The sequence below is a fragment of the Dendrobates tinctorius genome, unplaced genomic scaffold, assembly GCF_039654945.1.
Source record: "Dendrobates tinctorius isolate UK_male_01 unplaced genomic scaffold, ASM3965494v1 ptg000019l, whole genome shotgun sequence".
In the NCBI taxonomy this organism is placed as follows: Eukaryota; Metazoa; Chordata; class Amphibia; order Anura; family Dendrobatidae; genus Dendrobates; species Dendrobates tinctorius.
In genome coordinates this window covers 72831599-73119956 of record NW_027361687.1, presented here as the reverse complement: position 1 = coordinate 73119956, position 288358 = coordinate 72831599, and the positions used below count along the sequence as shown (strand labels likewise).

General features: G+C 48.0%; 1 long non-coding RNA gene across 1 annotated transcript; it reads left to right on the top strand.

The window, feature by feature from the left end:
• Positions 1-47478: 47478 nt before the first annotated feature.
• Positions 47479-207129, top strand: LOC141083065 (uncharacterized). Its single transcript, XR_012230640.1, has 6 exons — positions 47479-47587; positions 89127-89278; positions 90068-90225; positions 206170-206298; positions 206788-206897; positions 206991-207129. It is a non-coding gene; the product is annotated as an uncharacterized lncRNA (long non-coding RNA).
• Positions 207130-288358: the final 81229 nt, after the last annotated feature.

Genomic DNA, 288358 nt, shown 5'->3' with positions numbered 1-288358 from the left:
GTTGCTGTCGTCACAGTGGCTAAGGGGCGGGGGTGGGGTTCTTGGAGTTGACGGTGATTGGTCGGGGAAGGAGTTGGATGTAATATTCCCGACAGTTTTAAAAAATGGTATGGGGGATCTGGCTTTTTGGTTATGGGCTCTGGACGGGGTTTTTACCTCGGGAGCTCTGGTGGTGAGTCTCCCGGAACGGGAGTTACGGTGCCCTTGAGCTGGGTTGGACGGCTGGGGGTAACATGGTGGTTTAGTTTTTGGTCTTGGGCCAAAAAGGTTTTTTATAGCCAGATCTTTTAGCTCCAAGAACCCTCCCCTCATATTATTTGTATTTAATATTTGGATGTTTATTGTTAATATTTGATTGTTTGTTAATAAATTGGCCGCTGTGGCCATAATTATCCAAAGGAAAAGTGGTAGTCTGTGTTATTTTAAGAATATGGGATACTAGGAGTCGGGGTGGTTTTTGGGAGAAGAGAGAAAAACTGGATTCGCCATATGCGGTCATGTCCTGTATACTAGGTGTATTTCTCAGTATCTGAGTTATTCTGTATATATACACTGCACAGTACCACTTCTCCTGTCCTGTGTACTGGGTGTAATTCTCAGTATCTGTATTATTCTGTATATATACACTGCACAGTACCACTTCTCCTGTCCTGTATACTGGGTGTAATTCTCAGTATCTGTATTATTCTGCATATATACACTGCACAGTACCACTTCTCCTGTCCTGTATACAGAATGTAATTCTCAGTATCTGTATTAAGCTGAAGTCACACTCAAGGTAGAAAAATACGGACCGTATTTTACGTCCGTAATTCGCATAAATGGTCCCTAAATAGTGCTCCGTATGGCATCCGTTGTCAGGGTGTGGCCGCGTATTTTTCTCATGTAAGCATCCGTATGTAATCCGTATGTGATCCGTATACCGTTTTTTTCTGTCGCAACTTTGCAAAATGGACATTTAACGGTTTTGAGGCCTGCACATAATTTAAATCATCAGCACCAACCCTATTTATTGCCTCAACATCAGGTGGCAGCCTCCAATCTGCACATTTTGGTGCTGTGCTTGTGTGGGTGTCTGGCTGGTTGTTAGCAAACATGTCAGACACACTTCAGTTCACCCCAACTGATCGTGTTCTCTTCAACTGGGTTTTGTCCAGGCGCTTTGGCCAGTCATACCCAGTGATTGTGGATCCGAGGAGGAGACGCATGTGGGTCCATCCACTTTTGAGGCAAGGACTCACAAGAGGTCATTTTCACCGCCTCTCTTCTTCTCTGCGGGATCATCCGGAAAAATACTGTCACATGAGCCTTGCAACATTTGCAGAGCCGCGTGTGTACGAGGTGTAAGGAGCAGAGCCTCGTGTGTACAAGGTGTACAGAGCGGAGCCGTGTGTGTAAAAGGTGTACGAAGCGGAGCCGCGAGTGTTGGAGGTGCATGTGTACGAGGTGTACGTTGTAGAGATGTGTACGGAGCGGAGCCGTGTGTGTGTACGGAGCGGAGCCGTGTGTATGAACGAGGTGTACGGAGCAGAGCCGCGAGTGTGTGGGGTGTGCAGAGCTGTGTGTGTGTGCGAGGTGTACGGAGTGGAGCCACGTATTGTGCGAGGTGTAAGGAGCAGAGCTGCATGTGTACGAGGTGTACGGAGCAGAGATGTGTACACGGAGTGGAGCCGTGTGTACGGAGCGGAGCAGCACGTGTGCGAGGTGTACGGAGTGGAGCAGGGCGTGTGCGAGGTGTACAGAGCAGAGCAGCGCGTGTGCGAGGTGTACAGAGCAGAGCAGCGCATGTGCGAGGTGTACAGAGCGGAGCCACACGTGTACGGAGCAGAGCCGCACGTGTACAAGGTGTACGGAGCAGAGTCACGTGTGTGTGAGGTGTATGAAGCGGAACCGCATGTGTACGAGGTGTATGGAGCAAAGCCACATGTGTACAAGGTTTACGGAGTGGAGCCATTTGTGTACAAGGTTTACAGAGCGTGGCCACATGTGTACGAGGTTTACGGAGTGGAGCCATGTGTGTACTGAGTGGAGCCATGTGTGTGCGAGGTGTACAGAACGGAGCCGTGTGTGTATGAGGCATAAAAAGCGGAACCGTGTGTGTATGATGTATGCAGAGCCATACGTGTACAAGGTGTATGGTGGGGAGCATTCATACCTCCCAGCGGGACAGTCCCGATTTTGAGAGAGATTCTGCCCCACTGCCCCGGCTGGGAGCTTACTTTTCCCACTGACACAGAAGTACACGGCGGAGCCACGAGGAGCACTTGACGTTCCACCGGAAGTGACGTGCTAGAAGCTGACTGAAAATTAGGTAATTTTGGGAGGAGATTGTGACAGAACCATGGAGGCACTTCAGGGAATGCTTCAGATCCATCACCGTATCCTCCCCCAACAGCGCAGACAGCAGGATCGCCGTGGACTCGGGATGCCGGCCATGTGAGCGGATCATGATATGTCCTGCATCGGGAGGCTGAGGTGGGCACTACAGTGTGAGCCGGGCTGCTATAGTATCTTTATAGAATCTTTCTTTTTCTCTCTGTTTCTTTCCTTCTTCTTTCTTTCTCTGTTATTTCTTTCTTTCCCCTCTTTCTTTCTCTCTCTCTTCTTTCTTTCCCCTCTTTCTTTCTCTCTATGTTCTTTCTTTCTCTCTGTGTTTTTTATCTCTCTGTTCTTTCTTTTCCTCAGTACCAGTCAGTGTGCCCACAGTACCAGTCGAACAAGAGGGGTAGGAAACTAGGTGGCACTGGTCAAATTGAGCCTCTCATCCTTTTTACTGGTGTATAATCATATGCCCTGAGCACCCCCATATAGTGGGCCAGCGCCAGACAACAGGGTACAAACAAATCACTATTACTATCAGTCCAAGTGGACAATTATATAGGTAAAGTTAATGATGTCCCTGTGCCAAGCACTGCGGAGGATCAGAATACACTGAGGAGACCAGAACAGCGGGGTTTGGGTAGAAGAATTATATGGGGTCCATTACACTGTATGAAGTAATATATGGTGCTCATTATGTTGTATGAAGTAATATATGGTGCCCATTATACTGTATGCAGTAATAAATGGTGCCTATTATGCTGTACGAAGTAATATATGGTGCCCATTATGCTATATGAAGTAATATATGGTGCCCATTATACTGTATGAAGTAATATATGGGGCCCATTATGCTGTATGAAATAATATTTGGGGCCCATTATACTGTATAAAGTAATATATGGTGCCCATTATACAGTATGCAGTAATATATGGTGCTCATAATACTGTATGAAGTAATATATGGGGCCCATTATACTGTATGAAGTAATATATGGGGCCCATTATACTGTATGAAGTAATATATGGGGCCCATTATACTGTAAGAAGTAATATATGGGGCCCATTATGCTGTATAAAATAATATTTGGGGCCCATTATACTGTATACAGTAATATATGGGGCTCATTATACTGTATAATGTAATATATGGTGCCCATTATGCTGTATGAAGTAATAAATGGTGCCCATTGTACTGTATGCAGTAATATATGGTGCCCATTATTCTGTACAAAGTAATATATGGTGCCCATTGTACTGTATGAAGTAATATATGGGGCCCATTATCCTGTAAGAAGTAATATATGGGGCCCATTATGCTGTATGAAATAATATTTGGGGCCCATTATACTGTATATAGTAATATATGGGGCTCATTATACTGTATGAAGTAATATATGGTGCCTATTATGCTGTATGAAGTAATATATGGTGCCCATTGTGAAGAATGGGCGGACCGCTGTTGCCAAATTGCGACGGACAGTGGACCCTGTTCCACCAATACGTCACAAACCCACCACTGACACGGGTATGTCAGCGGACGGAGGGACGCAACGCACTGCCGACACATGGCTATCACAGGTACAGTGGGGCTTATCTTAGTTATCCCGCCACTGGTACCATGTGACAAACATATACAGCAAGCTAATCTTGCTCTAACAATTTACCGCAAGGGGGGATTTTGGTTGCCCCACCACTGCTAACAACCTTCCAAGAACTGCGGGGATTTATGTATATCCCATTTTTTCAGTTCCACTTTGGAACTCGCAGCTCTCCGGCGCCCCCCTTACCCTCAGGTCACTCAGGTAAATGGCACCTAGGATAATTAGTCGCCGGACGGGCTGCTTGTTGTGCATGGGCAATTAGACTACTGCAGAAAGGGAATTATCAATGCTGTGGCCTCAACCACTCATTCAGCAATATAAGACCCTTCTGTACTGCCAGCTAGCCTCACCAGCCGCGCACACCACGCTGCCACCAGCCACGCTTTACTTAATCAAAGTGTTAATTAAGAGGGTCCATGGCAAACCCCTGAAATTAGTAGCGATTATCTAAAAAAGGCGCATAGTTTGTTTCTTAGAGCATGGAGACAGAGCTAATAGATTTTATCATTTATTCCCAAAAGAATGCGGGCAGTGATTACATAGATAAAAGTTGCTATAAAGTTGAGACATTACATATGTACAAATACAAATATAAAACAAAGTGGATGGAAGAACAGAAAGTAACACTCACATGTGCGTAGTTGGTATTAGACAGACCATGTGGTTGGGGGAGGGGCACTTAACCAAATGTCCCCACTCATCGGCACATCTCTCTGGCAGGAGGACTCCAGCTGAACTGCCTGGGATATGGTAGGGAGTACCTTATAGCCTAGGGTCTGTGATCTAACGAAATGGACGGTCTGGAGAGGTCCAACCTCCCTCTCTCCAAGTTATGATTTGGCTACAAAGCTTAGAATAACTATATCTAAACAAGAAAAGCCTGTACCAACACACATAGGGCATCATTGTCTGTGATTTACCAAATAGAATCCAAAAACATCAAGCATGCCATAATTAAGACCCTCCATTTGGGAGCAATCCATATCTCAGTTTCTGGAGAGATTAGGATTTTGCAAGAGCTACCGTAGGGAAGCCAGGTCCGCGCAGATCACAGAAATGTTCATTTAGTTTTTCTGTTGCGATCAGAGCCTAGGCTAGCCTATTTTAATATCTCTCACAGTTTTATTTCAGACACATGACCTGAGAGGGCAAAGGACTTCCTTTAGCTGTGCAGGGAGGGGGGAGGAGAAGAATTCTACACTGAGGCTTCAGGTTTCACAGAGCTGCACGCAGGAAGACGCTGGTGTGTGTGTTGTGGGGGAAGAGGGGGGGTTGCAGCTACATGACAGAGGGATTTTCTAGAATGTTCCAGAAACATATCTACAGTACATTACACCCATTATACTGTATGCAGTAATATATGGTGCCCATTATGCTGTACAAAGTAATATATGGTGCCCATTATGCTGTATGAAGTAATATATGGTGCCCATTATGCTGTATGAAGTAATATATGGTGCCCATTATACTGTATGAAGTAATATATGGGGCCCATTATTCTGTATGAAGTAATATAAGGGGCCCATTATACTGTATGAAGTAATATATGGGGCCCATTATACTGTATGAAGTAATATATGTGTCACGCTCGCACCTTGGCTGAATGGTGCGAGCCGGGGGGTTGTGGCCCCACTGTGCCACAAACCAGACTACCCTGGAAGGGGCGTGACTACGACAGCTACCTCGGTCTTCACTGGAGCCTCTGATGGTGAGGTCAGGCTTGTGCGGCAGGTAGCTGTCGGGTGCCACTCCAGGGTGGTGTCTGGCTGTGGCTGCTGATCCCACTTGGGGAGAAGTCACTTGGACAGGTGTGACTAACAGGCAGGCTGAGACACAGGGCAAGCAGGCACGTCTTGGAGACACAGGGCAAGCAGGCACGGCTTGGAGACACAGGGCAAGCAGGCACAGCTTGGAGACACAGGGCAAGTAGGCACGGCTTGGAGACACAGGACAGACTGGCGTGGTATGAGAAGGGACAGGTAAGGACCTGTTCACAAAGCAGGTGCAGGTGTAGGCAGGAGGGAGTGGTGTATGTTGGAACAGGATTTGGACCTGTTCACACAGGAGGTGCAGGTATGGATATAGGCAGGAGTGCGGAGTAGGCGGAGCCGCAGGAGTGCGGAGTAGGCAGAGCCGCCGGAGAGCGAAGTAGGCTGGGCTGCAAGGGAGCCGGGCAGGCAGAGCGGCAAGGGAGCAGAGCAGGCAGAGTGGCTAGGGAGCAGAGCAGGCAGAGCGGCAAGAGAGCAGATGCACAGACAGAGCTTCAAGAGTGCACAGACAGAGCTTCAAGGGTGCAGATGCACAGACAGAGCTTCAAGGGTGCAGATGCACAGACAGAGCTGCAAGAGTGCAGATGCACAGACAGAGCTGCAAGGGTGCAGATGCACAGACAGAGCTGCAAGGGTGCAGATGCACAGACATAGCTGCAAGGGTGCAGCTGCACAGACAGAGCTGGAAGGGTGCAGATGCACAGACAGAGCTGCAAGGGTGCAGATGCACAGACAAAGCTGCAAGGGTGCAGATGCACAGACAGAGCTGCAAGGGTGCAGATGCACAGACAGAGCTTCAAGGGTGCAGATGCACAGACAGAGCTTCAAGGGTGCAGATGCACAGACAGAGAGGACACAAGGAAAGACACAGCAGGGAAGGAAGCCACAGACAAGGAGAAAGGGAGACTAAGGTAGGACAGAGTACAGAAAAGGTACTGGGACCAAGATTCAAGGGCCAGGATATTCAGCCTCCTGGCAGGCAGACAATGTACAAAGCAAGACAAGAAGTATTCCTCCAGAGAAGGAGGAAATACACAGGACAGGGCCTGGCTTCCTCAGCAGCAAGATACTAACTGAGATTAGACATTGCACAGACAGTGTTTCAGTGGGTGTGGCGGAGCTAAATAGTCAAGGCCTCTAGGTGATTGGTTAGGGACAGATTAGACAGGTGCTCCCTGACTGCATAAGAACCAGAGCGTTCTGGCGCCGCCCCCCTATACACACATAGCCAGGAAACATACAGGAGAGCAGAGGCACAGAGCACAGGACTGGCAACAGACAGAATTCACAGTATGACCCGGAGCAGTGAATAAGTTGATGTGCGGGGGATGGGAGGCCATGCAGTGACGCCAGCAGGGTTGTTACAGTACCCCCCCTTTACGGCCCCTCTTCCTCAAGCCTGCCAGAATGACCTGAAGAAGGAGTACTAGACCACACACAATCCAGGCTGACAGGGCATCCTTCAGGTGATGTGAAGTAGGCGTGCCATCCGGAATCACTGAGTGCCCAGTCTTTTGGTGCCCAACAGCTTCCAACACAGAGGATACAAGGACTTCTTCCTCCTGATTGTCAGAAAGTAGGGACTTGGAAGCTTCAGACTTGATCCCTACATCAGCCGGCCAGCTGGAAACTGGACACCTTCAATAAGTCCAATTTCATCCCATTGTCAAAAGAAAATTTGACCTGCTCCAGGAGGGTGAGAAACGGAGATACGTAGGCCACTGTTCCAACCTCTTCATCCACCTGCCACATGGAAGCTGGAGGCATACATTCAGGGAGCCATTTCAGCCTGTTACCCTGAAAAAACTGGACCACATCTTCATGGTTAGAGGATGAGTGAAGCTCTGTCTTGGGACCTTCACCACTAGGCCACAGGGGAGCTGAAGGCATACACTCTGGATCCATCTTCAGCCCTTTATCCTGGGGAAGACAATCAAGAGGCAGGGGTGCTCTTGGGAGCATAACACTGGTATAGTCGCAGGGGATGTGTGAGGAGACTGAGACCGCCTCCCCCTCTTCAGAGGCATCCTCACACCTTGACTCGGCGACTAGCAAACCAGGCGAAGAAGACGACCTTGCTGACTGAATGCGACGCAAGGGAACCAGACACCTCTTGTCACTTGGTTGTTTCAAGTGTGGTGCCTTGCTGGGTCTCCAAACATAAATGGGCATCAGGATCTCTGGTTCAGAATGACCCATGGGCATACCAGACAGCCAATGGAAGACAAACTTCTTCGTATACAAAGCTCCGACCTGGAGCTGTAGTTGTCCTTGCAGGACTAGACTGTTCTCAAAGAGGGCTCGACCACCTTTAGACGATGCCCACGCCGGGTTCTGGAGCTGAATGGAGATCACACACCGACTCTGTATGGCTGGTGGCTCGAACACCCCAAAGCTCCCAGAAGGCAACGAAACAGTCATAGGCTTTAATAGAGAGGGAGGACTCTCGCCAGGGGCAGCCTCTCCTACTGGCCCAGGGTTCTGGAGTACGGGCTTCACAGGGCAGAGGCCAGATTCCGGCTGCAACTTGGCCCGCTTCTTCTTTTTAGACCTCTTGGATCTTGCACGGGAGGCCGCATCCCGCATCGGCAGACTGTGGAACAGGAGATGGCTGGACGGTCATAGGTGGTTGAGACGATTCTTCCACAGGTTCCTCTTGTCTCTGGAAGCTTGGAGGGGAAGACTTTTCAAGAGCAGCTGGACGAGGCATGTCGAACACTTTACAGAAGGCCACCAGGAAGGCCCCCAGGCTCATGACGACAGGGTCCCCTGCTTCCCAAAGGGGACAGATCCACATCAAGGCATCACCAGCTAGGTAGGACATGATGTATCCCACCTTGACCCGGTCAGAGGGGAAACAAGCTGCATTCTGCAGGATGTAGTGCAGGCACTTTTTCAGGTACCCTTGGCACTCTTTGGGGTCCCCATAGAACCTAGGCGGGTCTGTTGGGTTGTGCTCTTCATAGGTCAGGAGCTGCTCATAGATGGCCTTGGAGACTATGAGTGGTTCAGAAGTCTCAACAATTGGAACCACGCAAGGCGGAACAAACTCTTCCGGTGGCTCACACTGGCAGGGAGAAATTTCATCATGCTCTGTGAGCGGAAAGAAAAGGGACTCAGCAGGGACCATGGCCTGAGCAAACTGTCACGCTCGCGCCTTGGCTGAATGGCACGAGCCGGGGGCGTTGTGGCCCCACTGTGCCACAAACCAGACTACCCTGGAAGGGGCGTGACTACGACAGCTACCTCGGTCTTCACTGGAGCCTCTGATGGTGAGGTCAGGCTTGTGCGGCAGGTAGCTGTCGGGTGCCACTCCAGGGTGGTGTCTGGCTGTGGCTGCTGATCCCACTCGGGGACAAGTCACTTGGACAGGTGTGACTAACAGGCAGGCTGAGACACAGGGCAAGCATCCACGGCTTGGAGACACAGGGCAAGCAGGCACGGCTTGGAGACACAGGGCAAGCAGGCACAGCTTGGAGACACAGGGCAAGCAGGCACGGCTTGGAGACACAGGACAGACTGGCGTGGTATGAGAAGGGACAGGTAGGGACTTGTTCACACAGCAGGTGCAAGTGTAGGCAGGAGGGAGTGGTGTATGTTGGAACAGGATTTGGACCTGTTCACACATGAGGTGCAGGTATGGATATAGGCAGGAGTGCGGAGTAGGTGGAGCCGCAGGAGTGCGGAGTAGGCGGAGCCGCAGGAGTGCGGAGTAGGCGGAGCTGCAGGAGTGCGGAGTAGGCTGGGCTCCAAGGGAGCCGAGCAGGCAGAGCGGCTAGGGAGCCAAGCAGGCAGAGCAGCTAGGGAGCCGAGCAGGCAGAGCAGCTAGGGAGCCAAGCAAACAGAGCAGCAAGGGAGCCGAGCAGGCAGAGCAGCTAGGGAGCAGATGCACAGACAGAGCTGCAAGGGTGCAGATGCACAGACAAAGCTGCAAGGGTGCAGATGCACAGACAAAGCTGCAAGGGTGCAGATGCACAGACAGAGCTGCAAGGGTGCAGCTGCACAGACAGAGCTGGAAGGGTGCAGATGCACAGACAGAGCTGCAAGGGTGCAGATGCACAGACAGAGCTGCAAGGGTGCAGATGCACAGACAGAGTTGCAAGGGTGCAGATGCACAGACAGAGTTGCAAGGGTGCAGATGCACAGAGAGGACACAAGGAAAGACTCAGCAGGGAAGGAAGCCACAGACAAGGAGAAAGGGAGACTAAGGTAGGACAGAGTACAGAAAAGGTACTGGGACCAAGACTCAAGGGCCAGGATATTCAGCCTCCTGGCAGGCAGACAAGGTACAAAGCAAGACAAGAAGTATTCCTCCAGAGAAGGAGGAAATACACAGGACAGGGCCTGGCTTCCTCAGCAGCAAGATACTAACTGAGATTAGACATTGCACAGGCAGTGTTTCAGTGGGTGTGGTGGAGCTAAATAGTCAAGGCCTCTAGGTGATTGGTCAGGGACAGATTAGACAGGTGCACCCTGACTGCATAAGAACCAGAGCGTTCTGGCGCCGCCCCCCTATACACACATAGCCAGGAAAAATACAGGAGAGCAGAGGCACAGAGCACATTACTGGAAACAGACAGAATTCACAGCATGACCCGGAGCAGTGAGTAAGTTGATGTGCGGGGGATGGGAGGCCATGCAGTGACGCCAGCAGGGTTGTTACAATATTGTGGCCATAATACTGTATGAAGTAATATATGGTGCCCATTATACTGTATGAAGTAATATATGGGGCCCATCATACTGTATGAAGTAATATATGGGGCCAATATACTGTATGAAGTAATATATGGTGCCCTGTTATGAATGAGTCACCGTAGGAGGCAAAAGCAGAAATACAAGCTAAGTCCAGAAAACCAGAGAAGTTGGCAACTATCAGATTGCAGACCCCTGAACCTATCAACACAACTAGCAGTAGCCGTGGGGGGGTTCCTACGATGCCCTAGACCCCTTGATCACAGCCGGAGAATTACATAGGCCTAAAGAAAGAAAGGGGAAATCTAAACTGCCCCAGAGCAGACCCCAAAGCAATAGGCAGCCCCCAACATATAATGACGGTGAAGCAAGATGAAAATACTAACACAGACAGAAAGATAGACTGAGCAAAGACGGGGCCCAAAACTACCTAGATAGGAGAGGACAGGAAGGCTGCTGTCTGCAATCTGCCAAAACCCTATCAAAGACATAAGCCAACAAGCTGATATGAAAAAGGCCCTGAAGCAGCTAGGCTTCAAAAACTAAATCAGTACTCAGGTATTTTCAGAAGACAGAGCTAAATGAATTCAGCACACCCCAGCAGGGAATGGCAGAAATCCAGAAAAACAAAGCAAAACAAAGTCAAAGCACAAAGCAAAAGGCCGAGCAGCAAACTTAGCTTTAGAGGAGCAGGAATTCAGACTGGTCTCCAAGGATCCACAGAGAAATCACCCGCAGGGCAGATGGGCGTCAGCAGCCTTATATCCAGTCAGTAACTCCACTCAGCCAGTCATCATCATCAGCCTCAGGTGATTGATAATCAGGCTCACTACCTTTCTTTACCAGAAGAGGGAGTTCCTCGGGCCTCAGTAATGAAGGGGAAAATGAACTCACAACAGTACCTCCTCCCCCTTGAGGAGGGGTCACCGAACCCTCAACTACGCCACCAGGGCGATCAGGGTGAGCCCGATGAAAGGCACGCACCAATCTTTTGGCATGAATATCAGAGGCAGAGACCCAGGAATTATCCTCTTGACCATAACCCTTCCACTTAACCAAATACTGGAGTCTCCGTCTAGCCAGACAGGAATCCAGTACTTTCTCTACCTCATATTCCATGTTACCTTCAACCAATACAGGGTCTGGAGGTGCCACCCCCGGAACAACAGGTTCAACAAACCTCTTCAACAAAGATTTATGGAACACATTATGGATTTTAAATGTGACAGGAAGAGCCAAACGAAAAGAGACCGGATTAATAATCTCCACAATCTTGTAAGGTCCAATAAATCTAGGCTTAAACTTAGGAGAAGCCACCTTCATAGCAATATTTTTTGATGATAACCACACCATATCACCAACCTTAAACTGGGGACCAATGGTCCTATGTCGGTTGGAAAACCGCTGGGCCTTTTCCTGGGAGAGAGACAACTTATCCACCACTTGGTCCCAGATCTGGTGCATTCTCTCCACCACAGTGTCAACACCTGGGCAGGCAGAGGGCTCCACCTGCCCTGAAGAAAATCGAGGCTGAAACCCAAAGTTACAAAAAAAAGGTGACATCAAAGTGGCAGAACTAGCTCTATTATTTAAAGCAAATTGGGCCAAGGGCAAAAATGAAACCCAATCATCCTGATCAGCAGAAATAAAACATCTCAAATATGACTCCAAGGTCTGGTTTGTTCTCTCTGTCTGCCCATTGGTCTGAGGGTGAAAAGCAGAGGAGAAGGACAACTGAATTCCCAGCCTGGAACAGAAAGTTCTCCAAAATCTAGACACAAACTGGACTCCTCTGTCAGATACAATGTTCTCAGGAATCCCGTGCAAACGAACCACCTGTTGTAAAAACAGGGGCACCAACTCAGAGGAAGACGGCAACTTAGGGAGTGGTACAAGATGAACCATCTTAGAGAACCTATCACAAATCACCCAAATAACAGTCATCCTCTGAGAGACAGGCATATCAGAGATGAAATCCATTGAAATATGGGTCCATGGCCTCTTGGGGACAGGCAAAGGCATCAACAACCCACTAGAGCGAGAACACGATTTAGACCGGGAGCACGTCCCACAGGACTGCACAAAATTCCTGACATCACGAGACAAGGAGGGCCACCAAAAAAACCGACTCACCAGATCTCTAGTACCAAAAATACCTGGATGACCAGCCAAAGCAGAGCAATGAACTTCAGACATCACTCTCTTCTTCCACTGGTCAGGAACATACAACTTTCCACTGGGACAACGCTCAGGTTTGTCCTCCTGGAACTCTTGCAGAGCACGTCTCAAATCGGGCGAGATGGCAGAAAGAACTACCCCTTCGACTAAGATGGTGGCAGGCTTGGTCACCACAGGAGAATCAGCAAAGAAGCTCCTAGAGAGGGCGTCTGCCTTGACATTCTTTGTTCCAGGAAGAAAAGAAACCACAAAATCAAAACGTGTAAAAAACAAGGCCCACCTAGCCTGTCTAGGGTTCAAGCGCTTAGCCGACTCTAGGTAAATCAAATTCTTGTGGTCAGTGAGGACCACGACTTGATGCTTAGCTCCCTCCAACCAATGTCTCCACTCCTCAAATGCCCATTTCATGGCCAACAGTTCCCTATTCCCCACATCATAGTTACGTTCAGATGGAGAGAACTTTCGGGAAAAGAAAGCACAGGGATTCATTTTAGATGTTACAGGATCCTTTTGGGACAAAACAGCTCCTGCACCAATCTCAGAAGCATCCACCTCTACCTGGAATGGAAGTGAGACATCAGGTTGCCGTAAAACCGGGGCGGAGGTGAATCTTCGCTTCAGCTCCTGAAAGGAAGAAACAGCCTCCGGAGACCAATTTAACACATCAGCACCCTTCTTAGTCAAATCAGTCAATGGCTTGGCAATACTAGAAAATTTTGCTATAAATTTCTGATAAAAATTAGCAAAACCCAAAAACTTCTGGAGGGCCTTCAAAGAAGTGGGCTGAACCCAAATCGTGAATGGCCTGTACCTTGGCCGGGTCCATTTCAATAGTTGACGGGGACAAAATAAATCCCAAAAAAGAAATACTCTGTACTCCAAAAAGGCGTTTAGATCCTTTGACATACAGGGAATTCTCCCTCAAGATCCGGAACACAGTCCGAATATGTTCCACATGAGAATCCCAATCCTCGGAGAAAATCAAAATATCATCCAGATAGATAATCAAAAATTTATCGACAAAATCTCGGAAAATATCGTTCATGAAGCACTGGAAGACAGAATGGGCATTAGTGAGCCCAAAAGGCATCACCAGGTACTCAAAATGTCCCTCCGGAGTATTAAACGCCGTCTTCCATTCATCCCCATGCTTAATGCGAATAAGATTATACGCCCCCCTGAGGTCCAGCTTGGTAAACCAGCAAGCACCTTTAACTCTGGAGAATAGATCAGAAATCAGGGGTAACGGATACTGATATTTAACAGTAATTTTGTTGAGGGCACGATAATCAATACAAGGTCTTAATGATCCATCCTTTTTGGCTACAAAAAAAAAAATGGCACCTAAGGGTGACGAGGATGGTCTAATATGACCCTTCTCCAACGCCTCCTTAATATAGGATCGCATAGCCTCGTGCTCGGGTACAGATAAATTGAAGAGCCGACCCTTGGGAAATTTACACCCCGGGCTCAGTTCAATTGCACAGTCATAACTCCTATGAGGAGGCAGAGACGCAGACTCATTCTCACTAAATACATCATAAAAGTCCGCCAAATAATCAGGAACATCATGCGACTGAGGAGAGGTGGAAAACACCGGAGCCTCACTAAAGGCACACCGACAACCCCAACTCACCAAAGACACAGATTTCCAATCCAAAACTGGATTATGAATCTGTAACCAGGGAAACCCCAGAACAATAGTATCATGCAGATTATGCAACACCAAAAATCTGCAATTTTCTTGATGGTCTGGGGCAACCCGCATTACCACCTGGGTCCAAAACTGGGGTTTATTTTTAGCCAAAGGAGTAGCATCAATCCCCCTCAAAGGGATAGGCGTCTGCAGAGGTGTCATCGGAAATCCACAACGTTTAGCAAAATCCAAGTCCATTAGGTTTAGGGCTGCTCCCGAATCCACAAAAGCCTTGGCGGAAAATGTGGACAGGGAGCAGATCAGAGTAATAGCCAGAAGAAACTTAGGTTGAACACCCCCAACAGAAAACGTGTGTGCAAAGCGTTTCTCTCATTTAGGACAGACAGAAATAATATGCGAGGCATCTCCACAGAAAAAACACAACTTATTACGCCTTCTGAACTCCTGACACTGCTCTCTGGAAAAAACTCTATCACATTGCATAGGTTCAGACATTTGTTCAACAGGTGGCAACACCGCTCGTGCAGCTTTGCGTTCGCGCAAACGCCGATCAACCTGAATGGCTAATGACATAGAATCGTCAAGACCAGAGGGAACAGGAAATCCCACCATAGTATCTTTTACGGCTTCTGACAACCCCTTCCGAAAGAGAGCAGCCAAGGCATTATCATTCCAGGTAGTAAGTACTGCCCACTTTTGGAATTTTTGACAGTACAATTCTGCAGAATCACGACCCTGACTCAATGCCAGCAGGGTCTTTTCAGCCTGATCAATGGCATTAGGTTTGTCATACAACAACCCCAAAGCTTGAAAGAATGCGTTCACATTAGTCAGAATAGGATCATCTGGTTTCAAAGAAAACGCCCAATCCTGGGGATCGCCACGCAGCAAAGAGATGACAATTTTAACCTGCTGCGCTGAGCTCCCTGACGAGTTAGGCTTCAAGGCAAAAAATAATTTACAATTATTTTTGAAATTCAAAAATTTAGACCGATCCCCCAAAAATACATCAGGTGTAGGAATCTTTGGTTCAGCAGCATGTGAATGAGCAAGGTAGGCGGAAATTCCCCGCACTTCCGCAGCGAGCTGCTCCACACGATCAGACAATTGCTTTATCTCCACTGAGCCAGGGGGCGGGTGATTCTGTTATGAATGAGTCACCATAGGAGGCAAAAGCAGAAATACAAGCTAAGTCCAGAAAACCAGAGAAGTTGGCAACTATCAGATTGCAGACCCCTGAACCTATCAACACAACTAGCAGTAGCCGTGGGGGGTTCCTACGATGCCCTACACCCCTCGATCACAGCCGGAGAATTACATAGGCCTAAAGAAAGAAAGGGGAAATCTAAACTGCCCCAGAGCAGACCCCAAAGCAATAGGCAGCCCCCAAAATATAATGACGGTGAAGCAAGATGAAAATACTAACACAGACAGAAAGATGGACTGAGCAAAGACGGGGCCCAAAACTACCTAGATAGGAGAGGACAGGAAGGCTGCTGTCTGCAATCTGCCAAAACCCTATCAAAGACATAAGCCAACAAGCTGATATGAAAAAGGCCCTGAAGCAGCTAGGCTTCAAAAACTAAATCAGCACTCAGGTATTTTCAGAAGACAGAGCTAAATGAATTCAGCACACCCCAGCAGGGAATGGCAGAAATCCAGAAAAACAAAGCAAAACAAAGTCAAAGCACAAAGCAAAAGGCCGAGCAGCAAACTTAGCTTTAGAGGAGCAGGAATTCAGACTGGTCTCCAAGGATCCACAGAGAAATCACCCGCAGGGCAGATGGGCATCGGCAGCCTTATATCCAGTCAGTAACTCCACTCAGCCAGTCATCATCATCAGCCTCAGGTGTTTGATAATCAGGCTCACTACCTTCCTTTACCAGAAGAGGGAGTTCCTCGGGCCTCAGTAATGAAGGGGAAAATGAACTCACAACAGTGCCCATTATGCTGTATGAAGTAATATATGGGGCCCATTATATTGTATGAAGTAATATATGGGGCCCATTATACTGTATGCAGTAATATAAGGGGCCCATTATGCTGTACAAAGTAATATATGGTGCCTATTATGCTGTATGAAGTAATATATGGGGCCCATTATGCTGTATGAAGTAATATATGGGGCCCATTATGCTGTATGAAATAATATTTGGGGCCCATTACACTGTATGAAGTAATATATGGTGCCAATTATACTGTATGCAGTAATATATGGTGCTCATAATACTGTATGAAGTAATATATGGGGCCCATTTTACTGTATGAAGTAATATATGGGGCCCATTATGCTGTATGAAATAATATTTGGGGCCCATTATACTGTATACAGTAATATATGGGGGACATTATACTGTATGAAGTAATATATGGTGCCCATTATGCTGTATGAAGTAATATATGGTGCCCTTTGTACTGTATGCAGTAATACATTGTGCCCATTATGCTGTACAAAGTAATATATGGTGCCCATTATGCTGTATGAAGTAATATATGGGGCCCATTATCCTGTAAGAAGTAATATATGGGGCCCATTATGCTGTACAAAGTAATATACGGTGCCCATTATGCTGTATCAAGTAATATATGGTGTTCATTATACTGTATGAAGTAATATATGGGGTCCATTACACTGTATGCAGTAATATATGGTGCCCATTATGCTGTACAAAGTAATATAAGGTGCCTATTATGCTGTGTGAAGTAATATATGGGGCCCATTATACTGTATGAAGTAATATATGGTGCCCATTATACTGTATGAAGTCATATATGGGGGCCATTATACTGCATGAAGTAATATATGGGGCCCATTATACTTTATGAAGTAATATATGGGGCCCATTATACTGTATGAAGTAATATATGGTGCCCATTATACTGTATGCAGTAATATATGGAGCCCATTATGCTGTACGAAGTAATATATGGTGCCTATTATTCTGTATGAAGTAATATATGGGGCCCATTATGCTGTATGAAATAATATTTGGGGCCCATTACACTGTATGAAGTAATATATGGTGCCAATTATACTGTATGCAGTAATATATGGTGCTCATAATACTGTATGAAGTAATATATGGGGCCCATTTTACTGTATGAAGTAATATATGGGGCCCATTATGCTGTATGAAATAATATTTGGGGCCCATTATACTGTATACAGTAATATATGGGGGACATTATACTGTATGAAGTAATATATGGTGCCCATTATGCTGTATGAAGTAATATATGGTGCCCTTTGTACTGTATGCAGTAATACATTGTGCCCATTATGCTGTACAAAGTAATATATGGTGCCCATTATGCTGTATGAAGTAATATATGGGGCCCATTATCCTGTAAGAAGTAATATATGGGGCCCATTATGCTGTACAAAGTAATATACGGTGCCCATTATGCTGTATCAAGTAATATATGGTGTTCATTATACTGTATGAAGTAATATATGGGGTCCATTACACTGTATGCAGTAATATATGGTGCCCATTATGCTGTACAAAGTAATATAAGGTGCCTATTATGCTGTGTGAAGTAATATATGGGGCCCATTATACTGTATGAAGTAATATATGGTGCCCATTATACTGTATGAAGTCATATATGGGGCCCATTATACTGCATGAAGTAATATATGGGGCCCATTATACTTTATGAAGTAATATATGGGGCCCATTATACTGTATGAAGTAATATATGGTGCCCATTATACTGTATGCAGTAATATATGGAGCCCATTATGCTGTACGAAGTAATATATGGTGCCTATTATTCTGTATGAAGTAATATATGGGGCCCATTATACTGTATGAAGTCATATATGGGGCCCATTATGCTGTATGCAGTAATATATGGGGCCCATTATACTGTATGAAGTAATATATGGTGCCTATTATGCTGTATGAAGTCATATATGGGGCCCATTATACTGTATGAAGTAATATATGGGGCCCATTATATTGGATGAAGTAATACATGGGGCCCATTATACTGTATTAAGTAATATATGGGGCCCATTATGCTGTATTAAGTAATATATGGGGGCCCATTATGCTGTATGAAGTCATATATGGGGCCCATTATACTGTATGAAGTAATATATGGGGCCCATTATACTGTATTAAGTAATATATGGGGCCCATTATGCTGTATTAAGTAATATATGGGGCCCATTATGCTGTATTAAGTAATATATGGGGCCCATTATGCTGTAGGAAGTAATATATGGGACCCATTATACTGTATGAAATAACATTTGGGGCCCAATATACTGTATGCAGTAATATATGGGGCCCATATTACTGTATGGAGCATTATGTGGGGATAGGGGATGACTTTCTGTTTGTTGTGGATCAGACCGCTGGGACCCCCCATGATCCTAGGAAACATAGCTTTGAAGAGCACCATGTAAATGGAGCTGTGTCAGTCATATGCACTGTGGTGCCATTCACATGTGGCTCTTCAAATAACTCCTTATAGAGAGTGATGAGGGGACAGCAAAGTATAGCAAAAATTCACTGAACGGGGTGATGAGTGCTATAGTTTGTGGGCTAGTGGGATTTGTGTGGCAGGGCTGCATTTTTGTCCCAGTCCGGCCCTGTGCCAAGCCTACCATTGCCATTATTGACCCATGTTTTGGATACTTTTGTGTTGTTCTCGTATGTGCGTGTGATGGCGCTGACATCCTTGTGTTTGGACACCTTTTTTTTCTATTTATCTAAATCAAAATGTCCACTATTGTACTCAGTTTCACAGGATAGATATGAAAATTTACTTTGTGTGCGGGGGGGAGGGGGGCGTCATGTTGCTGTTCGCCTCAGGCAGCAGATATGCTAGGTTCACCCCTGGGCGCGGCAGCTGCCTATGGCGCATGCACATTGCATGCAATGACGCCGTCGGCCGCACGCCTGTCAGAGGTGACTGCCGTGGTTGTCGGGCAGCGAGGGGCTGCGGCGTGGGAGCGATGGCCAGGTGAGTATGCAGAGACGGCATGACAGTACCCCCTCCCCTAAGCCGCTCTCCCCGGAGATTAGCAAGAAATCTCTTGAGGATATGAGGAGCATTGATATTCTCCCGAGGTTCCCAGGATCTCTCCTCAGGACCAAAGCCCTTCCAGTCAATAAGAAAAAATGTCCTACCTCTAACCTTCTTCATGGCGATAATGTCCTCCACTTCAAAGACATCATCGGCACCCACCGGCTGAGGACCAGAATCAGGCAAGGAGTGGAAGTGATTTAGCACCACAGGTTTCAGGAGAGAGACGTGGAAGGTGTTCGGGACCCGGAGCGAAGCAGGCAACCTCAATTTGTAGACGACTTCGTTGATACGTCCAAGAATTTCAAACGGACTGATGTAGCGTGGCCCCAACTTGAAGGAAGGCAGTTTCAACCGGATGAATTTGGACGAGAGCCAGACCTTGTCCCCGGCACGATAGGGTGGAGGATCCAATCTCTTCTTGTCGGCATAATTCTTCATCTGATCAGCGGACTTCTTGAGAGACGTGTTGGTCTCGGCCCAAATCTTGGAAAATTCGGAGGACAAAGCATTGGCCGCGGGTACCTCGGAGGTAGGGGTTATCGGAAGGGGCACACCAGGATGTCTGCCGAACACAATGAAAAACGGAGACTTGGCCGAGGACTCGCCAGCATGGTTGTTGTAAGCGAACTCTGCCCAGGGAAGTAAGTCAACCCAATTGTTCTGGTGGGCGTTGGAGAAATGACGTAGGTACCCAGTCAACGTCTCGTTGATACGCTCCACCTACCCGTTGGACTGTGGATGGTAGACCGAGGAGAAGTCAAGGGAAATGTTCATGAGCTTACAAAGTGATCACCAGAACTTGGAGGTGAACTGAACCCCTCGGTCCGACACAATGCGTTGATGTAGTCCATGGAGTCTGAAGATTTGGTGGATGAAGACTTTGGCCAGCTCCAGAGCCGAGGGGAGATCGGGCAGAGGCATGAAGTGGGCCATCTTGGAAAAACAATCCACCACCACCAAGATGACTGTGCAGCCAGAAGAACAGGGTAGGTCGGTGATGAAATCCATGGCGATGTTTTCCCAAGGAACTGCAGGGACGGGCAACGGTAGCAACAAGCTGGATGGAGGTCTTCGTGGCACTTTGGTTTTTGCACAGGATGGACAAGAAGCCACAAAATCGAGTACATCTTGGCGAAGTGTGGGCCACCAGTAGTGACGCGCGATAAGATCCAGGGTCTTCTTAGTCCCAACATGGCCGGCCAGTTTGGAGGAGTGCCCCCATAGGAGGACTTTTTGCTTGAGGTTCTCAGGCACAAGCATTTTGCCAGGAGGAGGAGCAAGCCAGTTCACTGGAGCCACTGTGATGCTCCTAGTTGGGTCAATGATATGCGAGGGTTCCTCCGTGGTTTTGTGTGGCTGGAAGACCCTGGAAAGAGTGTCGGCTTTGGTATTTTTGTTGCCGGGACGGAAACTGAGCTCGAAGTCAAATCGGGCGAAAAATAAGGACCATCTGGCCTGACGAGGGTTGAGTCTCTGGGCAGACTGGAGATAGGCCAGATTCTTGTGATCCGAGAAGATGACAAAGGGATGGACAGCTCCTTCCAGGAGGTGACGCCACTCCTCCAAGGCCGACCTCATGGCCAGAAGTTCCTGGTCGCCGATCGAGTAGTTACGCTTGGATGGAGAAAAGGCCTTCGAGAAGAAGCCACAAGGGTGCAGACGACCGGAGGCGGATCTCTGGGACAATACTGCCCCGGCACCTGTCGAGGAAGCATCCACCTCGAGTACAAAAGGTCGGTTGCTCTCCGGGTGATGCTGGACCGGAGCCGTGGAGAAAGCCCCTTTTAGGGTCAGAAAGGCCTCTTCAGCCTCCGGAGGCCAATCCTTGGGAGTAGTCCCTTTACGGGTGAGAGCAGAAATAGGTCTTGTGATTGCGGAAAAGTGAGAGATGAATTGCCAGTAATAATTGGCGAATCTGAGAAATTGTTGTATAGCTCTTACCCCGACGGGGCGAGGCCATTTGAGAATGGAAGACAACTTCTTGGGGTCCATCCTTAGTTCAGCATCGGAGATAATGTATCCCAGAAATGGCTGGGAGGTCTGTTCGAAGAGACATATCTCAATCTTCGTATACAGGCGGTTCTCCCGAAGACACTGTAACACCAAGCGGACACTCTTTCTGTGGGACGAGAGAGCCGGCGAGAAGATGAGGATGTCGTCCAAGTACACGACCACACAGGAGTACAAGAGGTCCTGGAAGAGCTCGTTGACGAACTCTTGAAACACCGCAGGAGCATTGCAGAGACCAAAGGGCATGACCAGGTACTCGTAATGGCCGTCTCGAGTGTTGAAGGCCGTCTTCCACTCGTCTCCAGCGCGGATACGGACCAGATTATAGGCTCCTCTGAGGTCCAGCTTGGAGAAGACCCGGGCTCCTCTGAGATGGTCAAACAGCTCTGGAATGAGTGGAAGAGGGTACCTGTTCTTGATGGTAATTTCATTCAAGCCCCTATAGTCAATGCACGGCCGTAGAGTTCCGTCCTTCTTTTTGACGAAGAAAAACCCGGCTCCCGCGGGCAACGAGAATTTCCGTATAAAACCTTTGGCAAGGTTCTCCCGGACGTATTCGGACATGGCTGTGGTCTCAGCGGGAGACAGGGGGTAGATTCTGCCCCTTGGGGGGTTGAACCAGGAACAAGTTCAATTGGGCAGTAAAAAGGCCGGTGTGGAGGAAGGACCTCCGCTTCCTTCTTATCAAAGACATCGGCATAGGAACTGTAGGCTGGAGGGAGACCCGGAAGGTCTGGGGGTGATCGGGGAGCGGCCGCCAGGTGGACAGGAGTCAGACAGTGAGCTTGGCACGGGTGCCCCCAGCAGAGTATCTCCCCAGAAGACCAGTCGAGAACAGGCTGATGAGTCCTTAACCATGGGAGACCGAGTAGAATGGCGTGGGAGAGCTTAGGCAAAATGTAAAAGGCTATCTTCTCTCGATGTAAGGCACCGACTTGCAACTCCACTTCTTCAGTAACCAAGTTGACGGTCACCTGTAGCGGTTTTCCATCCACCGCAGCAATCTGGAGAGGGTTAGATAGAGCAACCACGGGAATTTGGTATTTGTCCACCTCTTCTGGCCGAATGAAGTTACCTGCCGAGCCCGAATCCACGTAGGCCACCTCGGACCCACGTCTCTCCCCTGAAACCATAAGCACAGAAATAGTAAGAGGTTAAGAGGGATCATCGTCACCTAGGGAGGCCTCTCTTACCTGACCTAGGCGGAGGAGTTTCCCTGTCTCTTAGGACAGGTGCGGATATAGTGCGATGAAACTCCGCAATAAAGGTACAGACCTCGTGCCCGCCTCTCTTGCTCACACAACTCGGCCAGGTAGAGACAGTCTATCTGCATGGGCTCGACCGAGGAGGAAGGAGAAGACCCGGCCGAACGAGGACTGGCAGAACGGGTGAAAAAGGGAGCTGGCCTGGTGGATCTCCTGTGTCTCGCTGACTCCCGAGCGCGCTCCTGGAAGCGTATGTCAATGCGGGTAGCCAGAGAGATAAGGTCCTCTAAGGTGGTCGGGGTATCTCATCCTGCAAGTTCATCTTTTATTCTGCCTGAAAGACCACGCCAGAACGCCCCTACCAAAGCCGTGTTATTCCAGCCGAGCTCGGAGGAGTGCGAAAGCGGATAGCGTACTGACCGACCGTGATAGAACCCTGATGTAGGTTAAAGAGTGATTCGGTGAGAGCAGCTAACCGACCCGGCTCATCGAAGACCCTGCGAAAAGTATCCAGGAAAACCGGAAGACTTGAGACAACGGGATCATCATGTTCCCAGAGGGGATTCAACAGGACAGGGCCTCTCCCTCCAGACGGGACATAATGAAGGCTACTTTGGCCCGGTCAGAGGGAAATTGCTGCGGCAACCATTCAAAGTGGAGGCTACACTGATTTAAGAACCCCCTGCAGAGCTTAGGATCCCCAGTGAAGCGAGCCGGTTTGGCGAGGCGGGGAGTCGGGAGAGCTGTAGGAGCGGAGGGAGGAGTTAAAGCTGCAGCGGCAGAGTGTAGAGCCAACAAGCGGCTATCAAAGGAGGCCATGTGAGACAAAATATGGGCTTGAGTATCTTGTTGCTGGCCCAGCTCCTGTTGAAGACTGGCCAGTAAAGTGGCAGTTCCAAGATCGGCCACCTGCAGGGCTGACAAACGGGTGTCCATAGACTTTATGACAGACATAATGCATCCCTGATTCTCCCGCAGGAAGAGTAACTCTTTCTGGGTAGCAGCAGTAGTACCGGCGTAGTCCATGGCCTGATCGTACTGTTACCGTGGCTGGTCTGGAGCTGGAAACTCCAGGAGTGGACCCTCTGGGCCGTGGCACCGAGGGGCCCTGGGCGAGCTGCCAGGTGGAACCGACCCCTATACAGGGACCATTAGGAACAGACCCAGGGGTTTGAGTACCACGGTAGCCGGTACCAAGAGGGTCGGCTCAGGATGGACTGGAGTAGGATTGTGGGACTGAAGAGTAGATGACAGAACAGAGCTGGAACACAGGGGACAGGAGTGGAGTAAGACTGTAGACTGGAACGTGGAGAGACTGAAGTGTAGATGACAGGACAGAGCTGGAACACAGGGGACAGGAATGGAGTAAGACAATAGAGTGGAACGTGGAGGGATGGCTGGAGCAGGAACACAGGAGACAGTATTAGAGGACGGAAGGGTTGGAGCAGGATGGAACTGGAACACCGGAGGTTAGAGTTGAGCGACTTTTGCTTTTTTAGGGTCGAGTTTCGTTTCATGAAACCCGACTTTTCCAAAAGTCGGGTCGAGCAAAATCGGCCGACTATAGGGAAAAGTCGGGCGTCCGACTGAAACACTAAACCCAATGTAAGTCAATGGGGAATTAAAGTCGGCAGTGAGAGGAGGACAGGAAACACACCTACAGTGCCCATTTGAATGCCAAAAGCATCAATTCTTCTTACTTAAGCTTGTCAACCTTAATTAACTTCATAATACAAGTTACGCACTGAAAAATGGGGGTTATTTGGCTAAAGTTGTGGGGGGGTAGGGCTGGCTCCAGGTTTTCATGTGCCCTGGGCGAAAGAGCGCCCCTTTAACACATACCACAACTCATGATGCTCCAATACGGCAGAGAAATAGCGGTATAGTACAATGAAAAATACTTCACTTTTTACATCTCATGACGAGGCCCATCTATTTCTCCATACAGAATCATTGGTCCCATATAATGTTTGAAACAGTATATGATGAGCTCCACATAATGCTACAGTATATGTTGGTCCCCATGGATGAAGCTCCACTGTCTTATGGGCCCAAATAATGCTCCAAACATAATGGGCCCCATTTCTAATGCTCTAGTGTATAATGGGCCCTGTAAATGCTGCTCCAGTGTCTGATGTCCACCTTTGGAATGTTCCAGTGTATGGTGGGCCCCATCTATCATTCTCCAGAGTATAGTGCTCCCCAAAAATTGCTGTCCCAACATTGAAAACAATGAAATAAGTCTCCTCGCTAGGGAATCCCTGTACTAGTCTGGACTCCTCGTCGTCCCCATCTTCCATCTCACTGCACAGTATTTCAACCTTGCAGACTGGTGCCAATATAATAGGAATAAGTATACAATTCCACAATACACATTTATATACTGTAAACTAGTGCCATTATCGTTGGGGTTAATGAACTCCACCTCTATATGCACCAATATGCTGCAAACTAGGTGGCCGTGCCATACTGTATACAATTATAAGGGACACATGTTTAGAAAAGTAACAATAAGTACCTAATATCAGTTAGTGCCAGGTTCCCAGTAATTGTGGAATTGTATACTTATTCCTATTATACTGGCACCAGTCTGCAGTGAAATATGTATGCTTATACTATTTAGTATCGGTATCTACTGCCCATTATTTGTTACTATACCTCAATGTTCATTATAATCACTTGTACTTTGGGCGTATTGACATTTCCCATATTAATTCACTTAGATTTGGACCGCATGTTCTATCTATGCTAATTATGTTATGTTGTATACATTTTGGTAAAACCTTAGTATACATTTTGGTAAAAATTTCATCATGACATATGTTATTTAATAATAATTTTTTTACATTTGCACTTTATTGTGGACACTTAATTACAATTATACTTATTTTTTGTGCAAATTTATTGATGCCTCATTGGTTTCCAGTATTCCCTTTTTTGGTATTGGGATCTCATCCTTTTTTGCATATATATATTTATTGTATATGTTTTAATCATCAAAACGAAAAATTCTTGTATTGGATACTAGTTCGGTTTTTCGTGGTTTGATTTGGTCAGTTTTCCGAATTGTCCTTTTAATTTGTCCATTTGTGCGCATAAACTGGTTTATTACAACTAATCTATTGAGATAGGATAAGCACTATTGTCTTGGAATTTTTATTGTACCTAGTATTTCAACCTTGCAAGTGCTGTGATCCTGAGCAAGCAAGGGGGGCCCACTCATTGGCGACGGCACTGGCATAGGGCCCCTGATTGTACGGTGGTGTGTCTGACGGCGGGTGGGCCGAACCTTCACTTTCATCTGCAGCTTCCTCTTTGTCACCGTGTAAGATGGAACTGTATATGGGAAGGGTAACCTGAGTTTCATCAGGGTCAGATTCAGGCCGTGTAGCGTGCGAGGGGAATGTAGTGGTCTGGGTCAATGTACCAGCAGATTCATCGAGCAGTGGCTGGGCATCAGTGCACTTGTGTCGCCCCAGGAGTACGGTCGCCACAGTGGCATTACCTTCCTCCTAGGGAGTGTGATGTCATGCTTGGGAGCAACGAAGGATCTCTCTAGCAGGTTAACTGATTGGGCGGCGTTATTCCCACGAGTCACGACCCTCCAAACAGCGTTCATGAAGGCAAAGTGTTTGTTTTACGTGGGCAGTATGGTTACAAAGCTGAACCTTAAAGGAATGTCCAGAAGGGAGTGGAGCCTACGGCGTAATTTGACTCAACACAGGCAACCTCAACCATCCAGCAACAAAAAACATGCACACATTGCAAGCTTAATTCCGTTAACGAACGAGACTCCGTCATGCCCCGCGGTCCGAGTCCGGCTTACTAGAGGGACACGCGAGGCTCTGGCACGTGAGATTGGCCAATAACTGGAGTGTCATGCCCTTACATGTCCGTGGCTGCATGTGCGCTACACTGAAAAGGCCAGCGTTTGTCGCTTACAGGTGCAGATAACCCGCTGAACAACGTTAGTGATGGGGATCTGGGATTACAATTATTACCCGCGAACGATGATTTCCCAGTAAGTGCAGGTCAACCGCGTGATTGCACAAAGGTGAGAAAGGGTACCATATCACCGGATAACATGTATGGATAGCATAGTGTACACATTCAAAATATATGTCTATAGATCAGGAGGCAGGCTCAGACGGTGTCAGGCCCAGTATGGATTACACGTGATTGCACAGAGGTGAGAAAGGGTACCATATACCCGTATAACATGTATGGATAGCATAGTGTACACATTCAAAATATATGTCTATAGATCAGGAGGCAGGCTCAGACGGTGTCAGGCCCAGTATGGATTACACGTGATTGCACAAAGGTGAGAAAGGGTACCGTATCACCGGATAACATGTATGGATAGCATAGTGTACACATTCAAAATATATGTCTATAGATCAGGAGGCAGGCTCAGACGGTGTCAGGCCCAGTATGGATTACACGTGATTGCACAAAGGTGAGAAAGGGTACCGTATCACCGGATAACATGTATGGATAGCATAGTGTACACATTCAAAATATATGTCTATAGATCAGGAGGCAGGCTCAGACGGTGTCAGGCCCAGTATGGATTACACGTGATTGCACAAAGGTGAGAAAGGGTACCGTATCACCGGATAACATGTATGGATAGCATAGTGTACACATTCAAAATATATGTCTATAGATCAGGAGGCAGGCTCAGACGGTGTCAGGCCCAGTATGGATTACACGTGATTGCACAGAGGTGAGAAAGGGTACCATATCCCCATATAACATGTATGGATAGCATAGTGTACACATTCAAAATATATGTCTATAGATCAGGAGGCAGGCTCAGACGGTGTCAGGCCCAGTATGGATTACACGTGATTGCACAAAGGTGAGAAAGGCTACCATATCACCGGATAACATGTATGGATAGTATAGTGTACACATTCAAAATATATGTCTATAGATCAGGAGGCAGGCTCAGATGGTGTCAGGCCCAGTATGGATTACACGTGATTGCACAGAGGTGAGAAAGGGTACCATATCCCCGTATAACATGTATGGATAGCATAGTGTACACATTCAAAATATATGTCTATAGATCAGGAGGCAGGCTCAGACGGTGTCAGGCCCAGTATGGATTACACATGATTGCACAAAGGTGAGAAAGGGTACCGTATCACCGGATAACATGTATGGATAGCATAGTGTACACATTCAAAATATATGTCTATAGATCAGGAGGCAGGCTCAGACGGTGTCAGGCCCAGTATGGATTACACGTGATTGCACAAAGGTGAGAAAGGGTACCGTATCACCGGATAACATGTATGGATAGCATAGTGTACACATTCAAAATATATGTCTATAGATCAGGAGGCAGGCTCAGACGGTGTCAGGCCCAGTATGGATTACACGTGATTGCACAAAGGTGAGAAAGGGTACCGTATCACCGGATAACATGTATGGATAGCATAGTGTACACATTCAAAATATATGTCTATAGATCAGGAGGCAGGCTCAGACGGTGTCAGGCCCAGTATGGATTACACGTGATTGCACAGAGGTGAGAAAGGGTACCATATCCCCATATAACATGTATGGATAGCATAGTGTACACATTCAAAATATATGTCTATAGATCAGGAGGCAGGCTCAGACGGTGTCAGGCCCAGTATGGATTACACGTGATTGCACAAAGGTGAGAAAGGCTACCATATCACCGGATAACATGTATGGATAGTATAGTGTACACATTCAAAATATATGTCTATAGATCAGGAGGCAGGCTCAGATGGTGTCAGGCCCAGTATGGATTACACGTGATTGCACAGAGGTGAGAAAGGGTACCGTATCACCGGATAACATGTATGGATAGCATAGTGTACACATTCAAAATGTCTATATGTCTATAGATCAGGAGGCAGGCTCAGACGGTGTCAGGCCCAGTATGGATTTGACGGCCCAGACTATACAGCGGAGGAGCAGGGAGAGGTAAAGATTGCAAATGCTGGGGCCCTGTCCAAGCAAGGGGGGCCCACTCGTGGGCGTCGGTACTGGCACTGGGCCCCTCATAGTACGGCGGTGTGTCTGACGGCAGGTGTGCACCACCACCGTCAGAGACACTTGATTGCACTATCAGGGACCCTGTGCCAGTGCCCACGCCCAAGAGTCGGCCTACCCACCTGTCCAGGGCAACGGCACTCGCACGGTTTCGTGCGCTAGGTGGTGACCCCGGCCATGGGGGGGGGCAGCACAGTTAGGGAGTTTTAGAAAGTGGCATATGTTGATGTTGGACATTCAGCTGATGCAAAATGCGAAATTGTTCAAGTCCCAGGAAGAGGAGGACCAAAGCAAGCCATTTTTCTGTCACCCTATGTGTCCTCAGGGGAAGGTGGGACAAAATCCTTGGAAACCCATGCATGGCTCATTTTAATGAAGGTTAGATCATCCACATTTTGGGTTGACAGACGGGTCCTTTTTTCTGTCAGGATTGAACCAGCTGCACTGAAGACTCTTTCCGATAGCACACTTGTAGCTGGGCAAGCGAGCTCCTGTAAGGCATATTGTGCCAATTCAGGCCAGGTGTCCAGTTTAGCGGCCCAATAGTCAAAGGGGAATGACCTGTACGGGAGAACATCGATATGGGAGGAAAAGTAGTTTGTAACCATAGTTGACAACTGCTGTCTCCTGTCACTTTCCATCGATGCAGTATTACCAGTTGTGTGAGCGGTACTTGAAAAATCAGTCCACAACATTGTCATGAAACCCCTGTCTCCAACGCCACTTCTGCTGTGTGCACCACGAACACCTCTGCCAAGCTGCCCCCGGCCCGTACGGCTCGTGTGAGAACCATCACCGCTGCTGTGTGCTGGGAATGCCTCAACCAACCGGTTTACCAGAGTTGCTTGTTTATTAGCCAATATTAGATCAAGGTTCTCGTGTGGCATGATGTTTTGTAATTTGCCTTTATAGCGTGGATCCAGGATGTTGGCCAACCAGTAGTCGTCATCGTTCATCATTTTGGCAATGCGGGGGTCCCTTTTTAGGATCTGCAAGGCATAATCTGACATGTTCCCGGTGTCAATGATGCACTGCGAGTGCCGGTTGGAGGAGCACTTTCTGGCAAATCCACATCCCTCCAGTCACGCACAAACCCAGTACCAGACCTCGCCACAACAACATTTTCACTTGCCCCACGAGATGCATCCTCCTCCCCTAAGTAATCATCCCCATCATCATCCTCTTCTTCCTCCACCTCGTCCAGGAGAGGTCCCTGAGCAGACAATGGCTGAATGTCATCAAGGATTCCCTCTTCCTCTTCCTCCTCGTCAACATTGGCTGCAGACGCCTGCTCCTTAAGGTGCGTCAAAGTTTGCATGAGCAGACGCATAAGTGGGATGCTCAAGCTTAGGATGGCGTCGTCTGCGCAGTGATGGACACGTAACGGCCCTGGCCATGCCGACTGGACCATGCATCTGTTGTGAGGTGCACCTTTCCACTCACTGACTGCTTGAGTGCATGGACAATGCGGTCTTTCATATGATGGTGGAGGGCTGGGATGGCTTTGCGAGAGAAGAAGTGGCGACTGGGTAGGTCATAGCGTGGTATTGCATAGGCCATGAGTTCGCGGAAAGCTGCGCTTTCCACCAACCGATAGGGCATCATCTCAAACGAGATTAGTTTGGCAATGTGGGCGTTTAAACCCAGTGTACGCGGATGAGAGACTGAGTACTTTCTTGACCTACTCATAGTCTCTGGGAGGGTGAGCTGGACTTGAGAGCAGCATATGGTGGAACTAGCGGTGGACAGGGCGGACTGAGAGAGGGTTGATGATGGTGATGGAGTTGGTGTTCTTTCTGATGGCCTAGATTCAGTCTTTCGTTGATATAACAGTGGGATTCCCTGACTGCTTTGGCCTTGCAACGACACCTCAACATTTGCTGCTGTGCTAACCGGTGGGCTTACAGTGGGGGAAACAATGTAGCGTTGCTGACTACCTTCTTTGTGATCAGTTGCACATGTGGTACTTGAGGTTGGTGTTGTGTCCACGCTTGCAAGTGCATGCTGGTTAAATGTCTAAGCATGCAACTGGTATTCAAATGTTTCAGATTTTTCCCTCGGCTAAAGGTCTTTGCGCACTTCTTACAGATAACCTTGGCCTGATCATGAGGATTTTGTTCAAAAAAGTGCCACACTGCACTCTTCCTACTTTGGAAGACATTTTGCGGCCTAGCATGCTGTGCTATTTTGACCATCTGGACAAGCTCTCCAGCAACTCTTTTGTTTTTTGGATCCTGTCTTTGGAGTGCTTCGGGCCTGCCAGATAACAGCTGTTGCGATGTCGATGTCTGCTGTGGATGCTCCTCCTCCTCATCTGAGCTATTGGAAGCAGCACCCTCTTTCCCCAATGGATGCCAATCTGGGTCAACAACTGGGTCATCCATCACCTCCTCTTCAATGTCATGTGCACCTTCCTCTGTGTCACCGTGTATGGTGGTATAGTATGCGGGAAGGGGCACCTGAGTCTCATCAGGGTCAGAATCTGGCTCATTACACTGCGAGGACAATGTAGTGCTCTGACTGAATGTACCAGTAGAATCATCTATCAGTGGCTGTGCATCAGTGCACTCCATGTCAGATTCATCTTTGCCTGGGTAATTCACCATTTCACTGGATAACCCAGGCAGGGTATGTGAAAACAGCTCCATGGAGTAATCAGTTGTATGGCCTGCGTCATCCTTCAATCTTGGTTGGGGTGAAGGACACAAGGAAAGGTGTGGTTCATGAACATGACCCTCCAATGATGACTCAGTGCTTTTATTTTTTACAACTTCAGAAGAGGAGGCGATAGAGCTGGAGGCTGAGTCAGCAATGTAAGCCAAAACTTTTTCCTGATGCTCTGGCTTTAAAAGCGGTTTGCCAACTCCTAGAAAACTAAGCCTTCGAGGCCTTGTGGAGCCAGACGATGATGCAGGCTAAACACCTCCTGCATTTGGTCCTATTTTGCTTTTGCCACTACCATCTGATCCACCACCAACACCATCATTACCAGCTGGCAACCCCTGCCCAATTCCACGGCCTCTTCCACCAGCCTTCCTCATTTTTGGTAAAAATGTACACAAAATCCCACAAACTATATAGTAATGTAAAACAAGGTACAAGGTGTATATAGGACAGGGGAGACGTCGAATTTCTGAACACACTTGTGGACACTGTTGTGTGAGGCCCAGTTAATATCACATGGCTATGTCACAGGCTCAATGTCGCAGGTGTGAAAAATGTCACTATAGGACAGGGGAGATATAGAATTTCTGAACACACTTGTGGACACTGTTGTGTGAGGCCCAGTTAATATCACACCGCTATGTCACAGGCTCAATGTCGCTGGTGTGAAAAATGTCACTATAGGACAGGGGAGATGTAGAATTTCTGAACACACTTGTGGACACTGTTGTGTGAGGCCCAGTTAATATCACACCGATATGTCACAGGCTCAATGTCGCAGGTGTGAAAAATGTCACTATAGGACAGGGGAGATGTAGAATTTCTGAACACACTTGTGGACACTGTTGGATTGTTTGAGGCCCAGTGAATATCACACTGCTATGTCACAGGCTCAATGTCGCAGGTGTGAAAAATGTCACTATAGGACAGGGGAGATGTAGCATTTCTGAACACACTTGTGGACACTGTTGGATTGTGTGAGGCCCAGTGAATATCACACCGCTATGTCACAGGCAGAAATTAGCTAGTGTATGACAAACTACAAGGTGTATATAGAATTGGGCAGAATAGGAATCTCCCTAGAGTCTAGGTCTGTAAGAACGGAACATGTCTTCGACTTATTCTTACAGAGTGACACACAGATAGCTTCGCTGTGGCCGTGATAACAGCCGTTACACGGTACTGAGAGAGGAGCATGCATGTACACCGCTGTCCGGTGTCCGTAAAATTGTCAAGCTCCGTGTTTTTTAAGTATACGGACTGACACACGCTGTCTCTCTATAGTTTTGAATGTGATCAAACAGCAAATATACTTAACTGTTTGAAAAGCAGACAAAACTAGATAGAAGGTGTAGGTCTGTAAGAACGGAACATGTCCTCGACTTATTCTTACAGAGTGACACACAGATAGCTTCACTGTGGCCGTGATAACAGCCGTTACATGGTACTGTGTGAGGAGCGTACACCGCTGTATGGTGTGAAAAAATGCACGCTCAGTACCTCACCAGGACAAAAAAAAAATTTGGATTGCTTTTAAAAAAGCAGTTTGCAGAGCAGTGGGAAAACAGCAATGCAGCTATCAGGAAGCCTTATAAGGCAGCCTAACAACCAACACAGCTGATCCAGCAAAATATAGCCTCCACTTGCACTGCACACACAGTGACTGGTGTGTTGTACAGGCAAAATCGCTAGCAGCAGAAGCAGTTTTTGGTGTCTTCTTCCCTGCCTAACGCTCTCCCTACAGAATCAGCAGCAGCAGCAGCTCTCCCTATTCTGAGATCAGCATGAGTAACATGGCGGTTGGCGTGCACGCCCTTTTATACCCCCTGTGACGCCCCCAAAGCAAGCCAATCACTTGCATGCCCTTCTCAAAGATGGTGGTGACCCCTGCTTATGTCATCATGTTGCCCACAGTGTCCGTGGATCCTGATTGTCTGAAAAAGGGCGGAAAACAAACTTTTGAAACGCGACTTTGGCGATAAAGTCGCCGAGCTCGTGGCCGACCTCACCCTAGGGTCGGGTTTCGTTTCATATAACCCGACTTTACCAAAAGTGGTCGACTTTTGAAATTTTTCGACCCATTTTGCTCAACTCTACTGGTCACTACTGAGCCTGTACATAAAGTGCAGCGCAGATTCATCTCCACTAAAAGCCCAGAGCCTTAGATCAGGAACAGAACAGACATTTATAGGACATTTCATAAATCCGACCCCACAGCACTGGTCACTACTGAGCCTGTACATAAAGTGCAGCACAGATTCATCTCCACTAAAAGCCCAGATCCTTAGATCAGGAGCAGAACAGACATTTATAGGACATTTCATAACTCTGACCCCACAGCACTGGTCACTACTGAGCCTGTACATAAAGGGCAGCACAAATTCATCTCCACTTAAAGCCCAGATCATTAGATCAGGAACAGAACAGACATTTATAGGACATTTCATATCTCTGACCCCACAGCACTGGTCACTACTGAGCCTGTACATAAAGTGCAGCACAGATTCATCTCCACTAAAAGCCCTGATCCTTAGATCAGGAACAGGACAGACATTTATAGGACATTTCATAACTCCGACCCCACAGCACTGGTCACTCCTGAGCCTGTACATAAAGTGCAGCACAGATCACCTCCATTAAAAGCCCTGATCCTTAGATCAGGAACAGGACAGACATTTATAGGACATTTCAAAACTCCACAGCACTGGTCACTACTGAGCCTGTACATAAGGTGCAGCACAGATTCCATCTCCACTAAAAGCCCAGATCCTTAGATCAGGAAGAGAACAGACATGTATAGGACATTTCATAACTCCGACCCCACAGCAGTGGTCACTACTGAGCCTGTACATAAAGTGCAGGACAGATTCATCTCCACTAAAAGCCCAGATCCTTAGATCAGGGACAGAGCAGACATTTATAGGACATTTCATAACTCCGACCCCACAGCTCTGGTCTCTACTGAGCCTGTACATAAAGTGTAGCACAGATTCTTCTCCACTAAATGCCCAGATCCTTAGATCAGGAACAGAACAGACATTTATAGGTCATTTCATAACTCCACAGCACTGGTCACTACTGAGCCTGTACATAAAGTGCAGCACAGATTCATCTCCACTAAAAGCCCAGATCCTTAGATAAGGAACAGAACAGACATTTATAGGACATTTCATAGCTCCACAGCGCTGGTCACTACTGAGCCTGTACATAAAGTGCAGCGCAGATTCATCTACACTAAAAGCCCAGATCCTTAGATCAGGAACAGGACAGACATTTATAGGACATTTCATAACTCCACAGCACTGGTCACTACTGAGCTTGTACATAAAGTGCAGCAAAGATTCATCTCCACTAAAAGCCCAGATCCTTAGATCAGGAACAGGACAGACATTTATAGGACATTTCATAACTCCACAGCGCTGGTTACTACTGAGCATGTACATAAAGTGCAGCACAGATTCATCTCCACTAAAAGCCCAGATCCTTAGATCAGGAACTGAACAGACATTTTTAGGACATTTCATAACTCCACAGCGCTGGTCACTACTGAGCCTGTACATAAAGTGCAGCACAGATTCATCTCCACTAAAAGCCCAGATCCTTAGATCAGGGACAGAACAGAAATTTATAGGACATTTCATAACTCCGATCCCACAGCCCTGGTCACTACTGAGCCTGAACATAAAGTGCAGCACAGATTCATCTCCACTAAAAGCTCAGATCCTTAGATCAGGAACAGAACAGACATTTGTAGGTCATTTCAAAACTCCACAGCACTGGTCACTACTGAGCCTGTACATAAAGTGCAGCACAGATCACCTCCACTAAAAGCCCAAATCATTAGATCAGGAACAGAACAGACATTTATAGGACATTTCAAAACTCCACAGCACTGGTCACTACTGAGCCTGTACATAAAGTGCAGCACAGATTCCATCTCCACTAAAAGCTCAGATCCTTAGATCAGGAAGAGAACAGACATGTATAGGACATTCCATAACTCTGACCCCACAGCACTGGTCACTACTGAGTCTGTACATAAAGTACAGTACAGATTCATCACTAAAAGCCCAGATCCTTAGATCAGGAACAGAACAGACATTTATAGGTCATTTCATAACTCCACAGCACTGGTCACTACTGAGCCTGTACATAAAGTGCAGCACAGATCACCTCCACTAAAAGCCCAGATCCTTAGATCAGGAACAGGACAGACATTTATAGGACATTTCATAACTCCAACCCCACAGCACTGGTCACTAATGAGCCTGTACATAAAGTGCAGCACAGATTCATCTCAGCTAAAAGCCCAGATCCTTAGATCAGGAACAGAACAGACATTTATAGGACATTTCATAACTCCACAGCACTGGTCACTACTGAGCCTGTACATAAAGTGCAGCACAGATTCCATCTCCACTAAAAGCCCAGATCCTTAGATCAGGAAGAGAACAGACATTTATAGGACTTTCCATAACTCTGACCCCACAGCACTGGTCACTACTGAGCCTGTACATAAAGTGCAGCACAGATTCCATCTCCACTAAAAGCCCAGATCCTTAGATCAGGAACAGAACAGACATTTATAGGACATTTCATAACTCCACAGCACTGGTCACTACTGAACCTGTACATATAGTGCAGCACAGATTCATCTCCACTAAAAGCCCAGATCCTTAGATCAGGGACAGAACAGAAATTTATAGGACATTTCATAACTCCGATCCCACAGCCCTGGTCACTACTGAGCCGGAACATAAAGTGCAGCACAGATTCATCTCCACTAAAAGCCCAGATCCTTAGATCAGGAACAGAACAGACATTTATAGGTCATTTCATAACTCCACAGCACTGGTCACTACTGAGCCTGTACATAAAGTGCAGCACAGATCACCTCCACTAAAAGCCCAGATCCTTAGATCAGGAACAGGACAGACATTTATAGGACATTTCATAACTCCAACCCCACAGCACTGGTCACTAATGAGCCTGTACATTTCATAACTCCCAACCCACAGCACTGGTCACTACTGAGCCTGTACATGAAGTGCAGCACAGATTCATCTCCACTAAAAGCCCAGATCCTTAGATCAGGAACAGAACAGACATTTATAGGACATTTCATAACTCCACAGCACTTGTCACTACTGAGCCTGTACATAAAGTGCAGCACAAATTCGTCTCCACTAAAAGCCCAGATCCTTAGATCAGGAACAGGACAGACATTTATAGGACATTTCATAACTCCACAGCACTGGTCACTACTGAGCCTGTACATAAAGTGCAGCACAGATTTATCTCCACTAAAAGCCCAGATCCTTAGATCAGGAACTGGACAGACATTTATAGGACATTCCATAACTCCTCAGCGCTGGTCACTACTGAGCCTGTACATAAAGTGCAGCACAGATTCATCTCCACTAAAAGCCCAGATCCTTAGATCAGGAACAGGACAGACATTTATAGGACATTTCATAACTCCACAGCACTGGTCACTACTGAGCCTGTACATAAAGTGCAGCACAGATTCATCTCCACTAGTGTTGAGCATTCCGATACCGCAAGTATCGGGTATCGGCCGATACTTGCTGTATCGGAATTCCGATACCGACTTACGATATTTTTTCAATATCGGAAGTCGGCATCGGAATCGGAAGTTCAAAGTTGATTGACAGCCTGACGTCATCATGATGCGCGGTGTGCGCATCATGATGCGCCGTCATTTCGGGCCTTCCGGGGGTCTCTGCCGGCCTGCCGGGGGGCTGTGCCGGCCTGCCGGGGGGCTGTGTGGACTGCCCGGGGTCTGTACCGGCCTGCCGGGGGGCTGTGCCGGCCTGCCGGTGGTCTGTGCACCCTGTGGGGGTCTGTACCGGCCTGCCGGGGGGCTGTGCCGGCCTGCCGGTGGTCTGTGCACCCTGTGGGGGTCTGTACCGGCCTGCCGGGGGGCTGTGCCGGCCTGCCGGTGGTCTGTGCACCCTGTGGGGGTCTGTACCGGCCTGCCGGGGGGCTGTGCCGGCCTGCCGGGGGGCTGTGCTGATGTCCGGGGGTCTGTGCAAGCATCGTCCGATGGGACTATAAGTCCCATCTGGCGATGCCTGCTACCATGACAGTGATTGACACATTAGCCAATGATGGGACAGTAGTAGTCCCATCATCTGGCTAATGTGTTAAATGTTTAAAAAAAAAAAAAAAAATACTACATACATACTACATGCATGCTACATACATACTACATACTACATACATACTACATATATACTACATGCATGCTACATACATACTACATACATACATACATACATACTACATACATACTACATGCATGCTACATACATACTACATACATACTACATATATACTACATGCATGCTACATACATACTACATACATACTACATACATACTACATGCATGCTACATACATACTACATACTACATACATACTACATATATACTACATGCATGCTACATACATACTACATACATACTACATGCATGCTACATACATACTACATACATACTACATATATACTACATGCATGCTACATACATACTACATGCTACATACATACTACATATATACTACATGCATGCTACATACATACTACATGCTACATACATACTACATATATACTACATACATACTACATACATACTACATGCTACATACATACTACATGCTACATACATACCACATATATACTACATACATACTACATACAATACATTCATACAATACATACATAGACATACAGTACATATAACATAGAGTAACATACTTACCAATACTTGTCACATTGTTCCCCGAAGCCATTGTCTTTTACGGAATAAATATTAACATAACAAACCACAAAAATACTCACCCACGATCCGAAGCAGTCCACGAGTGTGTCCCACGACGATCTTGGGTAGAGAACTGCAGCATCAGCTGTTGCTGCCGTTCTCTACGGGCTGCAGGAATCCAATGACGGAAGGTAGGTATCCTTCCGCACTGTATTCCTCCGCCACTTAAAAAAAAAAAAAGTCCCTAGTCTCACTTTATGCCATTGCTGTGTGGGAATTTCCCACACAGCAATGGCATAAAGTGAGACTAGGGACTTTTTTTTTTTTAAGTGGCGGAGGAATACAGTGCGGAAGGATACCTACCTTCCGTCATTGGATTCCTGCAGCCCGTAGAGAACGGCAGCAACAGCTGATGCTGCAGTTCTCTACCCAAGATCGTCGTGGGACACACTCGTGGACTGCTTCGGATCGTGGGTGAGTATTTTTGTGGTTTGTTATGTTAATATTTATTCCGTAAAAGACAATGGCTTCGGGGAACAATGTGACAAGTATTGGTAAGTATGTTACTCTATGTTATATGTACTGTATGTCTATGTATGTATTGTATGAATGTATTGTATGTAGTATGTATGTAGTATATATGTGGTATGTATGTAGCATGTAGTATGTATGTAGCATGTAGTATGTATGTAGTATGTATGTAGTATGTATGTAGCATGCATGTAGTATATATGTAGTATGTATGTGGTATGTATGTAGCATGTAGTATGTATGTAGCATGCATGTAGTATGTATGTAGCATGCATGTAGTATATATGTAGTATGTATGTAGCATGTAGTATGTATGTAGCATGCATGTAGTATATATGTAGTATGTATGTAGCATGTAGTATGTATGTAGCATGCATGTAGTATATATGTAGTATGTATGTAGCATGTAGTATGTATGTAGCATGCATGTAGTATATATGTAGTATGTATGTAGCATGTAGTATGTATGTAGCATGCATGTAGTATATATGTAGTATGTATGTAGCATGTAGTATGCATGTAGCATGCATGTAGTATATATGTAGTATGTATGTAGTATGTATGTAGCATGCATGTAGTATGTATGTAGCATGCATGTAGTATATATGTAGTATGTATGTAGCATGTAGTATGTATGTAGCATGCATGTAGTATATATGTAGTATGTATGTAGCATGTAGTATGTATGTAGCATGCATGTAGTATGTATGTAGCATGCATGTAGTATGTATGTAGTATGTATGTAGTATATATGTGGTATGTATGTAGCATGTAGTATGTATGTAGCATGCAGTATGTATGTAGCATGCATGTAGTATATATGTAGTATATATGTAGTATGTATGTAGCATGTAGTATATATGTAGTATGCATGTTGCATGTCGTATATATGTAGTATGCATGTTGCATGCATGTAGTATATATGTAGTATGTATGTTGCATGTAGTATATATGTAGTATGTATGTTGCATGTAGTATATATGTAGTATGCATGTTGCATGCATGTAGTATATATGTAGTATGAATGTAGCATGTATGTAGTATGAATGTAGCATGTATGTAGTATGCATGTTGTATGTATGTAGCATGTATGTAGCATGTAATTTTTTTTTTTTTTTTTTTTACATTCAACACATTAGCCGGATGATGGGACTACTACTGTCCCATCATTGGCTAATGTGTCAATCACTGTCATGGTAGCAGGCATCGCCCGATGGGACTTGTAGTCCCATCGGACGATGCCTGCACAGACCCCCGAAGCCTGCACAGCCCCCCGGCAGGCCGGCACAGCCCCCCGGCAGGCCGGCACAGACCACCGGAGCCTGCACAGACCCCCTGGCAGGCCGGCACAGACCACCGGAGCCTGCACAGACCCCCTGGCAGGCCGGCACAGCCCCCCGGCAGGCCGGCACAGCCCACCGGAGCCTGCACAGCCCCCCGGCAGGCCGGCACAGCCCCCCGGCAGGCCGGCACAGACCACCGGAGCCTGCACAGACCCCCTGGCAGGCCGGCACAGCCCCCCGAAAGGCCCGTACAGACCCCAGAGAGGCTGTACATGGCAAAAATAGGGTTTTTCTTATTCCGATACCGGAAGTCCCATAGACTTGAATGGGACTTCCGGTATCGGAATCGGCGATACCGATACTTTTTTTTAAGATCGGCCGATCCATTCCGATCCGATACTTTGAAGTATCGGACGGTATCGCTCAACTCTAATCTCCACTAAAAGCCGAGATCCTTAGATCAGGAACAGAACAGACATTTATAGGACACTAGATGGAGGCACAATGCTATCACATCAGGAGGGCGTTAATGTCACGATGGGGGCAGGCATTGCAGCGTTGAGAATCTCACCCCCTTGTGCTCACCCACCTATCCACTCTCTCTTTCTCCATGTGCTGACTTCTCCCATCTGTGCTCTCTTCTTTGACCTGTCTACCCCATGTGCTATCCCCCTTGTCTGCTGTCTCTCCTTCCCGTGCTGTGTTCTCATCTTAATAACTTTTTAACTTTACCAAATTCTTATGAAAACTGCACCCAATGTATTAGATATTTTACGAGTCTGAGACAGATTATTTTATACCGACTCCAACTCCACAACTCTGGTGTAGACAGTATGTGACGTGATCAATCAGAGCAGAAGCATTCCCTGAACCTGCAGAGAAGCAGTAATGGTATGATGTTATGGTGGAGTCTGCAGAGCCATACGTACCACTCTGGAGAAGAGTCTCAGGGTCTCTAGGTCCTCGAGGATGTTGCTGTTCTTGGTGGTGATGAGAACCATGTAGAGTTTCTCCATGGGCTGGTATACGTAGCGCACACTTTCAGTTTCCACAAAGGTGTGCTGTTTTCCTGTGTTCATTAATTTCGGGAAAGCAGCCAATAGTCCTTCAATGCGAGTGCGAGTCATCTCCACAAACTGTCGCGACACTATGGCCTTCCTGGCCTTCGTACAGACCGCAGCAGCTAGCAGCACCTGAAAGAGAACGCGCTGTTAGCAAGGCTCCAGACAGTGACACGTGCCTTCTCCTATGGGTGACTGTGATCATATCCAGCCCCATCACTGACAAAGCAACAGTCTGCTCCATCTAAAAGGGAACGGTCATCAGAAAATTACTTATTGTCTAAATCGGATTTTTATGTTAAGAGTATTTTTTTTACTTTGCGAATGTTTTTCCTCATACACCTATTAGGTCACTATTAGACCCTCACTTCCTGATTCATACAGCGGACTTTTCAGCAGTCCCATTATCATTACAGTCAGGATTACAATGACAAGTGTCGATATCACAGGATTCACTATTCACAATAAGCGATGTCACAGCTCACCTTCTCCGCCTCCCTTCACACTGACTATACCCAGATTAGAGCATCACAAACAATAGAGCAACACAATCACAAGGTCAGAAAAGATAAGAACAACTTTAATTGTTAAAATATTACATAGACAAACAGGCAAAATAGGGCTAGAAGATGGAACATGATTATTCCAGCATCATACATGAGGCCCAGGGTAGGTTTGTCCAAAGAAAGCGTGCACGATAATCATAGTATCTAAGAATATACAAACACACAGTGACTCATACATAGGTATATAGTAACACTCTAATATATGGTAAATGAGTCCAAAATAGTGTGCTAGGGACGGACCATTATACCGTATCCAACACCAAAATATCATCACAGCATAGCAGCATAATAGTGTATATTCAAATGCCTTATACAGAGTATAGCACCTTCCTGGACAGTCCTACCATCCGGTGTTGGATACGGTATAATGGTCCGGTCCCTAGCACACTCATTACTCATTACTGTAATGAGCGGTATCACGTGACCGCTCACACACACACAGGAAGAATGCCGGCACGGGAGACCATGGGAGCTGCAGGCACCGCTGGAGCCGAGGAGGTGAGTATGATGTCTTCAAGAGAGGAGGAGAGGAGAGGAGAGGGGAGCTGAGGGGAGGATCCGACCCAGACCTCTATTATAAAAAAAAAATTTGCCCAGGTGCCGCCCCCCCACATCGTCCCGCCCTAGGCACGTGCCCGCGGGTAGCTTGGTGGTAAATACGGCGCTGCAGGTGGTGGTGGATAAGTAACTGGAAGTATTATCCGCTATCCAACTAGCAACCTTTTCACACTGGCTTCAATAGTGCTGTCTTGCCGCGGTCCCCTAGGACTTTGGACACTAAGGTCCAGCTAGAAGATGTGGGTGTTTTTGGTGTCCCAATTTCAGCTTGCCCACGCCCTCGGCCTGCACCATCACCATCACGTCCACTTCCCCGTCCCTTGCCACGCGCCTTGCCCATTGTAAAAGGACTAGAATATTAGACACGTTCAATACAAATGGGTGATTTGGGAGGCAACTTGTATGTGATACGGGTGCTGGAAAACCACACTTTTACCTATCTGGACTTTAGGTTAAAATGTGTTGCCTTCTCAGATTTAATAAGTACCATAACAGACTGCAAATAAAATACAATGTATAGGCCTAAATTGGCCAAATTTTTGGAAAGGATAAATGAGGCCTGTTAGGGAGATACCACAACCAAAAATTTCTGGCCTGTATATTTTATAAAATTTGTTTGTGCTAAATACTGCTGTATATAAGTCCTGTGACACCCAGGACCAAAAAACAAAACAGCCGTAAACTGGCCAAACTTTGAGCACACACAGATATGAGCCGCCACACAGATACCACCCCGAAAAATGCGTGGTCTGTAATTTTATAATTTTTTTTGGCTAAATACTGCTGTATCTACGTCCAGTGATACCCAGGACCGAAAAAATAAATCAGCCGTAAACTGGCCAAACTTTGAGCACGCACAAATATGAGCTGGCACGGAGATACCAATATAACATTTTTTTATTATTATTTTTTTGGTGGTAAATACTGCTGTATATAAGTCCTCTGACACCCCAGGCAAAAAAAAAGAAAACAGCCGTAAACTGGTCAAACTTTGAGCACACACAGATATGAGCCGGCATGCAGATATCACACCGAAAAATGTGTGGCCTGTTTTTTTTTTTAATTTTTGGGCTAAATAGTGCTGTTTTATATAAGTACAGTGCCAGACAGCCTTATGAATTTAGGGCTAAAAAGATCAACATTTTTAGCAGACGGATGGATGTGGCGTGTCACAGATATACCGCACTGTAAAATATGTGGCCTGTCTGTATTTTTGGAGGGGTTCAGCAAAATAGTGTTAAGAAATTGTTTAAGACACTCAAAAAAAAAAAAACTCAATCACACCACATAAAAAAATAAATATTTCTCTGCACACTCAAATGGGATGTTTGGGACCCCTTTAAAATTGCTGGATTTTCATGCTATGCTAGGAAAATGATCTGGCTTTGCTTTGCAATAAAAAAGCTCTATTAGCCCTGGCCCCAAAAATTTTCAAAGCCAATTACCCCTGGGGCTAGGTATATACGGTCAATATATCCCACAGGTACCAGCAGCAGCACCAGAACACAGGACCCTCTTGATATATGCAATGATATGTATATACACACATACAGTGAGTGCAGGCCTTGCACTGATGTGTATACAGTGACGTACACTACCCTGCCTGCCTAACACTGGAACCTATATATTCCGGAATTAGTCCTTAGACGGACTGTTGGTTTAGCTGGATTTGAGTTGTTTAGGATGGTAGACCTCACACTCACTAATAAATCCCCAATTCTGACCCTATCAAGGCAGCAGCTCTACCTACAATATCTCAATCCGGAGCTGAATGTGGCGAGCAGGGCAGCGTCCGGTCTCTTATACCCCTGATGATGCTGTGCGGCCAGCCAATCACTGCATGACCACATCAAAGATGGCTGCGGCTTTTCATTGCCTGGCAGACACAATCCCTGCATCATGATTGGTTCTGTAAAGTCCGCCAAAAAAACTGGGTGGAGACCCGAGTTCCCGCCGTGCAATCCTGGAAATGCTCGGTGCTCGCCGAGTACACCGAGTACAGTGATACTCGGGCTAGTACCGAGTAGCAGTGAACACGTTAGCTCATGACTACTTGCTCCCATGCTTTCCAGAGCCATAACGTTCTAATTTTTTTTGGTCAAAATGGCCATGTGAGGGCTTGTTTTTTGTGGGACGAGTTGTATTTTTGAATGACAGAATTGGCTTTAACATATCGTGTACTGGAAAACGGGCAAATTTAAAAAAAAAAAATGTGCCATTTTCAGATAAGCATAGCATCTCCATTTTTTGTGATCTCTGGTTGGATGAGGGCTTATTATTTGCGTGCCAAGCTGATGTTTTTAATAATACCATTTTGGTGCAGATACAATGTTTTGATCGCACGTTATTGCATTTTAATGCAATGTTGCGGCGACCAAAAAAATGTAATTCTGGCGTTTTGACTTTTTTTTCTCTCTATGCTGTTTAGTGATTGGGTTAATTCTTTAGATCGATAGATTGGGTGATTCTGAATGTGGTGATACCAAATGCAGTATGTGTATGTTTGATTTCTTTAATTGCTTTATTATTTTGAATGTGGCGAATGGGGGGGGAAATTTAAACATTTATTTATTCTTACATTTTTAATATTTTTAAAACAGTTTTTTTTTAACTTTTAGCATGCTTCAATAGTCTCTATGGGAGACTAGAAGCTGCCATAATCCGATCGGTTCTGCTACATACTGGTGGTGCTCATGGCAATCCAGCAGTGACAACCATAGAGGTCTGCTGGAGACCTCTGGTTTTCATGTCAACCCATCGGTAAGCACAAGTTAAATTCCGCTGTCAGAGATTGACAGCGGCATTTAATGGGTTAACAGCCACGGGTGGATTGCTGTTGTGAACACCTTTGACCTGGCTTCTGAGTGTGGGCTCCCTCTGGTGGTTGCTGCTGGTAATGGAGCTGGTCTGGCTGACAGAAGTCAATCACCTGAGGATGATGATTGGAGGTTAGGTGCTACAGACTGGAGAGATTTAAGTGAGCAACCTTCCCGCAGTTGTTGCCGGTGATTTGGTTTGCTTCCTGAGCAATTTGGAAGTCTGCTTGCCTCCTGCTCCGTCCTGCATCTTTCAGATAAGTTATTTGTCTGCTTGAATCTTTTTGCATTTTGATTTATTTTTGCTGTTCTCTGATTTTTGCTCTGCTGGTGTGAGTTCAGCCGGGTTCCCTGTTGGGACCTGTGCTGGACTCTGTTTCATATGCCACAGCTTGTGTCAGCCTTTTCTGTATCTCTAATCCCGTTGTTTCAGTATCTTTGTTTTGCGTCCAGTTCACACCAGAGTTCTGATTTAGTGGGGGAGAGGTCATGTGGCCTCAGTATTTTTGCATATCAGACGTGTTGGATTTTTCTTAGGGTTTTTTACGTGATTGCAGACAGTATCCTTTTCTGTCCTGTTCTATCTAGACAGTTTGGGTCCCATCATTTGCTTACTCTATTTTTGGCCTGTGTTTTGTGCCTCAACTTGTCTCACCGGCAATATATGTTCGGGGGCTATCTATTCCTTTGGGGTTCTACTGCGGGGCAGTTTAGCTTTCCCATTTCTCTCTTGAGGCTTAGTTAATTCTTTGGCTGTGCCGAGGCGTCTAGGGCATCGTAGGTACATCCCACGGCTAATTCTAGATGTGTCGTCAGTTTAGGGGTCTGCAATCCACTAAGCTACCAACCTCTCTGGTTACCTAGACTATTCACCTGCTATCCACCTCGGTTACCTAATCATAACAAATCGCGATTCCACCCGTGGCTGTTAGAGGCACATGTGAGCTGTTCAAAACAGCTGGCATGTGCCAGAAAAGATCTGGGCTCAGCGCTGGAGCCCACATCAAAGGGAGGGAGACCGACATCGGCATACTATTACGCCCGATGTCGGAAAGGGGTTAAAAAATGCACATATGTGGTATCGTTGCATCCATAACAGTCAGGTCTATCAAAATATAAAATGAATTATCCCAATGGTAAATGTGTAAAGAGAACAAAAGATTGAAGCACCAGGATTGCCTTTTATTGGTCCACGCTACTCCGCAAACAAATGCAATGAGAACAGATCAAAACGTTTTAATCTCAAAATGGTATTAAATTGTATTAGCTCGCCATGCAAAAAACAAGGCCTCCCACAACTCCATCGACAGAAAAATGGAAAGATGACAGGTCTCGAAAAATGGTGACACAAACAAAAAAAGTTATATTTTTTGTACAAATTTCTGAATTTTTGTTTCAACTACTAAAATAATAAAAAAAATGGGGAAGTTTGGTATTGCTGTAATCATGCTGACATGGATTGTAAGGTTATTTTTACTGCAACATGAAAGCTGGAAAAACTAAACCTTAAACTCAATGTTGGAATTGTGCACATTTATTTTTGCATTTTCATTGCACTTGGATTTTTTTCCCTGAATTCCAATGCAATCTCTGGTCAAATGACTGGGGTCATTCACATAAAAAAAATACTGTAAAAAACAAGTCTTCATACGGCTATGTGGATGGAAAAATAATAAAAAATATTAATTGGATGAAAGGTCCAAAAGAAGCAACCCACAAAACCGGAAAATGGTTGTATCGGCAAAGGGATTTGTAGAGTAAGGCCGGGGTCACACTTGTGAGAAACTCGCGCGAGTCTCGCGTCTCAATACCCGGCACTGCGGCTGGCACTCGGGACCGGAGCGCTCAGCTTCATAGAAATACATGCAGCCGCACACTCCGGTCTCGAGTGCCAGCGGCAGTGCCGGGCATTGAGACGCGATACTCGTGCTTTCCTGCAAGTGTGACCCCGGCCTAATAAGAAAAGTCTGCAGTCACTTTGTGTGTGAACACAGACTGAGGAGTGGTGACAATGTGCACGCTGCCACCAGTCTCTTGTATTTCCAGCACCAGTGAGTGGACAGGACAGTAATTTGTACACTTGGGTCATGTCCCCTCTAGATTCTCTGTCGCTTTTCTCAACGCTAATTTTTATTGTGCTGCTCAGAAAATCCCTTTTATAAGAAGCAATTTGCAAAGTTGCTTGATTTTTACAAATACTTTGCAATTTACCCATTAAAGAATGTGAGAATAAGGGTATGTGCACACGCTGCGGTTTTGGCCCTGCAGAACTGCAGCAGTTCCGCAGACATGGTACTTTACCATGTTAGCCTATGGGTTTTAAAAACCGCAGTGCTCACGCTGCGGTTTTTTACCTGCGGAAAAGCTGCGTGTTTTTTTCCGCAGCATGTCAATTGTTTCTGCGGATTCTGCTGCGGTTTCACACCTATTCCATTGTTCAGGTGTCAAACCGCAGGAAAAACCGCAGGTGAATCTGCAGTGTGTGCACATACCCTAACACGTTAATGAATTAGTGAGCCAGTTATTAGTTTAGGGGGCTGTGTATATTTCCCTGCGCTGTCAGCCAATATTATATTGGGCGCAGTGGTGCAGGAAGCCATTATGCAGAGATGTGACAGGACGGCCTTCCCCTCACACTGTCATTACAGTCCCGCCCCCTATAATAAGTCAGGGGCTATGAGGCGGCCATCATTCATCAGTAGTTACTAGTTCTGCCTGGGCGGATGAACATGGGCAGGGTGGAGTACTGGCTGGAGATGTTCACCTCATCGCCATGTGTGTAAGACATCGCAAGGCGCCTACAGGAACTGGTGAGGAGCGGGGCAATGCGCGGGGATACCACTATTGTCTGGTTACATTACAGCGCGGGGGTAGAGACTTCTTGTGTTCTGTCCTAGAAGCTGTTCGTGCAGGATAAAGGTTTTATTATGTCACAAGTGAGAACTGCGCGATAGAATCTGTCATGCCGGTGTTTGTAACTGCGCAGTTCTGCTGGAGCAGGCGACATAGACTGCGGGCAATTTCGGCGGGAAAACGTGAGACGTACTACGCCTACGCACAGTAGCTAGTGGTCACAAATTGGCGGGAAGCGCGGTCACAGGTTGGCGGGAAACGTGGTCACTGGTAGGCGGCACTGCTCGTGATATTTCTATATAAGGATTAGCGGCACTGCTCGTGATATTTCTATATAAGGATTAGCGGCACTGCTCGTGATATTTCTATATAAGGATTACTGCTCGTGATATTTCTATATAAGGATTACTGCTCGTGATATTTCTATATAAGGATTAGCGGCACTGCTCGTGATATTTCTATATAAAGATTAGCGGCACTGCTCGTGATATTTCTATATAAGGATTAGCGGCACTGCTCGTGATATTTCTATATAAGGATTAGTGGCACTGCTCGTGATATTTCTATATAAGGATTAGCGGCACTGCTCATGATATTTCTATATAAAGATTAGCGGCACTGCTCGTGATATTTCTATATAAAGATTAGCGGCACTGCTCGTGATATTTCTATATAAGGATTAGCGGCACTGCTCGTGATATTTCTATATAAGGATTAGCGGCACCGCTCGTGATATTTCTATATAAAGATTAGCGGCACTGCTCGTGATATTTCTATATAAAGATTAGCGGCACTGCTCGTGATATTTCTATATAAAGATTAGCGGCACTGCTCGTGATATTTCTATATAAGGATTAGCGGCACTGCTCGTGATATTTCTATATAAGGATTAGCGGCACCGCTCGTGATATTTCTATATAAGGATTAGCGGCACTGCTCGTGATATTTCTATATAAAGATTAGCGGCACTGCTCGTGATATTTCTATATAAAGATTAGCGGCACTGCTCGTGATATTTCTATATAAAGATTAGTGGCACTGCTCGTGATATTTCTATATAAGGATTAGCGGCACTGCTCGTGATATTTCTATATAAGGATTAGCGGCACTGCTCGTGATATTTCTATATAAGGATTAGCGGCACTGCTCATGATATTTCTATATAAGGATTAGCGGCACTGCTCGTGATATTTCTATATAAGGATTAGCGGCACTGCTCGTGATATTTCTATATAAAGATTAGCGGCACCGCTCGTGATATTTCTATATAAGGATTAGCGGCACTGCTCGTGATATTTCTATATAAAGATTAGCGGCACTGCTCGTGATATTTCTATATAAAGATTAGCGGCACTGCTCGTGATATTTCTATATAAAGATCAGCGGCACTGCTCATGATATTTCTATATAAAGATTAGCGGCACTGCTCATGATATTTCTATACAAAGATCAGTGGCACTGCTCGTGATATTTCTATATAAGGATTACTGCTCGTGATATTTCTATATAAGGATTAGCGGCACCGCTCGTGATATTTCTATATAAAGATTAGCGGCACTGCTCATGATATTTCTATATAAAGATTAGCGGCACTGCTCGTGATATTTCTATATAAAGATTAGCGGCACTGCTCATGATATTTCTATATAAAGATTAGCGGCACTGCTCCTGATATTTCTATATAAAGATTAGCGGCACTGCTCATGATATTTCTATATAAAGATCAGCGGCACCGCTCATGATATTTCTATATAAAGATCAGCGGCGCCGCTCATGATATTTCTATAGAAAGATTAGCGGCACTGCTCATGATATTTCTATAGAAAGATTAGCGGCACTGCTCGTGATATTTCTATATAAGGATTAGTGGCACTGCTCGTGATATTTCTATATAAGGATTAGCGGCACTGCTCCTGGTATTTCTATATAAAGATTAGCGGCACCGCTCATGATATTTCTATATAAAGATTAGCGGCACCGCTCATGATATTTCTATATAAAGATTAGCGGCGCCGCTCATGATATTTCTATAGAAAGATTAGCGGCACTGCTCATGATATTTCTATAGAAAGATTAGCGGCACCACTCATGATATTTCTATAGAAAGATTAGCGGCACCGCTCATGATATTTCTATAGAAAGATTAGCGGCACCGCTCATGATATTTCTATAGAAAGATTAGCGGCACCGCTCCTGATATTTCTATATAAGGATTAGCGGCACCGCTCATGATATTTCTATAGAAAGATTAGCGGCACTGCTCATGATATTTCTATAGAAAGATTAGCGGCACTGCTCATGATATTTCTATAGAAAGATTAGCGGCACCGCTCATGATATTTCTATATAAAGATTAGCGGCACTGCTCATGATATTTCTATATAAAGATTAGCGGCACTGCTCATGATATTTCTATATAAAGATTAGCGGCACTGCTCATGATATTTCTATATAAAGATTAGCGGCACTGCTCGTGATATTTCTATATAAGGATTAGCGGCACCGCTCATGATATTTCTATATAAAGATTAGCGGCACCGCTCGTGATATTTCTATATAAGTGATAAGAACTGAATGAGTTAAATGAATTTATGCTGAACTTTATCTTTTCTCTTTCGGAGATGTCTCCCTTGTTAACCAAGGTCGAATATTTCCTCCTTATGTGATTTGTGTGGTGGGAGGACAAGTTGTTTAACTATTTTTCTTTTCTTTATTGCGCATGTCTGTAGATATCTAAATTCTTTTACTATAAAAGAAGGGAAAAGCCTGGCTGGGGGGAGAGGCGTCTTGGCAGGCATCCCGAGTTGTATCATACAGCTTGTGTCTGTGTTATTCTTCTCGACGGAGCAATCAATTAGAGACATAAGGTGCCTTACACCCAAGAACATCGGTCCTTCAGATGAAAGAGGTATCTGAGGGATCCCGACATAAGGATTAGCGGCACTGCTCCTGATATTTCTATATAAAGATTAGCGGCACTGCTCATGATATTTCTATATAAAGATTAGCTGTACTGCTCATGATATTTCTATATAAAGATTAGCGGCACCGCTCATGATATTTCTATATAAAGATTAGCGGCACTGCTCATGATATTTCTATATAAAGATTAGCGGCACTGCTCATGATATTTCTATATAAAGATTAGCGGCACTGCTCCTGATATTTCTATATAAAGAATAGCGGCACCGCTCATGATATTTCTATATAAAGATTAGCGGCACCGCTCATGATATTTCTATATAAAGATTAGCGGCACTGCTCAAGATATTTCTATATAAAGATTAGCGGCACTGCTCAAGATATTTCTATATAAAGATTAGCGGCACTGCTCAAGATATTTCTATATAAAGATTAGCTGTACCACTCATGATATTTCTATATAAAGATTAGCTGCACTGCTCGTGATATTTCTATATAAAGATTAGCGGCACTGCTCATGATATTTCTATATAAAGATCAGTGGCACCGCTCATGATATTTCTATATAAAGATTAGCGGCGCTCCATATATCTATATATAAAGATTAGCGGCACTGCTCCTGATATTTCTATATAAAGATTAGCGGCACTGCTCCTGATATTTCTATATAAAGATTAGTGGCACTGCTCATGATATTTCTATATAAAGATTAGCGGCACCGCTCATAATTCTATATAAAGATTAGCGGCACCGCTCATAATTCTATATAAAGATTAGCGGCACTGCTCATGATATTTCTATATAAAGATTAGCGGCACTGCTCATGATATTTCTATATAAAGATCAGCGGCACCGCTCATGGTATTTCTATATAAAGATTAGCGGCGCTCCATATATCTATATATAAAGATTAGCGGCACTGCTCCTGATATTTCTATATAAAGATTAGCGGCACTGCTCCTGATATTTCTATATAAAGATTAGTGGCACTGCTCATGATATTTCTATATAAAGATTAGCGGCACCGCTCATGATAATTCTATATAAAGATTAGCGGCACTGCTCATGATATTTCTATATAAAGATTAGCTGTACCGCTCATGATATTTCTATATAAAGATTAGCGGCACCGCTCATGATATTTCTATATAAAGATTAGCGGCACTGCTCATGATATTTCTATATAAAGATCAGCGGCACCGCTCATGATATTTCTATATAAAGATTAGCGGCACTGCTCCTGATATTTCTATATAAAGATTAGCGGCACTGCTCCTGATATTTCTATATAAAGATTAGCGGCACTGCTCCTGATATTTCTATATAAAGATTAGTGGCACTGCTCATGATATTTCTATATAAGGATTAGCGGCACTGCTCATGATATTTCTATATAAAGATTAGCGGCACCGCTCATGATATTTCTATATAAAGATTAGCGGCACTGCTCAAGATATTTCTATATAAAGATTAGCGGCACTGGTCCTGATATTTCTATATAAAGATTAGCTGTACCGCTCATGATATTTCTATATAAAGATTAGCGGCACTGCTCTTGATAATTCTATATAAAGATTAGCGGCAGTGCTCCTGATATTTCTATAGAAAGATTAGCGGCACTGCTCCTGATATTTCTATAGAAAGATTAGTGGCACTGCTCGTGATATTTCTATATAAAGATCAGCGGCACCGCTCATGATATTTCTATATAAAGATTAGCGGCGCTCCATATATCTCTATATAAAGATTAGCGGCACTGCTCCTGATATTTCTATATAAAGATTAGCGGCACTGCTCCTGATATTTCTATAGAAAGATTAGCGGCACTGCTCATGATATTTCAATATAAAGATTAGCGGCACCGCTCATGATATTTCTATATAAAGATTAGCGGCACTGCTCATGATATTTCTATATAAAGATTAGCGGCACTGCTCATGATATTTCTATATAAAGATTAGCGGCACTGCTCATGATATTTCTATATAAAGAATAGCGGCACTGCTCATGATATTTCTATATAAAGATTAGCGGCACTGCTCGTGATATTTCTATATAAAGATTAGCGGCACTGCTCCTGATATTTCTATATAAAGATTAGCTGCACTGCTCATGATATTTCTATAGAAAGATTAGCGGCACCGCTCATGATATTTCTATAGAAAGATTAGCGGCACCGCTCATGATATTTCTATAGAAAGATTAGCGGCACCGCTCATGATATTTCTATAGAAAGATTAGCGGCACTGCTCATGATATTTCTATATAAAGATTAGCGGCACTGCTCATGATATTTCTATATAAAGATTAGCGGCACTGCTCGTGATATTTCTATATAAAGATTAGCGGCACTGCTCATGATATTTCTATATAAAGAAATAAGCAGCAAATCTGTTGAATTGTAGAAGAAGCGAAATAAATAGCATGGACCTAATGTTCAGTAGTTTCAATGGCAGGCTTTATGTATTGCACTCGCAAAGGGTATCCATATAAAGAGGTGGAAATTAATATACAACCGTCTTGGCAAATTGCGCAAGCTAAACTTAGTACTGCATTAGTAGAACAGTTACTGTAAGGCCTGTTTCACACATCTGTTTTTTCCCGTCAGTCAAGATCCGCCAATTTTTAAAAAACGGATCTGCCAAAAAAGGGGCAGATCCGTTTTTTACACCCATAGACTTACATTATTGGCAGATCTTGACTGACGGTCGTCCGTCACACGTTATTGTACGGACCCGCTAAGAGTTTAGCGCCTCCTGGGCGGATGAGAGGAACCCTGCAAAGTTTTTTTTGCAGTGACGGTCTGCTATTTTCACTCTGGGAAGCATTTTAACCCTTAACTACCGTCCCGGGAGCCGCTAAAATCTCTCTCTCATCCTTGTCTAACTCCTTGTCAGCCCCTGCGCAGAGTTCACTGCAGCTGGAAATGGTGGAAAGCCTTTTAGGTCACTTTAACCTGACAGGATTTTGATGAGTGTTTAGATGTAGCATGTAACCCCTTTTCTGACCCGGTGATTGATTAATTGTTTGCGCTTCCGCTTTTTCCTTCTCTTCCAAGAGTCTTATTTTGTTTTATTTTCCGACATAGCCATACTAGAGCTAGTTATTGTGCAGCACCAGTTGTACTTTGAATCACACCATCTATTTTACCATATAATGTAATGAAAAACGGGGGAAAAATGTCTCAAGTGGTGTGAAAAAATTATTCTGCCATCATTTTTTTAAATTTTGTTTTATAGAGTATAGTGTGATAACGAAAACATGGAAACAGGATTCTCCAGATCTGTACGATTACTGCAGTAACAATGTTGTAATTTTATTTTTTATGGATTAGGCCTGTTTCACAGTTAAGTTTTCTAGCGTCAGTCAAAATCCGTCAGCGGAAAAAAACGGATCTGACGGATTTGCCTGGCGGATCTGTCTTTTTCCCCATAGACTTGTATTAGCGACGGATTGTGACGGATGGCCTTCCGTTTTGTCCGCCGTGCGACGGATCCGTCATAAAATACCTGTCCATCGGCCGGAAAAAACGTCCAGAAGAACGTTTTTTGTCTGTGTAGAAAAGACGGACGGTGATGGATTCGTCGCCGTCCGTTGTCTGGTAGAATGGATGCCTATTGGCGACGGATCCGTCGCCGTCCGTCACATGGCGGAATCCAGTGACGGATGCTGCAACAAATCCGTAAAAAAGACTGATCTGGTGCATCAGTTTTTTGCAATCAGCAGTGGATCCGTTTTTTTCACAATTTGACGGATTGAGATTGATTCCAAAAGACTGAAGTGTGGAACAGGCCTTAGTATGCAAGGAGTTTGACAGTTGCATGTTTTGTTAGGGTGCCTGACCTTGTAAGACCTGGGCTACACTGACTTTAGCCGCGACACGTGTCCCATGGCAAAGATCACTATGTGCTGTTACTATGGTGCATCACAGCGTAATTCAGGTGAATGGCGGTCGCATTACAACCCCAAGGATACCACAAGAGGAAAGTCACAAAAAGGCTGACTTGCGCTATGTGCACGACGAGTTGTACTTTTGAACGACACCATTTGTTCTGTACTAGAAAAATGAAAAAAAAATTCCAAGTGCGGTGAAATTGCAAAAAAAGTGAATTCCCACTCTTGTTTTTTGTTTGGCTTTTATGCTAGGTTCACTAAATGCTAAAACTGACCTGCCGTTATGATTCTCCAGGTCATTACAAGTTCATTGACACCAAACATTTCTAGCTTCTCTTTTATCTAAGGCTACTTTCACACTAGCGTCGTGTGACGTACGTCGCAATGCGCCGTTTTGGAGACAAAACGCATCCTGCAAAGTTGTCCGCAGGATGCGTTTTTTCTCCATAGACTTGCATTAGCGACGCATTGCGACATATGGCCACACGTCGCATCCATCGTGCGACGGATGCGTCGTGTTTTGGCGGCCGCGACGCACACAAAAACGTTACATGTAACTTTTTTGTGCGTCGTGTTCGCCATTTTCGACCGCGCATGCAGATCCTTTTTTTTTGGAAAACAGCGGATCTTGACTGATTTGAAAAAACTGATGTGTGAAACAGGCCTAAGCAGTAAAAATGCAGCAAAGATGCAAATCTTTTTACAGCTGTGTTTTTGCTGCAGATTTGACTGACTCAATTGAAGTCAATGAGTCAAAAACACACTGTAGAAACGCAAAAAGGATTGACATGCTGCGGAAAATAAAACGCAGCAAATACGGACAGAAATTTCCTGATCATGTGCACAACACTTCAGGATTGTCATTGAATTACATTGCAATAAGTATTCCATTGCGTTTTTGGACCATTTAGGCTAGTTTCATGCTAGCGTTTCACTGACCTGCGTCGGTCTGTGCACGGCCGCCGCTAAGCTCCGCCCCCGCCGCTCCGCCTATGGGCGCATAACGCTGCATGCGACCTGCGTACCCTACCTGCGCCAAACGCACAGTGTTGCATTTTGGTGCGCTCGGCGCACCGTTAAAAGGACGCATGCGCCGACAAACGCATACCTGCGCACGGCCTGCGTACCCACTGCTAAAAATGGGGTACACAGGTCGCATGCAGTGTCATGTGCCCATAGTCGGAGCGGCCAGGGGGCGGAGCTTAGCGGCGGCCGTGCGCAGACCGACGCAGGTCAGTAAAACGTTAAAAAAAGTGAAAACGCATCGTGTGCACATAGCCATTGACTTCTGCTTGTCGCGGTACTCAATGTCACTGCATTAGGGTACATTCCCACGTTCCGGATCTGCTGTGGTTTTGACGCTGCATAACGTCCGCACCTATTATGCAAACTAGCAGATGCGTATTTACCTTTTTTACACATGCGGGAAGGTGCCATGATTTTAATTTTTAAAATTTTGTTTAAATGCAGATTGCACATTTTCTGTTAGTACAATAAACCTCATTTGAATCCAGAAATATAACGGAGTCCATCAGTTATTAGATATATGAAACTGAAATAGCTGTTGCAAAAAACAAAATTGTTAAAAAGAATTAAGGTTAACATTAATAGGGGTGCCCAAACTTTAACATATGACTGTATAATCAATTTTTAACCCCTTCATGACCAAGCCTATTTTGACCTTAATGACCAGGCCATTTTTTGCAATTCTGACCAGTGTCCCTTTATGAGGTAATAACTCAGGAACGCTTCAACGGATCCTAGCGATTCTGAGATTGTTTTTTCGTGACATATTGGGCTTCATGTTAGTGGTAAATTTAGGTTGATAATTTTTGCGTTTTTGTCAAAAAATCAGAAATTTGGTGAAAATTTAGAAAATTTTGCAATTTTCAAATTTTGAATTTTTATTCTGTTAAACCAGAGAGTTATGTGACACAAAATAGTTAATAAATAACATTTCCCATATGTCTACTTTACATCAGCACAATTTTGGAAACAAAATATTTTTTTGTTAGGAAGTTATAAGGGTTAAAAGTTGACCAGCGATTTCTCATTTTTACAATAAAATTTACAAAACCATTTTTTTAGGGACCACCTCACATTTGAAGTCACTTTGAGGGGTCTATATGGCAGAAAATACCCAAAAGTTACACCATTCTAAAAACTGCACCCCTCAAGCTACTCAAAACTACATTCAAGAAGATTATTAACCCTTCAGGTGTTTCACAGGAACTAAAGCAATGTGGAAAGAAAAAATGGACATTTTAATTTTTCCAACAAAAATTTTCTTTTAGCATCAATTTTTTCATTTTCACATGGGAAACAGGATAAAACGGATGCTAAAATTTGTTGGGCAATTTCTCCGGAGTACAACGATACCTCATATGTGGTCATAAACCACTGTTTGGGCACACGGCACGGCTCAGAAGGGAAGGAGCGCCATTTGACTTTTTGAATGGAAAATATGCTGGAATATTTAGCGGTTGCCATGTCGTGTTTGGAGAGCCCCTGTGTGCATAAACATTGGAGCTCCTCCACAAGTGACCCCATTTTGGAAACTAGACCCCCCCCAAGGAACTTATCTAGATGCATAATGATCACTTTGAACCCCCAGGTACTTCACAAATTGATCTGTAAAAAAAAAGAAACACTTTTTTTCACAAAAATTTTCTTTTAGCCTCAGTGTTTTCATTTTCACATGGGCAACAGGATAAAATGGATCCTAAAATTTGTTGAGCAATTTCTCCTGAGTGCACAGATACCTCACATGTGGTCATAAACCACTGTTTGGGTGCACGGCATGGCCAGGAAGGCAAGGAGCACCATTTGACTTTTTGAATGGAAAATTAGCTCCAATCGTTATCGGACACCATGTCGCATTTGGAGAGCCCCTGTGCACCTAAACATTGGAGCTCCCCCACAAGTGACCCCATTTTGGAAACTAGACCCCCTAAGGAACTTATCTAGACGTGTAGGGAGCACTTTGAACCCCCAAGTGCTTCACAAAAGTTTATAACACAGAGCAGTGAAAATAAAAAATAATTTTTTTTCCTCAAAAATGATTTTTAGCACACTATTTTTAATTTTCACAAGGCTAACAGGAGAAATTGGACCACAAATCTTGTTGTCCAGTTTGTCCTGAGTACGCTGGTACCCCATATGTGGGGGGGAACCACTGTTTGGGCACACGGCAGGGCTCAGAAGGGAAGGAGCGCCATTTGACTTTTTAAAATGCAAATTACTTCCAATCGTTAGCGGACACCATGTTGTGTTTGGAGAGCCACTGTGTGCCTAAACATTGGAGCTCCCCCACAAATGACACCATTTTGGAAACTAGACCCCCTAAGGAACTTATCTAGATGTGTAGTGAGCACCTTGAACCCTCAAGTGCTTCACAAAAGTTTATGATTTTTTAGTGCGCAATTTTTTATTTTCACAAGGGTACCAGGATAAATTAGACCCCAAAATTTGTTGTCCAGTTTGTCCTGAGTACGCTGGTACCCCACATGTGGGGGGGAACCACTGTTTGGGCACACGTCGAGGCTCGGAAGGGAAGTAGTGACATTTTGAAATGCTGACTTTGATGGAATGGTCTGCGGGTGTCATGTTACATTTGCAGAGCCCCTGATGTACCTAAACTGTGGAACCCCCCCACAAGTGACCCAATTTTGGAGACTAGACCCCCCAAGGAACTTATCTAGATGTGTGGTGAGCACCTTGAACCCCCAAGCGCTTCACAGAAGTTTATAACGCAGAGCCGTGAAAATAAAAAATATTTTTTTTTCCACAAAAAAAAAAAGATTTTTAGCCAGCAATTTTTTTTCCACAGGGGTAGCAGGATAAATTGGCCCCAAAAGTTGTTGTCCAGTTTGTTCTGAGTACGCTGATACCTCATATGTGGGTGGGGACCACTGTTTGGGTACACGTCGGGGCTCGGAAGGGAAGTAGTGACATTATGAAATGCTGACTTTGATGGAATGGTCTGCGGGCATCATGTTACATTTGCAGAACCCCTGATGTACCTAAACTGTGGAACCCCCCCACAAGTGACCCCATTTTGGAAACTAGACCCCCTAAGGAACTTATCTAGATGTGTGGTAAGCACCTTGAACCCCCAAGTGCTTCACAGAAGTTTAGAACGCAGAGACGTGAAAATAAAAAATATTTTTTTTTCCTCAAAAAAAATGATTTTTAGCCAGCAATTTTTTTTTTCCACAAGGGTAGCAGGATAAATTGGACCCCAAAAGTTGTTGTACAGTTTGTCCTGAGTACGCTGGTGCCCCATATATGGGGGGGGAACTATTGTTTGGGCACACGTAAGGGCTCGGAATGGAAGTAGTGGCGTTTTGAAATGCAGACTTTGATGGAATGGTCTGCGGTCGTCATTACGTTTGCAGAGCCCCTGATGTGCCTAAACAATAGAAACCCCCCACAAGTGACCCCATTTTGGAAACTAGACCTCCCAAGTAACTTATCTAGATGCCTGGTGAGCACTTTGGACCCCCAAGTGCTTCATAGAAGTTTATAACGCAGAGACGTGAAAATTAAAAAAAAAAAATTTTCCACAAAAATATTATTTTAGCCCCCAATTTTTTATTTTCCCAAGGGTACCAGGAGAAATTAGACCCCCAAAGTTGTTGTGCAATTTTTCCTGAGTACGCTGATACCCCATATGTTGGGGTAAACCACTGTTTGGGCACACGTCGGGGCTTGGAAGGGAGGAAGCACCGTTTAACTTTTTGAACGCAAAATTGGCTGGAATCAATGGTTGCACCATGTCGCGTTTGGTGACCCCCTGATGTGCCTAAACAGTGGAAACCCCTCAATTCTAACTCCAGCCCTAACCCCAACACACCCCTAACCACAGCCCTAACCCCAACACATCCCTAACCCTAATTCCAACCCTAACCATAACCCTAACCCCAACAGACCCCGAACCCTAACCCTAATTCCAACCCTAACCCTCTTTCCAACCCTAACCCTCTTTCCAACCCTAACCCTCTTTCCAACCCTAACCCTCATGGAAAAAAAAAAAAAAAATATTATCTTTAATTTATTAGTTCTGCCTACCTATGGGGGTGATAATCGGGGGTTTATTTACTTTTTCTTTCATTTTGATCACTGTGAGAGTGATCAAAATGAAAGAATGGAATCTGCAGCCGGCAGATTCGGGCGGGCGCACTGCGCATGCGCCCGCCATTTTCAAAGATGGCGGCGCCCATCATCCGGACCCGAGGGACACCGGGAGGGACGGGGGGACACCGGAGGTACCGGAGGGGGGGTGAGGGGGGGATCGGAGGCTGGCGGGGAGCAGAGGGAATGGGAGGGGGGCAGATGATGACAGCGGCGGCAGATCGCCGCTGTCATTCAGTTGCGGGGGAGGCGATCGCCTGTGGGGGGGTGGTGGAATCGGTGTCTCCAGCCATGTCCGATGCTACAGCAGCATCGGACATGGCTGGATTGTAATATTTCATCAATTTTCATTGATGAAATATTACTATCGCTCTGATTGGCTGTTTCACTTTTAACAGCCAATCAGAGCGATCGTAGCCACGTGGGGGCGAAGCCACGCCCCCTGTGGTGAATTACAAAGCCCCCTGTATCTGCGGGTCGGGTGACCTTTCAGTGACCCCGGTCACCCGACCCGCAGGGGGGCTTTGAAGTCATGACGCCACATAGGCGTCACTGGTCAGATTTGAACCAGGTTTCATGACGCCTATGTGGCGTCATTGGTCGTGAAGGGGTTAATACAAAACTAATTTATATTTTTTCTATTTAGCTGACATTTTAATTAGTTGGGGTGTCTAACCATGACGCTTGCACACCTCACTTACGGCAGCCACGGGCATAAAAGAGCCTGCGGTCGAACAGCTACTACATCTCTAGCATTGAGGCCGCTTCACCTGCTGATTAGCTGTGATCTAGGCATGCGCCCTGGGCTGTCCAGGTCACAGCTGTGGGAGGAGATTGCGGCCATTTTGTTGTACCTCGGAGCGTAAGCTGTGGGCTTCATTTTCTCGTCATCGCACGCACTGGACAGTGCGATGACAGGAGCTGCATGGGGAAGATGATGCCAGGGAGGGGAGGTCCGGGGTGAGTGTCTGCAGTGCCTCTCCTCACCGACCTGTTCAGAGCACAGCAGAGAGATCATCACACTGTTGTGCTCTGTGCACACTGTGTTTGAGTACGCATTTGTATTTTCCTGTGTGTGAGCTGCATGTGTCTTATCCTGTGTGTGTGTGCGTGCATGTGTATTTTTCTGTTTGTGTGAGCGAGCATGTATATGTATCTTCCTGTGTGTGAGCATGCAGGTGTATTTTCCTGTGTGAGTGTGAATTTGTATTTTCCTGTGTGAACCTGCATGTGTGAGCATACATGTGTATTTTGGTATGTGAACATGCATGTGTATTTTCCTGTATAATCGTGCTTGTGTATTTTCCTGTGTGTGAACGTGTATGTGTATTTTTCCTGTGTGTGAGCGTGTATGTGTATTTTTCTGTGGGCGCGTACATGTGTATTTTCATGTGTATGCACGTGCATGTGTAATTTCCTGTGTGTGTGAACATGCATTTGTATTTTACTGTATAAAGTAGAAGAGATCAGATGATCGCAGCAGTCAGAAATACGGTATAAAGGTTAAAGATACAGTGGGTACGGAAAGTATCCAGACCCCTTTCTATGTGTCTATATCTATTCTTTCGTTTCTTTATTAAACCTGTCAGTGTGAGTTTACTGTATAGCGCACTGAATTGCCGGCTTTGCTTTGCGTATTTCTCGCAAGTCACATGTGTGGTCCGTGTGTAATCCGTATTTTTTGCGCACCCATAGACTTGCGTTGGCGTACTACGGGCGTAGTAAGCTGACAATCGCAGCATGCTGCGATTGGCACGGAGCGTAGAATACGGATGAGAAATATACGGCTGGTGCGAGGGACCCCATAGAGAATTATGGTCCGTGTCTAATGCGTGCTTTTAGCACCTCTCACTCGGCCGTATTCCTCGCCAGTGTGACCCCGGCCTTAAAGTATGAAAAGTGATTTTTGCAATAAATACTGGGACATTTTGCTTGAGATAAACATGTTAGTGATGCTGTGTGCAATATGCTAATGACCCTTGGCTCACACCAGAGCAGGAGCCGAGCGAGTATCAATGCTATTGTGCTCTGATCCTCTCGCACAGAGAGGATTGGAGCACAGCTTCGGAGGAGGCGGAGAAATTAATTTCTCCATCTCTGCTGTCGGCGTATATCGCACTGCACTCGGGTGATATCAGGGTGCTGTGCATTGTCACTCACACCCATAGACTTATGTGTATGAGTGAGCCGAGTCATGCTGCGATTGTTCTCGCATGCCGATATAGCATGCGAAAATAATTGCAGATCTGAGCTTTCCCTAGAGTTACACTGGGCTGAGAGCTATGCGATGTTTTCTCGCATAGCACTTGGCCGTGTTGTACAGTAGTGTGACTCCGACCTACTACAAGTTTACAAATCATGGCCATTTCCACTACGTTACTGTAACCGATTAATTACTAACCATACAGAAATTAATAGGCTGCAGATATCAAATCCTCAGCATTGTTCAATTTGACCTGCGGTCACAAGGCTGTGGACTAGTCTGTGTCCATTTTTGTGGAGTTGGAGTTGGTTGTAAAAGGAACAGACTCCTAAAATACATACAGTGGGGAAAAAAAGTATTTAGTCAGCAATAGTGCAAGTTCCACCACTTAAAAAGATGAGAGGCGTCTGTAATTTACATCATAGGTAGACCTCAACTATGGGAGACAAACTGAGAAAAAAAAATCCAGAGAATCACATTGTCTGTTATTTTTTCATTTTATTTGCATATTATGGTGGAAAATAAGTATTTGGTCAGAAACAAGCAATCAAGATTTCTGGCTCTCACAGACCTGTAACTTCTTCTTTAAGAGTCTCCTCTTTCCTCCACTCATTACCTGTAGTAATGGCACCTGTTTAAACTTGTTTTCAGTATAAAAAGACACCTGTGCACACCCTCAAACAGTCTGACTCCAAACTCCACTATGGTGAAGACTAAAGAGCTGTCAAAGGACACCAGAAACAAAATTGTAGCCCTGCACCAGGCTGGGAAGACTGAATCTGCAATAGCCAACCAGCTTGGAGTGAAGAAATCAACTGTGGGAGCAATAATTAGAAAATGGAAGACATACAAGACCACTGATAATCTCCCTCGATCTGGTGCTCCACGCAAAATCCCACCCCGTGGGGTCAGAATGATCACAAGAACGGTGAGCAAAAATCCCAGAACCACGCGGGGGGACCTAGTGAATGAACTGCAGAGAGCTGGGACCAATGTAACAAGGCCTACCATAAGTAACACACTACGCCACCATGGACTCAGATCCTGCAGTGCCAGACGTGTCCCACTGCTTAAGCCTGTACATGTCCGGGCCCGTCTGAAGTTTGCTAGAGAGCATTTGGATGATCCAGAGGAGTTTTGGGAGAATGTCCTATGGTCTGATGAAACCAAACTGGAACTGTTTGGTAGAAACACAACTTGTCGTGTTTGGAGGAAAAAGAATACTGAGTTGCATCCATCAAACACCATACCTACTGTAAAGCATGGTGGTGGAAACATCATGCTTTGGGGCTGTTTCTCTGCAAAGGGGCCAGGACGACTGATCCGGGTACATGAAAGAATGAATGGGGCCATGTATCGTGAGATTTTGAGTGCAAACCTCCTTCCATCAGCAAGGGCATTGAAGATGAAACGTGGCTGGGTCTTTCAACATGACAATGATCCAAAGCACACCGCCAGGGCAACAAAGGAGTGGCTTCGTAAGAAGCATTTCAAGGTCCTGGAGTAGCCTAGCCAGTCTCCAGATCTCAACCCTATAGAAAACCTTTGGAGGGAGTTGAAAGTCCGTGTTGCCAAGCGAAAAGCCAAAAACATCACTGCTCTAGAGGAGATCTGCATGGAGGAATGGGCCAACATACCAACAACAGTGTGTGGCAACCTTGTGAAGACTTACAGAAAACGTTTGACCCCTGTCTTTGCCAACAAAGGATATATCACAAAGTATTGAGATGAAATTTTGTTTCTGACCAAATACTTATTTTCCACCATAATATGCAAATAAAATGAAAAAAAAAAACACAATGTGATTTTCTGGATTTTTTTTTCTCAGTTTGTCTCCCATAGTTGAGGTCTACCTATGATGTAAATTACAGACGCCTCTCATCTTTTTAAGTGGTGGAACTTGCACTATTGCTGACTGACTAAATACTTTTTTTCCCCACTGTAAATTGAGTTGTGCTGTAAATGTTTCATAAGAATTTGGGAAAGATATTAAATGTTCTTTTCCTGATCTAAGGCTTTTAGTTGAGATGAATCTGTGCTGCACTTTATGTATAGGCTCAGTAGTGACCAGTGCTGTGGAGTTATGAAACGTCCGATAAATGTCTGTTCTGTTCCTGATCTAAGGATCTGGGCTTTTAGCTAAGATGAATCTGTGGATGTCCTTTATGTACAGGCTCAGTAGTGAGGCAATGCTTTGGGGTTGGGAGTCTGGCAAATTGAGTTGTCTGTGGTTTGGTTACGGACTCCACAGCCCTGACTGTGGATTTTCTCAATGGCTTTTGGAAGAGATTTTGTAACATCTCATTCTCAATGCTAGTATTGTATTATGCAACTACTTCTGGATGTAAAATCTGCACTAATTACTACCTGAGTGAATATATCTTTGCCCTCCATATCCATGCTCTCCAACTCAGAAGAATTCACCCATGTATGAGTAAATTCCCTACCTAACCAGCCCTGTATAACGTTGTTCAGTTAAATAAATGTTTTAAAAAAACATAATGTCTCCATTTCTTATCCTAATTAGGGCTTTGACTAGTCGATGAGGCATTAATTTCCCCAGACTAGTTATCCCTTTCTCCATGGTATCACGAGCCGGCGTCATCACCAGCCCATGCAAATCTTTCATATGCGTGCCGCTCATTTAGGCTGGAGTCACACTAACCTGCGCAAAATACGGTCAGTATTTTACATGCGCAATACGGATCAATGACCACTAAATAGTGGTCCGTAGGTCATCCGTAAGCAAGGTGAGGTCGCGTATTTTGCGCATGTGTGTATCCGTATGCAATCCGTATGGCGAGATTTTCTCGCAGCCTTGCAAAATGGACATTTAACGGTTTTGAGGCCTGCAAACAATTTAAATCATTAGCCTGCATCCTATTTAGACACTCAGAAACAGGTGGCTGCCTACATTCTGTACATTTCTCACCTTGCTTTCACAATGTGTGTTGGTGTTCTTTGTGCAGCATGGCCGAGGGTCTGACATTCAATACAGCCGAGCAGGTTCTCTTTACCTGGCTTTTGTCACGGCGCTTTGGCCAACCATATCCTGTGATAGTGGATCCGCGGAGGAGGAGACGCATGTGGGTACACCCACTTTTGAGGCAACGACTCACAAGAGGTCATTTTCACCGCCTCTATTCGTCTCTGCGGGAGCATCCGGACAAATTTTACCAGTACTGTCGAATGAGCATTTCCACATTTGATCGCCTCTTGGAGACAGTGCGCCTTGGGATCACCTTTCAGGACACTAGGATGCGCAAAGCCATATCTGCAGAGGAGCGACTTCTACTCACAATACGGTATGTACTCCACGACCACATTCTCTATGTTCATAATGTGTGTGTTAATTTATGTTTTTTGGCCTTCTTGGACAAAGTTTAATACCCTCATCTTACTCAAAATATGTTTCACCTGACACAGCAGAATGTTACATCTAATATGTACTGCATATCACTTAGTCATTGTGCCACCAAATATGTGTGTGTTGTTCTCTCTCATTTCCTACCAAGTTTGGTCGGCATGTAACTGATTTTTTTTTACTTTAGCCATTCTAACCTGGACTATTTCTGTTGTTCTACAGCTTCCTGTCCACTGGCCTGTCTTATGCCGCCCTCCACCATGAGTTTCTCATTGGAAAGTCAACCATTTCAGGCATAGTGAGGTCTACATGTGCAGAAATCTGGACAAGACTCCATCAGGTGGTCCTACCCGAGCCCAGGATGGAAGACTGGTTAAGGATTTCAAGGGACTTTGAGGAGGACTGCCAGTTTCCAAATTGTATTGGGGCCCTGGATGGCAAACATATCATGGTGCGTAAGCTGCCGAACTCAGGCTCCCAATTCTTCAATTATAAGCAATACTTTTCTGTTGTATTGTTGGCTCTGGTAGACCCTCAATACAAGTTTATAATTGTTGACATTGGGGCCTATGGAAGGACGGGAGACTCGAGTCTTCAATACTTCCATAATGGGTCGGCGGCTACGCACCAACCAGTTGGATCTACCACCACCACGCCAGCTACCAGGCTCTCCCGAACAATCAGTCCCTTATGTCCTTGTGGCAGATGAGGCCTTTCAGTTATCACGTAATGTCATGAGGCCATATCCCCGGCGCAACCTTGACCACATGCGCAGAATTTTTAACTTGCGCCTATCACGTGCTAGGCGACTGGTGGAGTGTTCCTTTGGGATTCTTTGTGCCAAATGGCGGGTACTCCAGTCTGCCATTCAGTTGAGTGAGCAAAATGTGAATGAAGTTGTGAAAGCCTGTGTTGTTCTGCATAACTTCACCAGGATACATGATTGTTCCTCCTCTGATGGTGTTGTGCGTAGGCCGGACAATGTGCGCAGGGTGAGACCACCTATCATCCCTCAACGTAGACCGCTCTCTGGCCTCAAAGTGCGTGATATATTCACGAATTACTTTATCTCACCCGAGGGGGCAACTTCTTGGCAAGAGAATGCTGTGTCTGTTATAATTTTTTTTTTTCAAAGTGTGTCTTAATATATATTACTCAAGCCTTTTTATGATTCTATGAGTGTTTCTTTGCATTGGTTGGTGTCTGTTAGTATGTTGTGAGGGATAGTGAGAAATCACACAGAGACGTTAACTAGAGTAGACAAATTTTTAGTTTTGCCTTTTTTTTTTTTGGTTTTGCTTAAAGGCAAACATAATTTTGCCATAACACAAATTTGGCAATGGCCAAAATGACCCTTTGGGCCTTCTTTAACTTGGTGTAACATTAACATTACAGAAAAAAACTGCAACAAACATTATGCAATAACAACATTGCTGCATGCCTACATTAACCTGGATTAGGCAACAAAGGGTGAGCTCCATCACCAAAATAAAGTCAATAAGATAACACTCACATTTCCTCATAATGTTTTCCAATCATAGAAAGATTCCACCATGACAGGCAAGGCTACCTCACATCTTTCACACAGATATTACCTGTCTGTAGAACAGACAATATTTAAGCATGCTATACTGGAAAGGAAAAAAATACAAAACTCACTTGTTAAGACATAGAGAGAGCGTGATATTGTGAATGCTGGTCGCCTCAAATTGGTTTACTAGAGAATGCTAATAACAAAGTTGACTACTTAACTAAAGGCAAGCACGCCTTTCCTATGCATTAGCAAGTGATTAGTGTATTTTCATCCTTTCAGGTAACAGTATAGCGCATTTAAATATTCTCTTTTATACACACATGTAATATCTGTGTGAAAGGCGTGAGGTAGCGTTGCCTGTCATGATGGATTGTTTCATATGTTTGGAAAACATTGTTTAAAAATGTGAGTGTTAAATTATGTTCTAAATGTTGGTGAAGGAGAACACCTGTTTTTGTCTAGATTAGAAGCACCAGTTACATGTAACTGGACATCTCCAAATTTTTGATTCATAAATCCTCATATGTAGGGGAAGGGGAACGGGGAGGAACAGCCTGTGGGTGCTGCTGGACATTGTGGCCAACATCGCCCTGTGTGGGGCCATACTGTTGCCCATGATGCTGTTGTCCAGCCTCCTGGGCCTGTTGGTGATACTGGCCAGAGTAATGATGATGGTGAGGGGCTTCTTGTTGGCTCTGGTAGGCCCGTGGCTCATACCAACCAAGATAGCCAGATCGTCCCCAACCAGGTTGGGACCAGCCTCCAACACTGGGTGGGTACAAGTGGCCATATTGGTGGGGTTGGCTTGATGAAGACATTTGGGGCTGCGGAATAGAAGGATGGGTAGGGGGAGGAAGGGGTTGAGGTGTTGGCCCACGTATTAGTGGCTGTTCAGACCCTGCTTGAGCAAGCACCTGTGTGGATGGTCTCATGCGCATTAAATTTCTTGGTGAGAGCTGCCACCTCTCCAGAAATTCAAACACCTCATATGGGGTATTGGGGGGGGTGCTTGCATCAAGCAGGATCTGAATACACCCCCTAATACGGAGCCTGACCTCACGGGTAAGGGCACGGAGATAAAGGGTGAGGCTACGTGCATAGGCCTCCTCACCATCATCTGTAGTGACTCTGGACAAGTAATTCAGCACCCCAGTGTCCACATTGGTCCTGCTCTCTTGAATGGTGACCTGGCGCCGCCTTCTTATTCGCCGTGATGCTAGAGCAGCCTGTGGGGAGGGCCTGATCTGGGCAGTTGGGCTGCTGCTCAAGTTGCCCATCTCTTCCAGGATGGGTGAGGTTGCAGCTGCAGACCGTCCTGGTGGTGTGTTGTGTAGGGCAGCCATTGTGTGTTCTGGTGATGCCTCCTCTTCAGCCATCCTTCTTGTAGGGGGAGAAGATGGGCCAGCCACCTCATCCCCTACAGGATCTATAATGGGCTCTGCCTCTGAGGCCGTTCCTCGATCCGTAAGGTTGGATTGAGTTCTGTTAGGAAATAGAACAGAGGCAAAAATACATCAATATTTTTGTCCCTGTAAAGTATTTGTGTAATGTTTTTGTGTCATGTGGTGTGAGGTATGTACTTACGGTCTCAGAGCCAGAATTGGGGCGAGGAAGTTCAGCCGGTCATAGATATATTTGCGCTTGACATGGCCAGCATCCCCACTCCTGGACCGCTGCTGGCGTTCCCGGCGGTACTGGTCCCGGATGCTTCTCCACTGTTTCATCACATCTTCCACTGCAATGTGACAGGAAAGATTGTCAAAATCACATATTTGAGAGGTCACATTTTCAAACAGTAGTCTAGGCATGGGGCCTTATGGGGTGTGCGTTCTACCCATGGTGGCATATGTAATTGTGCCGATACCCAGGGTCTCATTAGCTCCCCTGAAACTAATTTTAGTGGCTAGGAGGATGAGGAGCTTGTGGCCTAACCCCTAATTATGGGTGTGTGAAGCCACGTGTCACATCCTAATGTAACGGCCTCATGAGGCTAATAAAAGTACATGCACAGGAAGGGGGGGGGGGCTGATTGTAGATTCATTTTATAGCGTGCGCTAACGTTAATTATATTTTTATGGTTGCAATTACGAATTTTATGCTGCTCATCACGTGGTCTGTCACCAAAGTCATGGTACATCTGGCGAAAGATGCGCCTCCAAAACGCCTCCTTTCTTGTGCGGTTCGCATAATTTGCGTTGCGTGGGTCCCATATTTCTGGACGCTCCTGCACCAGCACAATTAGCATCTCTACATTAATATATGTGGACGCCATGCTGCTGCTGTACTCCGTGGAGGCGTACTTCCTGGATGTCTGGAGCGCTTTTTGAGCTCATTTGCATGTCTAGGCTTCCTGATGATGGATTGGCCCATTTCCTGTTCACCAGCCAAAAGACCTGCGTATTGCTCGCAGGTCACACGTGTGTTCCGTGTGTAATGCGTATTTTTTGCGCACCCATAGACTTGCATTGGCGTACTACGGGCGTAGTACGCTGACAATCGCAGCATGCTGCGAGTGGCACGGAGCGTAGGATACGGAGGAGAAATATACGCCTGGTGCGAGTGACCCCATAGAGAATCATTTGTCCGTGTCTAATGCGTGCTTTTAGCGCCTCTCTCCCGTATTCCTCGCCAGTGTGACTCCGGCCTTAGGCTACGTGCACACGTTGCGGATTATCCAGCGTTTTTTTCCGCACCAAAAACCGCATGTGCTGGCAGAAACCGCGCTGCGGTTTTGCTGCGGTTTTGCTGCGGAAAACATGCGGTTTTTGCTGCGTTTTTGAAATCTGGAATTGTCTGCGTTTTTACAGCATCACATGTCAATAAAGTTTAGACTTGTTTGAACAAAAAAAAAAAAGGATAATTTCCTGGTCCAACCCTTTTGTTTGCAATTTTGCTTTGCACTGTACTCACACATGTACTTAGAAACACGTACTTCACATGCACTCACACACACGTACGCACGTACTCACACACGTACTTCACATGCACTCACACACACGTACTTACACACGTACTTCACATGCACTCACACACACGTAATTACACACGTACTTCACATGCACTCACACACACACACACGTACTCACACATGTACTTAGAAACACGTACTTCACATGCACTCACACACACGTACGCACGTACTCACACACGTACTTCACATGCACTCACACGCACGTACTCACACACGTACTTCACATGCACTCACACACACACACGTACGCACGTACTCACACACGTACTTCACATGCACTCACACACACACGTACGCACGTACTCACACACGTACTTCACATGCACTCACACACACACACGTACTTCACATGCACTCACACACACACACACGTACTCACGTACTCACACACGTACTTCACATGCACTCACACACACGTAATTACACACGTACTTCACATGCACTCACACACACACGTACGCACGTGCTTCACATGCACTCACACACACGTACTTACACACGTACTTCACATGCACTCACACACATGCACTCACACACACGTACTCACACATGTACTTCACAAGCACTCACACACACGTACGCACACACGTACTTCACATGCACTCACACACACGTACTTACACACGTACTTCACATGCACTCACACACACGTACTTACACACGTACTTCACATGCACACACACGTACTTACACACGTACTTCACATGCACTCACACACGTACTTACACACGTACTTCACATGCACTTACACACGTACTTCACATGCACTTACACACGTACTTCACATGCACTCACACACGTACTTACACACGTACTTCACATGCACTCACACACGTACTTACACACGTACTTCACATGCACACACACGTACTTACACACGTACTTCACATGCACTCACACACACACACGTACGCACGTACTCACACACGTACTTCACATGCACTCACACACACACGTACTTCACATGCACTCACACACACACGTACTTACACACGTACTTCACATGCACTCACACACACACGTACTTACACACGTACTTCACATGCACTCACACACACACACGTACGCACGTACTCACACACGTACTTCACATGCACTCACACACACGTACTCACACACGTACTTCACATGCACTCACACACACGTAATTACACACGTACTTCACATGCACTCACACACACACGTACGCACGTACTTCACATGCACTCACACACACGTACTTACACACGTACTTCACATGCACTCACACACATGCACTCACACACACGTACTCACACGTACTTCACAAGCACTCACACACGTACGCACACACGTACTTCACATGCACTCACACACGTACTTACACACGTACTTCACATGCACTCACACACGTACTTACACACGTACTTCACATGCACACACACGTACTTACACACGTACTTCACATGCACTCACACACGTACTTACACACGTACTTCACATGCACTCACACACACGTACTTACACACGTACTTCACATGCACTTACACACGTACTTCACATGCACTTACACACGTACTTCACATGCACTCACACACACGTACTTACACACGTACTTCACATGCACTCACACACACACACACGTACGCACGTACTCACACACGTACTTCACATGCACTCACACACACACGTACTTCACATGCACTCACACACACACGTACTTACACACGTACTTCACATGCACTCACACACACACGTACTTACACACGTACTTCACATGCACTCACACACACGTACTTACACACGTACTTCACATGCACTCACACACACGTACTTACACATGTACTTAGACACATCCCATAGTTTAAGGTTAATATGACGGTCTCTTTTGCTGTTGACGATCTAGGTTGTGGCACACACTCAACCAGGGAGAGCTGACACTGTGAGGAACCACCACCAATACATGGAGTGTCTCAGGGGCAATAAAAGTTGTGTGAGGCACTATGACTGCTGTAACTAGAAGGCCGGCTCAAGGAAGACACAAGTGTGTCTGACAAAAGAGTATGTGCATGATACAAGACAAGACCAAGTGTGGACACAGGGCAGCACGGTGGCTCAGTGGTTAGCGTTGCAGCCTTGCAGTCCTGGGTTCGAATCCCACCAAGGGCAACATCTGCAATGAGTTTGTATGTTCTCCCCGTGTTTGCGTGGGTTTCCTCCGGCTTCTACGGTTTCCTCCCACATTCCAAAGACATACTGATAGGTAATCTAGATTGTGAGCCCCATTGTGGACAGTGATAATAATGTGTGCAAACTGTAAGCTCTGTGGAATATGTTTCCGCTATCTAAAAATAAAGATTATTATTAAAGATTATTATTCTCGTCATTAAAGCTTAGGGTAACAACTGTGTAAATACTTAATGATGAGGACAGAGTGATACACATCAAGGTGCGTGCGACTGCACGCCAACATCCAAGGCATGTTATGCTAGGTGGCACGCCTGGGTTCAGACAAGGGTTAGGTGGCATATGACTCCTGACATCTGGCAACGATCAACCGGTCCGGACATCATGATGTGGACATCATCTCCGGACATCAGGCCGCAGTCATCACTCTCCGGACCTGTGTCAGCCAACTCCAGACTACGTGCATCCGGCAGGCAAGCCAGGGTTCAAGGGTTCATTCAAGGAGGAGCGTCAGTTCAAGACATGGTCTAAGGCAGGATTCAACACAACGTCCTGAAGAGACACATGCCAGGGGAAGGTTTCTGGGCAAAGAGTAGAACATAGGCAGTAACAGGTGGGTACGGACAACACGTAAGGTTTCAACGCAGCTCATACAGATCAGAACACAACAGAGATTAAAGGTAGCAATAATCGAAAAAGCCTTCTGATAAAGAAGCACAAAAAGCACAGTGCAAGAAAGCATGGAAAACACGGCTGAGGCACAGAGAGGAGGGCACGGTTACAACCAGGCGCATGCAAGGGTCACACAGCGACAATGTATGGCTAAGGTACAGAAGACGCATGCAAGACGTCACGGCAAAGCTTGTTCCAAAAGGTGACAGTGAAAATGCACGTGCCTTCAAAAACATACACAAAAAAGTACACAAGGAACACAGGCAAGGTACAAGAGCTAGGGAACGTAACCTGAAGAACAGGGCAGAGTCTACGACAAATAATCATAACGTAAGGTAGAGCATAGAGACTGGAAAAGACAGATCATAGGAAGGAGCAAGAAGGACAACAAAATAATTTTGGAAACGTATAAATTTATTTATGGATAAATACCATTTGACAAACATGTCAACCTCTTTTTTTTTCAATTTGAAAAAACATTGTGGACACAAATGAGTCCATTTCAGAACAACAGAACAAAAACTGATAAAACAAAAAGATAACTTTAATTTAAGTTGTAGTACTGGGGGTAATAGCCATACCCAGGCCTGCAATCTGATGTGGAGTCTCCCGCTGCCTGCAACTGCTGGGTGAAGCTGTGGTGTTCACTGTCTTGGCGCACAGGGGCTGGAGGTTGCGGGCCTTGTTGTCTGGCCCTGAATAGGCCAAAAAGCCCCGTCCAAATCTGTTCATAGTTGAAGATCGGAGCAGGGTGCTTTAGAGCCGTTAGGGACATCTGGACCACACTCATGAAAATTGACTGCCTGTCCGGTGGCAATGATCGAGTTTGGCTTGCAATTTGCAGCGCAAAGAAATCATACTGGTCCTCTGAAGTGGATTTTTTAATTAACGCCAGAGTATCCGTCGCTGCCTTGACAGTAGGATCTTCATTATTTTTTTTTTTTTTTTTTGTCGGCTCTCCTGCCACCGGACAGGCAGGTCGGTGTTGAACAACAGGTTCTGCCGAACCAGATGTTCCTGCAGCTGGTGTTGCAGATGTTCCATCAGATGCAGAGCATGTGGCAACGGCAGAAGGTGGTTCGACACTTGGTGAACAGATCTCCCCAGCTCCAGAGGATCCTGCTCCATCTTCGGACTCTTGTTCGGTCTGTTTAGACGGTTCAATGTTCCCTTGAGTGCTGGAAAGAAAAAAAATAAAACATTAGTATGGTATGTAGCCTTGCGGCATAGAAGCTACACTTTGGACACAGCCAACATCCCACTCATCGAAAAGTGCTGCTACCTTTTTTTGCACCATGGTGATAAAGCCTGTTTTCAATAAAGACATGACAAATAACATGATGCTATAATTTGACGTTTAAACTTAGCTTGCGTAGCAAGAATGCCTACGCAAGCTAGCTAGACATGCTGCGTTGTACAATAAACGTGCAACATGTCGTGTTAGGTAGTCCTCATCCCTACATCTTTGAACGCATAGTGTTGAAAGCATTTACGGAAATACACTCCTGTAACATCTGTATCCTGGCAATTGAACGATGTAACATGACGCAGCGTTAATTACGCAACGCACCCAATTTTTACTATACACATGGCTAAACACATTACAAGTTTTTTTTGGGGCTTTTTCAAAAAAATACCTCCGCACATTCCTGCTTGATATCACAAACTGGAGTTCTTCAAAAAAGGGAAAGTGCTTCTTGCTTGGCGATGATCCACTTTTGGAACAGTTAACCAGAAACTTGGTAAAACGGTCCCTTACCGACCGCCAACGCTGCTTAAGATCTTTCTCTACAGAACAAACAAAAAGAAAAACTTGAGTACATTTTCGAATATATATATAATATTAGACATCATAAAAAGTTTGCAAATTACCAATTTGAGACTGTACGGCATTCGTGAATTGATCCCAGTCGGAAAACATCTGGCGGCAAATTTTTGTCCTGCACAGGTCCCTATAATATCGGTCCTTCCTTGTAGGTCTCCTCTGCCTGGTCCCAGACAGCTGGATAGTCCCGGACCTAAAATGTATAGACAGTAATGTGTTAACATGCTGTAACCAACACAAAATGGTTGATATTTTAAATTTAGGGAATATACCGCCATCAGAGGATTAGCTACAGCATTCTGCCATGCTCTAGATATGCCACCGATGTTTGCATATGGATCTTGACCCCACCCCGCATGTACATATGAGTCCGCCTCTGCCAAAGAAAGTCCGCATCTATAAGATGCGGAAATACTTTGGCCTAGCTACTCTCTTCCCACTACCATGTAGCGGCGACAATAGGGCTTAATGTCACCTTTTCTGATAGGTGACATTAGGCACGGTTAAGAATGGATAAGCGTCAATAAGACGCAGATCCATTTTAAATCCTAAACTGTTGAAAAGCAAATAACCCCAACATTAATAAAAATAATTGTAAGGAAAAAAAAAAAGGGAGGGCCAGAAAATAAAGAAAAAACATGCAGGACGATATTTACAACCTGGGAAGGGGTTAATATCCAAGTCCCCTTTCCCAGGCTACGAATATGAGCCCGCAGCTGTCTGCGTAGCCTCTCTGGCTACAAAAAAAAGGGAGACCCCCAAAAAGAAAATGACGTGGGGGTCCCCCATATTTTGGGCCCAGAAAGGCTAAGCAGACAACTGCGGGCTGATATTTACAACCTGGGAAGGGGTTAATATCCAAGTCCCCTTTCCCAGGCTACGAATATGAGCCCGCAGCTGTCTGCGTAGCCTCTCTGGCTCCAAAAAAAAGGGAGACCCCCAAAAAGAAAATGACGTGGGGGTCCCCCATATTTTGGGCCCAGAAAGGCTAAGCAGACAACTGCGGGCTGATATTTACAACCTGGGAAGGGGTTAATATCCAAGTCCCCTTTCCCAGGCTACGAATATGAGCCCGCAGCTGTCTGCGTAGCCTCTCTGGCTCCAAAAACAGGGAGACCCCCAAAAAGAAAATGACGTGGGGGTCCCCCATATTTTAGGGCCAGAAAGGCTATGCAGACAGCTGCGGGCTCATATTCATAGCCTAGGAAGGGGTCATGGATATTGCCCCCCCCCCGGCTACAAATATGAGGCCGCAGACGCCCCAGAAATGGCGCATCTATAAGTTGCGCCAATTCCGGCACTTAGCCCCTCTCTTCTCACTCCCGCACCGCGGCGGCGGGATGTGGGGTAATAAAGGGGTTAATGCCACCTTTGATTGACAGGTGTCATTAACCCCAGTTAATAATGGAGAAGCGTCAATAAGACGCCGATCCATTATTAAGCCCATAGAGAAAGTTTGAAAAAAGACACATTTTAAAAAATTTTTTTAATGAAATAAAACAGTTTTTTTTGACCAAAAATTTATTTTGCGCGCAATCCTATGCGACGCCCTCGATCAACCTAGAGAAAAAATAAAACAACAAACCAATTCTATACCTACCGTTCCGTCGCAGTCCATAAAACGAGTGTCCCACGACGATCTGACATGGAGAACAGTCACATCAGGTGATGTGACCATTCTCCATGGCTGCAGAAACACACTGCCAGGAGCTCAGCTCCTGTAGTGTGTTACTGCGCATGTGCCCAGAGTTTACCTGAATTCAGTGACTCAGGTAACCTCCTTTACGGCACTGCTGCGTGGGAAAGGTCAAACGCAGCAGAAGAGCCGTAAAGCGAGGTCCCGGAGCTGCCGAACACCGGAAAACTCGGCGATACACTGCAGGAGCACTGCAATGGCTTCGGGGAACAACATGTGCTGTATGGTGAGTTTTTTTTTTACATGCACAATTGTGCTCGGTCACCGCAGGGACTACTCTCCCATCCTATAACCGGATGGGGGTAGCAGGCCCATACGGCGACTGAGCACAATTGTGGGGCTACTGTCGCATGGGGACTGACGCACACAGACAGACACACAGACTGACGCACACTACAGACAGACAGACAGACACACAGACAAACACACATACATACATGCATACATACCAAATCGATCAGACGTCCCACATCGATCCCCATGCGACGGTAGCCTTCCATGACAGCGACTTCCTGCTTTTTCCCTACTCTACACTCCGCCCACACACTTCCTCCCGCCTGACATCACTTCCCTATGCAGCGGTTTTGACACCCAAAACCGCACATATGCCGAATTTGCTGCGGATTGTAAAGACTCTATACAAGTCTATGGGTGCAGAACTGCTGCGGAATCGCAGAAATAATTGACATGCTGCGGATTGTATTCCGCAGCGAAACCGCGCGGTTTTTACCGCACCATGTGCACAGCGGTTTCGTTTTACCATTAACTTTAATGGCACTGTACCTTGTTGCGGAAACCGCAGCGGTTCCGCAGGGTTAAAACCGCTGCGGAATCGCGGGTAAAACCGCAGCGTGTGCACACAGCCTTAGGCTGCACCTCTGTAGCTGGGTATACGCTTCCCGGTTTCAGAATCGTATTGTGAATGACCAGAAGAAGGCATCTTCTGAAGTTCCAGTCATGTGCAGTGTGCATCTGAAGCCTAAAAGCCTACACTCAGCTAGAGATCCGCAGTGATGCTGGCGAAATGAGTGGCCCACATGTGCAAGATCTGCATGAGTTGGCAATGACTCTTTGATCTTTCCCGGCACCTGCGCACTGCACATTTTTGCCAGAGAAGTGTGTGTGTGTGTATATATATATATGTGTGTGTGTGTGTGTGTGTGTGTGTGTGTGTGTGTGTGTGTGTGTGTGTATATATATAATATATATATCTGTGTGTTTTGAGGAATATTTTGTTTGAAAATGATGTGTAATGACAGAATTGCTGTATGTGAAAGCTCATGTTAAAATCGCATTACAATCGCAATGCATTCGGATGTAAATCAGATGCTAGGTGTGAGAAATCGGATTGTATTCGCAGGATACTCACATTACACTCCTGCGACTCTCAGTAGGGGGACTCAGACCGATTTTTCATACGGTAAGTGTGACCCCGGCCTTGGGCTGATGTGGTGATTTTAATTACAGCAGGTTCCTACCTACCCATAAATGCAGTCATTACTGAGAGAGGTGTCACATTCACCCAGGAATTCAGACATCAGCCTAAGGCCGGAGTCACACTTGCGAGTGTGATGCGGGAAACTCGTGCAAGTCTCTCGCATCAATACCCAGCACTGCCGCCGGCACTCGGGACCAGAGTCTGCGGCTGCTCAGAATATGCAGCTGCACACTCCTAAGTGCCAGCAGCAGTGCCGGGTATTGATGTGAGAGACTCGCGCGAGTTTCTCGCATCACACTCGCAAGTGTGACCCCGGCCTAAGAGATGTAATCATATAGATAGGGAGGGACTCATTAGTCTTATGAGACCACCTCGACGTTGGTCGAAGGGCAGACATTGGCCAAATTGTGCAAAACGTCTTATTCGTTTTTTGTCAGTTTATAGATTGAAAGAGCAATTTACATTTTACTCAAAAATATACCTATAAAGAGAAAAATCAGACAAACTGAAAATTTTGCAGAGGTCTCTTAATTTTTTACAAGAGCTGTGTGTGTGTGTGTATGTGTATATATATATATATATATATATATATATGTGTATATGTATATATATGTATATATATATTTGTATATATATATGTGTGTATATATATTAGATAAATAATATAGATAGATTAAATTTTTTTAAAAAAAATCATGATTATTTCACAAAATAACCCCCCCCCCCTCAAAAAAAAAAAAGAAATTCATGAATTGCTGGTTTTTGTTCATTCTGCCTCCCGAAAATCAGAATGAAAAGCGATCAAAAAATGTCATGTGCCCGAAAATGGTACCAATAAAAACGTCAACTCGTCCTGCAAAAAACAAGACCTCACATGACTCTGCGGACCAAAATATGGAAAAATTATAGCTCTCAATATATGGTGATGCAAGAACTATTTTTTGCAATAAAAAGCATCTTTTAGTGTGTGACAGAAGCCAAACAGAAAAACCCGCTATAACGCCTCTTTCACACGTCCTGATATTTCCAGAGATATTAGTGTCCGTGTGTGTAATACTTGTGTCACGTGTGGCATGCGTATGCCGCATCAGTACTACGAGGACGGTTGTCAGGGAAGAAGCCTTAAGGCCCTTTTACATTTAGCGATGCACCAGCGATCCCGACAACGATACGACCGGTCAGGATCGCTGGGGCATCGCTAAATGATCGCTAGTGAGCTGTCACACAGGCAGACCTCACAGCGATGCAGCGCACGATACTCACCTTTCACACACAGCGATGAAGACGTCCTCCCGCCCGCCTCCAGGCGCTCGTTGTCACAGCAGGAAGCCCCAGCAGGAAGCGCCCGACGAGAAATGGAGCCGGACATTCTCGCGCGATCAGCGATGGACAGCGGAGGAGCCGGTCGGAGGTAAGTATCACACATAGCGATATCGCTATAACGTCACAAAATCGGTGACGTTATAGCGATATCGCTAGCGATATCGCTATGTGTAAAACCCCCTTTAGAGTAAGCGCTGTTCGCTCTCATCATTCTCCCCTGCTCTGCCGGTGATCGGCACAAGCAAGGGATAATGATGAGAGCCGTGTTCAGCACCCGGTGCCGGGGAACAGCACTTACTGTAACGCTTCTTCCCCTGCTCCAGTGCGTGTCAGATGGATGACATCCATGTGTTATGTGTATACACGTGTGCTGGATGTTTTGTGGCCTGTGCTGACATAAAAGAACAGACATGTCAGCGTGTTTTGCCCATGGACACACGGTCTGTGGAAACACACTGACATGCACACAGACCCATTCACTTGAATAGGCAAATAGCGCTCCGTCCCTCCCAAGTTTCTCCGCATGGCTGCCCAATGGTATAAAATTCTGTGACACACCCATGGTGTCAATATGATCACTGCATCCCTAGATGAATTCATTGAAAGGTGTAGTTCGTAAAATGGGGTCACTTATGGGGGGTTCAGTTGTTTTGGCACCTCATGGGCTCTTTCAGTGCGTCATGGCACCTGCAAACCATAAGGCTGAGTTCACACGTGGCGTATTTTTCGCGGTTCCGTGGCGGTTTTAACCGCGCGATTTTGCCGCGAAAACGCGAAAAATAAGCATCCATGCATTCCTATGGGATTCCGCAATGCTGTGCTAATGCTGCGGTTTTTACCGCGGCGGAATCGCTTTGCGGTAAACGCAGCATGCTCATTAATTTGCGGAATCGTGGCGATCCCGCACCCATAGGAATGCATTGTTCCGCTTACTTCCCGCATGTGGCTGTGCACACCATGCGGAAAGTAAGCAGAACAATTGCGGATGGTACCCACGGTCCGGAGGAGAGGAGACTGTCCTCCGGGCTTTGGGTACTATATCCCTGTAAAAAATAGAATTTAAAAAATATTGTTATTCTCACCTTCCGACGTCCCGCGCAGCATTCCCGCCTCTCTCCACGCTCCCGGTCCCAGTAATCCTTTGCGAAAATGCCCGCGATGGCGTCCGTTCTCGCGGGATCGTAAAGTCTTGTGGTCATTCGCGCGACGTCATCACGATTTACCGCGAGACATCGCGATCCCGCGAGAACGGGCGCCATCGCGAGCATTTTCGCAAGGGATTACTGGGAACGGATGCGCGGGACGTCGGAAGGTGAGAATAACACCATTTTTTATTTTTTTTTTTACATTCTATCTTTTACTACTGATGCCGCATAGGCGGCCTCAGTAGTAAAAAGTTGGTCACACTCGTCAAACACTATGTTTGATGAGTGTGACCAACCTGTCAATCAGTTCTCCAAGCGATGCTACAGATCGCTTGGAAAACGCTAGCATTCTGCAAGCTAAATACGCTTGCAAAATGCTAGTTTTTCCGCGGGAAAATCGCGGGAATTTAAAATGCGATTTTCCCGCGGAATGGAATTCCGGAATTCTCTAGGTAATTTCCGCGAGAGTTCCGGTACGTGTGCACTTAGCCTAACAGTAAAATCTGGCGCTCCTTCCCTTCTGAGCTCTGCCATGTGCCCAAACAGTGGTTTTCCCCCACATATGGGGTATCAGTGTACTCAGGACAAATTGCACAATAACTCTTGGGGTCCAGTTTCTTCTGTTACCCTTGGGAAAATAAAATATTGGGGGCGAAAAGATCATTTTTATGACTTTATTTTTATGGCTCTACGTTATAAACGTCTGTGAAGCACTTGGGGGTTCAAAGTGCTCACCACACATTTAGATAGGTTCCTTAGGGGGTCTAGTTTCTAAAATAGTGTCACTTATGGGGAATTTCCACTGTTTAGGCACATCAGGGGCTCTCCAAACGCGACATGGAGTCTGATCTTAATTCCAGCCAATTTTGCGTTGAAAAAGTAAAACAGAGCTACTTCCCTTCCGAGCTCTGCCGTGTGCGCAAACAGTGGTTTACCCCCACATGTGGGGTATCAGCGTACTCAGGACAAATTGCACAGCAACCTGTGGGGTCCAACTTCTCCTGGTACCCTTAATTAACCCCTTAAGTCCCAAGAGTGGTTTGCACGTTAATGAACGGGCCATTTTTTACAATTCTGACCACTGTCCCTTTATGAGGTCATAACTCTGGAACGCTTCAACGGATCTAGGCGATTCTGAGATTTTCTCGTGACATATTGTACTTCATGTTAGTGGTAAAATTTCATTCATATAACTTGCAATTTTCCAACTTTGAATTTTTATGCCCTTAAAATAGAGAAATATGTGACACAAAGTAATTACTAAATAATATTTCCCACATGTCTACTTTACATCAGCACAATTTTGGAAACAAAATTTTTTATAAGGGTTAAAAGTTGACCAGCGACTTCTCATTTTTACAACAAAATTTACAAAACCATTTTTTTTAGGGACCACCTCACATTCAAAGTCAGTTTGAGTGGTCTATATTGCAGAAAATACCCAAAAGTGACACCATTCTAAAAACTGTACCCCTCAAGCTACTCAAAACTACATTCAAGAAGATTATTAACCCTTCAGGTGTTTCACAGGAGCAGAAGCAACGTGGAAGGAAAAAATTAACATTTAACTTTTTAGTCACAAAAATGATATTTTAGCAACATTTTTTTTATTTTCCCAAGGGTAACAGGAGAAATTGGACCCCTAAAGTTGTTGTCCAATTTGTGCTGAGTACGCTGATACCCCATATGTGGGGAGGAACCACTGTTTTAGCGCATGGCAGGGTTCAGAAGGGAAGGGCACGTTTGACTTTTTCAACCTAAAATTGGCTGAAATTGAGATCGGACGCCTTGTTCCGTTTGCAGAGCCTATGATGTGTCTAAACAGTGGAAACCCCCCACAAGTGATCCCATTTTGGAAATGACCCCCTAAGGAACTCATCTAGATGTGTGGTGAGCACTTTGAAACCCCCAAGGGCTTCACGGAAGTTTATAACACCCAGGCGTAAAAATAAAAAATCATATTTTTTCCACAAACATGATCGTTTAGTCACCAATATGGTATTTTCCCAAGGGTATCAGGAGAAATTGGACCCCAAAAGTTGTTGTCCAATTTGTCCTGAGTGCGCTGATACCCCATATGTGGGGGAGAAACACTGTTTGGGCACACGGCAGGGCTCGAAAGGGAAGCAATGACGTTTTGGAATGTAGACTTTGATTGAATGGTTTGCGGGCGTCATGTTCCGTTTGCAGAGCCCCTGATGTACCTAAACAGTGGAAACCCCCCAGAAGTGACCCCATTTTGGAAACTAGACCCCCTAAGGAACTTATCTAGATGTGTGGTGAGCACTTTGAACCCCCAAGTGTTTCACTAAAGATTATAATGCCCAGGCGTGAAAATATAAAATCCTATTTTGTTTCCACATAAATTATTTTTAGTCCCCAATTTTTAATTTTCCCAAGAGTAACAGGAGAAATTGGACCCCCAAAGACGTTGTCCAATTTGACCTGAGTACGCTGGTGCACATGTGGGGAAAAAACTGTTTAGGCACATGTCGGGGCTCGAAAGGGAAGTAGTGACGTTTTGGAATGCAGAATTTGATGGGTCTGCTGGCGTCATGTTCCGTTTGCAGAGCCCCTGATGTGCCTAAACAGGAGAAAAACCCACATGAGACATCATTTTGTATACTGGACCCCCAAAGAACAAATCTAGATGTGCCCCCAACTAGACTAATGTAAATTAGTAGTGCATGGAGCTGTGGTACAATTTGAAGCAATCCTTCATACACAGGCCAGGTTTTTCGGGGCAGGTCTCGCACCGGTAAATGGTGTCCTTGCGTATTCCCTTTTTGTAACACACTCGGCACCTTTTTTGCGGCTTACCTTTTCTACCAGTTGGCGGGACCACCCCCGGAAAATGCTGACCTGGTACAATACGAGCACCTTCAGTTCCGGAAGTACTGGGACCCGCTCCTTCCTGAGCGCCAAACATCAGGGCCTTAACCACTACCTCCTGGAAATGAAGGTACGACGTATTGGTGGGGGTGTGCACATTGTGACAGCAGGAATGCGTTGAGCATTGCCATTTGTACGATGTGCGCGGCCAGCTTTTTGTACCATGCCCTTGCCTTTCTGAGAGCATTGTACGGTTGGAGGTATTGATCGGAGAGATCAACGCCCCCCATGTTTTTGTTGTACCCCACTACACAGGTTGGTTTTCTGACCTGTGTGGAGGTACCCCGTACAGTGCAGAGGGTGCTGCCATCACCGTGTATGGTGGTCAAGAGATGGACATCCCTCTTGTCCTTGTACTTGACCACCAGCAGGTGGTCGCTACATTGGGCTCTGCTCTCACCTTTTCTGAGCATCTGCCCAAGTAGCGTCTTCGGAAGGCCTCTCTGATTTTTGCGGACAGTACCGTAGGCTGCGGTACCTCGCGCAGAGAGGGATTTGTAGAGTGGGATGCTGGTATAAAAGTTATCAGTGTAGAGGTGATAACCTTTATCCAGCAGTGGGTGAATTAAATCCCACACAATTTTCCCACTCACTCCCAGGACAGGGGGACACTCAGGGGGTTCAATCCTGGTGTCCTTTCCTTCGTAGACTCTAAACCTGTGAGTGTACCCTGAGGTACTCTCACAAAGTTTGTAGAGTTTGATTCCGTCCCTGGCCCTCTTACTGGGCAGGTATTGACGGAATCCGAGCCTTCCCTTGAAATGGACCAAGGACTCATCCACGCTGATGATCCTTTGGGGCACGTACACTTCAGCAAACTTTTTGTTGAAGTGTTCGATGACCGGCCGAACTTTGAACAGACGGTCAAAGTTGGGGTCATCTCGTGCGGGACACAGTGCATTATCGGTATAATGCAGAAACTTGTGGATGGCCTCAAAGCGCGTCCGGACCATGACAGAATTTCCGGCTTCTTCAGTATCCCCATGTGGAGGACCAGGCCCCAAAACTGCATCATTTCAACTGCGTCCACAGGAGACCAGTTGGAATATGTTGAAATCGGGTTTTCCGCCAAAAATTGACAAGCGTACAAATTAGTTTGCTCCACCATGAGGTTAACAAAATCCTCAGAGAAAAAAAAGACTTTGAAAAAGTTTATTTCTGTGAGGCCGGTGGTGTCAAACTTGATTCCTGATTCTGCCACAAAATCAGGAATCAGTGGCTCGTAATTTTCGGGGGGTGAAGTCCATACAGGGTCTACTGAATCAGCTTCGGGCATGGTGGGCACTGCCTCATCTTCTGTCCTGGAGCGTCTGCGTGGCGGTTCCGCAGGACCCGAGGAGGAAGATGAGGAGGGGGAAGAGGATGAAGAATCCGAAAAATAAAGAAAAGTCGGATCGTCATCCTCGCTATCAGTGTCGGAGGCAAGGTAAGAATATGCCTCCTCCATTGAATAGCGCTGTTGGGACGAACGCGATGGGCGGGACATTTTTTGTGAAAGTGATGCTTGGGTGTACTTTATTTACAACTATGTGTAGGTGTGGGGGGGCTAGTGATTGGTGCACACTATCCTGTAAAGAAAAAGCTAAAAGGAAATGGGGAGAAAAATAAATGTGAAAGGAAAAGTCTAAAACAGCAGGCCCTAGCTCTGATAAGTGAACGGCGTCACTTATCAGAGTTCAGTGGCGGCTGCTGGGTGTGCGTACAGGTGTGGTGCAAGGGGGGCTGAAAACAAGGAAATCAGCAGGCACAAGCTCTGATAAGTGAACTGTCACTTATCACAGTTTGGCGGCTGTGCGATGCGAATAAGGAGTTGGCGCTAAGGGGGCTGCTAAATGTGCGCACAGAGGCGGCGCAAAGGGGGATGGAGGGGGTAAAAAGTGGGGGAAGGGGGGATGAAGAGAGATCGTACAGGTATCAGGGATTAGCACTTACACTTGTAGTTAGGTGGCGCAAAGAGGGGGTGAAAAAAAGGAAATCAGGCACAAGCTGGATGCGAATACGGAGTGGCGCAAAGGGGGCTGCTAAATGTGTGCACAGAGGCGACGCAAAGGGGGATTGAGGGGGTAAAAAGGGGGAAGGGTGGGGATGAAGAGAGATCGGACAGGGATTAGCACTTAGGCCTCTTTCACACTTCAGTTTTTTTACAATCAGTCACAATCTGCCACAATGCGCCAGGTTTTGAAAAAAACGGATCCTCAATTTTCTTTTTAGGATCCGTTTTTTTTTCCCCCATTGACTTCCATTACTGGCGGATTGTGACGGATTGCCGTCCGTTGCATCCGGTTTTTTTTGCGGATCTGCCAAAAGTTGCTGTCCGTCACCATCCTCAAAGATTTTTTTTCTGGCGGATCCTCCAGACACTAATTTAACCCGAAATTCTTTCTGGGTGCTGGACAAAAAAAAACTCCCTCTCTCCCAGCGGTTCCTTTAAATTTCCTCATTTTCAGGATCCGTCTGAGAATGGATCCGCTTGTCTGCCTTTTTGGCGGATTTGAACTGATGCAAAAAACTGAAGTGTGAAAGAGGCCTTATGATGCAAAAAACTGAAGTGTGAAAGAGGCCTTATGCTTGTAGTCAGGTGGCGCAAAGAGGGGGTGAAAAAAAAAAGGAAATCAGCAAGCACAAGCTATGATAAGTGAACTATGTCAACTTATCAAAGTTTGGCGGCTGTAGGATGCGAATACGGAGCTGGCGCAAAGGGGGCTTAGGGAAAAAAAGCAAGCACGAGTGTTGATTGGTGAACTGCGTCACCAATCAACGCTCGGCGGCTGCTAAATGTGCGCACGGAGGTGGCGCAAAGGAGGGGTGGAGGGGGGTTAAAAGAGCGGGAAGGGGGATTGGGGGGGATGAAGCTAGTTTGGGGGGTGGAGCTAGATTGGGTAGGGATCGGGGATCAGGCAATACTTACAGTTGTAGGGTTTTCTTTCTTTAGCAGGTATTGTGATGCTACAAGCTGCTGTGGCACGACAATACCCAGCACACCAGGAGATCCAGACGTATGACCGCTCTCTAGGGAATCCTCAGCTAGTGTGAGGACCCCCTGCAGAGCTGTCATACAGGTCACAGGCAGGTCAGGGGCAGGTCACAGAGCGGTCACATCGCTGATGTGACCTGCCATTGGTGGGATCGAATGATAATATCGATCCACCAATCCCTGTACTGCCTGGTGACCATGGCAACCACCTAGGATCGGAGCTCACAGCTCCGATTCAAAGGCAGGTCATGCCCAGGTCATCAGGAGGGCACAGAGCGGTCACAGAGTGACTGCTGCTGTGCCCTGTGGTTGGCGCGATTGCCGATCTAATCGATCGCGCCAACCAGCTCCTGCAGGCCCTACTGGGCCTGTATCAGGTCCCTGCCTAGGATCGGTGCTAATACAGCACCGACACTGGCAGGGCAGAGCGGCGCTATAGCGCCGCTCTGCCCTGTGATTGCCGCGATCGATGTGATCGCGCCAATCCGGGGGGGTTTTGCCGGTGCCTAGCGTTGCAAGGCATCGGATCCAGGATCGAGTACATCGGTACTCGATCCCAGCCTAGCACATCATTGTTTCAGCCGCGCTGTGATTGGCTGTTTCGATTTCAACAATTTCAACAGCCAATCACAGCGATCGGGAGGAAGGGAGGGCGGCGACAGACCCCTGGATGCCGAGGCCATCTACCATAAGGTAGGATGGCGTCGGAAATTTAATGCCATCATCGCGACTGAAGTCACGATGTCGCATTAAATGCCATGACGTACTATCCCGTCCCTGGTAATTAAGTCCCAGGGCACATGGACGGGATAGTACGTCTCATGGCAGAAAGGGGTTAAACAAAAAAATTGGATCTACTCTAAAGTAAAATTTTTTTAAACATTCCAAATAATCCTGTGAAGCACCTGAAGGATCAATAAACTTCTTGAATGTGGTTTTGAGCACCTTGAGGGGTGCAGTTTTTAGAATGGTGTCACTTTTGGGTATTTTCTATCATATAGACCCCTCAAAGTGGCTTCAAATGTGATGTAGACAGTCCCAAAAAAAAAAAAAAAATGGTGTAAAAATGAGAAATCGCTGTTCAACTTTTAACCCTTATAACTTCCTAAGAAAAAAAATTTTGGTTCCAAAATTGTGCTGATGTAAAGTAAACATGTGGGAAATGTTACTTAAATATTTTATGTGACATATCTCTGATTTAAGGTCATGAAAACTCAAAGTTGGAAAATTGCGAAATTTTCAAAATTTTTGCCAAATTTCATTTTTTTTCCATAAATAAATGCAAGTAATGTCAAAGAAATTTTACCACTATCGTGAAGTACAATATATCGCAAGAAAACTGTCAATCACCGGGATCCATGGAAGCATTCCAGAGTTATTACCTCATAAAGGGATAGTGGTCAGAATTTTAAAAATTGGCCCGGTCATTAACATGCAAACCACCCTTGGGGGTAAAGGGGTTAAAACCCCCCAAAAATGTCTTGGTGTCCCCCTATAATTAATAACCAGCAAAGGCTATGCAGACAGCTGCGAACAGATATTAATAGCCTAGGAAGGGGCCATGGATACTGACCACCCCGGCTAAAAACATCAGCTCTCAGCAAACCCATTACTAACCTTGGGGCTTGATGTCACCTGATGATATCATCAACCCCCCCAACTATTACCCCACTTGCCACCGCTACAGGGCAAGTGGGAAGAGCGAGGTTAAGTGCCACAATCGGTGTATCTTAGAGATGCGCCTTTTCTGAGGCGGCTGAGAGCTGATGTTTTTAGCCGGGGGGGGGCAGTATCCATGGCCACTTCCTAGGCTATTAATATCAGCCCGCAGATGTCTGCATAACCTTGATGTTTTATCTTATGTTTTTTGTTGAAAGGTGGTCGTTTTTCAGCCTTCCTTTCCTCGGCCATGTTCCTGAGTATGGCACACCTTGAGCTTTTTGATACTCCAGTAACGTTGCAGCTCTGAAATATGGCAAAACTGGTGGCAAATGGCATTTTGGCAGCTTCACCCTTGATTTTCCTCAATTCATGGGCAGTTATTTTGCGCCTTTTTTTTTTATCAGCACACATCTTGCGACCCTGTTGGATATTTGCCATGAAGCGTTTGATTGTTCGGTGATCACGCTTCAAAAGTTTAGCAATTTCAAGACTGCTGCATCCCTCTGCAAGACATCTCACAATTTTTGACTTTTCAGAGTCCGTCAAATCTCTCTCCTGACCCATTTTGCCAAAGGAAAGGAAGTTGCCTAATAGTTAAGCACACCTTAGAAAGAGTTTTGTTGTCATTAGACCACACCCCTCCTCATTACAGAGATGCAAATCATTGGCTTTCAAGCCTATACAACTTGCAGTAGGACAACATGTATAAAAAGGATGATGTGATCAAAATACTCATTTGCCTAATAATTCTGCACCCAGGGTATATGTATATATCCTATTCTAACTTGTCAGTATTTTACTGTATGCGGCACATGAATTGACGGCATTTCAAAGGACACCGGAGCGTATACATCGGACAGCACTCGCATGGTCTGTGTGGTGTCCGATGTTTTCTCGCACCCATAGGCTTGCACTGGCGAGGCTCGGCCGATATATGCATAAAATCGCGGCATGCTGTGATTTTACACGCACGTAGAATACACCCGAGAAAAAATACTTTGATGTGAGCTGCCCCATAGATTAACAGTAGTCCGACTGCTTTGCGATGTTTTCTCGCGTAGCACTCGTCAGTATTTTACGCTAGTGTGACCCTGGCCTACGAGAGGTAATCATGTAGATAGGGACCTATATCAGCCTTATGAGACCACCTTGATGTTAGCTGATGAGCAGACGTGATTTGGCCAAATTGTGTGCAAAGCGTCTCATTCATTTTTTCCTAGTATTCAAAAGCTGTATTGCTATTCATATTTCATATATTTCACATTGACTTGCTTTAGCACGATAGAGTGCAGCATTTTTTTCATAGAGAAATGCAATGTGTCCATTCCTTGGATGCCCTATGGTGGCCCTGTGTGAAATGTGATATTTTTTATATTTTGCTCAACCATCGTGCAAAAGTCTCATGCAAAATACGAAAGAAATTAATGCATGCTGCAATTTTTTTTTACCACTTGCAGATTCAGTCTGTGAAAAAAAAACATTTGCATTGCCCCATTAAATAACATTGTCCTGAACGCTGTCCATGTGTTGTCGTTTTCTTTCACAGAAAGCACTCAGATCAAAAATATGGTCATGTGATCTTAGCCTTACAGAAATAAATGTGAGAACATACTTTGCAATACCTAAAATAAGATTATTATGTAAAACTGACTCTGAAATATCTTACTTGTTGTGACAAGACGGCTTTTTTTTTTTTATTCTAGAGGAAGATCAGCAGATGTCCGTACTGATGGCTGCTTTGTTAACAATGGAAGATCTGGAGCAAAAGGTGGAATTGTTGTTTATTGGGATCCTGAAAATCCTCTAAGTAATTCCTGTAATGGGTTTTGTTCATGCTAATGTTTGGCAAAATGAAGTAAGTAAATATATTTCTTTTTATCATTTTTTTTTTAAATACGTTTTAACGCCTTCAGGACTGGGCAACATGATACTGCAGGGCAGTTCTATTACGGCGATTTCAGTCTGTGTGCCCATTATCAGAAAATAGCAGCGTTTTGAACACAGCGTATGCAGCGTATTTTCACTGCATCCAAAATGCTGCGATTTAGTTACGTAGTTAAAGCTGCATGTTCTTAGTGAACTGTGTGGATTTACCGCATCTAATGAATGGCTTTGGGGGAAGCTGCATGTTCGTAAATCCGCACCGCGGGTGAGTATACGCCTCGCTAAGTAGTAGCACATTGGGCATGGGATTTCTATAAATCCCATCCATTGTGCTTCTAATGTGTACAGTAGATTGCAGTGTTTTGTATGTAGTGCAGGTGAGCTGCGTCCAAAACGCTGCTCTTCCTGAGTGTGGTCGCATACCTCAAAGATTTTTTTAATTTATTTCAGTGTTAAAAAAGAAAACGTTTTTGTAAAAAAAAAAAAAATTGTAATTTTGTAATGTTTTCATTTTTGGGGGGAAGCACGGCAGTAAAAAAAAAGAAAAGAATCAGCCACACTTGGCGTTTGACATATTGTGTATAAGGGGCTGGTGTAAAAACTAAAATTTTTCATATTTTGTAGTAGTTTATTTTTACATCAGAAAATACGAAAATGATGTATTTATTTTATTTTTTTGAGGATACTGTTTTAAATGGGGGGGGCGGTTCTGTTACTGTGCAGAGTGACACTGTCGCCTTTTTTTCTTCATCTGGTGTAGTGTAGAAGTTGGGAAAAAAATAAGGAATGTGTTCTGCAAGCGGAGCTCTAGATAATTCTGTTATTTCCTGGCAAGCCCTGGCTGGAAGACGTGATGGCAGTGTGTGCTGGATGAAAGATGAAAAACAAAGATGAAGGACTTCACTAGAGACATCACTGGTGAGTCAGTGTGTTACCTGTACACTGACACTATACACTATATACAGAGTGCCTTTGTACAATGTCTCCACTGATCACTGTGTTATCTGTACACTGACACTATATACAGAGCTCCTGTGTATAATGTCACCAGTGGTCACTGTATTACCTGTACACTATATACAGAGTGCCTTTGTACAATGTCACCAGTGATCACTATTACCTGTACACTGGCACTATATATGGAGGTCCTGTGCATAATGTCACCGGTGATCACTGTATTACCTGAACACAGACACTACATGCTAAGTACAGCTCTCCTGTGTATAATGGCACTTATGGTGATAGTATTATGTTTTTTTATTAATGATCAGTATTGTAGTGTTCAGTCACCATGTGGTAATATGTGGTCTGGGAATGGTGCGGTGGTATTTGTTCCTTGTGTGTGCTATTATTCTGTTACTGGTGGTAATATGTGGTCTGGTCATGGTGTGGCAGTATTAGTTCCTTGTACGTGGTATTATTGGTCACCATGTAGTGGTAATATGTGGTCTGGGCGTGGTGCTGTGGTATTTGTGCCTTGTATGTGCTATTATTCTGTCACTGGTGGTAATATGTGGTCTGGTCATGGTGTGGCAGTATTTGTTCCTTGTATGTGGTATTATTGGTCATCATGTGGTGGTAATATGTGGTTGGGACATGGTGTGGTGGTATTTGTCCCTTGTATGTGCTATTATTTTGTCTCTGTGGTGGTAATATGTGGTCTGGTCATGGTGTGGCTGTATTTGTTCCATGTATGTGGTATTATAGGACACTATGTGGTGTTAATATGTGGTCTGGACATGGTGATGGTGCGGTGGTATTAGTCCCTTTGGATGTGATTATTGGTCATTTTAAAAATTGAAAAATAAATAAAAATATACCTAAATTGTATTGGATATTTTAGCAAATGTTCAATAGGTTACAGTAGAGTAGGGCCCGGCCAAAAGAGTCTACCTTGTCGTGGTGGCAGATTTACAAAATCTTTAGGCCAAAACAAGAGCTGCTGGCTAGATGTGTGATCTGGTAATGGGAACTGTTAATGTGTGATTGATGACAAGTGCAGTTTTTACTATGGACAGTTTGAGGGGCGGAGGTGGGGCTGGGGTGGAGCCTGGGCGGAGTCTCAAGGGGGCCCCGAAAATTTTGCCAGTATGGGGCCCCCGAAATTCCTAGTGGCAGCCCTGCCAACGGGAAAAGGGTGTGCTCCGGTGGCATGCCAACGGGAAAAGGGTGTGCTCCGGTGGCATGCCAACGGGAAAAGGGTGTGCTCCGGTGGCATGCCAACGGGAAAAGGGTGTGCTCCGGTGGCATGCCAACGGGAAAAGGGTGTGCTCCGGTGGCATGCCAACGGGAAAAGGGTGTGCTCCGGTGGCATGCCAACGGGAAAAGGGTGTGCTCCGGTGGCATGCCAACTGGAAAAGGGTGTGCTCCGGTGGCATGCCAACTGGAAAAGGGTGTGCTCCGGTGGCATGCCAACTGGAAAAGGGTGTGCTCCGGTGGCATGCCAACTGGAAAAGGGTGTGCTCTGGTGGCACGCCTACCGGAAATGGTGTGCTTCGGTGGCACACCCAGCGGGAAAAGAATGTGCTCCACAACAACTGGAAAAGGGTGTGCTTCAGTGGCACGCCAACTGGATAAGGGTGTGCTGCGGTGGCATGCCAACGGGAAAAGGGTGTGCTCCGGTGGCACACCCAACGGGAAAAGGATGTGCTCCCTTGGCACGCCAACAAGAAAAGGATGTGCTCCGGTGGTCCGCCAATGGGAAATGGTGTGCTTTGGTGGCACGCCAACTGAAAAAGGGTATGCTTTGGTGGCATGCCAAAGGGAAACGGGTGTGGTCTGGTGGCACGCCAACGGGAAAAGGGTGTTCTCCGGTGGTAAGGGAAAGCTATGTGGGGCTATTTATTTTGAATTTAAGGCTATAGGGGCACAATATATTAAATAGCAGGCTTTCTGGGTCCCATTTTATTAAATTGAGTTCTTTGTGGGCCGCATTATATTAATTTTAGGGCTACATAGGGCCCATTGTATTAAATGGAGGGTTATGTAGAGCCTTTTATATGGGGCCCATTGCATTATGTTGGGTTGTGCGGTGCCCATTACATTAAATGTTGGGCTATATGGGGCCTGTTACATTAAATGTGCTATATGGAGCCCATTCTACTCTATGTAGGGCTTTGTGTGGGGAGGTATTGTACTGTCGGCAGGGCTGGCTAAAAAGGCCAAGATGGGCACCCTGCAGGCAAATAAAAAAGTCAAAGAATTCACTGCGGTGTCAGGCTAAAAAGCCCAAGATGGGTGTCCCGGTGTTAGTGGCAGTGTAAAAAAAAACCCAAGATGGATGCCATGGTGGTAGACAATAAGGCCAGTGAATGTATCTTGAAGGCAGGCTAAACAGCCCAAGATAGGTGCACTGGTGGTAAGCAAAAAGGCCAAGTATTGGGCCCTTCTGGCTGGCCCACGGGAAATGGTGTGCTTTGGTGGCACACCAACGGGAAAAGGGTGTGCTCTGGTGGCACGCCAATCGGAAATGGTGTGCTTCGGTGGCACGCCAACTGCAAAAGGGTGTGCTTTGGTGGCATGCCAACTGGAAAAGGGTGTGCTTTGGTGGCACGCCAACTGGAAAAGGGTGTGCTTCGGTGGCACGCCAACGGGAAATGGATGTACTACGGTGGCATGCCAATGGGAAATGGTGTGCTTTGGTGGCACGCCAGTTGAAAAAGGGTGTGCTCTGGTGGCACGCCAACCGGAAAAAGTGTGCTTCGGTGGTATGCCAACAGGAGCAGGATGTGCACACCAACAAGAGTGCTCCGGTGGCACGCCAGCGGGAAAAGGGTGTGCTTCAGTGGCACGCCAACGGGAAACGGGTGAGCTCTTGTGGCATGTCAAGGGAAAAGGGTGTTCTCCGGTGGTAAGGAAAAGCTATGTGGGGCTAATTATTTTGAATTTAAGGCTATAGGGGGCACAATATATTAAATAGAAGGCTTTCTGGGTCCCATTATAATAGAGTGCTATGCAGGTTCCATTATATTAAATTGAGTTCTTTGTGGGACGCATTTTATTAATTGGAGGGCTACATGGGGCCCATTGTATTAAATGGAGGGTTATGCAGAGCCTTTTACATGGGGCCCATTACATTATACGTTGGGTTGTGCGGTGCCCATTACATTAAATGTTGGACTATATGGAGCCCATTCTACTTTGTCGGGCTATGTGTGGGTGGGCACCCTGCAGGCAAATAAAGTCAAAGAATTCACCGCAGTGACAGGCTAAAAAGGCCAAGATGGGTGTCCCGGTGGTAAGCAAAAGGGCCAGAACATGAACCGCAGTGGCAGTGTAAAAAAAAAAAAAAAAAAAACAACCAAGATGGTCTCCAAGGTGGCAGACAATGAGGCCAATGAATGTATCTCGATGGCAGGCTAAAAAGCCCAACATGGTCGCACAAGTGGTAAGCAAAAAGGCCAAGTAGTGGGACCTTCTGGCGGGCCCATGGGAAATGGTGTGCATCGGTGGCACGCCAACGGGAACAGGGTGTGCTCCGGTGGCACGCCAACGGGAAATGGTGTGCTCCGGTGGTACGCCAATGGGAAATCGGTGTGCTTCGGTGGCATGCCAATGGGAAATGGTGTCCTTCGGTGGCACGCCAATGGGAAAAGGGTGTGCTCCAGTGGCACACCAACAGGAAAAGAGTGTTTCGGTGGCACGCCAATGGGAAATGGTGTGCTCCGGTGGTACGCCAAAGGGAAAACTGTGTGCTTCGGTGGCATGCCAATGGGAAATGTGCTTCGGTGGCACGCCAACGGGAAAAGGGTGTACTTCGGTGGTACGCCAACGGGAAAAGGGTGCGCTCCGGTGACACGGGTAAGGGAAGGCTTTGTAGGGCTAATTATTTTGAATGTAATGCTATAGGGGGCACAGTATATTAAATAGAAGGCTTTCTGGGTCCCATTATAATAGTTCTATGCAGGTCCCATTATATTAAATTGAGTTCCTTGTGGGACGCATTATATTGGAGGGCTACATTGGGCCCATTGTATAAAATGGAGGGTTATGTAGAGCCTTTTATATGGGGTCCAGTACATTAAATGTTGTGCTATGTGGAGCCCATTCTACTCTATGTAGGGCTATGTGTGGGGGGCATTATACTGTTGGCAGGGCAGGCTAAAAAGGCACAGATGGGTACCCTGCAGTCAAATAGAAAAGTCAAAGCACCGCGGTGACAGGCTAAAAAGCCCAAGATGGGTGTCCCGGTGGTAAGCAAAAGGGCCAGAACATGTACCGCAGTGGCAGGGTAAAAAAAAACCCAAGATGGACGCCATGGTGGTAGACAATAAAGCCAATGAATGTATCTCAGTGGCATGCTAAAAAGCCCAAGAACGTGCTCTGGTGGTAGGCCAATGAATGCACCCCAGTGGCAGAATAAAAAGACTAAAATGGGTGCCCTGGTCGTAGGCAGAAAGTGTACCCCGTTACTAAGCTAAAATCGTCTGGAGGGGCAGCCTGGTGGAACGCAAGAAGGCCAAAAAATGCACCCCAGTAGCATGCTAAAAAGCCCAAGATGGGTGCACCGATGGTAGGCAAGAGGCCAAATGGCACACCCTGGTGGCAGGCTAAAAAGCCCAAGATAGATGTCCCGGTGGTAAGCAAAAGAGCCACAGTGTGTACCCTGATGGTAGGCAATAAGTCTAATGAATGCACCTCAGTGGCAGACTAAAAAGTCCTAAGTGGGCACCACAATGGTAAATATAAAGGTCAGAGAATGTACCCCGGTGTCAGACTGAAAAGCCCAAGATTGGCACCTCCGGTGGTAAGCAAGAAGGCAAGTATTGGGCCCTTCAGACGGGCCCACCGGAAATGGTGTGCTCCGGTGGCACGCCAACAGGAAATGGTGTGCTTCGGTGGCACGCCAACGGGAAATGGTGTGGTCTGGTGGCACGCCAACTGAAAAGGTGAGCTTCGGTGGCACGTCAATGGGAAAAGGGTGTGGTCTGGTGGCACGCCAACAGAAATAGGGTGTGCTCCGGTGGCACGCCAACAATAAAAGGGTGTGCTCTGGTGGCACGCCAACCGGAAATGGTGTGCTCCGGTGGGACGACAACGGGAAAAGGATGTGCTTCGGTGGGACGCCAATGGGAAACGGGTGAGCTCTTGTGGCACGTCAACGGGAAAAGGGCGCACTCCGGTGGCACGGGTAAGGGAAAGCTATGTGGGGCTAATTATTTTGAATTTAAGGCTATAGGGGGCACAATATATTAAATAGAAGGCTTTCTGGGTCCCATTATAATAGAGTACTATGCAGTTCCCATTATATTAAATTTAGTTCTTTGTGGGATGCATTATATCAATTGGAGTGCTACATGGGGCCCATTGTATTAAATGGAGGGTTATGCAGAGCCTTTTATATTGGGCCCATTACATTATATGTTGGGTTGTGCGGTGCCCATTACATTAAATGTTGGGCTTTATGGGGACTATTACATTAAATGTTGGGCTATATGGAGCCCATTCTACTCTCTGTAGGGCTATGTGTGGGGGGGCATTATACTGTTGGCAGGGCAGGCTAAAAAGGCCAAGATAGGCACCCTGCAGGCAAATAAAGTCAATGCACCGCGGTGATAGGCTAAAAAATCTAAGATGGGTTTCCCGGTGGTAAGCAAAAGGGCCAGAACATGAACCGCAGTGGCAGTGTAAAAAAAAGCCAAGATAGACGCAAAGGTGGCAGACAATGAGGCCAGTGAATGTATCTCGATGGCAGGCTAAATAGCCCAAGATGGGCGCGCACAACTGGTAAGCAAAAAGGCCAAGTATTGGGACCTTCTGGCCATGGGAAATGGTGTGCTTCGGTGGCACGCCAACGTCAAATGGTGTGCTTCGGTGGCACGCCAGCGGGAAAAGGGTGAGCTTCGGTGGCACGCCAATTGGAAAAGGTTGTGCTTCGGTGGCAAGCCAAATGGAAATGGTGTGCTTCGGTGGCACGCCAACGGGAAGCGGTTGTGCTTCGGTGGCACGCCAACGGGAAGCGGTTGTGCTTCGGTGGCACGCCAACTGGAAGCGGTTGTGCTTCGGTTGCACGCCAACGGGAAGCGGTTGTGCTTCGGTGGCACGCCAACGGGAAGCGGTTGTGCTTCGGTGGCACGCCAACGGGAAGCGGTTGTGCTTCGGTGGCACGCCAACGGGAAGCGGTTGTGCTTCGGTGGCACGCCAACGGGAAGCGGGTGTGCTTCGGTGGCACGCCAACGGGAAGCGGGTGTGCTTCGGTGGCACGCCAACGGGAAGCGGGTGTGCTTCGGTGGCACGCCAACGGGAAGCGGGTGTGCTTCGGTGGCACGCCAACGGGAAGCGGGTGTGCTTCGGTGGCACGCCAACGGGAAGCGGGTGTGCTTCGGTGGCACGCCAACGGGAAGCGGGTGTGCTTCGGTGGCACGCCAACGGGAAGCGGGTGTGCTTCGGTGGCACGCCAACGGGAAGCGGGTGTGCTTCGGTGGCACGCCAACGGGAAGCGGGTGTGCTTCGGTGGCACGCCAACGGGAAGCGGGTGTGCTTCGGTGGCACGCCAACGGGAAGCGGGTGTGCTTCGGTGGCACGCCAACGGGGTGTGCTTCGGTGGCACGCCAACGGGGTGTGCTTCGGTGGCACGCCAACGGGGTGTGCTTCGGTGGCACGCCAACGGGGTGTGCTTCGGTGGCACGCCAACGGGGTGTGCTTCGGTGGCACGCCAACGGGGTGTGCTTCGGTGGCACGCCAACGGGGTGTGCTTCGGTGGCACGCCAACGGGGTGTGCTTCGGTGGCACGCCAACGGGGTGTGCTTCGGTGGCACGCCAACGGGGTGTGCTTCGGTGGCACGCCAACGGGGTGTGCTTCGGTGGCACGCCAACGGGGTGTGCTTCGGTGGCACGCCAACCGGGTGTGCTTCGGTGGCACGCCAAGCGGAAAAGGGTGTGCTCCTAATTATTTTGAGTTTAATGCTATAGGGGGCACAATATATTAAATAGAAGGCTTTCTGGGTCCCATTATAATAGAGTGCTATGCAGTTACCATTATATTAAATTGAGTTCTTTGTGGGACGCATTATATTAGTTGGAGGGCTACATTGGGCCCATTGTATTAAATGGAGGGTTACGTAGAGTCTTTTATATGGGCCCATTACATTACATGTTGGGTTGTGCGGTGCCCATTACATTAAATGTTGGGCTTTATGGGGCCTATTACATTAAATGTTGGGCTATATGGAGCCCATTCTACTCTCTGTAGGGCTATGTGTGGGGGGGCATTATACTGTTGGCAGGGCAGGCTAAAAAGGCCAAGATAGGCACCCTGCAGGCAAATAAAGTCAATGCACCGCGGTGATAGGCTAAAAAGTCCAAGATGGGTTTCCTGGTGGTAAGCAAAAGGGCCAGAAAATGTACCGCAGTGGCAGGGTAAAAAAACCCAAGATGGACACCATGTTGGTAGACAATAAAGCCAATGAATGTATCTCGGTGGCAGGCTAAAAATACCAAGAACGTGCACTGTTGGTAGGCCAATGAATGCACCCCAGTGGCAGGCGGAAAAGCCCAAGATGAACGCCACGCTTGTAACTAAAAAGGTCAGAGAATGCACCCAGTGGCAGGATAAAAATACTAAAATGGGTGCTCTGGTCGTAGGCATAAAGTGCACCCCGTTACTAAGCTAAAATGCTCTGGAGGGGCAGCCTGGCGGAACGCAAGAAGGTCAAAAAATGCACCACAGTAGCATGCTAAAAAGCCCAAGATGGGTGCACCGATGGTAGGCAAGAGGCCAAATGGCACACCCTGGTGGCAGGCTAAAAACCCCAAGATCGGTGTCCCGGTGGTAAGCAAAAGAGCCAGAGCGTGTACTCTGATGGTAGGTAATAAGGCTAATGCACCTCAGTGGCAGACTAAAAAGCCCAAAGTGGTCACCACACTGGTAAATATAAAGGTCAGAGAATGTACCCCGGTGGCAGAATAAAAAGCCCAAGATAGGTGCCCCGGTGGTAGGCAAACAGGCCAGAGAGCACCCTGGTGTCAGACTGAAAAGCCCTAGATTGGTACCTCTGGTGGTAAGCAAGAAGGCCAAGTATTGGGTCCTTCTGGCGGGCCTACGGGAAATGGTGTGCTCTGGTGGCACGCCAGCGAGAAAAGGGTGTGCTCTGGTGGCACGCCAGCGAGAAAAGGGTGTGCTCTGGTGGCACGCCAACGGGAAAAGGGTGTACTCCGGTGGCACGTCAACGGGAAAAGGGTGCGCTCGGGGAGCACTCCAACGGGAAACAGGTGTGCTCCGGTGGCACGGGTAAGGGAAGTCTGTGGGGCTAATTATTTTGAATTTAAGGCTATAGGGGGCACAATATATTAAATAGAAGGCTTTCTGGGTCCCATTATAATAGAGTGCTATGCAGGTCCCATTATATTAAATTGAGTCCTTTGTGGGACGCATTTTATTAATTGGAGGGCTACATGGGGCCCATTGTATTAAATGGAGGGTTATGCAGAGCCTTTTACATGGGGCCCATTACATTATACGTTGGGTTGTGCGGTGCCCATTACATTAAATGTTGGACTATATGGGGCCTATTAAATTAAATGTTGTGGTATATGGAGCCCATTCTACTTTATGTAGGGCTATATGTGGGTGGGCATTATACTGTTGGCAGGGCAGGCTAAAAAGGCCAAGATGGGCACCCTGCAGGCAAATAAAGTCAAAGAATTCACCGCAGTGACAGGCTAAAAAGGCCAAGATGGATGTCCCGGTGGTAAGCAAAAGGGCCAGAACATGAACCGCAGTGGCAGTGTAAAAAAAAACCAACAACCAAGATGGACTCCAAGGTGGCAGACAATGAGGCCAATGAATGTATCTCGATGGCAGGCTAAAAAGCCCAACATGGTCGCACAAGTGGTAAGCAAAAAGGCCAAGTAGTGGGACCTTCTGGCGGGCCCATGGGAAATGGTGTGCTCTGGTGGTACGCCAAAAGGAAATGGTGTGCTTCGGTGGCACGCCAACGGGAAAAGGGTGTGCTTCGGTGGCACGCCAACGGGAAAAGGGTGTGCTTCGGTGGCACGCCAACGGGAAAAGGGTGTGCTTCGGTGGCACGCCAACGGGAAAAGGGTGTGCTTCGGTGGCACACCAACGGGAAAAGGGTGTGCTTCGGTGGCACGCCAACGGGAAAAGGGTGTGCTTCGGTGGCACGCCAACGGGAAAAGGGTGTGCTTCGGTGGCACGCCAACGGGAAAAGGGTGTGCTTCGGTGGCACGCCAACGGGAAAAGGGTGTGCTTCGGTGGCACGCCAACGGGAAAAGGGTGTGCTTCGGTGGCACGCCAACGGGAAAAGGGTGTGCTTCGGTGGCACGCCAACGGGAAAAGGGTGTGCTTCGGTGGCACGCCAACGGGAAAAGGGTGTGCTTCGGTGGCACGCCAAAGGGAAAAGGGTGTGCTTCGGTGGCACGCCAAAGGGAAAAGGGTGTGCTTCGGTGGCACGCCAAAGGGAAAAGGGTGTGCTTCGGTGGCACGCCAACGGGAAAAGGGTGTGCTTCGGTGGCACGCCAACGGGAAATGTTGTGCTCCGGTGGTACGCCAAAGGGAAAAGGGTGTGCTTCGGTGGCACGCCAACGGGAAAAGGGTGTACTTCGGTGGCACGCCAACGGGAAAAGGGTGCGCTCCGGTGACACGGGTAAGGGAAGGCTTTGTAGGGCTAATTATTTTAAATTTAATGCTATAGGGGGCACAATATATTAAATAGAAAGCTTTCTGGGTCCCATTGTAATAGAGTTCTATGCAGGTCCCATTATATTAAATTGAGTTCCTTGTGGGACGCATTATATTAATTGGAGGGCTACATGGGGCCCATTGTATAAAATGGAGGGTTATGTAGAGCCTTTTATATGGGGTCCAGTACATTAAATGTTGTGCTATGTGGAGCCCATTCTACTCTATGTAGGGCTATGTGTGGGGGGCATTATACTGTTGGCAGGGCAGGCTAAAAAGGCACAGATGGGTACCGTGCAGGCAAATAGAAAAGTCAAAGCACCGCGGTGACTGGCTAAAAAGCCCAAGATGGGTGTCCCGGTAGTAAGCTAAAGGGCCAGAACATGTACCGCAGTGGCAGGGTAAAAAAAAACCCCAAGATGGACGCCATGGTGGTAGACAATAAAGCCAATGAATGTATCTCAGTGGCATGCTAAAAAGCCCAAGAACTTGCTCTGGTGGTAGGCCAATGAATGCATCCCAGTGGCAGGCGGAAAAGCCCAAGATGAACGTCACGCTTGTAAATAAAAAGGTCAGAGAATGCACCCCAGTGGCAGAATAAAAAGACTAAAATGGGTGCCCTGGTCGTAGGCATAAAGTGCACCCTGTTACTAAGCTAAAATGCTCTGGAGGGGCAGCCTGGCGGAACGCAAGAAGGCCAAAAAATGCACCCCAGAAGCATGCTAAAAAGCCCAAGATGGGTGCACCGATGGTAGGCAAGAGGCCAAATGGCACACCCTGGTGGCAGGCTAAAAAGCCCAAGATAGGTGTCCCGGTGGTAAGCAAAAGAGCCAGAGTGTGTACCCTGATGGTAGGCAATAAAGCTAATGAATGCACCTCAGTGGCAGACTAAAAAGCCCTAAGTGGGCACCACACTGGTAAATATAAAGGTCAGAGAATATCCCGGTGGCAGAATAAAAAGCCCAAGATGGGTGCCCCGGTGGTAGGCAAACAGGCCAAAGAGCACCCCGGTGTCAGACTGAAAATCCCAAGATTGGCACCTCTGGTGGTAAGCAAGAAGGCAAGTATTGGGCCCTTCTGGCGAGCCCACGGGAAATGGTGTGCTCCGGTGGCACGCCAACGGGAAATGGTGTGCTCCGGTGTCACGTCAATGGGAAAAGGGTGTGGTCTGGTGGCACGCCAACATAAATAGGGTGTGCACCGGTGGCACGCCAACAGGAAAAGGATGTGCTCCGGTGGCACGCCAACAATAAAAGGGTGTGCTCTGGTGGCACGCCAACCGGAAATGGTGTGCTCCGGTGGCACGTCAACGGTAAAAGGGTGCGCTCCGGTTGCACGGGTAAGGGAAAGCTATGTGGGACAAATTATTTAGAATTTAAGGCTATAGGGGGCACAATATATTAAATAGAAGGCTTTCTGGGTCCCATTTATAGTAGAGTGCTATGCAGGTCCCATTATATTACATTGAGTTCTTTGTGGGATGCATCATATTAATTGGAGGGCTACATGGGGCCCATTGTATTAAATGGAGGGTTATGCAGAGCCTTTTATATGGGGCCCATTATATTATATCAGGGTGGATTTGATTTAAATCTAACTGATTTAAATCACGATTTAAATCACTAGTCAGTAAGGCTTGATTTAAATCCGTGATTTAAATCAAAGTTTCTACCTAAACTAGTTCTTGCTACTTTAATATGCAAGTAGATGAAGATTTTTAGAATCACTTTTTATATTACTTTTTTCTCCCCAGTTTAATGGGTTAATCATTCATATTTGGACACGACTGTTCTGTTGTACTTAGGAAGGAGAAAAATAATCCTGACCTTAATAACAATTTAAATAGATTTATTCAACTGAAACAATAACAACATTACAGCATAAGTTATTTGCTTAAACAAACATCCATGTTTGTTAACTAATTTGGCTAAACAAAATATATATATTTTAAGAAACTTAGACTGTCAGCCCAGCCGACACATGAAAAACTTAAATACTACTGTCCCTGCTGTCCTCTGTAGCTCACTTGTCGTCATCTTCATCATCATCATCTTCTTTGTTCCTATTCATAATCTGGAAAAGAAAAACAAGCTTTCCTGCTTTATTGGGTCCCAACCGATTTCTCAATTTAGAATGAATGAGTCCAAAGGAAGAGAATATTCTTTCAACGCCTGCAGAAGAAGCTACTGCTGTTTAAAGTGAAATCATTACTTGAACAGTCTCTAAATCCAAGCGCTTAAGTGACTTCCACCAGTTTACTGGTGTGACCTTCCTTAAAATATCTTCAGCAAACATATTTCTTGAATGGTTCCCCCTTAGCTCTGAAGTTTATTATAGTTGGCATTAAAGATGGATGATTGCTGGATACCCATGTCATAGCTAACTCCTCTTCCTCAGCACTTAGGTTTTGACCCTGATATTGGATATTGACAATATTTGCCAAAAAATGAGCTGGAGTCAGTGCTTGTCCCATTCGTTTGTTTACTGCTTGTAATTTAATTCTGTCCATGTGTAGTTCTGTTTTTAAGTGTTCACTCAGTTCCTTCCAAATTTCAACAGCATCCGCAATAAAACAGCTATTTTTCTGTATTTTGTTTAAAGCTTGAGAGGTGGGTTTCAGGAAGCTCAGCATATGTTCCACATTTCTCTTAAGCCCAATGTTGAGGATTTTGGCCGTGACAGTGCCATCTATTTTATCTCGATTTTCTTCACAAAGTCATCAGAATAGGCCAGTTTTTGATATACTGCTCAAAACAGTCCACCACAGAGTTCCATCTAACATCTTGTGGGAGCGTTAGCTTGGTTCCACCCATCCTTTTCAGAGCTGCTGCAGCAAAATGATTATTACGGAAGTATTTAGCAATTTCAACAACATTAGCCTTTATTTCTGGAACACTTAAGTCTTTGGCTAAGAGGTGCAGCAAATGAGCACTGCAACCATATGTTATTAGCAGCTTTGTATTCCCTCCCTGCTCTTCTAAATCTCTTCTCATCTTGGATACGTTTGCAGCATTGTCAGTGACCAAACTGCGTACTAGACATTTGAATTTTTGTTCACATGTCGTTATAGCTTTTTCTGCCACTTCTTGTAAGTATTCTGCTGTGTGTGCATTTCCTGACGTATCAGTTGTTTGTGCAAGGAAGACTTTACCTTCTTCTGTTGTTATACAAGCACATACAATAGGATCATTGTGGACATTACTCCACCCATCAATACTTAGGTTAACAATTTTACCCTCCAGAGCTGTTGCACATTGCTCCATTTCTCTGTCATACACTTGATCCAGCAGTTTCCCTGCAACATCAGCTCTGCTGGGTGGACTGTATCCTGGTCTCAGTGACTGAACCATATTATTGAAATGTGGGTTCTCAGTCAGACGGAAAGAAGAGTTCGTTGCATAAATAAACTGGGCAATTTTTTCATCAATCAACTCTTTTTCTAATCTGCTAGTTCTTATCACAAACCTATCTATGGTGGTTCCAGGAGGTAAAGGTTTTTTCTTCCTTTTGGGTGATGGTGATATGTAGCTGTGGGTGTTTGATGATGATGCTGCTGCTGCTAATGAAGCACTATCCTGGATGGATAACTCTGAAACTGTAGAACAAGATGATGGTGATCTTGGAGGTGGATAGTTTCCAGAATCCATGAATTCCCCTAAACAAAAAAAGTCAATGCTGTTATTTTATTGTTTATACAATTTCTGCTTATTGTACACAACACATCACTGCCCCAGCCCCAAAAGGAATATTTGATTTTTCTTCATAACTGTACCAAATGACAGTAACATGCAGTAATAATAAGAAATATAATTTTTCTCACACATGACAGTTGTCTTTAGAAATAGGATTCAATAAAAATGTTTACCAACCTGAAGATCCTGCCTGTTCAGAAGTGTTTCTTTGGTCATCTTCATCACCGCACTTCTCATGATGTTGCCTCATTCGCGCCACCAGGCCTTGCATCTCTTTGTTGCATCGTTTGCATTTTGCACGCATGCCTGCCTTACCGATAGGCGAAGGAGCTTCATTAAAATATTCCCAAACTGGGTCTCTTTTACGGCCTGCTGCCATTATAAGGAAAGAATGTAATAAACCTCAGATCGTACACACAAACAGATCCAGACTTGTCTGTCTGTGGCTATGCTGCAGTATTGTGCTCAAAGTTTCACTTTCATTTTCTTGTCTGCTTGCCCTTCCTCCTCCTCACACTTAGATTCACATTCTTCTTGTGTTGTGCAGATTTATTCCACTCCAAACAATCATAAACATATTGTCTAACTTCTTGGACTTGGCACTGAAGGGGTTGATTCTGTATTCATAGGATTGTAGAACAATAGGATTAAGGTCTTTTTCTCAACTCTGTTCATGTTGTAACATTTTTGCCGTGAAGAAGAGGCTGGGACCTCTGCGGAGTCAAATTCAGTTTTGAGAACTGCGTAAGTAAAGCGAGCGTCTGTGATAATATAGGAGAGAAACTGCCCACTAATCCTACAGAAACCTCTGGAAGAGCATGGCATTGTGAATGTTACACATATACAGCCTTTATTCTACTGAGTTAAACAACTCAGCTTTATCTCATGATGGAAGAACCTTTGGATGGTAAAATATTTTCCTCAAAAAGCAGTTTATTGAAAAAAATCCGATTTAAATAAAAAAAAATCCGATATTTTTTTTTTTTTTTTTAAAAACATGGATTTTTATCCACCCTGTATTATATGTTGGGTTGTGCGGTGCCCATTACATTAAATGTTGGGCTATATGGAGCCTATTACATTAAATGTTGTGGTATATGGAGCTCATTGTACTCTATGTAGGGCTTTGTGTGGGTGGGCATTATACTGTTGGCAGTGACAGGCTAAAAAGGCCAAGATGGGTGTCCCGGTGGTAAGCAAAAGGGCCAGAACATGAACCGCAGTGGCAGTGTAAAGAAAAAACAAGATGGACGCCAAGGTGGCAGACAATGAGGCCAATGAATGTATCTCAATGGCAGGCTAAAAAGCCCAAGATGGGCGCACACAACTGGTAAGCAAAAAGGCCAAGTATTGGGACCGTCTGGCCATGGGAAATGGTAAGCTTCGGTGGCACGCCAACGGGAAAAGTGTGTGCTCCGGTGGCACGCCAACAAGAAAAGGGTGTACTCGTGGCACGCCAACGAGAAAAGGGTGTGCTTCAGTGGCACGTCAACGAGAAACAGGTGTGCTCTTGTGGCACGTCAACAAGAAAAGGGTGCTCTCCGATAGCACTCCAACGGGAAAAGGGTGTGCTTCAGTGGCACGCCAGCGGGAAACAGGTGTGCTCTGGTGGCACTGGTAAGGGAAGGCTATGTGGGGCTAATTATTTTGAATTTAAGGCTATAGGGTTCACAATTTATTAAATAGAAAGTTTTCTTGGTCTCATTATAATAGAGTGCTATGCAGGTCCCATTATATTAAATTGAGTTCTTTGTGGGATGCGTTATATTAGTTGGAGGGCTACATGGGGCCCATTGTATTAAATAGAGGGTTATGTAGAGCCTTTTGTATGGGGCCCGTTACATTATATGTTGGGTTGTGCGGTGCCCATTACATTAAATGTTGGGATATATGGAGCCCATTCTACTCTCTGTAGGGCTATATTTGGGGGGGCATTATACTGTTGGCAGGGAAGGCTAAAAAGGCCAAGATGGGCACCCTGCAGGCAAATGAAAAAGTCAAAGCACCGCGGTGACAGGCTAAAAAGCCCATGATGGGTGTGCCGGTAGTAAGTAAAAGGGCCAGAACATGTACCGCAGTGGTAGTGTAAAAAAAAACCCATGATGGACGCTATGGTGGTAGACAATAAGACCAATGAATGTTTCTCGATGGCAGGCTAAACAGCTCAAAGTGGTCACCACACTGGTAAATATAAAGGTCCGAGAATGTACCCCGGTGGCAGAATAAAAAGCCCAAGATGGGTGCCCCGGTGGTAGGCAAACAGGCGAAAGAGCAACGCGGTGTCAGACTGAAAAGCCCTAGATTGGCACCTCTGGTGGTAAGCAAGAAGGCCAAGTATTGGGCCCTTCTGGCGGGCCTACGGGAAATGGTGTGCTCCGGTGGCACGCCAGCAGGAAAAGGGTGTGCGTCGGTGGCACACCAATGGGAAATGGTTTGCTCCAGTGGTACGCCAATCGGAAAACGGTGTGCTTCGGTGGCATGCCAACGGAAAATGATGTGCTTCGGTGGTACGCCAACAGGAAAAGGATGTGCTCCGGTGGCACGCCAACAAGAAAAGGGTGTGCTCTGGTGGCACTCCAAATGGAAATGGTGTGCTTCGGTGGCACGCCAACGGGAAAAGGGTGTGCTTCGGTGTCACGCCAACGGGAAAATGGTGTGCTTCGGTGGCACGCCAACGGGAAAAGGGTGTGTTTCGGTGTCACGCCAATGGGAAACGGGTGAGCTCATATGGCACGTCAACGGGAAAAGGGTGCGCTCCGGTGGCACGGGTAAGGGAAAGCTATGTGGGGCAAATTATTTTGAATATAATGCTATAGGGGGCACAATATATTAAATAGAAGGCTTTCTGGGTCCCATTATAATAGTGCTATGCAGGTCCCATTATATTAAAATGAGTTCTTTGTGGGACGCATTATATTAATTGGAGGGCTACATGGGGCCCATTGTATTAAATGGAGGGTTACGCAGAGCCTTTTATATGGGGCCCATTACATTATATGTTTGGTTGTGCGGTGCCCATTACATTAAATGTTGGGCTATATGGGCCTATTACATTAAATGTTGTGGTATATGGAGCCCATTCTACTTTATGTAGGGCTATGTGTGGGTGGGCATTATACTGTTGGCAGGGCAGTCTAAAAAGGCCAAGATGGGCACCCTGCAGGCAAATAAAGTCAAAGAATTCACCGCAGTGACAGGCTAAAAAGGCCAAGATGGGTGTCCCGGTGGTAAGCAAAAGGGCCAGAACATGAACCGCAGTGGCAGTGTAAAAAAAAAAATCAAGATAGACGCAAAGGTGGCAGACAATGAGGCCAATGAATGTATCTCGATGGCAGGCTAAATAGCCCAAGATGGGCACACACAACTGGTAAGCAAAAAAGCCAAGTATTGGGACCTTCTGGCCACGGGAAATGGTGTGCTTCGGTGGCACGCCAACGGGAAATGGTGTGCTTCGGTGGCACGCCAACGTCAAATGGTGTGCTTCGGTGGCACGTCAACGGGAAAAGGGTGCGCTTCAGTGGCATGCCAACGGGAAAACCGTGTGCTCCGATGGCACGCTAATGGGAAAAGGGTGTGCTCCGGTGGCACGCTAACGGGAAAAGGTTGTGCTTCGGTGGCAAGCCAACGGGAAAAGGTTGTGCTTCGGTGGCACGCCAACGGGAAAAGGTTGTGCTTCGGTGGCACGCCAACGGGAAAAGGTTGTGCTTCGGTGGCACGCCAACGGGAAAAGGTTGTGTTTCGGTGGCACGGCAACGGGAAAAGGTTGTGCTTCGGTGGCACGCCAACGGGAAAAGGTTGTGCTTCGGTGGCACGCCAACGGGAAAAGGTTGTTCTTCGGTGGCACGCCAACGGGAAAAGGGTGTGCTTCGGTGGCACGCCAACGGGAAAAGGGTGTGCCTCGGTGGCACGCCAACGGGAAAAGGGTGTGCTTCGGTGGCACGGGTAAGGGAAGGCTTTGTGGGGCTAATTATTTTGAATTTAATGCTATAGGGGGCACAGTATATTAAATAGAAGGCTTTCTGGGTCCCATTATAATAGGTGCTATGCAGGTCCCATTATATTAAATTGAGTTCTTTGTGGGACGCATTATATTAATTGGAGGTCTACTTGGGGCCCATTGTGTAAAATGGAGTGTTATGTAGAGCCTTTTATATGGGGCCCATTACATTATATGTTGGGTTGTGCGGTGCCCATTACATTAAATGTTGTGCTATGTGGAGCCCAGTCTACTCTATGTAGGGCTATGTGTGGGGGGCATTATACTGTTGGCAGGGCAGGCTAAAAAGGCACAGATGGGTACCCTGCAGGCAAATAGAAAAGTCAAAGCACTGCGGTGACAGGCTAAAAAGCCCAAGATGGGTGTCCCGGTGGTAAGTAAAAGGGCCAGAACACGTACCGCAGTGGCAGGGTAAAAAAAATCCTAAGATGGACGCCATGGTGGTAGACAATAAAGCCAATGAATGTATCTCAGTGGCATGCTAAAAAGCCCAAGAACGTGCACTGGTGGTAGGCCAATGAATGCACCCCAGTGGCAGGCAGAAAAGCCCAGGATGAGCGACACGCTTGTAAATAAAAAGGTCAGAGAATGCACCCCAGTGGCAGATTATAAAGCCTAAAATGGGTGCCCTGGTCGTAGGCAGAAAGTGTACCCCGTTACTAAGCTAAAATGCTCTGGAGGGGCAGCCTGGTGGAACGCAAGGCCAAAAAATGCACCCCAGTAGCATGCTAAAAAGCCCAAGATGGGTGCACCGATGGCAGGCAAGAGGCCAAATGGCACACCCTGGTGGCAGGCTAAAAAGCCCATGATAGGTGTCCCGGTGGTAAGCAAAAGAGCCAGTGTGTGAATCATGATGGTAAGCAATAAGGCTAATGAATGCTCCTCAGTGGCAGACTAAAAAGCCCAAAGTGGTCACCACATTGGTAAATATAAAGGTCAGAGAATGTACCCCGGTGGCAGAATAAATAGCCTAAGATGGGTGCCCCGGTGGTAGGCACCCAGGCCAAAGAGCACCCCGGTGTCAAACTGAAAAGCCCTAGATTGGTACCTCTGGTGGTAAGCAAGAAGGCCAAGTATTGGGCCCTTCTGGCGGGCCTACGGGAAAAGGGTGTGCTCTGGTGGCACGCCAGCGAGAAAAGGGTGTGCACTGGTGGCACGTCAGCGAGAAAAGGGTGTGCTCTGGTGGCATGTCAGCGAGAAAAGGGTGTGCTCTGGTGGCAAGCCAGCGATAAAAGGGTGTGCTCTGGTGGCACGCCAGCGAGAAAAGGGTGTGCTCCGGTGGCACGCCAACAGGAAAAGGATGTGCTCCTGTGGCACGTCAACGGGAAAAGGGTGCACTCCGGTGTCACGGGTAAGTGAAAGCTATGTGGGGCTAATTATTTTGAATTTAAGGCTATAGGGGGCACAATATATTAAATAGAAGGCTTTCTGGGTCCCATTATAATAGAGTACTATGCAGGTCCCATTATATTACATTGAGTTCTTTGTGGGATGCATTATATTAATTGGAGGGCTACATGAGGCCCATTGTATTAAATGGAGGGTTATGCAGAGCCTTTTATATGGGGCCCATTACATTATATGTTGGGTTGTGCGGTGCCCATTACATTAAATGTTGGGCTGTATGGGCCTATTACATTAAATGTTGTGGTATATGGAGCCCATTCTACTTTATGTAGGGCTATGTGTGGGTGGGCATTATACTGTTGGCAGGGCAGGCTAAAAAGGCCAAGATGGGCACCCTGCAGGCAAATAAAGTCAAAGAATTCACCGCAGTGACAGGCTAAAAAGGCCAAGATGGGTGTCCCGGTGGTAAGCAAAAGGGCCAGAAAATGAACCGCAGTGGCTGTGTAAAAAAAAAAACAAAACAAGATGGACGCCAAGGTGGCAGACAATGAGGCCAATGAATGTATCTCGATAGCAGGCTAAAAAGCCCAAGATGGGCGCACACAACTGGTAAGCAAAAAGGCCAAGTATTGGGACCTTCTGGCCATGGTAAATGGTGTGCTCCAGTGGCACGCCAACGGGAAGCGGGTTGTGCTTCGGTGGCACGCCAACGGGAAGCGGGTTGTGCTTCGGTGGCACGCCAACGGGAAGCGGGTTGTGCTTCGGTGGCACGCCAACGGGAAGCGGGTTGTGCTTCGGTGGCACGCCAACGGGAAGCGGGTTGTGCTTCGGTGGCACGCCAACGGGAAGCGGGTTGTGCTTCGGTGGCACGCCAACGGGAAGCGGGTTGTGCTTCGGTGGCACGCCAACGGGAAGCGGGTTGTGCTTCGGTGGCACGCCAACGGGAAGCGGGTTGTGCTTCGGTGGCACGCCAACGGGAAGCGGGTTGTGCTTCGGTGGCACGCCAACGGGAAGCGGGTTGTGCTTCGGTGGCACGCCAACGGGAAGCGGGTTGTGCTTCGGTGGCACGCCAACGGGAAGCGGGTTGTGCTTCGGTGGCACGCCAACGGGAAGCGGGTTGTGCTTCGGTGGCACGCCAACGGGAAGCGGGTTGTGCTTCGGTGGCACGCCAACGGGAAGCGGGTTGTGCTTCGGTGGCACGCCAACGGGAAGCGGGTTGTGCTTCGGTGGCACGCCAACGGGAAGCGGGTTGTGCTTCGGTGGCACGCCAACGGGAAGCGGGTTGTGCTTCGGTGGCACGCCAACGGGAAGCGGGTTGTGCTTCGGTGGCACGCCAACGGGAAGCGGGTTGTGCTTCGGTGGCACGCCAACGGTAAAAGGGTGTGCTCTGGTGGCACGCCAGCGAGAAAAGGGTGTGCTCTGGTGGCACGCCAGCGAGAAAAGGGTGTGCTCTGGTGGCACGCCAGCAAGAAAAGGGTGTGCTCTGGTGGCACGCCAGCGAGAAAAGGGTGTGCTCCGGTGGCACGCCAGCGAGAAAAGGGTGTGCTCCGGTGGCACGCCAGCGAGAAAAGGGTGTGCTCCGGTGGCATGCCAACGAGAAAAGGGTGTGCTCCGGTGGCACGCCAACGAGAAAAGGGTGTGCTCCGGTGGCACGCCAACGAGAAAAGGGTGTGCTGCGGTGGCACGCCAACGAGAAAAGGGTGTGCTCCGGTGGTAAGGGAAAGCTATGTGGGGCTATTTATTTTGAATTTAAGGCTATAGTGGGCATAATATATTAAATAGAAGGCTTTCTGGGTCCCATTATATTAAATTGAGTTCTTTGTGGGGCGCATTATATTAATTGGAGGGCCACATAGGGCCCATTGTATTAAATGGAGGGTTTATGTAGAGCCTTTTATATGGGGCCCATTACATTATGTTGGGTTGTGCGTTGCACATTACATTAAATGTTGGGCTATATGGGGCCTGTTACATTAAATGTGCTATATGGAGCCCATTCTACTCTATGTAGGGCTTTGTGTGGGGGGCATTATACTGTTGGCAGGGCAGGTTAAAAAGGCCAAGATGGGCACCCTGCAGGCAAATAAAAAAGTCAAAGAATTCACTGCGGTGTCAGGCTAAAAAGCCCAAGATGGGTGTCCCGGTGGTAAGCAAAAGGGCCAGAACATGTACCGCAGTGGCAGTATAAAAAAAACCCAAGATGGACGCCATGGTGGTAGACATGAATGTTTCTCGATGGCAGGCTAAAAAGCCCATGATGGGCACACTGGTGGTAAGCTAAAAGGCCAAGTATTGGGCCCATCTGGCGGGCCCACGGGAAATGGTGTGCTTTGGTGGCACGCCAACGGGAAAAGGGTATGCTCCGGTCCGGTGGCATGCCAACATGAAAAGGGTGTGCTTCGGTGGCACGCCAACGGTAAAAGGGTGTGCTTCGGTGGCACGCCAACGGTAAAAGGGTGTGCTTCGGTGGCACGCCAATGGGAAAAGGATGTGCTTCGTTGGCACGCTAACAGTTAATGGTGTGCTTCGGGGGCATGTCTACGGGAAAAGGGTGTGCTCCGGTGGCACGCCAGCGAGAAAAGGGTGTGCTCCGGTGGCACGCCAGCGAGAAAAGGGTGTGCTCCGGTGGCACGCCAGCGAGAAAAGGGCGTGCTCCGGTGGCACGCCAGCGAGAAAAGGGTGTGCTCCGGTGGCACGCCAGCGAGAAAAGGGTGTGCTCCGGTGGCACGCCAGCGAGAAAAGGGTGTGCTCCGGTGGCACGCCAGCGAGAAAAGGGTGTGCTCCGGTGGCACGCCAGCGAGAAAAGGGTGTGCTCCGGTGGCACGCCAGCGAGAAAAGGGTGTGCTCCGGTGGCACACCAGCGAGAAAAGGGTGTGTTCCGGTGGCACGCCAGCGAGAAAAGGGTGGTGCTCTTGTGGCACGCCAGCGAGAAAAGGGTGGTGCGCCAGCGAGAAAAGGGTGTGCTCCGGTGGCACGCCAACGAGAAAAGGGTGTGCTCCGGTGGCACGCCAACGGTAAAAGGGTGTGCTCCGGTGGCACGCCAACGGTAAAAGGGTGTGCTTCGGTGGCACGCCAACGGTAAAAGGGTGTGCTTCGGTGGCACGCCAACGGTAAAAGGGTGTGGTCCGGTGGCACGCCAACGAGAAAAGGGTGTGCTCCGGTGGCACGCCAACGAGAAAAGGGTGTGCTCCGGTGGCACGCCAACGAGAAAAGGGTGTGCTCCGGTGGCACGCCAACGAGAAAAGGGTGTGCTCCGGTGGCACGCCAACGAGAAAAGGGTTTGCTCCGGTGGCACGCCAACGAGAAAAGGGTGTGCTCCGGTGGCACGCCAACGAGAAAAGGGTGTGCTCCGGTGGCACGCCAACGAGAAAAGGGTGTGCTCCGGTGGCACGCCAACGAGAAAAGGGTGTGCTCCGGTGGCACGCCAACGAGAAAAGGGTGTGCTCCGGTGGCACGCCAACGAGAAAAGGGTGTGCTCCGGTGGCACGCCAACGAGAAAAGGGTGTGCTCCGGTGGCACGCCAACGAGAAAAGGGTGTGCTCCGGTGGCACGCCAACGAGAAAAGGGTGTGCTCCGGTGGCACGCCAACGAGAAAAGGGTGTGCTCCGGTGGCACGCCAACGAGAAAAGGGTGTGCTCCGGTGGCACGCCAACGAGAAAAGGGTGTGCTCCGGTGGCACGCCAACGAGAAAAGGGTGTGCTCCGGTGGCACGCCAACGAGAAAAGGGTGTGCTCCGGTGGCACGCCAACGAGAAAAGGGTGTGCTCCGGTGGCACGCCAACGAGAAAAGGGTGTGCTCCGGTGGCACGCCAACGAGAAAAGGGTGTGCTCCGGTGGCACGCCAACGAGAAAAGGGTGTGCTCCGGTGGCACGCCAACGAGAAAAGGGTGTGCTCCGGTGGCACGCCAACGAGAAAAGGGTGTGCTCCGGTGGCACGCCAACGAGAAAAGGGTGTGCTCCGGTGGCACGCCAACGAGAAAAGGGTGTGCTCCGGTGGCACGCCAACGAGAAAAGGGTGTGCTCCGGTGGCACGCCAACGAGAAAAGGGTGTGCTCCGGTGGCACGCCAACGGTAAAAGGGTGTGCTTCGGTGGCACGCCAACGGTAAAAGGGTGTGGTCCGGTGGCACGCCAACGGGAAAAGGGTGTGGTCCGGTGGCACGCCAACGGGAAAAGGGTGTGCTCCGGTGGTAAGGGAAAGCTATGTGGGGCTATTTATTTTGAATTTAAGGCTATAGTGGGCATAATATATTAAATAGAAGGCTTTCTGGGTCCCATTATATTAAATTGAGTTCTTTGTGGGGCGCATTATATTAATTGGAGGGCCACATAGGGCCCATTGTATTAAATGGAGGGTTTATGTAGAGCCTTTTATATGGGGCCCATTACATTATGTTGGGTTGTGCGTTGCACATTACATTAAATGTTGGGCTATATGGGGCCTGTTACATTAAATGTGCTATATGGAGCCCATTCTACTCTATGTAGGGCTTTGTGTGGGGGGCATTATACTGTTGGCAGGGCAGGTTAAAAAGGCCAAGATGGGCACCCTGCAGGCAAATAAAGTCAAAGAATTCACTGCGGTGTCAGGCTAAAAAGCCCAAGATGGGTGTCCCGGTGGTAAGCAAAAGGGCCAGAACATGTACCGCAGTGGCAGTATAAAAAAAACCCAAGATGGACGCCATGGTGGTAGACAATAAGGCCAGTGAATGTATCTCGATGGCAGGCTAAAAAGCCCATGATGGGCACACTGGTGGTAAGCTAAAAGGCCAAGTATTGGGCCCATCTGGCGGGCCCACGGGAAATGGTGTGCTTTGGTGGCATGCCAACGGGAAAAGGGTATGCTCCGGTCCGGTGGCATGCCAACATGAAAAGGGTGTGCTTCGGTGGCACGCCAACGGTAAAAGGGTGTGCTTCGGTGGCACGCCAACGGTAAAAGGGTGTGCTTCGGTGGCACGCCAATGGGAAAAGGATGTGCTTCGTTGGCACGCTAACAGTTAATGGTGTGCTTCGGGGGCATGTCTACGGGAAAAGGGTGTGCTCCGGTGGCACGCCAGCGAGAAAAGGGTGTGCTCCGGTGGCACGCCAGCGAGAAAAGGGTGTGCTCCGGTGGCACGCCAGCGAGAAAAGGGTGTGCTCCGGTGGCACGCCAGCGAGAAAAGGGTGTGCTCCGGTGGCACGCCAGCGAGAAAAGGGTGTGCTCCGGTGGCACGCCAGCGAGAAAAGGGTGTGCTCCGGTGGCACGCCAGCGAGAAAAGGGTGTGCTCCGGTGGATACCAGCGAGAAAAGGGTGTGCTCCGGTGGCACGCCAGCGAGAAAAGGGTGTGTTCCGGTGGCACGCCAGCGAGAAAAGGGTGGTGCTCTTGTGGCACGCCAGCGAGAAAAGGGTGGTGCGCCAGCGAGAAAAGGGTGTTCTCTGGTGGCACGCCAACGAGAAAAGGGTGTTCTCCGGTGGCACACCAACGAGAAAAGGGTGTGCTCCGGTGGCACGCCAACGAGAAAAGGGTGTGCTCCGGTGGCACGCCAACGAGAAAAGGGTGTGCTCCGGTGGCACGCCAACGAGAAAAGGGTGTGCTCCGGTGGCACGCCAACGAGAAAAGGGTGTGCTCCGGTGGCACGCCAACGAGAAAAGGGTGTGCTCCGGTGGCACGCCAACGAGAAAAGGGTGTGCTCCGGTGGCACGCCAACGAGAAAAGGGTGTGCTCCGGTGGCACGCCAACGAGAAAAGGGTGTGCTCCGGTGGCACGCCAACGAGAAAAGGGTGTGCTCCGGTGGCACGCCAACGAGAAAAGGGTGTGCTTCGGTGGCACGCCAACGGGAAAAGGGTGTGGTCCGGTGGCACGCCAACGGGAAAAGGGTGTGCTCCGTTGGCACGCTAACAGTTAATGGTGTGCTTCGGGGGCACGTCTACGAAAAAATGGTGTGCTTCGGTGGCACACTTATAAGAAAAGGGTGTGCTTCGGTGACACAACCAACGGGAAAAGTGTGTGCTTCGGTGGCACGCCAACGGGAAAAGGGTGTTCTTCGGTGGCACGCCAACTGGAAAAGGGTGTGCTTTGGTGGCACGCCAATTGGAAAAGGGTGTGCTTCGGTGGCACGCCAACTGGAAAAGGGTGTGCTTCGGTGGCACGCCAACGGGAAAAGGATGTGCTTCGGTGGCACGCCAACGGGAAAAGGGTGTGCTTCGGTGGCACGCCAACGGGAAAAGGGTGTGCTTCGGTGGCACGCCAACGGGAAAAGGGTGTGCTTCGGTGGCACGCCAACGGGAAAAGGGTGTGCTTCGGTGGCACAGGTAAAGGAAGGCTTTGTGGGGCTAATTATTTTTAATTTAATGCTATAGGGGGCACAGTATATTAAATAGAAGGCTTTCTGGGTCCCATTATAATAGGTGCTATGCAGGTCCCATTATATTAAATTGAGTTCTTTGTGGGATGCATTATATTAATTGGAGGGCTACATGGGGCCCATTGTATTAAATGGAGGGTTATGCAGAGCCTTTTATATGGGGCCCATTACATTATATGTTGGGTTGTACGGTGCCCATTACATTAAATGTTGGGCTATATGGGCCTATTACATTAAATGTTGTGGTATATGGAGCCCATTCTACTTTATGTAGGGCTATGTGTGGGTGGGCATTATACTGTTGGCAGGGCAGGCTAAAAAGGTCAAGATGGGCACCCTCCAGACAAATAAAGTCAAAGAATTCACCGCAGTGACAGGCTAAAAAGGCCAAGATGGGTGTCCCGGTGGTTAGCAAAAGGGCCAGAAAATGAACCGCAGTGGCTGTGTAAAAAAAACAACAAGATGGACTCCAAGGTGGCAGACAATGAGGCCAATGAATGTATCTCGATGGCAGGCTAAAAAGCCCAAGATGGGCGCTCACAACTGGTAAGCCAAAAGGCCAAGTATTGGGACCTTCTGGCCATGGGAAATGGTGTGCTCCGGTGGCACACCAACGGGAAATGGTGTGCTTCGGTGGAACGCCAACGTCAAATGGTGTGCTTCGGTGGCACGTCAACGAGAAAAGGGTGCGCTTCGGTGGCATGCCAACGGGAAAACCGTGTGCTCCGATGGCACACTAATGAGAAAAGGGTGTGCTTCGGTGGCACGCCAACGGGAAATGGGTGTGCTTCGGTGGCACGCCAACGGAAAAGGTTGTGCTTCGGTGGCACGCCAACGGAAAAGGTTGTGCTTCGGTGGCACGCCAACGGGAAACGGGTTGTGCTTCGGTGGCACGCCAACGGGAAACGGGTTGTGCTTCGGTGGCACGCCAACGGGAAACGGGTTGTGCTTCGGTGGCACGCCAACGGGAAACGGGTTGTGCTTCGGTGGCACGCCAACGGGAAACGGGTTGTGCTTCGGTGGCACGCCAACGGGAAACGGGTTGTGCTCCGGTGGCACGCCAACGGGAAACGGGTTGTGCTCCGGTGGCACGCCAACGGGAAACGGGTTGTGCTCCGGTGGCACGCCAACGGGAAACGGGTTGTGCTCCGGTGGCACGCCAACGGGAAACGGGTTGTGCTCCGGTGGCACGCCAACGGGAAACGGGTTGTGCTCCGGTGGCACGCCAACGGGAAACGGGTTGTGCTCCGGTGGCACGCCAACGGGAAACGGGTTGTGCTTCGGTGGCACGCCAACGGGAAACGGGTTGTGCTTCGGTGGCACGCCAACGGGAAACGGTTTGTGCTTCGGTGGCACGCCAACGGGAAACGGGTTGTGCTTCGGTGGCACGCCAACGGGAAACGGGTTGTGCTTCGGTGGCACGCCAACGGGAAACGGGTTGTGCTTCGGTGGCACGCGTAAGTGAAAGCTATGTGGGGCTAATTATTTTGAATTTAAGGCTATAGGGGGCACAATATATTAAATAGAAGGCTTTCTGGGTGCCATTATAATAGAGTACTATGCAGGTCCCATTGTATTAAATGGAGGGTTATGCAGAGCCTTTTATATGGGGCCCATTACATTATATGTTGGGTTGTACGGTTCCCATTACATTAAATGTTGGGCTATATGGGCCTATTACATTAAATGTTGTGGTATATGGAGCCCATTCTACTTTATGTAGGGCTATGTGTGGGTGGGCATTATACTGTTGGCAGGGCAGGCTAAAAAGGTCAAGATGGGCACCCTGCAGACAAATAAAAAAGTCAAAGAATTCACCGCAGTGACAGGCTAAAAAGGCCAAGTTGGCTGTCCCGGTGGTAAGCAAAAGGGCCAGAAAATGAACCGCAGTGGCTGTGTAAAAAAAACAACAAGATGGACGCCAAGGTGGCAGACAATGAGGCCAATGAATGTATCTCGATGGCAGGCTAAAAAGCCCAAGATGGGCGCACACAACTGGTAAGCAAAAAGGCCAAGTATTGGGACCTTCTGGCCATGGGAAATGGTGTGCTCCGGTGGCACGCCAACGGGAAATGGTGTGCTTCGGTGGCACGCCAACGTCAAATGGTGTGCTCCGATGGCACGCTAATGGGAAAAGGGTGTGCTTCGGTGGCACGCCAACGGAAAATGGTTGTGCTTCAGTGGCACGCCAGCGGAAAAGGTTGTGCTTCGGTGGCACGCCAACGAAAAACGGTTGTGCTTCGGTGGCACGCCAACGGGAAACGGTTGTGCTTTGGTGGCACGCCAACGGGAAACGGTTGTGCTTTGGTGGCACGCCAACGGGAAACGGTTGTGCTTTGGTGGCACGCCAACGGGAAACGGTTGTGCATTGGTGGCACGCCAACGGGAAACGGTTGTGCTTTGGTGGCACGCCGACGGGAAACGGTTGTGCTTTGGTGGCACGCCAACGGGAAACGGTTGTGCTTTGGTGGCACGCCAACAAGAAACGGTTGTGCTTTGGTGGCACGGGTAAGGGAAGGCTATGTGGGGTTTACTATTTTGAGTTTAAGGTTATAGGAGGCACAATATATTAAATTGAGTTCTTTGTGGGACGCATTATATTAATTGGAGGACTACATGGGGCCCTTTGTATTAAATGGAGGGTTATGTAGAGCCTTTTATTTGGGGTCCATTACATTATATGTTGGGTTGTGCGGTGCCCACTACATTAAATATTGGGGTATATGGGGCCTATTACATTAAATGTTGGGCTATATGGAGCCCATTCTACTCTCTGTAGGGCTATGTGTGGGGGGGCATTATACTGTTGGCAGGGCAGGCTAAAAAGGCCAAGATGGGAACCCTGCAGGCAAATAAAGTCAAAGCACCGCGGTGATAGGCAAAAAAGTCTAAGATGGGTTTCCCGGTGGTAAGCAAAAGGGCCAGAAAATGTACGACAGTGGCAGGGTAAAAAAACCCATGATGGACACCTTGTTGGTAGACAATAAAGCCAATGAATGTATCTCGGTGGCATGCTAAAAAGCCCAAGAACGTGCACTGGTGGTAGGCCAATGAATGCACCCCAGTGGCAGGCAGAAAAGCCCAAGATGAACGCCACGCTTGTAAATAAAAAGGTCAGAGAATGCACCCAGTGGCAGGATAAAAATACTAAAATGGGTGCCCTGGTCGTAGGCAGAAAGTGCACCCCGTTACTAAGCTAAAATGCTCTGGAGGCGCAGCCTGGCGGAACGCAAGAAGGTCAAAAAATGCACCCAAGTAGCATGCTAAAAAGCCCAAGATGGGTGCACCAATGGTAGGCAAGAGGCCAAATGGCACACCCTGGTGGCAGGCTAAAAACCCCAAGATCGGTGTCCCGGTGGTAAGCAAAAGAGCCAGAGCGTGTATTCTGATGGTAGGTAATAAGGCTAATGCACCTCAGTGGCAGACTAAAAAGCCCAAAATGGTCACCACACTGGTAAATATAAAGGTCAGAGAATGTACCCCGGTGGCAGAATAAAAAGCCCAAGATAGGTGCCCTGGTGGTAGGCAAACAGGCCAAAGAGCACCACGGTGTCAGACTGAAAAGCCCTAGATTTGTACCTCTGGTGTTAAGCAAGAAGGCCAAGTATTGGGCCCTTCTGGCGGGCCTATGGGAAATGGTGTGCTCTGGTGGCACGCCAGCGAGAAAAGGGTGTGCTCTGGTGGCATGCCAGCGAGAAAAGGGTGTGCTCTAGTGGCACGACAGCGAGAAAAGGGTGTGCTCTGGTGGCACGCCAGCGAGAAAAGGGTGTGCTCCGGTGGTAAGGGAAAGCTATGTGGGGCTATTTATTTTGAATTTAAGGCTATAGTGGGCATAATATATTAAATAGAAGGCTTTCTGGGTCCCATTATATTAAATTGAGTTCTTTGTGGGGCGCATTATATTAATTGGAGGGCCACATAGGGCCCATTGTATTAAATGGAGGGTTTATGTAGAGCCTTTTATATGGGGCCCATTACATTGTTGGGTTGTGCGTTGCACATTACATTAAATGTTGTGGTATATGGAGCCCATTCTACTTTATGTAGGGCTATGTGTGGGTGGGCATTATACTGTTGGCAGGACAGGCTAAAAAGGCCAAGATGGGTGTCCCGGTGGTAAGCAAAAGGTCCAGAACATGAACCGCAGTGGCTGTGTAAAAAAAAACCAAGATGGACGCCAAGGTGGCAGACAATGAGGCCAATGAATGTATCTCGATGGCAGGCTAAAAAGCCCAAGACGGGCACACACAACTGATAAGCAAAAAGGCCAAGTATTGGGACCTTTTGGCTATGGGAAATGGTGTGCTAAGGTTGCACGCCAACGGGAAAAGGGGTGCGCTTCGTTTGCACGCCAACGGGAAAAGGGTGTGCTCCGATGGCACGCCAAGGGGAAAAGGGTGTGCTCCGGTGGCACGTCAAGGGGAAAAGGGTGTGCTTCGGTGGCACGCCAAGGGGAAAAGGGTGTGCTTCGGTGGCACACCAAGGGGAAAAGGGTGTGCTTCGGTGGCACGTCAAGGGGAAAAGGGTGTGCTTCGGTGGCACGCCAAGGGGAAAAGGGTGTGCTTCGGTGGCACGCCAAGGGGAAAAGGGTGTGCTTCGGTGGCACGCCAAGGGGAAAAGGGTGTGCTTCGGTGGCACGCCAAGGGGAAAAGGGTGTGCTTCGGTGGCACGCCAAGGGGAAAAGGGTGTGCTTCGGTGGCACGCCAATGGGAAATGATGTGCTTCGGTAGTACGCCAACGGGAAAAGGGTGTACTTCGGTGGCACGGGTAAGGGAAGGCTTTGTGGGGCTAATTATTTTTAATTTAATGCTATAGGGGCACAGTATATTAAATAGAAGGCTTTCTGGGTCCCATTATAATAGGTGCTATGCAGGTCCCATTATATTAAATTGAGTTCTTTGTGGGACGCATTATATTAATTGGAGGGCTACATAGGGCCCATTGTATTAAATGGAGGGTCATGTAGAGCCTTTTATATGGGGCCCATTACATTATGTTGGGTTGTGCAGTGCCCATTACATTAAATGTTGGGCTATATGGGGCCTGTTACATTAAATGTTCTATATGGAGCCCATTCTACTCTCTGTAGGGCTTTGTGTGGGGAGGTATTATACTGTTGGCAGGTCTGGCTAAAAAGGCCAAGATGGGCACCCTGCAGGCAAATAGAGTCAAAGAATTCACTGCGGTGTCAGGCTAAAAAGCCCAAGATGGGTGTCCCGGTATTAAGCAAAAGGGCCAGAACATGTACCGCAGTGTAAAAAAACCCCCAAGATGGATGCCATGGTGGTAGACAGGCCAGTGAATGTATCTTGAAGGCAGGCTAAGCAGCCCAAGATGGGCGCACTGGTGGTAAGCAAAAAGGCCAAGTATTGGGCCCTTCTGGCTGGCCCACGGGAAATGGTGTGCTTTGATGGCACGCCAACGGGAAAAGGGTGTGCTCCGGTGGCACGCCAACGAGAAAAGGGTGTGCTCCGGTGGCACGCCAACGAGAAAAGGGTGTGCTCCGGTGGCACGCCAACGAGAAAAGGGTGTGCTCCGGTGGCACGCCAACGAGAAAAGGGTGTGCTCCGGTGGCACGCCAACGAGAAAAGGGTGTGCTCCGGTGGCACGCCAACGAGAAAAGGGTGTGCTCCGGTGGCACGCCAACGAGAAAAGGGTGTGCTCCGGTGGCACGCCAACGAGAAAAGGGTGTGCTCCGGTGGCACGCCAACGAGAAAAGGGTGTGCTCCGGTGGCAAGGGAAAGCTATGTGGGGCTATTTATTTTGAATTTAAGGCTATAGTGGGCATTATATATTAAATAGAAGGCTTTCTGGGTCCCATTATATTAAATTGAGTTCTTTGTGTTGCGCATTATATTAAGTGGAGGGCCACATAGGGCCCATTGTATTAAATGGAGGGTTTATGTAGAGCCTTTCATATGGGGCCCATTACATTATGTTGGGTTGTGCGTTGCATATTACATTAAATGTTGGGCTATATGGTGCCTGTTACATTAAATGTGCTATATGTAGCCCATTCTACTCTATGTAGGGCTTTGTGTGGGGAGGCATTATACTGTTGGCAGGGCAGGTTAAAAAGGCCAAGATGGGCACCCTGCAGGCTAATAAAAAAGTCAAAGAATTCACTGCGGTGTCAGGCTAAAAAGCCCAAGATGGGTGTCCCGGTGGTAAGCAAAAGGGCCAGAACATGTACCGCAGTGGCAGTATAAAAAAAAACCCAAGATGGACGCCATGGTGGTAGACAATAAGGCCAGTGAATGTATCTCGATGGCAGGCTAAAAAGCCCATGATGGGCACACTGGTGGTAAGCTAAAAGGCCAAGTATTGGGCCCATCTGGCGGGCCCACGGGAAATGGTGTGCTTTGGTGGCACGCCAACGGGAAGAGGGTATGCTCCGGTCCGGTGGCATGCCAACATGAAAAGGGTGTGCTTCGGTGGCACGCCAACGGTAAAAGGGTGTGCTTCGGTGGCACGCCAACGGTAAAAGGGTGTGCTTCGGTGGCACGCCAACGGTAAAAGGGTGTGCTTCGGTGGCACGCCAACGGTAAAAGGGTGTGGTCCGGTGGCACGCCAACGGGAAAAGGGTGTGCTCCGTTGGCACGCTAACAGTTAATGGTGTGCTTCGGGGGCACGTCTACGGGAAAATGGTGTGCTTCGGTGGCACGCCAACCGGAAATGGTGTGCTTCGGTGGCACGCCAACGGTAAAAGGGTGTGCTTCGGTGGCACGCCAACGGTAAAAGGGTGTGCTTCGGTGGCACGCCAACGGTAAAAGGGTGTGCTTCGGTGGCACGCCAACGGTAAAAGGGTGTGGTCCGGTGGCACGCCAAAGGGAAAAGGATGTGCTCCGTTGGCACGTTAACAGTTAATGGTGTGCTCCGGTGGCACGCCAACGGGAAACGGGGTGTGCTCCGGTGGCACGCCAACGGGAAACGGGGTGTGCTCCGGTGGCACGCCAACGGGAAACGGGTTGTGCTCCGGTGGCACGCCAACGGTAAAAGGGTGTGGTCCGGTGGCACGCCAACGGGAAAAGGGTGTGCTCCGTTGGCACGCTAACAGTTAATGGTGTGCTTCGGGGGCACGTCTACGGGAAAATGGTGTGCTTCGGTGGCACACTTATAAGAAAAGGGTGTGCTTTGGTGGCACGCCAACCGGAAATGGTGTGCTTCGGTGACACAACCAACGGGAAAAGGGTGTGCTTCGGTGGCACGCCAACTGGAAAAGGGTGTGCTTCGGTGGCACGCCAACTGGAAAAGGGTGTGCTTCGGTGGCACGCCAACTGGAAAAGGGTGTGCTTCGGTGGCACGCCAACTGGAAAAGGGTGTGCTTCGGTGGCACGCCAACTGGAAAAGGGTGTGCTTCGGTGGCACGCCAACTGGAAAAGGGTGTGCTTCGGTGGCACGCCAACGGGAAAAGGGTGTGCTTCGGTGGCACGCCAACGGGAAAAGGGTGTGCTTCGGTGGCACGCCAACGGGAAAAGGGTGTGCTTCGGTGGCACGCCAACGGGAAAAGGGTGTGCTTCGGTGGCACAGGTAAAGGAAGGCTTTGTGGGGCTAATTATTTTTAATTTAATGCTATAGGGGGCACAGTATATTAAATAGAAGGCTTTCTGGGTCCCATTATAATAGGTACTTTGCAGGTCCCATTATATTAAATTGAGTTCTTTGTGGGACGCATTATATTAATTGGAGGGCTACATGGGGCCCATTGTATTAAATGGAGGGTTATGCAGAGCCTTTTATATCGGGCCTATTACATTATATGTTGGGTTGTACGGTGCCCATTACATTAAACGTTGGGCTATATGGGCCTATTACATTAAATGTTGTGGTATATGGAGCCCATTCTACTTTATGTAGGGCTATGTGTGGGTGGGCATTATACTGTTGGCAGGGCAGGCTAAAAAGGTCAAGATGGGCACCCTGCAGACAAATAAAAAAGTCAAAGAATTCACCGCAGTGACAGGCTAAAAAGGCCAAGATGGGTGTCCCGGTGGTAAGCAAAAGGGCCAGAAAATGAACCGCAGTGGCTGTGTATAAAAAACAATAAGATGGACGCCAAGGTGGCAGACAATGAGGCCAATGAATGTATCTCGATGGCAGGCTAAAAAGCCCAAGATGGGCGCGCACAACTGGTAAGCAAAAAGGCCAAGTATTGGGACCTTCTGGCCATGGGAAATGGTGTGCTCCGGTGGCACGCCAACGGGAAATGGTGTGCTTCGGTGGAACGCCAACGTCAAATGGTGTGCTTCGGTGGCACGTCAACGAGAAAAGGGTGCGCTTCGGTGGCATGCCAACGGGAAAACCGTGTGCTCCGATGGCACACTAATGGGAAAAGGGTGTGCTTCGGTGGCACGCCAACGGGAAATGGGTGTGCTTCGGTGGCACGCCAACGGAAAAGGTTGTGCTTCGGTGGCACGCCAACGGAAAAGGTTGTGCTTCGGTGGCACGCCAACGGAAAAGGTTGAGCTTCGGTGGCACGCCAACGGGAAACGGGTTGTGCTTCGGTGGCACGCCAACGGGAAACGGGTTGTGCTTCGGTGGCACGCCAACGGGAAACGGGTTGTGCTTCGGTGGCACGCCAACGGGAAACGGGTTGTGCTTCGGTGGCACGCCAACGGGAAACGGGTTGTGCTTCGGTGGCACGCCAACGGGAAACGGGTTGTGCTTCGGTGGCACGCCAACGGGAAACGGGTTGTGCTTCGGTGGCACGCCAACGGGAAACGGGTTGTGCTCCGGTGGCACGCCAACGGGAAACGGGTTGTGCTCCGGTGGCACGCCAACGGGAAACGGGTTGTGCTCCGGTGGCACGCCAACGGGAAACGGGTTGTGCTCCGGTGGCACGCCAACGGGAAACGGGTTGTGCTCCGGTGGCACGCCAACGGGAAACGGGTTGTGCTCCGGTGGCACGCCAACGGGAAACGGGTTGTGCTCCGGTGGCACGCCAACGGGAAACGGGTTGTGCTCCGGTGGCACGCCAACGGGAAACGGGTTGTGCTCCGGTGGCACGCCAACGGGAAACGGGTTGTGCTCCGGTGGCACGCCAACGGGAAACGGGTTGTGCTCCGGTGGCACGCCAACGGGAAACGGGTTGTGCTCCGGTGGCACGCCAACGGGAAACGGGTTGTGCTCCGGTGGCACGCCAACGGGAAACGGGTTGTGCTCCGGTGGCACGCCAACGGGAAACGGGTTGTGCTCCGGTGGCACGCCAACGGGAAACGGGTTGTGCTCCGGTGGCACGCCAACGGGAAACGGGTTGTGCTCCGGTGGCACGCCAACGGGAAACGGGTTGTGCTCCGGTGGCACGCCAACGGGAAACGGGTTGTGCTCCGGTGGCACGCCAACGGGAAACGGGTTGTGCTCCGGTGGCACGCCAACGGGAAACGGGTTGTGCTCCGGTGGCACGCCAACGGGAAACGGGTTGTGCTCCGGTGGCACGCCAACGGGAAACGGGTTGTGCTCCGGTGGCACGCCAACGGGAAACGGGTTGTGCTCCGGTGGCACGCCAACGGGAAACGGGTTGTGCTCCGGTGGCACGCCAACGGGAAACGGGTTGTGCTCCGGTGGCACGCCAACGGGAAACGGGTTGTGCTCCGGTGGCACGCCAACGGGAAACGGGTTGTGCTCCGGTGGCACGCCAACGGGAAACGGGTTGTGCTCCGGTGGCACGCCAACGGGAAACGGGTTGTGCTCCGGTGGCACGCCAACGGGAAACGGGTTGTGCTCCGGTGGCACGCCAACGGGAAACGGGTTGTGCTCCGGTGGCACGCCAACGGGAAACGGGTTGTGCTCCGGTGGCACGCCAACGGGAAACGGGTTGTGCTCCGGTGGCACGGGTAAGGGAAGGCTATGTGGGGTTTACTATTTTGAGTTTAAGGTTATAGGAGGCACAATATATTAAATTGAGTTCTTTGTGGGACGCATTATATTAATTGGAGGACTACATGGGGCCCTTTGTATTAAATGGAGGGTTATGTAGAACCTTTTATTTGGGGTCCATTACATTATATGTTGGGTTGTGCGGTGCCCACTACATTAAATATTGGGGTATATGGGGCCTATTACATTAAATGTTGGGCTATATGGAGCCCATTCTACTCTCTGTAGGGCTATGTGTGGGGGGGCATTATACTGTTGGCAGGGCAGGCTAAAAAGGCCAAGATGGGAACCCTGCAGGCAAATAAAGTCAAAGCACCGCGGTGATAGGCAAAAAAGTCTAAGATGGGTTTCCCGGTGGTAAGCAAAAGGGCCAGAAAATGTACGACAGTGGCAGGGTAAAAAAACCCATGATGGACACCTTGTTGGTAGACAATAAAGCCAATGAATGTATCTCGGTGGCATGCTAAAAAGCCCAAGAACGTGCACTGGTGGTAGGCCAATGAATGCACCCCAGTGGCAGGCAGAAAAGCCCAAGATGAACGCCACGCTTGTAAATAAAAAGGTCAGAGAATGCACCCAGTGGCAGGATAAAAATACTAAAATGGGTGCCCTGGTCGTAGGCAGAAAGTGCACCCCGTTACTAAGCTAAAATGCTCTGGAGGCGCAGCCTGGCGGAACGCAAGAAGGTCAAAAAATGCACCCAAGTAGCATGCTAAAAAGCCCAAGATGGGTGCACCAATGGTAGGCAAGAGGCCAAATGGCACACCCTGGTGGCAGGCTAAAAACCCCAAGATCGGTGTCCCGGTGGTAAGCAAAAGAGCCAGAGCGTGTATTCTGATGGTAGGTAATAAGGCTAATGCACCTCAGTGGCAGACTAAAAAGCCCAAAATGGTCACCACACTGGTAAATATAAAGGTCAGAGAATGTACCCCGGTGGCAGAATAAAAAGCCCAAGATAGGTGCCCTGGTGGTAGGCAAACAGGCCAAAGAGCACCACGGTGTCAGACTGAAAAGCCCTAGATTTGTACCTCTGGTGTTAAGCAAGAAGGCCAAGTATTGGGCCCTTCTGGCGGGCCTATGGGAAATGGTGTGCTCTGGTGGCACGCCAGCGAGAAAAGGGTGTGCTCTGGTGGCATGCCAGCGAGAAAAGGGTGTGCTCTAGTGGCACGACAGCGAGAAAAGGGTGTGCTCTGGTGGCACGCCAGCGAGAAAAAGGTGTGCTCCGGTGGCACGCCAGCGAGAAAAGGGTGTGCTCCGGTGGCACGCCAGCGAGAAAAGGGTGTGCTCCGGTGGCACGCCAGCGAGAAAAGGGTGTGCTCCGGTGGCACGCCAACGAGAAAAGGGTGTGCTCCGGTGGTAAGGGAAAGCTATGTGGGGCTATTTATTTTGAATTTAAGGCTATAGTGGGCATAATATATTAAATAGAAGGCTTTCTGGGTCCCATTATATTAAATTGAGTTCTTTGTGGGGCGCATTATATTAATTGGAGGGCCACATAGGGCCCATTGTATTAAATGGAGGGTTTATGTAGAGCCTTTTATATGGGGCCCATTACATTGTTGGGTTGTGCGTTGCACATTACATTAAATGTTGTGGTATATGGAGCCCATTCTACTTTATGTAGGGCTATGTGTGGGTGGGCATTATACTGTTGGCAGGACAGGCTAAAAAGGCCAAGATGGGTGTCCCGGTGGTAAGCAAAAGGTCCAGAACATGAACCGCAGTGGCTGTGTAAAAAAAAACCAAGATGGACGCCAAGGTGGCAGACAATGAGGCCAATGAATGTATCTCGATGGCAGGCTAAAAAGCCCAAGACGGGCACACACAACTGATAAGCAAAAAGGCCAAGTATTGGGACCTTTTGGCTATGGGAAATGGTGTGCTTCGGTGGCACGCCAACGGGAAAAGGGGTGCGCTTCGTTCGCACGCCAACGGGAAAAGGGTGTGCTCCGATGGCACGCCAAGGGGAAAAGGGTGTGCTCCGGTGGCACGTCAAGGGGAAAAGGGTGTGCTTCGGTGGCACGCCAAGGGGAAAAGGGTGTGCTTCGGTGGCACGTCAAGGGGAAAAGGGTGTGCTTCGGTGGCACGTCAAGGGGAAAAGGGTGTGCTTCGGTGGCACGCCAAGGGGAAAAGGGTGTGCTTCGGTGGCACGCCAAGGGGAAAAGGGTGTGCTTCGGTGGCACGCCAAGGGGAAAAGGGTGTGCTTCGGTGGCACGCCAAGGGGAAAAGGGTGTGCTTCGGTGGCACGCCAAGGGGAAAAGGGTGTGCTTCGGTGGCACGCCAAGGGGAAAAGGGTGTGCTTCGGTGGCACGCCAAGGGGAAAAGGGTGTGCTTCGGTGGCACGCCAAGGGGAAAAGGGTGTGCTTCGGTGGCACGCCAATGGGAAATGATGTGCTTCGGTAGTACGCCAACGGGAAAAGGGTGTACTTCGGTGGCACGGGTAAGGGAAGGCTTTGTGGGGCTAATTATTTTTAATTTAATGCTATAGGGGCACAGTATATTAAATAGAAGGCTTTCTGGGTCCCATTATAATAGGTGCTATGCAGGTCCCATTATATTAAATTGAGTTCTTTGTGGGACGCATTATAATAATTGGAGGGCTACATAGGGCCCATTGTATTAAATGGAGGGTCATGTAGAGCCTTTTATATGGGGCCCATTACATTATGTTGGGTTGTGCAGTGCCCATTACATTAAATGTTGGGCTATATGGGGCCTGTTACATTAAATGTTCTATATGGAGCCCATTCTACTCTCTGTAGGGCTTTGTGTGGGGAGGTATTATACTGTTGGCAGGTCTGGCTAAAAAGGCCAAGATGGGCACCCTGCAGGCAAATAGAGTCAAAGAATTCACTGCGGTGTCAGGCTAAAAAGCCCAAGATGGGTGTCCCGGTATTAAGCAAAAGGGCCAGAACATGTACCGCAGTGTAAAAAAAACCCCAAGATGGATGCCATGGTGGTAGACAGTAAGGCCAGTGAATGTATCTTGAAGGCAGGCTAAGCAGCCCAAGATGGGCGCACTGGTGGTAAGCAAAAAGGCCAAGTATTGGGCCCTTCTGGCTGGCCCACGGGAAATGGTGTGCTTTGATGGCACGCCAACGGGAAAAGGGTGTGCTCCGGTGGCACGCCAACGAGAAAAGGGTGTGCTCCGGTGGCACGCCAACGAGAAAAGGGTGTGCTCCGGTGGCACGCCAACGAGAAAAGGGTGTGCTCCGGTGGCACGCCAACGAGAAAAGGGTGTGCTCCGGTGGCACGCCAACGAGAAAAGGGTGTGCTCCGGTGGCACGCCAACGAGAAAAGGGTGTGCTCCGGTGGCACGCCAACGAGAAAAGGGTGTGCTCCGGTGGCACGCCAACGAGAAAAGGGTGTGCTCCGGTGGCACGCCAACGAGAAAAGGGTGTGCTCCGGTGGCAAGGGAAAGCTATGTGGGGCTATTTATTTTGAATTTAAGGCTATAGTGGGCATTATATATTAAATAGAAGGCTTTCTGGGTCCCATTATATTAAATTGAGTTCTTTGTGTTGCGCATTATATTAAGTGGAGGGCCACATAGGGCCCATTGTATTAAATGGAGGGTTTATGTAGAGCCTTTCATATGGGGCCCATTACATTATGTTGGGTTGTGCGTTGCATATTACATTAAATGTTGGGCTATATGGGGCCTGTTACATTAAATGTGCTATATGGAGCCCATTCTACTCTATGTAGGGCTTTGTGTGGGGAGGCATTATACTGTTGGCAGGGCAGGTTAAAAAGGCCAAGATGGGCACCCTGCAGGCAAATAAAAAAGTCAAAGAATTCACTGCGGTGTCAGGCTAAAAAGCCCAAGATGGGTGTCCCGGTGGTAAGCAAAAGGGCCAGAACATGTACCGCAGTGGCAGTATAAAAAAAAACCCAAGATGGACGCCATGGTGGTAGACAATAAGGCCAGTGAATGCATCTCGATGGCAGGCTAAAAAGCCCATGATGGGCACACTGGTGGTAAGCTAAAAGGCCAAGTATTGGGCCCATCTGGCGGGCCCACGGGAAATGGTGTGCTTTGGTGGCACGCCAACGGGAAGAGGGTATGCTCCGGTCCGGTGGCATGCCAACATGAAAAGGGTGTGCTTCGGTGGCACGCCAACGGTAAAAGGGTGTGCTTCGGTGGCACGCCAACGGTAAAAGGGTGTGCTTCGGTGGCACGCCAACGGTAAAAGGGTGTGCTTCGGTGGCACGCCAACGATAAAAGGGTGTGGTCCGGTGGCACGCCAACGGGAAAAGGGTGTGCTCCGTTGGCACGCTAACAGTTAATGGTGTGCTTCGGGGGCACGTCTACGGGAAAATGGTGTGCTTCGGTGGCACACTTATAAGAAAAGGGTGTGCTTTGGTGGCACGCCAACCGGAAATGGTGTGCTTCGGTGGCACGCCAACGGGAAAAGGGTGTGCTTCGGTGGCACGCCAACTGGAAAAGGGTGTGCTTCCGTGGCACGTCAACTGGAAAAGGGTGTGCTTCGGTGGCACGCCAACTGGAAAAGGGTGTGCTTCGGTGGCACGCCAACTGGAAAAGGGTGTGCTTCGGTGGCACGCCAACTGGAAAAGGGTGTGCTTCGGTGGCACGCCAACTGGAAAAGGGTGTGCTTCGGTGGCACGCCAACTGGAAAAGGGTGTGCTTCGGTGGCACGCCAACTGGAACAGGGTGTGCTTCGGTGGCACGCCAACGGGAAAAGGGTGTGCTTTGGTGGCACGCCAACGGGAAAAGGGTGTGCTTTGGTGGCACGCCAACGGGAAAAGGGTGTGCTTCGGTGGCACGCCAACTGGAAAAGGGTGTGCTTCGGTGGCACGCCAACTGGAACAGGTTGTGCTTCGGTGGCACGCCAACTGGAACAGGGTGTGCTTCGGTGGCACGCCAACGGGAAAAGGGTGTGCTTTGGTGGCACGCCAACGGGAAAAGGGTGTGCTTTGGTGGCACGCCAACGGGAAAAGGGTGTGCTTCGGTGGCACGCCAACGGGAAAAGGGTGTGCTTCGGTGGCACAGGTAAAGGAAGGCTTTGTGGGGCTAATTATTTTTAATTTAATGCTATAGGGGGCACAGTATATTAAATAGAAGGCTTTCTGGGTCCCATTATAATAGGTGCTATGCAGGTCCCATTATATTAAATTGAGTTGTTTGTGGGACGCATTATATTAATTGGAGGGCTACATGGGTTCCATTGTATTAAATGGAGGGTTATGCAGAGCCTTTTATATGGGGCCCATTACATTATATGTTGGGTTGTACGGTGCCCATTACATTAAATGTTGGGCTATATGGGCCTATTACATTAAATGTTGTGGTACATGGAGCCCATTCTACTTCATGTAGGGCTATGTGTGGGTGGGCATTATACTGTTGGCAGGGCAGGCTAAAAAGGTCAAGATGGGCACCCTGCAGACAAAGTCAAAGAATTCACCGCAGTGACAGGCTAAAAAGGCCAAGATGGGTGTCCCGGTGGTAAGCAAAAGGGCCAGAAAATGAACCGCAGTGGCTGTGTAAAAAAAACAACAAGATGGACGCCAAGGTGGCAGACAATGAGGCCAATGAATGTATCTCGATGGCAGGCTAAAAAGCCCAAGATGGGCGCACACAACTGGTAAGCCAAAAGGCCAAGTATTGGGACCTTCTGGCCATGGGAAATGGTGTGCTCCGGTGGCACGCCAACGGGAAATGGTGTGCTTCGGTGGAACGCCAACGTCAAATGGTGTGCTTCGGTGGCACGTCAACGAGAAAAGGGTGCGCTTCGGTGGCATGCCAACGGGAAAACCGTGTGCTCCGATGGCACACTAATGGGAAAAGGGTGTGCTTCGGTGGCACGCCAACGGGAAATGGGTGTGCTTCGGTGGCACGCCAACGGAAAAGGTTGTGCTTCGGTGGCACGCCAACGGGAAACGGTTGTGCTTCGGTGGCACGCCAACGGGAAACGGTTGTGCTTCGGTGGCACGCCAACGGGAAACGGTTGTGCTTCGGTGGCACGCCAACGGGAAACGGTTGTGCTTCGGTGGCACGCCAACGGGAAACGGGTTGTGCTTCGGTGGCACGCCAACGGGAAACGGGTTGTGCTTCGGTGGCACGCCAACGGGAAACGGGTTGTGCTTCGGTGGCACGCCAACGGGAAACGGGTTGTGCTTCGGTGGCACGCCAACGGGAAACGGGTTGTGCTCCGGTGGCACGCCAACGGGAAACGGGTTGTGCTCCGGTGGTAAGGGAAAGCTATGTGGGGCTATTTATTTTGAATTTAAGGCTATAGTGGGCATAATATATTAAATAGAAGGCTTTCTGGGTCCCATTATATTAAATTGAGTTCTTTGTGGGGCGCATTATATTAATTGGAGGGCCACATAGGGCCCATTGTATTAAATGGAGGGTTTATGTAGAGCCTTTTATATGGGGCCCATTACATTATGTTGGGTTGTGCGTTGCACATTACATTAAATGTTGGGCTATATGGGGCCTGTTACATTAAATGTGCTATATGGAGCCCATTCTACTCTATGTAGGGCTTTGTGTGGGGAGGCATTATACTGTTGGCAGGGCAGGTTAAAAAGGCCAAGATGGGCACCCTGCAGGCAAATAAAAAAGTCAAAGAATTCACTGCGGTGTCAGGCTAAAAAGCCCAAGATGGGTGTCCCGGTGGTAAGCAAAAGGGCCAGAACATGTACCGCAGTGGCAGTATAAAAAAAACCCAAGATGGACGCCATGGTGGTAGACAATAAGGCCAGTGAATGTATCTCGATGGCAGGCTAAAAAGCCCATGATGGGCGCACTGGTGGTAAGCTAAAAGGCCAAGTATTGGGCCCATCTCGCGGGCCCACGGGAAATGGTGTGCTTTGGTGACACGCCAACGGGAAAAGGGTATGCTCCGGTCCGGTGGCATGCCAACATGAAAAGGGTGTGCTTCGGTGGCACGCCAACGGTAAAAGGGTGTGCTTCGGTGGCACGCCAACGGTAAAAGGGTGTGCTTCGGTGGCACGCCAACGGTAAAAGGGTGTGCTTCGGTGGCACGCCAACGATAAAAGGGTGTGGTCCGGTGGCACGCCAAATGGAAAAGGATGTGCTCCGTTGGCACGTTAACAGTTAATGGTGTGCTCCGGTGGCACGCCAACGGGAAACGGGGTGTGCTCCGGTGGCACGCCAACGGGAAACGGGGTGTGCTCCGGTGGCACGCCAACGGGAAACGGGTTGTGCTCCGGTGGCACGCCAACGGTAAAAGGGTGTGGTCCGGTGGCACGCCAACGGGAAAAGGGTGTGCTCCGTTGGCACGCTAACAGTTAATGGTGTGCTTCGGGGGCACGTCTACGGGAAAATGGTGTGCTTCGGTGGCACACTTATAAGAAAAGGGTGTGCTTTGGTGGCACGCCAACCGGAAATGGTGTGCTTCGGTGGCACGCCAACTGGAAAAGGGTGTGCTTCGGTGGCACGCCAACTGGAAAAGGGTGTGCTTCGGTGGCACGCCAACTGGAAAAGGGTGTGCTTCGGTGGCACGCCAACTGGAAAAGGGTGTGCTTCGGTGGCACGCCAACTGGAAAAGGGTGTGCTTCGGTGGCACGCCAACGGGAAAAGGGTGTGCTTCGGTGGCACGCCAACGGGAAAAGGGTGTGCTTCGGAGGCACGCCAACGGGAAAAGGGTGTGCTTCGGTGGCACGCCAACGGGAAAAGGGTGTGCTTCGGTGGCACGCCAACGGGAAAAGGGTGTGCTTCGGTGGCACGCCAACGGGAAAAGGGTGTGCTTCGGTGGCACGCCAACGGGAAAAGGGTGTGCTTCGGTGGCAGAGGTAAAGGAAGGCTTTGTGGGGCTAATTATTTTTAATTTAATGCTATAGGGGGCACAGTATATTAAATAGAAGGCTTTCTGGGTCCCATTATAATAGGTACTATGCAGGTCCCATTATATTAAATTGAGTTCTTTGTGGGACGCATTATATTAATTGGAGGGCTACATGGGGCCCATTGTATTAAATGGAGGGTTATGCAGAGCCTTTTATATCGGGCCCATTACATTATATGTTGGGTTGTACGGTGCCCATTACATTAAACGTTGGGCTATATGGGCCTATTACATTAAATGTTGTGGTATATGGAGCCCATTCTACTTTATGTAGGGCTATGTGTGGGTGGGCATTATACTGTTGGCAGGGCAGGCTAAAAAGGTCAAGATGGGCACCCTGCAGACAAATAAAAAAGTCAAAGAATTCACCGCAGTGACAGGCTAAAAAGGCCAAGATGGGTGTCCCGGTGGTAAGCAAAAGGGCCAGAAAATGAACCGCAGTGGCTGTGTATAAAAAACAATAAGATGGACGCCAAGGTGGCAGACAATGAGGCCAATGAATGTATCTCGATGGCAGGCTAAAAAGCCCAAGATGGGCGCGCACAACTGGTAAGCAAAAAGGCCAAGTATTGGGACCTTCTGGCCATGGGAAATGGTGTGCTCCGATGGCACACTAATGGGAAAAGGGTGTGCTTCGGTGGCACGCCAACGGGAAATGGGTGTGCTTCGGTGGCACGCCAACGGAAAAGGTTGTGCTTCGGTGGCACGCCAACGGAAAAGGTTGTGCTTCGGTGGCACGCCAACGGAAAAGGTTGAGCTTCGGTGGCACGCCAACGGGAAACGGGTTGTGCTTCGGTGGCACGCCAACGGGAAACGGGTTGTGCTTCGGTGGCACGCCAACGGGAAACGGGTTGTGCTTCGGTGGCACGCCAACGGGAAACGGGTTGTGCTTCGGTGGCACGCCAACGGGAAACGGGTTGTGCTTCGGTGGCACGCCAACGGGAAACGGGTTGTGCTTCGGTGGCACGCCAACGGGAAACGGGTTGTGCTCCGGTGGCACGCCAACGGGAAACGGGTTGTGCTCCGGTGGCACGCCAACGGGAAACGGGTTGTGCTCCGGTGGCACGCCAACGGGAAACGGGTTGTGCTCCGGTGGCACGCCAACGGGAAACGGGTTGTGCTCCGGTGGCACGCCAACGGGAAACGGGTTGTGCTCCGGTGGCACGCCAACGGCAAACGGGTTGTGCTCCGGTGGCACGCCAACGGCAAACGGGTTGTGCTCCGGTGGCACGCCAACGGCAAACGGGTTGTGCTCCGGTGGCACGCCAACGGCAAACGGGTTGTGCTCCGGTGGCACGCCAACGGCAAACGGGTTGTGCTCCGGTGGCACGCCAACGGCAAACGGGTTGTGCTCCGGTGGCACGCCAACGGCAAACGGGTTGTGCTCCGGTGGCACGCCAACGGCAAACGGGTTGTGCTCCGGTGGCACGCCAACGGCAAACGGGTTGTGCTCCGGTGGCACGCCAACGGCAAACGGGTTGTGCTCCGGTGGCACGCCAACGGCAAACGGGTTGTGCTCCGGTGGCACGCCAACGGTAAACGGGTTGTGCTCCGGTGGCACGCCAACGGTAAACGGGTTGTGCTCCGGTGGCACGCCAACGGGAAACGGGTTGTGCTCCGGTGGCACGCCAACGGGAAACGGGTTGTGCTCCGGTGGCACGCCAACGGGAAACGGGTTGTGCTCCGGTGGCACGCCAACGGGAAACGGGTTGTGCTCCGGTGGCACGCCAACGGGAAACGGGTTGTGCTCCGGTGGCACGCCAACGGGAAACGGGTTGTGCTCCGGTGGCACGCCAACGGGAAACGGGTTGTGCTCCGGTGGCACGCCAACGGGAAACGGGTTGTGCTCCGGTGGCACGCCAACGGGAAACGGGTTGTGCTCCGGTGGCACGCCAACGGGAAACGGGTTGTGCTCCGGTGGCACGCCAACGGGAAACGGGTTGTGCTCCGGTGGCACGCCAACGGGAAACGGGTTGTGCTCCGGTGGCACGCCAACGGGAAACGGGTTGTGCTCCGGTGGCACGCCAACGGGAAACGGGTTGTGCTCCGGTGGCACGCCAACGGGAAACGGGTTGTGCTCCGGTGGCACGCCAACGGGAAACGGGTTGTGCTCCGGTGGCACGCCAACGGGAAACGGGTTGTGCTCCGGTGGCACGCCAACGGGAAACGGGTTGTGCTCCGGTGGCACGCCAACGGGAAACGGGTTGTGCTCCGGTGGCACGCCAACGGGAAACGGGTTGTGCTCCGGTGGCACGCCAACGGGAAACGGGTTGTGCTCCGGTGGCACGCCAACGGGAAACGGGTTGTGCTCCGGTGGCACGCCAACGGGAAACGGGTTGTGCTCCGGTGGCACGCCAACGGGAAACGGGTTGTGCTCCGGTGGCACGCCAACGGGAAACGGGTTGTGCTCCGGTGGCACGCCAACGGGAAACGGGTTGTGCTCCGGTGGCACGCCAACGGGAAACGGGTTGTGCTCCGGTGGCACGCCAACGGGAAACGGGTTGTGCTCCGGTGGCACGCCAACGGGAAACGGGTTGTGCTCCGGTGGCACGCCAACGGGAAACGGGTTGTGCTCCGGTGGCACGCCAACGGGAAACGGGTTGTGCTCCGGTGGCACGCCAAGGGGAAACGGGTTGTGCTCCGGTGGCACGCCAACGGGAAACGGGTTGTGCTCCGGTGGCACGGGAAAGCTATGTGGGGCTATTTATTTTGAATTTAAGGCTATAGTGGGCATTATATATTAAATAGAAGGCTTTCTGGGTCCCATTATATTAAATTGAGTTCTTTGTGTTGCGCATTATATTAAGTGGAGGGCCACATAGGGCCCATTGTATTAAATGGAGGGTTTATGTAGAGCCTTTTATATGGGGCCCATTACATTATGTTGGGTTGTGCGTTGCACATTACATTAAATGTTGGGCTATATGGGGCCTGTTACATTAAATGTGGTATATGGAGCCCATTCTACTCTATGTAGGGCTTTGTGTGGGGAGGCATTATACTGTTGGCAGGGCAGGTTAAAAAGGCCAAGATGGGCACCCTGCAGGCAAATAAAAAAGTCAAAGAATTCACTGCGGTGTCAGGCTAAAAAGCCCAAGATGGGTGTCCCGGTGGTAAGCAAAAGGGCCAGAACATGTACCGCAGTGGCAGTATAAAAAAAACCCAAGATGGACGCCATGGTGGTAGACAATAAGGCCAGTGAATGTATCTCGATGGCAGGCAAAAAAGCCCATGATGGGCGCACTGGTGGTAAGCTAAAAGGCCAAGTATTGGGCCCATCTCGCGGGCCCACGGGAAATGGTGTGCTTTGGTGACACGCCAACGGGAAAAAGGTATGCTCCGGTCCGGTGGCATGCCAACATGAAAAGGGTGTGCTTCGGTGGCACGCCAACGGTAAAAGGGTGTGCTTCGGTGGCACGCCAACGGTAAAAGGGTGTGCTTCGGTGGCACGCCAACGGTAAAAGGGTGTGCTTCGGTGGCACGCCAACGGTAAAAGGGTGTGCTTCGGTGGCACGCCAGCGGTAAAAGGGTGTGGTCCGGTGGCACGCCAACGGGAAAAGGATGTGCTCTGTTGGCACGCTAACAGTTAATGGTGTGCTTCGGGGGCACGTCTACGGGAAAATGGTGTGCTTCGGTGGCACACCTATAAGAAAAGGGTGTGCTTCGGTGGCACACCTATAAGAAAAGGGTGTGCTTCGGTGGCACGCCAACGGGAAACAGGGTGTGCTTCGGTGGCACGCCAACGGGAAACGGGTTGTGCTTCGGTGGCACGCCAACGGGAAACGGGTTGTGCTTCGGTGGCACGCCAACGGGAAACGGGTTGTGCTTCGGTGGCACGCCAACGGGAAACGGGTTGTGCTTCGGTGGCACGGGTAAGGGAAGGCTATGTGGGGTTTATTATTTTGAGTTTAAGGTTATAGGGGGCACAATATATTAAATTGAGTTCTTTGTGGGACGCATTATATTAATTGGAGGACTACATGGGGCCCTTTGTATTAAATGGAGGGTTATGTAGAGCCTTTTATTTGGGGTCCATTACATTATATGTTGGGTTGTGCGGTGCCCACTACATTAAATATTGGGGTATATGGGGCCTATTACATTAAATGTTGGGCTATATGGAGCCCATTCTACTCTCTGTAGGGCTATGTGTGGGGGGGCATTATACTGTTGGCAGGGCAGGCTAAAAAGGCCAAGATGGGAACCCTGCAGGCAAATAAAGTCAAAGCACCGCGGTGATAGGCAAAAAAGTCTAAGATGGGTTTCCCGGTGGTAAGCAAAAGGGCCAGAAAATGTACGACAGTGGCAGGGTAAAAAAAACCATGATGGACACCTTGTTGGTAGACAATAAAGCCAATGAATGTATCTCGGTGGCATGCTAAAAAGCCCAAGAACGTGCACTGGTGGTAGGCCAATGAATGCACCCCAGTGGCAGGCAGAAAAGCCCAAGATGAACGCCACGCTTGTAAATAAAAAGGTCAGAGAATGCACCCAGTGGCAGGATAAAAATACTAAAATGGGTGCCCTGGTCGTAGGCAGAAAGTGCACCCCGTTACTAAGCTAAAATGCTCTGGAGGCGCAGCCTGGCGGAACGCAAGAAGGTCAAAAAATGCACCCAAGTAGCATGCTAAAAAGCCCAAGATGGGTGCACCAATGGTAGGCAAGAGGCCAAATGGCACACCCTGGTGGCAGGCTAAAAACCCCAAGATCGGTGTCCCGGTGGTAAGCAAAAGAGCCAGAGCGTGTATTCTGATGGTAGGTAATAAGGCTAATGCACCTCAGTGGCAGACTAAAAAGCCCAAAATGGTCACCACACTGGTAAATATAAAGGTCAGAGAATGTACCCCGGTGGCAGAATAAAAAGCCCAAGATAGGTGCCCTGGTGGTAGGCAAACAGGCCAAAGAGCACCACGGTGTCAGACTGAAAAGCCCTAGATTTGTACCTCTGGTGTTAAGCAAGAAGGCCAAGTATTGGGCCCTTCTGGCGGGCCTATGGGAAATGGTGTGCTCTGGTGGCACGCCAGCGAGAAAAGGGTGTGCTCTGGTGGCATGCCAGCGAGAAAAGGGTGTGCTCTAGTGGCACGCCAGCGAGAAAAGGGTGTGCTCTGGTGGCACGCCAGCGAGAAAAGGGTGTGCTCCGGTGGCACGCCAGCGAGAAAAGGGTGTGCTCCGGTGGCACGCCAGCGAGAAAAGGGTGTGCTCCGGTGGCACGCCAGCGAGAAAAGGGTGTGCTCCGGTGGCACGCCAGCGAGAAAAGGGTGTGCTCCGGTGGCACGCCAGCGAGAAAAGGGTGTGCTCCGGTGGCACGCCAGCGAGAAAAGGGTGTGCTCCGGTGGCACGCCAGCGAGAAAAGGGTGTGCTCCGGTGGCACGCCAACGAGAAAAGGGTGTGCTCCGGTGGTAAGGGAAAGCTATGTGGGGCTATTTATTTTGAATTTAAGGCTATAGTGGGCATAATATATTAAATAGAAGGCTTTCTGGGTCCCATTATATTAAATTGAGTTCTTTGTGGGGGGCATTATATTAATTGGAGGGCCACATAGGGCCCATTGTATTAAATGGAGGGTTTATGTAGAGCCTTTTATATGGGGCCCATTACATTGTTGGGTTGTGCGTTGCACATTACATTAAATGTTGTGGTATATGGAGCCCATTCTACTTTATGTAGGGCTATGTGTGGGTGGGCATTATACTGTTGGCAGGACAGGCTAAAAAGGCCAAGATGGGTGTCCCGGTGGTAAGCAAAAGGTCCAGAACATGAACCGCAGTGGCTGTGTAAAAAAAAAACCAAGATGGACGCCAAGGTGGCAGACAATGAGGCCAATGAATGTATCTCGATGGCAGGCTAAAAAGCCCAAGACGGGCACACACAACTGATAAGCAAAAAGGCCAAGTATTGGGACCTTTTGGCTATGGGAAATGGTGTGCTTCGGTGGCACGCCAACGGGAAAAGGGGTGCGCTTCGTTCGCACGCCAACGGGAAAAGGGTGTGCTCCGATGGCACGCCAAGGGGAAAAGGGTGTGCTTCGGTGGCACGCCAAGGGGAAAAGGGTGTGCTTCGGTGGCACGCCAAGGGGAAAAGGGTGTGCTTCGGTGGCACGCCAAGGGGAAAAGGGTGTGCTTCGGTGGCACGCCAAGGGGAAAAGGGTGTGCTTCGGTGGCACGCCAAGGGGAAAAGGGTGTGCTTCGGTGGCACGCCAAGGGGAAAAGGGTGTGCTTCGGTGGCACGCCAAGGGGAAAAGGGTGTGCTTCGGTGGCACGCCAAGGGGAAAAGGGTGTGCTTCGGTGGCACGCCAAGGGGAAAAGGGTGTGCTTCGGTGGCACGCCAAGGGGAAAAGGGTGTGCTTCGGTGGCACGCCAAGGGGAAAAGGGTGTGCTTCGGTGGCACGCCAAGGGGAAAAGGGTGTGCTTCGGTGGCACGCCAAGGGGAAAAGGGTGTGCTTCGGTGGCACGCCAAGGGGAAAAGGGTGTGCTTCGGTGGCACGCCAAGGTCAAAAGGGTGTGCTTCGGTGGCACGCCAAGGGGAAAAGGGTGTGCTTCGGTGGCACGCCAAGGGGAAAAGGGTGTGCTTCGGTGGCACGCCAAGGGGAAAAGGGTGTGCTTCGGGGGCACGCCAACCGGAAATGGTGTGCTTTGGTGGCACGCCAGCTGAAAAAGGGTGTGCTCCGGTGGCATGCCATCAAGAAAAGGGTGTGCTCTGGTGGCATGCCATCAAGAAAAGGGTGTGCTCTGGTGGCACGCCAACCGGAAATGGTGTGCTTTGGTGGCACGCCAACGCGAAAAGGTTGTGCTTTGGTGGCACGCCAACGCGAAAAGGTTGTGCTTTGGTGGCACGCCAACGCGAAAAGGTTGTGCTTTGGTGGCACGCCAACGCGAAAAGGTTGTGCTTTGGTGGCACGCCAACGCGAAAAGGTTGTGCTTTGGTGGCACGCCAACGCGAAAAGGTTGTGCTTTGGTGGCACGCCAACGCGAAAAGGTTGTGCTTTGGTGGCACGCCAACGCGAAAAGGTTGTGCTTTGGTGGCACGCCAACGCGAAAAGGTTGTGCTTCGGTGGCACGCCAACGGGAAAAGGGGTGTGCTCTTGTGTCACGTCAACGGGAAACAGGTGTGCTCCAGTGGCACGGGCAGGGGAAGGCTATGTGGGGCTAATTATTTTGAGTTTAAGGCTATAAGGGGCACAATATATTAAATTGAGTTCTTTGTGGGACGCATTATATTAATTGGAGGGCTACATAGGGCCCATTGTATTAAATGGAGGGTCATGTAGAGCCTTTTATATGGGGCCCATTACATTATGTTGGGTTGTGCAGTGCCCATTACATTAAATGTTGGGCTATATGGGGCCTGTTATATTAAATGTTCTATATGGAGCCCATTCTACTCTCTGTAGGGCTTTGTGTGGGGAGGTATTATACTGTTGGCAGGTCTGGCTAAAAAGGCCAAGATGGGCACCCTGCAGGCAAATAGAGTCAAAGAATTCACTGCGGTGTCAGGCTAAAAAGCCCAAGATGGGTGTCCCGGTATTAAGCAAAAGGGCCAGAACATGTACCGCAGTGTAAAAAAAACCCCAAGATGGATGCCATGGTGGTAGACAGTAAGGCCAATGAATGTATCTTGAAGGCAGGCTAAGCAGCCCAAGATGGGCGCACTGGTGGTAAGCAAAAAGGCCAAGTATTGGGCCCTTCTGGCTGGCCCACGGGAAATGGTGTGCTTTGATGGCACGCCAACGGGAAAAGGGTGTGCTCCGGTGGCACGCCAACGAGAAAAGGGTGTGCTCCGGTGGCACGCCAACGAGAAAAGGGTGTGCTCCGGTGGCACGCCAACGAGAAAAGGGTGTGCTCCGGTGGCACGCCAACGAGAAAAGGGTGTGCTCCGGTGGCACGCCAACGAGAAAAGGGTGTGCTCCGGTGGCACGCCAACGAGAAAAGGGTGTGCTCCGGTGGCACGCCAACGAGAAAAGGGTGTGCTCCGGTGGCAAGGGAAAGCTATGTGGGGCTATTTATTTTGAATTTAAGGCTATAGTGGGCATTATATATTAAATAGAAGGCTTTCTGGGTCCCATTATATTAAATTGAGTTCTTTGTGTTGCGCATTATATTAATTGGAGGGCCACATAGGGCCCATTGTATTAAATGGAGGGTTTATGTAGAGCCTTTTATATGGGGCCCATTACATTATGTTGGGTTGTGCGTTGCACATTACATTAAATGTTGGGCTATATGGGGCCTGTTACATTAAATGTGCTATATGGAGCCCATTCTACTCTATGTAGGGCTTTGTGTGGGAGGGCATTATACTGTTGGCAGGGCAGGTTAAAAAGGCCAAGATGGGCACCCTGCAGGCAAATAAAAAAGTCAAAGAATTCACTGCGGTGTCAGGCTAAAAAGCCCAAGATGGGTGTCCCGGTGGTAAGCAAAAGGGCCAGAACATGTACCGCAGTGGCAGTATAAAAAAAAACCCAAGATGGACGCCATGGTGGTAGACAATAAGGCCAGTGAATGCATCTCGATGGCAGGCTAAAAAGCCCATGATGGGCACACTGGTGGTAAGCTAAAAGGCCAAGTATTGGGCCCATCTGGCGGGCCCACGGGAAATGGTGTGCTTTGGTGGCACGCCAACGGGAAAAGGGTATGCTCCGGTCCGGTGGCATGCCAACATGAAAAGGGTGTGCTTCGGTGGCACGCCAACGGTAAAAGGGTGTGCTTCGGTGGCACGCCAATGGTAAAAGGGTGTGCTTCGGTGGCACGCCAACGGTAAAAGGGTGTGCTTCGGTGGCACGCCAACGGTAAGAGGGTGTGCTTCGGTGGCACGCCAACGGTAAAAGGGTGTGGTCCGGTGGCACGCCAACGGGAAAAGGGTGTGCTCCGTTGGCACGCTAACAGTTAATGGTGTGCTTCGGGGGCACGTCTACGGGAAAATGGTGTGCTTCGGTGGCACACTTATAAGAAAAGGGTGTGCTTTGGTGGCACGCCAACCGGAAATGGTGTGCTTCGGTGACACAACCAACGGGAAAAGGGTGTGCTTCGGTGGCACGCCAACGGGAAAAGGGTGTGCTTCGGTGGCACGCCAACGGGAAAAGGGTGTGCTTCAGTGGCACGCCAACTGGAAAAGGGTGTGCTTCGGTGGCACGCCAACTGGAAAAGGGTGTGCTTCGGTGGCACGCCAACTGGAAAAGGGTGTGCTTCGGTGGCACGCCAACGGGAAAAGGGTGTGCTTCGGTGGCACGCCAACGGGAAAAGGGTGTGCTTCGGTGGCACGCCAACGGGAAAAGGGTGTGCTTCGGTGGCACGCCAACGGGAAAAGGGTGTGCTTCGGTGGCACAGGTAAAGGAAGGCTTTGTGGGGCTAATTATTTTTAATTTAATGCTATAGGGGGCACAGTATATTAAATAGAAGGCTTTCTGGGTCCCATTATAATAGGTGCTATGCAGGTCCCATTATATTAAATTGAGTTCTTTGTGGGACGCATTATATTAATTGGAGGGCTACATGGGGCCCATTGTATTAAATGGAGGGTTATGCAGAGCCTTTTATATGGGGCCCATTACATTATATGTTGGGTTGTACGGTGCCCATTACATTAAATGTTGGGCTATATGGGCCTATTACATTAAATGTTGTGGTATATGGAGCCCATTCTACTTTATGTAGGGCTATGTGTGGGTGGGCATTATACTGTTGGCAGGGCAGGCTAAAAAGGTCAAGATGGGCACCCTGCAGGGCAGGCTAAAAAGGTCAAGATGGGCACCCTGCAGACAAATAAAGTCAAAGAATTCACCGCAGTGACAGGCTAAAAAGGCCAAGATGGGTGTCCCGGTGGTAAGCAAAAGGGCCAGAAAATGAACCGCAGTGGCTGTGTAAAAAAAACAACAAGATGGACGCCAAGGTGGCAGACAATGAGGCCAATGAATGTATCTCGATGGCAGGCTAAAAAGCCCAAGATGGGCGCACACAACTGGTAAGCAAAAAGGCCAAGTATTGGGACCTTCTGGCCATGGGAAATGGTGTGCTCCGGTGGCACGCCAACAGGAAATGGTGTGCTTCGGTGGAACGCCAACGTCAAATGGTGTGCTTCGGTGGCACGTCAACGAGAAAAGGGTGCGCTTCGGTGGCATGCCAACGGGAAAACCGTGTGCTCCGATGGCACACTAATGGGAAAAGGGTGTGCTTCGGTGGCACGCCAACGGGAAATGGGTGTGCTTCGGTGGCACGCCAACGGAAAAGGTTGTGCTTCGGTGGCACGCCAACGGAAAAGGTTGTGCTTCGGTGGCACGCCAACGGGAAACGGTTGTGCTCCGGTGGCACGCCAACGGGAAACGGTTGTGCTCCGGTGGCACGCCAACGGGAAACGGGTTGTGCTCCGGTGGCACGCCAACGGGAAACGGGTTGTGCTCCGGTGGCACGCCAACGGGAAACGGGTTGTGCTCCGGTGGCACGCCAACGGGAAACGGGTTGTGCTCCGGTGGCACGCCAACGGCAAACGGGTTGTGCTCCGGTGGCACGCCAACGGCAAACGGGTTGTGCTCCGGTGGCACGCCAACGGCAAACGGGTTGTGCTCCGGTGGCACGCCAACGGCAAACGGGTTGTGCTCCGGTGGCACGCCAACGGCAAACGGGTTGTGCTCCGGTGGCACGCCAACGGCAAACGGGTTGTGCTCCGGTGGCACGCCAACGGCAAACGGGTTGTGCTCCGGTGGCACGCCAACGGCAAACGGGTTGTGCTCCGGTGGCACGCCAACGGCAAACGGGTTGTGCTCCGGTGGCACGCCAACGGCAAACGGGTTGTGCTCCGGTGGCACGCCAACGGCAAACGGGTTGTGCTCCGGTGGCACGCCAACGGCAAACGGGTTGTGCTCCGGTGGCACGCCAACGGCAAACGGGTTGTGCTCCGGTGGCACGCCAACGGCAAACGGGTTGTGCTCCGGTGGCACGCCAACGGCAAACGGGTTGTGCTCCGGTGGCACGCCAACGGCAAACGGGTTGTGCTCCGGTGGCACGCCAACGGCAAACGGGTTGTGCTCCGGTGGCACGCCAACGGCAAACGGGTTGTGCTCCGGTGGCACGCCAACGGCAAACGGGTTGTGCTCCGGTGGCACGCCAACGGCAAACGGGTTGTGCTCCGGTGGCACGCCAACGGCAAACGGGTTGTGCTCCGGTGGCACGCCAACGGCAAACGGGTTGTGCTCCGGTGGCACGGGAAAGCTATGTGGGGCTATTTATTTTGAATTTAAGGCTATAGTGGGCATTATATATTAAATAGAAGGCTTTCTGGGTCCCATTATATTAAATTGAGTTCTTTGTGTTGCGTATTATATTAAGTGGAGGGCCACATAGGGCCCATTGTATTAAATGGAGGGTTTATGTAGAGCCTTTTATATGGGGCCCATTACATTATGTTGGGTTGTGCGTTGCACATTACATTAAATGTTGGGCTATATGGGGCCTGTTACATTAAATGTGGTATATGGAGCCCATTCTACTCTATGTAGGGCTTTGTGTGGGGAGGCATTATACTGTTGGCAGGGCAGGTTAAAAAGGCCAAGATGGGCACCCTGCAGGCAAATAAAAAAGTCAAAGAATTCACTGCGGTGTCAGGCTAAAAAGCCCATGATGGGCGCACTGGTGGTAAGCTAAAAGGCCAAGTATTGGGCCCATCTCGCGGGCCCACGGGAAATGGTGTGCTTTGGTGACACGCCAGCGGGAAAAAGGTATGCTCCGGTCCGGTGGCATGCCAACATGAAAAGGGTGTGCTTCGGTGGCACGCCAACGGTAAAAGGGTGTGCTTCGGTGGCACGCCAACGGTAAAAGGGTGTGCTTCGGTGGCACGCCAACGGTAAAAGGGTGTGCTTCGGTGGCACGCCAACGGTAAAAGGGTGTGGTCCGGTGGCACGCCAACGGTAAAAGGGTGTGGTCCGGTGGCACGCCAACGGGAAAAGGATGTGCTCCGTTGGCACGCTAACAGTTAATGGTGTGCTTCGGGGGCACGTCTACGGGAAAATGGTGTGCTTCGGTGGCACACCTATAAGAAAAGGGTGTGCTTCGGTGGCACACCTATAAGAAAAGGGTGTGCTTCGGTGGCACGCCAACGGGAAACGGGTTGTGCTTCGGTGGCACGCCAACGGGAAACGGGTTGTGCTTCGGTGGCACGCCAACGGGAAACGGGTTGTGCTTCGGTGGCACGCCAACGGGAAACGGGTTGTGCTTCGGTGGCACGCCAACGGGAAACGGGTTGTGCTTCGGTGGCACGCCAACGGGAAACGGGTTGTGCTTCGGTGGCACGCCAACGGGAAACGGGTTGTGCTTCGGTGGCACGCCAACGGGAAACGGGTTGTGCTTCGGTGGCACGCCAACGGGAAACGGGTTGTGCTTCGGTGGCACGCCAACGGGAAACGGGTTGTGCTTCGGTGGCACGCCAACGGGAAACGGGTTGTGCTTCGGTGGCACGCCAACGGGAAACGGGTTGTGCTTCGGTGGCACGCCAACGGGAAACGGGTTGTGCTTCGGTGGCACGCCAACGGGAAACGGGTTGTGCTTCGGTGGCACGCCAACGGGTAACGGGTTGTGCTTCGGTGGCACGCCAACGGGAAACGGGTTGTGCTTCGGTGGCACGCCAACGGGAAACGGGTTGTGCTTCGGTGGCACGCCAACGGGAAACGGGTTGTGCTTCGGTGGCACGCCAACGGGAAACGGGTTGTGCTTCGGTGGCACGCCAACGGGAAACGGGTTGTGCTTTGGTGGCACGGGTAAGGGAAGGCTATGTGGGGTTTATTATTTTGAGTTTAAGGTTATAGGGGGCACAATATATTAAATTGAGTTCTTTGTGGGACGCATTATATTAATTGGAGGACTACATGGGGCCCTTTGTATTAAATGGAGGGTTATGTAGAGCCTTTTATTTGGGGTCCATTACATTATATGTTGGGTTGTGCGGTGCCCACTACATTAAATATTGGGGTATATGGGGCCTATTACATTAAATGTTGGGCTATATGGAGCCCATTCTACTCTCTGTAGGTCTATGTGTGGGGGGGCATTATACTGTTGGCAGGGCAGGCTAAAAAGGCCAAGATGGGAACCCTGCAGGCAAATAAAGTCAAAGCACCGCGGTGATAGCCAAAAAAGTCTAAGATGGGTTTCCCGGTGGTAAGCAAAAGGGCCAGAAAATGTACGACAGTGGCAGGGTAAAAAAAACCATGATGGACACCTTGTTGGTAGACAATAAAGCCAATGAATGTATCTCGGTGGCATGCTAAAAAGCCCAAGAACGTGCACTGGTTTTAGGCCAATGAATGCACCCCAGTGGCAGGCAGAAAAGCCCAAGATGAACGCCACGCTTGTAAATAAAAAGGTCAGAGAATGCACCCAGTGGCAGGATAAAAATACTAAAATGGGTGCCCTGGTCGTAGGCAGAAAGTGCACCCCGTTACTAAGCTAAAATGCTCTGGAGGCGCAGCCTGGCGGAACGCAAGAAGGTCAAAAAATGCACCCAAGTAGCATGCTAAAAAGCCCAAGATGGGTGCACCAATGGTAGGCAAGAGGCCAAATGGCACACCCTGGTGGCAGGCTAAAAACCCCAAGATCGGTGTCCCGGTGGTAAGCAAAAGAGCCAGAGCGTGTATTCTGATGGTAGGTAATAAGGCTAATGCACCTCAGTGGCAGACTAAAAAGCCCAAAATGGTCACCACACTGGTAAATATAAAGGTGAGAGAATGTACCCCGGTGGCAGAATAAAAAGCCCAAGATAGGTGCCCTGGTGGTAGGCAAACAGGCCAAAGAGCACCACGGTGTCAGACTGAAAAGCCCTAGATTTGTACCTCTGGTGTTAAGCAAGAAGGCCAAGTATTGGGCCCTTCTGGCGGGCCTATGGGAAATGGTGTGCTCTGGTGGCACGCCAGCGAGAAAAGGGTGTGCTCTGGTGGCATGCCAGCGAGAAAAGGGTGTGCTCTAGTGGCACGCCAGCGAGAAAAGGGTGTGCTCTGGTGGCACGCCAGCGAGAAAAGGGTGTGCTCCGGTGTCACGCCAGCGAGAAAATGGTGTGCTCCGGTGGCACGCCAGCGAGAAAAGGGTGTGCTCCGGTGGCACGCCAGCGAGAAAAGGGTGTGCTCCGGTGGCACGCCAGCGAGAAAAGGGTGTGCTCCGGTGGCACGCCAACGAGAAAAGGGTGTGCTCCGGTGGTAAGGGAAAGCTATGTGGGGCTATTTATTTTGAATTTAAGGCTATAGTGGGCATAATATATTAAATAGAAGGCTTTCTGGGTCCCATTATATTAAATTGAGTTCTTTGTGGGGCGCATTATATTAATTGGAGGGCCACATAGGGCCCATTGTATTAAATGGAGGGTTTATGTAGAGCCTTTTATATGGGGCCCATTACATTGTTGGGTTGTGCGTAGCACATTACATTAAATGTTGTGGTATATGGAGCCCATTCTACTTTATGTAGGGCTATGTGTGGGTGGGCATTATACTGTTGGCAGGACAGGCTAAAAAGGCCAAGATGGGTGTCCCGGTGGTAAGCAAAAGGTCCAGAACATGAACCGCAGTGGCTGTGTAAAAAAAAACCAAGATGGACGCCAAGGTGGCAGACAATGAGGCCAATGAATGTATCTCGATGGCAGACTAAAAAGCCCAAGACGGGCACACACAACTGATAAGCAAAAAGGCCAAGTATTGGGACCTTTTGGCTATGGGAAATGGTGTGCTTCGGTGGCACGCCAACGGGAAAAGGGGTGCGCTTCGTTCGCACGCCAACGGGAAAAGGTTGTGCTCCGATGGCACGCCAAGGGGAAAAGGGTGTGCTTCGGTGGCACGCCAAGGGGAAAAGGGTGTGCTTCGGTGGCACGCCAAGGGGAAAAGGGTGTGCTTCGGTGGCACGCCAAGGGGAAAAGGGTGTGCTTCGGTGGCACGCCAAGGGGAAAAGGGTGTGCTTCGGTGGCACGCCAAGGGGAAAAGGGTGTGCTTCGGTGGCACGCCAAGGGGAAAAGGGTGTGCTTCGGTGGCACGCCAAGGGGAAAAGGGTGTGCTTCGGTGGCACGCCAAGGGGAAAAGGGTGTGCTTCGGGGGCACGCCAAGGGGAAAAGGGTGTGCTTCGGGGGCACGCCAACCGGAAATGGTGTGCTTTGGTGGCACGCCAGCTGAAAAAGGGTGTGCTCCGGTGGCATGCCATCAAGAAAAGGGTGTGCTCTGGTGGCACGCCAACCGGAAATGGTGTGCTTCGGTGGTATGCCAACGGGAAACGGGTTGTGCTTCGGTGGCACGCCAACGGGAAACGGGTTGTGCTTCGGTGGCACGCCAACGGGAAACGGGTTGTGCTTTGGTGGCACGGGTAAGGGAAGGCTATGTGGGGTTTATTATTTTGAGTTTAAGGTTATAGGGGGCACAATATATTAAATTGAGTTCTTTGTGGGACGCATTATATTAATTGGAGGACTACATGGGGCCCTTTGTATTAAATGGAGGGTTATGTAGAGCCTTTTGTTTGGGGTCCATTACATTATATGTTGGGTTGTGCGGTGCCCACTACATTAAATATTGGGGTATATGGGGCCTATTACATTAAATGTTGGGCTATATGGAGCCCATTCTACTCTCTGTAGGGCTATGTGTGGGGGGGCATTATACTGTTGGAAGGGCAGGCTAAAAAGGCCAAGATGGGAACCCTGCAGGCAAATAAAGTCAAAGCACCGCGGTGATAGGCAAAAAAGTCTAAGATGGGTTTCCCGGTGGTAAGCAAAAGGCCCAGAAAATGTACGACAGTGGCAGGTTAAAAAAACCCATGATGGACAACTTGTTGGTAGACAGTAAAGCCAATGAATGTATCTCGGTGGCATGCTAAAAAGCCCAAGAACGTGCACTGGTGGTAGGCCAATGAATGCACCCCAGTGGCAGGCAGAAAAGCCCAAGATGAACGCCACGCTTGTAAATAAAAAGGTCAGAGAATGCACCCAGTGGCAGGATAAAAATACTAAAATGGGTGCCCTGGTCGTAGGCAGAAAGTGCGCCCCGTTACTAAGCTAAAATGCTCTGGAGGCGCAGCCTGGCGGAACGCAAGAAGGTCAAAAAATGCACCCAAGTAGCATGCTAAAAAGCCCAAGATGGGTGCACCAATGGTAGGCAAGAGGCCAAATGGCACACCCTGGTGGCAGGCTAAAAACCCCAAGATCGGTGTCCCGGTGGTAAGCAAAAGAGCCAGAGCGTGTATTCTGATGGTAGGTAATAAGGCTAATGCACCTCAGTGGCAGACTAAAAAGCCCAAAATGGTCACCACACTGGTAAATATAAAGGTGAGAGAATGTACCCCGGTGGCAGAATAAAAAGCCCAAGATAGGTGCCCTGGTGGTAGGCAAACAGGCCAAAGAGCACCACGGTGTCAGACTGAAAAGCCCTAGATTTGTACCTCTGGTGTTAAGCAAGAAGGCCAAGTATTGGGCCCTTCTGGCGGGCCTATGGGAAATGGTGTGCTCTGGTGGCACGCCAGCGAGAAAAGGGTGTGCTCTGGTGGCATGCCAGCGAGAAAAGGGTGTGCTCTAGTGGCACGCCAGCGAGAAAAGGGTGTGCTCTGGTGGCACGCCAGCGAGAAAAGGGTGTGCTCCGGTGTCACGCCAGCGAGAAAATGGTGTGCTCCGGTGGCACGCCAGCGAGAAAAGGGTGTGCTCCGGTGGCACGCCAGCGAGAAAAGGGTGTGCTCCGGTGGCACGCCAGCGAGAAAAGGGTGTGCTCCGGTGGCACGCCAACGAGAAAAGGGTGTGCTCCGGTGGTAAGGGAAAGCTATGTGGGGCTATTTATTTTGAATTTAAGGCTATAGTGGGCATAATATATTAAATAGAAGGCTTTCTGGGTCCCATTATATTAAATTGAGTTCTTTGTGGGGCGCATTATATTAATTGGAGTGCCACATAGGGCCCATTGTATTAAATGGAGGGTTTATGTAGAGCCTTTTATATGGGGCCCATTACATTGTTGGGTTGTGCGTAGCACATTACATTAAATGTTGTGGTATATGGAGCCCATTCTACTTTATGTAGGGCTATGTGTGGGTGGGCATTATACTGTTGGCAGGACAGGCTAAAAAGGCCAAGATGGGTGTCCCGGTGGTAAGCAAAAGGTCCAGAACATGAACCGCAGTGGCTGTGTAAAAAAAAACCAAGATGGACGCCAAGGTGGCAGACAATGAGGCCAATGAATGTATCTCGATGGCAGACTAAAAAGCCCAAGACGGGCACACACAACTGATAAGCAAAAAGGCCAAGTATTGGGACCTTTTGGCTATGGGAAATGGTGTGCTTCGGTGGCACGCCAACGGGAAAAGGGGTGCGCTTCGTTCGCACGCCAACGGGAAAAGGTTGTGCTCCGATGGCACGCCAAGGGGAAAAGGGTGTGCTTCGGTGGCACGCCAAGGGGAAAAGGGTGTGCTTCGGTGGCACGCCAAGGGGAAAAGGGTGTGCTTCGGTGGCACGCCAAGGGGAAAAGGGTGTGCTTCGGTGGCACGCCAAGGGGAAAAGGGTGTGCTTCGGTGGCACGCCAAGGGGAAAAGGGTGTGCTTCGGTGGCACGCCAAGGGGAAAAGGGTGTGCTTCGGTGGCACGCCAAGGGGAAAAGGGTGTGCTTCGGTGGCACGCCAAGGGGAAAAGGGTGTGCTTCGGGGGCACGCCAAGGGGAAAAGGGTGTGCTTCGGGGGCACGCCAACCGGAAATGGTGTGCTTTGGTGGCACGCCAGCTGAAAAAGGGTGTGCTCCGGTGGCATGCCATCAAGAAAAGGGTGTGCTCTGGTGGCACGCCAACCGGAAATGGTGTGCTTCGGTGGTATGCCAATGGGAAAAGGTTGTGCTTTGGTGGCACGCCAACGCGAAAAGGTTGTGCTTTGGTGGCACGCCAACGCAAAAAGGTTGTGCTTTGGTGGCACGCCAACGCGAAAAGGTTGTGCTTTGGTGGCACGCCAACGCGAAAAGGTTGTGCTTTGGTGGCACGCCAACGCGAAAAGGTTGTGCTTTGGTGGCACGCCAACGCGAAAAGGTTGTGCTTTGGTGGCACGCCAGCGCGAAAAGGTTGTGCTTTGGTGGCACGCCAGCGCGAAAAGGTTGTGCTTTGGTGGCACGCCAACGCGAAAAGGTTGTGCTTCGTTGACACGCCAACGGGAAAAGGGGTGTGCTCTTGTGGCACGTCAACGGGAAACAGGTGTGCTCCAGTGGCACGGGCAGGGGAAGGCTATGTGGGGCTAATTATTTTGAGTTTAAGGCTATAAGGGGCACAATATATTAAATTGAGTTCTTTGTGGGACGCATTATATTAATTGGAGGGCTACATAGGGCCCATTGTATTAAATGGAGGGTCATGTAGAGCCTTTTATATGGGGCCCATTACATTATGTTGGGTTGTGCAGTGCCCATTACATTAAATGTTGGGCTATATGGGGCCTGTTATATTAAATGTTCTATATGGAGCCCATTCTACTCTCTGTAGGGCTTTGTGTGGGGAGGTATTATACTGTTGGCAGGTCTGGCTAAAAAGGCCAAGATGGGCACCCTGCAGGCAAATAGAGTCAAAGAATTCACTGCGGTGTCAGGCTAAAAAGCCCAAGATGGGTGTCCCGGTATTAAGCAAAAGGGCCAGAACATGTACCGCAGTGTAAAAAAAACCCCAAGATGGATGCCATGGTGGTAGACAGTAAGGCCAATGAATGTATCTTGAAGGCAGGCTAAGCAGCCCAAGATGGGCGCACTGGTGGTAAGCAAAAAGGCCAAGTATTGGGCCCTTCTGGCTGGCCCACGGGAAATGGTGTGCTTTGATGGCACGCCAACGGGAAAAGGGTGTGCTCCGGTGGCACGCCAACGAGAAAAGGGTGTGCTCCGGTGGCACGCCAACGAGAAAAGGGTGTGCTCCGGTGGCACGCCAACGAGAAAAGGGTGTGCTCCGGTGGCACGCCAACGAGAAAAGGGTGTGCTCCGGTGGCACGCCAACGAGAAAAGGGTGTGCTCCGGTGGCACGCCAACGAGAAAAGGGTGTGCTCCGGTGGCAAGGGAAAGCTATGTGGGGCTATTTATTTTGAATTTAAGGCTATAGTGGGCATTATATATTAAATAGAAGGCTTTCTGGGTCCCATTATATTAAATTGAGTTCTTTGTGTTGCGCATTATATTAATTGGAGGGCCACAGAGGGCCCATTGTATTAAATGGAGGGTTTATGTAGAGCCTTTTATATGGGGCCCATTACATTATGTTGGGTTGTGCGTTGCACATTACATTAAATGTTGGGCTATATGGGGCCTGTTACATTAAATGTGCTATATGGAGCCCATTCTACTCTATGTAGGGCTTTGTGTGGGAGGGCATTATACTGTTGGCAGGGCAGGTTAAAAAGGCCAAGATGAGCACCCTGCAGGCAAATAAAAAAGTCAAAGAATTCACTGCGGTGTCAGGCTAAAAAGCCCAAGATGGGTGTCCCGGTGGTAAGCAAAAGGGCCAGAACATGTACCGCAGTGGCAGTATAAAAAAAAACCCAAGATGGACGCCATGGTGGTAGACAATAAGGCCAGTGAATGTATCTCGATGGCAGGCTAAAAAGCCCATGATGGGCACACTGGTGGTAAGCTAAAAGGCCAAGTATTGGGCCCATCTGGCGGGCCCACGGGAAATGGTGTGCTTTGGTGGCACGCCAACGGGAAAAGGGTATGCTCCGGTCCGGTGGCATGCCAACATGAAAAGGGTGTGCTTCGGTGGCACGCCAACGGTAAAAGGGTGTGCTTCGGTGGCACGCCAACGGTAAAAGGGTGTGCTTCGGTGGCACGCCAACGGTAAAAGGGTGTGCTTCGGTGGCACGCCAACGGTAAAAGGGTGTGCTTCGGTGGCACGCCAACGGTAAAAGGGTGTGGTCCGGTGGCACGCCAACGGGAAAAGGGTGTGCTCCGTTGGCACGCTAACAGTTAATGGTGTGCTTCGGGGGCACGTCTACGGGAAAATGGTGTGCTTCGGTGGCACACTTATAAGAAAAGGGTGTGCTTTGGTGGCACGCCAACCGGAAATGGTGTGCTTCGGTGACACAACCAACGGGAAAAGGGTGTGCTTCGGTGGCACGCCAACGGGAAAAGGGTGTGCTTCGGTGGCACGCCAACGGGAAAAGGGTGTGCTTCGGTGGCACGCCAACTGGAAAAGGGTGTGCTTCGGTGGCACGCCAACTGGAAAAGGGTGTGCTTCGGTGGCACGCCAACTGGAAAAGGGTGTGCTTCGGTGGCACGCCAACTGGAAAAGGGTGTGCTTCGGTGGCACGCCAACGGGAAAAGGGTGTGCTTCGGTGGCACGCCAACGGGAAAAGGGTGTGCTTCGGTGGCACGCCAACGGGAAAAGGGTGTGCTTCGGTGGCACGCCAACGGGAAAAGGGTGTGCTTCGGTGGCACAGGTAAAGGAAGGCTTTGTGGGGCTAATTATTTTTAATTTAATGCTATAGGGGGCACAGTATATTAAATAGAAGGCTTTCTGGGTCCCATTATAATAGGTGCTATGCAGGTCCCATTATATTAAATTGAGTTCTTTGTGGGACGCATTATATTAATTGGAGGGCTACATGGGGCCCATTGTATTAAATGGAGGGTTATGCAGAGCCTTTTATATGGGGCCCATTACATTATATGTTGGGTTGTACGGTGCCCATTACATTAAATGTTGGGCTATATGGGCCTATTACATTAAATGTTGTGGTATATGGAGCCCATTCTACTTTATGTAGGGCTATGTGTGGGTGGGCATTATACTGTTGGCAGGGCAGGCTAAAAAGGTCAAGATGGGCACCCTGCAGGGCAGGCTAAAAAGGTCAAGATGGGCACCCTGCAGACAAATAAAGTCAAAGAATTCACCGCAGTGACAGGCTAAAAAGGCCAAGATGGGTGTCCCGGTGGTAAGCAAAAGGGCCAGAAAATGAACCGCAGTGGCTGTGTAAAAAAATCAACAAGATGGACGCCAAGGTGGCAGACAATGAGGCCAATGAATGTATCTCGATGGCAGGCTAAAAAGCCCAAGATGGGAGCACACAACTGGTAAGCAAAAAGGCCTTCTGGCCATGGGAAATGGTGTGCTCCGGTGGCACGCCAACGGGAAATGGTGTGCTTCGGTGGAACGTCAACGTCAAATGGTGTGCTTCGGTGGCACGTCAACGAGAAAAGGGTGCGCTTCGGTGGCATGCCAACGGGAAAACCGTGTGCTCCGATGGCACACTAATGGGAAAAGGGTGTGCTTCGGTGGCACGCCAACGGGAAATGGGTGTGCTTCGGTGGCACGCCAACGGAAAATGTTGTGCTTCGGTGGCACGCCAACGGAAAAGGTTGTGCTTCGGTGGCACGCCAACGGGAAACGATTGTGCTTTGGTGGCACGCCAACGGGAAACGGTTGTGCTCCGGTGGCACGCCAACGGGAAACGGGTTGTGCTCCGGTGGCACGCCAACGGGAAACGGGTTGTGCTCCGGTGGCACGCCAACGGGAAACGGGTTGTGCTCCGGTGGCACGCCAACGGCAAACGGGTTGTGCTCCGGTGGCACGCCAACGGCAAACGGGTTGTGCTCCGGTGGCACGCCAACGGCAAACGGGTTGTGCTCCGGTGGCACGCCAACGGCAAACGGGTTGTGCTCCGGTGGCACGCCAACGGCAACGGGTTGTGCTCCGGTGGCACGCCAACGGCAAACGGGTTGTGCTCCGGTGGCACGCCAACGGCAAACGGGTTGTGCTCCGGTGGCACGCCAACGGCAAACGGGTTGTGCTCCGGTGGCACGCCAACGGCAAACGGGTTGTGCTCCGGTGGCACGCCAACGGCAAACGGGTTGTGCTCCGGTGGCACGCCAACGGCAAACGGGTTGTGCTCCGGTGGCACGCCAACGGCAAACGGGTTGTGCTCCGGTGGCACGCGTAAGTGAAAGCTATGTGGGGCTAATTATTTTGAATTTAAGGCTATAGGGGGCACAATATATTAAATTGAGTTCTTTGTGGGACGCATTATATTAATTGGAGGACTACATGGGGCCCTTTGTATTAAATGGAAGGTTATGTAGAGCCTTTTATTTGGGGTCCATTACATTATATGTTGGGTTGTGCGGTGCCCACTACATTAAATATTGGGGTATATGGGGCCTATTACATTAAATGTTGGGCTATATGGAGCCCATTCTACTCTCTGTAGGGCTATGTGTGGGGGGGCATTATACTGTTGGAAGGGCAGGCTAAAAAGGCCAAGATGGGAACCCTGCAGGCAAATAAAGTCAAAGCACCGCGGTGATAGGCAAAAAAGTCTAAGATGGGTTTCCCGGTGGTAAGCAAAAGGGCCAGAAAATGTACGACAGTGGCAGGGTAAAAAAACCCATGATGGACACCTTGTTGGTAGACAGTAAAGCCAATGAATGTATCTCGGTGGCATGCTAAAAAGCCCAAGAACGTGCACTGGTGGTAGGCCAATGAATGCACCCCAGTGGCAGGCAGAAAAGCCCAAGATGAACGCCACACTTGTAAATAAAAAGGTCAGAGAATGCACCCAGTGGCAGGATAAAAATACTAAAATGGGTGCCCTGGTCGTAGGCAGAAAGTGCGCCCCGTTACTAAGCTAAAATGCTCTGGAGGCGCAGCCTGGCGGAACGCAAGAAGGTCAAAAAATGCACCCAAGTAGCATGCTAAAAAGCCCAAGATGGGTGCACCAATGGTAGGCAAGAGGCCAAATGGCACACCCTGGTGGCAGGCTAAAAACCCCAAGATCGGTGTCCCGGTGGTAAGCAAAAGAGCCAGAGCGTGTATTCTGATGGTAGGTAATAAGGCTAATGCACCTCAGTGGCAGACTAAAAAGCCCAAAATGGTCACCACACTGGTAAATATAAAGGTCAGAGAATGTACCCCGGTGGCAGAATAAAAAGCCCAAGATAGGTGCCCTGGTGGTAGGCAAACAGGCCAAAGAGCACCACGGTGTCAGACTGAAAAGCCCTAGATTTGTACCTCTGGTGTTAAGCAAGAAGGCCAAGTATTGGGCCCTTCTGGCGGGCCTATGGGAAATGGTGTGCTCTGGTGGCACGCCAGCGAGAAAAGGGTGTGCTCTGGTGGCATGCCAGCGAGAAAAGGGTGTGCTCTAGTGGCACGCCAGCGAGAAAAGGGTGTGCTCTGGTGGCACGCCAGCGAGAAAAGGGTGTGCTCTGGTGGCACGCCAGCGAGAAAAGGGTGTGCTCTGGTGGCACGCCAGCGAGAAAAGGGTGTGCTCCGGTGGCACGCCAGCGAGAAAAGGGTGTGCTCCGGTGGCACGCCAGCGAGAAAAGGGTGTGCTCCGGTGGCACGCCAGCGAGAAAAGGGTGTGCTCCGGTGGTAAGGGAAAGCTATGTGGGGCTATTTATTTTGAATTTAAGGCTATAGTGGGCATAATATATTAAATAGAAGGCTTTCTGGGTCCCATTATATTAAATTGAGTTCTTTGTGGGGCGCATTATATTAATTGGAGGGCCACATAGGGCCCATTGTATTAAATGGAGGGTTTATGTAGAGCCTTTTATATGGGGCCCATTACATTATGTTGGGTTGTGCGTTGCACATTACATTAAATGTTGTGGTATATGGAGCCCATTCTACTTTATGTAGGGCTATGTGTGGGTGGGCACTATACTGTTGGCAGGACAGGCTAAAAAGGCCAAGATGGGTGTCCCGGTGGTAAGCAAAAGGTCCAGAACATGAACCGCAGTGGCTGTGTAAAAAAACAACCAAGATGGAAGCCAAGGTGGCAGACAATGAGGCCAATGAATGTATCTCGATGGCAGGCTAAAAAGCCCAAGACGGGCACACACAACTGATAAGCAAAAAGGCCAAGTATTGGGACCTTTTGGCTATGGGAAATGGTGTGCTTCGGTGGCACGCCAACGGGAAAAGGGGTGCGCTTCGTTCGCACGCCAACGGGAAAAGGGTGTGCTTCGATGGCACGCCAAGGGGAAAAGGGTGTGCTTCGGTGGCACGCCAAGGGGAAAAGGGTGTGCTTCGGTGGAACGCCAAGGGGAAAAGGGTGTGCTTCAGTGGCACGCCAAGGGGAAAAGGGTGTGCTTCGGTGGCACGCCAAGGGGAAAAGGGTGTGCTTCGGTGGCACGCCAAGGGGAAAAGGGTGTGCTTCGGTGGCACGCCAAGGGGAAAAGGGTGTGCTTCGGTGGCACGCCAAGGGGAAAAGGGTGTGCTTCGGTGGCACGCCAAGGGGAAAAGGGTGTGCTTCGGTGGCACGCCAAGGGGAAAAGGGTGTGCTTCGGTGGCACGCCAAGGGGAAAAGGGTGTGCTTCGGTGGCACGCCAAGGGGAAAAGGGTGTGCTTCGGGGGCACGCCAAGGGGAAAAGGGTGTGCTTCGGGGGTACGCCAACCGGAAATGGTGTGCTTTGGTGGCACGCCAGCTGAAAAAGGGTGTGCTCCGGTGGCATGCCATCAAGAAAAGGGTGTGCTCTGGTGGCACGCCAACCGGAAATGGTGTGCTTCGGTGGTATGCCAATGGGAAAAGGTTGTGCTTCGGTGGCACGCCAACGCGAAAAGGTTGTGCTTCGGTGGCACGCCAACGCGAAAAGGTTGTGCTTCGGTGGCACGCCAACGCGAAAAGGTTGTGCTTTGGTGGCACGCCAACGCGAAAAGGTTGTGCTTTGGTGGCACGCCAACGCGAAAAGGTTGTGCTTTGGTGGCACGCCAACGCGAAAAGGTTGTGCTTTGGTGGCACGCCAACGCGAAAAGGTTGTGCTTTGGTGGCACGCCAACGCGAAAAGGTTGTGCTTTGGTGGCACGCCAACGCGAAAAGGTTGTGCTTTGGTGGCACGCCAACGCGAAAAGGTTGTGGTTTGGTGGCACGCCAACGCGAAAAGGTTGTGCTTTGGTGGCACGCCAACGCGAAAAGGTTGTGCTTCGGTGGCACGCCAACGGGAAAAGGGGTGTGCTCTTGTGGCACGTCAACGGGAAACAGGTGTGCTCCAGTGGCACGGGCAGGGGAAGGCTATGTGGGGCTAATTATTTTGAGTTTAAGGCTATAAGGGGCACAATATATTAAATTGAGTTCTTTGTGGGACGCATTATATTAATTGGAGGGCTACATAGGGCCCATTGTATTAAATGGAGGGTCATGTAGAGCCTTTTATATGGGGACCATTACATTATGTTGGGTTGTGCAGTGCCCATTACATTAAATGTTGGGCTATATGGGGCCTGTTACATTAAATGTTCTATATGGAGCCCATTCTACTCTCTGTAGGGCTTTGTGTGGGGAGGTATTATACTGTTGGCAGGTCTGGCTAAAAAGGCCAAGATGGGCACCCTGCAAGCAAATAGTCAAAGAATTCACTGCGGTGTCAGGCTAAAAAGCCCAAGATGGGTGTCCCGGTATTAAGCAAAAGGGCCAGAACATGTACCGCAGTGTAAAAAAAACCCCAAGATGGATGCCATGGTGGTAGACAGTAAGGCCAGTGAATGTATCTTGAAGGCAGGCTAAGCAGCCCAAGATGGGCGCACTGGTGGTAAGCAAAAAGGCCAAGTATTGGGCCCTTCTGGCTGGCCCACGGGAAATGGTGTGCTTTGATGGCACGCCAACGGGAAAAGGGTGTGCTCCGGTGGCCCGCCAACGAGAAAAGGGTGTGCTCCGGTGGCACGCCAACGAGAAAAGGGTGTGCTCCGGTGGCACGCCAACGAGAAAAGGGTGTGCTCCGGTGGCACGCCAACGAGAAAAGGGTGTGCTCCGGTGGCACGCCAACGAGAAAAGGGTGTGCTCCGGTGGCAAGGGAAAGCTATGTGGGGCTATTTATTTTGAATTTAATGCTATAGTGGGCATTATATATTAAATAGAAGGCTTTCTGGGTCCCATTATATTAAATTGAGTTCTTTGTGTTGCGCATTATATTAATTGGAGGGCCACATAGGGCCCATTGTATTAAATGGAGGGTTTATGTAGAGCCTTTTATATGGGGCCCATTACATTATGTTGGGTTGTGCGTTGCACATTACATTAAATGTTGGGCTATATGGGGCCTGTTACATTAAATGTGGTATATGGAGCCCATTCTACTCTATGTAGGGCTTTGTGTGGGGAGGCATTATACTGTTGGCAGGGCAGGTTAAAAAGGCCAAGATGGGCACCCTGCAGGCAAATAAAAAAGTCAAAGAATTCACTGCGGTGTCAGGCTAAAGAGCCCAAGATGGGTGTCCCGGTGGTAAGCAAAAGGGCCAGAACATGTACCGCAGTGGCAGTATAAAAAAAAACCCAAGATGGACGCCATGGTGGTAGACAATAAGGCCAGTGAATGTATCTCGATGGCAGGCTAAAAAGCCCATGATGGGCACACTGGTGGTAAGCTAAAAGGCCAAGTATTGGGCCCATCTGGCGGGCCCACGGGAAATGGTGTGCTTTGGTGGCACGCCAACGGGAAAAGGGTATGCTCCGGTCCGGTGGCATGCCAACATGAAAAGGGTGTGCTTCGGTGGCACGCCAACGGTAAAAGGGTGTGCTTCGGTGGCACGCCAACGGTAAAAGGGTGTGCTTCGGTGGCACGCCAACGGTAAAAGGGTGTGGTCCGGTGGCACGCCAACGGGAAAAGGGTGTGCTCCGTTGGCACGCTAACAGTTAATGGTGTGCTTCGGTGGCACACTTATAAGAAAAGGGTGTGCTTTGGTGGCACGCCAACCGGAAATGGTGTGCTTCGGTGACACAACCAACGGGAAAAGGGTGTGCTTCGGTGGCACGCCAACGGGAAAAGGGTGTGCTTCGGTGGCACGCCAACTGGAAAAGGGTGTGCTTCGGTGGCACGCCAACTGGAAAAGGGTGTGCTTCGGTGGCACGCCAACTGGAAAAGGGTGTGCTTCGGTGGCACGCCAACGGGAAAAGGGTGTGCTTCGGTGGCACGCCAACGGGAAAAGGGTGTGCTTCGGTGGCACGCCAACGGGAAAAGGGTGTGCTTCGGTGGCACGCCAACGGGAAAAGGGTGTGCTTCGGTGGCACGCCAACGGGAAAAGGGTGTGCTTCGGTGGCACGCCAACGGGAAAAGGGTGTGCTTCGGTGGCACGCGTAAAGGAAGGCTTTGTGGGGCTAATTATTTTTAATTTAATGCTATAGGGGGCACAGTATATTAAATAGAAGGCTTTCTGGGTCCCATTATAATAGGTGCTATGCAGGTCCCATTATATTAAATTGAGTTCTTTGTGGGACGCATTATATTAATTGGAGGGCTACATGGGGCCCATTGTATTAAATGGAGGGTTATGCAGAGCCTTTTATATGGGGCCCATTACATTATATGTTGGGTTGTACGGTGCCCATTACATTAAATGTTGGGCTATATGGGCCTATTACATTAAATGTTGTGGTATATGGAGCCCATTCTACTTTATGTAGGGCTATGTGTGGGTGGGCATTATACTGTTGGCAGGGCAGGCTAAAAAGGTCAAGATGGGCACCCTGCAGGGCAGGCTAAAAAGGTCAAGATGGGCACCCTGCAGACAAATAAAGTCAAAGAATTCACCGCAGTGACAGGCTAAAAAGGCCAAGATGGGTGTCCCGGTGGTAAGCAAAAGGGCCAGAAAATGAACCGCAGTGGCTGTGTAAAAAAATCAACAAGATGGACGCCAAGGTGGCAGACAATGAGGCCAATGAATGTATCTCGATGGCAGGCTAAAAAGCCCAAGATGGGCGCACACAACTGGTAAGCAAAAAGGCCAAGTATTGGGACCTTCTGGCCATGGGAAATGGTGTGCTCCGGTGGCACGCCAACGGGAAATGGTGTGCTTCGGTGGAACGCCAACGTCAAATGGTGTGCTTCGGTGGCACGTCAACGAGAAAAGGGTGCGCTTCGGTGGCATGCCAACGGGAATACCGTGTGCTCCGATGGCACACTAATGGGAAAAGGGTGTGCTTCGGTGGCACGCCAACGGGAAATGGGTGTGCTTCGGTGGCACGCCAACGGAAAAGGTTGTGCTTCGGTGGCACGCCAACGGAAAAGGTTGTGCTTCGGTGGCACGCCAACGGAAAAGGTTGTGCTTCGGTGGCACGCCAACGGGAAACGGTTGTGCTTCGGTGGCACGCCAACTGGAAACGGTTGTGCTTCGGTGGCACGCCAACGGGAAACGGTTGCGCTCAGGTGGCACGGGTAAGGGAAGGCTATGTGGGGCTAATTATTTTGAGTTTAAGGCTATAGGGGGAACAATATATTTGAGTTCTTTGTGGGACGCATTATATTAATTGGAGGACTACATGGGGCCCTTTGTATTAAATGGAGGGTTATGTAGAGCCTTTTATTTGGCGTCCATTACATTATATGTTGGGTTGTGCGGTGCCCACTACATTAAATATTGGGGTATATGGGGCCTATTACATTAAATGTTGGGCTATATGGAGCCCATTCTACTCTCTGTAGGGCTATGTGTGGGGGGGCATTATACTGTTGGCAGGGCAGGCTAAAAAGGCCAAGATGGGAACCCTGCAGGCAATTAAAGTCAAAGCACCGCGGTGATAGGCAAAAAAGTCTAAGATGGGTTTCCCGGTGGTAAGCAAAAGGGCCAGAAAATGTACCACAGTGGCAGGGTAAAAAAACCCATGATGGACACCTTGTTGGTAGACAATAAAGCCAATGAATGTCGCCAGCGAGAAAAGGGTGTGCTCTGGTGGCACGCCAGCGAGAAAAGGGTGTGCTCTGGTGGCACGCCAGCAAGAAAAGGGTGTGCTCTGGTGGCACGCCAGCGAGAAAAAGGTGTGCTCTGGTGGCACGCCAGCGAGAAAAGGGTTTGCTCTGGTGGCACGCCAGCGAGAAAAGGGTGTGCTCTGGTGGCACGCCAGCGAGAAAAGGGTGTGCTCTGGTGGCACGCCAGCGAGAAAAGGGTGTGCTCTGGTGGCACGCCAGCGAGAAAAGGGTGTGCTCTGGTGGCACGCCAGCGAGAAAAGGGTGTGCTCTGGTGGCACGCCAGCGAGAAAAGGGTGTGCTCTGGTGGCACGCCAGCGAGAAAAGGGTGTGCTCTGGTGGCACGCCAGCGAGAAAAGGGTGTGCTCTGGTGGCACGCCAACGAGAAAAGGGTGTGCTCTGGTGGCATGCCAACGAGAAAAGGGTGTGCTCCGGTGGCACGCCAACGAGAAAAGGGTGTGCTCCGGTGGCACTCCAACGAGAAAAGGGTGTGCTCCGGTGGCACGCCAACGAGAAAAGGGTGTGCTCCGGTGGTAAGGGAAAGCTATGTGGGGCTATTTATTTTGAATTTAAGGCTATAGTGGGCATAATATATTAAATAGAAGGCTTTCTTAGTCCCATTATATTAAATTGAGTTCTTTGTGGGGCGCATTATATTAATTGGAGGGCCACATAGGGCCCATTGTATTAAATGGAGGGTTTATGTAGAGCCTTTTATATGGGGCCCATTACATTATGTTGGGTTGTGCGTTGCACATTACATTAAATGTTGGGCTATATGGGGCCTGTTACATTAAATGTGCTATATGGAGCCCATTCTACTCTATGTAGGGCTTTGTGTGGGGAGGCATTATACTGTTGGCAGGGCAGGTTAAAAAGGCCAAGATGGGCACCCTGCAGGCAAATAAAGTCAAAGAATTCACTGCGGTGTCAGGCTAAAAAGCCCAAGATGGGTGTCCCGGTGGTAAGCTTAAGGGCCAGAACATGTACCGCAGTGGCAGTATAAAAAAACACAAGATGGACGCCATGGTGGTAGACAATAAGGCAAGTGAATGTATCTCGATGGCAGGCTAAACAACCCATGATGGGCGCACTGGTGGTAAGCTAAAAGGCCAAGTATTGGGCCCATCTGGCGGGCCCACGGGAAATGGTGTGCTTTGGTGACACGCCAACAGGAAAAGAGTGTGCTCCGGTCCGGTGGCATGCCAACATGAAAAGGGTGTGCTTCGGTGGCACGCCAACGGTAAAAGGGTGTGCTTCGGTGGCACGCCAACGGTAAAAGGGTGTGCTTCGGTGGCACGCCAACGGTAAAAGGGTGTGGTCCGGTGGCACGCCAACGGGAAAAGGGTGTGCTTCGGGGGCACGTCTACGGGAAAATGGTGTGCTTCGGTGGCACACCTATAAGAAAAGGGTGTGCTTTGGTGGCACGCCAACCGGAAATGGTGTGCTTCGGTGACACAACCAACGGGAAAAGGGTGTGCTTCGGTGGCACGCCAACTGGAAAAGGGTGTGCTTTGGTGGCACGCCAACTGGAAAAGGGTGTGCTTTGGTGGCACGCCAACTGGAAAAGGGTGTGCTTTGGTGGCACGCCAACTGGAAAAGGGTGTGCTTCGGTGGCACGCCAACTGGAAAAGGGTGTGCTTCGGTGGCACGCCAACGGGAAAAGGGTGTGCTTCGGTGGCACGCCAACGGGAAAAGGGTGTGCTTCGGTGGCACGCCAACGGGAAAAGGGTGTGCTTCGGTGGCACGCCAACGGGAAAAGGGTGTGCTTCGGTGGCACGCCAACGGGAAAAGGGTGTGCTTCGGTGGCACGCCAACGGGAAAAGGGTGTGCTTCGGTGGCACGCCAACGGGAAAAGGGTGTGCTTCGGTGGCACGCCAACGGGAAAAGGGTGTGCTTCGGTGGCACGCCAACGGGAAAAGGGTGTGCTTCGGTGGCACGCATAAGGGAAGGCTTTGTGGGGCTAATTATTTTTAATTTAATGCTATAGGGGCACAGTATATTAAATAGAAGGCTTTCTGGGTCCCATTATAATAGGTGCTATGCAGGTCCCATTATATTAAATTGAGTTCTTTGTGGGACGCATTATATTAATTGGATGTCTACATGGGGCCCATTGTATAAAATGGAGTGTTATGTAGAGCCTTTTATATGGGGCCCATTACATTATATGTTCGGTTGTGCGGTGCCCATTACATTAAATGTTGTGCTATGTGGAGCCCAGTCTACTCTATGTAGGGCTATGTGTGGGGGGCATTATACTGTTGGCAGGGCAGGCTAAAAAGGCACAGATGGGTACCCTGCAGGCAAATAGAAAAGTCAAAGCACTGCGGTGACAGGCTAAAAAGCCCAAGATGGGTGTCCCGGTGGTAAGCAAAAGGGCCAGAACATGTACCGCAGTGGCAGGGTAAAAAAAATCCTAAGATGGACGCCATGGTGGTAGACAATAAAGCCAATGAATGTATCTCAGTGGCATGCTAAAAAGCCCAAGAACGTGCACTGGTGGTAGGCCAATGAATGCACCCCAGTGGCAGGCAGAAAAGCCCAGGATGAGCGCCACACTTGTAAATAAAAAGGTCAGAGAATGCACCCCAGTGGCAGAATATAAAGCCTAAAATGGGTGCCCTGGTCGTAGGCAGAAAGTGTACCCCGTTACTAAGCTAAAATGCTCTGGAGGGGCGGCCTGGTGGAACGCAAGAAGGCCAAAAAATGCACCCCAGTAGCATGCTAAAAAGCCCAAGATGGGTGCACCGATGGTAGGCAAGAGGCCAAATGGCACACCCTGGTGGCAGGCTAAAAAGCCCAAGATAGGTGTCCCGGTGGTAAGCAAAAGAGCCAGAGTGTGTATCCTGATGGTAAGCAATAAGGCTAATGAATGCTCCTCAGTGGCAGACTAAAAAGCCCAAAGTGGGCACCACATTGGTAAATATAAAGGTCAGAGAATGTACCCCGGTGGCAGAATAAAAAGCCTAAGATGGGTGCCCCGGTGGTAGGCACCCAGGCCAAAGAGCACCCCGGTGTCAAACTGAAAAGCCCTAGATTGGTACCTCTGGTGGTAAGCAAGAAGGCCAAGTATTGGGCCCTTCTGGCGGGCCTACGGGAAAAGGGTGTGCTCTGGTGGCATGCCAGCGAGAAAAGGGTGTGCTCTGGTGGCAAGCCAGCAAGAAAAGGGTGTGCTCTGGTGGCACGCCAGCGAGAAAAGGATGTGCTCCGGTGGCACGCCAATAAGAAAAGGGTATGCTCTGGTGGCACGTCAACCGGAAAGGGTGTGCTCCTGTGGCACGCCAACGGGAAAAGGGTGTGCTTCGGTGGCACGCCAGTGGGAAACGGGTGAGCTCTTGTGGCTCGTCAACGGGAAAAGGGTGCACTCCGGTGTCACGGGTAAGTGAAAGCTATGTGGGGCTAATTATTTTGAATTTAAGGCTATAGGGTGCACAATATATTAAATAGAAGGCTTTCTGGGTCCCATTATAATAGAGTACTATGCAGGTCCCATTATATTACATTGAGTTCTTTGTGGGATGCATTATATTAATTGGAGGGCTACATGGGGCCCATTGTATTAAATGGAGGGTTATGCAGAGCCTTTTATATGGGGCCCATTACATTATATGTTGGGGTATATGGGCCTATTACATTAAATGTTGTGGTATATGGAGCCCATTCTACTTTATGTAGGGCTATGTGTGGGTGGGCATTATACTGTTGGCAGGGCAGGCTAAAAAGGTCAAGATGGGCACCCTGCAGACAAATAAAAAAGTCAAAGAATTCACCGCAGTGACAGGCTAAAAAGGCCAAGATGGGTGTCCCGGTGGTAAGCAAAAGGGCCAGAAAATGAACCGCAGTGGCTGTGTAAAAAAAACAACAAGATGGACGCCAAGGTGGCAGACAATGAGGCCAATGAATGTATCTCGATGGCAGGCTAAAAAGCCCAAGATGGGCGCACACAACTGGTAAGCAAAAAGGCCAAGTATTGGGACCTTCTGGCCATGGGAAATGGTGTGCTCCGGTGGCACGCCAACGGGAAATGGTGTGCTTCGGTGGCACGCCAACGTCAAATGGTGTGCTTCGGTGGCACGTCAACGGGAAAAGGGTGCGCTTCGGTGGCATGCCAACGGGAAAATCGTGTGCTCCGATGGCACGCTAATGGGAAAAGGGTGTGCTTCGGTGGCACGCCAACGGGAAATGGGTGTGCTTCGGTGGCACGCCAACGGAAAACGGTTGTGCTTCGGTGGCACGCCAGCGGGAAACGGGTTGTGCTTCGGTGGCACGCCAACGGGAAACGGGTTGTGCTTCGGTGGCACGCCAGCGGGAAACGGGTTGTGCTTCGGTGGCACGCCAACGGCAAACGGGTTGTGCTTCGGTGGCACGCCAACGGGAAACGGGTTGTGCTTCGGTGGCACGCCAACGGGAAACGGGTTGTGCTTCGGTGGCACGCCAACGGGAAACGGGTTGTGCTTCGGTGGCACGCCAACGGGAAACGGGTTGTGCTTCGGTGGCACGCCAACGGGAAACGGGTTGTGCTTCGGTGGCACGCCAACGGGTAACGGGTTGTGCTTCGGTGGCACGCCAACTTGTAACGGGTTGTGCTTCGGTGGCACGCCAACGGGAAACGGGTTGTGCTTCGGTGGCACGCCAACGGGAAACGGGTTGTGCTTCGGTGGCACGCCAACGGGAAGCGGGTTGTGCTTCGGTGGCACGCCAACGGGAAGCGGGTTGTGCTTCGGTGGCACGCCAACGGGAAGCGGGTTGTGCTTCGGTGGCACGCCAACGGGAAGCGGGTTGTGCTTCGGTGGCACGCCAACGGGAAGCGGGTTGTGCTTCGGTGGCACGCCAACGGGAAGCGGGTTGTGCTTCGGTGGCACGCCAACGGGAAGCGGGTTGTGCTTCGGTGGCACGCCAACGGGAAGCGGGTTGTGCTTCGGTGGCACGCCAACGGGAAGCGGGTTGTGCTTCGGTGGCACGCCAACGGGAAGCGGGTTGTGCTTCGGTGGCACGCCAACGGGAAGCGGGTTGTGCTTCGGTGGCACGCCAACGGGAAGCGGGTTGTGCTTCGGTGGCACGCCAACGGGAAGCGGGTTGTGCTTCGGTGGCACGCCAACGGGAAGCGGGTTGTGCTTCGGTGGCACGCCAACGGGAAGCGGGTTGTGCTTCGGTGGCACGCCAACGGGAAGCGGGTTGTGCTTCGGTGGCACGCCAACGGGAAGCGGGTTGTGCTTCGGTGGCACGCCAACGGGAAGCGGGTTGTGCTTCGGTGGCACGCCAACGGGAAGCGGGTTGTGCTTCGGTGGCACGCCAACGGGAAGCGGGTTGTGCTTCGGTGGCACGCCAACGGGAAGCGGGTTGTGCTTCGGTGGCACGCCAACGGGAAGCGGGTTGTGCTTCGGTGGCACGCCAACGGCAAGCGGGTTGTGCTTCGGTGGCACGCCAACGGCAAGCGGGTTGTGCTTCGGTGGCACGCCAACGGCAAGCGGGTTGTGCTTCGGTGGCACGCCAACGGCAAGCGGGTTGTGCTTCGGTGGCACGCCAACGGCAAGCGGGTTGTGCTTCGGTGGCACGCCAACGGCAAGCGGGTTGTGCTTCGGTGGCACGCCAACGGCAAGCGGGTTGTGCTTCGGTGGCACGCCAACGGCAAGCGGGTTGTGCTTCGGTGGCACGCCAACGGCAAGCGGGTTGTGCTTCGGTGGCACGCCAACGGCAAGCGGGTTGTGCTTCGGTGGCACGCCAACGGCAAGCGGCTTGTGCTTCGGTGGCACGCCAACGGCAAGCGGCTTGTGCTTCGGTGGCACGCCAACGGCAAGCGGCTTGTGCTTCGGTGGCACGCCAACGGCAAGCGGCTTGTGCTTCGGTGGCACGCCAACGGCAAGCGGCTTGTGCTTCGGTGGCACGCGTAAGTGAAAGCTATGTGGGGCTAATTATTTTGAATTTAAGGCTATAGGGGGCACAATATATTAAATAGAAGGCTTTCTGGGTCCCATTATAATAGAGTACTATGCAGGTCCCATTGTATTAAATGGAGGGTTATGCAGAGCCTTTTATATGGGGCCCATTACATTATATGTTGGGTTGTACGGTGCCCATTACATTAAATGTTGTGGTATATGGAGCCCATTCTACTTTATGTAGGGCTATGTGTGGGTGGGCATTATACTGTTGGCAGGGCAGGCTAAAAAGGTCAAGATGGGCACCCTGCAGACAAATAAAGTCAAAGAATTCACCGCAGTGACAGGCTAAAAAGGCCAAGATGGGTGTCCCGGTGGTAAGCAAAAGGGCCAGAAAATGAACCGCAGTGGCTGTGTAAAAAAAACAACAAGATGGATGCCAAGGTGGCAGACAATGAGGCCAATGAATGTATCTCGATGGCAGGCTAAAAAGCCCAAGATGGGCGCACACAACTGGTAAGCAAAAAGGCCAAGTATTGGGACCTTCTGGCCATGGGAAATGGTGTGCTCCGGTGGCACGCCAACGGGAAATGGTGTGCTTCGGTGGCACGCCAACGGAAAATGGTTGTGCTTCGGTGGCACGCCAACGGAAAAGGTTGTGCTTCGGTGGCACGCCAACGGAAAACGGTTGTGCTTTGGTGGCACGCCAACGGAAAACGGTTGTGCTTTGGTGGCACGCCAACGGGAAACGGTTGTGCTTTGGTGGCACGCCAATGGGAAACGGTTGTGCTTTGGTGGCACGCCAATGGAAACGGTTGTGCTTTGGTGGCACGCCAACGGGAAACGGTTGTGCTTTGGTGGCACGCCAACGGGAAACTGTTGTGCTTTGGTGGCACGCCAACGGGAAACGGTTGTGCTTTGGTGGCACGGGTAAGGGAAGGCTATGTGGGGTTTATTATTTTGAGTTTAAGGTTATAGGGGGCACAATATATTAAATTGAGTTCTTTGTGGGACGCATTATATTAATTGGAGGACTACATGGGGCCCATTGTATTAAATGGAGGGTTATGCAGAGCCTTTTATATGGGGCCCATTACATTATATGTTGGGTTGTACGGTGCCCATTACATTAAATGTTGGGCTATATGGGCCTATTACATTAAATGTTGTGGTATATGGAGCCCATTCTACTTTATGTAGGGCTATGTGTGGGTGGGCATTATACTGTTGGCAGGGCAGGCTAAAAAGGTCAAGATGGGCACCCTGCAGGGCAGGCTAAAAAGGTCAAGATGGGCACCCTGCAGACAAATAAAGTCAAAGAATTCACCGCAGTGACAGGCTAAAAAGGCCAAGATGGGTGTCCCGGTGGTAAGCAAAAGGGCCAGAAAATGAACCGCAGTGGCTGTGTAAAAAAATCAACAAGATGGACGCCAAGGTGGCAGACAATGAGGCCAATGAATGTATCTCGATGGCAGGCTAAAAAGCCCAAGATGGGCGCACACAACTGGTAAGCAAAAAGGCCAAATATTGGGACCTTCTGGCCATGGGAAATGGTGTGCTCCGGTGGCACGCCAACGGGAAATGGTGTGCTTCGGTGGAACGCCAACGTCAAATGGTGTGCTTCGGTGGCACGTCAACGAGAAAAGGGTGCGCTTCGGTGGCATGCCAACGGGAAAACCGTGTGCTCCGATGGCACGCTAATGGGAAAAAGGTGTGCTTCGGTGGCACGCCAACGGGAAATGGGTGTGCTTCGGTGGCACGCCAACGGAAAAGGTTGTGCTTCGGTGGCACGCCAACGGAAAAGATTGTGCTTCGGTGGCACGCCAACGGGAAACGGTTGTGCTCCGGTGGCACGCCAACGGGAAACGGGTTGTGCTCCGGTGGCACGCCAACGGGAAACGGGTTGTGCTCCGGTGGCACGCCAACGGGAAACGGGTTGTGCTCCGGTGGCACGCCAACGGGAAACGGGTTGTGCTCCGGTGGCACGCCAACGGGAAACGGGTTGTGCTCCGGTGGCACGCCAACGGGAAACGGGTTGTGCTCCGGTGGCACGCCAACGGGAAACGGGTTGTGCTCCGGTGGCACGCCAACGGCAAACGGGTTGTGCTCCGGTGGCACGCCAACGGCAAACGGGTTGTGCTCCGGTGGCACGGGAAAGCTATGTGGGGCTATTTATTTTGAATTTAAGGCTATAGTGGGCATTATATATTAAATAGAAGGCTTTCTGGGTCCCATTATATTAAATTGAGTTCTTTGTGTTGCGCATTATATTAAGTGGAGGGCCACATAGGGCCCATTGTATTAAATGGAGGGTTTATGTAGAGCCTTTTATATGGGGCCCATTACATTATGTTGGGTTGTGCGTTGCACATTACATTAAATGTTGGGCTATATGGGGCCTGTTACATTAAATGTGGTATATGGAGCCCATTCTACTCTATGTAGGGCTTTGTATGGGGAGGCATTATACTGTTGGCAGGGCAGGTTAAAAAGGCCAAGATGGGCACCCTGCAGGCAAATAAAAAAGTCAAAGAATTCACTGCGGTGTCAGGCTAAAAAGCCCAAGATGGGTGTCCCGGTGGTAAGCAAAAGGGCCAGAACATGTACCGCAGTGGCAGTATAAAAAAAACCCAAGATGGCCGCCATGGTGGTAGACAATAAGGCCAGTGAATGTATCTCGATGGCAGGCTAAAAAGCCCATGATGGGCGCACTGGTGGTAAGCTAAAAGGCCAAGTATTGGGCCCATCTCGCGGGCCCACGGGAAATGGTGTGCTTTGGTGACACGCCAACGGGAAAAAGGTATGCTCCGGTCCGGTGGCATGCCAACATGAAAAGGGTGTGCTTCGGTGGCACGCCAACGGTAAAAGGGTGTGCTTCGGTGGCACGCCAACGGTAAAAGGGTGTGCTTCGGTGGCACGCCAACGGTAAAAGGGTGTGCTTCGGTGGCACGCCAACGGTAAAAGGGTGTGGTCCGGTGGCACGCCAACGGTAAAAGGGTGTGGTCCGGTGGCACGCCAACGGGAAAAGGATGTGCTCCGTTGGCACGCTAACAGTTAATGGTGTGCTTCGGGGGCACGTCTACGGGAAAATGGTGTGCTTCGGTGGCACACCTATAAGAAAAGGGTGTGCTTCGGTGGCACACCTATAAGAAAAGGGTGTGCTTCGGTGGCACGCCAACGGGAAACGGGTTGTGCTTCGGTGGCACGCCAACGGGAAACGGGTTGTGCTTCGGTGGCACGCCAACGGGAAACGGGTTGTGCTTCGGTGGCACGCCAACGGGAAACGGGTTGTGCTTCGGTGGCACGCCAACGGGAAACGGGTTGTGCTTCGGTGGCACGCCAACGGGTAACGGGTTGTGCTTCGGTGGCACGCCAACGGGTAACGGGTTGTGCTTCGGTGGCACGCCAACGGGTAACGGGTTGTGCTTCGGTGGCACGCCAACGGGAAACGGGTTGTGCTTCGGTGGCACGCCAACGGGAAACGGGTTGTGCTTCGGTGGCACACCAACGGGAAACGGGTTGTGCTTCGGTGGCACGCCAACGGGAAACGGGTTGTGCTTCGGTGGCACGCCAACGGGAAACGGGTTGTGCTTCGGTGGCACGCCAACGGGAAACGGGTTGTGCTTCGGTGGCACGCCAACGGGAAACGGGTTGTGCTTCGGTGGCACGCCAACGGGAAACGGGTTGTGCTTCGGTGGCACGCCAACGGGAAACGGGTTGTGCTTTGGTGGCACGGGTAAGGGAAGGCTATGTGGGGTTTATTATTTTGAGTTTAAGGTTATAGGGGGCACAATATATTAAATTGAGTTCTTTGTGGGACGCATTATATTAATTGGAGGACTACATGGGGCCCTTTGTATTAAATGGAGGGTTATGTAGAGCCTTTTGTTTGGGGTCCATTACATTATATGTTGGGTTGTGCGGTGCCCACTACATTAAATATTGGGGTATATGGGGCCTATTACATTAAATGTTGGGCTATATGGAGCCCATTCTACTCTCTGTAGGGCTATGTGTGGGGGGGCATTATACTGTTGGAAGGGCAGGCTAAAAAGGCCAAGATGGGAACCCTGCAGGCAAATAAAGTCAAAGCACCGCGGTGATAGGCAAAAAAGTCTAAGATGGGTTTCCCGGTGGTAAGCAAAAGGCCCAGAAAATGTACGACAGTGGCAGGTTAAAAAAACCCATGATGGACAACTTGTTGGTAGACAGTAAAGCCAATGAATGTATCTCGGTGGCATGCTAAAAAGCCCAAGAACGTGCACTGGTGGTAGGCCAATGAATGCACCCCAGTGGCAGGCAGAAAAGCCCAAGATGAACGCCACGCTTGTAAATAAAAAGGTCAGAGAATGCACCCAGTGGCAGGATAAAAATACTAAAATGGGTGCCCTGGTCGTAGGCAGAAAGTGCGCCCCGTTACTAAGCTAAAATGCTCTGGAGGCGCAGCCTGGCGGAACGCAAGAAGGTCAAAAAATGCACCCAAGTAGCATGCTAAAAAGCCCAAGATGGGTGCACCAATGGTAGGCAAGAGGCCAAATGGCACACCCTGGTGGCAGGCTAAAAACCCCAAGATCGGTGTCCCGGTGGTAAGCAAAAGAGCCAGAGCGTGTATTCTGATGGTAGGTAATAAGGCTAATGCACCTCAGTGGCAGACTAAAAAGCCCAAAATGGTCACCACACTGGTAAATATAAAGGTCAGAGAATGTACCCCGGTGGCAGAATAAAAAGCCCAAGATAGGTGCCCTGGTGGTAGGCAAACAGGCCAAAGAGCACCACGGTGTCAGACTGAAAAGCCCTAGATTTGTACCTCTGGTGTTAAGCAAGAAGGCCAAGTATTGGGCCCTTCTGGCGGGCCTATGGGAAATGGTGTGCTCTGGTGGCACGCCAGCGAGAAAAGGGTGTGCTCTGGTGGCATGCCAGCGAGAAAAGGGTGTGCTCTAGTGGCACGCCAGCGAGAAAAGGGTGTGCTCTGGTGGCACGCCAGCGAGAAAAGGGTGTGCTCTGGTGGCACGCCAGCGAGAAAAGGGTGTGCTCTGGTGGCACGCCAGCGAGAAAAGGGTGTGCTCTGGTGGCACGCCAGCGAGAAAAGGGTGTGCTCTGGTGGCACGCCAGCGAGAAAAGGGTGTGCTCCGGTGGCACGCCAGCGAGAAAAGGGTGTGCTCCGGTGGCACGCCAGCGAGAAAAGGGTGTGCTCCGGTGGCACGCCAGCGAGAAAAGGGTGTGCTCCGGTGGTAAGGGAAAGCTATGTGGGGCTATTTATTTTGAATTTAAGGCTATAGTGGGCATAATATATTAAATAGAAGGCTTTCTGGGTCCCATTATATTAAATTGAGTTCTTTGTGGGGCGCATTATATTAATTGGAGGGCCACATAGGGCCCATTGTATTAAATGGAGGGTTTATGTAGAGCCTTTTATATGGGGCCCATTACATTATGTTGGGTTGTGCGTTGCACATTACATTAAATGTTGTGGTATATGGAGCCCATTCTACTTTATGTAGGGCTATGTGTGGGTGGGCACTATACTGTTGGCAGGACAGGCTAAAAAGGCCAAGATGGGTGTCCCGGTGGTAAGCAAAAGGTCCAGAACATGAACCGCAGTGGCTGTGTAAGAAAACAACCAAGATGGACGCCAAGGTGGCAGACAATGAGGCCAATGAATGTATCTCGATGGCAGGCTAAAAAGCCCAAGACGGGCACACACAACTGATAAGCAAAAAGGCCAAGTATTGGGACCTTTTGGCTATGGGAAATGGTGTGCTTCGGTGGCACGCCAACGGGAAAAGGGGTGCGCTTCGTTCGCACGCCAACGGGAAAAGGGTGTGCTTCGATGGCACGCCAAGGGGAAAAGGGTGTGCTTCGGTGGCACGCCAAGGGGAAAAGGGTGTGCTTCGGTGGCACGCCAAGGGGAAAAGGGTGTGCTTCGGTGGCACGCCAAGGGGAAAAGGGTGTGCTTCAGTGGCACGCCAAGGGGAAAAGGGTGTGCTTCGGTGGCACGCCAAGGGGAAAAGGGTGTGCTTCGGTGGCACGCCAAGGGGAAAAGGGTGTGCTTCGGTGGCACGCCAAGGGGAAAAGGGTGTGCTTCGGTGGCACGCCAAGGGGAAAAGGGTGTGCTTCGGTGGCACGCCAAGGGGAAAAGGGTGTGCTTCGGTGGCACGCCAAGGGGAAAAGGGTGTGCTTCGGTGGCACGCCAAGGGGAAAAGGGTGTGCTTCGGTGGCACGCCAGCTGAAAAAGGGTGTGCTCCGGTGGCATGCCATCAAGAAAAGGGTGTGCTCTGGTGGCACGCCAACCGGAAATGGTGTGCTTCGGTGGTATGCCAATGGGAAAAGGTTGTGCTTCGGTGGCACGCCAACGCGAAAAGGTTGTGCTTCGGTGGCACGCCAACGCAAAAAGGTTGTGCTTCGGTGGCACGCCAACGCGAAAAGGTTGTGCTTTGGTGGCACGCCAACGCGAAAAGGTTGTGCTTTGGTGGCACGCCAACGCGAAAAGGTTGTGCTTTGGTGGCACGCCAACGCGAAAAGGTTGTGCTTTGGTGGCACGCCAACGCGAAAAGGTTGTGCTTTGGTGGCACGCCAACGCGAAAAGGTTGTGCTTTGGTGGCACGCCAACGCGAAAAGGTTGTGCTTTGGTGGCACGCCAACGCGAAAAGGTTGTGCTTTGGTGGCACGCCAACGCGAAAAGGTTGTGCTTTGGTGGCACGCCAACGCGAAAAGGTTGTGCTTCGGTGGCACGCCAACGGGAAAAGGGGTGTGATCTTGTGGCACGTCAACGGGAAACAGGTGTGCTCCAGTGGCACGGGCAGGGGAAGGCTATGTGGGGCTAATTATTTTGAGTTTAAGGCTATAAGGGGCACAATATATTAAATTGAGTTCTTTGTGGGACGCATTATATTAATTGTAGGGCTACATAGGGCCCATTGTATTAAATGGAGGGTCATGTAGAGCCTTTTATATGGGGACCATTACATTATGTTGGGTTGTGCAGTGCCGATTACATTAAATGTTGGGCTATATGGGGCCTGTTACATTAAATGTTCTATATGGAGCCCATTCTACTCTCTGTAGGGCTTTGTGTGGGGAGGTATTATACTGTTGGCAGGTCTGGCTAAAAAGGCCAAGATGGGCACCCTGCAAGCAAATAGTCAAAGAATTCACTGCGGTGTCAGGCTAAAAAGCCCAAGATGGGTGTCCCGGTATTAAGCAAAAGGGCCAGAACATGTACCGCAGTGTAAAAAAAACCCCAAGATGGATGCCATGGTGGTAGACAGTAAGGCCAGTGAATGTATCTTGAAGGCAGGCTAAGCAGCCCAAGATGGGCGCACTGGTGGTAAGCAAAAAGGCCAAGTATTGGGCCCTTCTGGCTGGCCCACGGGAAATGGTGTGCTTTGATGGCACGCCAACGGGAAAAGGGTGTGCTCCGGTGGCACGCCAACGAGAAAAGGGTGTGCTCCGGTGGCACGCCAACGAGAAAAGGGTGTGCTCCGGTGGCACGCCAACGAGAAAAGGGTGTGCTCCGGTGGCACGCCAACGAGAAAAGGGTGTGCTCCGGTGGCACGCCAACGAGAAAAGGGTGTGCTCCGGTGGCAAGGGAAAGCTATGTGGGGCTATTTATTTTGAATTTAATGCTATAGTGGGCATTATATATTAAATAGAAGGCTTTCTGGGTCCCATTATATTAAATTGAGTTCTTTGTGTTGCGCATTATATTAATTGGAGGGCCACATAGGGCCCATTGTATTAAATGGAGGGTTTATGTAGAGCCTTTTATATGGGGCCCATTACATTATGTTGGGTTGTGCGTTGCACATTACATTAAATGTTGGGCTATATGGGGCCTGTTACATTAAATGTGGTATATGGAGCCCATTCTACTCTATGTAGGGCTTTGTGTGGGGAGGCATTATACTGTTGGCAGGGCAGGTTAAAAAGGCCAAGATGGGCACCCTGCAGGCAAATAAAAAAGTCAAAGAATTCACTGCGGTGTCAGGCTAAAGAGCCCAAGATGGGTGTCCCGGTGGTAAGCAAAAGGGCCAGAACATGTACCGCAGTGGCAGTATAAAAAAAAACCCAAGATGGACGCCATGGTGGTAGACAATAAGGCCAGTGAATGTATCTCGATGGCAGGCTAAAAAGCCCATGATGGGCACACTGGTGGTAAGCTAAAAGGCCAAGTATTGGGCCCATCTGGCGGGCCCACGGGAAATGGTGTGCTTTGGTGGCACGCCAACGGGAAAAGGGTATGCTCCGGTCCGGTGGCATGCCAACATGAAAAGGGTGTGCTTCGGTGGCACGCCAACGGTAAAAGGGTGTGCTTCGGTGGCACGCCAACGGTAAAAGGGTGTGCTTCGGTGGCACGCCAACGGTAAAAGGGTGTGGTCCGGTGGCACGCCAACGGGAAAAGGGTGTGCTCCGTTGGCACGCTAACAGTTAATGGTGTGCTTCGGTGGCACACTTATAAGAAAAGGGTGTGCTTTGGTGGCACGCCAACCGGAAATGGGGTGCTTCGGTGACACAACCAACGGGAAAAGGGTGTGCTTCGGTGGCACGCCAACGGGAAAAGGGTGTGCTTCGGTGGCACGCCAACTGGAAAAGGGTGTGCTTCGGTGGCACGCCAACTGGAAAAGGGTGTGCTTCGGTGGCACGCCAGCTGGAAAAGGGTGTGCTTCGGTGGCACGCCAGCTGGAAAAGGGTGTGCTTCGGTGGCACGCCAACGGGAAAAGGGTGTGCTTCGGTGGCACGCCAACGGGAAAAGGGTGTGCTTCGGTGGCACGCCAACGGGAAAAGGGTGTGCTTCGGTGGCACGCCAACGGGAAAAGGGTGTGCTTCGGTGGCACGCCAACGGGAAAAGGGTGTGCTTCGGTGGCACGCGTAAAGGAAGGCTTTGTGGGGCTAATTATTTTTAATTTAATGCTATAGGGGGCACAGTATATTAAATAGAAGGCTTTCTGGGTCCCATTATAATAGGTGCTATGCAGGTCCCATTATATTAAATTGAGTTCTTTGTGGGACGCATTATATTAATTGGAGGGCTACATGGGGCCCATTGTATTAAATGGAGGGTTATGCAGAGCCTTTTATATGGGGCCCATTACATTATATGTTGGGTTGTACGGTGCCCATTACATTAAATGTTGGGCTATATGGGCCTATTACATTAAATGTTGTGGTATATGGAGCCCATTCTACTTTATGTAGGGCTATGTGTGGGTGGGCATTATACTGTTGGCAGGGCAGGCTAAAAAGGTCAAGATGGGCACCCTGCAGGGCAGGCTAAAAAGGTCAAGATGGGCACCCTGCAGACAAATAAAGTCAAAGAATTCACCGCAGTGACAGGCTAAAAAGGCCAAGATGGGTGTCCCGGTGGTAAGCAAAAGGGCCAGAAAATGAACCGCAGTGGCTGTGTAAAAAAATCAACAAGATGGACGCCAAGGTGGCAGACAATGAGGCCAATGAATGTATCTCGATGGCAGGCTAAAAAGCCCAAGATGGGCGCACACAACTGGTAAGCAAAAAGGCCAAGTATTGGGACCTTCTGGCCATGGGAAATGGTGTGCTCCGGTGGCACGCCAACGGGAAATGGTGTGCTTCGGTGGAACGCCAACGTCAAATGGTGTGCTTCGGTGGCACGTCAACGAGAAAAGGGTGCGCTTCGGTGGCATGCCAACGGGAAAACCGTGTGCTCCGATGGCACACTAATGGGAAAAGGGTGTGCTTCGGTGGCACGCCAACGGGAAATGGGTGTGCTTCGGTGGCACGCCAACGGAAAAGGTTGTGCTTCGGTGGCACGCCAACGGAAAAGGTTGTGCTTCGGTGGCACGCCAACGGAAAAGGTTGTGCTTCGGTGGCACGCCAACGGGAAACGGTTGTGCTTCGGTGGCACGCCAACGGGAAACGGTTGTGCTTCGGTGGCACGCCAACGGGAAACGGTTGCGCTCAGGTGGCACGGGTAAGGGAAGGCTATGTGGGGCTAATTATTTTGAGTTTAAGTCTATAGGGGGAACAATATATTTGAGTTCTTTGTGGGACGCATTATATTAATTGGAGGACTACATGGGGCCCTTTGTATTAAATGGAGGGTTATGTAGAGCCTTTTATTTGGCGTCCATTACATTATATGTTGGGTTGTGCGGTGCCCACTACATTAAATATTGGGGTATATGGGGCCTATTACATTAAATGTTGGGCTATATGGAGCCCATTCTACTCTCTGTAGGGCTATGTGTGGGGGGGCATTATACTGTTGGCAGGGCAGGCTAAAAAGGCCAAGATGGGAACCCTGCAGGCAATTAAAGTCAAAGCACCGCGGTGATAGGCAAAAAAGTCTAAGATGGGTTTCCCGGTGGTAAGCAAAAGGGCCAGAAAATGTACCGCAGTGGCAGGGTAAAAAAACCCATGATGGACACCTTGTTGGTAGACAATAAAGCCAATGAATGTCGCCAGCGAGAAAAGGGTGTGCTCTGGTGGCACGCCAGCGAGAAAAGGGTGTGCTCTGGTGGCACGCCAGCGAGAAAAGGGTGTGCTCTGGTGGCACGCCAGCGAGAAAAGGGTGTGCTCTGGTGGCACGCCAGCGAGAAAAGGGTGTGCTCTGGTGGCACGCCAGCGAGAAAAGGGTGTGCTCTGGTGGCACGCCAGCGAGAAAAGGGTGTGCTCTGGTGGCACGCCAGCGAGAAAAGGGTGTGCTCTGGTGGCACGCCAGCGAGAAAAGGGTGTGCTCTGGTGGCACGCCAGCGAGAAAAGGGTGTGCTCTGGTGGCACGCCAGCGAGAAAAGGGTGTGCTCTGGTGGCACGCCAGCGAGAAAAGGGTGTGCTCTGGTGGCACGCCAGCGAGAAAAGGGTGTGCTCTGGTGGCACGCCAGCGAGAAAAGGGTGTGCTCTGGTGGCACGCCAGCGAGAAAAGGGTGTGCTCTGGTGGCACGCCAGCGAGAAAAGGGTGTGCTCTGGTGGCACGCCAGCGAGAAAAGGGTGTGCTCTGGTGGCACGCCAGCGAGAAAAGGGTGTGCTCTGGTGGCACGCCAGCGAGAAAAGGGTGTGCTCCGGTGGCACGCCAACGAGAAAAGGGTGTGCTCCGGTGGCACGCCAACGAGAAAAGGGTGTGCTCCGGTGGCACGCCAACGAGAAAAGGGTGTGCTCCGGTGGCACTCCAACGAGAAAAGGGTGTGCTCCGGTGGTAAGGGAAAGCTATGTGGGGCTATTTATTTTGAATTTAAGGCTATAGTGGGCATAATATATTAAATAGAAGGCTTTCTTAGTCCCATTATATTAAATTGAGTTCTTTGTGGAGCGCATTATATTAATTGGAGGGCCACATAGGGCCCATTGTATTAAATGGAGGGTTTATGTAGAGCCTTTTATATGGGGCCCATTACATTATGTTGGGTTGTGCGTTGCACATTACATTAAATGTTGGGCTATATGGGGCCTGTTACATTAAATGTGCTATATGGAGCCCATTCTACTCTATGTAGGGCTTTGTGTGGGGAGGCATTATACTGTTGGCAGGGCAGGTTAAAAAGGCCAAGATGGGCACCCTGCAGGCAAATAAAGTCAAAGAATTCACTGCGGTGTCAGGCTAAAAAGCCCAAGATGGGTGTCCCGGTGGTAAGCTTAAGGGCCAGAACATGTACCGCAGTGGCAGTATAAAAAAACCCAAGATGGACGCCATGGTGGTAGACAATAAGGCCAGTGAATGTATCTCGATGGCAGGCTAAACAACCCATGATGGGCGCACTGGTGGTAAGCTAAAAGGCCAAGTATTGGGCCCATCTGGCGGGCCCACGGGAAATGGTGTGCTTTGGTGACACGCCAACGGGAAAAGGGTGTGCTCCGGTCCGGTGGCATGCCAACATGAAAAGGGTGTGCTTCGGTGGCACGCCAACGGTAAAAGGGTGTGCTTCGGTGGCACGCCAACGGTAAAAGGGTGTGCTTCGGTGGCACGCCAACGGTAAAAGGGTGTGGTCCGGTGGCACGCCAACGGGAAAAGGGTGTGCTTCGGGGGCACGTCTACGGGAAAATGGTGTGCTTCGGTGGCACACCTATAAGAAAAGGGTGTGCTTTGGTGGCACGCCAACCGGAAATGGTGTGCTTCGGTGACACAACCAACGGGAAAAGGGTGTGCTTCGGTGGCACGCCAACGGGAAAAGGGTGTGCTTCGGTGGCACGCCAACTGGAAAAGGGTGTGCTTTGGTGGCACGCCAACTGGAAAAGGGTGTGCTTCGGTGGCACGCCAACTGGAAAAGGGTGTGCTTCGGTGGCACGCCAACTGGAAAAGGGTGTGCTTCGGTGGCACGCCAACTGGAAAAGGGTGTGCTTCGGTGGCACGCCAACTGGAAAAGGGTGTGCTTCGGTGGCACGCCAACTGGAAAAGGGTGTGCTTCGGTGGCACGCCAACTGGAAAAGGGTGTGCTTCGGTGGCACGCCAACTGGAAAAGGGTGTGCTTCGGTGGCACGCCAACGGGAAAAGGGTGTGCTTCGGTGGCACGCCAACGGGAAAAGGGTGTGCTTCGGTGGCACGCCAACGGGAAAAGGGTGTGCTTCGGTGGCACGCCAACGGGAAAAGGGTGTGCTTCGGTGGCACGCCAACGGGAAAAGGGTGTGCTTCGGTGGCACGCCAACGGGAAAAGGGTGTGCTTCGGTGGCACGCGTAAGGGAAGGCTTTGTGGGGCTAATTATTTTTAATTTAATGCTATAGGGGCACAGTATATTAAATAGAAGGCTTTCTGGGTCCCATTATAATAGGTGCTATGCAGGTCCCATTATATTAAATTGAGTTCTTTGTGGGACGCATTATATTAATTGGAGGTCTACATGGGGCCCATTGTATAAAATGGAGTGTTATGTAGAGCCTTTTATATGGGGCCCATTACATTATATGTTCGGTTGTGCGGTGCCCATTACATTAAATGTTGTGCTATGTGGAGCCCAGTCTACTCTATGTAGGGCTATGTGTGGGGGGCATTATACTGTTGGCAGGGCAGGCTAAAAAGGCACAGATGGGTACCCTGCAGGCAAATAGAAAAGTCAAAGCACTGCGGTGACAGGCTAAAAAGCCCAAGATGGGTGTCCCGGTGGTAAGCAAAAGGGCCAGAACATGTACCGCAGTGGCAGGGTAAAAAAAATCCTAAGATGGACGCCATGGTGGTAGACAATAAAGCCAATGAATGTATCTCAGTGGCATGCTAAAAAGCCCAAGAACGTGCACTGGTGGTAGGCCAATGAATGCACCCCAGTGGCAGTCAGAAAAGCCCAGGATGAGCGCCACGCTTGTAAATAAAAAGGTCAGAGAATGCACCCCAGTGGCAGAATATAAAGCCTAAAATGGGTGCCCTGGTCGTAGGCAGAAAGTGTACCCCGTTACTAAGCTAAAATGCTCTGGAGGGGCGGCCTGGTGGAACGCAAGAAGGCCAAAAAATGCACCCCAGTAGCATGCTAAAAAGCCCAAGATGGGTGCACCGATGGTAGGCAAGAGGCCAAATGGCACACCCTGGTGGCAGGCTAAAAAGCCCAAGATAGGTGTCCCGGTGGTAAGCAAAAGAGCCAGAGTGTGTATCCTGATGGTAAGCAATAAGGCTAATGAATGCTCCTCAGTGGCAGACTAAAAAGCCCAAAGTGGGCACCACATTGGTAAATATAAAGGTCAGAGAATGTACCCCGGTGGCAGAATAAAAAGCCTAAGATGGGTGCCCCGGTGGTAGGCACCCAGGCCAAAGAGCACCCCGGTGTCAAACTGAAAAGCCCTAGATTGGTACCTCTGGTGGTAAGCAAGAAGGCCAAGTATTGGGCCCTTCTGGCGGGCCTACGGGAAAAGGGTGTGCTCTGGTGGCATGCCAGCGAGAAAAGGGTGTGCTCTGGTGGCAAGCCAGCAAGAAAAGGGTGTGCTCTGGTGGCACGCCAGCGAGAAAAGGATGTGCTCCGGTGGCACGCCAATAAGAAAAGGGTATGCTCTGGTGGCACGTCAACCGGAAAGGGTGTGCTCCTGTGGCACGCCAACGGGAAAAGGGTGTGCTTCGGTGGCACGCCAGTGGGAAACGGGTGAGCTCTTGTGGCTCGTCAACGGGAAAAGGGTGCACTCCGGTGTCACGGGTAAGTGAAAGCTATGTGGGGCTAATTATTTTGAATTTAAGGCTATAGGGTGCACAATATATTAAATAGAAGGCTTTCTGGGTCCCATTTTAATAGAGTACTATGCAGGTCCCATTATATTACATTGAGTTCTTTGTGGGATGCATTATATTAATTGGAGGGCTACATGGGGCCCATTGTATTAAATGGAGGGTTATGCAGAGCCTTTTATATGGGGCCCATTACATTATATGTTGGGCTATATGGGCCTATTACATTAAATGTTGTGGTATATGGAGCCCATTCTACTTTATGTAGGGCTATGTGTGGGTGGGCATTATACTGTTGGCAGGGCAGGCTAAAAAGGTCAAGATGGGCACCCTGCAGACAAATAAAGTCAAAGAATTCACCGCAGTGACAGGCTAAAAAGGCCAAGATGGGTGTCCCGGTGGTAAGCAAAAGGGCCAGAAAATGAACCGCAGTGGCTGTGTAAAAAAATCAACAAGATGGACGCCAAGGTGGCAGACAATGAGGCCAATGAATGTATCTCGATGGCAGGCTAAAAAGCCCAAGATGGGCGCACACAACTGGTAAGCAAAAAGGCCAAGTATTGGGACCTTCTGGCCATGGGAAATGGTGTGCTCCGGTGGCACGCCAACGGGAAATGGTGTGCTTCGGTGGAACGCCAACTTCAAATGGTGTGCTTCGGTGGCACGTCAACGAGAAAAGGGTGCGCTTCGGTGGCATGCCAACGGGAAAACCGTGTGCTCCGATGGCACACTAATGGGAAAAGGGTGTGCTTCGGTGGCACGCCAACGGGAAATGGGTGTGCTTCGGTGGCACGCCAACGGAAAAGGTTGTGCTTCGGTGGCACGCCAACGGAAAAGGTTGTGCTTCGGTGGCACGCCAACGGAAAAGGTTGTGCTTCGGTGGCACGCCAACGGGAAACGGTTGTGCTTCGGTGGCACGCCAACGGGAAACGGTTGTGCTTCGGTGGCACGCCAACGGGAAACGGTTGCGCTCAGGTGGCACGGGTAAGGGAAGGCTATGTGGGGCTAATTATTTTGAGTTTAAGTCTATAGGGGGAACAATATATTTGAGTTCTTTGTGGGACGCATTATATTAATTGGAGGACTACATGGGGCCCTTTGTATTAAATGGAGGGTTATGTAGAGCCTTTTATTTGGCGTCCATTACATTATATGTTGGGTTGTGCGGTGCCCACTACATTAAATATTGGGGTATATGGGGCCTATTACATTAAATGTTGGGCTATATGGAGCCCATTCTACTCTCTGTAGGGCTATGTGTGGGGGGGCATTATACTGTTGGCAGGGCAGGCTAAAAAGGCCAAGATGGGAACCCTGCAGGCAATTAAAAGTCAAAGCACCGCGGTGATAGGCAAAAAAGTCTAAGATGGGTTTCCCGGTGGTAAGCAAAAGGGCCAGAAAATGTACCGCAGTGGCAGGGTAAAAAAACCCATGATGGACACCTTGTTGGTAGACAATAAAGCCAATGAATGTCGCCAGCGAGAAAAGGGTGTGCTCTGGTGGCACGCCAGCGAGAAAAGGGTGTGCTCTGGTGGCACGCCAGCGAGAAAAGGGTGTGCTCTGGTGGCACGCCAGCGAGAAAAGGGTGTGCTCTGGTGGCACGCCAGCGAGAAAAGGGTGTGCTCTGGTGGCACGCCAGCGAGAAAAGGGTGTGCTCTGGTGGCACGCCAGCGAGAAAAGGGTGTGCTCTGGTGGCACGCCAGCGAGAAAAGGGTGTGCTCTGGTGGCACGCCAGCGAGAAAAGGGTGTGCTCTGGTGGCACGCCAGCGAGAAAAGGGTGTGCTCTGGTGGCACGCCAGCGAGAAAAGGGTGTGCTCTGGTGGCACGCCAGCGAGAAAAGGGTGTGCTCTGGTGGCACGCCAGCGAGAAAAGGGTGTGCTCTGGTGGCACGCCAGCGAGAAAAGGGTGTGCTCTGGTGGCACGCCAGCGAGAAAAGGGTGTGCTCTGGTGGCACGCCAGCGAGAAAAGGGTGTGCTCTGGTGGCACGCCAGCGAGAAAAGGGTGTGCTCTGGTGGCACGCCAGCGAGAAAAGGGTGTGCTCTGGTGGCACGCCAGCGAGAAAAGGGTGTGCTCCGGTGGCACGCCAACGAGAAAAGGGTGTGCTCCGGTGGCACGCCAACGAGAAAAGGGTGTGCTCCGGTGGCACGCCAACGAGAAAAGGGTGTGCTCCGGTGGCACTCCAACGAGAAAAGGGTGTGCTCCGGTGGTAAGGGAAAGCTATGTGGGGCTATTTATTTTGAATTTAAGGCTATAGTGGGCATAATATATTAAATAGAAGGCTTTCTTAGTCCCATTATATTAAATTGAGTTCTTTGTGGAGCGCATTATATTAATTGGAGGGCCACATAGGGCCCATTGTATTAAATGGAGGGTTTATGTAGAGCCTTTTATATGGGGCCCATTACATTATGTTGGGTTGTGCGTTGCACATTACATTAAATGTTGGGCTATATGGGGCCTGTTACATTAAATGTGCTATATGGAGCCCATTCTACTCTATGTAGGGCTTTGTGTGGGGAGGCATTATACTGTTGGCAGGGCAGGTTAAAAAGGCCAAGATGGGCACCCTGCAGGCAAATAAAGTCAAAGAATTCACTGCGGTGTCAGGCTAAAAAGCCCAAGATGGGTGTCCCGGTGGTAAGCTTAAGGGCCAGAACATGTACCGCAGTGGCAGTATAAAAAAACCCAAGATGGACGCCATGGTGGTAGACAATAAGGCCAGTGAATGTATCTCGATGGCAGGCTAAACAACCCATGATGGGCGCACTGGTGGTAAGCTAAAAGGCCAAGTATTGGGCCCATCTGGCGGGCCCACGGGAAATGGTGTGCTTTGGTGACACGCCAACGGGAAAAGGGTGTGCTCCGGTCCGGTGGCATGCCAACATGAAAAGGGTGTGCTTCGGTGGCACGCCAACGGTAAAAGGGTGTGCTTCGGTGGCACGCCAACGGTAAAAGGGTGTGCTTCGGTGGCACGCCAACGGTAAAAGGGTGTGGTCCGGTGGCACGCCAACGGGAAAAGGGTGTGCTTCGGGGGCACGTCTACGGGAAAATGGTGTGCTTCGGTGGCACACCTATAAGAAAAGGGTGTGCTTTGGTGGCACGCCAACCGGAAATGGTGTGCTTCGGTGACACAACCAACGGGAAAAGGGTGTGCTTCGGTGGCACGCCAACGGGAAAAGGGTGTGCTTCGGTGGCACGCCAACTGGAAAAGGGTGTGCTTTGGTGGCACGCCAACTGGAAAAGGGTGTGCTTCGGTGGCACGCCAACTGGAAAAGGGTGTGCTTCGGTGGCACGCCAACTGGAAAAGGGTGTGCTTCGGTGGCACGCCAACTGGAAAAGGGTGTGCTTCGGTGGCACGCCAACTGGAAAAGGGTGTGCTTCGGTGGCACGCCAACTGGAAAAGGGTGTGCTTCGGTGGCACGCCAACTGGAAAAGGGTGTGCTTCGGTGGCACGCCAACTGGAAAAGGGTGTGCTTCGGTGGCACGCCAACGGGAAAAGGGTGTGCTTCGGTGGCACGCCAACGGGAAAAGGGTGTGCTTCGGTGGCACGCCAACGGGAAAAGGGTGTGCTTCGGTGGCACGCCAACGGGAAAAGGGTGTGCTTCGGTGGCACGCCAACGGGAAAAGGGTGTGCTTCGGTGGCACGCCAACGGGAAAAGGGTGTGCTTCGGTGGCACGCGTAAGGGAAGGCTTTGTGGGGCTAATTATTTTTAATTTAATGCTATAGGGGCACAGTATATTAAATAGAAGGCTTTCTGGGTCCCATTATAATAGGTGCTATGCAGGTCCCATTATATTAAATTGAGTTCTTTGTGGGACGCATTATATTAATTGGAGGTCTACATGGGGCCCATTGTATAAAATGGAGTGTTATGTAGAGCCTTTTATATGGGGCCCATTACATTATATGTTCGGTTGTGCGGTGCCCATTACATTAAATGTTGTGCTATGTGGAGCCCAGTCTACTCTATGTAGGGCTATGTGTGGGGGGCATTATACTGTTGGCAGGGCAGGCTAAAAAGGCACAGATGGGTACCCTGCAGGCAAATAGAAAAGTCAAAGCACTGCGGTGACAGGCTAAAAAGCCCAAGATGGGTGTCCCGGTGGTAAGCAAAAGGGCCAGAACATGTACCGCAGTGGCAGGGTAAAAAAAATCCTAAGATGGACGCCATGGTGGTAGACAATAAAGCCAATGAATGTATCTCAGTGGCATGCTAAAAAGCCCAAGAACGTGCACTGGTGGTAGGCCAATGAATGCACCCCAGTGGCAGTCAGAAAAGCCCAGGATGAGCGCCACGCTTGTAAATAAAAAGGTCAGAGAATGCACCCCAGTGGCAGAATATAAAGCCTAAAATGGGTGCCCTGGTCGTAGGCAGAAAGTGTACCCCGTTACTAAGCTAAAATGCTCTGGAGGGGCGGCCTGGTGGAACGCAAGAAGGCCAAAAAATGCACCCCAGTAGCATGCTAAAAAGCCCAAGATGGGTGCACCGATGGTAGGCAAGAGGCCAAATGGCACACCCTGGTGGCAGGCTAAAAAGCCCAAGATAGGTGTCCCGGTGGTAAGCAAAAGAGCCAGAGTGTGTATCCTGATGGTAAGCAATAAGGCTAATGAATGCTCCTCAGTGGCAGACTAAAAAGCCCAAAGTGGGCACCACATTGGTAAATATAAAGGTCAGAGAATGTACCCCGGTGGCAGAATAAAAAGCCTAAGATGGGTGCCCCGGTGGTAGGCACCCAGGCCAAAGAGCACCCCGGTGTCAAACTGAAAAGCCCTAGATTGGTACCTCTGGTGGTAAGCAAGAAGGCCAAGTATTGGGCCCTTCTGGCGGGCCTACGGGAAAAGGGTGTGCTCTGGTGGCATGCCAGCGAGAAAAGGGTGTGCTCTGGTGGCAAGCCAGCAAGAAAAGGGTGTGCTCTGGTGGCACGCCAGCGAGAAAAGGATGTGCTCCGGTGGCACGCCAATAAGAAAAGGGTATGCTCTGGTGGCACGTCAACCGGAAAGGGTGTGCTCCTGTGGCACGCCAACGGGAAAAGGGTGTGCTTCGGTGGCACGCCAGTGGGAAACGGGTGAGCTCTTGTGGCTCGTCAACGGGAAAAGGGTGCACTCCGGTGTCACGGGTAAGTGAAAGCTATGTGGGGCTAATTATTTTGAATTTAAGGCTATAGGGTGCACAATATATTAAATAGAAGGCTTTCTGGGTCCCATTTTAATAGAGTACTATGCAGGTCCCATTATATTACATTGAGTTCTTTGTGGGATGCATTATATTAATTGGAGGGCTACATGGGGCCCATTGTATTAAATGGAGGGTTATGCAGAGCCTTTTATATGGGGCCCATTACATTATATGTTGGGCTATATGGGCCTATTACATTAAATGTTGTGGTATATGGAGCCCATTCTACTTTATGTAGGGCTATGTGTGGGTGGGCATTATACTGTTGGCAGGGCAGGCTAAAAAGGTCAAGATGGGCACCCTGCAGACAAATAAAAAAGTCAAAGAATTCACCGCAGTGACAGGCTAAAAAGGCCAAGATGGGTGTCCCGGTGGTAAGCAAAAGGGCCAGAAAATGAACCGCAGTGGCTGTGTAAAAAAAACAACAAGATGGACGCCAAGGTGGCAGACAATGAGGCCAATGAATGTATCTCGATGGCAGGCTAAAAAGCCCAAGATGGGCGCACACAACTGGTAAGCAAAAAGGCCAAGTATTGGGACCTTCTGGCCATGGGAAATGGTGTGCTCCGGTGGCACGCCAACGGGAAATGGTGTGCTTCGGTGGCACGCCAACGTCAAATGGTGTGCTTCGGTGGCACGTCAACGGGAAAAGGGTGCGCTTCGGTGGCATGCCAACGGGAAAATCGTGTGCTCCGATGGCACGCCAACGGGAAACGGGTTGTGATTCGGTGGCACGCCAACGGGAAACGGGTTGTGCTTCGGTGGCACGCCAACGGGAAACGGGTTGTGCTTCGGTGGCACGCCAACGGGAAACGGGTTGTGCTTCGGTGGCACGCCAACGGGAAGCGGGTTGTGCTTCGGTGGCACGCCAACGGGAAGCGGGTTGTGCTTCGGTGGCACGCCAACGGGAAGCGGGTTGTGCTTCGGTGGCACGCCAACGGGAAGCGGGTTGTGCTTCGGTGGCACGCCAACGGGAAGCGGGTTGTGCTTCGGTGGCACGCCAACGGGAAGCGGGTTGTGCTTCGGTGGCACGCCAACGGGAAGCGGGTTGTGCTTCGGTGGCACGCCAACGGGAAGCGGGTTGTGCTTCGGTGGCACGCCAACGGGAAGCGGGTTGTGCTTCGGTGGCACGCCAACGGGAAGCGGGTTGTGCTTCGGTGGCACGCCAACGGGAAGCGGGTTGTGCTTCGGTGGCACGCCAACGGGAAGCGGGTTGTGCTTCGGTGGCACGCCAACGGGAAGCGGGTTGTGCTTCGGTGGCACGCCAACGGGAAGCGGGTTGTGCTTCGGTGGCACGCCAACGGGAAGCGGGTTGTGCTTCGGTGGCACGCCAACGGGAAGCGGGTTGTGCTTCGGTGGCACGCCAACGGGAAGCGGGTTGTGCTTCGGTGGCACGCCAACGGGAAGCGGGTTGTGCTTCGGTGGCACGCCAACGGGAAGCGGGTTGTGCTTCGGTGGCACGCCAACGGGAAGCGGGTTGTGCTTCGGTGGCACGCCAACGGGAAGCGGGTTGTGCTTCGGTGGCACGCCAACGGGAAGCGGGTTGTGCTTCGGTGGCACGCCAACGGGAAGCGGGTTGTGCTTCGGTGGCACGCCAACGGGAAGCGGGTTGTGCTTCGGTGGCACGCCAACGGGAAGCGGGTTGTGCTTCGGTGGCACGCCAACGGGAAGCGGGTTGTGCTTCGGTGGCACGCCAACGGGAAGCGGGTTGTGCTTCGGTGGCACGCCAACGGGAAGCGGGTTGTGCTTCGGTGGCACGCCAACGGGAAGCGGGTTGTGCTTCGGTGGCACGCCAACGGGAAGCGGGTTGTGCTTCGGTGGCACGCCAACGGGAAGCGGGTTGTGCTTCGGTGGCACGCCAACGGGAAGCGGGTTGTGCTTCGGTGGCACGCCAACGGGAAGCGGGTTGTGCTTCGGTGGCACGCCAACGGGAAGCGGGTTGTGCTTCGGTGGCACGCCAACGGGAAGCGGGTTGTGCTTCGGTGGCACGCCAACGGCAAGCGGGTTGTGCTTCGGTGGCACGCCAACGGCAAGCGGGTTGTGCTTCGGTGGCACGCCAACGGCAAGCGGGTTGTGCTTCGGTGGCACGCCAACGGCAAGCGGGTTGTGCTTCGGTGGCACGCCAACGGCAAGCGGGTTGTGCTTCGGTGGCACGCCAACGGCAAGCGGGTTGTGCTTCGGTGGCACGCCAACGGCAAGCGGGTTGTGCTTCGGTGGCACGCCAACGGCAAGCGGGTTGTGCTTCGGTGGCACGCCAACGGCAAGCGGGTTGTGCTTCGGTGGCACGCCAACGGCAAGCGGGTTGTGCTTCGGTGGCACGCCAACGGCAAGCGGGTTGTGCTTCGGTGGCACGCCAACGGCAAGCGGGTTGTGCTTCGGTGGCACGCCAACGGCAAGCGGGTTGTGCTTCGGTGGCACGCCAACGGCAAGCGGGTTGTGCTTCGGTGGCACGCCAACGGCAAGCGGGTTGTGCTTCGGTGGCACGCCAACGGCAAGCGGGTTGTGCTTCGGTGGCACGCCAACGGCAAGCGGGTTGTGCTTCGGTGGCACGCCAACGGCAAGCGGGTTGTGCTTCGGTGGCACGCCAACGGCAAGCGGGTTGTGCTTCGGTGGCACGCCAACGGCAAGCGGGTTGTGCTTCGGTGGCACGCCAACGGCAAGCGGGTTGTGCTTCGGTGGCACGCCAACGGCAAGCGGGTTGTGCTTCGGTGGCACGCCAACGGCAAGCGGGTTGTGCTTCGGTGGCACGCCAACGGCAAGCGGGTTGTGCTTCGGTGGCACGCCAACGGCAAGCGGGTTGTGCTTCGGTGGCACGCCAACGGCAAGCGGGTTGTGCTTCGGTGGCACGCGTAAGTGAAAGCTATGTGGGGCTAATTATTTTGAATTTAAGGCTATAGGGGGCACAATATATTAAATAGAAGGCTTTCTGGGTCCCATTTTAATAGAGTACTATGCAGGTCCCATTATATTACATTGAGTTCTTTGTGGGATGCATTATATTAATTGGAGGGCTACATGGGGCCCATTGTATTAAATGGAGGGTTATGCAGAGCCTTTTATATGGGGCCCATTACATTATATGTTGGGTTGTACGGTGCCCATTACATTAAATGTTGTGGTATATGGAGCCCATTCTACTTTATGTAGGGCTATGTGTGGGTGGGCATTATACTGTTGGCAGGGCAGGCTAAAAAGGTCAAGATGGGCACCCTGCAGACAAATAAAGTCAAAGAATTCACCGCAGTGACAGGCTAAAAAGGCCAAGATGGGTGTCCCGGTGGTAAGCAAAAGGGCCAGAAAATGAACCGCAGTGGCTGTGTAAAAAAAACAACAAGATGGATGCCAAGGTGGCAGACAATGAGGCCAATGAATGTATCTCGATGGCAGGCTAAAAAGCCCAAGATGGGCGCACACAACTGGTAAGCAAAAAGGCCAAGTATTGGGACCTTCTGGCCATGGGAAATGGTGTGCTCCGGTGGCACGCCAACGGGAAATGGTGTGCTTCGGTGGCACGCCAACGGAAAATGGTTGTGCTTCGGTGGCACGCCAACGGAAAAGGTTGTGCTTCGGTGGCACGCCAACGGAAAACGGTTGTGCTTTGGTGGCACGCCAACGGAAAACGGTTGTGCTTTGGTGGCACGCCAACGGGAAACGGTTGTGCTTTGGTGGCACGCCAATGGGAAACGGTTGTGCTTTGGTGGCACGCCAATGGAAACGGTTGTGCTTTGGTGGCACGCCAACGGGAAACGGTTGTGCTTTGGTGGCACGCCAACGGGAAACTGTTGTGCTTTGGTGGCACGCCAACGGGAAACGGTTGTGCTTTGGTGGCACGGGTAAGGGAAGGCTATGTGGGGTTTATTATTTTGAGTTTAAGGTTATAGGGGGCACAATATATTAAATTGAGTTCTTTGTGGGACGCATTATATTAATTGGAGGACTACATGGGGCCCTTTGTATTAAATTTTATTTGGGGTCCATTACATTATATGTTGGGTTGTGCGGTGCCCACTACATTAAATATTGGGGTATATGGGGCCTATTACATTAAATGTTGGGCTATATGGAGCCCATTCTACTCTCTGTAGGGCTATGTGTGGGGGGGCATTATACTGTTGGCAGGGCAGGCTAAAAAGGCCAAGATGGGAACCCTGCAGGCAAATAAAGTCAAAGCACCGCGGTGATAGGCAAAAAAGTCTAAGATGGGTTTCCCGGTGGTAAGCAAAAGGGCCAGAAAATGTACGACAGTGGCAGGGTAAAAAAACCCATGATGGACACCTTGTTGGTAGACAATAAAGCCAATGAATGTATCTCGGTGGCATGCTAAAAAGCCCAAGAACGTGCACTGGTGGTAGGCCAATGAATGCACCCCAGTGGCAGGCAGAAAAGCCCAAGATGAACGCCACGCTTGTAAATAAAAAGGTCAGAGAATGCACCCAGTGGCAGGATAAAAATACTAAAATGGGTGCCCTGGTCGTAGGCAGAAAGTGCACCCCGTTACTAAGCTAAAATGCTCTGGAGGCGCAGCCTGGCGGAACGCAAGAAGGTCAAAAAATGCACCCAAGTAGCATGCTAAAAAGCCCAAGATGGGTGCACCAATGGTAGGCAAGAGGCCAAATGGCACACCCTGGTGGCAGGCTAAAAACCCCAAGATCGGTGTCCCGGTGGTAAGCAAAATAGCCAGAGCGTGTATTCTGATGGTAGGTAATAAGGCTAATGCACCTCAGTGGCAGACTAAAAAGCCCAAAATGGTCACCACACTGGTAAATATAAAGGTCAGAGAATGTACCCCGGTGGCAGAATAAAAAGCCCAAGATAGGTGCCCTGGTGGTAGGCAAACAGGCCAAAGAGCACCACGGTGTCAGACTGAAAAGCCCTAGATTTGTACCTCTGGTGTTAAGCAAGAAGGCCAAGTATTGGGCCCTTCTGGCGGGCCTATGGGAAATGGTGTGCTCTGGTGGCACGCCAGCGAGAAAAGGGTGTGCTCTGGTGGCATGCCAGCGAGAAAAGGGTGTGCTCTAGTGGCACGCCAGCGAGAAAAGGGTGTGCTCTGGTGGCACGCCAGCGAGAAAAGGGTGTGCTCTGGTGGCACGCCAGCGAGAAAAGGGTGTGCTCTGGTGGCACGCCAGCGAGAAAAGGGTGTGCTCTGGTGGCACGCCAGCGAGAAAAGGGTGTGCTCTGGTGGCACGCCAGCGAGAAAAGGGTGTGCTCTGGTGGCACGCCAGCGAGAAAAGGGTGTGCTCTGGTGGCACGCCAGCGAGAAAAGGGTGTGCTCCGGTGGCACGCCAGCGAGAAAAGGGTGTGCTCCGGTGGCACGCCAACGAGAAAAGGGTGTGCTCTGGTGGCACGCCAGCGAGAAAAGGGTGTGCTCTGGTGGCACGCCAGCGAGAAAAGGGTGTGCTCCGGTGGCACGCCAGCGAGAAAAGGGTGTGCTCTGGTGGCACGCCAGCGAGAAAAGGGTGTGCTCTGGTGGCACGCCAGCGAGAAAAGGGTGTGCTCTGGTGGCATGCCAGCGAGAAAAGGGTGTGCTCTAGTGGCACGCCAGCGAGAAAAGGGTGTGCTCTGGTGGCACGCCAGCGAGAAAAGGGTGTGCTCTGGTGGCACGCCAGCGAGAAAAGGGTGTGCTCTGGTGGCACGCCAGCGAGAAAAGGGTGTGCTGCGGTGGCACGCCAGCGAGAAAAGGGTGTGCTCCGGTGGCACGCCAACGAGAAAAGGGTGTGCTCCGGTGGTAAGGGAAAGCTATGTGGGGCTATTTATTTTGAATTTAAGGCTATAGTGGGCATAATATATTAAATAGAAGGCTTTCTGGGTCCCATTATATTAAATTGAGTTCTTTGTGGGGCGCATTATATTAATTGGAGGGCCACATAGGGCCCATTGTATTAAATGGAGGGTTTATGTAGAGCCTTTTATATGGGGCCCATTACATTATGTTGGGTTGTGCGTTGCACATTACATTAAATGTTGTGGTATATGGAGCCCATTCTACTTTATGTAGGGCTATGTGTGGGTGGGCATTATACTGTTGGCAGGACAGGCTAAAAAGGCCAAGATGGGTGTCCCGGTGGTAAGCAAAAGGTCCAGAACATGAACCGCAGTGGCTGTGTAAAAAAAACCAAGATGGACGCCAAGGTGGCAGACAATGACGCCAATGAATGTATCTCGATGGCAGGCTAAAAAGCCCAAGACGGGCACACACAACTGATAAGCAAAAAGGCCAAGTATTGGGACCTTTTGGCTATGGGAAATGGTGTGCTTCGGTGGCACGCCAACGGGAAAAGGGGTGCGCTTCGTTCGCACGCCAACGGGAAAAGGGTGTGCTCCGATGGCACGCCAAGGGGAAAAGGGTGTGCTTCGGTGGCACGCCAAGGGGAAAAGGGTGTGCTTCGGTGGCACGCCAAGGGGAAAAGGGTGTGCTTCGGTGGCACGCCAAGGGGAAAAGGGTGTGCTTCGGTGGCACGCCAAGGGGAAAAGGGTGTGCTTCGGTGGCACGCCAAGGGGAAAAGGGTGTGCTTCGGTGGCACGCCAAGGGGAAAAGGGTGTGCTTCGGTGGCACGCCAAGGGGAAAAGGGTGTGCTTCGGTGGCACGCCAAGGGGAAAAGGGTGTGCTTCGGTGGCACGCCAAGGGGAAAAGGGTGTGCTTCGGTGGCACGCCAAGGGGAAAAGGGTGTGCTTCGGTGGCACGCCAAGGGGAAAAGGGTGTGCTTCGGTGACACGCCAAGGGGAAAAGGGTGTGCTTCGGTGGCACGCCAAGGGGAAAAGGGTGTGCTTTGGTGGCACGCCAGCTGAAAAAGGGTGTGCTCCGGTGGCATGCCATCAAGAAAAGGGTGTGCTCTGGTGGCACGCCAACCGGAAATGGTGTGCTTCGGTGGTATGCCAATGGGAAAAGGTTGTGCTTCGGTGGCACGCCAACGCGAAAAGGTTGTGCTTTGGTGGCACGCCAACGCGAAAAGGTTGTGCTTTGGTGGCATGCCAACGCAAAAAGGTTGTGCTTTGGTGGCACGCCAACGCGAAAAGGTTGTGCTTTGGTGGCACGCCAACGCGAAAAGGTTGTGCTTTGGTGGCACGCCAACGCGAAAAGGTTGTGCTTTGGTGGCACGCCAACGCGAAAAGGTTGTGCTTTGGTGGCACGCCAACGCGAAAAGGTTGTGCTTTGGTGGCACGCCAACGCGAAAAGGTTGTGCTTCGGTGGCACGCCAACGCGAAAAGGGGTGTGCTCTTGTGGCACGTCAACGGGAAACAGGTGTGCTCCAGTGGCACGGGCAGGGGAAGGCTATGTGGGGCTAATTATTTTGAGTTTAAGGCTATAAGGGGCACAATATATTAAATTGAGTTCTTTGTGGGACGCATTATATTAATTGGAGGGCTACATAGGGCCCATTGTATTAAATGGAGGGTTTATGTAGAGCCTTTTATATGGGGCCCATTACATTATGTTGGGTTGTGCAGTGCCCATTACATTAAATGTTGGGCTATATGGGGCCTGTTACATTAAATGTTCTATATGGAGCCCATTCTACTCTCTGTAGGGCTTTGTGTGGGGAGGTATTATACTGTTGGCAGGTCTGGCTAAAAAGGCCAAGATGGGCACCCTGCAGGCAAATAGAGTCAAAGAATTCACTGCGGTGTCAGGCTAAAAAGCCCAAGATGGGTGTCCCGGTATTAAGCAAAAGGGCCAGAACATGTACCGCAGTGTAAAAAAAACCCCAAGATGGATGCCATGGTGGTAGACAGTAAGGCCAGTGAATGTATCTTGAAGGCAGGCTAAGCAGCCCAAGATGGGCGCACTGGTGGTAAGCAAAAAGGCCAAGTATTGGGCCCTTCTGGCTGGCCCACGGGAAATGGTGTGCTTTGATGGCACGCCAACGGGAAAAGGGTGTGCTCCGGTGGCACGCCAACGGGAAAACGGTGTGCTCCGGTGGCACGCCAACAGGAAATGGTGTGCTTCGGTGACACCCAACGGGAAAAGGATGTGCTGCGGTGGCACGCCAATGGGAAACGGATGTGCTACAGTGGCATGCCAATGGGAAATGGTGTGCTTTGATGTCACGCCAGGTGAAAAAGGGTGTGCTCCGGTGGCATGCCAACAAGAAAAGGGTGTGCTCTGGTGGCACGCCAACCGGAAATGGTGTGCTTCGGAGGTATGCCAATGGGAAAAGGATGTGCTCCGGTGGCACGCCATGGGGCACATTTCATTATACGTTGGGTTGTGCGGTGCCCATTACATTAAATGTTGGACTATATGGGGCCTATTACATTAAATGTTGTGCTATATGGAGCCCATTCTACTTTATGTAGGGCTATGTGTGGGTGGGCATTATACTGTTGGCAGTAACAGGCTAAAAAGGCCAAGATGGGTGTCCCGGTGGTAAGCAAAAGGGCCTGAAAATGAACCGCAGTGGCTGTGTAAAAAAAAAAAACAAGATGGACGCCAAGGTGGCAGACAATGAGGCCAATGAATGTATCTCGATGGCAGGCTAAAAAGCCCAAGATGGGCTTGTGTGCGCCCAAGTATTGGGACCTTCTGACCATGGGAAATGGTGTGCTTCGGTGGCACGCCGACGGGAAAAGGGTGTGCTTCGGTGGCACGCCGACGGGAAAAGGGTGTGCTTCGGTGGCACGCCGACGGGAAAAGGGTGTGCTTCGGTGGCACGCCGACGGGAAACGGGTTGTGCTTCGGTGGCACGCCAACGGGAAACGGGTTGTGCTTCGGTGGCACGCCAACGGGAAACGGGTTGTGCTTTGGTGGCACGCCAACGGGAAACGGGTTGTGCTTCGGTGGCACGCCAACGGGAAACGGGTTGTGCTTCGGTGGCACGCCAACGGGAAACGGGTTGTGCTTCGGTGGCACGCCAACGGGAAACGGGTTGTGCTTCGGTGGCACGCCAACGGGAAACAGGTTGTGCTTTGGTGGCACGCCAACGGGAAACGGGTTGTGCTTCGGTGGCACGCCAACGGGAAACGGGTTGTGCTTCGGTGGCACGCCAACGGGAAACGGGTTGTGCTTCGGTGGCACGCGTAAGTGAAAGCTATGTGGGGCTAATTATTTTGAATTTAAGGCTATAGGGGGCACAATATATTAAATAGAAGGCTTTCTGGGTCCCATTATAATAGGTGCTATGCAGGTCCCATTATATTAAATTGAGTTGTTTGTGGGACGCATTATATTAATTGGAGGGCTACATGGGTTCCATTGTATTAAATGGAGGGTTATGCAGAGCCTTTTATATGGGGCCCATTACATTATATGTTGGGTTGTACGGTGCCCATTACATTAAATGTTGGGCTATATGGGCCTATTACATTAAATGTTGTGGTATATGGAGCCCATTCTACTTTATGTAGGGCTATGTGTGGGTGGGCATTATACTGTTGGCAGGGCAGGCTAAAAAGGTCAAGATGGGCACCCTGCAGACAAATAAAAAAGTCAAAGAATTCACCGCAGTGACAGGCTAAAAAGGCCAAGATGGGTGTCCCGGTGGTAAGCAAAAGGGCCAGAAAATGAACCGCAGTGGCTGTGTATAAAAAACAATAAGATGGACGCCAAGGTGGCAGACAATGAGGCCAATGAATGTATCTCGATGGCAGGCTAAAAAGCCCAAGATGGGCGCACACAACTGGTAAGCAAAAAGGCCAAGTATTGGGACCTTCTGGCCATGGGAAATGGTGTGCTCCGGTGGCACGCCAACGGGAAATGGTGTGCTTCGGTGGCACGCCAACGTCAAATGGTGTGCTTCGGTGGCACGTCAACGGGAAAAGGGTGCGCTTCGGTGGCACGCCAACGGGAAAGGTTGTGCTTCGGTGGCACGCCAACGTCAAATGGTGTGCTCCGATGGCACGCTAATGGGAAAAGGGTGTGCTTCGGTGGCACGCCAACGGAAAATGGTTGTGCTTCGGTGGCACGCCAACGGAAAACGGTTGTGCTTCGGTGGCACGCCAACGGGAAACGGTTGTGCTTCGGTGGCACGCCAACGGGAAACGGTTGTGCTTTGGTGGCACGCCAACGGGAAACGGTTGTGCTTTGGTGGCACGCCAACGGGAAACGGTTGTGCTTTGGTGGCACGCCAACGGGAAACGGTTGTGCTTTGGTGGCATGCCAACGGGAAACGGTTGTGCTTTGGTGGCACGCCAAGGGGAAAAGGGTGTGCTTTGGTGGCACGCCAAGGGGAAAAGGGTGTGCTTCGGTGGCACGCCAAGGGGAAAAGGGTGTGCTTCGGTGGCACGCCAAGGGGAAAAGGGTGTGCTTCGGTGGCACGCCAAGGGGAAAAGGGTGTGCTTCGGTGGCACGCCAAGGGGAAAAGGGTGTGCTTCGGTGGCACGCCAAGGGGAAAAGGGTGTGCTTCGGTGGCACGCCAAGGGGAAAAAGGGTGTGCTTCGGTGGCACGCCAAGGGGAAAAGGGTGTGCTTCGGTGGCACGCCAAGGGGAAAAGGGTGTGCTTCGGTGGCACGCCAAGGGGAAAAGGGTGTGCTTCGGTGGCACGCCAAGGGGAAAAGGGTGTGCTTCGGTGGCACGCCAAGGGGAAAAGGGTGTGCTTCGGGGGCACGCCAACCGGAAATGGTGTGCTTTGGTGGCACGCCAGCTGAAAAAGGGTGTGCTCCGGTGGCATGCCATCAAGAAAAGGGTGTGCTCTGGTGGCACGCCAACCGGAAATGGTGTGCTTCGGTGGTATGCCAATGGGAAAAGGTTGTGCTTCGGTGGCACGCCAACGCGAAAAGGTTGTGCTTTGGTGGCACGCCAACGCGAAAAGGTTGTGCTTTGGTGGCACGCCAACGCGAAAAGGTTGTGCTTTGGTGGCACGCCAACGCGAAAAGGTTGTGCTTTGGTGGCACGCCAACGCGAAAAGGTTGTGCTTTGGTGGCACGCCAACGCGAAAAGGTTGTGCTTTGGTGGCACGCCAACGCGAAAAGGTTGTGCTTTGGTGGCACGCCAACGCGAAAAGGTTGTGCTTTGGTGGCACGCCAACGCGAAAAGGTTGTGCTTCGGTGGCACGCCAACGGGAAAAGGGGTGTGCTCTTGTGGCACGTCAACGGGAAACAGGTGTGCTCCAGTGGCACGGGCAGGGGAAGGCTATGTGGGGCTAATTATTTTGAGTTTAAGGCTATAAGGGGCACAATATATTAAATTGAGTTCTTTGTGGGACGCATTATATTAATTGGAGGGCTACATAGGGCCCATTGTATTAAATGGAGGGTCATGTAGAGCCTTTTATATGGGGCCCATTACATTATGTTGGGTTGTGCAGTGCCCATTACATTAAATGTTGGGCTATATGGGGCCTGTTACATTAAATGTTCTATATGGAGCCCATTCTACTCTCTGTAGGGCTTTGTGTGGGGAGGTATTATACTGTTGGCAGGTCTGGCTAAAAAGGCCAAGATGGGCACCCTGCAGGCAAATAGAGTCAAAGAATTCACTGCGGTGTCAGGCTAAAAAGCCCAAGATGGGTGTCCCGGTATTAAGCAAAAGGGCCAGAACATGTACCGCAGTGTAAAAAAAACCCCAAGATGGATGCCATGGTGGTAGACAGTAAGGCCAGTGAATGTATCTTGAAGGCAGGCTAAGCAGCCCAAGATGGGCGCACTGGTGGTAAGCAAAAAGGCCAAGTATTGGGCCCTTCTGGCTGGCCCACGGGAAATGGTGTGCTTTGATGGCACGCCAACGGGAAAAGGGTGTGCTCCGGTGGCACGTCAACGGGAAAAGGGTGTGCTCCGGTGGCACGCCAACGGGAAAAGGGTGTGCTTCGGTGGCAAGCCAACAGGAAATGGTGTGCTTCGGTGACACCCAACGGGAAAAGGATGTGCTGCGGTGGCACGCCAATGGGAAACGGATGTGCTACAGTGGCATGCCAATGGGAAATGGTGTGCTTTGGTGGCACGCCAGGTGAAAAAGGGTGTGCTCCGGTGGCATGCCAACAAGAAAAGGGTGTGCTCTGGTGGCACGCCAACCGGAAATGGTGTGCTTCGGAGGTATGCCAATGGGAAAAGGATGTGCTCCGGTGGCACGCCATGGGGCACATTTCATTATACGTTGGGTTGTGCGGTGCCCATTACATTAAATGTTGGACTATATGGGGCCTATTACATTAAATGTTGTGTTATATGGAGCCCATTCTACTTTATGTAGGGCTATGTGTGGGTGGGCATTATACTGTTGGCAGTAACAGGCTAAAAAGGCCAAGATGGGTGTCCCGGTGGTAAGCAAAAGGGCCTGAAAATGAACCGCAGTGGCTGTGTAAAAAAAAAAAGATGGACGCCAAGGTGGCAGACAATGAGGCCAATGAATGTATCTCGATGGCAGGCTAAAAAGCCCAAGATGGGCTTGTGTGCGCCCAAGTATTGGGACCTTCTGACCATGGGAAATGGTGTGCTTCGGTGGCACGCCGACGGGAAAAGGGTGTGCTTCGGTGGCACGCCGACGGGAAAAGGGTGTGTTTCGGTGGCACGCCGACGGGAAAAGGGTGTGCTTCGGTGGCACGCCGACGGGAAAAGGGTGTGCATCGGTGGCACGCCAAGAAGAAAAGGGGTGTACTCCGGTGGCACACCAACGGGAAATGGTGTGCTTCGGTGGCACGCCAACGGGAAAAGGGTGTGCTTCAGTGGCACGCCAACGGGAAAAGGGTGTGCTTCAGTGGCATGCCAACGGGAAAAGGGTGTGCTTCAGTGGCACGCCAACGGGAAAAGGGTGTGCTTCAGTGGCACACCAACGGGAAAAGGGTGTGCTTCAGTGGCACGCCAACGGGAAAAGGGTGTGCTCTGGTGGCACGCCAGTGGGAAAAGATTGTGCTCCGGTGGCACGCCAACAAGAAAAGGGTGTGCTCCGTTGGCACGCTAACGGGAAAAGGGTATATTCTGTTGGCACGCCAACGGGAAAAGAATGTGCTCCGGTGGCACCCCAACAAGAAAAGGGTGTGCTCCTGTGGCATGCCAACAAGAAAAGGGTGTGCTCCAGTGGCACGCCAGCTTGAAAAGATTGTTCTCCGGTGGCATGCCAACAAGAAAAGGGTGTGCTGTGGCATGCCAACCAGAAATGGTGTGCTTCGGTGGCACTCCAACGGGAATTGGGTGTGCTCCGGTGGTACACCAACTGGAAAAGTGTGCTCCTGTGGCACGCTAACGGGAAAAGGGTGTGCTTCGCTGGCACGCCAAAGGGAAACGGGTGTGCTCTTGTGGCACGTCAACGGGAAAAGGGTGCACTCCGGTGGCACGGGTAAGGGAAGGCTATGTGGGGTAATTATTTTGAATTTAAGGCTATAGGGGGCACAATATATTAAATAGAAGGTTTTCTGATTCACATTATAAGAGTGCTATGCAGGTCCCATTATATTATATTGAGTTCTTTGTGGGACGCATTATATTACTTGGAGGGCTACATGGGTCCCATTGTATTAAATGGAGGGTTATGTAGAGCCTTTTATATTATGTAAAACTGTGGGGGTTTCATTATATTAAATGGAATGCTTTGTAGAGCACATTATAATAAAAATGGAGGGCTATATGTGACCCCTTATATTAAATGGAGGGCTATATGGGTCCCATTATATGAGGAAATCTGTCAGGCTCATTATATTAAATGGATGGCTATGTGGGGTCCAGTATATTAAATGGAGCGCTATGTAGAGCCCCCATAAATTAAAAACTTTTTACAATAAAAAACGTCCTTTAGAGTTACAGCTGCCTGCTATAAATTGTAAATCAAGCCCCCCTTTATCACGCCCAAAGTTAGGGAAAAATAAAATTAAAAAAAGCATTTTTTACTCTTCGCCACGACAGCACCCACTGGAGGTATCGGATCCGCCCATTTGGAACAGGAAACCCTACAGGAAAGATAAAATGTGCGGTCCGCCTTTCCTCCTCAGTTTTGGTTTCCTGTTCCAAATGGAGCAGGATCCTGCAGGATCTTACCTGGGCCATGCATCCGCCTGTGCGGTCTCCTCGGGAACGGCAGGGGCTGCGGTCCGGAAGCAGCGTCAGGGGAGATTCCGTTTGACGGTTCCCCCCTCGTCTGGTGGCATAATGGTGATGACCGGGTCCGGGGAGGGCCGCCCGGTCTTACCAGGGAGCGGACCGGTCTGGCATCCGGAGGCAGAACACCCCCCCCCCTTCGGTGGATACAGCGTGGGAGGTGAAGCCATGAGCGTGCGAACTGCGCGTGTGAGTAGCGGGGGCGCAGGAGCCGGCCGGCGCCCGACGCTCCTATACCCCGGAAGTAATGGTTGAACTTCCGGGGTAGGATGGCGATGACGTGGCGCATGCGCCCTGACACAGGGCGACTTCAGGGGGCACGACAGGAGTGAAGATAAAACAGCGCTGCAGCGCTGCAACGATGGAACCATGTCGTCCCCCACGGAGTCGCAGGCCCCAGCAGGGGATTCAGCTGGGGGCAATTCCACCAGGGACCGCAGCGCCAGGATAGAGACTGCCCGCAGGAGCGAGGCAGCAGAAACCCGATCCAGACCGTCTCAGCCATCCGACCCGGTATTAAGCTTCACTGGGTGAGTGTGCAAAGTATATACTCTACCTATTAAGCTAACCTCTCCCCCCCCCCTCTCTTTTCCTTTGACCTCCCACTTCAGTCAAAGAAAAAAGAAAAAATTAAACATAAAGAATGCGCATTATGTTCAGAGCCTCTCCCTGACTCCTTCCCCAAAAAACTCTGCAAACAATGCATGAAAGAGACCAGGCAGGGGTCGACGATATCTTCTAAAGATATCCGAGCCATAATTAGGGAGGAGATACAAGCCATCAACCGCGCCAGCACTCCCTCAGAGTCCAGTCATAAGAAACAGGTCGTTGTTAGTTCAGAGTCAGAGGAAGAACAGGAGTTAAACTCAGGCTCCGCATCCACGTCCTCATCGTCATCCTCGGAGATGGAAGAACGCGCATGTTTTCCACTGGACAGCGTAGATAACCTAGTAAAAGCGGTTAGAAATACTATGGGGTGTGAAGAGGAAAGGGGAGCCCAAACCGCGCAGGACATTATGTTTGCGGGATTGGCAGAAAAAAAGAGGAGATCATTTCCGGTGATACCGGCAATTAAGGACCTCATCAAAAGAGAGTGGGAAAAGCACGACCAGAGAGGTTTTCTCCCATCAGCCTCAAAACGGAAGTATCCGTTCACTGATGAAGACCTATTGAAATGGACTAAAATACCGAAGGTGGATGCCGTCATAGCCTCCACTTCCAAACAGACCTCGATCCCGGTCGAGGACGCAGGATTGTTAGCAGACCCATTAGACCGAAAGGCAGAATCTTCCCTCAAAAGGTCCTGGGAGTCCACCACCGGGGTATTCAAACCCGCAATAGCCAGCACATGTACTGCTAGATCAATGCTGGTATGGCTAGATCAATTAGATCAGCAGATCGAACAAAGAATGTCAAGGGAGAAACTGCGTGCAGCCATCCCGTTGATAAGAGGTGCAGCTGCCTTTATGGCAGATGCTTCAGCGGACACCCTAAGACTGGCAGCGAGGTCGGCAGCCCTGGTGAATAACGCCAGACGCGCGCTGTGGATAAAAAGCTGGAAAGGGGACGCACAATCAAAATCCAAAATTAGTGCAACCCCATGCGAGGGTGAGTTCCTCGTCGGAAAAGCCTTAGACGAAATTCTCGCCAAGGCAAAAGAGAGGAAAAAGGCCTTCAGTGATTCTCCCATTCCGTTTTATAGGAAAACCTTTAAGAGACGGCCATTCGGGAGAAGAAGACAGTTGGACAGAACGAATAGATGGGCCACGAAAGACGAAAAGCAGAAGGGTACCATCTTCAGAGGGCCAACATATAGGAGAGATAAAAAATTAAGAGTTTAGACCCACCAGTTGGGGGTAGATTAAAAATTTTTGTTACCAAATGGGAACAAATTACGTTAAGCCCATGGATTTTGAACATAATCAGGGAAGGAATAAAGATTGAATTCCTTCAGATCCCTTATGAATTCTTTGTTATAACTCGCCTTAATTCTTCAGTTCAGCAAAAGGCTCTCGAAGACGAGATTCGAGTCCTACTAGCTAAAAAAAGTTTTAGTTGACGTCCCTGAGGGACAAGAGGGTAGAGGCTTTTATTCTCCCCTGTTTTTGGTTTCTAAACCAGACGGTACGTTTAGAACCATTATTAATTTAAAGAAGCTTAATTCATTTATAAAAAATTATAACTTCAAAATGGAATCAATTAGATCCACTATAAAGCTTCTGTTCCCAAATTGCGTAATGGCAGGGATTGATTTAAAAGATGCTTATTATCATCTCCCTATTCACAATAGATTCCAGAAATACCTAAGAGTCGCAGTGGAAGTCGAGGGCAGGATTCGTCATTTCCAATACGCGGCCATGCCCTTCGGGCTTTCCACGGCACCAAGAATATTTACCAAGGTGATGGCAGAAGTGATGGCCTACCTTCGCCAAAAGGACACACTGATCGTGCCATATTTAGACGACTTCCTAATAATTGGGAATTCAGTCAAACAATGTACCGAACGCGTGACTGACGCAATCTCGTCTTTTCAGAGCCTTGGCTGGATCATCAATATCCAAAAGTCCAGACTCGATCCACAATCTCTCCAGACATTTCTAGGATTTCAACTAGATTCCTTGACCCAGAGATGTCTACTACCTCAGGTAAAAATCACCCTCACGAAACAAAAAATACGAGCAGCTATAGATAGACCACGGGTGTCCTTGAGAGGAGCAATGTCACTATTAGGATCACTAAATTCTTGCACCCCGGCAGTCCGGTGGGCCCAGTACCATGTCCGTACACTACAACACCAGATCCTCCAGGAGGATAAGCGACATAGTGGGCATTTACAGAGCAAAATAACCCTGTCACAAGAAGTCTTGACTTCTCTAGAGTGGTGGTTAGATGACCATTTATGTTCAGGAGTTCCATGGGTTATAGTTCCATCCTGTATCGTAACCACCGATGCCAGTCCCCAGGGGTGGGGAGCCCACATGGAGAATGAGTTTCATCAGGGAAGGTGGAATAGAGAGGAATGCGAATACTCATCCAATTTAAAAGAACTGACTGCAGTGTTCTATGCTCTATACAACTTCCTTCCGCAGCTCCAACAGAAGCATGTCAGGATCCTATCGGACAATACCACCACCGTGGCCTATATAAACAGACAAGGAGGAACTCGATCAGAGACTCTGATGTCTTCAGCGGCAAGAATTTTAAACTTAGCAGAAAACTATTTTTTGTCCCTCTCGGCCCTTCATATCAGAGGCGAGAGCAATCAAAAGGCAGACTTCCTAAGCCGACACACTCTGCGGCAAGGAGAGTGGTGCCTCAATCAGAAGGTCTTCAGGGACATAGTAGCCCTATGGGGACAACCCGAGGTGGACCTTTTCGCCACAAAGGAGAACAGGCAGATAAAAACATTTGCCTCCCTATCTCCATCAGACCACCCAGACATACTAGACGCCCTTCTAGCTCCATGGAATTTCAACCTGGCGTATGCGTTCCCTCCATTGATCCTCCTACCTCAAGTAATTCGGAAGATCAGAGACGACAAAGCAAGGATAATCTTAATAGCACCGTTCTGGCCAAAAAGACCGTGGTTTTCGTGGCTGCAGATTATGTCAATAACAGATCCTTGGGTCCTTCCTTCGACTCCCAACCTACTCTCCCAAGGCCCCTTTTTCCACCCTCAAGTGGTCAGCTTGCACTTGACGGCGTGGAATTTGAGAGGCAGTTATTGAGGACAAGAGGATTCTCGGAGTCTTTAATTACTACACTACTACAAAGTAGAAAACAGTCCACAACCCAAATTTACACTAGAATATGGAAAAAATTTCTTCAATTCCATACAGTACCTCATACAGCAGAAGTTCCGATAATCCCAATCTTAGAATTTCTGCAGAAAGGGAAAGACTTAGGCTTAGCAGTAAATACGCTAAGAGTACAAATATCGGCATTAGGAGCACTATATGGCCATAATATAGCAGGCAACAAGTGGATAACTCGATTCATTACAGCATGTGAACGAATAACTCCAATCCACATACCCTCCGTCCCTACATGGGATCTAAATCTGATCTTAGACGCCCTAACGGTAGGCCCCTTTGAGCCGATCGACACAATACCCTTCAAACACTTAGCACTTAAAATGGCCCTCTTGGTAGCACTGACCTCAACTAGAAGAGTGGGTGATATCCAGGCCTTGTCAATAGATCCACCTTTTTTTCAAGAATACCAAGACAGATTGGTATTAAAACCAGACCCTGCCTACCTGCCAAAAGTGGCAACAAAATATCATAGATCTCAGGAGATACTCCTCCCAACCTTCTATAAAAATCCCTCTACTCCGGAAGAGCAGAAGTTCCATACTCTGGACGTCAAAAGAACTGTCCTAAAATATATTGAGAGGTCCAACAGTTGGAGGCAGAGTAGGGCCCTATTTGTTTCATTTCAGGGCTGTAAGAAGGGGTATGGAGTCACGAAGAGCACCATTTCCCGGTGGATCAGAGAAGCCATTCGTTTAGCCTACTCCGCAAAAAATGAAGATCCTCCAGGGAACATCAGGGCGCATTCCACCAGGGCAATGGCAACTTCTTGGGCGGAAAAGGGAGATGTTCCGATTGAAACTATATGTAAGGCGGCAGTTTGGTCATCCCCTTCTACCTTCTATAACCACTATAGACTTGATCTTTCATCAGCCTCTGACTTAAGCTTTGGCAGGACTGTCCTTGGCACAGTGGTCCCACCCAGGTGATGGTCTCTGGAATCTCTCCAGTGGGTGCTGTCGTGGCGAAGAGTAAAAAGCCGGATTACTTACCGGTAATGCTCTTTTAATGAGTCCACGACAGCACCCGCTCACTTCCCTCCCTAAAGATATTAATAGTTAAAGTATATCAACCAAATAATGGATAATAAAGATGTTAAAATAAGAGAACATTGCCTAATCCTTGGCGGTTCTTCTGGTACTCTGAAACGTAAAACTGAGGAGGAAAGGCGGACCGCCCCTTTAATCTTTCCTGTAGGGTTTCCTGTTCCAAATGGGCGGATCCGATACCTCCAGTGGGTGCTGTCGTGGACTCATTAAAAGAGCATTACCGGTAAGTAATCCGGCTTATTTCCATTTTCCCATTAGAGCTAGGGTTAGGTTATGTGCACACGTTGCGGATTCTCCCCCGGATTTTTCTGCACAAAATCCACAGCTCTTGGCAGAAAACGCAGGTGCGTTTTTGATGCTTTTTTGATGTGGTTTTGGCTGTGGAATTGTCTGCATTTTTTCACAGCAACAGATAGTTTGCCAAACTAGACTAAAGAAAAAAAAAAAATTGATGTTATTATCTTGTCCAACCCCTTCTTCCATTCTCTATTTTGCTTTTACCAAATCAACAATGGTGAGTGCCAGAAATGAGCAGCAGAGTGCCCAGCGGGCTGAAGAGTATAGCGCGCAGCGCTTATCGGTCCGCAGGCCATTCAGAATACTCATGCTGGGGTGTTTGCTGAAATCCTGATGCGTCACAGAGAGCAGGTAAGATAAAGTAGATTAGGGTTGGATTAAGTTAGGGTTGAGATTCGGTTTAGGGTGGGGATTAGGGTTAGGAATGCGATTGGGGTTTGAGATTAGGGTTATGGTTGGGATTAGGGTTATGGTTGGGATTTGGATTAGGGTTGATTGGGGTTAGGGTTGTGATTAGAGTTTGGATTGGGAATAGACTTGGGGTTGGGATTTGGGTTATGGTAGGGATTTGGATTAGGGTTGTGATTGAGATTAGGGTTTGGATTAGGAATAGACTAGTGGTTGGGATTTATGGTTGGGATTAAGGTTGTGATTGGGGTTAGGGTTGGGATTAGGGTTTGGATAAGGAATAGACTAGGGTTATGGTTGGGATTAGGGTTATGGTTGGGATTTGGGTTGGGGTTAGGAATAGGTTTGGGATTAGGATTGGGATTCCGAAAATTCTTGACATGTCTTTGTTTTTTCACTGTGTTGTGTACTAAAACAATATTTTTATTTTAGGCCGAGCAGCAGCACAGGAGAATGTGAGCCTGTAAATTGTGGGTGCACCCACTCTTAGTGGAGAGAACAGAGAAAGGGCATTTTTATGTTCTTTACAACGATTTGAGGAGGTAAGTTGCCAAATATCTCAAGATAGTTTCCAACTTAGAATGTGTCCGAAAATATATAATCATTTTTTTTCATTTTTTATGTCAACTTTGCAGATATCTGGAAAAATTTGTCGTTCTACCGGCTTACAATCACCGCCTTTGATAATCTGCTACAAATATTGTGTCCCCATCTTATATTGGCTGATATGATAATGAGGAAGGCCATCATTGCTGAGGAAAGGCTGCTCATCACTTTGCGGTAAGTAACTAATTTTCTGTTTGTATGTCATTAGGCATCTTTCACATGTCAGTGTATCCGGTACGTGTGATGAAAGTTTTCACATGTACTGGAGGCACTGACACATGTAGACCCACTTAAATTAATGGGTCTATGCATATGTCAGCGTGTTTTTGCGGATCATGTGTCAGTGGGCAAAACACGCTGCCACTGTCATGCACACGTGCACATGGAGAACACACATTGATGTCCTCTGTGTAAGGCCTCTTTCACACTTCAGTTTTTTGCATCAGTCAAAATCCGCCAAAAGGACGGATGCTGGATCCGTTTTAGAACTGATGACAACGGATGCCACTCATCCGTTTTTTTGTGACGGATCCGCAAAATGAAGAATTTTAAAGGAATCGCATCCTGGAAAAGGAGAGAGAGAGAGAGTTTTTTTTTTTGTCCGGCACCCAGAAAGAATTGCGGGTTAAATGAGTGTCTGGAGGATCCGCCAGACAAAAAAACATTGCAAGCTCCGTTTTCAAATCTTTGAGGATGGTGACGGACAGCAATTTTTGGCGGATCCTCAAAAAAAACGGATGCAACGGACGGCAATCCGTCACAATCCGCCATTAATGGAAGTCAATGGGGAAAAAAACGGATCCTCAAAAGAAAATTGAGGATCCGTTTTTTTTCAAAACCTGGCGGATTGTGACTGATTGCAAAAAACTGAAGTGTGAAAGAGGCCTAACACGCATTGCAATGGTGAAGCGCTACAGGAAGCGCTGTTCCCTGGCGGCAGGTGCTGGCATCATTCTCCCCTGGTCTGCAGGATTTCACTGCCATCAAGGAAGAATGGGATTTGTCTTCAGCACCTGCCACCTTGTAACTGCACTTTCTGTAGCGCTTGTTCCCTGCTAGCCATCTGTGTGGAAATGATGCAGCACATGGGCGGCACACGGTTGCCACGTGTGCCTCGCACACACAGACACATTGACATGGATATCTTTGGTACAGTCTTTTACGGTACCACAAATATCCTGATATGTAAAACACGCCTGGAACCTGTCTGCATTGTTGCTGCTATAAGATGCGTCCACTGTCTTTCAGGGCTTATCTGCAGCATTCTATAATTAACCGCCCCGGTTAATGCACTACCACTCTCCTGCTTGCTTCATTGCTGTACTGCACAGGCGTACTTTTATGTTCTGATGAGTATGGACTAAAGTCCGGAGGTGTGCATGCGCTGGGCCTCTCAGACCTTTCCTGGCGCTTGCTCACTGCAGGAATTCGTTCTCCCCTCAACAGGCCAGATAACCACGGCTGAGCAGTAGAGCGTTGAAGCAAGCAGGAGGGCGGCGGTGGTGCGAGAAGATCGGAGTGGCCTGACACGGACCTTCAACTCCCATCTGACGTGACCGCCCCACGCAATTGTTTGTAATTTTGTGTTTATTTAGAGCTTTCGTGTCAGACCGGGGAGTTAGCGACACCATTATAGAATGCTTCAGATAAGACCTGAAAGGCGGTGGACGCATCTTATAGCGGCCATAACTGCTGACAGGTTCCTTTACATTTTTGTGTGACATTTCTAATATTTTAATTTTCTTTGCAGATTTTTAGCCACAGGAAAGAGCTACACATCTTTACACCTCCAATTTAGAATTGTAAATCCACCATCTCTAAAATTGTAAGGTGCACATGTACCGTCATCTGGCAGAAGTTGCAGCTCATGGTGATGTCTTCCCCAACCGAGGAGACTTGGTTGCCAGATGCGCAACGTGGGTCTGGGAAGGCCATCCAACTCGGGTGTGCATGTGAGAGAAACTTTTACTGACTATTTTATGAGTCTAGAAGGTCCTGTGCACTGGCAAAACTCCTGTGATGGTGTTGGGCACCCTGAACAGCAGTGAAAGATGAAAGAATAAGATTGAGCGGCACCAATGAAGGACCCGTCAAGCAACATGAAAATGTTTTTTTAGTAAAAAAAATTATTCTGTATGTATTTGGATTGTTAATTTTATGTGCGTTATTTTTTTCTTTTTACTAAGTGGGTTTTGTTCCCAAAAATGTTCAAGATTCTTCTACTTCCCATAGTCCTGTGCCCTAGACTATCATACATATCCTCTACCCCATAGTCCTGCTCTCATGTACCCATAACACAGGTTATAGCCCTTTTATATCCCCCTTATGATAATGTTTATAAAGAACACCAAATGACTAAGTTATGGTACTGCGGGTAATAGCTAGTGTTGATGCATCCGTAGGGTAACTTGCAGTTGGTGAGGGCATTTCAGTGCTGTATGGTCGACTTGTTTGGTAGTCAGGTTGGGTTTGTTGTTGGGCTTGGTTTCTTTTCCAAAAAACCCCATCAAAATTTCATCATATGGAGAAATTGGAGCAGGGTCCTGCAGAGCTGTCAGTGACATTTGCACCAGATTCGTGAAAATGGACTGCCTATCCAGTGTCAGTGAGCGAGCCTTGTTTGCAATTTGCAAGGCAAAAAAATCGAACTCATCCTCTGTCGTTAATTTTTTTTATCACTGCCAGAGTCTCAGTTGCAGCTTTGATGGTTGTATCTCTTTTTTTTTAGTTTTTTTTTTTTTGTTTGGCTCTCCTGACACCGGATAGGCAGCTCTTTGTGTAACCGCTTCTTCGGCACCAGAAACTCCAGCAGCGGCGGACGCAGATGTGCCAGCAGTTGATGAAGATGGGGCACCAGCAGAGATGGAGAACATGTGCCGCCAGCTCCAGATGAAGTTCCTGCTCCATCTTCGGATTCATCCTCAGCAGGAGGTAAAATGTTCCCTTGAGTGCTGTGTGAAAAAAACCAAACATTGATTGGGGTATGTTTCCGTGCTGCGTAGGAGCAACGCTTTGGAGGCAGCAAAAAGATTGCTCAGCCGAAAGCGCTGCCAACTATTTTTCTTACACATGGTGATAACGTGTGTTTAAAACACATGCAGAATCAACACATGCTATCAATATACTGTGCTCGTTATCTTGTGGAGACAAAGGGAAACGCAAGACAAGTGACATGCTGTGGTGTCAAAAGACCTGCCACATGTCCGATGACATAGGTCTGCCACCTCCATGTTTGTACGCATAGTTGAGAGGGGATTTCATCACATCTCCACTATGCTGTTCTATCTGGACACTACAAATTGAGTGCTGCAGCTGTATGCAGCATTCAATACGCAGCCAATTGTGCTATACCACGTGATAATAGCTGTAATTACAGATTTTGATTTTTTTAATAAAAAATTACCTCCGCAATGTCCTGCTTGTTAGCAGAAATTGTAGCTCATCATAAAATGAGAAGGTTTGCCTGGTGGGAGAGGAGCAACTTTTGGCACAGCTGGAGACAAATTTGTGGAATCTGTCCCTCACCGACCGCCGCCTTTGTTTAACATCTTTCTCTAAAAATCAAAAATAAACACTTAATCACATTTTTAAAAACTAATAGAAACATTTTAAATAACATAATTACCAATTTGCAACTGTGTTGCATTTGGGAATGAATCCCATTCGGGATATAGCTGCCTTAAAGGTTTTGTACAGCAGTGGTCACGGGAAGATCGGTCCTTGTATGCCTCATCTGCGGGGTCCCATATGGGAAGAAAATAATGTACCTACAATGTATACAATAATGTCATTAGATACTATAGTCAACAACCAAAAAAAAAATTAGATATTTAAATATAACCTACCATAACCACAGGCCGAAGGATAACACAAACAAAAAACACCTAATCCCAAACCTAACACATCCCAACCCTAATCCCAAACCTAACACATCCAAACCCTAATCCCAAACCAAACACTAATCCCAACCATAATCCTAAACCTAACACTAATCCCAGTCATAATCCTAACCCTAATCACAAAATGCAGAAATAATTAAATATATTTTTATTTTGTTTTTATTTTGGGTAGCTAACAAAAGGGGTTAGCGACAAAAAATGCGTGGGCTCCCGCGCAATTTTCTGCGCCAGAGTGGGAAAGCCGACGGCCGGGGTCCAATATGTGTAGCCTGGGAAGGGGTTAATAACCATGGATCTTCCCAGGCCATGAATATCAGCCCTCAGCTGTCTGCGTAGCCTTTCTGACTATAGAAATAGGGGGACCCCAAAAAAGAAATGACGTGGGGGGGTCCCCCTATATTTTATAGCCAGAAAGGCTAAGCAGGCAGCTGCGGCTTAACCCCTTCATGACAGGCAATACATATATTTACTGACCTGATATAAGGGAATATCATCCCCATACAGGTGACAATCCAGCAGCTGTTGGCTGTACACTATATCTGACAACTTGCTGTATCACAAATGATCAGTGTTGGCACCGTCCATATCTGTTTAACCCCTTAGTTACTGCTGTCAAAAGTGACTACATCAAATAAATGGTTAATAGATTGTGGGGTTTTGCACTTTATCTAATTGACACACCGAGATCATGATTGTGTGGTCCTGATGTTTGCCATAGCAGTTCATGGCCAAATAGCGGCCTTAGAGTCTCCTGGCTACTGCGGCCAGTTGAGAAGTTAGCGACATTTAGGTGGTAAACAAACACTTTTTCATTCCGGCTATACCACTTTGCATTAATTCCTGAAAATCACCTGAAGGGTTAATAAACTACCTGACAGCAGTTTTCAATATGTCAGGGGGTGCAGTTTTTAAAATGGTATGTTTGGGGTTTTCCAATATATAGCACCCCTAAAGTCACTTCAAACTTTGATAGGTCCCTCAAAAAAATAAATTTTGTAAATTTCCTTGAAAAAATGAAAAATTATTGCTACATTTTTAAACCTCCTAAAAGGGTAATAAAATTAGTGTTTTAAAAATGGTGCTGCTGTAAAGCAGGCATGAGGGAAATGTTATTTATTAATGTTTTTCTGTGGTATGACTATCTGGATTAAAGGGATAATCATTCAGAGTTTGAAAGCTGCAATTTTTTTTAAATGTTGTCAAGTTCCTGATATTTTTTAATAAACACAAAATATATCAATCTAAATTTACCACTATCATAAATTATAATGTGCCACGAAAAATCAGTCTCAAAATTACTGGGATTTGTTGAAGCATTCCAGAGTTATGACCACATAAAGTGACATTGGTCAGATTTTAAAAATTGGCCCGGTCACGAAGGGGTTAATATTTGTAGCCTGGGAAGGGGTTAATACCCTTGGATCCTCCCAGACCATGAATATCAGCCCTCAGCTGTCTGCATAGCCTTTCTGGCTATAGAAATAGGGGGACCCCCCAAAATAAATGACATGGGGTCCCACTATATTTTATAGCCAGAAAGACAACTGCGGGCTGATATTCATAGCCTAGGCCTTTAAGGGGCCATAGATATTGCCCCCCCCCCCCCCCCCCCCGGCTACAAATTACCAGCCCGTAGCCGCCCCAGAAATGGCGCATCTGTAAGATGTGCAAATTCCAGCACTTAGCCCTTCTCTTCCCACTCCTGTGTAGCTGTGGGATATGGGGTAATAAAAGGTTAATGTCACCTTTGACTGTAAGGTGACATTAAGCCCGATTTAATATTGGAGAGGCGTCAATAAGACGCCGATCCATTATTAATCTAAAAAATAAAAGGGGAAATAAAACAGACATAAAATAAAAGTATTTTAATGAAATAAAGACAGTTTTTGGCAAAATTATATTTTTCTGGTAATCCACCAAGTGACGCCCTCGTTCTCCTGGAAAATATAACAAACCAATAATATACTCCCTGGTCCGATGTAGTCCAAAATCGAGTGTCCCACGACGATCTGCCATGGAGAACAGTCACATCAGGAGATGTGACTGCTCTACACGGCTAAGCTCCTGCAGTGTGTTACTGCGCATGCGTGAGAGTTTACCGGAGTTAAGTGACTCCTGTACTCGCTTTACGGCACTGCTGTGTGGGAAAACTCCCACGCAGCTCTATTGCCGTAAAGCGAGAGCACGGAGCTGCAGAACTTCGGGAAACGGCGACTGTATCGCCGGAGGACAGAATAGATCGCCGTGGGACAATCGATTTGGGATTTCTGCGGACAGAGTATAAATTTGGTTTATTTTTTTTTACTTCTTTTCTAGAGGACAGAGGGCTTCAGGGACCAAGCTGTGGTATGTATTCTATGTTGTATGTCATGTATGTTACATGTATGTATGTTTTATGTGTTTTTTTGACTCACAATTGTGCTCGGTCGCAGCAGTCCCATACGGCGACTAAGCACAATTGATGCACTATCGCCGCATGGGGACTCACGCAGACAGACACATGCATGCATACATACCAAATAAAATCAGACGGCTGACATTGATCCCCATGCAACGATAGCCTTCCATGCTGCTGACAATATGGCGACTCCTTCTTCCCGGACACTACACTCCGCCCACACACTTCCTCTTCCTCCTACATCACTGCCCTCTGCAGCGTTTTTGACATCCCAATCCGCAGCAAAAACGCAGATCTTTATTCCATCTGCGGTTTTGCTGCGGATTTAACTGACTCAATGCAAGTCAATGGGTGCAGAAATGCCGCAGATCCGCAAAAAGAATTGACATGCTGCAGAGAAAAAAAAACGCGAATCCGCGAGGTTTTTTCCGCAGCATGTGCACAGCGGTTTTTATTTTACATAGAATATGATAGCGTACAACGCAGCAAAATCTGCTGCGGATCCGCAGGGCCAAAAACGCTGCGGATCTGCATCAGTATTCGCAACGTGTTAGGGGTGTGTTGGGGTTAGGGTTGGGGTTGGAGTTAAAATTTGTTTTTTTTACCACTATTTAGGCACATCAGGGGCTCTCCAAACGCAACATGGCATCTGATCTCAATTCCAGCCAATTCTGCGTTGAAAAAGTCAAACGGTGCTCTTTCCCGCCATGAGCCCAAATAGTGGTTAACCCCCACATATGGGGTATCGGCCTACTCAGGACAAATTGCACAACAACTTTTGGGGTCCAATTTCTCCTGTTTCCCTTGGGAAAATAAAAAATTGGGGGCAAAAATATCATTTCTGTGAAAAATCTGATTTTTTTTTTTATGGCTCTACGTTATAAACTTCTGTGAAGCACTTGGGGGTTCAAAGTGCTCACCACACATCTAGATAAGTTCCTTGGGGGGGTCTAGTTTCCAAAATGGGGTCACTTGTGGGTGGTTTCCCCAGTTTAGGCACATCAGGGGCTCTCCAAAGGCAACATGACACCCGCAGACCAGTCCATCAAAATCTGCATTCCAAAACGTCACTACTTCCCTTCCGAGCCCCAACGTGTGCCCATACAGTAGTTTTCTCCCACATGTGGGATATCAGTGTACTCAGGACAAATTGGACAACTTTTGGGTTCCAATTTCTCGTGTTGCCCTTAGGAAAATAAAAATTTGGAGACTAAAAGATCATGTTTGTGGAAAAAATGTTTTGGTTTTTTTTGGTTTTTTTTTCACACCCGTGCGTTATAAACTTCTGTGAAGCACTGGGGGGTTCAAAGTGCTCACCACACATCTAGATAAGTTCCTGGGGGGGGTCTAGTTTCCAAAATGGTGTAATTTGTGGGGTGTTTCCACTGTTTAGACACAACAGGGGCTTTCCAAGCGCGGTATGGCGTCCTATCTCAATTCCAGCCAAAAAGTCAAATGGTGCTGCTTCCCTTCCGAGCTCTGCCATTCGCCGAAATAGTCGTTTACCCCCACGTATGGGGTGTCAGCGTACTTGGGACAAATTTCACAATAATTTTTTGTGTCCTGTTACCCTTGGGAAAATAAAAATTGGGTGTGAAAAGATCATTTTTGTGGAAAAAATATGATTTTTTTAATTATACGGCTGTACGTTATAAACTGAAGCCCTTGGGGGTTCAAAGTTCTCACCACATATCTAGAGAAGTTCCTTGGGGGGGTCTAATTTCCAAAATGGAGTCATTTGTGGGGGGGGTTTCCACTGTTTGGCCACATCAGAGGCTCTCCAAATGCGATATGACGTCAAGCCAATTCTGCGTTGAAAAAGTCAAACGGCCCTCATTCCCTTCCGAGCTCTGCCAGCGCCCAAACAATGGTTTACCCCCACATATGGGGTATCAGCGTACTCAGGACAAATTGCACAATAACTTTTGGGGACCTGTTTCCCTTGGAAAAATAAAAATTGGGGGTGAAAAGATCAATTTTTTGGAAAAAATTATTTTTTTTTAACCATAATTTTTTATTAATTTGTGCCAAGCATTACATCGTATTGACATTGATTTCTTAATGAATAACACAATATTATAGGGAATGGGGAGGGCGGAAAAAAGGGGAAAGGTGGTGACATTACATTTACCATCCAGTCACATTGTCCAAGTGTGAATCTATTACTTAACTACAATATTTAAAAAAAGAAAAAACACGGCACTCAATGAGGAGGGAGGTGCACAAGTCGGGTATCCAGCCAACTAACAATGTAGTGCAAAAACTTGGCACTCAAAAGAAAAATTGATTTGACAGTTCCTTTATTGTAAAAGGCATCCAGTTAATATACTACTTTTACTTCTTTAAACGTTTTCAGTCATACAATTGACCTTCATAAGAAACAGAATTTTTTCACAGTTGGTTTTAACTGAGAGGAACTGTAATGGAAAATTCCATATATTATTATTAAAGAACCGCTGTCATAAGTAGGCACTATTCAGTACTGGGTATATTCATTAATAATGTGGAGAAACAGACGTCTGGGAAGCAGCAGCTACTGAGGATGAAAGGACACCATTCATGTAGGAAATCACCAGACCCACGGGTTTGACACCTTAGGTTATACAGGGACCGGTAGATCCAATAATTGGTGTGGGTGTCCAGAAATTTGCACTGTAATATATTCAGGAAACTATCCTGTATTGTTTGTGACAGGCATGAATGTCCACAACTGGGTGCTGTGATTATCCAAATGGTCTGTCCTGCCCAGGGAGGCAAGTGTGTCACAGGGAGAGAACGCACTGTTCAGGAGAAGCACTGAGGGTGCAGAGGAATAGTGCTTGGTCTGTGGCTGGACGCAGCACCCAGTTGTGTACATTCATGCCTGTCACAAACAATACAGGATAGTTTCCTGAATATATTACAGTGCAAATTTCTGGACACCCGCACCAATTATTGGATCTACCCCCCACGGAACTTATCTAGATGTGTGGTGAGCACTTTGAACCCCCAAGTGCTTCACAGAAGTTTATAACGCTCGGGCGTGAAAATAAAAAAATCATTTTTTCCACAAAAATGATATTTTTGCCCCCAATTTTTTATTTTCCTAAGGGTAACAGGAGAAATTGGACCCCAAAAATTGTTTTGCAATTTGACCTGAGTAGGCTGATACTTTACATGTGGGGGTAAAACACTGTTTGGGCGCATGGCAGAGCTTGGAAGGGAAGGAGCACCATTTGACTTTTTCAACTCAGAATTGGCTGGAATTGAGATCAGACGCCATGTTGCATTTGGAGAGCCCCTGATGTGCCCAAACAGTGGAAACCCCCAATTCTAACTCCAACCCGAACCCCAACACACCCCCTAACCCTAATCTCAACCCTAACCCTAACGGAAAAATGGAAATACTATTTATGGCAGTTTTTATGTTTGGCGGCTTTCACACGCTAAAAGACGCTTTTTATTGTAAAAATAGTTTTTGCATCACCACATATTGAGAGCTATAATTTTTCCGTATTTTGACCCACCGAGTCATGTGAGGTCTTATTTTTTTGCGGGACGAGTTGACGTTTTTATTGGTACCATTTTCGGGCACGTGACTTTTTTTGATCGCTTTTTATTCCGATTTTTGGGACGCAGAATGAACAAAAACCATCGTTTCATGAATTTCTTTTGGGGGGGGTGCGTTTACACCGTTCCGCGTGCGATAAAATTGCGGTTTTATTCTTCGGGTCAGTACGGTTACAGCGATACCTCATTTAGTTCGTTTTTTTATGTTTTGTCGGTTTTATGCAATGAAAACTATTTTATATAAAAAATAATAATTTCTGCATCGCTTTATTCTGCGAGCTATAACTTTTTTATTTTTTCGCTGATGATGCTGTGTGGCGGCTCGTTTTTTGCGGGACAAGATGACGTTTTCAGTGGTACCATGGATATTTATATGCGTCTTTTTGATCGCGCGTTATTACACATTTTGTTTGGCGGTATGATAAATCATTATTTTTTGCTTCGTTTTTTATTTTGATTTTTTAAGGGGTTCGCTAAAGGGGTTAACTAATGGGATAGTTTTATAGGGCAGGTCGTTACGGACGCGGCGATACCTAATGTGTACTTTTATTGTTTTTTTTTTTTTTATTTCTAAAAAATGGATTTATTGGGGGAATTTTTTTTTTTTTCTAATTTATTTGGCGATTTTTTTTAATTTATTTTAACACTTTTTTTTTATTTTTTTTTTTTACTTTATTAAATAGTCCCAGGTGGGACATCACTGTCTTGTGACAGATCGCTGATCTGTCACATCACAGATCACTTTGACAGATCAGCGATCTGTCACAGGCACTGCAGAAGGCTTCCTCATGCCTGCGCTTTGCAGGCACTGAGGAAGCCAGCTTCCTGCAGGCCCCTGAAGGCCCCCGTCGCCATCTTGGATTCGGGGGCCTGCAGGAAAGGAGCCCCCCGCAGCAGCGCTGCACATTGCGCTGCCGTGGGGGGCTCAGGGAAGCACGGAGGGAGCCCCCTCCCTGCCGATGCTTCCCTTTAACCCCCGGTACACCGCGATCATGTTTGATCGCGGTGTGCAAGGGGTTATCGTGTCGGGGGCGGTCCGTGACCGCCCCTGACACATTGTGCCGGGTGTCAGCTGTGATAATCAGCTGACACCCGGCCACAATCAGCGGCGCTCACCACGTGGGCGCCGCTGATCGCGGTAGACGTACTATCCCGTCCATGGGCATAGGGGCCCGGGTCCCATGGATGGGATAGTACGTCGGATGTCAGGATGGGGTTAATGAATATACCCAGTACTGAATAGTGCCTACTTATGACAGCGGTTCTTTAATAATATATGGAATTTTCCATTACAGTTCCTCTCAGTTAAAACCAACTGTGAAAAAATTCTGTTTCTGATGAAGGTCAGTTGTATGACCGAAAACGTTTAAAGAAGTAAAAGAAGTATATTTAACTGGATGCCTCTTACAATAAAGGAACTGTCAAATCAATTTTTCTTTTGAGTGCCAAGTTTTTGTACTACATAACTACAATAGTTAAACGGAAGGATAACCAGTTATTCCATTTTTTATGAAATTGAGACATATTATTGTTAGCTGCAGCAATTGTTTTTTTCCAATAAAGAATTTTCGTTAATCAGAGAGTAGTGTTGAGCGATACCACCCGATATTGAAAAATTTCGGATCGGATCGGCTGATCTCCAAAAAGTATCGGGTATCGCCGATTCCGATCCCGGAAGTCCCTTTCAAGTCAATGGAACAGAAATATCGGAATTAAAAAAAACCCTTTCTTTCCTTGTAGGTTAATTCTACATGAAGAAAAACAACTAAGAATAATGTAGAATGTATTGTGGGAGGTGTAGGAGACATTAAAGCCATAGAGGTTTAGCCCAATCAAATGGAATAGCAGGAATTAAATTTTTTTTAAAAGACGTTCGGAGTTACAAAGATATTGACTATGTTAACCTCTTTTATATTTTGTCAGATATGTATGTTTCATTACTTCCATGCTCTTCACCTTTTTTACTTCTCCCACACTTTCTCCATCATCCTCAGCAGCAGCATCTTTTTCATCAACTTCTTCACCTTCTTCCTATTATTCTTTTTTTTTTTTTTACATTCTTCATATTCTTATTCAACTATTATTCTTCATATTCTACTTCTTCATCTTCTTCCTATTCTTCTTCATCATATTCTTATTTGTGACAGGCATTCCTGTAGTTGTTATCTATAAAAGTTTGAAGATTATACCTTCCGTTCTGCCTGTCACAAAAGATTTACAACAGAATTTGTCCGCGTTCAGTTTGGCCTGCAGCAGCAGGCATTTTCCAGGGGCACCACGAGGAGGAACGGACTCAACCCCATACACTGCTTAGTCTGCTTATAATTTAGATAATATCATTTACTCTGATTTTTAGTCTTATGCTTAATGTTCTTCTGCTTTTGGTTTTTCTGCTTCTTGGTCTTCTGTCTCTTGTTCTGCATCTTGTCTTCATGTTCTTTGTCCTCTTGGTCATCTTCAGGGTCATCTTTTTGGTATTCGGTGTGGTCTTCAGGGTCGTCGTCTTCAGGGAGAGCCAGAGTGAGAACCAAAAACCATTTCCACAAGCTCGAACTTGGAAAAGTAGCAGAAGGTATAAGAAGGCTGAGGAACTGCTGAGAACCAGCTGACGGTACTGGAACGCGGATGGTTAGCAGAAGGAACTAGCGAGGACCAGCTGACGGTGCTGGAACCCGGAGGAGCAGCATAAGGAACAAGAGCCAATGGCACAACCGTGGACCAGCTGACGGTGCTGGAACACGGTTACTAAGCAGGAGGTACCTGTGCTACAAAGCACTACCAAGGACCAGCAGACGTTGCTGGAACTCGGATACCGAGAAGGAGGCACCTAGGCCAAAGGCACTGCCGAGAACCAGCTGATGGTGCTGGAACCCGGATGGGTAGCAGAAGCTACAAGAGTCAATGGAACTACCGAGAACCAGCTGACGGTGCTGGAACCCAGAGTGGCAGCAGAAGGAACAAGAGCCAATGGCACAACCGTGGACCAGCTGACGGTGCTGGAACACGGTTTCTAAGCAGGCGGTACCTGTGCTAAAAAGCACTACCAAGGACCAGCAGACGTTGCTGGAACTCGGATACCGAGGAGGCACCTCGGCCAAAGGCACTGCCGAGAACCAGCTGATGGTGCTGGAACCCGGATGGGTAGCAGAAGCTACAAGAGTCAATGGAACTACCGAGAACCAGCTGATGGTGCTGGAACCCAGAGTGGCAGCAGAAGGAACAAGAGCCAATGGCACAACCGTGGACCAGCTGGCGGTGTTGGAACACGGTTACTAAGCAGGAGGTACCTGTGCTACAAAGCACTACCAAGTACCAGCAGACATTGCTGGAACTCTGATACCGAGAAGGAGGCACCTAGGCCAAAGGCACTGCCGAGAACCAGCTGATGGTGCTAGAACCCGGATGGGTAGCAGAAGCTGCAAGAGCAAATGGAACTAGCGAGGACCAGCTGACGGTGCTGGAACCCGGATGGGTAGCAGAAGGTACCCATAATAAACAAAGTTGCAAGGCCGCGAGCAGGCCGCAGTTACCGAAACCCACAGTCCAACGGGGTGCTAGTCCTATTGGCACTACAGAACCAGCCTTTCTTACCAGAACCCGCAGCCCACATAGGAAGCACCTAAACTGCAGGCACCATATACTCGGCTAACCCGACCACAACACGACAGGACAATGTATTGGTGGCAAAGTGACGTTGACACTCCCTGGAAACAGCAGGCGTGCTGGAACCAGGCTGGGCAGGAGGGAGTACCCGTGCCAAAGACACTTCTGAGCAGCAACTGGCGATGTTGGAGCCCAGGGTCAATCATGCAGCAGGCTGAGGCCTACTTGGAGCAAGTAGTAAATAAGATGTAGTGTGATTTTGGAGGCAGCAGGAGACTTTGTCATCCACACAGCAGGGGAGCAGCTGGCATTACTGAACCCCACTAACACTGGAGTATGTGTTTTTCTCTGTGCAGACGGCACTTCCGAGCAACAACTGGCTGTGTTGAAGCCCAGGATCAATCATGGAGCAGGCTGAGGCCTACTTGAAGCAAGTTTTATATCGGTTGTACGCTACTACTGATTGTAACCGTGCTCCACTTAGGCCTCTGGCTCCACTGTCTCTAGTATTTCCCCTGGCCTCCAACCCCGCCAGTTGCTGCTCAGAAGTGGCATCTGCACAATCCACACTTGTTCCTGTGTTACTGGGGCCCATTCACGTCAGTTGATCCCCTGATGTGTGTCCGGCAATGTCTCCTGCTCTGTCCACATTCCCACTAATAGTAGTGGGAATGTGGACAGAGCAGGAGACATTGCCGGACACACATCAGGGGATCAACTGACGTGAATGGGCCCCAGTAACACAGGAACAAGTGTGGATTGTGCAGATGCCACTTCTGAGCAGCAACTGGTGGGGTGGGAGGCCAGGGGAAATACTAGAGACAGTGGAGCTAGAGGCCTAAGTGGAGCACGGTTAAAAATCTGTAGTAGTTGACTGTGTAGGCAGCAGGAGACTTTGCCGTCCACACAGCAGGGGAGCAGCTGGCGTTACTGAACCCCACTAACACAGGAGCTAGTGTGTTTTTCTCTGTGAAGACGGCACTTCTGAACACCAACTGGCGTTGTTGGAGCCCAGGATCAAGCATGGAGCAGGCTGAGGCCTGCTGTTTTTTGAATGTGGAGGCAGCAGGAGACATTGCCGTCCACACAGCAGGGGAACAGCTGACGTTACTGAACCCCACTAACACAGGAGCTAGTGTGTATTTCTCTGTGAAGATGGCACTTCTGAACACCAACTGGCATTGTTGGAGCCCAGGATCAAGCATGGAGCAGGCTGAGGCCTGCTGTTTTTTGAATGTGGAGGCAGCAGGAGACATTGCCGTCCACACAGCAGGGGAACAGCTGACATTACTGAACCCCACTAACACAGGAGCTAGTGTGTTTTTCTCTGAAGACGGCACTAATGAACACCAACTGGCGTTGTTGGAGCCCAGGATCAATCATGCAGCAGGCGGAGGCCTGCTGTTTTTTGAATGTGGAGGCAGCAGGAGACATTGCCGTCCACACAGCAGGGGAGCAGCTGGCGTTACTGAACCCCACTAACACAGGAGCTAGTGTTTTTCTCTGCAGACGGCACTTTTGTGCGAAACTGGCTGTGTTGAAGCCCAGGGATTACAGTTCAGGTGGTAGAAACATGAACACAATAGGAGACCTGGATACTGTTGCCAACCAACTATTTATTCTGGAAGAGGACTGGCAAATTCTGGCGAGATCCAGGCCTTGTTCATTTTCAGAAAAGTTAGCCAGTCAATGCTATCGGAAGATAGTCGCGTGCGACGGTCTGTTAGTACACCACCTGCGGCACTAAAGACGTGTTCCGATAATACACTGGCAGCAGGGCAAGCCAGCACCTCCAATGCATACTGGCTAAGCTCTGGCCATGTATCCAGCTTAAAGACCCAAAACTTGAAGGGGGAAGAGCCATCTGGGAGTACACTGACAGGGCAAGACATGTAGTCTGTCACCATCTGACGGAAACGTTGCCTCCTGGACTCGATTCAACGGTGGTATGAGGCTTTGTAAGTTGTCCCGGTAGTGAGGATCTAGGAGGGTGTACACCCAATAATCAGCCGTGTTGAGAATGTGGGCGATGGAGCGGTCGTTTCTCAGGCACTGCAGCATGAAATCAACCATGTGCTGCAGACTCCCAACTGCCAAAGAAACACTGTCCCCTGCTTGAGTCGTCATCTCTGCCTGCTCTGCATAACCCCACCCTCGCTGTACATACTGACTAGAGCATTGTGTACCTCCCTCCTCTGGAGAGATGTCTTCCTCCTCCATTGACTCATCCTCACAAAGTGTCCCCTGCCTAGGCCTTTGTGAGGAACCACGTAGGGCAGACTGTCCAGAAGCAGATGGCATTTGTGACTCCTCATCCTCCACCTCTTCCAAAACCTCCTCCCTTAGTGCTTGCAGTGTTTTTTGAAGCAGGGAGGTAAGGTGGACAGTCATGCTGACTAGTGCATCATCTGCACTCGCCATCCACGTGGAATCGAAGGCACGCAAACCGAGGCAGATGTCCTTCATAGAGGCCCACTCAATGGTGCTGAAGTGTGACCGGCGCACAGCGATTTGTTTGCGCCTGATGCAGCTGGTACTCCATGACTGCTGCCTGCTGCTCACACAACCGTCCCAACATATGTAACGTTGAATTCCACCTGGTGGGTAGGTCACTTATGATGCGATGTTCCGGAAGGCGTAATCGGCGCTGTAGAGCTGCAAGGCGTGATCTTGCCGTGCATCAAGATTCGGATAGTCCCTCAGAAAGCTCTGCACGACCAAGTTCAGCACATGTGCCAGACATGGGATGTGAGTGAGGTTGCCTAGGCCCAGAGCTGCCACCAGATTTCGGCCATTGTCACACACTACCAAGCCTGGCTCGAGATTCGCTGGCACAAACCACTCGTCGCTCTCCTGCTTGATGGCATTCCAGAGCTACTGCGCTGTGTGGCTTCGATTCCCCAAAGAAATTAATTTGAGTACGGCCTGTTGACCTTTGGCCACGGCTGTGCTCATCAGTCGTAACAGGCTCCTGCAGCGCTGTTTCTGAGGAACTTGAGTAGGAGGAGTCAATGTGTAGAGACTGGAGTCCTGCAATCCGTGGAGTTGGCAGAACACGTACAGCGCCACTCTCCAGATCTGTACCCGGCTCCACAACATTGACCCAATGGGCAGTTAGGGAAAGGTATCATCCCTGTCCATGGTTACTGGTCCACGCATCGGTGGTCAGGTGGACCTTGCTACTAACGGCGTTTTGTAGCGCATGTTTTATTTTTCCCTCCACATGCTTTTGCAGGGCAGGGACGGCTTGCCTGCTGAAATAAAAGCGGCTCGGCACGGTGTATTGTGGGACTGCCAATGCCATGAAGTTCCGGAAGGTGTCAGTCTCCACCAGCCTGAATGAGAGCATTTCAAGGGCCAGTAATTTGGCAATGCCAGCATTCAGAGCCTGTGCTCAGGGATGGTTTGCCAAGTATGGCCGCCTTTTATCCCATGCCTGTGCTATCGATGGCTGTAGAGTGGCCTGGGAGTGTGAGGATGACTGGGAACGTGGTGCTGTGGGTGGAATGTCACTGGGTCTCTGGACAACAGTGCCAGAGGTTCTTCCTTGGCGATCCTGTGAGGAAGCCGAACCAGCTGTGTGTGAGCTGGAGGAAGAGGCCCCAACATGAGCTGAAGAGGTGGTAGGTGGTGCTGTACGTTGGCCTACGTCTTCAGTGTGTCTGTGTAACTCCACCTCGTGCTTGGTCCGCACATGTTTCCACATATTTGTGGTATTGAGGTTGCTGACATTTTTCCCTCTTTTGATTTTCTGATGACACAGCTTGCATTTGACAAAGCAAATGTCATCTGCAACTGTCAAAAAAGGACCACGCACTGCAAGTCTTGGGAGCGCCCGTTTTGGCTTTTGAAAGAGGAATGCTCCTACCGGGTGCCGAAGTGGAGGCTACAGGCAACCAAGTCTGCCCCCTCCCTCTCCCTCCTGTTTTGGCCGTTCGGGGGAATCTCTTCCTCAGAGCTGCTCCCACCACCTTCCTGTTCCTCACGTCATGATGGGTCAAGGACCTCATCTACACTCCCCTCTTCAAACACCTGCTTCTCCTGGGTTGTCTCGCCAGCACTGTACGCACCAGAAATTGGCAACTGAGTCTTGTCATCATCTGATGCGTACTGAGGTGTGCTGACAATAGGCACTGGCCCACCCGCCTCTTCAGATTCAGAGGGACAAAGAAGTTGCGCATCACTGCATACTCCCTCTTCACATTCTTGAATTCTGCTTGGCTGGCCCCCCTCTTTCCAAGCCAACAGATTCAGAGAACAGAAGTAGAGACTGATGGCTCCTATCCAGGGCTCTCTGACTGCCTTTGGCTCTTCAGTGCTCTGGCCCTGAGAGGACATGGAAGTCATTGAAGCTGATGCGTTAGCTGCCATCCATCCGACAATGGCTTCAATTTGTTCCTCCCGCAGCACTGGGGTACGGCGAGGTCCTACAAAGCTGCGCATAAAGGACTGTTGCCTGCTAAAACTGGGGGATGCTGACTCACTGGTGCCCGTAGCAGGCGCAGAATCCCCACGTCCTCTCCCTGCTGAAACTCCACGCCCACGTGCCTTACTCCCTGCCTTCTTCATCTTGGTAGACTGATAAAGATAGGCAGAAAAGTACAAAGGGGGGGCTTAGTGTGCTTATTCCATGAAGTGTGTGTGTGGAATACACTTTAATAGGAGGTAATGTGGCCTGGCCTACACAGCTGTCAAATGTAGTATTTGGTGAACTTTATTTTGTTGCGTTTTTTTAAAAAAAATGAAAAGGATGTGACCAAAGATTTGAAAGCGATAATATCACAAACTTTTTGGAGCTATTCCAGTGCAGGCAGGTAACCTACACTGCAAAAGATGAGGCTCCAAAAAATAGGGTAATACTAATCTGGCTGCGGCTGAAGGGCACAAGCCAGAAAAAAGGCTCCTCTAGCTACTCCTATATAGTGTTTGCAACCAACCAATGTAGATGGATACGGATGGATGCACACTAATAGAATAAAAAATGAGCTGCAATAAAAGAAAAATGTGTGAGGCAGTGACGCACACTGAGCGGCCTACAACCAGACGAGCTGCAAGACACACTACTCAGCGTGAGCTGCACTCACACGCAGAAACCTCTCAGACAGCCGTGAACAGTGCAGATAAGTGGGCACTAGCACTGAAAGGCTGCAGAGAGGCTCCGCTGTCTACTCCTATAGTGTTTGCAACCACCGTATATGGATACGGATGGATGCACACTAATAGGAGCATGAAAAATTAGCTGCAATAAAAGAAAAATGTGTGAGGCAGTGACGCACGCTGAGCAGCCTACAAGCAGACGTGCCTGCAGGACACACTACAGCGTGAGCTGCACTCACCCAGACCTTGCAGACAGCTGTGAACACTGCTGCAAGGCAAAACAAAGCTACACTTATTGAGAATGTAGCCTGGGTAAAGCACAATATGCTTTTGAAAATCGCTATCACTAACTGTACCTCAGAGTCTTGAACAGCAGCCTGTCCCTAACTGAATTCACAGCAGAGTGAACCAGAAATGGCGGCGGCTTTTATAGTGCATCATGACATCATTTCAGCAGCCAATCACAGCCTTGCCATTAGTTAACATGCCTAACAGGATGTGCCCACACTTCTGAGGATTGTCATTGGCTGAATCAAATCAAACTGTCTCATAGCATTATGGGAACTTCCGATTCCGGTATTCGATATGCTAAAAGTATCGGAACTTAGTATCGGAATTCCGATACAGTGAATATCGGCCGATACCCGATACTTGCGGTATCGGAATGCTCAACACTATCAGCGAGACTACTTCGGACAATGAAGGGCATATGGGGTTTTTCCAATAGCTAGCGATTTAAATTCTTGTAGCTACAATAATATGTAAAATTACTGTGCAGAACTCATAAGGAAACGAGTCTAGATCAATGGCGAGTAGCGCATGCTGTGCGGTAAGAGACACTGATATACCACAAATTTGAAGTATCAAATGGTTTATAGCTTCCGACAGACTCCTAACATTACCGCAACTCCACATATATGTAATATATCTGCGTCAGGGTTTCCACATCTCCAGCACGTGTCTGGGGAACTGCGGAACATCCCGGACAGCCTATAAGGAGTGAATTACCACCTATATAATTATTTACTTGCATTCTCAAAGTGGTTGGTGCATTTAGATTGGCTTCCAATAATTAAGAAGGATGCCCTCTACTGCTCTGATGTAAATGTGCAATTAAGGTCTTTTTCCCACATTTGTAAGTATGAAGTTAGTGAGGGGAGGGCATTCTCCAACATACAATCATAGCCTATAGATAATGCCCTAATTTGTAACGTGAGGTTTAACAGTATAGAGTATAGTTTAGATGGTGGAACATGTACCTGCTCCTTTCTTTCAGTCAGAAAGTGCCGAATCTGCAAATATTTATAGAAATCCCTTTGAGGGACATTGTATCTATCCCGCAATGATGAGAAAGTAATTAGTCCCTCATACAAACTCCCAACCGGAGCGGCTCCGGAAGATTTCCTATTTTGGAGGTTGAGGTTCGGGATACAATGCTCCAGTGTCTCTATGGGGGCTGTTAGAAGTGTGGTTTGTATAAGGCCTAGTTTACTATTCAACATTTTCCATAGTTCCAGAGCCGCGTCAACTGTTGGAGATATGTTTAGGTTTCTATTAGCGATTGTGATGTGATGTGCATGGTAAAAAGCTGAGACGTTGGAGGTTCTCATCAAATGTTTTTCAATTGTTATCCAATGCCGGTCATCATCGTTGTTCCACATAAATCATAATTGTTCGAATAACATGGCTATGTAGTAACGGACCACCGAGGGGCATCAGAGGCCTCCCTTACTCATAGGGATGTAAAGCGTATCCGCTTGGACCCTGGATTTTTTCTCTGGCCAAATATACTGTATTTTAAGATCATTGCTTGGATCTCTTTTAATATTTTCATTGGGAATATGATGGGGAGATTGCGGAAGAGATACAATATCTGTGGGAGAATGAACATTTTAACTGATGCTATCCTGCCCAGCCATGATAGTTCATGATTCTTCATACGTAACATGTCTGTCTGGATTTTCTTCTTCAGAGCCTCATAGTTTAATGATAGCCATTTATCTGCTGATAGTGTAACCGAAATACCCAGGTGCTCAATACTATCATTCCCCCATTTAAGAGGATATTTATCCTGAAATATTTTTGGATACACTACAAATGGGGTTAAATTTAATACCTGACATTTAGACATATTGAGCTTATAATATGATATTTTAGTGTATGATTCGATTATTTGCATTGCTGCCGGTAACGACTGTGGGATTTGTTAACGCTAGGATGATATCGTCTGCAAATAATCTGATTTTGTGTTCCGTTTTATTCACCTGGATTCCTGATACTGTTGAATGTAGCCTAATTTTTTCCGCTAGAGGTTCAATCACCAAAGCAAATATAAGGGGTGATAACGGACACCCCTCTCTCGTCCCATTCGTAATAAAAAAACCTATCCAACATCATTCCCGAGATAGAGACTGACGCTGATGGGTGAGAATATAACAGAGTAATTGCCTTAAAAATACTACCCTTAAATCCGAACCTGGTTAAGACCTCAAACAAATATCCCCAATGCACCCGATCGAACGCCTTTTCCGCATCCAATGATAGGAGCAGAGAAGGCGTCCGATTCCCCCTCGCCACATGAATGAGATTAATCATTCGTCTGGTAGCGTCCAATGTCTGTCTAGATTTAATAAAGCCGATCTGATCCCAGTGCACCAGGGAAGGGATTATATCAGAGATTCTATTTGCTAAAATTTTGGAGTACGGCTTGAGGTCTGTGTTTAAAAGGGAAATTGGCCTAAAATTATTTGGATGGTCGGGTGATTTGCCTGGCTTAGGGAGGGGAACTATGGTCGATTGTAACATTTCGTCACGTATTTTGCCCGTTTCGAATATGTTTTGGAAGACTAATAATAGATGTGGGGACAAAATTTGGTAGAATAACTTCAAGTGTTCATTGGTTATACTATCCGGTCCTGGGGATTTGTTATTTTTGGTTGCTTGAATGGTTTGTTGGATTTCTTTTTGGCTTATGGGTTGGCTTATTACCATCAGTTTATCTTTTGGGATTTGGGGTAGGGATATGCGGTTCAAAAAATTATTGATTAGATCCGCATTTGGTTGTGGGGTCAGATTATCACTCTCGAGATTATAGAGAGAATAATATTTTGCGAAGGTATTCAAAATTTCTTTAGGGTTGTAAATTTTATTCTTTTGGGATTCTTGTATATGGGCTATTTTTTGCTTTGTTAATCTCGCTTTGATCTTATTGGCTAGTATTTTACTCGCCTTATTCCCTTGCCAATAATTTGCTTTGTTTCTCCAAGTTATGCTCATTTATATTGGAGTAGCGGATATAATTCATACCTTGCCTTTTGTAGTTTCCCATATACCATGGGTGAAGGATTCTGTTTATGGGTGTTCTCCGCATTCTTAATTTTTTGTGTTGAGCTGCTATCTGTATTAGTCGCCGTCTTATATAGGCGAGGTCACTTGGGATTTGATGTTATCTGAGGATATTAGAAAGTTATTAATTCTCCAAGGGGAATAATTTACATTATTGTACATCTCTTTAATTTGGCAAGTTAGAGGGGCATGGTCCGACCAGGTTATGTTTCCAATTTTGGCTGACTATATTCTGCAGGAGCCATTTATCCACTACCATTAGATCTATTCTTGAATATATTTTATGTGGGTGGGAGTAATACGTATAATCCCGCTCAGAAGCGTGAAGGACTCTCCACGCGTCATACAATTCTTCTGACTCTGGATAGGAAAAATGTGGTCAGACAATCCGTGCTGCGAATCACTAAAAACTCAGATTATTAATACAGTTGTCTTTATTCTACGCGTTTCAGAGTCTCACAGAACTCCTGTTTTTTTTATCTGCACACCGGATAATGCACTATTGCGCTATCTCTTTTACAGCAATCTTACAATTCTTCTGACATGAGACACTGAGATAACGTGTGGGACTGGGGTTTTTTCTTCGAGCACCAGGATTTGTCTAGACTAGGGATTGGAGTGATGTTAAAAACCCCACAAATTAGCAGGGATCCTTGTTTTATATTAATTTAGTTATAAGCTCTTTAATGAAGGTGATTTGACCTGAATTGGGTGCATATATGGATGTGATTGTATACACTTTATTATTGATATTGCATATTAATATTACATATCTGCCTTCTTCATCTAGAACCCTATCAATAAGTTGGAACACTATAGTATCTTTTATTGCGATTGCTACACCTCTCTTTTTCGCCGCATATGACACACAGATATAGGGATAGTTTCTATGTTGTAATCTATGCCCATCTTCATGGTTTAGATGTGTTTCTTGGACACATAATATGTCCGCCTTAAGTTTCTGGGATTCCTTCCAAAGTAACAATCTTATATAGGGGCTATTTAGACCTTTTGCATTGATGCTTGAAATCTGAAATACCATCGGTCCCTGCCTCCTTGAAGTGGTAGAAGTGCAGCCTGGCTATCACGTGCTGTGTTGTGGAACTGGGAGCCGACTTTGGCTTAGGGATCCGATGCGCCCTGTCAATCAGCAGGTCTCTTTGATCCGCCGAAGGCACTAGGGTTGTGAAAAAGTGTGTTAGAAACTCCTTTAAGGCCTCAGCTATCACACTCTCAGGGATTCCTCTGAAGCGCAAGTTATTGCGCCTGGAACGGTCTTCTAAGTCTGCAAGCTTTAGTTTTAAGGCCATGATTTCTTCGTCCGCTTCATTATGCGCTGTAGTATATTCTTCCAGTTTCCCCTCTATGTGTGAGGTTCTGTCGCCAATCTGTGTAATTTCTTTATATAGCGCAGTGAAAGCCATTGTGATATCAGTATGAATGGCTTTTTTCTGGTCTCCCAGCAGGGATCTGAGTGTGGCTACAGTGACTGGGGCAGAATTGGAGTCTTTAATAGGAGATTGTGAGGGGATGGTCAGGGCTGTGCTTTGTAACTGTAGATCATGAGGCTTTGGACCTCCAGCACTTTTAGCAGGGGAGAGGAGCAGGGACTGCAGCGTTGGTGAGAAGTTCTGTGCGACCAGGGTGTTTGCAGCTTTATTGGGGGTGTGGGGCTGGTGGTGTGCTTTTTCAGTGTGTGGCTCTGAGCTCTGCTGCACACTGTTACTGCTCCTGCTGCTGCCGGCGGCCACGTGGTGAGAGTCGCGGCCGCCATCTTGGATCCGACTGCCCGCCGCCTCAAAGACCTGGACCTTGCCTGGAGCCTGCTCCCTCCTCCTTCCCCGCATCATTCTTACTGCGCTCTGATCTCCGGTGCCTCCGCCACTCCTGCCTCCTGAATTGGCCTCCGGTAACCCTCCTGCGCTTTGAGCCGCTTATTTACTGCTGGTGGCTGGGGAGCATGGGCCGCACACGTCCGCTCAGCTCCACATCCGGTCACGCCCCCCCCAAAATATGATTTTTAAATTGTACGGCTGTACGTTATAAACTTATGTGAAGCCCTTGGGGGTTCAAAGTTGTCACCACATATCTAGATAAGTTCCTTGGGGGGGGTCTAATTTCCAAAATGGGGTCGGCTCTCCAAACGTGATATGGCGTCCGATCTCAATTCCAGCCAGTTTTCTGCTGAGAAAGTCAAACGGGCGCTTCTTCCCTTCTGAGCTCTGCCAGGCATAGAAACAATGGTTCCCCCAACATATCAGGTATCGGCGTACGCAGGACAAATTGCACAATAACTTTTGCAGTCCAATTTCTCCTGTTTCAAAAAATTCCTGTGCGTACCTTGAGGGATGCAGTTTTTAGAATGGTGTCGCTTTTGGGTATTTTTTTATCATATAGACCAGGGGTAAGGAATCTTTTCTGCCAAGGGCCATTTTGATATTTATACCATCCTTCGGGGGCTGTACAAACTCCGCCCACAAAGTATATCCTGACTCTGGGACTGGTGTCAGGACTTAATCTTTCATTGCATGCCCTTCAGTGTTCAGTAGTGAACACTGCGTGTGTGTGCTAACAGAGCAAGAAGAAAATAATGAGCTGGTGGCAGTCAAAATACAACTCCCTGCCAAAGCAATGCAGTCCCTGAGAATCTGTCCGGGAGCCGGATAAAAGGTCATTAAGGGCCGTAAATGGCCCTGGGGCCTGAGGTTCCCCACCCCTGATATAGATCCTTCAAAGTGACTTCAAATGTGATGTGGTACCTAAAAGAAAATGGTGTTATAAAAATGAGAAATTGCTGGTCAACTTTTATCCCTTATAACTTCCTAAAAAAAAAAAAAAAAAAATTGTTACAAAATTGTGCTGATGTAAAGTAAACGTTGGAAATGTTACTTATTAAGTTTTTTGTATGCCGTATCTCTGTGATTTAAGGGCATAAAAATTGAAAGTTGGAAAATTGCAAAATTTTAAAAATTTTCGCCAAATTTCCATTTTTTTCGCAAATAAACGCAAGTTATATGAATGAAGTTTTACCACTAACATGAAGTACAATATGTCACGAGAAAACAATGTCAGAATCACCGGGATCCATGGAAGCGTTCCAGAGTTATTACCTCATAAAGGGACAGTGGTCAGAATTGTAAAAATTGGCCCGGTCATGAACGTGCAAACCACCCTTGGGGGTAAAGGGGTTAAACCTTCGAAAATGCTAAGGCCTCTTTCACACTTCAGTGTTTTGTGTCAGTTATAATCCGCCAAAAAGGCGGAGAAGCGGATCCGTTCTTAACTGATGTGAACGGATGGCACAGGAGAGAGAGAATTTAGTGTCAACATTATGGCGGATCCTCACAAAAACGGATGCAACGGACGGCAATCCGTCAAAATCCGCCAATAATGGAAGTCAATGGGGAAAAAACGGATCCGCAAAAAAAAAATTGCGGATCCGTTTTTTTCAAAACTTGGCGGATTTTGACTGATTGTAAAAAACGGAAGTGTGAAAGAGGCCTAACAGGATGAAATAACAGTTTACAAATGGTGCTGATGTAAAGCAGACATGTGGGAAATGTTATTTATTGTTTTATTGTTTTTCTGTGGTATGACTATCTGGATAAAAAAGATAATCATTCAAAGTTTGAAAATTGCTATTTTTTATTTTTTTGTCAAGTATTTTGATTTTTTTTATAAATAAACAAAATATTGACCTAAATTTACTATTATAATAAATTATAATGTGCCACGAAAAAACAATCTCAAAATCACTGGGATTTGTTGAAGAATTCCAGAGATATTACCATACAAAGGGATACTGGTCAGATTTAAAAAATGTAGCCCTCTCACTAAGGGGTTAACAAGCTTGTGGCCATTCTTTGAGTAGAGCTATAGGAGGGTGGCTTGGTACCAGAGCAGGTGAGACATCGTTGGCCAAGTATCGACATCCAGACTTTGCTAGTTAAGACCCAGCGCCCAGACATTGCCTGTCAAGACCCAAAGCTCAGACTCCCGTAGGTCAAGCACAGAAAGTCAGATGCTGATTGTTGGATGGGATGAAGCTTCTGTCATGCTGAAGAGAAGCCTTGGGTGAATCAGGACATTACTTCCAGCGCAGATGTACGGTACAGGGTGTGGACGGAGGCTGCGATTCAGAGAATGAAAGAAGCCAGCGAGATTATACACTGGGTATCGATTGACTCTCCTGGGACTTATGGCAGTTGTTGTAATCACTAGAGGTGCCAAAACAAATATATGCCAGTGACAGGCCTAGTACTGGGAGTGACCTCTTAGGTTGAGGCATACAGGCCATGTTAGTCGTCTACATGCTAATAAGGATGATGTATGTTAATAGAGCATTAATAAGGTATTGTATGTAATGTAGAAAGTGTCATAACATACTGTACCTTTATTCCTGTTAAAGAAAACGGGAAAAGTCAGCTCACCAACGACGAAAACACCTGTTCGTTCCTACAGCATTGTTATTACTAGATTAAGGCCCGATGCTATTGCATTGGGAGGATAGTGATGTAGCGTTGACCATGTGTTGTGTGGCACTGTGAGCAGCACACCTTGAGAAGGAGATGTGGTGAACAGCCATCCCGCCTATCTCTTTAGCTGTTCACAAAAACCCGGCCCTGTTAAAAGAGGAAATAACATCTCAGCAGCAAATATGATGCTGGACCTTGACATCCGGGTTCATATCACCAAATGAAAGAATTTTGATGATACACATCTCCCCTTTTATACTTAATGTGTGTTACAGTAATATTGAGAATTATGTGTAAATGTATCACACCTATGTTTTTATTTGGATAGGATATTTACATAGTGAGCCTCAAGAGGGACATTATTACTGACGTATGTAAAGTGCTATTGAAATAATAGTACTCAATAAATAAATAAAAATGTAATTATTATTACCTAAGTTATGTAGGTATGTGTTAGCTATGTAGTTGAAATCTACGTATGGGTGCCTAAATTTTTTTTGTTTTTGTATTTTTTTTTTTAATCTATATATACCTATGTATGTTTTTATGGATTTAAATGTCTATGACATATATGTGAAAGAGATAATTAGTGTATGATATATCTATCTGCTTAGAATATATATATATAACATATCAAGCTGTATAGAAGTCTTAGAAGTCTATCTATATCTATTTAGAATGTAACTCATTTATATATCTATATATCTATCCATTCCAGGACCAACTTAAATAGTTTAAAGTAAAACATTTTTGTAAACGACATTTCTAGTGAAGATTTTTGGGCTATTAGGTATTATCTTCCAAAAGGTAGGGGATAAAACAAGGGGAACTGCTACATTGGATCTAATCCTTATAAACAGGGAGGAAATGGTTGAGGAGGTAAAAGTGGCTGGGACCCTAGGAGGTAGCGACCATGCTATTTTAGAATTTTGGATAACTAGAGGAGGAAGACCTGTGAAGACTCAGACGTCAAGGTTAGATTTCAGAAAGGCAGATTTTAAGGGATTCCGAAAGAGAATTGGAGGGATCCAATGGCTGGATATCCTTAAAGACAAAAATGTCCAGGAAGGATGGGAAATCTTGAAAAATGAAATTCTCAAAGCACAAATGTTAACAATTCCGAAAAGAGGGAAGAATAGGAAGCATTTAAGGAAACCAGGATGGATGAACACAGAACTTAAGCACATGCTTAAAAGGAATAAAAAAATGTTTATAAAATGGAAAGAGGGAGGCATATCTAAAGAAGAATATAATGCTGTCTGCAGAACCTGCAGGGCACAAATCAGATTAGCTAAAGCTGACAATGAATTGAGGCTTGCAAGAGATGTCAAAAGCAATAATAAAGGATTTTGGGGGTATGTCAAAAGTAAAAGAAAAGTCAAAGATGCTATAGGATTTTTACAGGATGAAAATGATGAAATGGGTAAGACAGGATGTTGAGAAGGCAGAACTTTTAAATTCCTATTTTGCATCTGTTTTCTCTCAGAAAGGAAATGTAACATCAACTGTTCTTCACTGTCCTATTAAGGGAATAGAAGAATCCAGGATATCTATAAACAGAAAGATAGTGAGGAAACACTTAGCTAACCTAAATGAATTCAAGTGTCCAGGTCCAGATGAATTACACCCCAGAGTACTGAGGGAGATAGCAGAAGAAATTTTTGAACCCCTCTCCATAATCTTTGAAAATTCTTGGAGAACAGGAGAAGTGCCAGAAGACTGGAGAAGAGCAAATGTTGTTCCTATCTTCAAAAAGGGGAAGAAGGTGGACCCAGGCAACTATAGCCGGTGAGTCTGACTTCTATACCAGGAAAGATCTTTGAACAAATTATTAAACAACATGTATGTCAGTACCTGGATAAGAATGAAGTGATTAAACAGAGTCAGCATGGGTTTGTAACTAATAAGTCATGACAGACTAACTTAATTTCCTTCTATGACGGAATCACTGATTGGGTGGATCAAGGAAATGCTGTAGATATAGTATATCTTGACTTCAGCAAAGCATTTGACAAAGTATCTCATACAATCCTTATTGAAAAAATGACTAAGTATGGAATGGACAAGGCAACTGTTAGGTGGATTCATAACTGGCTTAGTGATCGGACCCAAAGAGTGGTCGTAAATGGCTGCACATCCAGTTGGAAGAATGTCTCAAGTGGGGTACCACAGGGCTCTGTCCTGGGCCCTTTATTGTTCAAAATCTTTATCAACGATTTAGATGAAGGAATTGAGGGTAAATTAAATTTGCTGATGACACAAAGCTAGGAGGGATAGCTAATACTAGAGAAAAGAGAGGATTCAAAAAGATATAAAAAAACTGGAGAAGTGGGCAGCAACTAACAGAATGGTTTTTAACAGGGAAAAATGCAAAGTACTACATCTGGGCAATAAAAATGAAAAAAGCATATACAGAATGGGAGGAATAGGGCTAAGGAACAGCACATGTGAAAAAGACCTGGGTATACTAATAGATCACAGACTGAATATGAGTCAACAGTGTGATGCAGCAGCAAAAAAGGCAAATGCAATTCTAGGATGTATTAACAGAAGCATACAGTCTAGATCACGTGAAGTCATTATTTCCCTCTACTCCTCTTTGGTCAGACCTCATCTGGAATATTGTGTCCAGTTTTGGGCACCACATTTTAAAAAAGACATCAACAAACTGGAGCAGGTTCAGAAAAGAGCGACCAGAATGGTGACCGGTCTGCAAACCCTGTCTTATGAGGAAAGGTTGCAGGAGTTGGGAATGTTTAGTTTGCAAAAGAGAAGACTGAGAGGAGACTTAATAGCTGTCTAAAAATATCTCAAGGGATGTCACATTGTAGAAGGATCAACTTTATTCTCATTTGCACAAGGAAAGACTAGAAGCAATGGGATGAAGCTGAATGGGAGGAGACACAGATTAGATATTAGAAAAAACTTTTTGACAATGAGTGGTACAGGCTGCCACGAGAAGTGGTGAGTTCTCCTTCAATGGAAGTCTTCAAACAGGCTGGACAGACATCTGACTGGGATGATTTAGCGAATCCTGCTTTGAGCAGGGGGTTGGACCAGATGGCCCAGGAGGTCCCTTCCAACTCTACGATTCTATGATTCAATTGTCCTTGAAGTGGTGTATCCACCACTTTGACCCTAACGTTGCTGCGTTGCTTTACTCGGGAGATTGTAACATACAATTGTCCATGGGCAAATAAAGGTTCGGGCAAAAAAATGTCAACTCGATTGAGGGTCTGTCCTTTTGATTTGTTAATGGTCATAGCAAAAGCAGGTTTTAGAGGAAACTGTTGACGTTTTAATTTAAAAGGTAACCCAGTTTCTGAAGGACACAAATCGATGCGTGGAATAAATACAATGTCTCCTTCAGCTGAGCCAGTAATAACTTTAGCCTGTATGATGTTGCGGAGTAAGACAGTGACAATGAGGCGAGTGCCATTGCGGAGACCTTTCTTGGTGTTTAGGTTTCTTAATAGCATCACAATGGTGCCAATTTTAAGTTTTAAGATATGCGATGGCATTCCTAATGGTGTCAGAGAGTTTAAAAATTCAACTGGGTAGTTTTCACATTCCTCTGCCTCATCAGCATCGACAGAATCATCACTTGTATATACAGTATAATCACCACTGATGCGATCCATTACTTTACAGTTCAGAAATCTACGTCCTCATTTTTTGGACATAGTATAGCATGTGATGCAGCAGTGTTGAGGCTTTGTCATTAACATCCATGCAAATATGGTCTCCAAAGATCTCGGTTACTATAGAGCCAGTGCAAAGCATGTCTGGAGGAATTTCAATGACATCCTCTCCAAGGTTATGTTCATTAGACAGCTCACCATTTCCAAGTTTAAGCAACCAAGTGCTGTATTCAGGATCAGTGGAGCGCATGCTGTTGATTAGCGGTAGTCTGGTAAAATGTTGCCAATGTTGTGAATATTTAATGCAGGAATCTACAATGTCTATTCTTGTTCCATGAGCGGTGACGGGAAAACATTGTTCTTGGAGGAGACTTCAGACAATTACTTTACCTCCAAACGGTGTTTTATTTTTTTCAGCAACATTTCTTGTCATGATGTCACGTAGAAGTCTATCACATTCAATGCATGTTTTTGGACCATAGTGCACTCATCAATAATAAGTTTTGTACTCTGTAAATGTTTTCCTGCATTTGTATCGTTTTTAATCCTGGAAACGGATGTTTCGTTGATCGGAATAGGTATGCCATATAGAGAGTGGATTGTTCGGCCTCCTTGTATCAAGTTAGCTGCTATTCCTGTAGTCGCTGCAGGTGAGACAATTTCTCCTTGGCCTCTTAAATGATGTGTAAGTAGATGGTATAGGTAGGTCTTTCCACTGCCACCAGGTCCATCGAGAAAAAAGCACTTTGGTATTAAACTGCTATTTTGTAAAGCTTCAGTAATGACATCATAGGCAAAAAGTTGCTCCTGATGAAGAGTTTCTTTCATCTCTGCAGCTTTTTTTAACTCATAATCCTTATCATATTGTTTAAGGAGGTGTTTAATATTTTTTGCTGGACGTGGTAAATTGAAATCAGCAAAAGTTTTTCCATGGACTATGAGGACATCTTGGACATCTTTCATAGCATATCCTTCACAATCGATACACTCTTCAGTGTCGCTGTGGTATGTATGACAGTAGTCTTGTAAAAAATGGTCCTTAAATTCATTCCACAATTCAAGTGGATTACTGGGGGGGCCAAAAATACAGATATATGCAAACATGTCTCTAAGTTGGGAAGGCATGTTAAGAATGCAAGCATCTCTTAAAGTATGTCTCCAGATGCTATCATCGAATAATAATCCGAGTGCTAACGCAGCATCCTTAAAGGTTTCATGCATAACTCCATTGACGGTTTTAATGCTGTCAAAACTGGTAGCAGCTTTTACATGCAGTAACAAACGTAAATAATAGCGTTCTTGGTCTTTCACACTAAGGCCTCTTTCACACTTCAGTTTTTTGCATCAGTTATAATCCGCCAAAAAGGCGGACAAGCGGATCCGTTCTAAACTGATGTGAACGGATGGCACAAGATCCGTTTTCAGACGGATCCTGAAAATGAAGAAATTTAAAGGAATCGCTGGCCGGGGAGAGAGAGAGAGAGAGAATTTTTTTTTTAGTTTTGTCCGGCACCCAGCAAGAATTTCGGGTTAAATGAGTGTCTGGAGGATCCGCCAGAGAAAAAAACGTTACAAGCTCCATTCTGAAATCTTTGAGGATGGTGACGGACAGCAACTTTTGGCGGATCCTCACAAAAAACGGATGCAACGGACAGCAATCCGTCACAATCCGCCATTAATGCAAGTCAATGGGAAAAAAACGGATCCTCAAAAAAAAATTGAGGATCCGTTTTTTTTCAAAACCTGGCGGATTGTGACTGATTGTAAAAAACGGGGCCTAACAGTATACATTCTTCCAATAACTGTGAGACCCCCTCGTTTTCTTTGTTCCCATGTGCCTTGTTTCCAAACGTAGTGTTCTGGAATTTCGCGGTAGAATTAGTTATGTGCATTGTGGTTGATCTTATTAAGGTTGAAATACGCCATAAGTGTAGAATTGGAATTGAGCTTTTGATGGATGTTGTCTGCAGAGTCATTCTCATGAAAATAGAGTGGCTGAGAATTAGGCAGATGTACAGCTAGGCGAATGATGGCATGAGATTGTTTATGCATAGGAAAAGCAAATATCCTCCACGCAGCCTCAGGTGCACTAACATATCTGGTATCCGTAAATTGGTGTGTTGGATGTTATTTTGGGAAATTTCAAGGTTGGCTTTGCCATGTCCATTGTAAACGTATTTAAATAAATATTTTACACTTTGAATGGAAGCACATATTTCTACATTAATATGGCACTTGTATTTGGTGAGTAAAAATGGGTTATATGGAACTACCCATTGTATTGTAAGGGTTCCAATGGATTGTAATGAATAAGAAAATGCTCACACAAGAATTGAATTTACTAAATTGATTTACTATATAAATGATAAGATTAAAATATAAAACTATAAATACATATGCATTAATCAGAAACAGGCATTCATACATTACATTATTCAGATAGTCTCATCTCAGTGTCCTCTGGTCTGTCACATCTCTTTCTCTGTATCTCTTCTCATCTACCCTCCTTTTATCCCCCCCAAAAGCATTCAAATGTGTCTTCTTTGATCTATCCTTGAATGCTAATGAGAAAGTCTCCTGACCAAATCACATCCTTGGGAATGTTTACACACCCAATCTAATTATGACAACGAAGGTCTTTTGTTGGTAGATAAGTGCAAGCCAGTTATTTGTTCTGCTTGGACAATTTGACCATCTGGTTGAAACAAGTTTCAATGACCTTCTAGGAAGGTTCAAAGAGCTGAATATATATATATATATATATATATATATATATAGTACAACTGATTGAAACTATATGAATAGTTGGTATTATTTAATTGGAGTGTTGAAACCATTAAAAATAAATCATAGTATACATTCCACCCCTTGGTTTCAATCACTTTAATTAATTAACCTGCCACTAAACTATACCATTTATCATTATTTGCATTGCTCGTATATATATTTATTTATTTGCTACCAATAGAAAACCGCTTGGTAAAAAATAACATCCTGGGCTTAAAACGGAACAAAAACAACATTGGACCAGCAGGTACTGAAATATCAAATGTCTGTAGAAATCTTTCTTCAGATCTTCTTGACCGCAATTTTTAAATGGGTCTCTGTTGCAGGGAAAGCACAGGGATTATTATGCCCTCATCACTTTAGGGTGACCACTACTTTCCCTGGTTAGCAAAAGAACAGACTCAAAAGAGCAATCTGTCCCTGCCCTTCATGACATTAACCCCTCGGTGCAGGTGTCCAATGACTGAGCATGAGTCCTTTCATCTTCTATTGCTGCAGCTGATCAGGGCCTCACTTTATATGCCATTTGCATCAGCTGGCAGTCATGAGGATTCACCCTGGTTGACAGTTCAGTATCATCCGGGCTCAGTCTCAGCGCTCAATTGGACATCTTCAGTCTACACACAAGACACAGCCTGCACTGAGGGAAAGTGAAATTCACAATCATACTTGAAAGTTCCAAAGTCTTGGCAGAGCTAACTCAGTCCAAAGCAACAATCCAAAATAACTCAGTCCATGATATATTCACAGTCCAAGATAGATTAACTTGTTCAATATAACTCAGTCCTGGTGGCTTGTTTTCCACCCCTTGATCAAATGAATCAAACAAAATTACTGTAAGTTTGTTGGTCCAAATTGTGCCCAGAATGACCTTTGAAATTTTCTACTGTACCAAATATTTCTACTCTAGATAATACTACATAAAATATATATCATATTTGTATGGACTTATACACTGATCAAACACATCAAATTCATGTCAATCACATTTGCATAAGAACGATGATCTTACCAGTACAATCATGTTCATGGAGATCACAAAATAATGTTACTACTAATTAGAATCAGTACAATTACATGTTAAGGAAAACCGAACCCAAACCAATTTGCTATTAACCCAATTCTAGCAAATTATTATTTTTACATAATATACACATTACATCAACACACTCTCTGGCTAAACCTAAATGCATTCATTCAGTAAGCAGGAGAGATTCTCATTTATATATAGACAAACACACTTTGGTGTTATGATTGAGTCACCGTAGGAGGCAAAAACAAATGCTAGCTAAGTCCAGAAAACCAGAGAGGTTGGCAGCTATCGGATTGCAGACCCCTGATCCTATCACAACAATTAACAGTAGCCGTGGGGGGGTTTCTACGATGCCCTAGACCCCTCGATCACAGCCGGAGAATTAAATAGGCCTAAAGAAAGAAAGGGGAAATCTAAACTGCCCCAGAGCAGACCTAAAAGCAATAGGCAGCCCCCAACATATAATGACGGTGAAGCAAGATGAAAACACTAACAAAGACAGAAAGATAGACTGAGCAAAGACGGGGCCCAAGCTAACTAGATAGGAAAGGACATGAAGGCTGCTGTCTGCAGTCCGTGAAAAACCCTATGAAAATAAGAACCAACAGACTGACAGTGAAAAAGGCCCTGAAGACGCTAGGCTTCAAAAAAGCTATGTCAGTACTCAGGAATATTCTGAAGACAGAGCAACCGGCAAAAGGAGATTCAGCTCACCCAGCAGGGAATGGCAGAATCCAGAAAAGCAAGGAAAACAAAAGACAAATGCTAACAGGCAAAGCAGAAAACTTAGCTTTAGAGGAGCAGGAATCAAACAGGTGTCCTAGAAGTCCACAGAGAAATCACCCACAGGGCAGAAGGGCGTCGGCAGCCTTATATCCAGTCAGTGACTCCACTCAGCCAGTCATCCTCATTAGGCTCAGGTGCTTGATAATCAGGCTCATTACCTTCCTTTACCAGAATAGGGAGTTCACCAGACCTCAGTGACGAAGGGGAAAATGAACTTGCAACAGTACCTCCCCCTTGAGGAGGGGTCACGGAACCCTCAACCACGCCACCAGGGCGAGCCCGATGAAAGGCACGCACCAATCTTTTGGTATGAATATCAGAGGCAGAGACCCAGGAATTATCCTCCTGACCATAACCCTTCCACTTAACCAAATACTGGAGTCTCTGTCTAGCCAGACGGGAATCCAGTATTTTCTCTACCTCATATTCCATGTTACCTTCAACCAATACAGGGTCTGGAGGTGCCACCCCAGGAACAACTGGTTCAACAAACCTCTTCAACAAGGACTTATGGAACACATTATGGATTTTAAATGTGACAGGAAGAGCCAAACGAAAAGAGACCGGATTAATAATCTCCAAAATCTTGTAAGGTCCAATAAATCTAGGCTTAAACTTAGGAGAAGCCACCTTCATAGCAATATTTTTTGATAACCACACCATATCACCAATCTTAAACTGGGGACCAATGGTCCTATGTCGATTGGAAAACCGCTGGGCCTTTTCCTGGGAGAGAGATAACTTATCCACCACTTGGTCCCAGATCTGGTGCATTCTCTCCACCACAGTGTCAACACCTGGGCAGGCAGAAGGCTCCACCTGCCCTGAAGAAAATCGAGGATGAAACCCAAAGTTACAAAAAAAAGGTGACATCAAAGTGGCAGAACTAGCTCTATTATTTAAAGCAAATTTGGCCAAGGGCAAAAATGAAACCCAATCATCCTGATCAGCGGAAATAAAACCTCAAATACGACTCCAAGTTCTGGTTTGTTCTCTCTGTCTGCCCATTGGTCTGAGGGTGAAAAGCAGAGAAGGACAACTGAATTACCAGCTTGGAACAGAAAGTCCTCCAAAATCTAGACACAAACTGAACTCCTGTCAGATACAATGTTCTCAGGAATCCCGTGTAAGCGAACCACCTGTTGCAAAAACAGGGGGACCAACTCAGAGGAAGATGGCAACTTAGGGAGTGGTACAAGATGAACCATCTTAGAGAACCTATCACAAATCACCCAAATAACGGTCATTCTTTGAGAGACCGGCATATCAGAGATGAAATCCATTGAAATATGGGTACATGGCCTCTTGGGGACCGGCAAAGGCATCAACAACCCACTAGAACGAGAACAAGATTTAGACCGGGAGCAAGTCCCACAGGACTGTACAAAATTCCTGACATCATGAGACAAGGTGGGCCACCAAAAAGAGCGACTCACCAGCTCTCTAGTACCAAAAATACCTGGATGACCAGCCAATGCAGAGCAATGAACTTCAGACATCACTCTCCTTCCACTGGTCAGGAACATACAACTTTCCACTGGGACAACGCTCAGGTTTGTCCTCCTGGAACTCTTGCAGATCAAGTCTCAAATCGGGCGAGATGGCAGAAAGAACTACCCCTTCGCCTAAGATGGTAGCAGGCTTGGTCACCACAGGAGAATCAGGAAAGAAGCTCCTAGAGAGGGCGTCTGCCTTGACATTCTTAGTTCCAGGAAGAAAAGAGACCACAAAATCAAAACGTGTAAAAAACAAGGCCCACCTAGCCTGTCTAGGGTTCAAGCGTTTAGCCGACTCTAGGTAAATCAAATTCTTGTGGTCAGTGGGGACCACAACTTGATGTTTAGCTCCCTCCAACCAATGTCTCCACTCCTCAAATGCCCATTTCATGGCCAACAGTTCCCGATTCCCCACATAATAGTTATGTTCAGATGGAGAGAACTTTCGGGAAAAGAAAGCACAGGGATTCATTTTAGATGTTACATGATCCTTTTGGGACAAAACAGCTCCTGCACCAATCTCAGAAGCATCCACCTCTACCTGGAACGGGAGTGAGACATCAGGTTGCCGCAAAACCGGGGCGGAGGTAAATCTTCGCTTCAGCTCCTGAAAGGAAGCAACAGCCTCCGGAGACCAATTCAACACATCAGCACCCTTCTTAGTCAGATCAGTCAATGGCTTGGTAATACTAGAAAATTTTGCTATAAATTTCCGATAAAAATTAGCAAAACCCAAAAACTTCTGGAGGGCCTTCAAAGAAGTGGGCTGAACCCAATCATAAATGGCCTGTACCTTGGCCGGGTCCATTTCAATAGTTGACGGAGACAAAATAAATCCCAAAAATGAAATCCTCTGTACTCCAAAAAGGCATTTCGATCCTTTGACATACAGGGAATTCTCCCTCAAGATCCGGAACACAGTCCGAATATGTTCCACATGAGAATCCCAATCCTTGGAGAAGATCAAAATATCATCCAGATAGATAATCAAAAATGTATCGACAAAGTCTCGGAAAATATCGTTCATGAAGCACTGGAAGACAGAAGGGGCATTAGTGAGCCCAAAAGGCATCACCAGGTACTCAAAATGTCCCTCCAGAGTATTAAACGCCGTCTTCCATTCATCCCCCTGCTTAATGCGGATAAGATTATACGCACCCCTGAGGTCAAGCTTGGTAAACCAGCAAGCACCTCTAACTCTAGAGAATGGTTCCATGACAATTGTGTACAAGATAATTGTGTACGGACAATTGTGTACAGAAAATTGTGTACAGGCCAATTGTGTCCAAGGACAATTGTGTACAAGGACAATTGTGTACAGGGCAATCGCCTTGTACACAATTGCCTTGTACACAATTGTCATTGTACACAATTGGCCTGTACACAATTGTCTGTACACAATAGTCCGTACACAATTATCTTGTACACAATTGTCCTGTCACGCTAGAGAATAGATCCAAAATCAGGGGTAACGGATACTGGTATTTAATAGTAATTTTATTGAGGGCACGATAATCAATACAAGGCCTTAAAGAACCATCCTTTTTGGCCACAAAAAAAAACGGCACCTAAGGGTGAAGAGGATGGTCTAATATGACCCTTCTCTAACGCCTCCTTAATATATGACCGCATAGCCTCGTGCTCGGGTACAGATAAATTGAAGAGCCGACCCTTGGGAAATTTACACCCCGGGCTTAGTTCAATTGCACAGTCATAACTCCTATGAGGAGGCAAGGACGCAGACTCATTCTCACTAAATACATCATAAAAGTCCGCCAAATAGTCAGGAACATCATGCGACTGAGGAGAGGTCGAAAAAACCGGAGCCTCACTAAAGGCACACCGACAACCCCAACTCACCACAGACACAGATTTCCAATCCAAAACTGGATTATGAATTTGCAACCAGGGAAACCCCAGAACAATGGCATCATGCAGATCATGCAACACCAAAAATCTGCAATTTTCTTGATGGTGTGGGGCGACCCGCATGACCACCTGGGTCCAAAACAGGTTTATTTTTAGCCAAAGGAGTAGCATCAATCCCCCTCAAAGGGATAGGCATCTGCAGAGGTGTCATCGGAAATCCACAACGTTTAGCAAAATCCAAGTCCATTAGGTTTAGCGCTGCTCCCGAATCCACAAAAGCCTTGGTGGAAAATGTGGACAGGGAGCAGATCAGAGTAATTGCCAGAAGAAACTTAGGTTGAACACCACCAACAGAAAACGTGTGTGCAAAGCGTTTCTCTCGTTTAGGACAAACAAATAATATGCGAGGCCTCTCCACAGAAAAAACACAGCTTATTACGCCTTCTGAACTCCTGACGTTGCGCCTTAGACAAAACTATCACATTGCATAGGTTCAGACGTCTGTTCAACCGGTGGCAACACCTCTCGTGCAATCCTGCGTTCACGTAAACGCCGATCAACCTGAATGGCTAATGACAGAATCGTCCAGACCAGAGGGAACAGGAGATCCCACCATAGTATCTTTTACGGCTTCTGACAAACCCTTCCGAAAGAGAGCAGCCAAGGCATTATCATTCCAGGTAGTAAGGACCGCCCACTTTCGGAACTTTTGACAGTACAACTCTGCAGAATCTCGACCCTGGTTCAATGCCAACAGGGTCTTTTCAGCCTGATCAATAGCATTAGGTTCGTCATACAACAACTCCAAGGCTTGAAAGAATGCGTTCACATTAGTCAGAATAGGATCATCTGGTTTCAAAGAAAACGCCCAATCCTGGGGATCGCCACGCAGCAAAGAGATGACAATTTTAACCTGCGCGGAGCTCCCTGACGAGTTAGGCTTCAAGGCAAAAAATAATTTACAATTATTTTTGAACCTCAAAAATTTAGATCGATCCCCAAAAAATACATCAGGTGTAGGGATCTTTGGTTCAACAGCATGCGAACGAGCAAGGTAGGCGGAAATTCCCCGCACTTCCGCAGCGAGCTGCTCCACACGATCAGACAATTGCTTTATCTCCATTGAGAGAAAAACCAAATCCCCCTATGGCCTCAGAGATATAGAGGAAAGAATATCCACACACCTTTTTTTTTTTTTTTTTTTTTTTCAAACACAATTCTTTCCTGCTATTGAGTACCCTAGGATCTGCGGTATGGCGGGTGATTCTGCTATGATTGAGTCACCGTAGGAGGCAAAAACAGAAATGCTAGCTAAGTCCAGAAAACCAGAGAGGTTGGCAGCTATCGGATTGCAGACCCCTGATCCTATCACAACAACTAACAGTAGCCGTGGGGGGTTCCTACGATGCCCTAGACCCCTCGATCACAGCCGGAGAATTAAATAGGCCTAAAGAAAGAAAGGGGAAATCTAAACTGCCCCAGAGCAGACCCCAAAGCAATAGGCAGCCCCCAACATATAATGACGGTGAAGCAAGAAGAAAGAACACTAACACAGACAGAAAGAGAAACTGAGCAAAGACGGGGCCCAAGCTAACTAGATAGGAAAGGACAGGAAGGCTGCTGTCTGCAATCCGTGAAAAACCCTATGAAAATAAGAGCCAACAGACTGACAGTGAAAAAGGCCCTGAAGACGCTAGGCTTCAAAAAAGCTATGTCAGTACTCAGGAATATTCTGAAGACAGAGCAACCGGCAAAAGGAGATTCAGCTCACCCAGCAGGGAATGGCAGAATCCAGAAAAGCAAGGAAAACAAAAACAAAAGACATGCTAACAGGCAAAGCAGAAAACTTAGCTTTAGAGGTGCAGGAATCAGACAGGTGTCCTAGAAGTCCACAGACAAATCACCCGCAGGGCAGAAGGGCGTCGGCAGCCTTATATCCAGTCAGTGACTCCACTCAGCCAGTCATCCTCATTAGGCTCAGGTGCCTGATAATCAGGCTCATTACCTTCCTTTACCAGAATAGGGAGTTCACCAGACCTCAGTGACGAAGGGGAAAATGAACTCACAACACTTTGGGTACTCACACATTTGCATTGCATGACTCAGGTGTAGGTGAACAAAGCTAAATCAAGACATTAACAAACTAGCATTCATTGAAATCATTTAACATATACTTCAAAACCCAATTTGCATGGGAGCTCCCAAAAAATAAAAAATGTTAAAACTCAAAAATAAGTCATAAAATATAATCTTATATTAGGTAGATGGACTCCTTTTTCACTACTGCAGGAATGAACAATTTACTGTGCACTGTATTTACATGTTAATTAAATGGCCAAGGTTTCTTCTTTCACTCCTGCAAACAAACAAAAGGTTAATTACACACCCCACCCCCCAATCCAACATGTAGTGGACTGAAAAGAGAAAAAACAATTCCTTTAAAAACCAAGAATGCTAAACACAGTACAATAAAAATTCAGAAAATGAGCTCATGAAAAATAAAAATATACCAAATAAAAAAGTAAAAATAAAAAAATACCACGTAGATTTTTTTCTTTGGCTGTGAACCAATTTTATCCATGACAAATACACAAAGCACATACAATGACAATACAACACTTAGTACAAATAAGTCATCTATTATCTTGTCAACCCCCCAGTATATTATCAGTCATCTAACTTTAGGTTAGTCTTAAATTCATTGTCTGTACTGTCACACCCTCTTTTCCTTGTATGTTTCTCTCACATGGCTCCCACATACAGAATCATCTTATATCTGCTGTGGTCTTTTGCCTTTTAAAACATGAAGGTCTATTACAAACCCTCAGGTGAGGAATGCACATTTATGCATCACCAAGACCAAACCCAATTCATATATCAGACAGCGCATACGTCACAGTACGCGCACAGGAATACTTCTCATCATATATCAGCCAGTGCATACGTCACAGTATGCTCACAGGATTATTTCTCTAAAAAACTCTAGAATGAAAACAAACATCATTAGACATAAAAAAAAAATGGCAAAACTGTTCAAACAACAATTTTCAGGGATGGTCAAGAACTTTTATTTAAAATCTGCATTTAAAATTAGTCCATGAGGGAATCTTGGCAGGGGGTGTAGTATGCCATGGTATTGGAAGAGTGCAAGGGGCGGTTACAGTGGGGGCTTTGCATGCCTCCATCAGGTGTCCCACCTCTATCTTTCCAACCCCCCATCTCATTTGTCGCCACCCTCTTGGGTCTGGCGAGTTGCAATTTACCTTTTCTCCTCAGATCTTGCCATCTCCTCAACAGGTCACTTGTAGAGATCCCATCTATATCCTGGAATGGAACTCCACTAGCTATCAGGTCACAAAACAACTCCTTCCTGCTCTTTCTAATTTGAGTATCATCCTCTTTTCTCCTTTCTTGATCTACTCTCTTTACTGTACTATTTTTTGATACTTTTGCTCTCTAGAGCAGATAGCTGGGAGATTAAATTGCATGCTGTGTAGACAGTGGAATTTCCCATAAGTGCACTGAACATAGTGAACAATGGGGCTTTGTATGATGCTGGGGCACCTTCTATGAACTTATTCTTCATCAATACTGTCAATATTGCAGCATCTGGTCCCTTCCAATCCTCAACAACAGCAAAGTGATCATTCAGCTCTGGCACAGGATTGCAAGTTATACCTCCTATGCATGCAATTTCTCTCAATCTCTGAACTCCATCTGCAAGAGTCTCCCATCATGTCTGTGGTATTACTTCCATAGGAGAGTCATACACTTGCAAGAAGTATTCAGCTCACCCCTCTTCACTCCTGATCACACCTCTGATGCACGGAAACACCCTGACCCGGGTGTACAGTGCATGCACAACATAAAGAAGGATTTTTCCAGCGTCTCCAGGAGATAAAATAATTGCTTTATTGAGAATATAAAATCTTCATACCATCAGGTAAAAATGACATAAAGAGGCGTATGGAATGGAGCAATTTCCTACGCGTTTCACCCTAAGAGGGCTTAAATCATGGAATGCCATTTATTCTCAATAAAGCAATTATTATTTTCTCTCCTGGAGACGCTGGAAAAATCCTTTATGTTGTGCAGTCATACACTTGTGCCACAGAATCCCTCACCAAATGCAACAAAGAGAAATTCTCTGCAGTGTCCCTTGCACGTCTCATTTTTAGACGTACCATAGGATCAGTACAAATACTACAAAGCCTACTGCCTCAAGACGGTTCAAGATTATACTATCTGCTCCCTGATCCCATAATCTGAGAATCCATGCTAACAAAGGTTCTCCTGCTTGCTGCCTGTACCTGGTAGCTAATTGTTATTTCTCCGGCTGTATAATTCCTAGTTTTTTCGGTCATTGAAGCTTCTGCTCCTGTAGCTGCGTTTCCTGCATCCATCCTATCTCCACTACGCTGTGTGACTTCTCTCCTAGTTTTAGTAGTCACAATCGGTCTGGCTTGCTTTTCTTCCTCATCTGTCTCACTGTTACAGAAATCACATTCTAGCAAATCTGACCATTTCTCATGTGCAATCATGGTTCTAATCTGTGCAGTACAAATATCTGACACTGACCGCTGTCTCCTCCTGCACCTATTCTTATTCACATTTTTCATTACATAAGCTTCAAAATTCCTTTGCATATTGTCATGCTGTTTCATTTGGTCTCTCAAGGCTGATTGCAAGCTAATCCTTTGCTCTATAGCTATATGCAGCTCTAAACGCAAATGATCTATCTCCTCCTGTAATCTTTGGGACACTTGCACACAGATCCATCCAACGGCTGCTGCAGCTTTCTGCTCTTTTGCATCATACCTTGAGAGATCAAATTTGCCAGCCACATCCTGAGGATTTGATGAGCGCTGTCCCTCCATATATTTGTTACATTCCTGTGCCATTGGGGTCCACTTTCCTGGTAACACCCATTCTGGCAAAGATCTGACACTACTCTCAACTGTTTTCCTACTCTTAACACCAATTTGTATTGTAAGGGTTCCAATGGATTGTAATGAATAAGAAAATGCTCACACAAGAATTGAATTTACTAAATTGATTTACTATATAAATGATAATATTAAAATATAAAACTAATAAATACATATGCATTAATCAGAAACAGGCATTCATACATTACATTATTCAGATAGTCTCATCTCAGTGTCCTCTCTGGTCTGTCACATCTTTCTCTGTGTCTCTCTCTCTGCTCATCTACCCTCCTTTTACCCCCCCAAAAGCATTCAAATGTGTCTTCTTTGATCTATCCTTGAATGCTAATGAGAAAGTCCCCTGACCAAATCACATCCTTGGGAATGTTTACACACCCAATCTAATTATGACAATGAAGGCCCTTTGTTGGTAGATAAGTGTAAGCCAGTTATTTGTTCTGCTTGGACAATTTGACCGTCTGTTTGAAACAAGATTCAATGACCTTCTAGGAAGGTTCAAAGAGCTGAATATATATATATATATATATATATATATATATATATATATCCAACAATGAAGACCAGCTCACTCCTGTGAACCACCTGGAGTATTATTGTTCTATGTTTTTGTACCACTGGGGCTATGTGCACACGGTGCGGATTCTGCTGTGGAATTTTCCGCGTAGATTTTGCTAAATCTTTAGGTAAGATGATCTGCGTTTTGCCTGCAGTTTTAGTGCAGATTTGTCGCAGATTTGGTGCAGTTTTTGTGCGGATTTCCCCTGCAGTTTCCGCCTGCAGATTTCTATAATGGAGCAGGTGGAGAGCTGCAGCAGAGCCGCACAGGAGAAGCGATATGCTGCTTTTATTCTGCACCAGATCTGCGCAGAAAAATCTGCAGCATGTGCACAGCCTTTTTTGTTTTACATAGCCTTAAATGGTACTGTGCATCACGTGCAGTTCTGTTGCTTTTCTGCTGCGGTTCTGCAGGGCCAAATCTGCTGCGGAACTGCACGGAGTCTGCACTGTGTGCACAGGGCCTTAAATCTTATGGTCAGGTTATCGGACATTCCTACTGTACTTTTCTCCAATATGTTGAATTCTTTCCTTATAATCTTTATGCATGTTGTATACTGATCAATATGTGGATAGTTTATATGTTTGATCTGCTTTTATAGCACGGTCTCTCACATATGTTTATAATTACCCTGATGGGAGTGGGATGTATATAAGGTTCCATGTTTGGAAAGCAGATTAGATTCTGGACCGTGAAGAAGGCGGGTTCTACCGCTGAAACCCGTAGTCCTATCTGCACAACTTTCCTGCGTTATTGCTGTTTTGAACTGCTTGGACCATTGCATTTTAATGGATTTATGAATAAAAAGAAAAAATTTTTTAACAGCATCCTGGATTGCTCACGTTATTGCTGGACTTTGCTTTGTCGTTGTTCATATATACAGTGTGTATATATATATATATATATATATATATATATATATATATTATAACTTATTGAAACTATATCAATAGTTGGTCCTTTTCTTTGATGGTATATGGTTGGTATTGTTTAGGGAAACCTTTGCTACACTTTCCAAGATCCATACAGGGAGAATTAGGATTGTGTTCTCCACAGGGACCATGAATCATGTGTTGAAGAACAATGTTATGGAGCTGAGTGTAGATTGTTTCATCAGGTATTTCAGCCCAGACTATATTATCTATGTCCGCCTCAGTCCGTAATTTAGACAGGCTGTCAAGAATAATTAAAATATGAGCATGCGGGAGACCACGCTTCTGAAATTCAATGACATGGACCATTGCAGTCATGTTTCCAAATAATCCACTGCTAATGTCTTTTAAGAGGGATTCCAGTTTAATTTTAAAAACTCGTGCAACCATGTCTGGTCTGTGTTCAACACGCTGCCACGGTTCTAAATGTGTAGTAATCTCATTCCACTTAGGATTACATGTCATGGCGATAAATAGATCTGGTCGACCATACTTCGTAACAATAGCCATAGCATCCTGGTAGCGCTGCTGCATGTTTCTTGGACTGCCTTCAAAAGAAGATGGTAAAATGACGGTTTTCCCAATTGGGATGCCCTTTTGAACCGATTTTTTGAGGTGTTCTTGAAGGAGGTAGTAATCCTCCACTTTTAAATCTTTTTGGTGGTTGCGGATGTAATGTAGGTGATTAGCTTCGATTTTGACATAAGCATCTACTAAATATTGCTGTGTTAGCTTACCACCATTGAGGAGTGGATTAAAGTAATTTCTGACAGATAACATATAGCAATAGCACTAGAGTTGTGTGATCCTCCTCGGACTTTTGCCTTGTTGTTTGAGTCCATCATGCCATCCTTGGTCTCCATAAGGGAAAAATATTGGATAGAGGAGGGCATCCAAATTGCTATGGAGAATGCTAATTTGTTGTGTTTTTGGAGCTAAAGGGTTGTGGGGATCAGGTTTTAAATAAATTAATATGTCTATTGAAAGGTGGCTCACCATTGTCATTTTGAAACACGACTGCTATTTCACTGACAGTGGGATTATTGTAGCGTCGAGGGTCTTGAGTATGATCTTGTTTAATAGCCATAGTGATGTTTGGCATGACAGTTCCGTTTTGTAGAGATTTAATTTTTTCTTGTTCTTCCACATCACGTAACATTTGATAAGCTGCCACAAAAGGATTAATAGTTTGGATTTGAAGGGCAATAATGTTCATCAATGTAGGATGTCATTTTTGATTTTCTTTACGTAAGCGTTGTTCGTTAGCGGTAGCAGTATCGAGAATGTAAAGTTGGGCAAATGCGCATTGTTGGTCATCTGAGGGATGTAGTGTTCCAGTTCTATGATATTCCAGTTCTATGATAGATCTGCCCATGGATGCGGAACCAGTATGGGCCATATCCAGGAGGTGGTGAAATATTTGCACCCATGGAGGCAAAAGCAAAGGAACTGTTAATACTTCGAATATTATCCATGACATTTTTGCTAAATTTACTTTGCCCTTTCAGCAAACGTGTAAAGACATCAGGATATTGTAGTATGGGTACATGGACTTTACCCTTCTGACAGCAGAGCGTAAAGTTGTTATCAGAAGGTATCTCTGCAACAAAATGCAAAGCTTGGCAATGCTCACATACATGGGTCATGTCACCACAGCTGTGTTCCGTAATACTATTTTCATCATTAGTGAAAATGTGAGGTTGTAGTAGAAGTGCATGTCCAACCGGGGGGTGCGCCTAGTTTTGAGACCAACGTATATTTGTCTTGGTTGCACTTTCTGCGGGCTAACTGTTGCAGCTTGTATGTGAAGAAACTGCGTCGGTATTGACTAATGGTGGTATTGATAGGGCAGAAACAGATTGCTGATTAGTTATGTCAGTGAACGGCATATAGGATGAAGTGTGGTAGTAACTTGTTCCACATGCTGATGTGGAAGCATCCTGTTGTGAGTCTAATAATAATGATGAAGAAGAAGCCGTCTATTGTTGGCGGTGATGGCGTGCAGAGACTTCTTCAGCCATCTAATGGATTTAGAGTTAGGGGATTCGTGTGTGAGGCGACGACGTTTATAAGCCTTAATCTTGTCAAGGCAATGGTGTTTTTCCTCAGGAGTCTCATTAGCACAGCGTTGTTTTTGTCGTACTACTAAAGCTGCTTTCCTTTCACTGGCATTGGCATACTTTTTGTTATGACTCATGTTGGCACAGGTAAAGGAGTCTATTTGGCAGTTATCTGGCAGTGAAGAAGGTGTCCTGGAGTATTTTAGTGTAAACAGATACTAATTGGCCCTGTAATTGCCCAGCAGTAGTTATGAAATGGTAGTGGCAAATTGGCCCTGTAATTGCCCAGCAGTAGTTATGAAGTGGTAGGGGCAAATTGGCTCTGTAGTTGCCCAGCAGTAGTTATGAAGTGGTAGAGGCAAATTGGCCCTGTAATTGCCCAGCAGTAGTTATGAAGTGGTAGCGGCAAATTGGCCCTGTAATTGCCCAGCAGTAGTTATGAAGTGGTAGAGGCAAATTGGCCCTGTAATTGCCCAGCAGTAGTTATGAAGTTGTAGCGGCAAATTGGCCCTGTAATTGCCCAGCAGTAGTTATGAAGTGGTAACGGTAAATTGGCCCTGTAATTGCCCAGCAGTAGTTATGAAGTGGTAGCGGCAAATTGGCCCTGTAATTAGACAGCGGCAGTGAACAGGCAGAGGAGCAAGGCAGCAGTAGTTATGAAATGGTAGAGGCAAATTGGCCCTGTAATTAGACAGCAGCAGTGAACATGCAGAGGAGCAAGGCAGCAGTAGTTATGAAGTGGTAGAGGCAAATTGGCCCTGTAATTAGACACCGGCAGTGAACAGGCAGAGGAGCAAGGCAACACGTCCGCACAGCAAGTCGGAGTGAGGTAAATGACGAAATTCCGCGGGATCCAAGATGGCGTCGGCGAAATCTCGTGAGATTTCATCGACGCCATCCTGGATCCCAACGTCGTCCGTGCCGGCGACATGTTCTTGCGGCGACGCCATCTTGAGTATCGCGGGATTTTGCCGATCCAAGATGCTAAGGGCAACGCTGAGCCAGAAGGGTTGACGGTCTGGAAAGCCGTGTGATATGCTGACTGGAGTCAGTGGAAAAGACTTATAGGACACCTCAGCGGTAGAGAGGTCCGAGAACCTGCGCGGCCAGCAGGTGACGGCCGTGAAAGCCGTGTTGTACTGACCGGGGTCAGTGAGAAAGAGACTGGTGATTGCTATAGGGGGCCTCTGTAGAGAAGAGGTACCCGAGGACCTGTGTGGCCGACACAGGTAACGGACAGGTGTTTGTGTTGTACTGACCTGGGTCAGTGGGAAAGACTGTACCTGGAGGGTTCAGTGAGCAAGGTCCTGGAGGGTCAGTGTTGGGAGATTCTGGGAGAAGAATCGGATCCCTGGAGCATGTGGTATGACCTTGGACCTGGTGAGGCATGAGTGTTGGGCAGTCTCAGGAGGAGATGGATGTCCTGAAGAGCACCCGCTAAGCCCCTGGACCTGGTGAGGCCGGTGTGTTGGGAAACCCTGGGAGGAGGGTCGGCTCCCTGAATAGCACCCGGTGCGCCCTGTGTGTTGGACGGTCTCAGGCGGAGACGGAACGTCCTGAATAGCACACAAACAGGACACGTGAGTTTTGTGTGGTGTTTTTTTTTTTTCTTTTCTCAACTTAGCCTGCGGTGGCTCACTTGGAGTCAAGAAGGTGACAAGCGGCTTGCTGGAACTCAGCGGGGTTATGAAGGTGACAAGCGGCTTGCTGTAACTCAGCGTTACGAAGGGGACAAGCGGCTTCCAGTAACTCGACGGGGTTACGAAGGTGACACCAGCCGCTGTGTGTGAACGGCAGCCGGTGGTGTCGGTGATCGGTGACAGCAGGAACTGTGGTGGTGCCAGCAAGGACTTGTGTGGTATCATAAGAGATTGCGGTCTAAGGAGACCGGTAAAACGGACATTGTGAAATCCCGAAAGGGGGCGGTGGCCCAAATCGGGGTGGTAGCCCAAAAGGGGTGGGGTTGCAGAAGGGGGCGGTGACCCAAAAGGTGGTGGAGTCCCAGAGGGGAGCGGTGACCCAGCTTGGGGTGGTAACCCAAAAGGGGGTGGAGTACCGAAAGGGGGCGGTGGCCCAAATCGGGATGGTGGTCCAGAAAGGGGCCGACTTGTCAAAAGGGGCAGCACTGGGTACCTCAGTGGATATGTCTGGGGAACCGCAGTGTGTGTGTGTATGAGTTCAGGTTTGCTGTAAACATGGGGTCAAGGTGAACTATGCGGTAGACAGAGTAATGTTTGAAGGGTCCAAAAGTGGTGAATGCCAAGGTGGAGGGATACCACCTGACTTAGTCTATGCCTTTGAGAGGGGCAGGGACTTTGTGTTGTTTGATGTATGGTCGAGTGAGGGAGACGTTTCTACTGTTGGGTTAGCAAACAGTGTGACGGTGGCGCCTGTTAAAGTGGACAGGGCTGATGTAGAAGTGACTGGAAGAAGGGGTACATCTACTCAACTGACGGACCTGACGTCTCATGAGAAGACAGATGGTGGGCTGGGAGATGAGACGATTGGAGTGGACACACGGTCAGAGGGTAACTGGAGGGTTGACTCGGATGATCGGTGTGACTCAGATTCTAGGGGTGACTGTGGCTCTGAGAGAGAAAGGGAGCACAGACTAGAAGAGCTAGAGAAAAGTCCTCGAGCCCAAAGGTCACCTGGCATCGTGGCAAGGTCTGAATAAGTCCCTCAGAGAAGAGGTAGGAGTACTCACAGAAACTGTAAGAGGTCTTCTGCACGAGAAGTGGGACGAAGACTTACAGCGGCCAGGCCTGAGTGAGAAACAGTGTGAAGAAAAAAAGAAACTGAAAAGTATGGAAGCAGAGGTGATCCGTTTGCAAACGGCGCTTGCTGCTGCAGAGTGTGCTAAAAGACAAGCACAGCAGGAAAGAGATGAACTGGCTGATTTAGTTGCTAATAACAGTGGTAAAGATGCTCTGGCTTTGGAAGAAAAGAGGCAGTTAGAGTCTCGCATGGCTCAGCTTCAAGAAGTGGCGGAAGAACGTAGTAATGCTCAGAAGAATGAGAGTGCCCGTCAGCAATTAGTTCGCCAGAATAAGGAGTTAGAAGCAAAGGTTGCACTACTGGAGGAACAGCTTGATGCGGAAATTAAAGTGCGACAATCTGCAAGCAAACAAGTACGTCGTACGGAGAAAAAGCTGAAGGTGGTACTAAGGCAAATGGATGACGAAAGGCGTAGTTCTGAGCAGTACAAAGACCTGGCGGAAGGAAATGATGTGCATCTGAAACAGCTGAAACGCCAGGTGGAAGAAGCAGAGAAAGAGGCTCAACGTGCCAATACGTTGCACCGTAGATTACAGTGTGAACTGAAGGATGCTACAGAGACAGAAGATGCAAAGAACTGTGAGGTTAATGCACTGAAAAGAAAACTTTAGACATGGTGGGGTACCACTTGTTACAAGACGCTAAGGCCTCTTTCACACTTCAGTTATTTGCATCAGTCAAAATCCGCCAAAAAGGCGGAAAAGCGGATCCGTCTGTAACTGATGTGAACGGATGCAATAGGATCCGTTTTATGACGGATCCGCAGAATGAAGAATTTTAAAGGAGCCACTGGCCGAGAGAGAGAGAGTTTTTTTTTTTTTTTTGTCTGGCACCCAGACAGAATTTCGGGTTAAATCAGTGTGTGGAGGATCCACTGGCCAAAAAAAGTTGCAAGCTCCGTTTGGAACTCTTTGAGGATGTCGACGGACAGCAACATTTTGGCGGATCCGCACAAAAACGGATGCAAAGGACGGCAATTCGTCAAGATCCGCCAATAATGAAAGTCAATGGGTAAAAAAACGGATCCGCCATGAAAAATGGCGGATCCGTTTTTTTTCCAAATCGGCGGATCTTGACTGATTGTCAAAAACGGAAGTGTGAAAGAGGCCTTAGATAGAGAAAGGATGGTGACTAGTCTGACAACGCAGACAGACCGTGACTGGAGGGTCAAAGACAACGATCGATATTCTGAACGCTGGGGGCGGGGGAGGCCTAACGTAGAGATGAGGCTGGATGACAGACAGAGACGGTTCTCTCGACCTGTGGGCCAAGGTGTAATGAGTGCTCGGTCTCGAGGTCCCGGGGTAATGTGTGTTCAATCCCACAAGTTTGAACAGAGGGGGAGGTATGTGGTGTAGTGACCACTGTGTCCGCTAGGGGGCACTGTGGATGTCCTAGGAGAGAGGATGAATGGCAGAAGACTGAAGGACCGTTATGTATCTCAAGGTGGGTGGCCTTGAGATGGAGACTTATGTGTCTGTTGATCAGCAGTGATACTGCTGAGGTGCTGTTTCACTGTGTTTGGGAAGTCTCCAGGTAACTGATGAGTTTGGCTGGACTAGTTACCTACAATCCCACCCAGGGGGTGTGTTTAAGAAACGCTATTATAAAGTGTGTATGAGTGGTTGAAGGACCTGGGATAAGGTCATAGCCATGTGACCCGGTGGGCGTGGCTACGGACCATGTAAGGTGGCCAGGGTAGGTCACATGGAGAGAATGCTGGGACCTGGTTGGTCCGTTGTGGAAGGTCCCGTCTGAGAGAGATGGGGCTGTCTTCCTGACAGCAAGTGAATGCTGTGTTAATGGCTACACGTGCCTGATAGTTCCCTGGAGGGAAAGGACATCTGCAGTATGAAGAAACATCCATGAGGGAACCCTGACGGGTGAGCTAACTGTGAGGCTGAAGAGCCTGCGTATGGAACATTGCATAACCTGTATGACTACAGGATAAACGGAGTGAAGCTCTGTCATGGACGCTAAGCTATTTTCTATTGCTTTGATGGTTTATGATGCCAAAATAAACGACTTGGACTGTTTTGGTTTTATGGAAAACCTGTGCCGGATGTGATTTATTGGCTGCCAAGCGAGTATCCCCTACCCGAATGACAGCGCTACCTTACAATAATATATGTGTGTGTGAAAAAAGAGGAAAAGCAGCACAAAAAATAAACAGACAATGCGGGTGCAAGACTTCCAGGCATATACCAAACCTCAAAAATAGTGTCCTCAAGATAAAAGCAGCACACAAAAAGAGTTTCAGTCAAAGTGCTATTTATTAGCCCATCTGGCTAGTTGCCCATACAGCGACGTTTCGGCCCTGGGAGTTGTGGTCGTTTCTCAAGCATTGTAACAATGCAAAGTGTGTGCTATTTAAAGCTCACCAATCATACAGGTGTTCACAGACAATTAGATAATATACATTATGCAATACATAGTTTTACAAAACATGAATAAGAATCAAAAAGTGCATTTATAGTGCAATGTGCAAAAGGGCCTCAATTGATGAAAATATATTAATCTCCACTTAAAAACCATTAATATCTAGTAATGTCCTTTAATTTCAAATCAGTGGCAGCTGTATTAGCATATAAATGAGCATGACTCACCCCATGGTAACTATTGTAATTGCGCCATGTATCGGCGTCCTGAATCTTCCCTGTCCTTGCTGAAGAAAAGCAGGACCAAACCATGATGCTGCCACCACCATGTTTGACAGTTGGGATGGTGTGTTCAGGGTGATGAGCTGTGTTGCCTTTACGTCAAACATATCATTTGGCATTGTTGCCAAAAGGTTCAATTTTGGTTTCATCTGATCAGAGCACCTTCTTCCACATGTTTGGTGTGTCTCCCAGGTGGTTTGTTGCAAACTTTAAACAACACTTTTTATGGATATCTTTGAGAAATGGCTTTCTTCTTGCCACTCTACCATAAAGGCCAGATTTGTGCTGTCATGTCTGCCCTGTCTGTTTTCTCTCAAGAACTCCAGGAGCGATGTGCATGCGCATATCTTGTCTGCTATCCTACATGTTCCCTTGAGCAGTGTGCACACTCACCTCATGTCTGAGCTGCAGGATGCCTGCGTTTCTGCTCTGCCTTCTGTGATTTTCTCGTCATGTCTAGAGTCCCTGGTCATGTGTCCCTGCCTGGATCCTGCACTGTCTGGTTCTGCAATCATCTCGTCATGTCTGAAACGCTGATCATGTGACCTTTCCTAGGATCCTGCACTGTCTGGTTCTGTAATCATCTTGTCATGTCTGAAACGCTCATCAAGTGACCTTTCCTAGGATCCTGCACTGTCTGGTTTGGTAATCATCTCGTCATGTCTAGAACTCTGATCATGTGACCTGTCTTGGTTTCAGCACTGATTCTGCAGTCGTCTCGTCATGTCTAGAACTCTGATCATGTGACCTGTCTAGGTTTCAGCACTGGATCTGGAGTCATCTTGTCATGTCTGGAACTCTGATCATGTGACTATGCTCTGTTATCCTGTGGATCTGAACCCGGAAGTGCTCCCCTGGTCCTGACCTGGAAGAGCAGGTGCTATGCCCTATATCAGGCCGCCCCTTCCTATGCTCAGGGCCGGAGTATTGTGTGGGGTCCCTGCATGGCTGCTTGGTCTGTGGGGTGCTCCCTCTATTCTGTGCCCTTGCACTCTGCTCTGTCGTGCGTCTCTGCACACGCTCCGTGCTCGTATTCCGTCTCTGGTCTTGTCTCGTGTTTGTCCTTCGTGCCATGTTTTGTCCCTGCTCTGCTTTGCCTTATAGTCCTTGTTTGCTCTTATTCTGTTCCTTGTTTCATGTCTCGCTCTGCTTTGTGGCTTCAGGTACCCTGCCTCTGTCTCTGGCGTGTCTCTACACGTGCAAGCCTCCGCTCTGAACCTGTCCCTGGCGTGTCTCTACACGTGCAAGCCTCCGCTCTGAACCTGCCCCTAATGTGTCTCTACACGTGCAGGCCTCCGCTCTGAACCTCTCCCTGGCGTGTCTCTACACGTGCAGGCCTCGTTCTGTATCCTGTCTAGTCCCAAGGTCCTTCCTTGGCCCGGCTCTGGGCTTCGGCCTACGCTCCGCTGCTAGACTGTCCCTGGCATGCTCTTTGCATGCGCAGGTCTCTGCCTCGTTCTTTGTATTGTCCCTGATGTTTTGTGCGCCCTGGCACATTTCATACTAGGCTTTGCCATGCTGTCTCGCATGTGGCTCTGTCCTGTACCCTTTGCCTAGCCCTGCCTTGTGGCTCCGTGCCCCTGTGCCTACCTGGTGTGCCTCAGCCGTGCCGCCTCTAGCCGTGCTCGCCTGTGTGCCCCAGCCGTGCCCCGTCCAGTGCTATAGTGGTCTGGCTGCGTGGCCCCGCAGCGGTGCCGCCTCTAGTCATGCCCGCTTGCAACTGCCATCGTCGGTACCACCTGCCGGTGCTCCCAGCCATGGTCTCTGTGCTCCCTTGCACTCACGCTGGTTCTCGCACTGTGCCTTTTCGTGCTACTCTTGCACAAAGCCTTTGTCTCTTTTGCTCTTCTCTGTTCCCTAGTTTGCCTGCTGGATTCCATAACCTGCCGACCGCTGCCAGAGGTCCGGACCTAAATGACTGCGGCCTGCTGTCCGGAGCTGATGTCCGTAGCCAGATACCTGGACCCTGTCGGTCGATGCCAGCATTTGGATTCCGATGCCACCGTACTCTGCCTCTCCCTGGCATGCCCCTTGGCATGCGCAGGCCACCGTCCTGTGAACCTGACCCGTCCCTGGCTTGCCCATTGGCATGCGCAGGCCACCGTCCTGTGAACCTGACCCGTCCCTGGCATGCCCCTCTGCATGCGCAGGTCTCTGTCCTGTGAACCTGATCCTGGCGTGTCCGTTGACACGCACCATGTCACTAACTCTCTTGTTTCCTTGCATGGAACCCTGGCTAACTTCTGGATGTCCGGATCCTGCCGACCACCCTCTGAGCTACAGACCCAGATGCCCTGGTTGATCGTGGACTGTTGTCCGGAGTCCGATGTCCGCATACCATCTGCACGTTCCATGCTTGGACCTCGGCTGCCATTGCACGCACCCTGTTTCATGAACTCTGTGTGTTCACGTTTGCTCCTGTTGCACCCTGAAGAGTTCCTCAAGTCTTGGACCTCGGCATGCCCTTGCACGCACCTTGTCTTATGTTCTGTGTGTTCACGTTTTGCAACTGTTGTACCTAAAGTCTTCCTTAATGAAGTTTCTTTGATTTAACGACTCGTCTTGCCTTGTCTTGTTTCCCTGAGCCGGCCGTCTGGTCCAGCAGCCGTGGTGGCTCACCTCCTTGGTCTTGCCCCTGACACTCCCTGTATAGGGGGTGGTTCTCACTAGGTCAGCTCGCCCTAGGTGGGTGGGTGCCACGGCCCAGAGGGTCCACTCTTTCTAAGAAGAACAACTCAGCGTAAGCTGACACTCGTCACATGTGCAGTATACGACTGATTGTTGTCCTATGGACAGACTGTCCCACCTCAGCTGTAGATCTCTGCAGTTCATCCAGCGTGATCATGGGCCTTTTGGCTGCATCACTGATCAGTCTTGTCCTTGTTTGAGATGAAAGTTTAGAGGGATGACGGGTCTTGGTAGATATGCAGTGGTATGGTACACCTTCCATTTCAATATGATTGCTTGCACAGTGCTCCTTGGGATGTTTAAAGTTTTGGAAATCATTTTGTATCCAAATCCGGCTTTAAACTTTTCCACTACAGAATCACGGACCTGCCTGTTGTGTTCCTTGGTCTTCATGATGCTCTCTGTGCTTCAAACATAACCCTGAGATTATCACAGAGCAGGTGCATTTATACGGAGACTTGGAATCCAAGAACAAGAAAAAGATCACGCCCATAATCAAGGAGCACCTCAAGCATGTATAAAAAACATGACACTTTATTAAACAGCTGTAATACAACAGCAAAAAAAACACATGATATTAAAAACATTTAAAAAAGAGAAATCCTGTTCAAAATCATGCCCTATAATAAAGGCAATGATAACCCCACACCTGAAAATGTCCCCTGAACAGCACAAAAGATATATCTATTATATAAAGCTCAAGTGTGTGTATGTATGTATGTATGTCCGGGATAGGCATCCGCACCGTCGCAGCTACAGCCACAAAATTTGGCACAGTCGCACGTCTGGACCCCGAGAGCGTCCTAAGCTATGTTGTGAGGCGAAATTTTAACCCCGCGTGTTCCAATTCACCAAACAATTTTGCCCCTATCTACATACTGGGCGCGTCAAGCTCCGCCCCTCATGATGTCATAATGCCCCTATCTACATAATAGGGAAACTGTGCGTATCCAGCCCCGCCCCTCATTATGATGTCACAATGGTTGCCATGGCGACACTGATGTCATAGAGGATATGTATGATGGGTACATAGGCATGGGACTATGAGATGAAGGATGTGTTATGGGTATATGGGCACTCGACTATGGGATGGCTAATATGTATGATGGGACTATGGGATGGAGAATATGTGTGATGGGTATATGGGCACTCGACTATGGGATGGAGGATATGTATGATGGGTATATGGGCACGGGCCTATGGGATCGTGGATATGTATGATGGGTTTACCAGAAAAGGTATGCCAGAGAGAAGGCAATAATAGCCACACTCAATCCAGACTTTTTAAACAATCGCCAGGAAATAATAAGACTGGCAAACTGCAATACAAAAGATAGATAAACAAACCTATTCCCAAGGCAAAAAAGTTCACACATCAGTTACATATGGAGCCAAAGATGTGAGCCAGGGCCCTGGCAAGGGGGAGAGAGAGGTGGGGGATAAATTCCCACGCGTATCGCCACAGATTGTGGCTTCCTCAGGGAAGGAATAGCTATTCCTTCCTGGCTCCACATGTAACTGATGTGTTAACTTTTTTTGCTTTGGGAATAGGTTTGTTTATCTCTTGTATTGCAGTTTGCCAGTCTTATTATTTCCTGGCGATTGTTTAAAAAGTCTGGATTGAGTGTGGCTATTATTGCCTTCTCTCTGGCATACCTTTTCTCCTTGATATTTGGATGCTTGCTTTATTGGACCCATATGGCACTAGTTATAGGCTTCAGCTATATGCACTTTAAAATTTATTGTGTATACGATCTAGTTCTTCTGGGATATTTTTTTGGTATCCATTCTAAGTCCCTTGCTGGGACTTTTATATATTTAATCTTCTTTTCATATCTGGGTCTGTATGACAGCAATTATTTGTAACTGTATTAGTTATAAATTCATGCAACATTTATGTGACATAGCAGCTGTTTTTTATCTCTCCCAGAATTTTCTAATTAGTATCCCAGTGGTGAATGTTGGACCACTTGTAGCAATTCCTATATATATATACATATATATATATATATATATATATATTATATATATATATATACACATATATATCTTTTGTGCTGTTCAGGGGAGATTTTCAGGTGTGGGGTTATCATCGCCTTTATTATAGGGCATGATTTTGAACAGGATTTCTCTTTTTTAAATGTTTTTAATATCATGTGTTTTTTTTGCTGTTGTATTATAGCTGTTTAATAAAGTGTCATGTTTTTTATACATGCTTGAAGTGCTCCTTGATTATGGGCGTGATCTTTTTCTTGTTCTTGGATTCCATGTTCTTTACATGCCCTTAGTGAGCCCTCCTGTCTTTTTGGAATATATTAAGTGGTGCCCTCCATCCCTTTTGTTTATCACTATACGATGACTTGATTACACACAGGTGGATTATATTTATAATCATTAGTCATTTAGGACAACATTGGATCATTCAGAGATCCGCAATGAACTTCTGGAGTGAGTCTGCTGCACTGAAAGTAAAGGGGCCGAATAATATTGCACGCCCCACTTTTCAGTTTTTGAATTTGTGCAAAAATTTAAAATAACCAATACATTTCGTTGACCTGCACAATTGTGTTTCATTTGTTGTTGATTCTTCACCCAAAATTTACATTTAGTATCATTATGTTTGAGGCATGATATGTGGGAAAAGGTTGAAAATTTCCAGGGAGCAGAATGTGTGTGTGTGTGTGTATATATGTATATATGTGTATATATATATATATATATATATATATATATAATTTCTTTTGTGTTGGACAAATAGCATTGGTTAGCACACAGCGTTCTCATTGTTTGCCTTTCTTAATTAGTGAGAATTTGTTGATAGTTTACATCACTTATAAGTGACACTTACAGGGATAATTCAATATTGAGTAATTACTCCAACTTCTTGGTTTGTAGTAAAGATAGTCTTGTCCTAATTATATAGCTTATGGTATAATGGTCACATTATAAGATTTTAATGTGGTACCTTTATAATGAATTTTGTATGTGGATGCAGATTTATTGAAAAACTTTGAAGTTTCTGTGGAGATGATAAATTGTTGACATCTATCAGACACGCAATCCTTATGTATATACCGAAGCTCTGTGTGGATCCTTTGACATGCGCAGTTGATACCCCTCGTTTGGACTCTCACTATGCCTGATGACGTAGTAGGTATATCAAAAGGTCCTTTCTAATATGTACCTTTGAACTTCTGTACAGGCGCTGATGAGCATGTGATTTCACAAGTCCTTGATAATTACAGTGGGTATGGAAACTATTCAGACCCCTTTAAATTTTTCACTCGTTTGTTTCATTGCAGCCATTTGGTAAATTCAAAAAAGTTAATATTTTTCTCATTAATGTACACTTTGCACCCCATCTTGACTGAAAAAAAACAAATGTAGAAATTTTTGCTAAAGAAAAACTGAAATATTGCATAGTCATAAGTATTCAGACACTTTGTTCAGTATTGAGTAGAAGCACCCTTTTGAGCTAGTACAGCCATGAGTCTTCTTGGGAATGATGCAACAAGTTTTTCACCCCTGGATTTGGGGATCCTCTGCTATTCTTTGCAGATCCTCTCCAGTTCCGGCAGGTTGGATGGTGAACGTTGGTGGACAACCATTTTCAGGTCTCTCCAGAGATGCTTAATTGGGTTTAGGTCAGGGCTCTGGCTGGGCCAGTCAAGAATGGTCACAGACTTGTTGTGAAGCCACTCCTTTGTTATTTTAGCTGTGTGCTTAGGGTCATTGTCTTGTTGGAAGGTGAACCTGTCATGGTTTACTGGGGTTACAGGCCAGGTGGTGTAAGAGTTAACATGGAAGGCCTCTCTATGGATCTAGGGAGGGTTCTTATAGCCTCATGGTGGAGCCGTTCGCTGTCGTTTATACTCTGAGCTGAGTGTGCCTGACCCTATTGTCTGTGCTTCATGCCTATCGTTGTATGTCTGCTTGGTGTTTGATCCGGTCCCGTCACGGTTAACGTCTCTTGTCTACTGATTCTGTACCTTGATTCCCGCTCCGTGTATGACTTATGGCTACGTTCTGACCTCCCTTTGATTATCCCTCCTGTACCTCGCCGCCTGCTCTGTGTATGACCTTTGGCTACGTTGTGACCTCCCTTTGATTATCCCGCCTGTACCTCGCCGCTCGCCCTGTGTATGACTTTATTGCTTGTCTGACCTTGCTACTGTTTACTCCTCTTCGCCGCTGTATTGCAAGTACTGCTGTCGGCTCCCGGAGGGGCTTGGTTGTAACCCCGCCCCTCTCCCTGACATGCGGCCACATGACCGCAGGTCCTGTGGGTATCGAGCGATTCACAATTCCTCCGCCTCCCGCAGGTCCCGGATCCTGTCTGCTCATACCCACGCTATACACCGGACCCTCACAGCTGCGGGTAAGAGTTCTCCATATACCCCTTGTCGGTGTCCCTGTAGTCTGGGTGGTGGTTCCATAGATCCACACCTGACAGAACCTTCGGCCAAGTCTGAGGTCCAGAGCACTATGTAAGAGGTATTCATCCAGGATCTCTCTGTACGTGGCCACATTCATCTTTCCGTCAATGGCAACCAGTCCTGTCCATGCAGCTGAAAAACACCCTCGCAGCATGATGCTGCCACCACCATGTTTCACTGTTGGGATTTTATTGGGTAGGTGATGAGCAATGTCTGGTTTTCTCCACACATACTACTTAGAGTCATCACCAAATAGGTCTATGTCTCATCAGACCAGATAATCTTATTTCTCATAGTCTGGGAGTCCTTTGTGTGTTTTTTAGCAAACTATGTGGGCTTTCATATGTCTTGCACTGAGGAGAGGCTTCCGTCTGGCCACTCTGCCTTAGAGGCCCAACTGGAGGAGGGCTGCAGTGATAGTTGACTTTGTGGAACTTTCTCCCATCTCCCTACTGCATCTCTAGAGCTCAGCCACAGTGATCTTGGGGTTCCACCTTACCTCTCTCACCAAGGCTCTTCTACTATTGTTCAGTTTGGCTGGATGGCCAGGTCTAGGAAGACTTCTGGTGGTCCCAAAATTCTTCCATTTAAGGATTATAGATACCACTGTGCACTTAGGAACCTTGAGTAGTGCAGAAATTATTTTGTAACCTTGGTGTGCCTTGCCACAATTCTGTCTCCAAGCTCCTTGGCCAGTTCCTTTGACCTCATGATTTTCATTTGGTCTGACATGCATTGTGAGCTGTGAGGTCTTATATAAGACAGGTGTGTGCCTTCACAAATCAAGTCCTATTAGTTTAAACACAGCTGGACTCCAATGAAGGAGTAGAGCCATCTCAAGGAGAATCACAAGGAAATGGACAGCATGTGACTTAAATATGAGTGTCTGAGCAAAGGGTCTGAATACTTGTGACCATGTGATATTTCAGTTTTTCTTTATTAATAAATTTACAAAAATTTCTACATTTCTGTTTTTTTTTCAGTCAAGATGGGGTGCAGCGTGTACATTAATGAAAAAAAATGAACGTTTTTTTGAATTTTCCAAATGGCTGCAATGAAACAGAGTGAAAAATTTAAAGAGGTCTGAATACTTCCCATATCCACTGTACCCTACAGGACACGCGCGGTGACGTTTACACTGTGCCGACAGGTCCTTCATGTTATCCATCTGTAGTGCAGACTGTGCAAGTGCCGATGGTCATCACATGACCTCAGAGGTCCTCATTATGGCGCTTGAACCTCTAGGTTCAAGCAACATATTGTAATCCGATTTCTTATATTTTATTCTACTTCTCCGCGTTTTCTGCAATTAATGCGGCCCGAACCGCTCGGCGCAGACACCCCGTTCAGGCGGCGTTTCGAAGCCCTCGGTGGGGACAGGTGTGCTATGTATTTTTGGAGTCTATCCGATTTGTAGTTTTTTTAAAAAAATCACATTTTAAGCAAAAAGTTTCCCATAGTAATAAATGGCGACCTTTCCATAACCCCCAACTGACATGGATTGAAGCCACAGCGCAGGTGCAGTGACCTTACAAAGATGGCAGCTATGCAAATGCAGCTTCCACACATGACCCGTATTACGCAATAGCCAAAGTGACTACCAAGTTGTCAGAGGATGGGGGCAGGTTGTCAGAGGCTGGAAGAGCCTAGAGCAGGCTGTCAGAGGCTGTCGGAGCCTGGGGGCGGGTTGTCAGAGGCTGTCAGAGCCTGGGGCGGGTTGTCAGAGGCTGGAGGCAGGTTATCAGAGGCTGTCGGAGACTAGGGGCGGGTTGTCAGAGGCTGGAGGCAGGTTGTCAGAGGTTGTCGGAGGCTGGGGCAGGTTGTCAGAGGCTGGGGGCAGGTTGTCAGAGGCTAGAACAGCCTGGGGGCAGGTTGTCAGAGGCTGTCTGAGCCTGGGGGCAGGTTGTCAGAGGCTGTGGTGGCAGGTTGTCAGAGGCTGTCGGAGCCTGGGGCAGGTTGTCAGAGGCTGGAGGCAGGTTGTCAGAGGCTGTCGGAGCCTGGGGCAGCTTTTCAGAGGTCGCTGGAGCCTGGGGCAGGTTTTCAGAGGATGCTGGAGCCTGGAGCAGGTTTTCAGAGGCTGTGGGCAGGTTGTCAGAGGCTGTCGGAGCCTGGGGCAGGTTGTCATAGGCTGGGGGCAGGTTGTTAGAGGCTGGAAGAGCCTGGGGCATGTTGTCAGAGGCTGCTGGAGCCTGGGGCAGGTTGTCAGAGGCTGGAAGTGCCTGGGGCAGGTTGTCAAAGGCTGGAAGAGCCTGGGGCAGATTCAGAGGCGATCTGTGAAGAAAAGGTCACTCTGACCCTGGTTTTTGGGGTATTTTGGCTTCGTAGTCCAATTTTCAGGTGTGCAGTAGCATCAGCTAAGGATTCCTCAGATTTTCCCGCAAACAACGCATGCGGGAAAATCTGAGGAATCCTTAGCTGATGCTACTGCACACATTAACATTCGACTGCGACGAAAATATACCCCGAAAAACAGGGTCTGAGTGACTTTTTCATCACAGATTTAATTTTAAGTGTGTGCATAAGGATCAGGGCACCCCCAAAGGCTTACTGTGTAAAAAAAATTACTTAAAAACATCCCCAAATCACTAGAACGGGGATGTGTAATGCATTCATATTCTAACTTTACTTTCTTACAGTCGACACCTGATACACTGCTGTAAATCTGGCAGCGCTGTTCAAGCACCATGTATTTCCTTCAGGAAATGCCCATCTAGTTTTTTTGTCTTCTCTGCTCAGGTGCCAGCGAGATTGATGGTGACCTGGAAGGACCTTTGTGTTGGTCCTTGCATGCCAAAACTACAATTGGACATGTGAGCTTTCCCTAAACAAATACGTTACTATGAGGTTAACCTTTGATGAGTGACATGTCTTTTTAACAATCAATTATTGTTTTTTCTACCAACAAAACTGTTCTGGATTAGCAGATGTATTAACTCTGACTCATGGATGACCTAAATTACATCATAACTTACCTTTTAAAAGCTTATGGGTTCTGCCCAGTGGCCATTGAAGCCTAATTTGTCCTGATGGTGCCAGTAATGTTAGTCATTATCAAGCCAGCCATGAATTGATGTCCTGAGATAGACTATGGACCTACGACTAGTCTGGTTCTAGTGAGAAAGTCATATAAAATAGTGGGGGGCAATTAGAATAGTAATACTCTAGTACTGTGGACCACATTCCAACAGAAACAATTGTCAGTCAAATACTGTGAGGATTTGAGAGAGCTAGTGTGTTTATCCCAGAGGGGACAGAAAACTATAATGACGCGATATTTCAGAAATGTAATAGTTACTAGTACAACTCTATCTTTTGAAAAAGACAGTTGAATAGTGAGATCACCAGGTAATTGAATCCCAACAGGGAATTATTATAGTGATAACATTGAAATGGATAGACATTATACAATAAAACCGTTTTAATGTCTCTATTGAGAACCCCTAAGGATGAACAATAATAAAGAGATAAATGTCACAAATAATTGTACCCCTAAAGGGACAAACTTTTCTTCTCACTCTCTGAATATCCAGGCTAGGTCAGCCTGTGAATCGTTTTTCATTATTGTCTGAATTATCAGCAAAAACAATGATTAATATTAACCATTTATCTTTAGGACCAGAGGAAAGTTCTTAAAGGGAATCTGTCACCCCCCCTCCCCCGGGATGTACAGTTGTGCTCAAAAGTTTACAGAACCGTGCAGAATTTTTGCTTTCTTGGCCTTTTTTCAGAGAATATGAATCATAACGCCAAAACTTTTTCTCTACTCATGGTTAGTGTTTGGGTGAAGCCATTTATTGTCAAACTACTGTGTATTCTCATATTGACAACCCAAAATATCCAAATAACCGTTATCAAAAGATTACATACCCCGGCAGAATTTTTGCTTTCTTAGCCTTTTTTCAGAGAATATGAAATTAAGGAAAGAGAACGCACATAGGGCGATAAAAGTGATATTTTGGGTGACAATACACGGTTAGTGCACTCACCTTTACAGGTTGTGAACAGTGGTTGCTGCAGACTCCCGTAGATACCAATGTCACAAAGGAGGAAAGAAAAAGACCGGGTTTTTCAATGTATCCGCACTGACCAAACAAGGACAGGATTATTTTTCAAAGCTTTATTGTGCCGACGCGTTTCGTGGCAAATCTGCCACTTCCTCAATTCTTTGGCCCTGAGGAAGTGGCAGATTTGCCACAACGCGTCAGAACAATAAAGCTTTTGAAGAATAATCCTGTCCTTGTGTGGTCAGGGCAGATACATTGAAAAACCTGGTCTTTTTCTTTCCTCCTTTGTGACATTCATAGAATATGAATCATAACACAAAAACTTTTTCTCCACTCATGGTTAGTGGTTTGGTGAAACCATTTATTGTCAAACTACTGTTTTATCTTTTTAAATCGTAACGACAACCCAAAACATCCAAATGACCCTGATCACATACCCCATTTCTTAATACCGTGTATTGCCCCTTCTAGCATCATTGACAGCTTGAAGTCTTTTGTGGTAGTTGCGGATGAGGTTCTTTATTTTCTCAGATGGTAAAGCTGCCCACTCTTTTTGGCAAAAACCCTCCAGTTCCTGTAAATTCTTGGGCTCTCTAGTATGAACTGTGCGCTCGAGATCTCCCCAGAGTGGCTCAATGATATTGAGGTGAGGAGACTGAGATGGCCACTCCAGAACCTTCACTTTGTTCTGCAGTAGCCAATGACAAGTCGATTTGGCCTTGTGTTTTGGATCATTGTTATATTGTAATGTCCAAGTACGTCCCATGCGCAGCTTTGGGGCTGAAGAGTGAAAATTTGCCTCCAGTATTTGTTGATCAGGTGCTGCATTCATCTTTCCTTCAACTTTGACCAAGATATCTGTGCCTTTGTAGCTCACACATCCCCAAAACATCAGGAATTCACCACTGTGCTTTGCAGTAGGAATGGTGTTCCTTTCATCGTAGGCCTTGTTGACCTCTCTCCACATGCAACGTATATGGTTGTGGCCAAACCGTTCCGTTTTGGTCTCATCAGTCCAAATTATCTTGTTCCAGAAATTTTGAGGCTTGTCTCTGTGCTGTTTTTGCTTATTGTAGGCGAGATGCGACGCGAGTCACTATAGTAATAATCAGGGCTGTGGAGTCGGTAAGCCAAACCTGCGACTCCAACTCCTCAATTTCCCTGACTCCGACTCCCACATATATTGCTTATATTTAAGTGAAAAATTTATTGTAGTACAATGTGAACATCAGACATTTAATCATTTTTATGATACAATAATCAAGATATTTAGATAGAACATAATATATATTTATTGGAATACAACTTTCCAGGACGTCCTATCCTGACAGCACCATGGGGTTGTCCTTCCATCCTTCCAGGGACAGGAAATGCACGAGAGGTTAAAAGGTCCCCTCCCACACCACACTCCAGTGTTTTTCCTGTCCCTGTAAGGACAGGCACGGGAGCGCCGCGGCATACAGGAGAAGCTAGAGGATCTTACCGGGGCCAGGAGGTGCGGGGTCCTAACCGCCTACTCCTCCGGGTCGGACGATGTAAGCGGCACCCCCCTAAGGGTGGTTCTCCGCCGGGTGTCCCGTGGAGCGTCGCTCCGGGTCTCATCCCCGCTTCCCCAGCGCGGCTCCCGCGAGGCCCAGAATACAGAGCGGCTGCGCGTCACTTCCGGGCGCCCAGGAATGATGACTTCCGATCGGGGCACGGAGGACGCGTCACAGGGCGGCAGAAGGAGCGTTCCTGTGCAAGACAAGGTAGGATAAGAGCGGGGGGAAGCGGGAGACCAGCGCACCGGCTCCAGGCAGATTGAGAGGTGACAGACGCCTAAAATTTCTGTCAGACGCCGCCAGCATGGACACTAGGACCAGTGACCAGCCAGAACCAGCGTCCGTGAGTAAAGGGCAGGGGCAGGATGGCCAGAGACAGGAGCTTTTTTTTTTTTTAAAGGGAGGACTCCTGTCTTTCTAGGATAAAGCGATACCAGCGCCAGCAACAGCCAGGACATCAGGCAAGCCTAAATGCCCCATCTGTGCCAGCAAACTGCAGAGCGCATGGAAGGTACGAGGCCCCCTCCGCTGTCCTCTCGCCGCTCGCCCTGTTTTCCTGCCTCTCATCAGCGCCTCCTCTGTTTCCAGAAGCCCCTAGGCGAAGATTGCACACTCCGAGTCGTCAGAGGCGAGCAGGCAGCCTTTCTCACGGAGATGCACGCAGTAGTCAGAGATGAAGTTCAGGCCTCGGTCTCCGGAATACTACCTACTCAGTCTTCCGGCCGGTCCCAGTCCAAAAGACCTAGATGGGAGTCCGACCTATCATCGGAAGAAGAGATACGGGGCACGGGCTCGGAGGAAGAGGGCGAGATTACCTCGGAACCCCTAGAAACAGGGAAGAGGTACCTCTTCACATCAGAAAACAAGGAAGAGCTGCTCAGGGCAGTAAGAAGTACGATGCAGATCGAGGAAACCCCGAAAGAACAATCCATCCAGGACACAATGTTCGGGGGACTTAGAGCCAGGATTCGTCAGGTCTTCCCAGTTAATGACCATATCCGGGCAATGATCCTGGAAGAATGGGAAGATGCGGAGAAAAGACTGATCGTGCCGCGAGACTTTAAGCTGCGACTTCCATTTAACCAGGAGGACATCAGCACTTGGGACGAGGTGCCTAAGATCGATTCACCGGTGGCCAAGGTGTCGAGGAAAACTTCGATTCCTTTTGAAGATTCTTCCAGTCTCAAGGAGCCCATGGACAAAAAGGCCGGCGTGCTCTTAAAAAGAGCTTGGGAGGCCTCAGCGGCAGTGATAAAAGCAAATATTGCCGCTACATCGGTCGCTAGATCCATGCACCTATGGATCGACCACTTGGAACAACAGTTAAAGGATAAAACCCCTAGGGGTGATATCCTTGAGAGTATTCCCCTGTTGAAAATCGCGACCGGTTTTCTGGCAGATGCTTCTGCAGAATCGGTACGGTTTGCAGCCAGAAATAATTCCCTATCCAACGCGGCCCGTCGAGCCATATGGATGAAAACCTGGTCGGGGGACTACCAATCTAAAAATAAGTTATGTTCCATACCCTTCTCAGGCGGGAAAGTATTTGGGCCAGCTTTGGATAAAATTCTAGAGAGTGCCTCCGACGACAAAAAAGGTTTTCCAGAGGAAAAACCAAAAAGGCAATTTCCCTTTCAGAGATCCCGCCCATACCAGAGGCAGGAATATAGAGGGAAAGGGTAATCTTCTCGCTGGGAGTACTCGAGGGGGGGAAGAAGTAGAGCTCTCCCGTCTCGCTCCGGACAAAGTTCCAGGAGCAGAAGGCAATGACGCCATGCCGGTAGGGGGGCGCCTAAAACACTTTGCAGGGGCATGGCAGCGCATCTCCCAGAACCCATGGGTCCTCAGTACAATTGCCCAGGGCTATACCCTCGAGTTCACAAGATCCCCTCCAGCACGATTTGTGGTTACAAAACCCCATTCCGAAGCCATGGTAGACCCTATATGGGCAGACATAAAACTCCTGTTAAAAACGGAAGTAGTAATTCCTGTCCCAAAGGTAGAGAGAGGTCAGGGCCACTATTCTACACTCTTCACAATAAAAAAACCATCGGGGGAAAGCCGAACTATCATAAATTTAAAGCCATTGAATCAATGGGTTCGTTACAAAAGGTTCCAAATGGAATCCCTGAAAACCGCCATCCCACTAATAGACCAGAACGCGTCCATGTGCACTATAGATTTAAAGAACGCATATCACGTTCCCATCCATCCTCAATCTCAGAGGTTCCTGCGTTTCGCCCTAGAGAAAAGAGGCAAACACTACCACTTCCAGTTTCAGGCTCTTCCGTTCGGCTTGGCATCAGCACCTCGTGTTTCCACAAAACTGGTGGCCGAAGTCGTGGCAGACTTAAGACAAAGAGACATAATCATCGTGCCTTATTTAGACGACTTCTTGGTAATATCCCGGTCAGCGTCCGAATTAAAAGAACAACTCAGCTCAATAATTTTCAGCCTCGAGAGCCTAGGTTGGATCCTAAACAGAGAAAAATCAGATCTGCGGCCCAGCACCCAGAAAAAATTCCTAGGGGTAATGCTAGACTCCAGAAAAAGGGTCTCGTTCTTGCCGGAGGTGAAGAAGAAGCCCATCATGGACAAGGTGCGGCAGTTCGGCCAACACCAGATTTCGATAAGGACCGCGATGGAAGTCCTGGGCACCCTAACCGCATGCATACCCTGTGTCATGTGGAGCCAGACTCACACAAGAATCCTACAAAAGGAGATCCTTACGAAATGGGACAGACGGCAGTCCTCGCTGGACAAGAAGTTCCGACCGTCTCCGGCGCTGAGATCATCTCTGAAATGGTGGATCAGCAACAGAAACATCAGCCGGGGAGTTCCTTGGATCCTGTCTCCATGCGTGACCATCACTACAGATGCCAGCAGGGAAGGATGGGGAGCCCACCTAGAAGGAAGATTCTTACAAGGGACGTGGCCCAGGAATATCAGCTTACAGTCCTCAAACTACCGAGAGCTGCGAGCAGTCTGGGAGACTCTGAAGAGAAGCGGTTCAAGACTACTGAACCAACATATAAAGATCATGTCGGACAATGTGACCACAGTAGCCTTCCTACGCCACCAGGGGGGCCCAAGGCACGGGAAACTTCAGAAGCTAGCAGCTCGCATCCTCACCTGGGCAGAAAACAATTCTCGCTCCCTATCAGCAGTGCACCTGGAGGGCTCCCAAAACAGGATAGCCGACTATCTAAGCAGACAAGAAGTCCGAACCACCGAATGGGAGCTAAAAGAGGAGATCTTCAAGGATCTTTGCCATCGCTGGGGGACACCCCAGCTGGACCTCTTCGCGACAAGGAAGAACGCCAAGCTGAAGAGGTTCTACTCCCTCAACCCGGCGGACCATCCGGAAGAAATCGACACCCTGGACCAGAATTGGGGAAGGGGATTCCTATACGGGTTTCCACCGATTGCCATAATACTGAGGGTCCTCAGGAAGATCCAGGAGGAAGGAGCTCGGGTGATGCTGATCATACCTTTTTGGCCCAGGCGGAGTTGGTTTTCCCTCCTCAGAAAGATGGCTCAGAGGGGGCCACTCCACCTACCAACAATACCAGACTTGCTCTCCCAGGGTCCAGTGTTACACCCAGACCCAGGAAGCCTGCAACTGGCAGCATGGATCCTGAGAGGGACATCCTAAAGTCCAATGGCCTCTCGGACCAGGTGATCTCCACATTGCAAACCAGCCGAAAACCGGTGACAAGAGCGATATATTGTAAAATCTGGAAGAGATTCTGTACAGAAAGTGGTAGTGCCCCTCTAAACCTATCTCGACCTGATATCTCTCGGATCCTGGACTTCCTACAGGACGGATTCGATAAGGGCCTGACCCCGAGCACACTCAAAGTCCAGATAGCAGCCTTGAGTACCTTCTTTAATTTCTCCCTATCCTCCCATCCTTGGATAGTGCGATTTACTAAAGCCACCCAGAGACTAAGACCCACATTGAGGAAAACTGTCCCCCCATGGGACCTAAATCTGGTACTCAACGCGCTGTGTAGGCCCCCTTATGAGCCAATTTCAGAAATAGACATTTCAAAGCTCACACAAAAAACTGCTTTTTTGGTAGCTATCACCTCAGCTAAACGTTTAGGTGAGATCCAGGCCCTCTCAATCCAGAATCCCTACATTCAGATCTTCGAGGACCACATAACGCTCAAACTAGATCCAAGATTTCTCCCTAAGGTAGTATCGCCGCAGAATCTAAACCAAAAGATAATCCTGCCCTCGTTTTGTCCAGCCCCAAAGAATGATAAAGAAAAATTGTTTCATCCTTTGGATGTTAGACGCACGGTCGCCCGACAGGACACAAAACTATTTGTCCAGTACGGCGGCAAAAATAAAGATAGAAGTGCGGCTACACAGACTCTAGCGAGGTGGATAACAACAATAATCTCCTCGGCGTACGAGGCAGAGGGCTTGCCGGTACCTGAAGGGCTTAGGGCTCATTCCACCAGAGCGATAGCGACTTCATGGGCAGAGAGGGCGGGTGATTCAGTAGAACAGATATGCAGGGCCGCCACCTGGTCTACACCAAATACTTTCTGTAGACACTATAAGTTGGACACTCTATCAGCTAGCCAGGCGACCTTCGGTCGCAGAGTGCTACAAGCAGTAATCCCACCCTAAGCGAATTCCTACTTTGGTATTCCCCATGGTGCTGTCAGGATAGGACGTCCTGGAAAACGGAGATTAGACCTACTGGTAATGTTATTTCCAGGAGTCCATCCTGACAGCATTGGTAGTTCCCTCCCTATGATTTGTATTGGTATCATTATGCTTGTACTAAATCTAAATAAAATTTAATTGCATCATACTGGTGTGGTACTTGGAAAAATCACTGGAGTGTGGTGTGGGAGGGGACCTTTTAACCTCTCGTGCATTTCCTGTCCCTGGAAGGATGGAAGGACAACCCCATGGTGCTGTCATGATGGACTGTTATTTCCAGAACACAAAAAACTGTAATAAATTGTAAATATGTAATACACTATGTAATATCGATTACATATACAGTATATATGTGTGTGTGTGTGTGTATATATGTATATATATATATATATATATATATTATGTAATAAACTATGTACAGTCATGGCCAAAAGTATTGACACCCCTGCAATTCTGTCAGATAATATTCAGTTTCTTCCTGAAAATGATTGAAAACACAAATTCTTTGGCATTATTATCTTCATTTAATTTGTCTTAAATGAAACAACGCAAAAGAGAATGAAGCAAAAAGCAAAACATTGATCATTTCACACAAAACTCCAAAAATGGGCCCGACAAAAGTATTGGCACCCTCAGCCTAATACTTGGTTGCACAACCTTTAGCCAAAATAACTGCGACCAACCGCTTCCGGTAACCATCAATGAGTTTCTTACAATGCTCTGCTGGAATTTTAGACCATTCTTCTTTGGCAAACTACTCCAGGTCCCTGATATTTGAAGGGTGCCTTCTCCAAACTGCCATTTTTAGATCTCTCCACAGGTGTTCTATGGGATTCAGGTCTGGACTCATTGCTGGCCACCTTAGAAGTCTCCAGTGCTTTCTCTCAAACCATTTTCTAGTGCTTTTTGAAGTGTGTTTTGGGTTATTGTCCTGCTGGAAGACCCATGACCTCTGAGGTAGACCCAGCTTTCTCACACTGGGCCCTAAATTATGCTGCAAAATTTGTTGGTAGTCTTCTGACTTCATAATGCCATGCACACGGTCAAGCAGTCCAGTGCCAGAGGCAGCAAAGCAACCCCAAAACATCAGGGAACCTCCGCCATGTTTGACTGTAGGGACCATGTACTTTTCTTTGAATGCCTCTTTTTTCTCAAGTAAACTCTATGTTGATGCTTTTGCCCTAAAAGCTCTACTTTTGTCTCATCTGACGAAAGAACATTCTTCCAAAATGTTTTAGGCTTTTTCAGGTAAGTTTTGGCAAACTCCAGCCTGGCTTTTTTATGTCTCGGGGTAAGAAGTGGAGTTTTCCTGGGTCTCCTACCATACAGTCCCTTTTCATTCAGATGCCAACGGATAGTACGGGTTGACACCGTTGTACCCTCGGACTGCAGGGCAGCTTGAACTTGTTTGGATGTTAGTGGAGGTTCTTTATCCAACATCCGCACAATCTTGCGTTGAAATCTCTTGTCAATTTTTCTTTTCCGGCCACATCTAGGGAGGTTAGCCACAGTGCCATGGGCTTTAAACTTCTTGATGACGCTGCGCACGGTAGACACAGGAACATTCAGGTCTTTGGAGATGGACTTGTAATCTTGAGATTGCTCATGCTTCCTCACAATTTGGTTTCTCAAGTCCTCAGACAATTCTTTGGTCTTCTTTCTTTTCTCCATGCTCAATGTGGTACACACAAGGACACAGGACAGAGGTTGAGTCAACTTTAATCCATGTCAACTGGCTGCAAGTGTGATTTAGTTATTGCCAACACCTGTTAGGTGCCACAGGTAAGTTATAGGTGCTGTTAATTACACAAATTAGAGAAGCATCACATGATTTTTCGAACAGTGCCAATACTTTTGTCCACCCTCTTTGTTACGTTTGGTGTGGAATTATATCCAATTTGGCTTTAGGACAATTCTTTTTGTGTTTTTTCATTTAAGACAAATTAAATGAAGATAATAATACCAAAGAATTTGTGTTTGCAATCATTTTCAGGAAGAAACTGAGTATTACCTGACAGAATTGCAGGGGTGTCAATACTTTTGGCCATGACTGTAAGTGGCAAAAAACAGTTTTCAACAAAAACATACTAAATAACATTTGTGCGGTCTATGAATTTGTTATAAGAAATAGAATTGCCTCCATCAGATCCTCCTTCATAGATGACCTCAAATCTGACCTAATAATTTGAAGGCCAGAGAACAACCTCTCTACACTAACTTGGGTTGGAGGCAAAGCTGTAACCACATGGGAACATCTCTAACAATTTCCGGGTATAAATTATTGGCCTCATGCACAGTCAGCTTTTATGAACGGTTGAATTTTTCTATTTCTTTGAGAGCAAGTGAAACATTTTGCTGAAATATGGTCAATCTGCTTGCTATAGGAGATGGAGTGAAATCTTTTTCCTTGCGGCAACGCTTTGCCTGCTCCATGTCATCCAAATACTTGTCAAAGTCAAACGCCTCATCTGATGAGGATGAAGATATGGCAGCAGTGGCACTGTAAGGACCAAAGTCCTCTTGCGTCTGGCAGTCCTCCTGTAGGCCACTCATCCTAACTGCTACCTCAGTCAGAGCTTCTTTTCCTTTAGTACGCTGTTGATCATCAAGCAGTATACGATGACTTGGGTCCACATAAACAACTGCCAGAATTTTTTTTATTTTCCAATAGCAGTGTCTCTCTCCGTTTCATTGAAGCAGAAATGCCATCTGCGTTTAAACCTCCTATTTGGGATGGGCAAAATAGCAAGTTCTTCCACTCCCTTATGAAAATGCCAGGAGTTAAATCCTCAGCTTGTAATTTTTTAGTCACTGTAAATGGGTGGTTAAGCAATTCCTTCAATTCAGCCACCTGTGTCCATTGACCTTCATTTAGGGTTACCTGAGGGTTCGTCATGTCTATAAGAAACTGTTTTAGTTCAAGCAATCGCTCAATTATTAAATAAGTGCTGCCCCACCGAGTGGTTTGATCGACAATTTCCCCTTTCCCAGCACGTCTCTTCAAGATGGAATCAATTTTAGGGGTTCTGGCGGCAATAACCAATTTCCTCACTTTTCCAATCAGATTTCCAGCATGTCCCTCTTGCAGACTGTCTCTTATTGCCAGCTGCAGCGTGTGCACAACACAACGCATGTGATGAATATGAAAGTGTTTTGAAGCAGCTTCAACAAGATCATCTATTTCTACAGTATAATTTTGCTGTTCTTCTGTTGTAATATCTGTTTGTTCCATCAGTGGCTGGATGAAAGATTCAAGAATCTATCTGGATCCCAGAAACTCACTCAGCTTTTATGCATACACACTGATTACAAGCAAACAGGTCACAGGTGAGGATGTTACCTTTTGTAGCCATTCAAACCCATTTGTGTCAACTTCTATGCATGTTATCAGGCCAAATCACCAGGGTATGTGAACTTTTGATCAGGGTCATTTGGATGTTTTGAGTTATCATTATTTAAAAATGATGTAACCTGTGGAAGCGCCTTTGCAGCGCGAAACGATCGTCGTTGCTCTCTCCTTTTTGCACCCGTTCTCCCACTGATATGCTTTTATAAGAAAGTCTTGACTACACTACCCGGTGAGTGCCGCTATTTTCTACTATTTTTTGCTATGTGGATTAGCTTATTTTCCATGAAAGGGTAAAACAGTTGTATTGCAGGCTGCATCTATTTTATACACGTATGATGGTTCGGATGTGTGGACTATTGTGATGGTGCTCGCCTTCTATTTCTGGACTTTGTATTGACAATAAATGGCTTCATCCAACCACTAACCATGAGTGGAGAAAAAGTTTTGGTCTTATCAATTTATCAATCATATTGTCTGAAAAAAGGCTAAGAAAGCAAAAATTCTGCCGGGGTATGTAAACTTTTGAGCACAACTGTATATTACCTATTAATATGGGCATACAGGTGACAGAAATGTTACACTAGTCCTACCTGTATTCCTCAAATTAACGGTCTTGTTGTGGAGAAATGTTATATTCTGTATTTATGCTAATGATTTCTTCCAGGCTGCGGGGCATGCGGTGCCAGGAAGAAATCCATGCCTCCTATATTCAATGTAATATTACTCCCCCTCCCATGCATGTCAGCTATGGCGCGCAATCCTCCCTTCTATGGGCACTGTATTCAGGGATCTTCTGCACAGGCGCCAGCGACTTCTGCTCCTGTGACCTCCGATGTGCGCTCAAATAAGGTGTTCTCCCCACTTCCCTGCATAGTTATCGCTATGTACATAGGGGTTAAGGAGGCATTTTTTTTGCTTTTATATACACAAGTTATACAGGAAAGAATGGTTCCTAAAAATTTTTTTCCTGTAAAATCCACTTTATCTTCTGTTTTGTATGTTTTTATTGTTCCATTACATACCACGCTGGTAACTCCCCTTCATGTAAAACAAGCACTGGAGGCAGAGTTATTCTCCAGGCACCATCTTTACCAGAGCCTGGAAGAGGTCATTTACCTTATTTTTCAGACTATGAAGATGCACCGGACCATAAGACGCATCTAGGTTTTAGAGGAGGAAAATAGAAAAAAAATTTAAAGTAAAAAACGTGATCAATTCTGTAGTAATATCCCCAATCCTGGTATATATATGTTCCCAATCCAGGTATACTTGGCCCCTTCATCACCATCCTGGTATTCATGGTCCCCTCATCCCCATTCTGGTATGCATGTCCCCCTCATCTCCATCCTGGTATGCATAGCCCTCTCATCCCTAACCTGGTATGCATGGCCCTCTCATCCCTAACCTGGTATGCATGGCCCCAATCCATTCTCTTTCATAGCGGGCGCACATGATCGCCCAGGCACTACAGAAAGCTGGAGACTGCGGCTAACAGTGTGCCTGCTATTAAAGATGATTATTCACTGCTCTCCATGCCCATAATCCCTCCAACCTCTTGGCGCTATCTTCAGGGTGGGAGGGATTATGTATGTGGGGAGTAGTGAATGATGTCTCTAACAGCGGGCACAGGGGTTAGACACAGCAGCCAGCTCCTGCCTCAAGTGACCTGCTCGTCCGACACTGCCACTCACCTGTCCCCCCAGCCACAGCAGGTAAACTGGACTATAAGATGCACCCCATCCCCAATTTTCCTCAAAATTTTTGGAAGAAAAAAGTGTCTTAGGCTAGTTTCACACTAGCATTCTCGAGCGCAGGACCGCCGCTTAGCTCCGCCACCGACTGCGCCCCCTCCGGTCAGCTCCTAGGATCGCATGACGCTGCATGCGATCAGCGTACCGTATATTTAGCGTTGGGTATGCTGACTGTGTGCTGGTCGTGCGCTGGCATGATTTTGCTGGCGCTGTGCCATTTTGGCGCTGCGCCCAGCGTACAAAAACGAGCATTTTTGTGCGCTGGGCGTAGCACCAGCAAAATCATACCAGTGCACGGTCAACGTACCGAACGCTAAATATACGGTACGCTGATCGCATGCAGCGTCATGCGATCCTAGGAGTAGCTGACCGGAGGGGGCGCAGCCGGGGGCGGAGCTAAGTGGTGGCCCTGCGCTGCACCCGAGAACGCTAGTGTGAAACTAGCCTTATAGTCCAAAAAATACGGTGTATAAAGTGATGAAAGATGATTTCTCAACAACAAGGCATTTGATGTGAGGCATACTGTCACGATGTGACTGGCCCTATGTGACGCCACCCGACGATTGGTTGGTCACCAAACAACAAGACAAAACAAGGGGACACAATTACAACGGTGGGCCCTGCAATAGGGAACGGGGGAAGGGACACCTCCTGCACTCTTTTGAGGCTGTGTCCTGGACTATCATGACGTCCCTATATGGCTTCTTTCAAACCGTCGCCGACCAGGATAGCCTCAGCCCTCACTTGCCCTCCACCTATCCCTCACTAGGGATTTGGCTAGTGCGGACACTGGTTCCACCACTGCACTAATACAACACCAAGGAAAGAAAGCAGACTGGAAAAAGCAAACAACACTTAGCTTCCTCTGCTGCTATGCACTGGACAGCAGAGTAAGGCACCCGAACACTGCTTTCAGCAGAAACACCACAGCTCCAGCCAGGCTGTAAACAGCACTGCTCCAGATAGCTCCTCTCTTCAGAAAGGTTGGTTTGCAAATGACCTGTATTACCAACAGCTAGCTGGTGTACCAGGTGACCTTATATAGGAAGGTGGGAGTGGTCACATGCAGACTAACTAAACATGCAGTTACACCAGCGGCCACCGGGGGCAAAAACTGATTAACCCCTGATGGCTTGAAAGGAAGAAAGTTAATATCAGAGCAGCCCAAACTGATACAGATCCAAAAATGAATCGTGACACATACAGGGAGGACTTTTTTCATCTGTCTATAACCTGTATGCCCATATTAATATTTTAGATAGGTCAAATGTGGCGACAAATACCCTTTAAAATGCTCTTAAACCAGAAACAAAATGAATGTCACTTACTCATGAAAATTGATTGACCTGAAACAAAGTAAGCATCATGCAAACATTGGGTGCTGTACGTTCACTCTTAAAAGCCACTACCACTATTGTTATAATGTTTTAATACCTTTAACATTGCAATTAAATAAAGGCATGCTATAGGATATGTAGTACCCTAAAGAAGGGTGCTTACTGTTCTCTGTGAGCACAAATATCTGCCTGCACTCAAAAATCTTTATGCTCCTCTCCCTTTTGAGCCACAGCGTGACTAAACTAAATCCGCATGTTTGACATTTTTGTAGCGATGAGAATCCGCCTAATTTACGGGTTCATATATCCAGAAGTATGAGCTGGGAACTACAAAGTACTGGGCGCTACGACGTACTCGGCACTACAATAGCAGTTTGCAATTTTCACTCGGCAAATCCCACTGGTGCTTGTTTCTGGAGAAGACGCATGGAGTCAAAATAGTCACAACACCTGTAGATAAATACCCAAAGGGTTATTATTTCCAAAATGGGATCACTTGAGTTGGAAGTGTGCACTGGCCGTATGGCTAAGCGGTACTGTACAGCCATATATGGGGTACTTCCACACTCAGCAGAAATTGTGGGACAAATTTTGTTGTAATTTTTACTCAAGTTGAAAATGTAAAATCTGGGAATAAAACAAAATTTTGGTGGTAAAAATGTAATATTTTCTTCCCTGCCCAATGGTATAAAATTCTGTGACACAATAGTGGTGTCACTGCACCCCTAGATGAAATCATTGAGAGGTGTAGTTTGTAAAATGTGGTCACTTAGGTCACTGGGTTCATTTGTTCTGGCACATCAGGAGCTCTCCCAGTGGATTATGGTACCCGCAGACCATAACAGTAAAATGTGAACTAAAATTGGGGAGTGTAGTTTGTAAAATTAGGTCATTCATGGAGGGTTTCTGCTGTTATGGTACCTCAGGGGCTCTACCGATATGACATGGCACCCTCAAACCATTCCAGCACAATCTGAACTCCAGCATGGCACTTCCTTTCTCAACTTTGCACTGTGCCTCAAAAGTGGATTTCGATCACATGGGGTATCGATGTACTCAAAAAAAAATTACACAACACATTTTGGGTTCAAATTTTTTCCTGTTATATTTGTGAAAATAAAAACTTTAGAGCTAAAAGAACATTTTTGTGGAAAAATGTGTTTTTTTTTTTTCTTTAACGGCTCGAAGTTAAAAACTTCTATGAAGCACCTGGAGGTTTCTTGAAAGATCTATCTTCCAAAATGGGGTCACTTGTGAGGGGGTTTCCAATGTTTAGCCACATCAGGGGCTCTCCAAACCCAACATGGCGTCCACTAACAATTCCAGCAGATTTTCAAAAAGTCAAACTACACTCCTTCTGAGCATTGCTGCACTCAAACAGTAGTTGCTCCACACATATGTGGTATCCGCATACTCAGGAGAAATTGCACAACAAAGTTTGGGTCTATTTTCTCCTGTTATCCTTGTGAAAGTAAAAAAATTGCGGCTACAGTAACATTTTTGTGAAAAAAGTTAAATGTTTATTTTTTTCATTCTCATTGCAATAATTTCTGCGAAGCAACTGAAGGGTTAATAAACTTCTTGAGTATTGTTTTAAGGGGTGCAGTTTTTAGAATGGTGTCACTTTTGGGTATTTTCTGGCATATAGGCCCAGCAAAATCACTTCTAATGTGATGTGGTCCCTAAAAAAACTGGTTTTGTAAATTTTGTTTCAAAAATGAGAAATTGCTGATCAACTTTTAACTATCCTAACTTCCTAACAAAAGAATTGTTTAAAAAATGACTGCAGATGTAAAGTAGACATGAGATAATTGTTATTTATTAACGGTTTTGTGTGACTTGATCCTTATGCCCTTTAAATCAGAGAGTTATAAGCTTGAAAATTGTTAAACTTTTGCCAAATGTACGATATTTTCCAAATAAGCGCAAGTCATATTGAGCAAATTTTACCACTATCATGAAGTACAAAACAGTTTAAGAATCAGTGGGATCTGTTGAAGCGTTCCAGTTACTACATAAGGTGACACTGGTCAGAATTGTAAAATTTGGCCTGGTGAAAACAGGCTGGAGGGTAAGGGGTTTACCATATATACTCGTGTATAAGCCGAGATTTTCAGCACTTTTTTTGTGCTGAAAATGCCCCCTCGGCTTATACACGAGTCATTGTGCAGAAACCAGCGGGGGGAGGGGGAGCGGCAGCAGTAGTCGGTGGCTGGGACTTCATAATCACTCTCCTTTGCCATTGCTGAACATTCCCTGCATCCTCCTTGTCCCAGGGCTGGCAGTTTCTTCCTGTGTAAGCAGTCACATGTTACCGCTCACTAAGGTCATGAATATGGACGCAACTCCACTCCAATAGGCATGGCGTCCATATTCATGACCTTAATGAGCAATACCACGTGACCGCTCAGCACAGGAAGAACCTGCCGCACCAGGACAATGGAGGATGCAGGGACATTCGGCGATGGCACAGCAGGGTGAGTATGACGGAAAAGGACAGGGGAAGCATGGAGCAGGACTGGGGAGCACAGAGGATGGGGGGAGCACAGAGCAGGATGGGGGAGCACGGAAGAGGATGGGGGTGCACTGAGGAGCATGGAGGAGTACAGGAGAGGAAGGGGGGAACACTGAGGAGGACGAGGGTGCACTGAGGAGCATGGAGGACGACAGGAGAGCACTGTGGAGGACGGGGGAGGACAGAGAGCTGAACCATACATAAAAGGATGGGATGGGGGAGCCGAGCCATGCATACTGGGAGGGGGAAGAACCACACAGCAGGACAGGGATGAGGGGACAATGTACACCTGGCTTATACGCGAGTCAATAAGCTTACCCAGTTTCCCATGGCAAAATTAGGGGCCTCGGCTTATACTTGAGTATATACGGTAAATATTTTTTGCTATTTCATAAAGACTTTTATGACACATCATACACCTGTGTTTTATGGTATAGGAGTTGTCCCATAAACAAAGTACATTTTTAATTACCGTATATACTCGAGTATAAGTCGACCCGAGTATAAGCCGACCCCCCTAATTTTGCCACAAAAAACTGGGAGAACTTATTGACTCGAGTATAAGCCTAGGGTGTTAAATGCTCCATAGATTATTCCCCCATATGGTGTCCCCAGAAGAAGCTCCATAGATTATTCCCCCATATGCTGCCCCCATAAGAAGCTCCATAGATTGTTCCCCCATATGCTGCCCCCATAAGAAGCTCCATAGATTGTTCCCTCATATGCTGCCCCATAAGAAGCTCCATAGATTGTTCCCTCATATGCTGCCTCCATAAGAAGCTCCATAGATTGTTCCCCCATATGCTGCCCCCATGCTGCTGCTCCTGCATGTAAAAATAAAAAAAATGACACTCACCTCTCCGTCGCTGGGTGTCAGATACTCACCTGTCCTGCGTCCATGGCTGCTCACCGCTATCTGCCACGTCATCAGTCAGTGACGTTCAGACTGCAGGGGGCGCGGTGCGCACTAACCACGTCATCGCGCCCTCTGCTGTCTGAAGTCACTGACCGATGACAGACAGCAGCAAGCAGCCATGGACGCAGGACAGGTGAGTATCGCTATACTTACCTGTCCTGATGCTGTGTCTTAAGCCCCCAGCTTCTCCGCGCTCTCTCTTCCTGCCTTCAGCGGTCATGTGGTACCGCTCATTAAAACTCATGAATATGCGCATATTCATGAGTTTTAATGAGCGGTACCACGTGACCGCTGAAGGCAGGAAGAGAGAGCACGGGGAGAAGCTGGGGGCTCAAGACACAGCGTCAGGACGGGTAAGTATGATCTGACACCTCCGCCCCCTCCGACCCCCTTTGTATATGACTCGAATACAAGATGAGAGGGGGACTTTCAGCCCAATTTTTTGGGCTGAAAATCTCAACTTATATTCGAGTATATACGGTAAAACATCTTTAGAATAAAATATTGGCATAATATATACAGTGGGGAAAAAAGTATTTGAAAACAAATCCAGAAAATCACCTTGTCTGATTTGGCAAGATTTATTGTGCAAATTATGGTGGAAAATAAGTATTTGGTCATTAACAAACGTTCATCTCAATATTTTGTTATATATCCTTTGTTGGCAATGACAGAGGTCAAACATTTTCTGTAAGTCTTCACAAGGTTGGCACACACTGTTGGTGGCATGTTGGCCCATTCTTCCATGCAGATCTCTAGAGCAGTGATGTTTCCGATCCCTCCAAAGGTTTTATATGTTGTTGAGATCTGGAGACTGGCTGTTTAGGACCTTCATATGCTTCTTACAAAGCCACTCCTTCGTTGCCCTGGTGGTGTGCTTGGGATCATTATCATGCTGAAAGACCCATCCACGTTTCATCTTCAATGCCCTTGCTGTTGAAAGGAGGTTTGCACTCAAAATCTCATGATACATAGCCCTATTCATTCTTTCATGTACATGATCAGTCGTCATGGTCCCTTTGCAGAGAAACAGCCCCAAAGCATGATGTTGACACCCCCATGCTTCACAATAAGGCATGATGTTCTTTGGATGCAACTCAGCATTTTGTCTCCTCCAAAAAAGAAGAGTTTTGTTTCTTTTTTTTTTTGATCAAATAGATTTTTATTAATCAGAATTCAAAATACAGAATATACAGTAAATCTTCCACAAACAATAGATTTACAAATTGAACATCCCTGTTCCCCCCCTCCCACCCCCCCATGTAGACAGCTTATATAACTCTTTTCTCCATAGATTTCTCTTACACCGTAATTTACCATTAGTCATCCTTTTTACCCATATTGTTAGTCAAACCATACAAAACAGAAATGTTCCTATGTCCGGGTATTAATGGTCTATCCACAACACCAGCATTGTAAAATATAGCACATTCCCATCAGTTAACTGTACCGTATTGTAACCAGGGATTCCACAACCTCTCATAGGTTTTATAATTGCCTCTTTTAGCATATATCCTTTCCTCCAGCCGGATGATACAAGACACCTGTTTCACAAAAGGTCATCCGCATATAGGGCCACCTTTTCCTCCAAATCGCCATATTGAAACCCCTTTATTGGCTTGTTGCGTCTAATAGCAGCCGCCAATGGCTCTATCGCAATAGCGAACAGGAGCGGTGACAATGGACAGCCTTGCCTCGTTCCTCTATACAGCTGTATTCCCGCGGACATTACCCCATTAATCTTAACTCTAGCTGTGGGTTGAGTATACAATAGCTGAATCCACGCTGTAAATTGAGGACCACAGCCCATACTATGCAGCACTCTCCACAGGTATGACCATTCTACAGAGTCAAAGGCTTTATGGGCATCAAGTGAGGCTATCACCCTCCCACCTGGGTTATCAACTGGCAACTGCAGATTGAAATATAGTCTCCGTATATTGGCTGCTGTTGTTCTGTTGGGCATAAACCCCGATTGATCCATATGGATCAATGTATCAACAACACCAGTTAGTCGGTTCGCCAGCACTTTAGCTAGTATTTTCACATCAGCTGTCAGCAAGGATATTGGCCTGTATGACACTGGAATTCCTGGATTCTTACCGTCCTTAGGAATCACCACTATCACCGCCTCCCGCATAGACGCAGGGAAAATCCCTTCTTTCATAGCCTCCTCAAACACTATTAATAGCTTGGGTAGCAGAATTTCTTCTAGGTGTTTGTATATTTCCGCAGGAAGACCGTCTGCTCCCGGGGCCCTCTCA